A 282,112-nucleotide genomic window follows, 5' to 3' on the forward strand; every position below is an offset into this window, starting at 1 on the left:
CCTCTCACTGCAGGTGCAGCTTCAACGGTGCGAGCTGAGCTGACTTGTGTTTTTGTCCAGCCTCAGAAGTTTAGTCAAGAGAATGTCCCAAAGGACCTGAAGAGATGGAGGCTGTGGATCATGAACTCATAATCTTGGAAGTAGAAACGCAGCTGGGAATTCCAGGGAGACCTACACCTGTGGCTGATCTATAGGGTACTGTGTCATTGGAGTTTTGGGTTCACAGGGACTCTGCAGTGAAGATCAAGGGAAGGATTCGTATGGCTAGGAATAAGAAGGATAAATCAGAACACAACAAGGCAGCAATATTTCATATAAAACTTACCAAAGAAGGGACAACACCATGTGTACTAATGGGCTGAATATCTAAACAACACATATAAGCTTTATTAGTTACCACAAACTTAATGGCTTAAAATAACACACATTTACTAACTCACAGTTTTGGTGAGTCTGGAGTCCAGGCATGACTTAACTGGGTCGTCCACTTAGGGTTTCCCAAAACCACAATTAAGGTGTCCTCTGGTCCGCATTCACATCTGGAGGCTTGACTGGGGAAGAATCTGTTTTCAAGCTTACTTTGATGAGTAACAGAATTCATTTCCTTGTGTTTGTGGAACCAAGGGAAATGGCTTCTTGCTGGGTGTTGGCTGGAGGCTACTTTCAGCTCCTAGAGGCCACCTACAGTTCCTGCCACACGGACTTCCCAACATAGCCACTTCTTTCAGCAAGTCAGAGAGGACGATCTCCAAAGATAGTCTGCTAGCAAGACGGAGACTTGGCAATGTAATGCAGTCACAGGAGTGACGTCCTTCACCTGAGCTATACTTACTGCTTATAAGCACGTCACAGGTCCCATCTGCACTCAAAGGGAGGGGATCCCACAAAGCTGTCAACACCAGGAGGTGCTGGGAATCATGGAGTCACCTTAGAGTCTGTCATACATGGATGTCTTTGTTGCTTCTGAGTTTTTAAATTAAAAATAACCATAAATACAATCCTTAAAACTTTGTGATGTGCAACACTAAATAAGAGGTAAAATCTAACCCCAGAGTACATCTGGTATCAGAGTTTGTGACCTTCACACTTCCTTGGCCGTATTTCAAATGTAGATATACATAACATGTAAATACACACACCATGGGCTAGATCCGGTTCAAATTTTTTTTCTAACATTTCTGAGTAAATCTCTGGAATGAAGAGTAACAGCAAAGGCTGACCAGTGGAGTGTTTTCTAGCTGTGCATAGTGTTTAGGAATATGAGTATTTGACTCTCAGTTTCAGCACAATTAAAGGAGTTTAATTTTACAGTTTATATTAATTACTGTGGCTGTTATTCTGGGGACCAAAAGAGACACTGATTACTCAATAAATGTTTGCTTCTGGAATCATCATCACCAACATAGTTACATGAAATAAAAGTGAGGGTGCTAAGAGAAGGGAGACGAAATCTTTGAGTAAGGTGTGTGTTTCACTGGTACCTTACTGACTACCCTATGGTTTGATCACCAAAACTAAACAAAACTTCACTAATTTCATGGGAGGAAAAATGCATTTGAGTGTTGCCTGAAATTGCATGCATTTGGCTTAGTGCTGATTTGAACATTTTCTGTCATTTGTATTTTTAATTTTTTTCCTTCTATGGTTGTTTGCGCTTCACCAATTTTTTTTTTTTTTTGAGATGTCCATTGATTTGACCTTTCTTTGTCCCATGCACCCAAATATTCTTATCCCCACTCTGGTCATTTATCTCGTCATTTTGTTTTTGGTGTGTCGGCGGAGAGGGGCACGAGTGCGGGAGTGAGAGGGCACACATAGAGTTGCTTTTCATTTCAGTAGTCAATTCCATCGTTCTCCAGAACAGCGAACACCAGGTTTGTTTCCTAACCGTGATCAGTGTTGACTTCGGGAAACCCTTCTTGGCAAACTTTGGTCCGCAGCGCCCGCCAGGTTTGTCCGCAGACCCGCAAGCTGGTGGCCGCGCCGCTTGCTGCGGGGAGGCCGGGGCGGCCCAGGCCCCTGCGCCGCCGCCGCCGCCCCCGCCCTCCCCGCTCTCCCCGCTGCGCCCCGGGGCGCGCGCCCGTGCCCGGCCCCCGCCCGCGCCGCCGCGCGAGCTCGGGAGTGGGCTGCGGTCACGGCGCGTCCCGGCGCGGGGCCGACACCGGCCGGGTGGGCGGCGAGGAGAGCGCGAGCCGGACGCCGGGGGCTTCGGCGCCGGGCAGCCCGACTCAGCGCGCTTGGCTGGGAAACTTCTGTAGGCGCGAGGCCGGTGCTCTGCGCAGGGTCGGGGAACGAAAGGTAAGAAGGGGAGCCCGGGGGCGCCTCGGCTGCCGCCTTCCGGGAGCTGTCCGCACCCTCGCACCTCGCGCGCTTTGGTGCAACTTTGCCAGCGCGACTTTTACCCCGGCCCCGCCCCAGGGTGGGGGCTGCGAGGCCGCCGACCCCACCGTAGCGCCTTTGCTTCGCCGCCCTGTGCTCCGCGCTGCCCGCACCGCCGCTCCGCTCCCGGCCCCACTAGGGCCAATTCGAGCCCCGGGGTCCGGGTGGCGCCGCTCGCAGCTCCGCTGGCTGAGGGTCCGCGGCTGAGGGCTCCGCGCGCACCAGCCCCTGGCAACTCCAGTCGTCTGCTCTAGAGGTGAATCTTTCCCCCAGATCTTCTGTTTGCCCCACTCTTGGCCAGGCACCTTGGAGCCCAAAGAAAGAGGCCGGATTTTCAAGGGATCAAAGCTGGTCCAAGGGGCCCTGACAGTCTTAGGGTTCATGGGGAAGTGCAGCGGTTGGGAGTTCCTTTCCCTGTCTGCTAGGGGTCTGACTAGGGTCAGGGTTTTCACACTGAGTTGGGGACACGCGAAAGCTGTCTCATTAAAGGTCAAGCTGACCTGTTTTACCTACTTGGGGAATCCACCTTGAAAGAAAAAAAAAAGAAGGAAGGAAGGAAGGAAGGAAGGAAGGAAGGAAACAAAACCACTAAATTACCTAATCACCAAGGTCAGTTACAGAGGTATAATACATTGTGAGAGTCTGTATTTTAGGAAAAGATTAAAGGCACAGAATCAAAATACAGTAATAGGGCTATGACCAAAAAAAAAAAAATGTTTTAGCCAGGAGACATTTGTAAAACATGAAAAAGTTCTACATGTGACTAATAAATGGAAAAGCACAATTAGAAGCCCACTTTTGAACATAATTTAACTTGATTTAGTAAACATCTAGAATGGGACAATCTTCCTTCCTGACTTTTTATTCTAACTCTTTTACTTGGGTTTGAATTTGCAAGCTTGGACATAAAAATTGCATTTTATGGCAGCCTTAAAAAATTATTGGTCCCTGTTCATACTAAGGTTTGGTGGTGGCTATTTTCTGTTCTTTTTAATATTAGGGAATATTGCATGGTCATATCCCTCGTGTGACAGGACAGTAACCTGGCATTGTTCTTTGAGGCAAAAGAAAACCAAACAAGAACTACATGAAACAATACAAACAAAAATTAGATCTCCTTCCACATTACAGAATGAAGAGGTCTAGCTGATCTCAGATGATTTTAAGGCTCTTTCCCTTCCCTGAAGACCAGAGAATTTAGGATATAAATACAAACTGAAATGTAGAGTAAAACATTTTCTGTCCTAAAATTTTATACCTATAAACCGGGAGACACTGGAGAGATGAGTTTCTTTCATCTCCATAGTGTCTCAAAATAGCTGAATCATCGTACTTCCTGTGCTTCTAAATGGTGACATTCTTTGCTTATTAAATCAAAACATGTGCTGGAAAACCAAACTCCCAGGCTTCTTAACCACAAGACTGACTAAGCATTGACACATTGGAGCATTCACGTCTGCTTATTTTGAAACAGTCAAGATCAAGAATGGTAATGAAGTATTGGCTGTAGTGTATGAGTGTAAGAACACGTAAGCAACATGGCAGGCAAGAAGTTTCAAAACTGCTTTGGAAAATATCCAAATGATGGATCGATCTGCAAGCCTGCAAACTGCAGTTGAAATTGGTTTTTATAATTATGGTTGTTGGCCACCTGGGATTGGGAACTATAGAGAGTAAGTCAGAATTGACAAGAGCATATTGAATCATTAATTAGATTTTTTTTTTTATTTTTGAGGAAAAGGGAAAATGTTTCTCTCTGTTACCCAAGTAGTTACAGGAAAATGTCTTAAAGTGAAAGTTATAACAAGCATTTTTATTTTTTTAAGATTTTATTTATTTATTGGTTAGAGAGAGAGACAAAGAGCACAAGCAGGGGGAGGGGCAGACAGAGAAGCAGGCTCCCTGTTAAGCAAGGAGCCAGGTGCAGGACTCGATCCCAGGACCTGGGAATCATGACTGGAGCAGAAGGCAGACACTTAATCAGACTGAGCCACCCAGGCATTTTTAAAAATTAAATAAATAACCAAAAGTTGCTGACCTAGAACAATGCTAGATCACCCTCTGACCCAAAGAATACAAGGACTGATTCACACAGACCCAACATGAGATCTTCTCATTTTGTTCTTCTTCACTTGTATTCTTCAACAGAATAATAAACTCTGGTGACTCTTACACACACAATGAAATTGGTTCTAGAAGACAATCAACTGGCTGAGCCTAGACTAGACTCTTCATTGCTCCGAGCCTTACTTTTCACTCCAGACCATGCTGGTAAAACCACTGAGGTTGCGGAGGTGTTGTGACTCCTGAATGGGTCAGTAAATGGTAGACCGGGTGATTGGCACGTTGTAAGGACACAACTAGTTGTAATTTTCCCCGTCTCCCTAAGTAGGTGTTTGTTGATTGACTGAACAAACTATAAGATGAACAGTAGTTACAGTTTTTGCTTTTAAATTCAAAAACTCTGTGTAGCAAAATCTTGATAATAGTTGAATCTGGATAATAGGTATATGGAGATTTATTATCTAGTATTTTATCTATCTTTGTATGTGTTTACTCATAAGAAAAAAAATTTAAGCATGGACCTGGAAAAAACGCATGATACATTTCTAATCTTGCACTGCACTTTAAATTGCAATTTTAAAATTATTCTATATGGGTTGGAAGGATAGACACAATTATATATAAGGAGTGAGTGGGTGGGGAATGGTACTTGAGAACAATCCATGGGGATCTTCAATTTTTGTGGAATTTTTTTTATTATAAAAAAGACTTTTAAAATGACAATGATGTTTGTTATTGCTGGTCATTGGGTTCATGGATTTTAGTACTTTGAAATTTTTGTATTTAAAAAATTTCAAATTAATATAAAATCACCTTATTATTTTATAAAATTGTTATAAAGAATGCAAATAATACAGATATATACAAAGACAAAAGTAAAGTATCCCCCATTCAGAAATCATCATCTTTAACATTAAGTGTAGATGGTTCCATGTCTTTCCTTGCATTTGTACAAATAGAAGGATATAGATCATGTATTAATTAATACATATGTATTAATATGTAACATGCTACTCTGGGGACACAAATAATGTATATAATCTAGGGTTTGTCTAATTGTGTTCAATCTTTGATGGACATTCTAGAAAACTAGCTTGTTTGTATTTTCATTTATGAGACTTTAGACTCTCTCTTAAAATATAGTATTTATTTAAAAATTTAGTATGCAGGGGCGCCTTGGTGGCTCAGTGGGTTAAGCCTCTGCCTTTGGCTTGGGTCATGATCTCAGAGTCCTGGGATCGAGCCCCACATCAGGCTCTCTGCTCAGCAGGGAGCCTGTTTCCCCCCACTCTCTGCCTGCCTCTCTGCCTACTTGTGATCTCTCTCTGTCAAATAAATAAATAAAATCTTTTTTAAAAAATTTAGTATGCAATAACTAACTTTAAATGAGTCTTAAGTAACTTAGGGTAATTTGCATATAAGAGATATTTTTAGTTATTTAAAATAGATCTCATAATTTGAAAGTAAGCTTAAATTGTATCAACATTTGAATTTCACTAAAATGCAAGCTCCAGGAGGGCAGGGATTTATTGAATTATTGCATATTAATTAACAATATTTTCCTGGCCATTCGAAATTTCATGACACAGTCAATTATGTTATACTGTTTGTTTTGAAATGAAGCATCATGTCAATGCAAGGGAAATATTAGGGAACAATTTAAGCATAGCACAGATTTTTTGCTTGCTCATGGATCATTTACTCAACCAGAATATCAGGTGAATACATTAAGCTATAACCAGCTGACTTAAGCCATACAGGAATACACAAGACACAAATACACGTATACCTGAAACATCTGCCAGCTACCTTGGTTCACCACAGGTTATCCTGCAAGAGTGGGTTCTGCTATTCTTTTGCAGTGGCAAACTTTTCTGTATAAAAACACAACCTTCAGCATCCTGAGAATGTCTAAGCATCTTGATTCAACATGTCAAATAGTGCATACGCAAGGAAAGGTTCAATGATGAAAAGAAACGTGAAATAATCAAACATTTCAAAAGAATCAGGAGAATATGTAGATTTCCAGCAGAAGTAAGGGAATGACCTACGTTGCTTATCCACAGGCAGTGCTACCACAGTAAGAGGAAATCTATGGTTAGAATAACTTCCAAGTATTACAAGTCAAGAAAAACAAGACCGAAAGAAATAGAAGAAATGGAAAGATTGTAGAGCATGTGGATTGAGGACCAAACAAGAAACAGTCTCCCACAATCAAAGAGAAAGCTCCTGTCTCGTGCAAACGCTTTGAAAGGAAATCTCCATACCCTGCAGAAGTGCTCCTTTTACCACTAGTGGTGACTGGTTTGGTGGTTTCAAACAACACTGACCCTGATGTGTGGTCCACCTGGTTTATCTGGCCAGAAAAAATGAAAAAGACTCTAACCAGTTAGCTAGATCACATGAGCTTGTTAGGCATGTGAGAAAGAAACACGAGAACCTGAACTACATAAACATAGAAAGGTGAGTTCATTTGCTGCATATAGGTCACTTGGAGGAAAAGGAAGTGAAGGTGTCTACCTTTGATTCATATCAAGAGAAGACCATTTAATGGATCCATGGATCTGGCTTATCTTGCATTTTTCATCATGAATGTCTGGTGAACTTACTGCTTGACATGATAGCAGCTGCTCGAAAGTGAATGGCCTGCTTGTGCCAGGTTTACTGCTGTTTCGTCAGAGTAAGAATTATAGGACACTGATTGGTCCAACATGGGCCCACCGTCCCATTCCTGTGTTGCTCAAAAAGTTATAATTTCTTTTTTTCCTGTCTTTTTTTTTTAAAGATTTAATTTTTTATTTCACAAGCAGGGGGAGAGGCAGAGGAGGAGGGAGAAGCAGGCTCCTGCAGCGCAGGGGAAGCCTGATAGGGGACTCAATCCCAGGACTCTGGAATCATGACCTGAGCTGAAGGCAGTGGCTTAACCCACTGAGCCACCCAGGTGCCCCCAAAAAGTTGTAATTTCTTAAGAAGACATTTAAATTCACTGAATCTAGAACCAAAGGAAGAAAACAAGAATGTTATTGACTTGTTCCAGTAAGTCCAGATATTTAGATTCAAACTATACATGAAACAGTGTGTCATTATTTGCATCTGTCTGGGAGTGATTCTGAGCTCTATCATTTGTGTATCCTTAGGCAACCTCCTTCACTTCCCTGTACCTCAGTTTTCTCATCTGTAAAACAGGGACAATAGAACTATATATTTCAAAAAGTTGTAAGGATTAAGTGACACAATGTTTTAGTATTCTTAGAAACATGCCTGGCACATAGTAAATGCTCAGTAAAAGTCGGATGCTGGTAGTAGCGGTGGTAGTAGCAGTCATAGTAGTAAATGAGGTTCAAGAAGATGGCAATGAGATATTGCATTAATTTCCCATTGCTCAACTCATCTGAACGTGGTGGAGTCCCACAATGAGAGGAGTTACAGAGCTATTTATTTGAGTTTCTGTAGTCTGTCTTTTGAGTGTTAATCTCTAGATGTGTCTGAGACATCAAGTATTTGCCCTATGAATATGGCTCAGTTTTGCAAAGAACTAAGCTGGAAGTCACCCAAGGAAACTTGGTATTCCAGGAATTTTGGAGATTGTATATGAATGACATAATTATTCTGGAAATTGCCCATGTGTCCAAATGCTTGACAGTGTTGGGGCTGTCTGACTCCACTAAGGAGAACCTGTAAGGTATTGCTGGGAACCACTGTGAATTTACATGTAATTCCCAGGGCCGCTCTTGGTGTCTTGTTTTCCAGAGACTATTCTTCAAAAGTATTACTGTTCTTACCTGATTTTCCCGATTCAAAGCTATCAAAGATTGCATGCCTTCTCCGTAGAGAAGATTGCATGTCTTCTTCCAACTCCATCATAAAATGTAGATTATTAGATTAATGAAAGTCTCATGTGTAGTAAGTACTCATAATTGGGTGTGTGTATTAGTTTCCTACTGCTTTATAACACAGTACCACAAATAGTGGCTGAAAACACCACAAATTCATTATTGCATAGTTTTTGTGGGTCAGGCGTCCAGGGACAGCTGAACTGGCACACTGCACTCCTCATTCGGAGTCCAAGGCCCTCCTCCAAGATTTTCAGGTGGTTGGCAGAATTCAGCTCCTTGTTGTTGCAGGACTGACATTCCCGTTATCTTGGTAACTGTTAGTTGGGGACTTCTTTCAGCTCGCAGAGACAGTCCTTGGGTTGTGGCCCCCATAAGCAGTTCACAGCATGGTATTTGCTTTCTTCCAGACCAGTAGGAACATGACTCTCTCATTTTCAATCCCTCTCTAATCCTACAATCTTATATAGATTAATAATCACAGGTGATTATTCCAGCACCATTTGCCATATAATGTGAATCAAGAAAGCCTCTGTCCCATCCCATTCACAGGTCTTCCACACTCAAGGACAGAGGATTATAGCATGTGTAAACCAATGAGACAGGAACCTTGGGGGCCATCTTACAATTTTGCCTACGTGATAAAGTGAGAAATCAGATATAGCAGCAGGTAATCAAATGGACATTAGCAAAGACATGAGAATCAGAGAAGTCTGGTGTGGGCTGTAGGCATGTTCTTTAATTTTCTCGAGTCTCAAGAGAAGCCAAGTTCTCATTGGTATGGAAGGTCAAAGGCATATTCCAGCCCAAAAGCCTACTCGTACATGAAGAAACTCGTACATGAAGAAAATATATTTTCATATATTATATGAAAACAAAGGCTGGTATAGACCCTCTGGAATCCAGAAGACCACAATTCAATCTCCACTACAAAATTTATGAGATTATCTGTCTGGGATTTCCAATGTATTCCATGAGGTATCATCAGAAGATGAAATGAGAAAATGAAACAGTGGGATATAGTTGCTTGGGAAAGTGTAATTCTCCCAAGGCAAAAGGAAAAAGTAGTGACTTCCTTGGTAGGATAAAGAGGCCAAGAGCTATAGTGGGGTTGGCCACCACCTATGTAGGCAGAAACCAGATGGCGACATCTATGCCATGGATAACATCTGATGATTGTAGCGTGTGAATACTGTAGCCAATATCATTTACATTTATATCAATTCTCTGTTCTTAATCTTAGATAATTCTTCCATATTTATACACTTATACATTATACATATGCACTGTTTGCCCAGTGTCATGCCAAGTCTTTTTCATTTCCTTTCTGTGTTACTTGAGAGGCTCTAGACCAGCACTGTCCAAGAGAAATATAATGCAAGTCACATACATAATTTTAAATTTTCTAATAGCGATATTGAAAAATAAGACATGGGCAGAATTAACTTTAATGTTTTATTTAACCCAGTATTTCTAAAACATAATCATTTCAGCCTATAGTCAATATAGAAGTTACAATGACATATTCTTTATCTTTGTGCTAAGTCTTTGAAATCCACATATATAACACATCTCAATTCAGACCAGCCACATATGGCTAATGGCTACCATATTGGACAGCACAACTCTAGAGTTCTAGCTAAGGCCTCGGATCATGGGCATTTAATTTCAACTGTCATTCTCTCTGTGCTCACTTTCTAGCTCATCTTGCCAACCCCAGGCTTTCTTCAGTATTGTCTTGCATAATAGGAACTATTAAAGATCCCTCTGTCCTGCCTCTTACTTTCTGCTGTGAAGTCTGTTGGTAGAGCAAGAATATTAGGTTAATTGAGGATGAACCTGTGTTCCCCTTTCCTCTGATTTCTTCCCAAACTTTGGGATCTCTTAAAATTCCAAAGGGTCTTAAACCCTTTTTTGATCCTCTGTCTCAAGAGGGACACTTCTTCCTCACAGTATAATATATGCTTTCCTTTCTTTCTAGTCCAACATCTAAATCATTGATTCAGGTATTAGATCTCACTGGGGCTTCTTACTTGTTCCAAAATTATTCTGAACACTGCATTTATAGCTGAGCATTGTTATCCTTATCAGTCATTGAACATTTATTGAAGACTCACTCTGTGCTAGACAGAGGGGAATTCCATAAATGTTTCCATACATACACACATAAAATAATTAACCAATAAAGCAGACATATGACCAAATATATATGACCAATGACCTATATATATATAAAATGGTCAGTATAACATAACATATGATGGAAGCCATGTTGACAGATAATAAAGGCCATAAAATTTCAGAGCTAGAAGGTGCAATTCAGGCCACCCTGTTAAGGAAAGGCTGCTGCAAAATATCCACAAGGCTTGAGCCCTCTTGGAATGATGAGTGGCAAGGAAGGAAAATGCTTCCCCACCTGAGCAAAGCACGGGAATGAGAACACACAAGGCAAAAATGTGCCTTTCCAGCTCCTTCAAAATAGGAATTAAAATCAGATCCTTTACTGTACAGGCTGTTCTGGTGTCTCTCAACCTCACCGCCCCCCCAACAGTTCTTAACCCTGGCTGCTCATCAGAAAATGCCAGTGCCTGGGCCCCACCACCATAAGTAATTAAATGAGTGGTCTCTAGAGTGGGGCCCCAATCATTAATGCAGTATTAAGACCCGCAGTCTAAATTCTATTCCTCTATTAGGCTCTATATTTGAACCCATGCTAGGAAAAGTCTTCTATTCCTTACCACACAGAGTCACGTTATTTTAGAGCCAGAAGGGACCTCACATTATTTTGTCCAACACTTCCATTTTACCAGTGAGGAAACAGGTCTAGCAAGATTAAAATCACACAGCTCTTTAGGGGCATGGCTAACACTAGAACCTTGCTTTTAAGTAACAGTGTCAGCTGAACCGAGTAGACACAGAATGGAGCACTAACACCAGCACTACTGGCCCCGGCAGACAGTGAGAATCAAAAGCACAAGAGTAACCAGCACGGAAGGACAGCCCGTGGTCAGCCAGGAAGGAATAAAGCAGAGGTCCGGCAAACAAACAAGGGTAATTCAGAAACCATGCAGGAACAACATAAAATAATGACCCTCAAACTTTAATGTGCATCAGAATCAACTGGGAGCTTATTGGAAGGGCATCTTCTTGGGTCCCTTCCAGGCTCAGTAATTCTAGGGTGGGGCCAGGGAAGGAACAGTCTAACAAGCCACCCGGGTGACACATCAGTGACTTGAGGATACCTGCACTAAACACTAATCTGAGGTAGAAGAGTAATGTTGTCTTCCAGGGACTGGCTTCTTGGCTATTGGAAAATAAAGACTCAAGGGTGGGTTGGTTATGGGGGCACCCCTACCCGCCGCAGGAGGTCAGGACCCGGATAGGGAAGAACAACAGAGATCGCCCCTGCAGGAATGAATATATTTAGAATTTGAAATTTAAAGTTGGGTAGCCACGACAGTAACATTTGTATTTGTGTACTGAATTGTAATCCTCTGGGTGAAAGAAAGCTTTTAAAAACTGAGTTCTCCAAAAGGCTCAGCTCTGTAAAAGGCAAGCCACAAGTACAGCGATGCCATCTCTCTATCATTTTTAAATTTGCCAAGAAGTTTTAATATAGATTTCCTCATCTGAATCTTCGAGCACCCTTTAGAATGGACCGAATAAGTGATACTACCTCTGCTCGACTGATGAATAAACATGCCTGAATTTATCTAAGCAACATGGAGGGAACGAATGTGTACATTCTCTAAACCCGGCTACTGTGGAAGCAGAATAATAAATGTGGTTTAGTCTGTGAGCTTCGGAATCAGGCAGGACTGGGTGGAATGTTAGTCCCCGTATGAGCAAGGGGACCTGAAACAATTTGCTTACCTTCTCTGGGTTTTTATTTTTCTCATCTGTAAGATGGAGATGTAACACCTTCCCCGGGGGGTTGTTGTGAAGGTTAAGTGAGGTAATTTCTAAATACTTCTGGCAAGTAGGTCCTGAGTAAGTATACCTCCTTGAGAATAAGTAGAGAAAACCAGCTTTAAGCAAATGATTATTTTTGCATATGGAGCACATACCAAAGTTAGGATCTATTCCAATTAATGAGTAGAATATTGATGGAATTTTTATCTTCTGGGTTGCCTAGCAACCAAAACTAACCCAATACCACAAGCTACGAGAGAGTTGTTGTTTTTAATCAGATTAAAATTCCACTGCTCTTAAGGAACTCAATTTCTATGAAGACAAAAGGATTCCCCTATGAGTTTGGAGCTGTGCCAGACATTTAAATAAGTAGCGTCCCACCTCTTCAGTGATTTTGTACCAAACTGCCTTGGATGTTGGAATAGTCCCTACTTCTTTTCCCCTGGGTGACAGAAGATTTTAGATCATCCATTAAATCAGAGAGAGAACAGGCATGGAGAAGGCAGCCCGCTTGCACCTGGATACCAGGGTACTCAATCAACGCTCCCTGAGGGCCAGAAATAAAAAAACATTTGTCTTTGCCCCTTAAGAGTTTCAGAAGCTAGGAGAGGAAGTCCGCCAGTGTTGAATAATAATACAGCAAATTATGTCATGAGTGGCTTTCTAGGTCTATCTCCCTGGCCCCGGCGGTGAGCATTATGGATGGAGCGGTACACGTGGATATGGCAGGTCTTAAATATTCGGTGTTAGGATTATTATTTTCCTGGCAAACCAATCTGGACAGAATATCCCACTGTGTCCCAACATGTTCATATCCGATTCCCAGCCTTGAAAGGTGGCCCTGCCTGCTGGTGAGGGCATGGCTTTGAGTGGACTGGGACTCCCACCTCGCGGCTGGGACTTCTGCCTCTCTTACCTCAAGCCCGTTACTTGGCCGATCTTGTGCTCTGCTTTTCTCATTTGCAAGCAGGGCATGATGATTTAGAGTCTGCCTTCCCCACGGCAACGAGTCTAGTGCAGTGAAATAAAAAATGTACAAGTTGTAAATAGATAAACGCAATTTCTGAGCTAGTCTTAATCAGTTGGTCCCAATTCTCCATCATATTTCATGGAGCATGCTTGTACCTGCCTTTAAGGTTCCTCTATAACTTATTCCTCTATAACTCAGGGTCTTACAGTCTAAGGAGTAGAAAGGGGGGAGCTGGGAATTATTGTGCTTATTTGCACTTAATTTTTGTCTCCATCATTTGTCCGCGTGCTAATTTCTCTTGCGGGGAAGGTGGGCTTTGTTGCTGGAGAATCCATTGTGCTACTTTGGCATCTCAACGTTTATTTACCCAAAAACAGGACTTAAGGCCTCCAGGCCTTCTAAGCAGGCAGCTGGCCGATGAATCACGTTCAGTCAGAGTGTGCTGCTGGCACACATCAGAGGAACACTCATGCCCGTCACCTGCCCCTGTCAGTTCTTTCTCTTCTAATAAAATACATCTGTTTTGGTGACTGAATAAAAACACACCAAGTGGAGAAAGGCTGGGTGTGGAGTAATTTAATCAGGGCAAGTCAGCACTCCATGTTGCTGTGTGGAGTGATACAGGAGCAAAGACAGGAAGATGATTTGGTAGTAGCTTCTTGAAACAGAAGCCACTGGAAAGGACCGGAAGCACAGTTCCTCTGATGATCACAATGGGTCACCCTCCTGGAATGCAGGTGGCCCAGTCTGTCCCCCAAGTCCCGATCGTCAGGGGACAAGATTCCCAGAAGCTCCCTTCTGCATTGCCGCAAAGGTTTTACATGGCCCTTCTCTGTTAGTATCATTTTAACATTTTGTTGAGGATTATAAATTTTTAAGGGAAGTTCAAACCGAAGTTCAGAGCTCTGCCAGCAGTGCTTTTTAATATTGGCTTTCGTGGCTGTGTTAGGTATCCTGAGGAACTGATTAATTTAAAATACCCTAGTTTTAAAAGTGAAACAGCAGGGAGACTGACATTTGCAGTCTGGTATTCTGCAGTTCTCACTACTCATTGTATTTTTTAAAAAATTTTCTTTGTTGTGAATATCCAGTAGTGTATAATTTTGTGTTGTGCTTAAAGAGGAGAAAGTAAACGCTTTCAGGGTGCTGGTCTGCCCCGACTCACATCATCTCACAGAGTGATGGGGGAGGCATGAACTAGGGAGCACGGGGGGGGGTTAAAGTACATTTGAAAGTAGCTTTAGTACAAATAGCAATGCAAGTTCTAGGTCTGTGTTATTTACTTTTTCTTTTTTTATTGATTCACCTGGTGATGCTGTTAAAGGCATTACTTGCTGAGAAAAGGATCCGCTATCCAGGATGAAGAGCCAGAACTCCAACGGCGGCTCCTTTACTTCCATTTCTAGTTCTGTTGGTGATTATACTGTCCCTTTTTTACTTCAGCCAAGTCATTTTCACCTCTCCGTGTATATTTTTTTTCCTATGAGACAAGATCTGTGATATTCGATATTTTATTAACAGGTGTTCTGGAAATGATCTATCTCAAAAATAAAAGCACTAAATATAGCACTTAAGCTCAAGGCTTCTGAATGTTGTTATGGTTTAAAAATCCAGTCTACTGAATGCTTCACAGTGAAACTATTTATCGTTAAGAAATCTGGGGGTAAATGATACATATCCTACAGCTCTATCATCCTGGGTGAATCTCTCCTGACTCAGATCACACATTAGCATTTTTACCATATGGCTCAAAGGGTAGAGAATATATGTGCAGAGGAACAAGTCGGTAACATTTTTTGACCATCTGGTAAATAAATGTGTAAGCAGCAGGGATTTTAATATTATTTATTTAGTTATATGGGTGCAGACTTTAACTTGAAATAACCTCTAATACAGTAAGGTAGATCTGAATTTATATGTCTCAAATAATTTTGTTCTAATTCATGAAACAGAATCCTGGTCTACTCTGTGCTCGTAAAATCAGACTCCTCACCTGGATGGAACTAGAGGGTATTATGCTGAGCGAAATAAGTCAATCAGAGAAAGACAATTATATGATCTCTCTGATATGAAGAATTTGAGAGGCAGGGCAGGGGATTGTGGTGGGGGTTAGGGAAGGAATGAAACAAAATGAAACAAGATGGGATCGGGATGGAGATGAACCATAAGAGACTCTTAACCTCAGGAAACAAACCGAGGGTTGCTGGGGGGTGGGGGGTATGGATAGGGTGGTTGGGTTTTGGACATTGGGGAGGGTATGTGCTATGGTGAGTGCTGTGAAATGGGTAAGCCTGATGGTTCACAGACCTGAACCCCTGGGGCAAATAATACATTATATGTTAATTTAAAAAATCGGACTCCTAATTACGTGTTTCTCGTGTTTATTGTTTTAGTAGGGCTCCTTACAGTGCCTCGTTTAAAGTCTTTTTCAAGAGAGGCCCCATGATTGGATCCAGCGTCCAGACTTACAGGCAAAAGTTCTGCTCTATCCTGACCACTGTGTGACCTGAGAGAAATTATTTGGCCTCTCGAAGCCTCGAATTCATCTGTAGTGAATTCCATTGTCAAACAGTTCTCTCTCGGAGGGTGGGCCACGAAAGGCCATGGATCAATGCATCAGAATCACGTGGGGGGGCCTGTGAAGATACTAACCCACAGGCCCTACCCTCAGACAGTCTGACTCTGTATGCCTGCACAGAGCCTATGAATCTGCATTTTTAGTCATTGTCGCAAGAGATTCTGAGGTACACTGAGCTATTATTAGGAAGACCAGTTGATGACAGCACCTAGCTTTCTAGCAAAATATGTAGTTAGCTAGGTCTAACGAATATTAAAATTTTGGGAAATAATTTTTTATTGTTATTAAACATAACCCTAAAACTATACATGTTCTGTCCTAGAAACTTAACAGCCTTTGTGCCCTCTCTGTATTATTCCTTTTAACTAAAGCGAATATATAATTATGTCAAAATAAAATGTTAAAAAATATTCTAACTTCATAGAAAATAGGATATCAACTTGAATAGTAAGGCTAGGGATTCAATTAAATATACCCCTCAATTTTCCTGTCTAATTAGATCCTTCTTTTTTTTTTTTCTTGTCCAGGAAACCATAAAATATCTGTGGACTAGATCTGAATCAGGAGCCCAGATGAACTTAAAGAAGCTAGCCTGGGATTTTTAGTTTTTCAAGATCTAATCACTACAACCCCAGGGTCTAGGCTGTCTCGGGTTTTGTAAGGATGTAGGGAAACTCTGATGATGGAAAAACAAAGGACTTAACTACTTGCTTCAATATCATCTAATGTCAGCTGAAAAGTGAACCAGACAAAAGGACAGCCATGGAGAGAAATTCAAGTCTGTGGACGAACCTGATAGATGAGCACCCAGTCTGCATCACCTGGAAACAGGAGGCCGAAGGAGCCATTTATCATCTTGCCAGTATTTTATTTGTAGTAGGTTTCATGGGCGGCAGTGGATTCTTCGGGCTCCTCTACGTCTTCAGTTTGCTGGGCTTGGGTTTTCTCTGCTCTGCCATCTGGGCTTGGGTCGATGTCTGCGCAGCCGACATATATTCCTGGAATTTCGTCCTGTTCGTCATCTGCTTCATGCAGTTCGTTCACATTGCGTATCAAGTGCGCAGCATAACTTTTTCCCGAGAATTCCAGATGTTGTACAGCTCCCTTTTCCAGCCTCTGGGGACCTCTTTGCCCGTCTTCAGAACAATCGCTCTGAGCTCTGAAGTGGTGACTTTGGAAAAGGAACACTGTTACGCAATGCAGGGGAAAACCTCCATTGATAAACTCTCCCTGCTTGTTTCGGGAAGGTTTGTACTCTTGGCCTTCCTCTATAGTAGTTATTTCTGCTGTACGAGCTACTAGCTGGTGTTTCTTTTTGCTACACTTTTCCATCTTAACATAACACAGTCCTGGGCGGCTTCTTAGCACCGTGAGGCATGAGAAACCCCTTGACACATACGTGAGTCACGGACATAGGCATTTAGAGGACATGCTGCTATTTACTCGAAGCAGGATATAATCTAGAGCCTTAATATTTCTTCTTAGAAATCAAATGTACAAATGGGTTTGTCTGGATATGCTCTTTGTTTCCAAGCTAGTCACTGAGCGTCAAGAACAGGATGGTGCCAGCTTCAATTAATACTCAATGTTGGCATCCAAAGTACTTTAAATAAAAGACTCTGATGGAGCATTCTTTTAAGTAATAGAGAACATTTAAGTTGTATAATGATCAATTTTTTCAGTAAATTCTAGAATTGCCTACTTGCTAGAAGCAGGGGGTGCACCATATATATTTTTTATATTTATATTTGTAGGTATATACATTTTGAAAACACAAGGTTCAGGGGAAGAAACAATAATGTTTAAATGTCTTTAAAAGCTTAAATATTTAGTCAACAGAGGTATCTACAATGATACTCCTTTATATTCTGCAGTGTTTTCCTACTTAATTTAAAATCTGACTGAGAGCATTGAAACTTTGGCTTGAAGTATCTTGAAATTTAATAAATCCACACAAATGGGCACATACCATCCATGTACACCTTGATGCGCTATCTGATGAATTTCACCCAATATTCCAGAACCCCAACTGTGAGGAACATCCGTACATGTTCAGTCTTACAGGAGATTTTGTCACCTACTCTAATGTATGAATTTAATATTTCAGCCTACAAAATTCTAAAAGCCATAAAGGCCATCAGAGATCTGAAATACTGCTCCCTCCCCCTTGCCTTCAGTTATAGGTTTGCTTTCTCCCTCTCTCACAAATGATGTTCTTTGTGTTTGGGTAGGATCAGAGTGACCGTTGATGGCGAATTTCTGCATTACATTTTCCCCTTCCAGTTCCTGGATTCTCCTGAATGGGACTCACTGAGACCCACAGAGGAAGGCATCTTCCAGGTAAGGGATAATTGGACCACAGAGTGAGCACTGCCTCTTCCAAACAGATGTTTGTTTAAAAACAGGCAAACAAATAAAGCAGCCGATGACAGAGCAATGATTTATATTCAACTTCGGAATGTACTTTGCAGCATGCGTTGACTTCCCAGTTCTCTTGCTGATTACCGTGTCTGTGGAGGGCCAGGGACAAGAAAAAGAACGGGTTTTGTATATGGCAGAAAGAGTCCACGAAAGATGCTCTTCAATTTTCCTTTGCTTAGCTGCATATATGGAGATTAAAATACAGTTAATTGAGATTTGACTAAAACACTGCCACTGACACAGTGTAGAGAAACACCAATAATTTAAAAGCCTGCCCTTATTACAAAAATGAGTGATTCTTAAGATTTAAAATGCTAATAGATTTCAGTTGTTTTCTAGCCAAAAAAAAACCTAAACTTTCCTACAATGAATACATGTAACATACGTTTGTGTATGCAACTATAAATTCATATACATATGCAGAATAGGTAAATAAATTCCATTTTGTGCTACAGAAATGATTAGAATTAAATATTTGTCTGCAGTCTTTGGGACTGACTTGGAAATACTTCTCTAACGTTCGCCAACTTCATTATTTTTTAGTATCAAGTAGCTCTCGCTTCAGTAAAAGGCAAAAATACATGCACCCAGATTTTGAAAAGAGGTGAATTGGGAATGGACACAACGTTGTGATTGTTCATGTTATAAATTATGTATGTACCAAGACATTTTGTAGTTTCTCCCCATTTTTACCCCATATTGTGAGTCAGCTTTTTTAACCTAAGAAATCAGCAAGTGAAAGTCATTTAAAATAGGGGCAAAAAAAAAAAAAGGCAGAACGTTAGTTGCTTCCTAATCTTTGTTTTTTATGTGGCCTTACACTTTTTTTTAGGTAACCCTCACAGCAGAAACTGATTGTCGATATGTGTCTTGGAGGAGAAAGAAATTGTATTTGCTCTTCGCTCAGCATCGTTACATCTCCCGCCTGTTTTCAGTTTTAATTGGCAGTGACATTGCAGATAAACTCTATGCCTTGAATGACAGGGTATATACAGGAAAAACATACCACTATGATATTCGGTTACCCAACTTCTATCAAATGTCAAGTCCAAAAATACGCAAATCACCCCTGACAGAACATTTCCGGAATTCCAGACGGGGTTGTGATAAGTGATATCAGAGTCGGAAGTTTTATAATCATAGAAAAGACCCTCTTCATCATTCCCCAAATGAAATACAGAAAATTGCACTCACTATTATTTTTATAAATCAAACTCAGAGGCAAGATGCCACTGCCAGCTGTTTGACTCATCTCAACTTCTGCATTGTGAATAAAGTTTACAAATTTCTCTGTATTTCTTATTGGAATAGATGGGGGGGGATGAATAACTGTGCGCAGTTTCTCCTTTTCTGTGTCAGAACTGGAAGGATGGAATTTTGTGTTCTCAAATATTTCCTCAGATCTATTCAAATCTGATGTCCTGCCCTATTGAGTTGGGCACTGCTTCTCAAGAAGCAGCCAGAAAGTGCTCTCAGCATGAGAGTGGGCTGTGACTGTCCACATCAGTGTTTCCAGAATTGACTTTTGGCCATAACCTCTGACAAAAGCAAGGTGGATTACTGTGGTAGGCAGTGATTATTTATTTTAAATGTGAAGTTGTTTACTATGACTAGAAAGTAGAATAAATGCAAGAGATGATATGCCCATCTTGAAGGCTATTTTATTGCAACAAATACGTTATCAGCTCAATCTTTCAGTAACATTCAAAAAAGAGGCATTTCGTGGAAGACAAAGATGTATATTAATTACGGAGTAAAAAGAATACCCAGGAACAAATAGTAAAAACGTTGCACAGTGTTTCAGTCTCACACAGTTAGCCGAAAGAGCAAGTGTGAATGGTCTGACTGGACAGCAAGGGACCTGTAGTGAAAGCTCTACCCACCACACAAACACGGGAGACCATTCGACATCATAAAGAAGAGCTACCAGACAGATGGGCAATCTGATCCCTATCTTCAGAAAACTGGTTCTCTGGAGATCATGAGCAGGCCACGTTCCTTGGTAGAAAGATAAATCATCAGACATTTAACCAATACGTATTGAGCACCTGCTTTGGCTCCACGTGCTGTCCTGAGCACTAGTGATACCTCAGGTAACAGATCCCATCCCTCAAAGAACTTACATTCCAGGGTGAGAGAGACCAATAATAAAATAAAACAGAAAAACCTAGAGTTAAAAAGAGTGTCACCATGGAGGGAGAGAGATTAATTAGGGACGGTGGGTAGAATGGGGCATTGTCATTTTAATAGGATGGTCAAAGAAGGCCTGAATGAGAAGGTAACTTTTTTTTAAATTTTTTTTATTTTTTATTTTAATAAACATATAATGTATTTTTATCCCCAGGGGTACAGGTCTGTGAATCGTCAGGTTTACACATTTCACAGCACTCATCATAGCACATACCCTCCCCAATGTCCATTTCCCCACCACCCTCTCCCATCCCCCCTCCCCCCAGCAACCCTCATTCTGTTTTTTGAGATTGAGTCTTTTATGATTTGTCTCCCTCCCAATCCCATCTTCTCATTTTTTCTTTTCCTACCTCCCCCCAACCCCCCCCCCCGCCTTGCATCTCCACTTCCTCATATCAAAGAGATCATATGATAGTTGTCTTTCTCCGATTGACTTATTTCGCTAAGCATGATACCCTCTAGTTCCATCCACGTTGTCGCAAATGGCAAGATTTCATGTCTTTTGATGGCTGCATAGTATTCCATTGTGTATATATACCACATCTTCTTTATCCATTCATCTGACGTTTGAATAGAGACCTGAGGGAAGTAAAGGAGCAATCCATGCAGACACCTGGGGAATGGGCAATCTGGGCGAGCAGAGAGAAAGCAAATGGGTAGGCCTTTAGGTCTGAGCAGGACCAGCTAGAAGGCAGCATGGCTACAACAGAATGACAAAGAGAATTTGGGGCAGATTAGGTGGGGCCCAATAACTCACTGTAAGGACTTTGGCTTTTATTCAGAGAGTGACCAGAAGCCACTGGGGAGTTTTAAATAGAAGGTGGTATGATTGACCCTGTTCCATAAATTCAACTATCACATTGGTCAGCCTAGTGAGAACACACTGGGGGGAAGGGGAACAAGAAGAGTGGACTTGGAAGGGGAGATGAGGGTTAAGTGTGAGATGCCTGTTGGGTCGGAGGCTCCGGAATGCAGGAGGAACAACAGAAAGGACCACTGGGCCGCCGTCTTCCAGGCCCCTCCCCCTCCTTAACCTTGACTCTCCCACCAAAAGGATGTATGCCCAGGACACTCTCTGTAAGTAACCCGATACCTATGCAGGAAACAGGAGCATCAGGACTCCCCCATACCCTCTGATCACCAAATACCCTACCTTAAATGGCTGTAAACCTATGCCTTGTCTTAACTCAGATAAAAGACTCCCCCAACCCACTCCCCGCGCGACTTCCCTGACTCCTCTCCGGAGTCGCGGAAGCTCGCCCAAGGGCACCTTTAATAAATTTTTCCTTGTGCCTACCTCGCCTGGTGTCGTGTTTATCTCGCCTGTAAAACCTTACAGTGCCTACTAGACACTGAAGTAGAATAAATAGTTGGATGAGTCTAGAGTTCAAGAGAAAAGTCTGGGCTAGAGATAAAAATTTGAGCGTATGTCACCTACAAATGATATTTTAAAGCCATGAGACTAGATGAGATGGCCAAGGCAGTAAGTGTAGTTTCCGAAGAAAACCTATTGGGAGGACCTTTCCTTGGAGCACTCCATTGTTAAGAGGACAGGGAGATACGGAAGAGTCAACGAAGGACAAGAGAAGGAGCAGCTAGTGAGGTAGGAAGAAAACCAGAAGTGTCAGGTCCTGGAAGTCAAGTGAAGAAAGTGTTCAAGGAGAAGGGAGCGATGAACCTTCTCAAATGGGGCTGACAGGTCAGGTGCTGTAAAGTCTGAGAAGAAACCATGGGGTTGAGCAGCATGGAGGTCCGCAGTGAACTTGACCAGTTTTAGTGCAGTGATTGGGAACAAACACTTGACTAAAGCAGGTTGAGGGGAAAGGAAAGGCAAGAAATTAGAAAAGCAAGTACAAGTAAGCTTTTCGAGGAATGTTGATGTGAAGTTTAATAGAAAGGAACGGTAGCTTGAGCAGGAAGAGTGGGGTCAAGAGAGAAGATGCTTTTCATGGTTGGTTGTAAGATAAGGGCAATAATGGTGTATTTGTATGCTGATGGGAATGATCCAGGAGAGAGGGGTGAATTGCCGGAGGGATGACCTTGAGCAGGTGAGTGATGATGGGATCCAGTGAACTTAAACAGGAACAGGGACAATCAATCATTAGGAAGAAGAGTAGGCAGAAAGTATGGGGGAGGGCGGTTGCTGGCAAATGAGAGATGTACTGGGAGCTTGTGGAAGTTTCCTCATGATTCTCTTTTCTCAGTGACCCAGGAAGCAAAGTCAGCAAGAAGAGTGGGGGAAGAAGTACTGGGGTTATGTAACATACATTATCTTTCTGTACGTTAGCATCTGCTGCAAGTGGGACAGTGTGACAAGGTCTGAATCATTAGTCTGGATGAGCTCCTGAACTCAGCCAGTTCAGCGCGAACTAAAGGAGTAGTTGGAGGGGTTGGCTCCCAGCCCCACACGGTCATCACGGGTAGCTATTACCCAAGCAGACACAATGGCAGCTCTCTGCTGGGTACAACAGAAGGCCTTCAGCTATTAAAGTACAGAGCATCCTAAGGAGAAGCCACACCTTAAGTTAGTACCAGCTAATAATTTCACAGGTGTTCTTGACCGGAGAGCTTTCTAACCAGGAAAATCAACTGAGAACAAACCACAGAGAAATGGGATGTAGACTTTTGGTTCAAGTCATGTTGGCAGAGGGAGCAGAAGAATTTACGCACAAATTTTCCAGAAATTAACCATTTTTAGGATGGCGAAGAAAGAGTACCAACAGAACAGGCTAAAGGGATGTTGAAAGAGGAGGTACAGCGATGAGCCTGACCATCCTCCCACTTGTGCGTAGGGCTGGCAGCAGCCCTCCTCTGTAGAACAGACACACGACTATCCAACACCTTGGTTTGCACCCAGGTGTTCTCACTTCCACAACAATAACAAAGTATCAAATCCCTCTACTAACCTCCATGTACACACACTGTATGTGTGGTTTGAAATGTCTAGCAAACCACAGTTTGCTCTCTCAAAATACTCTGATCACTTGAGACAGAAAGAAAAAAAACACAGAAACCAAAAAAAAAGTACCCCTGAGGCACAATATCACAGTGCCCTTAAAATTTAATTTCTATTAAAAATTGGGCTCATTTTCATCTCAGCCTTATTGTCTTCAGCCCTAAATCCCTTTGACTCCTTTATCCCTGGCTAAAGTGCAGTAAGATGAGGGACTGGTTGTTTCCTTGTGTTAAAACAGCTTTCTGGCTTTGTACACAAGCTCTGTACATGCATAAATAAATGACGCACCTTGTTCAAAAGTATGAAGAATTTTAAACCGGGAAAGTAGAGCACTGAACGGAATGCAGGGCTTTTGTAAGCCTGAGGCCCGTTGCATGCCCACGAAGCTGATCCTGGTCAAGAGTTGTCCTTATGACTTAAAGAACTGGGGTGATTGTAATTTTCTGTCCTAAATTTTGTGGTCGGAAATAACCCTGAGAAGGAGCCTGGGGCCGGGGGGGTGGGAAGGAAGAAGTGGCTTAAAGCGAGCCCATGAACACTCACCCCAGGGCCCGTTTGTTTAACCTTCACTGCAGTTGGATATTTGAAGGCTTCCTGTTCCCCTCAAGAGCTTGTCCTTTGAACTTGACTTCACCTCCACACAAAGCACCAGGAAGATTTGCCCTGGACTCTGCACCTCAAGGAACTCATGGTGCTAAAATTAATCCACCATAAAGAATACCATGATGCTCTCTCAGCACTTGCGGGCTGAGGAATTTTCTCTCCCCTTCAACAAAGGAGCAGAAGGCAATTCAGTTGCTCTCAGCTCATCTGGATAAGCTTTGGATGTCATTTTGTTACACTGCACAGAAGCAGAAGGACAGAATTGATTTGACAGAGCAGTTACTAAGTGAAATCCCCCAACCTAGCTGGCAAGAGCCAAAAGAAAAACATACTAAGCAGACAATACAAATTATAACAGCGATACATTATACACCACGTACTTGAGACTGCTGGTTTGACCAAGGACATAAATACACATGTGTCATTGGATTGCACTGACTGGGTTCCACATCGCTATAGGACACATGGTTATAGAAGAAATTAACCTTCAGAAATGCTGTTCCCAAATTAATATTATTTTTTAGCAAATGATACCCTACTGAAATGTGGGCCATCCGTGGGCCCAATTCCCTTATTTTTCTTCCTTCTACTAAAATTTAATACCTACGTATCAATAAAAAAATGCAAATAAATATTAGTATCAGATAGATTTATAATAAAATACAAGTTCAAGTTGATAGAACTGTGTGTGATTTCAAGTTCAAAAATCCTACAATAATGAAAAGATGTTGCAAGTCTGAAATATTACTTCAGCTCTTAGTCATCTATGAGTGTTTCCATCATTTTAATGCGGGATTGTACATTTGCATGTAACATCAGCATGGTTTCAATTTAATCTGAGGTTTTATTATTATGCTAAATTTGACTAGTTTTAAAGCCTGCTAGCTATTAAAGATTGACAGGGAACTTTTTTTCCCCCCAAAGAACTGATTATTTGTGTCTTGAACTATAATTTTTCCCTTTATTTCAATTCACGCTTTAGTGATCTTAATAAATATAATTTTATTTTATTTATAGGATTCCAAAACTATTTGTTTTTACATACTTTTACAGTAGGATTCTAGCCCCACTTGATATAATGTGAGATGCTTTGCATCATCTAACCTGTGATTATCACTCTTACTAAATATAAAATTATCTCCCAAATTATAGAATCACAAAGCAAAATCTTACATCGATTTAATACTTTATAGTTTACAAAGCATGTCCACATATTATTTCCTTTACTTGTTTCTTGAAAGAATCCCACTTTATGGGTAAAGATTAGAGAGGCTGGATCACAGTAAGTGGTGACACTCAGCTTCAACATGTTCTTCCAAATCAGTGTGCTTGCATTTTGCACGCTACACGGACCATGGTGCTGAGTGACTTGAAGGGAGCTAAGATGCCCCCGATCTGAACCAAAAGAAAAGTCAAAGCCAAAAGGCTAGTTATCCATCTGCTAAATTTGTTGGTGACTGCGCAGGGATCTAAACATGAACCTTTCTTCTTCAGAACCATCAGCAACTCTCTTGAGTTCAAATGAGGCTTATAAGTAAAATGTGCAATTAAATGTAACCTTATTAAAATGGCTATATGAAAGAGCATGGCCCAGCTTCTCTGAAGCAGTTTGTTTGTTTGTTTAATTTGAGAGGGAGAGAGAGAGCATGAGTAGGGGAAGGGCAGAGAAAGAAGCAGGCTCGCGGCTGAGTGGCTGAGCAGAGAGCCCGAGGCGGGGATCAATCCCAGGACTCTGGGATCATGACCTGAGCCAAAGGCAGATGCTTAACTGACTGAGCCACCCAAGCACCCTCTTTGAGGTCGTTTAAATAAATTTTTTAAATCTGGGATTTATCCCCTATAATTTCAGATACTTCCATGTCTTATTTGTGATCTCTCCAGAAATTTTACTGAGAAGCCTTCCTTATCTCAGGCCACCAAGCTTTATGTGCCATCACCCCCCAACTTACAAGTAAATTAATTTAGTGTCCCCTTGTAGTGCTGTTTCTCTCTCTTTTCAAAGATGGAATAAAACTATATGCACGGTGAAACTTTGTAAACAGAAACATCTTCAAATAGTAGCCAGTGAGGTCTCCAAGATACAAAAGATATTTTTCAGTGCAGTATAAGTGGACATTTGTGAAGAACAGGGTATTACTATGGGTAGGAATCGGGTCATCTGAGATCAAAGTTTAGCTAATGTATGAGCATAATATCTATTTTTCTGAGGAAAGGAATTTTTTTTTCAAACTCCCCCACTAGTCTATATCTGTTTGGGAACAGTGCCTGGTACATGGTAGCTGCTTTGTAAATATTTATTGAGTTGAAGGAAAGTAATTGCATCTGTTCTTGAACCCATATCTGAATTTTAACACTGACTCCCCCTCCCAGTTGGACTTTGACTATGCAGTGCCACTGGCAGTTTTCTCATGAAATAAAATTAAAGACCTGTAATAATATTTTTTCTACATATCATTTTTTCTGCATGATACGGAACTACTCTATCTTTAAGTGACTTCAAAGCCACATTCTTCTTGCTGATGTTGAACTGAGTTTCAGCAATATTTGTTCAGAATGCACAGTTATTAGTTTTCAGGTTCCAAGATCATTCTCTGAGTTGAGAATTTGCAAGCTGATTTAGCTTAGAGTCTCTTTGTGTTGGAAACATGTGATGGATTATTGCGTCGCCTGAGAGTAATTCTATTTTAAATGATAAATAATATAACAGTTTTTGTATTTCATGTTTCTCAGAAATGTAGTTTGTAGAGTTTGACCTCCTCTGAGGTCAACTACTTATTAAATTATTTTTGAAAAAAATGAATAAAATGTGCAGGACATATGAAATGGGGAAACACCGGTTTGACGTGTGCAAAACACACCTTTTTAAAACCTGTTAGTGATCTCATCCTGTCTTCATACCCTCTCGCCTGTGATGGCAGGAAATACTTGATCCTGACACTTAAGAACAGTTTCTTCCCCTTTTAAACAATCATTTAAAATAATTCTGTCAGTCTTTCTGCTTCTCTCCTTGCTCTGGGGGCAGGGGCAAGTTTACAAGGCCTCATGGAAGAGGAGAAGAGGTGTTTTGGCCTCTCTCTGTCTTCTGAGTCCTCCCTGGATGGACAGCAATGTTGCTTGGCCCCTTGGTCTCTGGGGTTCTGGGCTGATGGCCCCAAGAGTGTGGCTGTGACACTGAGGTCTCTGCATTCTTCCTCCACTGCACCCTGACCCCAGGCATTTCTCACCATTAGACCACTCCGTGTTTCTAAATGAATGAATGAATGAATGAATATATCTCAGGCTTAGATCCTCATCTCCTCCCCTCCTTCCAAACCTATCTCTTCCAGCTTATTCCTGTTCATCACAAGTCAGCTAGATGGGAGGAGGGAAGAGAGGTAGGTGGGAGGGATGAGGGTGGGCAGGGGAGTGAGGTGTCACTATTATGAAAAGAAGTCACCATAATTCTAATAAAGTGATCTAGAACATCATGTGTCATTTTGTTGTTATTTATTCCTTTTATCAGAAAAATTATGTGATCATATTATAAGTATATTATATTATATTATTATATATATAATATATATATTATATCATATTATAAGTATATTATAAGTAAGCTGGACTAAAGTGAATAATAAAGGCAATAATTCCACCACTGACTTCTGTTAACGTGTCGGTATATATTTCTTCTGTTACTTTTCCCATTCATAATAACTTAAGTTGTAAAACTAATTCAAAAATATTTAGCGTTTCTTCTATTGGAGAATAACAGTACTTGAAACAAATGCACTCGATTATTCCATCCACTAATATTTACTGACTTCCAAATATATGCAAATCACATGCTAAGTACCATGGAGATATGAAAGGTAGACCAAACACACTTCCTACCCCCCAGAAACTAACCACTTAAAAGGAGAAATAGACCTGTACATAAATATGCAAAAGACAGTAAGTGATAAAAGCCATAACAGCGTTAGAGACTAACTGCTCGGGAGAATCCCATTTCTGTAATTTCACTTTGAAACGTGTGGGAATCACACACCAATACATTAACCATTAATAATGTAAGTACCAAATGCCAAGGCATTTTTAATGATTTCATCTTATGATGGTCATTAATAGCAATATTTTTTACTAGATTTTTTTTTTTGCTATGCAACATACATCTTCTAGGTACTGAAGTATTATTTATTCATTAAAACAGTCACCTGAAGTCATCTGCGAGATTTCCCAACTCACTTTGGAATACTTTATTGCTTTTAGATGCCATTTTCTGAGTTTATAATATATTCATTGCACTTCTCTTCAGATAACTTGAAGTATGTAGTTGATGTTACCAAGAAATTCCTAAGTTGTGGCAGGCAGAGAACTGTGTACGAAGAGTTTTGTACAGGGCATGAAAGCCAAATTCGTGTTCTATCCAAACATGTGCTTCCCCAAAGTATTTCTTTTTTTTTTTTTTTTTTAAAGATTTTATTTATTTATTTGATAGAGATTACAAGTGGGCAGAGAGGCAGGCAGAGAGAGAGGAGGAAGCAGGTTCCCCGCCGAGCAGAGAGCCCAATGCGGGGCTCGATCCCAGGACCCTGGGATCATGACCTGAGCCGAAGGCAGAGGCTTAACCCACTGAGCCACCCAGGCGCCCCCCCCCAAAGTATTTCTAATTCTTCCCAGACTTTGGAGACTCAATGACTCTAAAACCCTTACCTTGTCAAAGCACGACCTTGTTCCCCCAGGGAAGTGTGTGGCACTCTTGGTGGTTTTCAAGCCAAATACCATCGTAACCACTTTGTGGTTCTAGATTATACCAAACAGATTTGGTCTTGGGCTAAAAAAATATTTCATCTTGTTTACCATTTTTTAGGCCAGATGACAAAAATGCTGGAAGCAGGCTCATAAATATTTTATTCGGTTTTATATATGCATTAAGCTCAGGAGGTGTCTTATTTTCATGAATTTATTACAATAATTTAAGTAGTAGTAGTAGTAATAATTTGCATTTAAATAATTCTTTTCTCCCGAGAACTCTGAGTGCTTTTGCACATCAATTAATGCCGGATGGCAGTGTCATTATTCCCAGCTTTATTTTATTATTCCATCTTTATAATGTGTTGCTCTGGGTTTTTGTTTCAAGCTGATGTCAATTACTGGGCTGGCTATTATCAGACCTCACATTTACCTCCAAGACCAGCCCTTTTTGAGGATTAATTACACAAGAGGATGACACTGCTCAGTAGAAACTCTATGAAGTTCTGTTTTCACCAGATATAGATTCCAAGTCACCCCACAGCTTCACTGTCCATCAGAATTTTATCTATATCCTAGACGACACGTTACCAAGAATTGCCAGAAGTTATTTTTCTATCATTCACAAATTTTCCTTTATAACCACCAAATGCCTCATATAAAGAAGTTATTGACACACTAAACAAATAAAAAATAGTACCTTTGAAATTGTCTTCCTCGGGGTTGTTGCATTTCTCTTCTCTACAAGTAGAAATAATTAACTGGGGATTCATAGACAGGGTTTGAGGGTCTGTGAATTTCTAGAAAGTCCCAAAGCGGAAAGAACAAAACACAAGAGAGGTCATCGCAGTGGTTGGAGCTAGACTTTGGAACCTGTCTTCTGGGGGTGCCTGCCCGGGCCCTAGCACCCAGTTTTGTTTTGAGGACCCAACTGGGACCCCAGTTTGAGGGGTCTGTGGGAATTGATTGTGAATTCAGAGTTATCTCTCTGATCATCTTTTCCCATTTTTTTAAAAACCGTAATTCTGTCATGCTTAACTCCTTATAATAGCTGCATTCTCTTTGAAACAACTTCCTAAAAGATTAAGAAATCCTATTACACGCTTCATCTAGGGCCTTCATTTGTTGTTGTCAATATTTAAAACACATAATTCACAAATGCAACTCTTCTGCTTTAGAATGAAAGCTACATGAGGAAGAACAGACAGAAGGACTATCAGGCCTCTAGTTTTTGACATAATAGTCACCGTGTGCATGTTTCTGCCAACCCCAGAATGGTAAATTACTGTACCGTAGCTCTGCCAAGTGCCCGGTTTCTAGAATCTATACTACTGCATATTTCATGAGTTTGCTTTTGAAGCCAATATCTCATTTCTGGCTACTCCAGGGAAACCCCAAACCACTGGAAATTTTAGCATGTGCCAAAGTCTTGTAATTTACAAATTTTGTTTGAAACATCAGTCTTGGGTCTGCTAGAGTCCAGCTGTTTACAACAGGCAAATACATAAAAAATAAAACTACCTCTTAGCTATTTCATGTGTTCATAAGATATCTCAACTATTACACCAGACTAGGGAATTTTGATGACTGGAATTCTAATAATTTTTATTCATTCTGTACCATGTGCAGAGCACTGTAAGGGGGATAGAAAAAATGTTCAATTAATGTACCAAAAACTTGATGCCAGACATTTTTTAAAAAACAGGGTCTCTAAAGGTCAAGATAATCCTGTCAAATATGAATTCTTATCCTGATTTTATAGACAAGTGATTGAAGCCCAGAAGAGTTTAATAAATGATTTGAATTCACCTAGCTTTTTAAATACAGAACCATGGTTCAAATCCAGCTGCTAATTCCAATCCCTCCACCCCACTTTTGACTGCCTTCATAATTCATTGTCCTCTTAAAGTTCTGAGTCACTTTTCATTTAGGAGTTTTACCCTTTGGGTAAAAACTCATTTTTATTTTATTTTTTTAAGATTTTATTTATTTGACAGAGAGAGACACAGCAGGAGAGGGAACACAAGTAGGGGGAGTGGGAGAGGGAGAAGCAGGCTTCCAGCTGAGCAGGGAGCCCAATGAGAGGCTCAATTCCAGGACCCTGGGACAAGACCTGAGCTGAAGGCAGAGGCTTAACGGCTGAGCCACCCAGGCACCCCTAAAAACTCATTTTTAAATGAATCAGTGGTAATGCAAAGTTTTTTATGGAGCTTCTCCATGAATTTAGAAATATTTAGATAGACGCTATTTTAATTACTTTTCTAAAGACTGTGGGCTTCATATCCCTTTGCTTTGAGACATTTCTCATTTTTTATTTAGCCAAGATATAAACACCTGTTCAATGTATAACCTGTTTAGTTATTTTAAACAAAATAACCAACTGAGTCAGTTTAAATGTCATTAAAAATTTAGTCATTAAAATGACTAAAATGAAAAAAATTCATAATACCAAATACTAGCAAGAATGTGAAATAACAGGAACTCTCTCTCATTGGTGGTGGGAATGGAAAATGGTACAGCCACTTTGGAAGGCAGTGTGGCAGTTTCTTACCAAGCTAGCATAGTCCTACTACACAATCTAACAATTGCTGTCCATGGTATTTACCGAAATGGGTTGGAAACTTGTCCACTCAAAAACCCACACACCAATGTTTATAGCAGATTTATTCATAATCACCACACACTGGAAGAAACCAAGATGTTCACAAAATGGTGAATGTGTAAACGAACTGTGTATATCCATCCTACAGAATATTATTCAGTGACTTTAAAAATTAGCTATTAAGACTCAAAAAAATGGAGGAAACTTAAATGCATATATCTTAGTGAAAGAAGCGAGTCTGAAAAGTCAATATTCTATATGATGACAACTATATGACATTTTGGAAAAGGCAAAACTATGGAGACAGCAAAAAAAAAAAAATCTGTGATTGCCAGGGATTAGGGAGGGGCGGAAAGAGAAGGATGAATAGATGGCGGACAGGGGATGTTTAGGGCAGTGAAACTCCTTGCTATGATACTATAATGGCGGATACTTGAAGTCACTAAAAGAAAACTCTATTTCCTCTCCTCACAACACTAGACACCAAATGGGGTGGGGGTGGGGCAGTTCCCACCCTAACCAATTCTCCAACTCTCCAGATGCCACATGGGTGTCTTACAACGCAATTCTGACTGAGTTAGTGCACACCCCTCAGGCTGGGTCTCAGTTCCACACGAGTACCTCCTTACTGCAGAGGCCAACGACACGTAGTGGGCCCCCAGGGTCACACTTCTGTCTGACGTGGCTATAAATTGGGGTTTCCTTGACCTTGTCCTCAGGTTTGATAATTTGCTATAACGACTCACGGAACACAGGGAAACACGTCTGCTGGTACGTAAAGGATATAATAAAGGATACAAATGAACAGCCAGATAAGGAAGTACACGGGGTAAGATCCAGAAGGCTCCTAAGTGCAGGAACTTCTGTCCCTGTGGAATTGGGTTGTGTCACCTTCCCAGTAGGTGGATGCGCTCTCCCAAGCTGGATAAAACTCCTTCGTTTAGGGATTTTTGTGATACTTCATCATGTAGGCAGTATCAATGATTCATTCAGTCCCCAGCCCCTCTCCCCTCACCAGTAGATGAAGGGTGCGGCTGGAAGTTCCAAGTTTCCAGTCATGGCTTTGGTCTTTCTGGTGATCAGGCCCCATCCAGAAACTAACCAGGAGCCCGCCCAGAGTCATCTCATTAGAACAAAAAATGTTCTTCTCACCCAGGAAATTCCAAGGGGGTCTAGGAGCTCTGTGTAAGATGCTCCTATCATCCCCATCACTCGGGAAATCACAAAGGCTTCGGAGTGCCATGTCAGGAATTGAAGGTCAAACACTGAATATTAGGAAAAAATGTGCCCCAGCATCCCATCACTCAAGAAGTTATAAAGGTTTTAGAAGCTCTGTGAGCGGAACTAGGAAAAAACACCAAATACATATATTTCTTACTATGTCACAGGTGGATACACAACATTATACGTTTGGCAAAACCCATAGGACTATACAATGCTGAACCCTAATGTAAGTTTTTTCGTAATAATGTATCAACAGTGGTTCTGCATTGTGACAAACGTATCACATTAATGTAAGCTCTTAATAACAGGAGAAACTCTGAGCAAGGGAGAAGGGGGTACATAGAAACTTCCTAGACCATCTGCTCAATCTTGTATAAACCGAAACCTGCTCTAACAAAACAAAGTCTATTAATTTTTAATTTTTTTATTAACTTTTTATTTTTTAAAATCTTAATAGATTTTATTTATTTATTTGAGAGAGAGAGAGAGCATGCACGTGCCAGTGGGGAGAAGAGCAGAAGGTGAGGGAGAAGGAGGGGAAGGAATCTTCAAGCAGACTCCATGCTTAGCGCGGAACCTCACCCGGGGCCGGATCGCACCACCCTGAGATCATGAGCTGAGCCAAAACCAAGTTGGATGCTTAACCAACTGAGCCACCCAGGTGCCCCTTTTATTAATTTTTTTTAAAAAAGGAAAGGTAAAGAAATTTAAAAAGTCAACGATATTGGTTGTCAAACTGGTCAATGAAAAATTTGATGAAACATTTAATGCAAGGAACTTAGGTATACAAAAAATCTAATTAAATCATTGTTTAATAGTCCATGTTTGATCAGAACTGTCTACCTAGAGACCATACCAGAAGAAGCTATGGTCTCCATAAAATAAGAAAGTCTGCACTGATGCCAACCATGGACAGATATGGATATGAAAGATAACACTACATACTTTTAAAAACGGGGACTCCCTGAGGTCTTGTTTTATTTTCCCAAAACTTACTCTATCTGAATTTTGAAATTTCTTTTTATTTTATTTTATTTTATTTATTTATTTGACAGAGAGAGGTCACATGTAGGCAGAGAGGCAGGCAGAGAGAGAGGGGGTGGTAAGCAGGCTCCCCGCTGAGCAGAGAGCCCAACGCGGGACTCGATCCCAGGACCCCGAGATCACGACCCGAGCCGAAGGCAGCAGCCTAACCCACTGAGCCACCCAGGCGTCCCTGAATTTTGAAATTTCATCAAGGCTTTGTCTAGATAACAAAAGCAGTCTAGGATGCCCATAAAGAAATAAAGGTAGATGTAATTATGTCAATTTAAGCTACATTAGCCAGAGTTTTTGCAGAGGAGACAGGCTGGCTTTTATTTTCTCATTTATCCCTTGTATGTATGTTTTTCATTCTACTCTTCTGTGAAAGTTACTTCCTTGCATGATACCAGTTTCCAAATAGTGTTCAGAATCTTTCAGTCTGACCTCTCCCTGTGACAAGCAGGAGGAGACCAGGGAGCAGAGGCCAGTCCCAAAACCAAGTTTTGGGTCCAGAATTCTTATTTTAAATTTTATAGAGCTACTATTATTCATACATCTGTGATAAGAAACTTACATATTAAATTATGTTTTAATCCTTAGATGCAGAATAGTGACGCTTTTAGGTTTAGCTCAGTCTCTTCTTTCTATGAAACACATACTCAGAGAAAACAGACTCTATCAAATGTCAGTTCTCAAGTATTAGGATTTTGAATCCACTACTCTTTTATAAAGATATACAATCTTTATATGATGTATAGGCCTTACAGGCATCTTATTCTGCTAGGTAAGGAATGAGTGTGCCCTATACCAGCCAACTGTAACCGTACCTCTGGAGTCTGGCCTTCCCATCTGCAAAAGCCAGAACCTAGGATATACTATTTTAATAAATATGTTTTTAAATTACTATAAAAGTAACATACAATCATTGTAGAAAGTTTAGCAGAAGGAGAAGCAGGAGGAGGAGTGGAGGAGCTGGAAGAAGGGTAGATAGGGAGAAAGGAAGGGAAGAAAGGGGAAAAAAAGAAAAATCATTTACAACCTCACCACTCTGAGGTAAGGAATGTATGTATGCATTTTAGAGCTTATCATGGATGATTTGTAATATTCCACATACCCCTGTAACTTGCCTTTTTCTACTTAGCATCTCTCCATTGGAAGCAGTGTAGCTAGAAATAGAAAGTAGCAGAAACTTGTACCTAGTGGACAAAGGAGCAAGTTCTGGAACTAGACAGCCTGGCTCACATCATGGATTGGCTCTTTAGCTGGGCGACCTGGAGCACACTCCACCTCTCTGTTTCCTCAGCTTCCCATTTATAAAATGGTGATAATAGTAGTAATTATTTCTTTATAGGGTTCATTGTGATGATTCAATGGCTTAGTGTTTCTAAACCACTTATAACTATAAAAGTATACTCTATTATCAAAGGACAATAGTAAAGAACTAGAAAGTAACTATTTTAGGCTTTACTGGGGCAAATGGTTTCTGTTGGAACTCCTCCATGCTGCCTTTGGAGCACAAAAGCAGCCATAAATGAGTGAGTATAGCTGGGTTCCAATTAAACTCAATGAACAAATGGGGCACCTGGGTGGCTCAGTGGGTTGGGCATCTGCCTTAGGCTCTGGTCCTGACCTTGAGATCCTGGGATCAAGCCCTGCATTGGGCTCCCTGCTCACAGGGGGGTCTTTTTCTCCCTCTGCCCCTGCTTGTCTCTCTCTTAAATAAATAAGATCTTAAAAAATAAATAAATAAACTCAGTGGACATTGAGTTTGAATTTCATATAATACTCACACATCATGACATAGTATTCTTTTGATTTTTTTTTGACCGATAAAAAATGTAAAAGTCATATTAGTTCTTGGGCTATGCAAAAATGGATAGTGGGCTGGACCTTTAGACCAAAGATCACCAGCCTCTGTTCTATATAATTAGTTGACATTATTGTATTTCTAATATTTCTCCAAAAAATTTTTAAGTAGACTCCAATCCCAACATAGATCTCTAACTCTTGATCGCAAGGTCAAGCTGCCCCCTACAGCTTTTTTTTTTTTTTTTTCTGCTTAGAACAAGATTGTTTGAATGTTCTATAACTTACTTAGTCGCCTATGGTTAGAATTTAGGTTATTTCCAGTGTTCTTTATTATAAGCCATTCTCCAATGCATATCCATGTAGAATCTTTGCACACATATATTATTGTATCGACATCTTTAAATGTACTTAGCAGTAGCTACCAAATGGCTGGCAGAGTATCTAGAAAGAAACAGACTCTGAAGAAGTAGCCTTGAAAATTAACCTTGAATAGTTATAACAAATTTCAAACACGTTAGAGAACGAGGCTTATCAGTATAATACATATTCATATGCATAGAACTCACTACGTACAACATCCCATTCTAAGCCTCTTACATATATTAAATCATCTAGTCCTCAAAGCACTCTAATGAGGCACAGGTGCAATCATCATCATCGTCATCACTATCCCCAAGGTACAAAAGAGGAAACAGAAAGCTAAGTAACTTTCCAAGGTCACACAGCTAGCTGGTGCCCGAGGCCGGTTTCAAACCCAGCCTGTCCGGCCTTAGGCCCCACGTTCTTGAACACAGTGTTGTCCTGCCAATTTCTTGGAGAGACTTGCCAAGTGTGCACTTCCGGGTACCCACCTTGTAATGTACCTGTCGTCTTTTTCGTGTTGAGATCATGTTTGGCACGCACCATCAACCTCATACTCTAAGAAGCGGCACCAATTGTATCCCACGATGGGACATTTCGAGTGGAAACGGAATGTCCATCTAACCTTCTTCCTCTTTTGTCCTCCAGCCCTTCCCCCCAGAGCCAACTCTTCATTAATTCGCCCTGCATTTCTTACCCCAAATAGGTGTCCTCTGTGAAAAGTAAAGATTGATTGGAGCACACTTTCATATCTCGGTTTCCAACTTAGGGTCCCAAATCTACCAAATTCACTTGGCAATTTCGGGTGGAGCTTCGCTTAACGTGGAGGCCCCCGAACCGCCACGCAAATGCAAATTTCGGAGAAGTGCCCTCCTTCTTTGAAAACGAACAGGGCTTGGGTCAAAAGTGTGTCCCGCGCGGCCCCGCAGCAGCAGGGCGGGCTTCCTCCGGGCCCTCGCGGGTTCCCGAGGGTGGGGTCCGGCGTCGGTGCGAGCCAGCCGGCCTCCGCGGCAAAGGCTCCGAAGCGGAGCTGCGCGCTCTCCCGGCCCTTCCTGCTGGTGCTGAGGGCGAGCGAGTGTCCCAAAAAGGAGTTGTGCGAGTGGGTCCTTCGACTTTGAGGGGAATGAAATCCTAGTTCTCATTTCTATCCTGCTTTATCTCCCTGCCGGGGTCCTACCTCTGGAGTTAGCCCCATGGAGATGAGCCACCAACGCCGCGGGTCCTAGGATGTTGCCCGCCCCCCACCGATGCCCAAACAAGGACAGAATCGAGAAGTAGAGAGGAAACGGGGAAAGAAAAAAGCGGGTGTTTCAAACTGATCACCGCGGTGCGGACGCGGCGGTCGCGCCGGAGCAGCGGGGCCGGGAGGCGCGCCGAGGCCCGGGGCTCCGCCCGCCGGGGGGCGCCGGGGCGGCGGGCGCCTGCGCGGTGCGGCCCCAGCCCGGGCAGCCACCGCCGCGATGCCTATTTTAGTCAAAGCCGCTGCCGGCGCGGGGACCCGGCACCGGCCGAGGAGGCTCCGGACCCGCGATCCGCTGAGGCTTTCGCCTGGGGCGCCCGTCGAGCCGCCGCGTCGCTGTCCCCGCGCCCTGCCACTGTCGCCCCAAACTTTGGCCAGCGCCTCCCGGGTTCGGTGCCAGGGACAAGCCAGGTAAGGAGCGGGAGGCGTAGCTGCCGGCGGCTCCCCCCGCGCGCCCGGCTGTTTGCAGCCTCGGGCTCCCGGGGCTAAATCGGGAAGCGAAAGTTGGATCGCCGCTCCGCTGGGAGCAACTTTGTCGGCCCCGCGGCGCCTGCGGGTTCTTCGCGCCCGGGCCGCCGGGAGTCCTGTCCTCTCCTCTCTGGCCGAGCCCTCGCCCTCGCGGGGTTCCCTGTCCTTGGAAGCCGCCTTCCTCCCGTGTCTGGGGTCCAAGGCCACAGACCCTCAGGCGTCGGCAGCTGCAGCACCGGTCTGGGAGCGCCAGCGTCCCCGGGCGCTCCAGCCCCACTCGGGGGCCGGTTCCCGCGCTCTGCCTGGGGCAAGCCCTTGGTGGGCTCGGCATCTCCTCGTCTGGCTGGACGCCCAGGGCTCCTGGCCCCTAAACCGCTAAGGCTCCACCTCGCCCGCTGTAGGGCCGCCCGGGGCTCCTGCGGAGGCTGCGCGCAGCGCGGCGCACTGTGTGGCCTGCCCCAGGGCCGGCGCGGGGATTGCCAGGAGCTGCACGGGGCTCCCCGGAGACCCCTCATGGCCCGAGCCTTCCGGTCAAGGGGAACAATAGTAGACACTGATCCTCTTTTAAGGAGCGAGGTGAGCGGGTTCCCTGGGGAGAACGGATGGCTGGGGACCCCGTGAACCTCGCCGCCCGCCCGCGCCCTGGTTTCTGAGGCTTTGGGAAGCGTGTTGTTGGCCAGACACGTCCCAGAAACTGCTTGCTTTGAAACAAGAATAAGTGCGAAAAGACTCTTGGCAACGTCATGCCCTTTGCCATTCCGCGGAGGAGCGAAGCTTTGGGCCGATTTACAGAATGAATCAAGTCTGCCAGCACGACTTTTGCTCATTGCTGCCTTTTCATTTTTGTAGTTTGGTGAAGGGTTAATGTTGGTTTTGTCCTGTAGCTATTTAATTCTTCAGACCCCTATTTGGAAACAAATAGATAAACAGGACTTTATGAGACCAGGTAATTAAAGGAATTAGATTCTGAAGAACTAATAGAACGAAAATTTCTCTTGATTCAATCAAAATTAACCTGAGCGTTAACCAGTTTTTTAGTCTAGCCTTCCTCCTTAGACTCACTGTCTGTGTAAGGATAGTTCAGTGTAAACGGCTTAAATCCATTGAAAGTGATCAAAGGGAGCTGAAACTGTTAAGATCCAGTCAGAATTATTGGCAATAGGTAACTGGCATTTCAAAATTGGCATGGAGATAAATACACATAGATAAATAATAGATATACAAATAAATAATAAATTATATAATAAATGTATTATACAGTGTTAGCTATTCTACAAGGTATAATGCATATAGAAAATAAAATAGGTATGTATTTAAATACTTATACCCTCAATAAGGTGTGGTTCATCAAAATATGTTGTAGGATGATCCCACCTCTTAAAAATTCCTATTGCTATTTCCCTGGTTCTTGTGTCAGTAGGTTGTGGTTTTCCTCTCATTTCTCTTAGAGCAGATGTTGGTACCTTTAGTGCCACTTGAAGAACTTTTAAAAGCCTGATATTGAGCTAGAGTGGATTAGTTGGCAATACAGGTGCCATTGGGTGGAATATATATGAACTTATTATATAAATATGTATTAGAGCCTCAAGCTATTAAAACTTGAAGGGGTTTCAAAGACCATCTAGTCCCACCACCTCTATTCCCAGGAAGAAGCAGACACAAGGAGTGGAAGTCACTTTCCTTGACTTACGTGGCTCCCCCTGGGCTTTTGGTCCAGAAACTGACTTTCTTAGTCCCAGGAATGCTGGGCACTTTCCTGTCTTTACTACTAAGGTTTGGGGAGACTGAAAGTGACTTCTAAAAATGTTTGTCGTGTCTGTGTCCCTTCCGTATGGCTTTCAACTCTAGCATTCTCTGCAGAGTGTAGGCCTTGGGTATACATAGATGGCTATGACATTGCCTGTGCCTCATAGAGAACACAGGATAGTTAGAAAAGCAAATAGGACACATTCTAAAATGCCATAGAAATGTAGTTATTATTAGTTTAGGTAATGCTAATGCATTAGCTGACACTGATACTAGTTTATGAGTGAGAGAGGTCCTTGAATATCATTCTCCCTCCTGCAGAAATTATAGGATTAATTCTCATTTGCTCCTTGAGAGCAAACTTTGTATAAATGGAGTTATTCAAATAAGGATACCTCTCACCCCAATAGGCTTATAGTTTTATTGATTTAAACATTTGGAAAGTAGCTGAATTTATGTAGTTTCTTTCCTTGTTGCGGAAAATCAGTATCTATGTCAACTATTTATCTTATATTTATGAACTATTTCAGAATTATATGAAGAGAGCTTTAATTGCCTTGATCATTTCACTCAGAGTTTGTAATGCATAGATGTTTTTATCATCTTAAGAGATGTAGAATTCTTTTGGATTTGTCTAATAATATCCTTTCAAAATGCCCAATCTGTACCAATTATTCTACCACCTAAAACCTTTACTTTGATATGGTGCGGGGAGGGGGGGATGAATAGAAAAGTAAGGTTAATTGTGTGATCTTATTATGGAAAGACATTATTAGATTAAATTTAAAGATATTTTTCATCCCCGTTTGGAATTCTTTTTCTGAAACAGAATAATTCATATAATCTGAAAACCTACGTGGTTTTTGTCAGGGACCAATTTGTATAATTAATAATAGAAAGAGTTTTTTAAGTACCAGAGATGGAGGACAGGTAATTTAGTTAGGAAATGGTGCCACTTTGTGTTAAGGTTTAGGTAAGCATGTGCAAAATGTGTACTCTTTGAACTGTAGTTGGTACAGATTTTAATATGAAATAGTTGAACATATATTCATTACCTCTCCTACATATAAGTAAACCACAAGTTTATTACTTTGTAATTTGTAACATTGCTACCTAGTGGAGTTTTTATGGGAACGAAAGTATAGATTTAAATTGGACAATGAAAGGAAGAGTTAATTTTGTATCTCCCTGTGTATATATAAATGATTAGTAATGTATTTATTATGTGTATATATGAAAATATAGAATGTATATGTGTGTGATGCAATGATCTAATGACAGCATATAACTAGAGCCTTCTAAATATACTAAGTCTTCAAGTAGTAAACATGAGAAGGTTAATTTTTTTGACATACTTAAATAATCAGTTTTTCCTATTATTTTTTCTGTGTTTGGACTCAATGTCATAGTGGGAATGTGACGGAAGACTTTGTAATTGCTGTGGCTTATGAACATTGGTGGTTGTCTTTTAGACTCATTAATTTCTTATTCCTCTCTCCCCCACCATGTATGTCTATATAGATATATATATATTAGTGAATAGTTGTACACTATGCTAAATATTTTATATATTTTATTTCATTTCATTTCATTAAAAAGTCAAATGAGGTATTACGATCATCATTTAACAGATAAAGTAGGAACACTTAATATGTGACTGGTTGGATTCGAACCTGGGTCTAGTTCCTAAGCACCAGAAAAGTCTATCTACCAACACTTAGTTCACAGGAAACATTTTAATACAATACATATAGGGGTAGAAAGAGACAGCTGCCATTTTTATGATTGTCCTTTTGTGTCTTCGTTTTTACAGGGATTTTCAAGATGAATTATACCGAGTCCAGCCCATTGACAGAATCGACTGCAATAGGTTTTACACCTGAGTTAGAAAGGATCATACCTGTGCCTTCCAATGAGACCACATGCGAAAACTGGAGAGAGATACATCACCTCGTTTTTCATGTAGCAAATATTTTTTTCACAATTGGGTTGGTTATTCCAACCACTCTTCACCTTCATATGATACTCCTTAGGGGAATGTTATCTATAGGTAAGATTCCTAATTGAGACCTTTGTAACTTCTCTGGAACTGGCATCCGATGGGCTTTCTGTTGGGGGCTTCAGGGCATCTCTTGTCAGGTCTGTAGCATACCAAAAATACAGGCCTCTGTCAGCAAATTGGCAGCATGTAAATCAAGTAACTTGTAACATAGGCCTTTACATGCTCTTATTTATTTTAGGTAAGACCGTGTGTGTTTTCTATATTGTTTAGATTTTCTAGATATCACAAAATCCATTTGCATGTCTGAGTGTGTGATCCAAATCCTGGTTCTACCACTTGCTAACTGTGTAACTGGGGCAGATGATTGAAACTTTCTGCTCCTCAGTTTTCCCATGTGTCAAAGGAGCGCAAAAATAATACCACCTCTTAGGGTTGTTGTAAGAATTAAATGAGATTGTGTGTATGTGTGTGTGTGTGTATGCATGCGTGCATGTGTACACACGCATATGTGTGATATTTGACTTCTAATAGCGCCTGGCACATGGTAAGCCCTATCCAGTCTTAACCACTGTTGTTTCGGTAGGTTTCTTATGGCCTATAATGTGACACTGGGAACAAAAGCAATTTCCCAGACACAGTAGTTCAAGGAAAACTTTTTGGAGGGCTCTAGTAATCCTGATGAAGCACGTCAAATTGATTCACATCAAAATGCCAGAACAATTGAATGAATTATTTTAGCCAGTGATTCTTGACAAATTACTCTCTATGTGATTGTTTCTTTGGTGATTTATATATTCAGGTATATTTTTGAGCACCGATAAGTTCTCAGGCAAAGACTGAAGAAGGAAGGGGACCCTGGGTGACTCAGCCTCTTAAGCGTCTGCCTTCAGCTCAGGTCATGATCCCAGGGTCCTGGGATCGAGCCCTGCATTGGGCTCCTTGCTCAGCGGGGAGCCAGATTCTCCCCTGCCTGCCGTTCTCCCTCCTTGTGCTCTCGGCCCCTCCCTCCCGCTGGCTCTCTGTGTCGAATAAATAAATAAAATCTTAAAAATAAAAAAGGACTGAAAAAGGCAGGTTCCATCTTTGAAAAGGATACTTTTCGGGGGGCGGGGGCTGGAGAGAAACAGGTGGGCAGTCACGTGTGAGGTGCTAGATGCTATGTTGTCGGTGTGTACCCAGGGCCAGGGAGAAATGGAGAGGGTGACAGGCCCAGCAGGAAGGTGGAACAAGGTCACGCTGAGGAGATGACACCGGAGCTGGCTTTTGGAAGCTGAACAGGATTTCTCCAAGTGTGAGTGTGTACGGTATCCAGGTAGAAGGCACAGAGGAGAGGGAAACTCAGCATAGTGAGGGAGGATGAGGAGTAGCTCATTATGCCTGGGATACATGAAGAATTACAAGGAATGGTCAAAGTCAAGCCTGGAAGTGAGAGACAGGCTTCCAGTTATGGAATGAATAAGTTATGGGAATAAAAGGCACAGCATAGGGAATATGGTCAGTGATAACTATAATAGCCTTTTGTGGTGGCAGATGGGAGCTGCACTTGTGGTGAGCTTAGCATAATGTAGAGAGAAGTTGAATCCGTGGGTTATACACCTGAAACTAAAGTAACATTATGTTTCAGTTATACTCAACATGAATAAATAAGTAGATAGATAGATGGATAGATAGATAGATAAAATAAGAAAGGGCTGGAAGGGAAGCGAGATGGTAGCTTATGGATTTCTGTGTTACCTCTGAGTAAGGCAGGGATTGCAGCAGGCATTACACAATGTTGAATGAAAAACTAAGCAAAACCAAGCCACACCCTATGAAAAGGCAAAGGCTAATTATACATTTTTTAAAGATTTTATTTATTTGAGAGAGAGAGAGAACACACACGTGCACAGGAGCAGGAGCGGGGGAGGGGCAGTGGTAGAGGGAGAAGCAGACGTCCCGTTGAGCAGAGAGCTCAAGGAGAACCTGATCCCAGGATCCCAAGTTCATGACCTGAGGCGAAGGCAGACACTTAACCGACTGAGCCACCCAGGCTCATTATAAATTTTTAGACACTAATTATAAATTTTAAGACACAGTTTTAGAGGTAGGATGGACCAAGGAGATCATCTAATCTGACAAGAAGAAACCTGGAGAATTTAAATGATTCATCCAAAATTAAGACTGTGAGAATGTGGCCAAACCAGGACTATAATTCAGGTCCTCGTGTTCCCAGTCAGTCAAAGCATTATTTTTCCCTATCCTCTTTAAGTAATAATTTTTTAAATTCCACAAAAGTTGCTATGAAATGTTATTTTTAAAACTTACTAAGTTGTACATTTTGGTCTACTCAGATGCCCCAGATCATTCTGATGAAATAAAAATTGCAAATGGATAAGTTTTTAATGTGGGAGGTTAGCTTTTATGTGCATATATAGTTGATATATTTGTATCATATTGATCATTTTATTATAAATTAAAAAAATATATGGACTCTCCCACCATAAATGGATCAAAAGAAACTGGGACATTTTTCCTAAAGTGAGAGAATTGATAAAAAAAAAAAAAAGGCAAGAAGATTTCCAGAGGTGAATGGAAAATCATCAAATGAAAAATTCAAGTGGGTAGAAAATATTGGTAAAATATGCAGGCTCACCAATGATCATGGAAATGCAAAACAAAATAAAACCTCAGTATCAAATTAAGAGCTTTCAAATTTTATAATATTAAGAACTTGATAGTGGCATTCCCAACTAGTAGGATTACAAATATCTATATACCTTTGGGAAAAAATTCTTCGGTCTCATCAAAAGCTATAAAGTTCATTTCCTTGACTTACTGTCAGGTAATCCACCCTAAAGAAATAGTCAGAAAAACATTAATTCTTAATGTATAAAGGTGTTTTGGTGACGTATCAAAAATTACACACAAAAAATTTCATCTGTTTCCAGTTGGGAAATGGTTAGTTAAATTAGGGTTTAATCAGTTACAGTCATTAAAAACTATGTATATGAAGAGTTTTAACAAAATAGGGAGATTACCACAATAAGTAAAATAAGTAAGAGAGTGGGTTTTAAAATTTTGTATACCGTAGGTTTGCCATCAGGTAAAAATGCATCAAGACTGTAAGGAAGTATTAGGTATCAACAGTAGTAGAATTGTGGTGGTTTTTTCTCCTATAAAAAATATTTTCTACATAAATTTTCTGCAACAAAACATGTTTTTCTTTTGTAGTAATAAGACAAAAAAAACAAAATGGAACTTAATGTAATGCTTGGCTTAGGTGTTTCTTTTTTTTTTTTAAGAGAGCGATAAAGAGAATGCAGATGTGTGTGTATGCACAAGTAGGATGAAGGGCAGAGGGAGAGGGAGAGAGAGAAAGATGGGCTTCCAAGCAAGGCCTGGCCCAGTGTGGAAGGGAGGTGGGAGGAAGTGCAGAGGTGGGAGGTTACAGGGGTGGCTTGATCTCAGGACCATGAGATCATGACCTGAGCCAAAATCATACTTAACTGACTGAGCCACCCAGGTGCCCCTGGCTTAAGTATTTCTAAAATGTGTTTGGTTTTTTTAATATGCTGAAGATATCAAATGTATTAAGCTACATCCTGATGCTATTGCAGACATCTAACACATTGACTTTGTTACTCAACAGGATGTACCCTTTATATTGTCTGGGCCACTCTCTACCGATGTGCCTTGGATATCATGATCTGGAACTCCGTATTCCTGGGTGTCAACATTTTGCATCTGTCATATCTTTTGTACAAGAAAAGACCGGTAATTACTAAAATTAATGTGGAGGAGATTTTAAAGGAAGAGATTTTTAAAGCCAAAAAGCTTTTAAAGTGCTTTGTTCAGACTTGAAAATGAACATTTAACATCTTTAGTCCCCTTAGTATCATTTCTTCGATTGTGTTCGTATATGTCTGAAAGGGAAATATTTGAATCCCATGAACTTTGTTCTACAAATGAGTCTTTTTTAAAGATGCATGTATTTATTTTAGAGAGAGAGAGCAGGCGGGAGGGGCAGAGGGAGAGGGAGAGAGTCTCAGGCAGACTCCGCACTCAGCAGAGGGCCCACACAGGGCTTCATCCCACAACCCCAAGGTCACGACCTAAGCCAAATCCAAGGGTCGGGTACTCAACCAACTCTGCTACCCAGACACCCCTACAAAAGAGTTTTTTAAAACTTTTTACATCATTAAGGCAATTTACTCATGAGAGAACATTTTTTGTCATATAACTCATTATTTCTTTTGTCTATTGATTTTTAAATGTCACTTAGAAATATCTTTGCCCAGCTGTAAAATTAATTACTCATGGGCAACTTCCTTGAATGTACTAATGATTTACAAATAGTTCCTGCTATTTTGTAAATGTAATGACTTTATTTTTTTCATTATATTATGCCCAAAATATTCATTTAAGAAAATCATCCTTTTGGGAGGGTGTTGCCAGAACACTAATATTTAACTTTTTTCTTAACATCTTGTTGTGTTTCCTTGGTCATTCCAAGAACCAAAAGATGTAAATAGGATAAGAAAGCAGTGTGGCTTCTTGAAATCACTCCCTACATTGTTTACTTAATGGTTCAAAGTACACACAATTATTAAGTAAGGTAAAAGATACGGCTCTTGTCCTCATGTTCAGTGCCAGACATGTGCACAGAAAACTATTAGAAAATAAGACATTTCACAGAAAATGATCGCTTGAATGATTTGGATGATACAAGTAGTAGGCATTCTACTAGAGTGTAACCTCAAACATTGCAACCCAGTCCATTTTGCTTACTGTATGAGTTCTCTCTAGGTTACCCTGTGTCATAAACAACTTGAGAATCTCAGTGACAGGTCCTTTCTCTCACCCACCTTATACGTGGACTCTAGCAATTGTGTGTCAGCTGTGATTCTAGGCTGTGTCTTCATTCCAGGGTCTCTGCTGAAGCAGCAGCTTCTGTTGAAACATGTGTTCTCATGGCAGAGAAAAAAGTACAAGAGAACAACAGAGAAAGACCTGGTGTCTCTTAAAACTTCTGCACAGAAGGAACATACATCACTTTTACTCACACTCCATTGGCTAAAGCAAACAAAATGGGCAAGAGTGATAGTGTGGGAATGGGCTGGGGTCAGGGAATGGATAATCCTTTCACCAGGGATGGGAGAAGCAATTACTTGGAAATAACAGTATCCTCTACCACCTTACCGTTGTTTTCCGAATTCCTGTCAGCCATGATTGTCACATAACAAGAGCTCAGAAAAACATTTGATGAATGATAGCTTTCACAAGAAGAATTAAGAAGGCTTCATGAAGGAATTGGGACTTGAGCTAAGACTTGCAGAATGAGCAGATTATGAATTTGAGTCAATAGATTTTTCAGTTCCTATGTTTATTACTAGGCCACATAGGCTAGTGTATATCTCGAAAGTGGACATATTTGTGAATAAACTATTTTAAACCCTCATTACTAGAACTCTGAGGTAAAGGAGGTAGATGATAGTGATAGTGGGGATTATAATTTCTGACTATCAGAACTTGCTGGAGCCCCAAGCTCTGAACATAGGTTTAGAAGTTGCTGATGTGGTGATGGCAGTAGCATCAGGTAAAACACTCACACAGTATCTGTGTTTTTTTTCTTCTCGTATTATAAGCCTACTTTCTTGAAAAATATAAATGCTGGTTCTTTGTTAAAATGAAACACGGCAAGAGCATCGCAAAGGCTGTAGTGACATCTGAGTGGCTATCATTATCTGGATCTATAAACTTTATAGTGTGGCTGTTGTAGATTTCATTGGGACAGATGATCTTTTGAACCCCAAAGTTCATTCACGTGCTCTCCAGTTTTTCCAGACTAATGCTGGGCCCCAGTATGGCGTGTGATCTGGGTCTTATCTAACAGCAGAGGTGATTCAGCCCTTTTGCTTTTCCCTTCCTCCAACAGCCAGACTTAATTCGGTGGGCTCTCATTCTATAGAGTATTTTACTTTAAGAAGAAATTGCTGCACCAAAACCTTTTACTCTCTTTGCTTGGCTTCAGAATAAATAAATCAGAAGCAATGATCGCAGCTGTGGATGTTCGTTTTCCTACCGTGATGCATTAAACAATACTTAAAATAGGCAAAATGCTTAATGCATGCATTTTCATAGATCTTTCCCAAGTTGATCCCTATTTTATGTGTTAATGTTTTGCGATAACATTGAAAAGTTCACAAAATTTCTTTCTGTGAAACAGAATTGTTATAAAGACAAAATGGTTCCGTGTTATTTTAAGGAAATGCTAAGATTGGAAAGGTCTGTGTTGTGGTTAACATTCAGAACCTCCACAGCTACTCTACAGTGCATGGGAAGAGATATGATCAATAGTGCAAATCTTTTCCATATGCCCTTGGAGTTGTTTAACTACAAATGTGCCCTTTGAGCATCTAAGCTTATGCCACTGTTTCCTGTCTGGGTACGAGTCCATTGAGCGAAATGCAGAAGGGCCATGGTGCGTGTTGCAGATCTGTTTCTTCTCAAACCCGTATCGAGATGGCAGAAGCCAATGCTCCGCTGTGGCTGTGTTATGGCAGCATCTGGTCATTGCTGCATTTCAGGTAAAGATTGAGAAGGAGCTCAGTGGCATCTACCGCCGACTGTTTGAACCACTTCGTGTGCCTCCAGATCTGTTCAGAAGATTAACCGGCCAGTTTTGTATGATCCAAACCTTAAAAAAGGGCCAGACGTATGCTGCAGAGGATAAAACCTCAGTTGATGACCGTCTGAGTATCCTTCTGAAGGGGAAGTAAGTGCTCTCTGGAAATTGAAATTCCCAGTTCGCCTGGAATCTTCTCATGTCCCCCCGGGGAGGGAATGACTAGAAGGGAACAATGCAGATCGTCAGGTCACAGAGTTTGTTGGTGGTGAAATCCCATTTTATGACTGCATTGTAGAATAGTACAGAGCAACAGGTTAGAGTTACATAGAATTGACTGCTCAGAATCTTGTGGATGTTAGGATTTCCACCTGTGAACATTTTGAATCTTTATCTACTGGGTTTTTTCCCCCTTTAAGTTAATGAGTCAACATTGAAGTAGGTTTAAGTTAGGCATTAAACTTCCAGAAACTTGTGCTTGTTTCCCAAGTGATTTATTTTTTGAATATCACAAAAATATAACTTCTAGGAATATCACCTTTCTGGGGAAAGAGATAATATATACTGTTTTGGCATAATTATTAATATCAACTCTTTCCTTCTCAAAAGTATCTGATTTTGAGTAATGAATTTATGATTACTCTAGCTATATGGGCAATGACAACCATGGGAAGGCACATGTCTGGTCAGTAGGGGAACCTGTCTTTTTTTTTTTTTTTTTCTTGTTGGTGAAATTTATATTGAAGTAAATATTTATGCTTAGAATTATGTTTGTCCTCTATGGAGTCTTTAAAACTTCAGTACAAAATGTCAACACATAAGATTAAAGACCAGAATGTTATTTGTGAAATATTATGCATTTATTAACATTAATTTCTGTTATCAGAATGAAGGTTTCCTATCGAGGACATTTTCTGCATAACATTTACCCCTGTGCCTTTATAGATTCTCCTGAATTTAGATCAACTCAGATGCACAAAGGTGAAAAATTCCAGGTATGTTTTGTCATGATTTTCAGAAGATTGAAACTAGTTCTTGTCTCATTTGAAATCCAAAGGATACTGATAGAAAAGTGATTTATTGAAGAAAGGGATTACCATATGGTACATATAGCATGACCCCATTTTCATAAAACTTAAAAAAATAGTACTGCTACGTGCATAAAAAGAGGTCTAGGAAGATGTGAACTACTTTGACTGTAGTGTTAACACTGTTATTTCCAGGTTGTGAGTTTGGCTGCTTTTTTATTTTCTTCCTTTTGGTCTATTGGAATTTTTATAATTTTTTTGTAGAAAACATCTAGTGCTTTGATTATGAGAAGAAAGGAAGATGCCAGTTGTGGATATTCAGTTGTTCCTAAAACATGTGATTGGTTACTTTTTTTGGGAAAAAACAGAAGCTGGCTTTGCCCTAGGGATTGTCTTTTATTAATCCTTATGAATTCGCTCTTTTATATTTAATGACTACTTTAAGGATAAAAGATGAAGTTCTTCATGATTAAAAGTCACTCCATTATGTGGCATTTTGATTCTTTCTGTAAGTGTCCAGCCCTCCTATTTTGTCCCCCACTTAACTGATAGGGGAGTAACGAAGAAAATGGGGGAGAGTTCCCTTTGGCTTCCGCCTCCAGGTAAACAGCAACAAGGAAATATCCTGAGAAGATTCCGAGCAGGAGTGTAAATGCGTATAAGTAGGAGACGGAATAGAAGGGATGTTATCACCGCAGGGAGGAAATGTCAGTGTTTCTTGATGACACATCTTATTTCTGAGTCTCACTTTGGGAGGCCACATGGAGATAAAAGGGAAAACCGACAGACAGACATACGGTTGAGTTTAACTGAGTTTATATACAATGGTTGAGGCCCTGCCCCACTCCTATTCCGCATGAGTAATAGGTCTGAATAATTGCACAGCCTGCGAAAGTTACGTGTATTTACTACAAGGTCTCATGTAAGTTCATTGACGGGGCGTAGCACTGTTCCCAAGCTGGCTGAGCTTGAGATACAGAAGTGGAAAGTTCATGCTATATCATGGCTTCTAGAATTTACACTCTCACCTTGTGTTTGAGAGAGTCATCTGTGCACTGAGACCTGTGTTCTTACTGTGTCTTTCATCACCACCGTCTACAAACTAGTACAAGGTCCCTCTTCCTCTCTCCTTTCGCCTGCCCTCCTTACAATTTCTTCTTCCAAAGCCCATGTATCTTTTGCATCCATTTCTCTGTGTAGAATAGCAAGGGACATTACACAATGACTCAGTCTCTGTATAACCCCAAAGAGACTTGAATTTGGAGAGGGGAGTGAAAACGGACCCCCCCTTTTGTTTCTAGAAGCAGTGCTTCCTGAGAGGTCAGGGATATGAACACATGCTATCTTCTCCACCGGACGTCAAATTATAGTTTAATTAAGTTAACAAAAAGGAATTCCTGCCACGAGCTGGTTTCTTCTTGGGGACTAGGGATTGGGATTTGGTAGTTGAGAAATGTTCCTGATAATTGCTGTGGAGATCCCAAAATCGTGACCAAGATCAAGGTACTGTAGCCAGGAAAGGATATTTATTCAGCCTTTCCAACAGCAGCCATCTTTTGTCTGCACAGAGGGTGGTGTGGCATCTTCTGATTGGCCAGTGGATAAACACTGCTTTAGCACCACGGAACCTGTGTCCTGCACAGTTGGAACAGGCTCCCTCCAAGCAAACCCTTGGGAGAGCTTGTGTTTTGATTGTTTTCAAAATGTTCCCATTGGCAGATACTCAGGAGTAAAAATAGCTGTTGCACATCTGGGTAGAAGTATGCAGTGCCTCTTTCTGAAGCAAGCTCCCCAGTGAAACACGGAGCCTGCTCTGACGTCACCACCTGTGCCCGTAGCAGGGGACATTTGACAGTGTCTGTGCCCAGACTCCTCCACCTACATGCTTGTACCTGCTACTTTGCTTTTCTTTAATTCTGAACAATTCAAAGTGTTCTGACAAGGAGCTCCTTCCTTTGAATTTTTATTTCTTTAATTTCCTCTTTGGTAGGGGTGCTAATGAATTAAGGAATAGTGTGGAAATAGAAAAGAAAGGCAAGTGGGCTCAGTGACCGCCTCTCAAGCTTGCACAGCAGATGTTGTCTGGGTACGCGTGTGACCGTTATGAGAGGCGCAGGGACAGAGCTGAGAAACAGATTCGGAGCTAGAACTCACAGGTGCCGTTTTGGTCCTTACCCATCAAAGTTGCTGCTTAGAACTCTTGAGGGAATCTTGGATATCTTTATTACAAAAGGCAGAAGTAGTCTTTTGTGTTTGGTTTCTTCTTCATGCGGCTGTTTTATGTCAAATGAGCTTTGCCCTTTTCACATTTATCTTTTATATTCTGTCTCCCACTGTTGCTCTCCCCTGGTCGGTTGCATGTCCCGTGCTAAGAAGCCTGAAAACCAAAGCTTTATTGGTTTCAAGGGAAGAAGAACATCTTGGAGATCCCAGCCCTCACGAAATCAATGAACACTAAATTTTCACCTGTATTTAAAAGATTTTTACTTATTTATTTGACAGAGAGAGAGATCACAAGTCGGCAGAGAGGCAGGCAGAGAGAGAGAGAGGAAGAGAAGCAGGCTCCCCGCTGAGCAGAGAGCCCAATGCGGGGCTCAATCCCAGGACCCTGAGACCATGACCTGAGCTGAAAGCAGAGGCTTTAACCCACTGAGCCACCCAGGCGCCCAAATTTTCACCTGTATTTAAACTGGACCTTATCTTAGTGTTAAGTAAATCTTTTGGCTAAGCTGTGAAGCACATTGATCTACCAGCTTTGACCCTGCTGTATTCTAGTGCTTAGGAGAACTCTAAGCATTGGTTGAACAGATGAGCCCTAGGACCTTTTCATGTTCCTGATGTGCAAAATGTTATAAAATACATGAAGAAAAATAACAAATTCTCCCCTGAGGACTGTCAAGCAGTCATACTCTTAAACAGCTGCTTCCAATCCTGACACATGTGGCAATTCCCCGAGACACCCTTGTTCCTGTGTAATGTCTTCCCATTCTGTGAGGGTGTAGAATCTAAAGGGAGGGACAGGCCTAATGCCTTGATGTAATCAAGGCAAACCTGACACAAAGACTTCATCCCCTGCTCTCCCTGAAAGAAATCCTTTTGTATCTCCCATTGCCATGCTAGCTTTTATGTCCTCAATAAAATCCTTCCCCAGAACTGAAGCATGGCACTGCTGAGGTACCCTAATGACTTGACGAGCGAATTTATTTTACGGAAGCTTTAAAAATTCTTATATTGCTTTATAGAAATTCCTCATTAAAATATGTTTTACTGGGGCGCCTGGGTGGCTCAGTGGGTTAAGCCTCTGCCTTCGGCTCAGGTCATGGTCCCAGGGTCCTGGGATCGAGCCCCGCATCGGGCTCTCCGCTCAGCGAGGAGCCTGCTTCTCTCTCTCTCTGCCTGCCTTTCTGCCTACTTGTGATCTCTGCCTGTCAAATAAATGAATAAAGTCTTTAAAAAAAAAAAAAATGTTTTACTTGGCTGTTGTGACAGGAAGTCATTAAACACAAATGTCTACTTGGCAGAAATGAAGCATTAGCCATCGTGTAAAATGACCTCTGTCAATATGCTAATAACCACATACTTCCAGTTAAACGCCCCCACTTAGGGACTTGCAAGATACTCACACAAACTGTAGGTATAGCTTATTATTTGAATCCTGTTGCTAAATCTAAATTTAATAATGATTTTCACAGGTTTTAAAGTATTTTTCAACCATCAATAAGATATGTATTTGCTGGGGCGCCTGGGTGGCTCAGTGGGTTAAAGCCTCTGCTTTCGGCTCAGGTCATGATCCCAGGGTCCTGGGATTGAGCCCTGCATCGGCTCTCTGCTCTGCAGGGAGCCTGCTTCCTCCTCTCTCTCTGCCTGCCTCTCTGCCTGCTTGTGATCTTTGTCTGTCGAATAAATAAATAAAATCTTAAAAAAAAAAAAGATATGTATTTGCTAAGCAAACGATAGTATCAGAAGTATCTTTGCCTCTGAGGAAACTCGAGGTTGTTGGAATGGTTGAAAAGAAGTTAAATGCATTATCCGTCACCTAGGTACGATTCCTTTTTCTTCTTCTGGATGACTTCAGCTCCTCTAACTTCTTACCCCATCGCACCTTACTTGTCCACCGATGACCTTTTTGCCAAACGGAGGCACCTCCAACTCCTAACCCTTTCTTCAGTGCTTGGTTACAGGGCTGTGCTGTAGTGAGTCCCAGTGCTCACCTTTCTTGAATTACTCCTGTGGAATATTATTCAGTGGCCTCATGTTTATTTACCCATCTCTTTGTGTTTCTGGGAACTCGTCAGTACTGGCTCGAGCTTATACTTCTTAAGAAAATTTTTTGCAGGGGTGAGGGGGTCAGATGTCTTTATTTACTACCAGCTTCCTCCACTAGAATGTAGGCTTCATGACATTGTGTTCAGCTGTTCTTTGTATGAGGAACTCTTTTATTATTATTATTATTATTCTCTATGGTATTCTTTATTTTTTTATTTATTTTTTAAATTTTTTAATTTTTTAATTTTTAATAAACATATAATGTATTATTAGCCCCAGGGGTACAGGTCTGTGAATCACCAGGTATACACACTTCACAGCACTCACCATAGCACATACCCTCCCCAATGCCCATAACCCCACCACCTCCCCAACTCTGTATGAGGAACTCTTAATGGACTCTGAGCCGACCTGGTGGTCACTTTGTCAGTCAAATTACTTTCAGTGTGATCCCATTGCTGAATATTGGACACAGTGGGTAGGGTTTGGCCTAGTGGGAAAAGATGTCTGGGCGGGAAGTCGGAAGTACTCAACTCCACCACTAGTCAACATGTGTTCCTGAATACGTTTTCTGGTTCTTGTCATTTGGCATCTGAAAAATGAGGAAGACTATTACTTGCCTTATCTGAAAGGCAACTTTGAGGCACTTACTTACAGATGTAAAAAAACCTAAATGTTTTAAAGTGCAATAAATGTATAAACTGAGTGGCAGTATATGTAACTGTCATTCCCTGGAGAGTCTCTACCCTTGCCCTGTTCTATATTTGTCGAAACACTTATTGTGTTTTGACATAACTGTCAATTATGACACCACCGAGGGTGTCCTATTATCAGCTTCCTTCACTAGAGTGTAAGCTTCCCAGGGCAAGGCTCTTGTCTCCTTGCTCACATTGTAATGTCAGTGCCTTTAACGGTGTCTAGCATAAAGTAAGTGCATGATGTGTGTTGAAAGAATGAGTAGAATTTAGTTTTTTATGGAGTCATAGAGCTGATGATGCATTTCTTGAATCCAAATGTGTCTGGTTTTGGAGATTCCTGCCCTTAATATAATAAATAAGTGCAAACTTTTTCCCCCTAGGAATATTGACCCAGTTTTTAAAGTAGCCAAGCCCTGTAATTTGCTAAAGGTCAATTTTCAGCTATTGATATTAGTTGCGAAGCTGGGTTTTCCATTTTCTCTTTTAGTAGACATAAATACCCACTCATCCTCAAAACTATGTTTAATTTTGTGACAAACCAAGGGGAAATGGTGCCTTTGGAAACATATGCTCTGAGGCTCCGATAACGATTTCATGTTAATTAAAAAACCCTTTATGAATTTACCTGGACTGACATTGGGTTTAACTCTGAGGATATAAACACGGATTTTGCCTTCAACAGTATTTGTGTTCATTTGTTACTTCCTTCATATAACAAATGTACACTGAGCACCACTCTGTGTTGGGAGCTGGGCGTCCAGACATGAAGTTGCACAGTCCCTGCCCTCAGAGTGCCCGGTGGAGACAGATGTGTCCCCAGATGAGGGTGGGTTCTGTGATTTCAGTGCCACATGGAGTTCAGCGGAGGAGTACTCCTTGATGACAGGGAACCTGTGTGCAAGGAAGGACTTCCTGACACGGAGCTCTGAGGGCATAACCCCTCACTCTGGAGAAAGGAGTTATTTGAAAAATCTCGAGCTCTGTGCGGTACAATTAGAGGATTTTCCACTTTGCTGTGGAACAGTGTTCAAGGAAAAGATATGGTCTCCTAATCCTGAGCTAACTGGGGGATCTCTGTGTGAGTCCCCAGTATCCTGGGGCTCGCCCTGAAAGGTCACACTCAAGAAATACCTGCGACAGAAGGACCCAGAGGAGGACCCTCACTAGCCATAATCCTCGGTTAACAGCCTGGATTCTAAATCCAGTTCACAGGAGTCCGTTTTCTGCTTCTCTAGGATGTGTTTGCAAGGTTGGCAAGGCAGAAGGTCTTTCATCTGTAACTCGCCTCAGGGATCTTACCTCAGTACTGTTGCCTGAAGTCATATTCTTAAACCTCTGTTGTAATCATCAGGATGTAAGGAAATATTTAACCATAAATTGTATGTCTAACTGGAACATTGGTCTAGTACAGACTATAGCACCAGACCTCACACCAGACCTCACAAAACAGAACAAAAACAAAACTTGGAGAATTTGCTTTTGGTTTGCAGATTTCTTGATTTTAACCTGATTTTAAATATGATTTTATAATAGCTATGGAAGTTTGTGTGTCTAGATCTTGCTTTAACTTAACTAATATGATAAATCATTGCTGTAATAATATCCACTAAATTATTCTACTCTTCCTTTCCCCAAAATTATTATACTCATCACTCATAAACATAGATATACTTTTTTCTTCCTATGTCTGTTTCTCGGACAGGTCACCATCATTGCAGATGATAACTGCAGATTTTTATGCTGGTCAAGAGAAAGATTAACTTACTTTCTGGAATCAGAACCATTTCTATATGAAATATTTAGGTATCTTATAGGAAAAGACATTACAAATAAGCTCTACTCATTGAACGATCCCACCTTAAATGATAAAGTAAGTGGGTTTTTTTTATGAGTGTGTTTATTTTGTTAAACAATGATGTATAGTGAAGTGTACCTCACTCTATGCAATACATATTTTTCTGAATTTTCATTAATTCATCATGTTTTAAGCAAAGCAGGGATGCTTATAATTTAGAGACCCTTTGAGGGAGTCGTTTCTCAAGAGGATGGACATATTTTGTAATTATTATATTTGTCATCACCTGGTGAGGTGTCTCTAAATGTCAGGGACCTCTGTTTGTGGTGATGTGGAGCTGGTCTCTCATGAAGAGTCTTTTAATCAATCTAAGGAAAATGGTATGTGAGTTGGAGGGAGGAATGGGGGGTAGAGGGGGCCAGAAGGGCAGGGTAGCTGGGAGGCTGCTGACTGGTCACGGCAGTGAGCAGGAAGTTGGCATTTTAACACTGGTGTCCTCCAGTTTGGGACATCCTCCTGGTCAAGCCCCTTCCAGAAAGCCCATAAGTGACAAGACAGGGAGGGGAAGGAGCCTGTGGCAGTGCAGTTAGGAATTTCAGAGCTGTAGGCATCTTCTCCAGGTTGCAATGTGATCTTCATTTCCCCATGTCTGCTCAGAAGGAAATTTTAATGATGACAGAAGAGAAATTGCAGAACATGGTTTCTGTGATAAGTACCGTTCTCCTAGAACTGTGCACACGGGTATGCGCTCTCTTTAAGTTCTCTTGCGTAGACCTTTTATCAAATTAAGGTGGTGCTTATTACTTTTAGATTAATAAATAAGCCATTGAGTATATTACATTTTTGTAACATATATGTAGTTACAGCTTATAATAAAAGTTATAGTTAGCATTTATTGGCCACTTACTATGCACCTGGTAGTTCTTTATTTCAAGGAAAAAATAAATACTGTTTACAGGGTATACATGACCTAAGTCCCAGAGATCTCAGAGATCTTAAACTTTTGCTTTGTAGAAGGCCAAAAAGCTGGAACACCAGCTCAGCCTGTGCACGCAGATCTCCATGCTGGAAATGAGGAACAGCATCGCCAGCTCCAGTGACAGCGACGATGGCTTACACCAGTTTCTTCGGGGCACCGCCAGCATGTCCTCTCTCCGTAAGTTATCCCGAACAGAGAATCCTCCAGGATTCCACTGGATGTCATTGGAAATAGACAAATGACAACCGTGATCGGAAAAATAGCTTTGCAAGTAACAGTTGGGTGACCTGAAGGTATCAACAAAAATAATAATTTTTTTTCTTGCTTTTCTTTTTCCATGTTGCACCTCAGCTAAAATCTAACATGAGAGCTCTTATTGCTTAGTCCAAATTTCAGAACTCGGTGGCTATTGTTTTGCCCTGGACTCTCCTTGAATACTGGTTTCCTGGGATAATGTGAGAGAGTCCATAGTGTTTGCTGGATACTCGGGTTTGTTGTCTTCATGATTTTTGTTCAAGTGAAAACCTAGACCCCGCAATGTGTATAAATAAATAAATAAGTAACACAAAATAACCTCTTTTATTGGTGAAGATTTTGTTGGCAAAATCAAACAGATTGATAACACACTGTGGTAGTAAAGCAGCCAGGAAGCAGGAATTCTTGACTGTCACTGTCTGGAGAGGATAGGGGTACAACCTCAATGGAAATAGGGCATGTCTATTAAAATTTAATGTGCACAGGTTTTGACACAAAATTTCACTGCTAGAGTGTTACCCTATGAATATGTTCTATGGCAAATAATACCACATTAAGTGCTATTCATTCCAGCATTTTTCTACAATTGTAAAATTCTGAGGCAAACCAAAATATCCATCAGAAATAAAACTGATAAATAAATTTTTGATAAAAAAGAAAATGATAGGAAACAATGGCTGGGTGTTTTACTGCCGACTGGTTATCTCATGTGAGCCCCAAGAGTTAACAGGGGGTTGGGTGCTGAGATGTTCCTGAAGATGAAGGAAACCCCCAACACCCACCACCCCCATGAGTTACCTCGTTCACACACAGCCACTGAGAGGCAGGTTTTCCAAGATTGGGCTATAGGCTAGATCATTTTAAAACATCTTAAGTAAGGAACATTTTAAGACACAGATGTTGAGGGGCACCTGGGTGGCTCAGTGGGTTAAGCTGCTGCCTTCGGCTCAGGTCACGATCTCAGGGTCCTGGGATCAAGTCCCACATCGGGCTCTCTGCTCAGCAGGGAGCCTGCTTCCCTGTCACTCTCTCTGCCTGTCTCTCTGCCTATTTGTGATCTCTCTCTGTCAAATAAATAAATAAATAAACCTTAAAAAAAAAAAGAATTAAAAAAAAAAAGACACAGATGTTGAAGATTAGTAAGTAATATGAGAGAAACTAAATTATTTTAAGAATTATTCCAAGAATGGAAGTATCAGAAGAACTTTGAACAAATTCATTTGAAAGAGCAAAAAGACGAATTCTTCCATTGTATAAAACAAAAAACTATTAATGTTTCTAATTGTGTGTTAGTCCAAAGTAACTTTTAAGGAAATACAGATACACGTTCAACAATACTAAATGCTTATGTAAATGATCTTGTATCTTTGGATGCTGTAGATAAATTGTATTAAGGGTGTTAAGAATCACATAGTGTAGAGGGGTTGGAATCGGCAAAGCCATGGAATCAGCATAAACTTCCAAAGAAAGTCTAGGCAGAGAAATGTGTTGTGGACCCAAAGGAGATTCACATGATTTCACATTTCACAAATGAGAGATGGGAGATGGTTGTGTCTTCTTCTAACGTAACTTTTGAAAGTACTGACTGAGGCTGACCAAACTCTACAATCTGATAGCATATCAAATGCATTATCAGCTCTGTTGAAACAGTTTGGTGGTTAATAATCATTTTCAAGTGGATACTTGCATGTATCTTAATTGCATGTATAATGATTACTATACCAAGAAAGGTCAGCAGAAAGGGAATTTTTGTTTTCCTTTTTTTTTTTTTAAGATTATTGTTTATTTATTTGACAGAGAGAGAGAGAGATTGCACACAAGCAGGGTAAACAGCAGAGGGAGAGAGAGAAGCAGGCCCTCCGCTCAGCAGGAACCCCAATGCGTGGCTTGATCCCAGAACCCTGGGATCACGGCCCGAGCAGAAGGCTGACACTTAACCAACTGAGCCATCCAGGCGCCCCAAGTTTTTTTTTTTTTTTTTAATTGTATTTTATTGTATAAGCTAAATCTTTTGGGAGTAAAATAACATTTTAGAAAAAAAAGTTTATCTAGAGTATGTTGTTTAAACAGAATAAAAACACATTTTCACGATTCACATTTGTACTGTTTGTGGCACCAGAAACCTATATTACCAGGTGGATTGATCACCCATGTGGTGTTCAAATCTTGCACTAATGATTATTAGTTGTGGAACTAGTACGTGTGGGTTTGAGTGTGGTGTGTGTGAATTACGCGACAAAGCCCTGCTCATCCCTAATTCCCTTGGACTAATTCCTGTTCTGAGTTTCTTGCCTTCACTTCCTGCAGTTTAATGGAAGACATTGGTCCTTGAACACCACACTGACACTAATTATGAATTCTTTCATTCATCCTAGCCTGTGATTCATCAAAAACCAGTTAGTTCTGGTTTCTCTTTCTTAGGTTTTAGCTCAGAACTCCTGAAGTCTGGGTTTCATGTTTGTGTTTTGTTTGCCAGACCCATCAATATGCTATCTACTTTCCCACATTACAGATGACATTTCTTTTTTTTTTTTAAGATTTTATTTATTTATTTGATAGACAGAGATCACAAGTAGGCAGAGAGGCAGGCAGAGAGAGAGGGGGAAGCAGGCTCCCTGCTGAGCAGAGAGCCTGACTCGGGACTCAATCCCAGGACCCTGAGACCGTGACCAGAGCCAAAGGCAGAGGCTTAACCCACTGAGCCACCCAGGCACCCCACAGATGGCAATTCTTATAAAACAGAGAATACAGAACTAATCTCGTATGACTTCAGCTGAAATAACAAAATTTACCATTTTTGGAGCACGTGGGAGGTCTTAGTAAATGTGAGTTTCCTCGAACAAGTGAGCTCCTATTCTGAGATTCTGACGGGCACAGGGGGCAACTACGGCCACTCCTCTCTGCAGCAGAGGCAGCTTCACGAGTGCTAAGAGAGACGGGAACAAACATTTGTGGACAGTGGTAGCTATTGTTTTTCAGGATCTCTGGACATAATCACATGCAGTCTTTCCTCTAACCCCGCACGGAGAGGTATACTGGGTTTTGCTAGATGACACAGCACTAACAGCCTCCCAGATCTCTGGCTGGGAGGAAGGGGCTGCTTTCTGGTGCATGTGCACCCAGGTGCTACTCCAGGCCCGTTGTCCTCCTCAAACTGGGATGCAAAGAGCAGCTGCTGTTTGGATGACTGCCCCCCACGCAGGGGACGTCAGTGACGGCAGAATTACATGATGGCTCTGAAAGCTCCCACTTAGAAGTTGCACATGTGGGGCGCCTGGGTGGCTCAGTCGGTTAAGTGTCTTCCTCGGGCTCAAGTCATGATCTCCAGGTCCTGGGATCAAGCCCCGCATCGGGCTCTCTGCTCAGCGGAGAGTCTGCTTCTCCCTCTCCCTCTGCCCTTTCCCTGCCCCTACACTCGTGCTCTCTCACCCTGTCAAATAAATACATAAATAAAAACTTTTTTAAAAGAAGAAGTAGCACGTGCGATCCTGCAGGGGCTGAGCAGGAAGGCCCCTGTGGCGAGAGGGAAAGCAGGTGTTTTGACAGTAACTTGGATCTAAGTATTACTTCATTTTACACCTGAGGAAATTAGGAATCTGGATGCTTACTCACTTGTTCATTCGCACAGGGAGAGGCTCTGGGATACAGAGTAGGTGTCCTGTCCGATCCATACTGTTGGACCACATTGCCCCTCTGTTTTAAAAGGAAAAGACCAAAACATGTGTGTAACACTTGACTCGTGCTTTATAGTTTACCCGTCACTTCCGCTCCCATTCCTTCATCTACACCTGACGACTCTTCAGCAAGCACAGCCACTATTCGTATATCTACGCCTTTCCTGAAGGGGCCACCTGTCCTCAGTGAGAAGGCTGTGCTTACCCCCAAATCATTTCTTTCTCCTACAACCTGCCTCACTGGAGAAACCTACCACCCTCCCCCAATTCCTCCATTATGACCAAGCAGTGCTGCAGATCGGTTTTCACAGACCCGTTGATTTCCATTTTGTTGAAATTTTTTGCTTTCTTCATTGTATGCGGGGTTCGCCATAGGAACATTTAAATTATCCAGTAATGTACTCCGGTCGTTTATTGTTGGGTTAGCTTTCACTTCCCCTCATATGTCCTTACAGAATTACAAGCAGTGCTGCTCTATAACAATTCTATTTATTTTGTATATTTATTGTATATTGTAATGTTATTTGTATATTTGATCAGCATATACCCATTCCATTTGGTTGAAAGTCTCTGAATCTCTGGGCTTCCCCTCCATATTTCTCTCTCTCTCTCTCTGTGTTTTTGCATTTTTGTTTTGTCTTGTTTTGTCTTGTTTGTCCTATAGAATCTTGATTCTTAAATATAATTGTGAATATGAATCACTTGGAGATTTTATTACAGATTCTGATGCAGAAGACTAGAATAGGGCCTGGCATCCCCCTGTTTAACCAGTACCCCAGGGGTGCTGACGTGGCTGTCCCCTGAACCACTCTCTGAGCAGTGAGGAGTAGGGGTCGCTCCTTATAGTCTGGAATTTTGCTGAATGCAGCCCCATGTTGGTTTCTTGTATTTCCCATTCACTGGTAGGTAGATTTCTGGGCCTGTGTAGGTTCTGGTGAAAGCATGAAAAAAAAATGGGTGCCAATCCCACTTTTTACATTGCGCTCTATTTTTATGTGTATCACATAACCCTAAATCCAGAGCAAGATCTCTACTCTTTGCCACGCAGACTCTGTATTCCACATCAAATTATCATTTAAAGACAAGAAAGTAATGAGATAGTCTGAGAAAAATTGCTTCCTTCCCATTTATTCAGTGGCCCATAATCCACTCAGCTCCCTTTCAGTTTCCCGTGGCTTCATTTACTCATTTCGTGTTTGGGAAGCGTGATGGTGAGGCAGGAGGACCAGAAAGGACGAGCAGGGCAGGGCATGTGGGAAGGAGTGCGTGTCCTCACATGGCTATAAGCTCTCTTCTCTCTGCTCCTGCCCCGAGGGCCTCACCAGGCTGCCTTGCCATTTTCTCCCGCTTATGAGGTTTAGCTCCTACGTGTGATGCAGAAAACACACACACACTCAGATTGATCGGACTTGGCAGGTGCATCACTGACAAGCGGTGCCGGGCACAGATGTCGTCATGGCAACAGGAGACTGTATTCTGTTCCCTTAAAAGTTGTAGAACTTTATTTTGGTTAATTGGGGTTAAATAACCTATTGTGTGGTTTATTCATTTGTTTGCTTTTTAAGTCCTGAGGCATTATAGACAAGGCATTCCGTTGGAACTCGTCTTGGAAAGCTTTTGTTATTTTAAACCATGTATTTTTTTTCAGAAATTAAAATTAAAATGTATGAGTTTTAAAGACACTGTGAAAGGGGCACCTGGGTGGCTCAGCGGGTTAAGCCTCTGCCTTTGGCTCAGGTCATGATCTCAGGGTCCTGGGATTGAGCCCCGCATCGGGCTCTCTGTTCAGCAGGGAGCCTGCTTCCCCCTCTCTCTCTGCCTGCCTCTCTGCCTACTTGTGATCTCTCTCTCTGTCAAATAAATAAATAAAATCTTAAAAAAAAAAAAAAGACATACTGTGAAATACTTAGAGCAAGGTTTTTTACTGAGAAAAAAATCTTTTCAGATGTCTTTTGTTATTATTGTCAAGATGGTGTTCTGGACGCTCTCCTAATTTCAGGTGACCTGGTTGCACAAATATGCCTTAAGTGAGCTTGCCTCTGGTTGGTGGTCTTACCTGCAAAGACGAGCAGCATATCTGACATAGAGAGTTTCTGTCGGCTGTCTTACCCATTTGTTTACCTGGAAGGATACAAAAACCCAATATAGCACTTTCAGTTTCAAGGCTGGTTTCATGAAATAACCTGTTCAACTCGATTTGTATTCCATTTGCCCCCACAGCTGCTATAGACCAATGAACAACAAGCTTGACATGAATCGTGTGGAGACGTAGAGAGGAGATGGGATCAGGCAGCAGAAATACTGAGGGAACAGTTCTCAGGCCTACCCAGATGGCAAGAGAAAAGCTGTGTCCCCACTTTGTACGTTAGTAAGGAGCAGCTTAGGGAGGCTAAGTAACAGATTCAAGGCCCCTGGGCTAGCTCTGAAACAAAGAAGTGTTGAATTTGTTGTAAATTCTTGTTTTGCTTTTTACCCTATGCATATCCGTATCCACTAGGGACTGTACCCTTGTTTAGGGATGTTCAGCCCCTGCCATCTCAGCTGACACACCTTGACCACGTTCAAACATATTCTCATCTCATCGTCAGCCCACCCAGGAAGGTTGATGTGGTGTTTTTCCCTTTTAGGGTTGAGAAGTATGACATTTATGTCCTCGGAGTCCTTGGTCCCCCACTCAGTAGGGACTGTGCTCTTTGTCTCCAGAGACACCAATCCATTCACTGTCCTCTATCCTCACAGTGTTTTCTCTGTAAAATGATAGTACAGGGATTTTTTTCAGATACACATTTTTTTTAAGATTTTATTTATTATTTGAGAGAGAACAAGAGCCCACAAGTCAGGGTAGGGGGACAGAGGGAGAAGCAGACACCCCACTGAGCAGAGAGCCCTATACTGGGCTTGATCCCAGGATCCTGGGATCGTGACTGAGCCGAAGGCAGATGCTTAACTGACTGAGCCATCCAGGCACCCCTCCAGTTACACATTTAAACTTTTAATAACAAATTTAAAAATTAACAAGTTAAGGGGAGCCTAGGTGGCTCAGTCTGTTAAGCAAGTCTGCCTTCGGCTCAGATCATGATCCCAGGGTCCTGGGATCTAGTCCCAAAGCAGGCTTCCTGCGGAGCAGTGAGCCCAATGCAGGGCTTGATCCCAGGACCCTGGGATCATGACTTGAGCCGAAGGCAGAGGCCTTAACCCACTGAGCCACTGGGGCGCCCCTACCCTTTCTTAGTCTTTCCCCTTCTACCTTTACATTGTTGAAGGTCTCTTCCTTAACTTTTAAGCAATCACAATTGATAACAAGTATATTCTGTTATTCCTTTTTTTCCAAAATATTTTTTTGTCATAAAATACTCATAACATCAAATTTACCATCTTAACCATATCTAAGGGTACAATTCAGTGATATTACGTACTCTATTCTCTTTTGCAACAACAATTAAGTCTTCTTGCTTTCTCTATGATTTGCTTTGCAAAGTTTAAGCAAATAAACAATGTTGACATTATTATGCTTTATTCAGAACCAAATAATGGACTGTGACTACAGTCCATTTCTTTCTTTTTGGTTATAACGTCGTGATTCCTATTCTGTTCAAAGGAGGCTATTTCTAGTATCAAGTTCAAATGGATTCTCCTTTCATATAAAACAAAAAATCATGCCACAGTTTACTTCATACTTTTTACTTTTTCTCCCTGGAGGTTTTTTATTGTCTTGCTTTGGATCCATTTTATTCACCATGTCCCTAGTATCTTCTAGCTTCTTATTCGTTCTTTTAACTGAAATCCAATTTGTTTCTTCTTAAAGTCTTTAAGCAGTTTTTCATATTTGAACCGTGCCTTATCATACTGCTTTTTGTCTTTATTGATATTTTAGTTGCCTTTCTTTCTCCTCATCCTTGCATTTTCTTCTATCTGTACTCTCTCAGTACATCAATGCTGTGTCTCCTTTTCTCAGAGAACTTCCTCACAGAACCTTCCATTCTCCTTTCTCATCCTAGACTAGTTGTCTTGAGTCTGTGCACAGCTGCCCCTAGGAACTGCCTTCCCCATCCCCTTGAGTTTATTCACCATCCCCATGATGTTACAGCTTTCTCCTTGTGGGCAGGAAGGGGCTGCAGGACGCCACGGTTCCTCGGCTGTTCACCCCTGTTGCCAGGCAGCTCAATACCCTGACCACCCATGCGAGTAGTTAGCCGCTGATCTGCAAATGACCTGTTGGACTGAGAAAACCTCCTCCTGGGAACCACTAGCTTTCTCCAACCTCTCTATTTCCCATAACTTGTACATTTCTTTGGTGGGGTCCCTCGATGCTGGTGCCTTCGTTTCTCTAAGGGAATTAAGAATAAAAACTATACCTACCCTTCGTCATTATTTTTCAGAAAGTTTCAATCCAAACTTAGTCTCTTCAATTTAAAAAAATCTTATTCTATACATAAACAAGGCAGGAAAAGAGATGATAATCCTCTCTAGCCACGAAGCCATTAAATCCTTCCCTATCCCCATTCATCAAAAATTGTATAATCTAATTAAAATTCTAAACCCTTTGTAAGGTTTTTAATTACTTGCTAAAACATTTGGCCAGATGGTTAAACATAATAAAAATAAGAACACTTTGAAAGGAGTGAGGAAAATGTCATCAAAGTTAATGGAATAAAGGGGGAAAAAATCATATAACATTATATTAGATAGTTGACAAAAGTGTTCCCCCTTTATAAAAATTGAGTATCTTAAGCAGAGAGAAAAGCCACTTGACAAATTTCATATTGTGTTTTTATATTTATTTGGAGATCCAACCTGAGGTTGCCTGTTCATTCTCTGGAACAGGTGTGACCTTCACTCTGGATTTAAGCCCAAAAAATATGTCTGTTTACTTTGACTTGCTAAGAGATGCCGTTGGCCCCTCATGTAATTAGAAGCACACTAAAACAGAAGAAGCTTAATAAGGACAGAATTCTTTTTTTTTTTTTAAGATCTTATTTATTTATTTATTTGACAGAAATCACAAGTAGGCAGAGAGGCAGGCAGAGAGAGAGGAGGAAGCAGGCTCCCCGCTGAGCAGAGAGCCCGATGTGGGGCTCGATCCCAGGACCCTGAGATCACGACCCTAGCCGAAGGCAGAGGCTTTAACCCACTGAGCCACCCAGGCGCCCAAGGACAGAATTCTGTCAAAGGGAATTTCTCTTACCTAATTTCTCACTACTCTGGATACTAGAATTTTGACTGTTAGGTAAGATCTCCCTGTTCTGCATGTATAAAGGCTTCCCGCAGTTCTTTGACTCAGTCCCTGAGGAAGGCCGGAAAGGGTCTGGTGGGGCAGGCTAAGCTTGTCCTCACGGAGGCCCACGGCTTGCTTCCACTGGGCAGGGAACAGCCTGCAGGAGCCACACTGACTCCTCCTCAGTGAGGATCCAGCACAAGCCTCTGAACGGGTCTGCTGAGGAGAGCCTCGACTTCCCAGATCCAAACCCTCCGGTGGGCGTCCACAGTGCTGTCCCCCGCTGTGATCTGACAGGAGTGGAAGGGTCCACTCTTTGGTTCAGGGCTCTTACTGCTAAGCCTCTGTCTTCTACACGTGCTCAAAGCTCGTATTTTTGAGTTTGAGTTTTTCTTTCTTCCCCTCAGGATTGCTGTTCTCTATCTGAGCTGCACACACCAAACGTGGTGTACAGCTCAGAGGAAATTCCACTCCTCTGGCTGTGCCTTCTGGGTGTGCTGGGATCCATGGGAGGGATGTAGAAGTCTTTCTGACAGAAGATTTTTTTTGCCGCTTGGGGTAATATGAAACATCCCCCAGCAACAGTAACTCTTGACATAACTGTTTTAACAATTTCACACCTGATAAATCTGGATTGCGGTTCAGTCTGCGACTATTTGTTTTACATACTTTCATAATAAACTGTGTTAATTGGCACCCAGAGCCAAGTAGAAGATGATTATAGCTAACAGCAAAAAATAATGTTAATTATCTCTTCTTCATTATAATAAATACCGAAGGATATAGTTAACCACTTCTGTTTCCCAACTATAAAAGCGGTTTTACTAGAAGAAAGACAGAAATCAGATTTCTGGAAAATTTATGGATATGGAATTATTGGCCTGCCTAGAATTTGGAATAAATGAAAAGTAAAGCATCCTACAGAGGTCATGTACCTCATAGTAATGACCTTGAGGGACAAAAGTAATTTGAAAAAGCACTTCACTAAAGATAAGCTCAATTTCTTCCTCTCTCCTCTCCTCGTGCTCGTCCATCTAGGTAGGTTTGGCCCCTCCTGGGCAAATTTCTGATGATGCGTGAGTGCATAAAATTAATGAAAAACCAGGCAAACTTGTAGAAAGAATTTATTAATGTTCAACTTGGGACATGTAAGATAGTTTCCTTGAAGCAGAACATTCTTTTTTTATAGATTTTGGGGGTTTTGCTGTTGTTCACGCTCCACATTGGGCTTAGCTATATTAGCGGACCGAGAGCTTACCTCTAGCAGCATTGTGGCGGTGACTGAGTCCTCCCGCCGAACCGGTGGGTCCCGCACGGAGGCTGGAGAGCAGGAGGTGTGGGCGAGCGAGCTCCTGCTCCTCAGAGCCCGACTTCCTCCTGGCCACAGCAGTACCAGATCTGCAGGTAGACCAGGTCACTGTCACCCTTGGCCTTCAGTGGCAGAGGAGGCCCAGGCCAGCTGAGGCTGGGACAAAGCGTGAGCACTCTCTGCGACACTGATTCCTACCGAGGGGTCAGGCGGCCAGCTGGCTCCGGGTATCTTCCCGTGGTTACCGACAGGCCCGGTGCCCGCTGCCCTCCGGCGCATCTGCCGCAGGGAGGAAGGGCCGCAGGGCGCTGCTCTGGGAACTGGGACCAGAGGGGCCTGTGCGCTCTAATCCAGCCCCGGAGCCTGAAATGAGAGTGACTCTAGGATCCTGTGAGAACGTTCGCGGGAGTATGCAGTCTTGCAGGCCCGGCAGGGCCAGCCCTCCATCCTGCCAGAATGTGATCCTGCCGAGGCGGCCCACTTCCTGTGAGGAAGGAGGTTCTAACACCACAGCCACCCCACAAGTCTGTCTTTCACAGGCTCTCCAGGCAGCCTTTGCTTTAGCTTCTGAGTATAAAGTAGAAAAATTGTGTGGATATGTGAGCATGAAGGGCTCTGAAAAGTGCGTCGACTTCCTGAGAAGCAGTAAGATCGAGTCAGAGACTCTGCAAGTCATTTTTATTTCCCTGACATCTAACCCAGCTTCTAGCGCCTTGTCATCACTCAGGGGCACCTTTTTTAATCGGATGAAAACTTCTTGGCAGGTGATGATCCGGCCGAGCCTACTGACGTTTATGTGAGGGGACAGGGCTCTTGCCCGTGCGCGATGTGCTGCTATAAGCTATGCTCTAAGCCCATGCTATAAGCTCTGCTGAGTCGATTATAGGACAGGGATCCCCCAGGGAACATGACACAGAATATAGTGATAACAGTCCCTTCTCATCGCAAGGTTTTACTATATCCTGAGACTTCCTGCACGTGAGAAATACAGGTGGTTCCCCACCCCCATCCGAGACTAAAGGTGACGGCCGTGTGTCTTTGCCTCACGCTCAAGCTCAGCCTTCTGAAGGCCTCATGTGGAGTTTCATGTACTAAGTAATGATCAAGGACGTGGCTATGTGGGGGCGACTTCTGCAGGACAGAAGAAGGTGTGGTTACAGCCCTCAAGGTGCTTGTTTTCCAGTAAGGGACAGAGGCACATTCTTGTCATCACAGTGAACTATAGAATGTAGAAGGGCTGATGGACTCTAGGGAATGGAATCTCCCCTCATAAGGAATTAGGGAAGACTCTAGATGAAGAAGGTGGGGTTTGACCTTGACCATGAGGAATGGATAGGAATTTGATGAATAGGAATGGGAATAGAGAGGGCACTCCAGGTGGGGAGAGAAGCAAGAGAAGAAGGAAAGGATGAGTTGGATTTGGGGAGCAGTGAGGTTTGCCAGAGCTTGGACTGGAATGGGAAGGAGGCCCAACTAGGAGGCCCCTGGGTATCACCCCAGGACTGTGGATGACTCCCACACTAGTGTCTTTTTAATGCTATGTGGTAAGCATCACAGCTCTTCCTTGGCCCTGGCCAGTGTACTGGGGAATGAACAAATTCTTTCATGGAGAAGTTGAAAGTCCTTGCGAGGTTTTCACCAGGTAATTTCCAGTTGTCTTGGGTCCTCTCTTCATTCTGTCTCAGTGGGAAAACGCACCAGTTGGTGACGGAGCTGAGAGGGCAGAAAACATTTTGGCCCCAATGTAGATGACAGCCACAGGGTCCCATAGAATGTCACTCCTGTTGATAGATGGGCTAAAATCCAGAGCATGAGTCCCACTTCCACCGTCAAAATAAACTGGGTATGTTTCTGTTATTTATGTTACACAATCACGTCTGAATCCTCTGCCTTATTGATTTGGTTTAATGCTCTCAGACACACCATCTTGTTTGTTCAGAGAGTTTTTATCAGATTGCAAATACTCAGCCTGAGTTAGTGTATCATGAGGCTCAGTCATAACTGGAGGCTAGACATACGACAGAAGCTGTGGCTACTTTTTTAAGACAAATTTTGCTGCATGTGGGACTGTTTCAACTGAGAAACACAAACCCACATTCAAGTACAAGTCCCGCATGTTTTTGTCTGCCATTCCTACCGGCGATAATGAATTTTAACAAATGTTCTAATTACTTAGGCCATTGCCCCCCAAAGACCGTATCAATAACTCATTTTATTAACTTACAAACTGACAAAATGACTATTGCATCCCAGGCCCTGAGGTAAGAACTGTCAGCCACTTAGTCCTCTGAACAACCATACGAAGTAGATAAGAGCATGATTCCTATTTTACAGATAGGGAAACTGAGGCAGGGGGACGCGAGGTAACTTGCCCAAGCTCACACGGATAGTATTCACTGCCATTTGAGTAGACCCGCAAATTGAAGGTTGTGGCTGGTGGTCATGCTGTCACCTGCGAGAAAAAGGACCAAAAGACTTGCCTGGGTGGTTCCGCCATGCGGTTGTCTGTGACAGAATTGTGTGCCTGGATCATCTTAATAGAGGCTCATCATCTACAGTTAATGTCAGTAGTTGTCTCTCAAGAGACTCAGGATTTTAATGGACCATAAATGCTTGAAAATAAACAGTAACAGAAAATAAAGTTTCCATGTAGGCACAGCCAACACATCCACTATACCAAAGTCCAGGCCAGTCTAATTCCTAACTTTTTTATGTTGGAAGCTGTGGCCGTTGGGAGTGGCATTTTCTACGTGCCCAGCACCCTGCTGAGCCCATGACCCCCTTTTTTTGGTCTTATCCCCCAACAACGGCACTAGACAGGCCTTGGGAATATCTCCCTATAACAGGTATGGAAACCGAGGCCTAGAGAGGATTAGTGACGGAGCGTAGATCACACAGCGAGGAGGCAGCACAGTAGGGTTCTGAACCCGGGAACTGTTTCTTGAGGCTGGGGCCTTGACCATGGTGCATGCTGCACGCCACCTCCCCCCGTGCCCCGCCCGTCCTCCTCGCCCACAGCGTCTGCTGTCAGCTGCCCACACTTGCCAGGGATTAACAGGTGATCTGGATAAAGTTCTTGTAGCAGCTCTGCTTCACGCCTTAGTTGGGTCCCGCTATCCTCCTCTGCTCTATACCAAGTATTTGAAGAGTCAGGTTTCACCATCGTTCTCCCATCATCAATCTTAAGTCCAGCCTGAGGTCAGCACTTGCTGATTGACTGATGGACGGAATACCATTCCGCCCTGTTGGAGGGCAACACGCGCACCACGCGGCTGTGCGCAGGGCAGACGGGGACCCCCGCCCGATGAATCCTGACGCTGAATGTGGGAACTTTGTGGAGGGGGGTTTGTGCTGTTCCGGGAGCTGCTCATCAAGCACCCTGAGAAGTCTGTGCACCCATTTTTAGTAACTCCTTTTACTTTTAAGCCATGTTTTTTTCCTCTCTCAATCATGGTGTCCCTTATGTGGTAGATGCTCAGTAAGCCTCTGACAAATGCATAAACAAAGGAGGGACAGACCGAGTCATTTATAACTTGACTTCTTGGATATAAAAGGCTTTAAGGATGTTCCTGCCCCCTCTGCTACTTGGAATTGCATTTTCTTCACCTGGCTTTTCCTTCCAGTTTGCCTGGACTAGCCCCTGCCCGCCCCACCCCCCTCTCCACCCCCCCTCCCCCTCCCATACCAGTCCCAGCAGTGGCTGGACAGGTGGTGGCAAGAACTACTATTTTAGGTGGTGCCACAGATGGTGTTAGCTTCCGTAGCTTTAGGATGGAACTCTTCTTTAGGGAAATTAGGAGTTAAATTAGCTCTTGAGGAACTCAAGTCACCACATATATTAATGTAGGAACATGCACTCTGAGTCCTAATCACACTTTAGGGCAACGCACCTGAAACTGCAGGTGCACAGGCACTGGAATCCACTCCGTGTTTGTTCTCACGACTAAGAGTCATTTCTTGACTTCGTTGTTTTCTCAAAATGCTGAATTGAAAATACAGCGTTTAGGGGAATTGCATGCTTGGTACTAGCGATCGATTCCCAGAGAGTTTTGCTTTCCGGTTGGGGTTTTTCATTGATACATCATCCCAGCATCGGGGCAGGCTGGACAGTAAGTGGGTTTCCTCTTTGTGTCTCTGACAGATGTGCCGTCCCCACACCAGCGGGGCTCTACCAAGATGAAGCCCATCGAAGAAGGGGTGGAAGATGACGACGAGGTCTTTGAGCCCGTGTCTCCAAACGCGCTGAAAGCCCATCAGTTGCCTTGACCGGAGGGAGAGGTCAAGGGACCTGGATGGAAACTGTCTTGAAGAGATCCTGAAAAATACCAGCCCTTCCTCATGGCTTCTTGATTAGTCTGCTGTAGCACTGACAGTCTGAGGGCAGGAAAGTGAGGAGGGGTCAAAGATGGGAAGGTTATTTGAGCTCTCCTTTTTACTGATCAGCTTTTTAAGCAATTGTTTTACTGAGCCTTCTGACTAAACCTAGTTCTATTTTGAGATATATATTTTCACAGTGTTTTCTAGATATATTATTGTTTTAACTTAGCACTCTGTCAATGCAAATGCCTTTTCACTCTTTTTTTGTTTGGTTGGTTTTTTTTTCTGAGTTGTGGTTCATTTTCCTCACAGTGTTTTTTCTCCACCGTGGCAATGGGGTTGTCCACTTGATAGGTTTAAGAAACAGTGTAAGTTCGAAATTGAGGTTGAGGTGTCATTAAAAGGCAGGGAGTCTCGAGCGTTGTTCAACTGAATTTTTAGCTGGAAGATTGTAAAGAAAGATGTGATTTGGCTGGTGTTTATTTTTTCTCCCAGGCCAGACACATTACCCCACTAGATCACCTTACTTATTTGGGCATTGTGTAGAGAGCAGGATAATGAGCAAAACTCATCAGCCTTGGCTCATGTTACCCTTATAGTATGCTGGGTGCAATCGGGTCTGAAACCAAAGCTGGAAAGAAAACAGAGGGAAGCAGTTCTGAGCTCAGCTTGACCTTCCGCAAAAACCCAGCTCACCTGTGACTTGGAGCTATCTTGTCCCACACACCCTGGTGTGGGGAACACCTTACTTGTGGTAGGGTGTCCAGTGGCTAAGCAAGTGTCATAGAATGAGGTGATTGAAAGAGCATTTTCATTCTGTGGTCTGAAGTTTCCGAGAGTTCCTCCAGAACCATAGATGTTTCCTTAAAATGTGCCAAATAGCCAGTTCTGGGGATGCAAATGTGAACAGAGCTTTGGGGGCAGACCAAAGCCATGTCATGGGCACCCAACCTAGATGTTGCTGTGAGGGCTTTGACTGTAAATCTCGCTTTTCTCCTGGAATCGTGTTCCAGGAAACAGTGATGGGAAGTGGGAAGTTGGCTGAAATGATCGGTCAGACTGGTCAGTGTGACTGAGGCACTCAGCTGGGAGAACCTCTTTGATCGACTACACTATGTCATATGCCATGACGATTTTATTTCATCCACTAGAACCCAGTTGAGTCAGTCCTCTGTTATATTAAATAGCTAAAAAAAAGTTCCCAATGAAATTACTTTTAGGTAAGCTGAGCCCAAAGCAGCCTGTCTTGCCAAGGGGTGATTTCTCTCAGAGAAGGTAGATAAACTACTGGAGGGTCACCTCCCTTTCCTAAATCCATTTTTTTAAGGCTCATTATTTTAGTAATTTCACTGGAGTTAAACTTTCACTCTCAGTCCCTCATTAAGAAAATTTCCACTGACTGGGGATCTAGCTGCTAACATCTCTATCAAATGTTGCCTTATTAACGCCACAGTGGAAAGGCTGATTTCACTTCACCTCAGGACGGTCTCTTTAGTTTCCTAAGTTATCAATGTATTGGGGGGGAATGAAGCACAGGTGAATTTAAGATTGTAGAGATTCATTTGGTTGGAGGTCCCTTGCCGTGCCTGAGACCCCACGTGTGGTAACTGTAACTAATGGCGCTGGTACTGCTTTCCTCTAACTGTCGGGGTAAGGTCATGTGGACCATTTAGTTTCCACATGCATAAGACTAATTTGCAAAATCACTCTATAGAGTAATTAGACATGACACCCTTCCCTGAAGAGAAAGTAATTTTAGATTCTGCTGAGGCCACGTTTGTAATGTTGGGTGGATCCACAGAAGCTTGGGGTTTCTCAACCTGACCCATGTTCAGGTGTGTCCCTTTTGTCGAGCTGAGACCGTGGGAAGGGTCCTCTCTAATGACCAAGCTGCATATGTTGGGAGGCTATTTTCTGCAGCACCAGGAACAAACATTTTTAAAGGCACACTGCTAAAACCAGACGATCGGAATTCATTTACTGTGTTTATTAAACCCCGTGTGTGCGCATGCACGCACATCAGTGCCATTCATAACAGAGATTGTAATCTCGAGCTGAGGAATCTTAAAAGAACCACTTAGCCTGAATGGGAAACACGAAACTATTTTTAAATACACACTTCTGAGGAAGACAATGAGCCTTGGAGAAAAGGAGATGCCAGCCACTGGGTAGCCCTCCCACATAGACTCGATAGCAAAGAAGCAGATAAGAACACAGAAAGAGTTTTAAGTTGTAAGATCTCCTGTGGATGGCTTTGAATTCATTTATACCAGTGAACAAGTGTATCTTTGTGAAAGGTATAAATACATAGACAAAAAAAAAAATGCGTTTGCTGCCAAAGCCACTGATAAAATGCTTCTTGTGTTTTTTGGTGTTCACTTAGCTGTGTGACCAAGGTTCAGAAAATGATCTCCAAAAATTATTCTATATATAACCCCACATCTACTAGGTTTAAATGCAATACCGAGTATGTTGTATGATTCAGGAGTGTAACATTTACACAAGGATGTATGTGTCATTTGTAATATTTTGAAAACCCTCATATTTATATTTATAAGATAATAGCACAGATACTAGATAGAAACCCAATGATGTTTATATATCTTAAATTAGTAATAATGGGTGCTATATGATTATCAGCTACTGCCCGTTGCTTTCTGGGGTCTTTTCCACTGCTCCCCATGGTTCAGTTGCCCTGTCACCATTGGACACCTTTGTGTTTCGCTGCCAATAGTGTGTGCCCGGGAGACACCACCTTCTTCGTATCTGGTTCTCCTTCAATGTGTCTGAAACATTTCTGGTTTTATAACCTGGCACTGCCGATTCCTGGTTCCCGGGTCCTATCCTGGCCCCAAAGGCAGAGTTCCTTGAATGCTGGAAAAAAATCTTTGGGAAAAGTTGATGTAACCTACACATGCTGCCCTGTCCCTGGTGCACCCGGGGAATGACTCCAGCCTTCCAGGAAAATCGTCCTGCCAGTACGTGGATGGCGCCCAGCGAGAGCTGGGGTGTGCGGGGCAGCCCGAGTACTGCCCACCTCCCTGCTTACCCCAGAGACCAGCTCCGAGGGGTCACAGTTCTTTATTTCCTGTATCCATTTCTTTGGACATTTCTAAAGCCTCTTTGCAGAAACCTCAGACCTCGCTATGCCTCCATTTCCCACCCCTTTTTTCCAACCCTGGTTTCCCAACCTCCTTTTCTACTTACTTCCAGCAGCAGCGGTTAGAAATTCCCACCCGTTCGATCTCAGTTCCCGAGGACCTGAAAGAACAGAGTAGTGTGCAGGGAACTCAAGGCTGCAGTGTAATCACGCTTCAGTTTTGCTCCAAGGATGACACATTTCCTCACAGACGGCCTTTCTTTCATCCTCACAGGAGCCCCGGATACCTCGTGTGTAACCATATATTGTGTCATTTCAGAAACCTGCTTTGAAGCACTCTTTATAGGTTAATCTGTTATACTTACAACCTAGTTTTAAAGTACACGAGGATTTTATGAATGCTTTATACAGACACATTTATAGGAAACTCAGTCTTTCTGTTTTTAGGTGCCATCGACATTGATACCATTTACTTCAAAATCAATTGACTTTTTGTCTGAATAGAGCCTTAGAGTTGAAAATATCTCCATATACTGTCATTTGATCAAATAAATTTCTTACTTAGAAAATAGGCATTTGATCAAATAAATTTCTTACTTAGAAAATATGATGTTCATTTCATTCCTCTTACATAGAGCTAGCCGATTTGCTCCGACTCTATGCCAAAAGGTGGGGGTTGGTTCATTTACCCTCGGTTGTGGGAATTGCTCTGGTTTGCCAAGGGGGTGGCCTTGGGTCAGTTCCACACTTAATTTCAAAGCTCTGCCATCTTGGCTGCCTTCGGCTCTGACAAGAGGCAGCAAGACAGTGCTGACTGGATGCAGCAACTGAGAAGCCTTCCCAGTTTCACTGTGGGACCACGTGCTTGCTCCGGACACGTTCCTGGTTCCACCTTACAACTCTGAAAAATGATTTTCTTTCCAGCGATGCTCTTCCTCTACTCCTAGGCCTTGTTCTCATTCCACTTCGGCGCCATTTGCACAGTCCCACCGTTGCCTATACCAGCTTCCTGCGGGCTGCGACAGCCCTGGGTCTTGGATGTCAGATACTACGTTAATATTTCCTTGCTCTTTACCAAGGACAGAGATATCCCCCAATGACTTTGAAGCTCTCCCAGCCTCTCCCTTCATCCCGAGAAAAGCCTCCTCCTTCAGCTTTTAGCCGAGGCTTTCCAGGCTTCTTCCCCCAGCGGCTGGTCACAGCTGCAGGTTCCGCTGTAGGACTGGACGTGGCTGGGCCAGCCCCCAGGGCCCATCCACCCCCCACCCCCAAAGCGAAGCACAGTTGGAGGGGATTTGATGCTTGGACTCCTCACATGACTGGCCCACAGGACAAAACGTGATGTGAACAAAGCTAAAGCTACCTCACACCGGATAAATGGAAGTCCCACAACTATACCACGGCTCTTATAAGAATGGCAGCCAGGGATCCTGGGTGGCTCAGTCAGTTAAGCATCTGCCTTCAGCTCAGGTCATGATCCTCAAGCCCTGGGGTTGAGTCCCATGTGGGGCTTCCCTGCTCAGCGGGGAGCCTGCTTTTCTCTCCCACTCTCCCTCTCTTTGTCTCCCTCAAATAATTAAATAAAATTTATTTTAATTTAATTTAAAAATAAAGGAAGGCTGCCTTGAGGGGAAAATGATTATAGCCACTTACTTCTTGATATCACCAGCAGATGATGAACATTTACCCACAGGCACACCTGTTGGTGGTTATAGACAATTACCCTGTTTTTGCAGAGACTGACGGGTGTGAACACAAGTCCCTTTGAAGGAGCTCAGACAGAGGCTGTAGACAACTCTGCTCATTGAGACACAAGAACCCGATATTCATCTGCTCTGAATTCATTTCTCTTAAAAAGCTGTTATCTTGGGGATCTAGCTAAACTTTTTCAATGTGCTTCTCACTATTTTTGTTATTCTTATCTGATCTCTTTAAATGTCCCTCCTTAAGAGTATGGATATATTTTGCTCATAAGAATAATTATAATATTTTACATTTTTTGGTGCCTGTATTATATACAGAGGCTTTTTTTTTAGAAAGAGAAATACTAGAAACTGATATTGAGAGGTGTCTGGGAGGCTCAGTTGTTAAGCGTCTGCCTTCAGCTCAAGTCATGATCCTAGGGTCCTGGGATCGAGCCCCGCATCAGGCTCCCTGCTGGGGGTGGGGTTGGAGCCTGCTTCTCCCTCTCCCCCTGCTGTTCCCCCACCTTGTGCCTTCTTCTCGCTCACTCTCTCCCTGTCAAATAAATAAATAAAATCCTTTAAAAAAAAATCTTGATATTGACCTTCAAATTCATCTATCCTTTATGTGAAAATGTGGGTTTAGTTACATGTTACATGTCAAACAGATTTCTTATCTCTGTTGTTCACCTCAACCTCCCTTTTAGCTCAAGGCAACTTAAAAGCACTGGCCTGAGTCCTGCCCTTCTCGTTGGACGTGGATTTGAGGTCAGACAGATGCAGTTCTGAACACTGTCTCTGACTATGGGATCTTAGGCAAGGTGTTAAACCTTTTAAAGCTACTGTGTCATCTTGCATCCGTTAGAACTTTTCCCAGCACATAGTTGGTACTCAGTAAATGTTCTCATCCCTTTTCCCTTTTTTTCCTTTGGTTTTCAAGTTCAGTCCTTAAAGCTTCTGGAATCTTGGCAACCACAGTTCTTGTACGGAGCCAGGGCGCCAGTGCCAGCAGGACCCGAGGGACAGGCAGAGCAGGGAACTGTTACCATGACCCCTTCTGCTTATAGCAGAAATGACTGAAGCCCTGAGGAGCCCTGCGCCCCATGTCCTTGGATACATTTGACTGGGGCGGAGAGAAGAGCCCATCCTGACTTCAGCAAGTGGCCCCAGAAAGCTGTAGGCAGGGGAAGAAGGCTGTAGGCACCTCTCTGTGTTGGCCAGTGGGTAGAAAACAATAGCTTTAGGCTAAATAATGCTTTCCATGAGGTTCTTCTCTAAGAATCATTAAGCGTCAGTCAACATTTAACAAATTATTTGAACTAACAACCTTGCTTATCTCTCCATAGTGATGATTGAATTGTGAGCAGGCGGGATGAAGAATATGCACGCAAGACATTATGGCTAAGTTCTGACAATAGGAAGGATGGAGAAAAGTTTATCTTGACCCCACAGAGTGTGGGAGAAGGAAGAGAATTTATTCCTGATGCAGTTTGATTCCTAAAGATAGTTTGATTGTCAGGATATCAGGAAGGTCACATTACCTATTTGGATCTCAGTTTTCTGTGGAAAATGAGGTTACACCAGGAGAGGACTCTTCCGTCTCCGTTGTCCGTAATTCCAAGTGTGTGCCCTTTTTAAAAGCTGACATAGTATCTCCTCGTTTCACGTGCCCATTATCCATTTGAGTCAGGACTTCTTTTTCCTGGTTGAGGATGATTTGGGGGGTTAGGCAAACTCTCAGCAGCTGCCCCACCTCTGGCTGACCTACCTACCAAGGGCAGTCGCATCCTTGCCCTATCCTTCATAAATGGCGTGCTGGTTTGAAGTCATGAGAGCATTATCAATACCTAGGACTGTGTTGGGTCCTTTCATCAGCAAGCACACCATGTTTTCTTTTCTACCATTGAAAGGGGTTCTTGAAATTTCTTATCAAAGCAGACAGCTTGCTGAAAAACGGCTTCTTAACCCTTCTTGAATGGTGATGTCTGAAGTTTTCCTCCAAAGGGGACAGAACTATAGAGCTTCAGAGCAGATTATATAAATTTCAATGAGTTCTCAAACTTGAGCAGGCATCAGAATCACTAGGAGTCTCCTTAAAACCCAGCTTGCTCGGTCCCACCAGCAGTGTATCTAGGGAAGGGTCCAGAAGGTTTCATTCGTAATAGGTTCCCAGATGGTGTTGACCCTGCCATTAACATGACCACATTTTGGGTCCCCTTAAGTAGCCCAGCTCCCTTATTAACAGACAAGGAGACTATGACAGGGAAAATTGAGCCCAAGAAAAACTAAAGTCCAAGTATTCTCATTCACTACCCAATGGCTTTCAGTCAAAAACAACTTTTTTCTTTTGGCTGTAGGCCAATAGTTTTCAAGCTTTAAAAAAAAAAAAAAAATCCCTTAGGGCACCAGTATAAATACTCTAAGAACTGCTAGATCCTGACTCAATGTACCTAGAACAGGGTTCTTCACCTGCTGCACACTGGCTTCAGAAATTCTGATGTCTTTCATCCAGGTGTCAGCCTTCCCAAAAGCTCTGCAGATGATTCCACAGGTGGGAAATGGGAGAAGCCCTGGTCTGGAGGAAGGAAGGCCTGGGCATCACAGGTGATTTGGGTACAGCTGCGGGCTGGTCCAGATTTTGCAGGCAAATGCTTTCCTGGTCTTGCCTCCTGCTCTAGGAACCATAAGGGAGCAGCAGCGGTGCCAATTTGGGGTTTGGAGGCAAACAGTAGAAGTGGGCAGCATTGATGGAGAAGCTCAGACCAAAGAGAATGGAGGCTGTCTGGTGGGGGGGTGATTTTTTTTTTCCTGTGTATGTCAACATTTATTTTTGACATATTTATTCTTTTTTATTGAAATACAATTGACATAGAGCATTATATTTAGTTCCAGGCATACAACATAATGATTCCATATATGTATATATGGCGAAACAATCCCCACAGTTCAGTCTAATAACCAACGGCAACCACAGAGTTAAAAATTTTCTTTCTTGTGATGAGACCATTTAAGATTCACCCTCTTAGCAACTTAGAAATACACAATACGTATCACTAACTATAGTCACCGTGCTGTACATTACAACCCCAGGACTTCTTTATTTTCTACCTGTAGGTTTATACTTTTTTGACTACTGTGGATGTGTGATTTTATTTTATTTTTTTAAAGATTTTATTTATTTATTTGACAGACAGATCACAAGTAGGCAGAGAGGCAGGCAGAGAGAGAGGGGGAAGCAGGCTCCCCCTTGAGCAGAGAGCCGGATGTGGGACTCGATCCCAGGACCCTGAGATCATGACCTGAGCCGAAGGCAGAGGCTTAACCCACTGAGCCACCCTGGTGCCCCTGATGTGTGATTTTAAATCTTTAAACTCCCTCAGTCACCTTCCTCGGCCCCCTGTAGATTCCTTTGGAAAACCAGAGTCAGAAGGTTACTGCCTGCTTCTGGTGCCCAGAATGAGAGAATGCTTTGGCTTTGACTTCTGAGGTGTCTCTTCTAGCACCAAGATTCATTATGTGACCTGAGCAGTCGATGTCTTCTCCCTGAGTCCAATTGTAATTCTTTTGTAATATAGGAATATTAATATCTGCCATCATTACCTTTGAAGAACTTTGTGAGAACTCAACTTAGCGCACTGTGGAAACTAGAAAGCACTATAAAAATGAGACCTATTACTGTATTAACCAGTGACACATACACGGGGGCTTAAGGTAAAAGAAACATCTCTTGACTAAATCATATCCAGAAATTCTCTTGGACCTTGTATCTCATTTGTCCTTGCTTCCAGGTGCATCTATTCAAATCTAAAACCCAGAACACCTGAGTGTACGATCCTGTGAGCATTTTAACAAGATAAGTTTCTTCTCAGATAATGGGGAAACAGATCTTTTTAAAGATGTCTGAGAAGAACAACATCCAAATTTTAAGGAATAAAATCCCAACTAAAAATTCTAGAAGTCTTGTATTTCTTATAGCTTGAGAGGTGGATGAGGAACTTATGGGTTAGTAATGCTGTGTGTATATTTAATGCAGTATGGGTGTTTATAGGTTGGAAGTTTCTTATGACAAGAGGTCCTAGAAATGCTTAGATAAAATACTTTGTCCTATAGGGCACCTGGGTGGCTCAGTCGTTAAGCCTCTCCCTTTGGCTCAAGTCATGATCCCAGAATCCTGGGATTGAGCCCTGCATCAGGCTCCCTGCTCAGCAGGAAGCCTGCTTCTCCCTTTCCCACTCTCCCTGCTTGTGTTCCCTTCTCACTGTTTCTTTCTCTGTCAAATAAATAAATAAATAAAATCTTTAAGAAAATAAAATAATTTAAAAGACTTTCTCCTAGACAAGTTACCTTATCAGTGCCTTTTCAGCGTCATGAACTCTACATTGACAGCCTGTGTCTTCTGCATAAGAACCCATAAATTTATCACTCACAATTACATATTTTTCCTGGGAGGAATTTTCCTAGGCAAATTTATCAATCGTATGAAATATTGAGAAATCCAGTAGTAGCTAGGAGGCAAGGTTAAAACGGTTTCAGAAAGCGAGTGAAGAGTGCCCTCTGGTGGTATTAGGCAGTAACTGACATGCGTCAATGCTTGGTCTTCGATCGTAATTATTAAACTACAGTTCTACAGTTCCTTAAAGTCAGACTTTCATCCTAACCATTAGAAATTTTTACATTTCCAGCGATCCATTATGCAATGCACTACATTAGGACATGCTGTTTATATTATGTCGTGTTACGTTATGTAGGTTATCTTTTACATAGCCCTAGAGAAAACTTTAGTTAGACTGCTCCATTAAGAAATGATATTTAGGGGGGTGCCTGGGTGGCTCAGTGGGTTAGGGCCTCTGCCTCCGACTCGGGTCATGATCCCAGAGTCCTGGGATCGAGCCCCGCATCGGGCTCTCTGCTCAGCGGAGAGCCTGCTTCCCTTCCTCTCTCTGCCTACTTGTTATCTCTGTCAAATAAATAAATAAATAAATAATCTTAAAAAAAAAAAAAAAAAGAAGAAGAAATGATATTTAGGGGCACCTGGGTGGTTCAGTCGTTAAGCGTCTGCTTTCGGCTCACGTCATGATCCCAGGGTCCTCTCAGGCTCTCTGCTCAGCAGGAAGCCTGCTTCTCCCTCTCCCACACCCCTGCTTGTGTTCCTCTCTTGCTGTGTCTCTCTCTGTCAAATAAATAAATAAAATCTTAAAGAAACAAAAAAAGTGTTTTTTTAAAAAAATGATTTCTAATTAAAAAGAAACACTAGAGGTTGTTAATATGACACTTCCAAATGAGATTTCTTAAATAATTAGATCTCGGCCCACAGCTTGTTACTGCTTGTTTTCTTACTTTGTTTTTGGGTGGGGCTGGGGTTTGCATTGGAACATTTAGCTATTGTGATGGGGTTCTAATGGAACATGTTGATTCTTTGGCAGGTTTGGGGACAAACCACCTGGGATAATCTAGTGTGATTCTAGAGGAGCACAGAATATTGGGCCAAATGATAGTCCAGGGTCCCTTCCAACCACTCTGTTCTATGTTAAATTTTCCCTAGCAATCTGATGTATCTCACCAGTTTGTAAATGTTGTACAGTATTTATACACAAAAAGAAAATAATGACCTGGAAATAGAGTGGGCAGTGGCACACCTCCAGGTGGCTTCAACAACAGCTCCTCTCATTTCAGCCCCTCCTTTGTATTTTCCAAATTTTCCACCTTAAGAAAGTTGGTCATGATTAGATTCTATTGTTGTTTTTATTTTTTTATTTTTATTATTTTTTTAAGATTTTATTTATTTATTTGACAGAGAGATCACAAGTAGGCAGAGAGGCAGGCAGAGAGAGAGGGCAGGAAGCAGGCTCCCTGCCGAGCAGAGAGCCCGATGCGGGGCTTGATCCCAGGACCCTGTGATCATGACCTGAGCCGAAGGCAGAGGCTTAACCCGCTGAGCCACCCAGGCACTCCTCTATTGTTGTTTTTGTTTGTTTGTTTGTTTTTAAAGGATTTTATTTATTTGGCAGAGAGAGGTCACAAGTAGGCGGAGAGGCAGGCAGAGAGAGAGGGGGAAGCAGGCTCCCTGCCAAGCAGAGAGCCTGATTCGGGGCTTGATCCCAGGACCCTGAGATCATGACCTGAGCCGAAGGCAGAGGCTTAACCCACTGAGCCACCCAGGTGCCCCTCTATTGTTGTTTTTAAAGGATCGTTTTGGGTGAGTGGCCAAAGCAACTTCAACCCAGGACTAGCTAAACTAATATCTGGACCAGCCAATGAAAATTACTTGTACAGAATTAATTTCACAAAGAAAAAAGGGGAATTTGAAGAGCCAGTGTAGAGATAACTGTAATGGCCTGAGTATGTGACATAATGATCCAAATGAAATAAGTGAGAAAATAGAACTTGAAATATCTGACATGTGAGTAGTGAAGCCACACTTCCAGAAAAAAAACATGGAAAAGCACCAAAGGACCACATATCAATAATACATCTATTTGAACCAATTCGAATGTAAATATGGTTTGATAATCTTAAGTTGGTTTTCCTTGTACTCTGACTTTGCCGTATTGCTGTTACGGTAACACACGAGTCCAGTTTTCTCAACAAAAGAGCAAAACTAACCATGTTATTTGGGATACAAGCAAAACCCCCAAGGTTAGAGTTGGTACTTTAAATAAATTAAAACTGGAGCAGGCAAATAGCTACAGATCCTAAGCAGCTTAGAAATTAAATAACTATGGCACACCTGGGTGGCTCAGTGGGTTAAGCCTCTGCCTTCGGTTCAGGTCATGGTCTCAGGGTCCTGAGATCGAGTCCTGAGTCAGGCTCTCTGCTCAGCAGGGAGCCTGCTTCCCCCCTCTCTCTGCCTGCCTCTCTGTCTACTTGTGATCTGTCTGTCAAATAAATAAAATCTTAAAAAAAAAAAGAAAAATTAAATAATGGAGGTCCTTGTCCTTCAGAAAACAGCTAGCATCTTCAAAACACTGATTAATTTTAGAAACAAAGTGTACAAATGTATCCTAGATGGGAAACTTTTTAAAGTAGAAATTTTGTTTTGTTTTTAGAGATTCTATTTGTTTGAGAGAGAGAGCGCGTGCACATGCACACAAGTGGAGGGGGCGGTGGGCAGAGGGAGAGGCAGAAGCAGACTCCCACTGAAAAGGGAGCCTGACTCAGAGCTCGATCCCAAGCCCCTGAGATCTGACGACCTGAGTCAAAAGGCTGACACTTAACTAAGCCACGCAGGCGACCTGAAATTTTTTTTAAGAAACATGCAGTCTCAGAAGTATTAACCATTTTCCAGATACCTAAAACCACTTCAGAAAGAGTGTGTGTGTGTGCGTGTGTGTGTGCGCGCGCACACGCGTGCTGGGGGGAAGGGGATTATAAAGGGTAACATATGCTGATTTCTAAATTGAGGATGACAGAAATAATTTGAGTAGTGGTAAAAGCTTTTCTCTTACATTTCAGTTGTTTCTAGAAAGTAAAGCAGACAAGAGAACCCCATAGTTTTTTTGAGAGGAAAAAAATCAATTTCATGAAAATAATGAGAAAACCGGAGCAGAATCTATCACAAAATGATAGATTGTAACATAAGCCATTTTTTTTATTTAGTAGCCTACCAAGCAAAAGCTTCATATAAAGGTTCTTACAAAAAGCTTATGTAAGAGGTGAAAATGGGAGTAGGTTGTACAAATGTAGCATTTTGTGTACCCATAAGGAAAGCCTAGGATTCTGGGGCTTTCTATTATTCTGTCATTCTTTATTACAAAAAAGGAAAATAAATATTAATTGTGGAAATATCCTGGATTCCCTCTATTCAGTTGTCAGTCTCCTACCTATCGTTTAAGCACTGTAACTTCATTCTTGCCCCCAGTGTAACTCCCTGGAGAGGACAAATGCAGCAAACCAGGCTTCTTCAAATCAGCACTTGGGTGCGCTGCCATAAAATGCTTGTGTATTTCTAAACATTCTGAATGTTCAGATCACCTGAAGCCACCGCTTCTCAATGATGCTCTAGGGAACTTGTGGCCTCCTCCCCCTTCAAATGGCTACTTCAAGTCCTCCAAAATGTCAATCCCCCAGCACTGGATGATGAGGGAAGCACCGTTCACTCCGTTAGCGTCCAGCCAAAGGCCGGACTAAGGTGAGACCAGAAAGGTGCTCAGGGCAAGGTAACACCCTGAACACGGACACTTCTTTAAATGTTACACCCTAGCCACCTCTGGCCTCCTAGTTGTGGCCCTGATCTCCTCAGCTGCAGTTTTCTGCTGAGTCTTTTCAGTCAGTGACTTGAAAGGAACCTGTATAAAGATTTCAGGGAATACCTTCTCTGCGACCCCTCTTCCCTGGGATTGGTCTCTCAATTTTCTGTTGTTTTGGCAGTCCTGAATTTGTTTCCTCAGCTTTCCCTTTGGGGTTTTATCATTCTGTGGTGTCTCAGGGAACTGGAAAGTGCCCTTAGGGGAAAAGCTGGGGGTAAATGGGTGCTCACCTCCTATTTTTTTTATTAACATATAATGTATTATTTGCCCAGGGGTGCAAGTCTGTGAATCATCAGGCTTACACATTTCACCGCACTCACCATAGCACATACCCTCCCCAATGTCCATCACCCAGCCACCCTATCCCCTACCACCCCCGCCCTCCAGCCACCCTCACCTCAGTTTGTTTCATGAGATTAAGAATCTCTTATGATTTGTCTCCATCCTGATCCCATCTTGTTCCATTTTTTCCCTCCCTAACCCCCACGACCCTCCACCCTGCCTCTCAAATTCCTCATATCAGAGAGATCATGTGATAATTGTCTTTCTCTAATTAACTTATTTTGTTTAGCATAATACCCTCTAGTTCCATCCACATCATTGCAAAAGGCAAGATTTCATTTCTTTTGATGGCTGCATAGTATTCCATTATATATACCACATCTTCTTTATCCATTCATCTGTTGATGGACATCATGCCCTTTCCATAGTTTGGCTATTGTGGACATTGTTGCTATAAACATTCAGGTGCACGTGCCCCTTCGGATCACTACATTTGTATCTTTAGGGTAAACCGTGTAGTGTGATTGCTGGGTCATAGGGTAGCTCTATTTTCAACTTTTTGAGGAAACTCCATACTGTTTTCCAGAGTGGCTGCAACAGCTTGCATTCTTACCAACAGTGTAGGAGGGTTCCCCTTTCTCTGCATCCTTGCCAACATCTGTCATTTCCTGACTTGTTAATTTTAGCCATTCTGACTGGTGTGAGGTGGTATCTCACTATGGTTTTGATTTGTATTTCTCTGATACCAAGTGATATTGAACACTTTTTCACATGTCTTTTGGCCATCTGGATGTCTTCTTTACAGAAATGTCTGCTCATGTCATCTGCCCATTTCTTGATTGGATTACTTGTTCTTTGGGTGTTGAACTTGGTAAGTTCTTTATAGATTTTGGATATTAGCCCTTTATCTGATATGTTATTTGCAAATATCTTCTCCTATTCTGTCAGTTGTGTTTTGGTTTTGTTGACTGTTTCCTTTGCTGCGCAGAAGCTTTTGATCTTGATGAAGTCCCAATAGTTCATTTTTGCCCTTGCTTCCCTTGCCTTTGGCGATGTTTCTAGGAAGAAGTTGCTGTGGCTGAGGTCAAAGAGGTTGCTGCCTCTGTTCTCAAGGATTTTGATGGATTCCTGTCTCACACTGAGGTCTTTCATCCATTTTGAGTCTATGTTTGTGTGTGGTGTAAGGAAATGGTCCAGTTTCATTCTTCTGCATGTGGCTGTCCAATTTTCCCAACATCATTTGTTGAAGAGACTGTCTTTTTTCCATTGGATATTTTTTCCTGCTTAGTCAAAGATTAGTTGACCATAGAGTTGAGGGTCCATTTCTGGGCTCTCTACTCTGTTGCATTGATCTATGTGTCTGTTTTTGTGCCAGTACCATACTATCTTGATGATGACAGCTTTGTAATAGAGCTTGAAGTCTGGAATTGTGATGTTGCCAGCTATGGTTTTCTTTTTCAACATACCTCTGGCTATTTGGGGTCTTTTCTGGTTCCATATAAATTTTAGGATTATTTGTTCCATTTCTTTGAAAAAAGTTGGTGGTATTTTGACAGGGATTGCATTAAATGTGTAGATTGCTCTAGGTAGTTTCACAATATTTGTTCTTCCAATCCATGACCATGGAAGTTTTTCCATTTCTTTGTGTCTTCCTCAATTTCTTTCATGAGTGTTCTATAGTTTTCTGAGTACAGATTCTTTGTCTCTGGTTAGATTTATTCCTAGGTATCTTATGGTTTTAGGTGCAGTTATAAATGGAATCGACTCCTTAATTTCTCTTTCTTCTTGCTGTTGGTGTATAGAAATGTAACTGATTTCTGTGCATTGATTTTGTATCTTGACACTTTCCTGAATCCACGTATGAGTTCTAGCACTTTTAGAGTGGCGTATTTTGAGTTTTCCACATAAAGTATCATATCATCTGCAAAGAGTGAGAGTTTAACTTCTTTGCCAATTTGGATGTCTGTTATTTCTTTTTGTTGTCTAATTATTGAAGCTAGCACTTCTATTACTATGTTGAATAGCAGTGGTGTCCTATGTTTCTTTCTTTTGAATTTGGTAGCCCCTCAAGTGTCTGGCTACATTGGTTGACCTCCAATCCATTCATAAAGTTTTTTCATAATTTATACCACCGAATTCATCTCTTTACTGGTTGACCGAACATGAACTGCTGAGTCTTGACTCCAGTTTTTTGTTTATGCTGTTTCTTCTGTCTCAGAGTCTCTTCCTTCTCCATCCAAACCAAACCCATCCCTCCCCCTCCACCTCAATCTCATTTCTTCAAACCACATATGCAATTATCAAAAACTTGTTTTTGAAGAATTTTTCTTGATAAGACACGTTTAATGATGTTAATGGGAAAGTGTAAAAGTTCCCAATCCTATTCAATAAAACCTAATTTTGTTTTAAATCTATATTAATTTATGGGAAATAAATTAGAAGAGAGTTAAGGAAAAATATTAATGGTTATTTCTAGATAATGGGATTATATATTTTTCAAAATGTTTCTCATATTTGAAATGATGAAATATGTCATTGGTTATTTCCAGGTGATGAGATGATGTACTATCTTTTCTTTCAAGGTTCTTCATATTCTTTATGACAAAATACAATGCTACTTATATAACAAAGATACTCTTTTAAATAATAATTATCAATGAAACATTTATGCACTCACTGTCCCACGAGCATGAGATCTTCACATCCTAAAATCACCTCTGCACAAGATGAAATACTTACCACTACTGAATTGGACATTTAAAAAGGGTTAAGATGGTAAATTATGTTTCTTACCATAATAAAAAAGAAAACGCAGCAGGAGTCATGGTACCACATACACACACACACACACACACACACACTCACACACCCAAAGAAAAAGGAAAAGTGAATCACCCAGGTGTAGAGCAGAAATGAAAATGAGTTTAATTGTCAGACTGGTCAATTTATAGAACAAAACAGTTTTATCAAATTTTTTTTATAGTATGCCAATACTATATACATAGTTTGATAAATCTACATTCACATTTTAGATATTTGGTACTGGTATAATCTGGCTTTGATTGTCCTTTTCGAATACTTTAAAACTACTAGGAAAATATTGTAGGAAAATTCTAAAATGGTTTTTCCAAAAGGGTTGAACATTTTTGTGTTTGGGCCACTTTTCATGACCACATGAAGTATGTGTCTTGACTCCCACACTTGCATACTCCAAGTTAGCTAACCCAGGATGATTCCTGATGAGGACAGGACTCACCTTTCCTCATTAAGATTTAGACTGAATGTATTCACCATCTGTATTGTCGTAAGTTCCACATTTCTAATCACTGATATCTGAAGGTAAATTAAAATTTATGTTCAGATAGGTGTAGATACTGCCTAAATGGCCTTTTATCCATTCTTTTCTTTGAACAATCATACAAATCATGAAAAATCTCAAAAACTCATAATAAATGCCAACGTTATATGTTTTATTTTTTAATCAAGTAATTTTTTAAACCTCAAAATATCCATAATTGACAGAATAAGACATTAGGCATGAAATGAGAATATAAAATCCATGGTCTACAGAAAGGCAAACAGTACTCCAGTCCATCAAGATGACTGTACATGAGTGAAATGCCATTCCGAACATCTACTCCTTTTTTGTCCTTTAAAAACATATAGTTCAAGTGTTTTTTTATTTTCACTTGTAAACAACATGAGCCAAAATGGACAATGAGGTAATCTAATTACTACACAGGATAATTTAAAAACACTAGATAAAACACCATATTAAAGACATATAGAAATCAGTGTTCACTTTGGTCTCTAGTATGGTTAGAGTTGTTAATACCAAAAAGCAACACACACTAATTAAAGCCAGCTTGGTGGTGGGTGCCAGTGGTTGATAGATACTAAGTAATTCAAGAGGTAGTCAACACCATCATTTTCAAGCTGGTAACACTCACAGGGGTTAAGCCACAGATGTATTAAATATTGTAATAGTTTGTCACAGTACAGTACTTTACCATAACTTCGCAGCTTTGTTCCAAATATAAAATTTAAGAACGATTCATAGGTCAACCTCTCACGCTAACTGAACAACTATGACACAGATCACACAACCATCACATCTTAAAGAGGTTGCTGACAGCTATGTAAGACAGAACTTGAGGCTTTTCACGAGTTGTTCTTTTCTAAAACAAATAAATCTCATTAAGACATCTAGAAAATTAAGGTCAGTGCAGCTGCACTTGTACACACTTTCCCAAATTTTATAACCAAAGGGGAAATACACATATATATTTTATGATAAACATTTCTTAGAGAAAACAGATAAATTAATTTAAATTAACTTTAAGACTTAATGAGATTTCCCATGTCCTGTATAATTCATCTTACAGTGAATGTTACAAAGTCTATTAACACTTATGGGCTTCTATTCACAAACTAAATACAACTAGCAGTAACTTGGGGCCACACTGGTGCAAAATAAAACTGGGCCAGAATATCTTAAAATATTGGCATTAAAACATCCCATGTTTATAGATGGATCGATGTTAATAACATGATGTTTCTTGATCTTTTTCCCTACATTGCACGCCAAACTTCCAAGTTATAAGCAGGTAAAAATCTTTTAAAATGTTTTAGTTGTAAAAATACATCCAAAGTCTTCGAGTAAATACTAGAAATGCAAGTATAAAAAGGTTTCTACTATAATCTGCCATGTAGTGATGAATAGCTCCCAGGGCTAAGAGACGGGTAGAGCATCTTTCTTAGGAATTACACTTGTGTTGACATGGGGGTGAAATCAAGGGGCAACTAGTTCACACACCTCCTGCCCAACCCATTAGTAACCCCCGTAAACCGATGCTTCACACAGACCCTTCTCCTCAGTAGCCAGAAATGGCATTGCACGTTTACTCTATGTTCACTCCTTGGCAAGCCAGTGCTAGTTAGTTATGTGCCTAGGGCAATAATGCTGAACTACGCTTGGCCTCAGGGCAGCACAGACACACAAATGGAGATTGGCATCCTTTATACTTTTGCCCAGCATGAATACACTCATACACCAACCTCTTCTCCTGCTACCCCTTCCTGCCCTTCACCTCCGGGCAAAGCAGTAATTTCCAAGATTGCCTCTGTGTTTTGTTTTGCTTAAGTGGAAGGGTGCCCATAAGTCTTTAAATTAAATACCTGATAACTTTAAAGAAATGCTTGGAGACTTTGCTAACTAAATGAGATGCGTCCTCATTCACAAGTGTTTGTTAGAAACATAGAGTTGTGAATTGCTATCTACAATACAGATTAAAAGGTTCTGTACCAGAGGATTATCAGCCCCTGTACGGCTGGAGCAGCACAAAGGTGAGCTATGCATCAACTATGAGGTAGCCTTTTGCTGTAAACAGAATATTTCACCCATGTAAATGGACATGTGCTCACATCAGTGATATTCACACATGCAAGGAGCTTGGGAATTTTGCTTTAGCGTACTTTTCACAGGAAATAAAAGTAGGAAAACGGATATCTGATATTTGGAAACTGTGATCAAACTCAGAGGTAGTTATGACTAACATCAGTACATAATACTTATCAAAGGTCTAAGTTATTTGGTTTGTTTTGAGTAAGCAGGACTGTAGACTATTCTGGAAAGAAACAACAACATTATATGGTATGTTCCCTGAGCAAAGTTCTTTGTCCTGAGTATGTTATGTAATAGTGATAATATTTTTATATAAAAAATAAACCCCAGCTTTTAATCATAAGATAGGTTTGGTATGTGCTCTTAGTTCAGTCTGGTAAGATGCTTAAAATGATTTTAAATTGCACCCATAAGGTCCAGTTATAAAATGCTTTTCTTTTTTTTTTTTAACCAAGATCTTAGCTCTGAACTTTTTTATATGTAAACAGGGAATGTCCAATTCTCAAGTCCGTAACTTCCTATGTCTATAAGGTCAAGGAACTTTGGTTTGAATTTTCAAAGTGACTTATTATGTTTTGCATTTTTACTGTTAAACCTGCTTATTTTGCCTGCTAAAAATTAAGCAATGCCACTTTGATTTGTCTACATAATTTAAATAAGCTTACAATCCTCACATAAGGCAAGGAAGTACTTCTCTATAGCTATTTATCACATTCAATATCGTCAAAGGTAAGCTTTGCTTCACAGCACTTGGATATTCCAGAATACACCGTGGAGAGTCTCACAAACACTGTCCCAGAATTCAAGCTGAGAGGTAAAGGGCTGGAGGCCCAGCCAGAGGCATTTCCTCGGAGGCATTTCCTCCTGATGGGGGCTTGCTCAAACCACAGGAACTGCCTAAGACCCTCAGAGCAGGACAGGTTGGGGAAGGAGCAGAAGCTGCTCGCAGAATGGATCTCATTTGACTCATGCTCTTGTCTTCTTCTGATTATCTGAGCTTACACCAACAGGCTCACACACAATGTTGTCTATTGCCAATGTTAAGCATTATAACTCATCGGTACCTTCTTGGAGATGTTTCAGAAATTTACCCATAACATCTAGAACCAGGAGGACACCAACATTTTTTTTATTTTTTTAAATGACTGAAACCTAAAGGGACCAATATGAAGACTGGTCCCAGGCCAGTTGACTCACATAATTGAGGACCAACCTGAGAAGCGTCTCTATCTCCATTACTGAATGTCCACCCTGAATGCACCGTTTCGGTTACTTCAGCATGAGTAATGAAGGGAACCTCTGTCAAATTCATTTTAATGTATGAAATTCTTGTCGCTTCTGGTGGGAGAGGCCCAGCACCTCGGCCCCAGGCCCATCACTCCAGCTGCCTGCCACCAAATGCTGCACTTTTCAATATCCTTCACAGGGCAAACGTATTGGGCAATTATGAACACCCACTTAAATTTTCATTCTCAACCCCGGTATTTTATTCTCTCACCTGTGCTGTTTTGTTTTAGAAACAAGTCAGATAACTCTCTTGGGGGAGGGGGGTAATAAAAAACAGCCACCAAAAAAAAAAAAAAAAAAATTACACCAATGACTGGAGATTTCCTCCAAAGTCTTCAGTAGTAAACAAGGAGACCCCTGCTCGAAGCGATGGTTTGGACTGACTTCGTCAAGGGAAGCTGCTGTTGCCACAACCCCTTCAAAACTTCACAACACATAAAAGATTATAATGAGCTGGTATCAAAATACCACTGAAACAATCAAGTCACTACATTTCTACATTGCCCTCCCCCTTCATTTTTCTGAATAGGCATCTAACTCACAATCAAAATGCATGAATTAAAAACATGGAAATATCGGCACGGAAATTACACATTCATTGTCTTTTCTGGAGCTCTGTATCCCAGATTCCAAAAAGCTTATGGCAGTCAGAGGCATGTGGAGTTAAGGTACTGCCTTCAAAGGGGGTGGGGGTAGGGAGAAAATACTCTATAGATAACAAGAAAAAGAGGCAATCCCAAACTTGGGAGAACTGATGACGTAAAACCTTTAGTACCATATGATTGGCAGCTCTGAGATCTGAAGTAGCCTTTGGTTCACACAAAAGGTAACAGTCATGTTTTTATTTTAATGTAATATAAAGGGAGTGGTATTTCAAGAAAAAAAAAAAAAAACCTCCAGGGGTTAGCTTTGAAACCATCTAAAATGCTTCCTACGGGTTTTCAGTTCTCGGGGCTGTCCAATTCCGTGAGGGAGGGTGTGTGCTTCTATCTATAGACGCACATACATAAAGACAAATCCGCTTTATATACGGGTCCACACTCCTGTATCGATGCCTCCTACACACACACACACACACACACACTCAGGCTCTCTCCCTCTCACACATGCACATACAGATATACATAGTATTTCATTCTCTGAATAACATAAAACATGACACCCTGCTCAAATGTAATTTGCTTAGAGTGATTTGTCTGTTTAAAAAAATTCACAGTTCCTCACAGTAGTTAAAAATCCCAAGTCAGCTGCTGCTGTGAAATACTGCTCCCCTGTACTTGCATGAGGTAGACTTCCCAACCGGGGAAAGAAAACGATACACTTAGGAAGAAGCGTTATGTCTTTTTCCTTTTTTGAACAGAAGGCCCCTTTTTGCTTGGTTCTTCCGGCGCCGCGGAGGACTTCGCCGAGGAAGCTTCTTGAGAGGACCTGCCTGGCCATTCTGAGATCTCGAACCTCGCCTCCTGAGGAAACGGCGGGGACGTGCAGCCATGCCCTCCCCCCAGCTCTCGAGGAAAAGTCGAAGTGCATGGCTGTGCTTCTGCTTCCTGTCTTCCCTGAGAACTGGCGGGCGGCTGCGCCACAGTCTTGTGTGGGCAGTTTGCCACCATGTGTGCGATGCTCTGACAGTAATGGCACTTCTTTGGCTGAGGAGGTAGACTACATTCCTTAGCATGATGATCAAGGCCACCACAGTTGTAGCATCTGCAACAAGAACAGCGGAAACGTCTCAGCAGCGGGGAGCAAGTGTCATAAAATGTGTTACAAATTTAAAAAAAAAATACAAACTGTCAATGAGATCAGCCTGTTTTAATGTGCCTTCTTAATAAGTATGTAATGCTATTTTTAAAAAAGATTTTATTTACTCATCAGAGAGACAGAGAGAGAGAGAGAGAGAGAGAGACCGCACAAGCAGGGGGAGCAGCAGGCAGAGGGAGAAGCAGGCTTCTCACGGAGCAAGGAGCCCAATGTGGGACCCATTCCAGGACCCTGGGACCATGACCCAAGCTGAAGGCAGACGCTTAACCCACTGAGCCACCCAGGCGTCCCTGAAATGCTATGTGCTTCCAAGACCATCTCACCAAAATGCTCTCACAAAGTTATAAAGCTATTAGTACTAAACGCAACAGTCAATGAAAAACAAGAGGACTAAAACATGAAACACTAGTCACTTCCAGAGAAATGACTTTTTTTAAAGACTTGACAGGTTCCTTTAAGAGAACAGTGTAGTCCACTAGAGGGCAGCCAATGTTCAACAAAAAACCACCAGCTCGCTTTAAAAAGAAGCCCGTTAAAAAAACAAAGCTGTTGTGACACAGAAATACACACTGGGAATGCACTCCGCAATTGAGAAAATTATAGACCAAATTAAATTTCATTTCTTTAACAGTTCTTTGTGTGTTAACTATGTTGACTGTGGAAACCAGATGAACTGGAAGAATTTTATCCTTTGTGCAAATTAAGTAATGAAGGGAAATTTGATATATAAGAAGTCAGATGTCTATGGTGAGTGATATCTGGAAAATTACCAAGTAATTTTAAAGCAATACAGTAAATATTTGAATCAGAGGAAGCTATAAAAGAAATCTTCTAAATTCTGGGAAGAATTTATTTTCTTTTCCCTCTGTAAGAAATTAGTTTTCCTTTCAGGTAACTTCTTTTAAATTGAAATAAATCTAAATCTACCCTTAATTAGTATTTGAATGCAGACTGGGGGCATGGCTTTGTGTGACATGTCCGAAAATCTGACTTTGTTTCTAAAAGCTGAACAAGTAAATTATTTGGGAGATATATTTGCTCAAATTTAGTCAGATTTTCTTTGAAAATTTTACATTCAAAACAAGCGGAGAAAATAATATTGTATACTTACAAAGGTTTTTAATCTACTTGTTGAGTATAGAATGTGCTTGTTTTGTCTCCAAATGAAATTTTTTAAGAGTTTTCTGTTTTAAATTTATTTCCAAATACATTTATGAATCTGTAATTCTTAATACGAAGCACAGACGACAGGTCATAACATTTTTTAAAAAGATAACAAAAAAATGATACCAGTGAGCATCAACTTAAGACTATAATGACAAAAATTAATTATAATTATGTATGTGTGTGTGAGAGAGAGAGAGAGAAAGAGAGAGGGGGGGAGAGAACAGCAAGTTTAACAACTTAAACTACCATATATTTCAAAGACAAATGACTAACTACTAACCAACCCAGCAGTATATGTAGGACAATTAGTATTCTGTTTTCTGGGTCAACGTATGAAGAATATTTTGTTGTTATGTGTTTTGTTTTGTTTTGTTTTGTTTTGTTTTTGTTTTTACCAGGCAGAAACTAGGGTACCTATAGCCTATTTCTTCAGTTACCAATATTACCTTACAAATATTAGAATAATGGATTCACAACACAGGCTTTCATTCTTTGTAATAATTAACAAGTATTTATCCCAGGGAAAAGGAACACATCATATTTTTTTTAAAATTTAAGGGAAGAGCTGAAAATCCACTTTTTCTGATTATTTATTATGCAATTATATACCTTAATATAATAAATTAATAAAACAATATTACAATCCAGATTCAACATTGTTTCAGCCATGTGCTCTAAGAGATAATGCAAAATTAAAGAACAATAAAAATTACCAATAAATGGTTGAAATTCGGGTCCCCCAAATAATACCCTCAAAAATGGCATCTTTGAAAAATATAACCGTATTATTTCTCAATAATGTTTTCCCACACAGTTTTCTTCTACCATGGATTAAGTGAATTCTTAAATTAAATTTGCACATCTACAAAATGTCTCCTTTTGAATTTAATTCACTTCCTTGAGGATAACATCCACTCAAGAGCTCATTGTCGAAGAGGAGAAAATAGGTTAAAGCCTTCAGTAATAGAACAGGCTCTCCTGCGGACACATCAATTTCATCCATCACTGTGGTGTGCGCGCGTTATCCAATGCAGGGATCCGTTCTGCCCACTCAATTTACCAAGGGCCTCATGTCAGGATTCCACTTTTACAAATGGGGCCTTCCATCGTATTCTGTATGTGCATTTACCATTACATTTGGGTTTAAAACATCATTTTAAAGGATACTGTATAATTTTTTGTTTCCTTGCATCTTGATCTACTCCGTTCATTCACTTTCCCAGCTTTTCAGATATGTGCTATCAGGAGGCCAGACTGTCTTCCACACTGAAAAGATTTGCATTCAGTGGATATGTGCTCAGTCTTAAAAGCAGAGGAGTGGTATTTATTCCCCTCTTCTATTTAATCATTCAGCGTCAATCACGCTTACTAAGAGTGCAGATCACACCCCATTATGAAGCCCTGTCCTTCTCCAGGGACTGATACCAAAATGGAAATGTTCAGCTACCTTTCAGCCCACAAATGATACCACACCACACACCCCGTACAAGCTCTACGTGGTACTTGTTTCCTTTGTTCAGTGTCCACACCTCTCCCAATCAGCTGGCTTTTGTTAGTTTGAATGAATCTTAACATCTGATGTGAGCATAAAAATGGCATGTGTGCTCTTGTATAGTTACATGCTTAAGAAATATAAGGACCCAGACTCACAAGCAAAAGACTACACATGAAAAAAACCATAATCATACTTCATTATACATTCCTATACCCAACAATAAAAAGTAAAATCATCCATAGTATTTTATAAAATGATGATGGCACAATGGCACAAAGGATATTTTACCTATTGAACATAAAGTAAAATAAAAATGTTTGGATTAGTCTCAGAACTTTATCAAGTTCTTTGTAAAATTATAAATACTTTAATTCTAACGAGTTAGCACATTCTACAGATATTACTTATTTAAGATGCTTTTGAAGATGGAAAATAACAATAAAAATGGAGCCAATTTTTAAAAAAAATTATCAAAATAAGATGAACATTTTTAAATGAAACAATGCCAATAATAGATATAGTAGGATAGAAGCACCTAAAATAGCAAAATAAATAAAAGCAAATATTTAGGGCTTGATAACTATGTAATTATGTTATGAAATAAGTAATTAGGGGGGGTCTTAACAAACCAAGCCCAAACAATGACATTACTTTATAAGTTAATCAAACATATGCAAAGTTCTGAGGATTCCAAAACAAAAATGAAAATTCTCATCCTGAAATCAGAATTTAGATCTGCTATGACCCTTTGAAAAATTCTCATTTTTGAGATCCTAGCTGCAGAACAACTAAATTACATTTTCAAATGATAATAGTAACAATGATTAGAACTGAGCTCAATTGAAAACCACTAGGTTAGAATATGGATGTTAATTTTTTAAATGATACCTCAATGATTTAGATGAAATAATTAATCAATTGTATGTTCTGCCTGGATCTCAAAAGTGATAATAACTTGGGGAGAGGGATGATACTTCACGGAGAGCCAGCTTTGCCCATCTAAAAGTGTAATGGGAAAAACAGAAGATAGGCACTTCTAAGTATTTGGAAGTGTTAACTTTGTAAGAATTTATATGGAAAATTAAATCTACATTCTGGGGGGCTTGAAGGGGCATTAAGGACAAGGATACAGAGATCTATAAGCTTCTCAAGAACAAACAAATACTGAGACAACAGTGAGTCAAGTAGTATCGAGGAGAGAAAATGGAAAAGAGGACATAAAAATCCATGGAATAGAAAGATGTGAAAAACAATCAATAAAGTTTCCAAGTGGGAGAACAGAAAAGTCACAGATTGGAAAGAATTCCAGAAACCAATCTGGAGATAGAATAACTGACTCTTTGAAGAGATTGTTTATTAATCCTGATACAGTCCAACTAATATCTGGCAATGATACTAATGATATTCAAGACTATAGTTTTTTCATTTTATTTTTAAAGATTTATTTATTTTAGAGAGAGGGTGTGAGAGAGTGCGAGTGGGGAGAGGGACAGAGGAAGGAAGAGAGAATCCTTAAGCAGACTCCCTGATGAATGCAGAGCCCCAAGGGGGCTCGATCTTATGACCCTCAGATCATGACCTGAGCCAAAACCAAGAGTCGGATGCTTAACCGACTTGAGCCACCCAGGCCTTCCAGTATAGTTTTGGATTTTATATGACTGACACTTGTTATCTAATTCAATTGTCTGCCAATCAACCCAACCACCTGGGAGTGTGAGATGCCAGTGTGGGAGTGGGAGGAGGTGGATGGCAGAAATGCCATCAAAGAACCTAAGAGAGCTAAAGAAAAGGAACAGATCCAGAGAAGCTTTTGAAGGAAGCAATCTGCCCACCCCGTACCTCCTGAGGGTCACAGATTCTTCCAGAAGGCCCCATTTTGCTTTAATAGCGTCCATACATTCTAAATTTACACCTGGGTATAGTTTTTTTTTTTTTTTAAGATTTTATTTATTTATTTGACAGAAAGAGATCACAAGTAGGCAGAGGCAGGCAGAGAGAGAGAGAGGAGGAAGCAGGCTCCCCGCTGAGCAGAAAGCCCGATGCTCCCTGTGGAGCAGAGAGCCCGATGTGGGGCTCGATCCCAGGACCCTGGGATCATGACCTGAGCCGAAGGCAGAGGCTTTAACCCACTGAGCCACCCAGGCACCCCTATACCTGGGTATAGTTTATTCACTTCACAGGATCTGTCCCAACATACCAAGAGGAGAGAGAAAACTTGGATGAATCACAGAGTTGGAAAAGCCTTTCAATAACGCACACATTTTCAGATCTCTCTCAAAGCGACCTATTCTTTACATGAATCTGTTCCTTGTATCTCATTCTTCTTATATCGACTCTTAAAGCTGCAAGCCAACTCAGCAATAAAACATTGTAGTAAGATTAATTTTTATATATTTTTCTTAAGTACAGTGGTAAAAACATTGAGTTTTAAAAAATACTGGTTAGTGGTGATTTATGACTTTTAAAAAGTTGGGGCACCTGGAGGGCTTGCTTAGTCATTAAGTGTCTGCCTTTGGCTCTGGTCATGATCCCAGGGTCCTGGGATTGAACCCCGCCAGGGTTCCCTGCTCAGTGGGAAGCCTGCTTCTCCGTCTCTGACTTCCTGTGCTTGTGTTCCCTCTTGTGCTGCGTCTCTCTCTGTCAAATAAATATATAAAATCTTAAAAAAAAAAAAAGTTTATTATGGAACAAATACATATTTAACACCAAAAAAAAGGTATGTGTATCTTTTGAAATACAGAAGCCAGTATCCCCCTAAATTACCTTAACTCATATGAAAAATAAAATGAGTTATAGAGTAGGGCTGAACATATTGTTAGCAGAATTAAAATAATAATAGAAATAATAAGAGGTTTAATTTATTAAAAGCTTACTATGTTCCAGACACTGTACAGAAGGTTTCTAATGTGTTACATAATTTACTCTTCCCCCCAAACCCTATAAAGTAGGTACTATAACATCTCCTTTATGTTGATGAAACAACTAAAACTTGAGTTTACAAAGAAAGAAATTTTAATTGAAAATAATTTCCCTTGCATTTTCTTTAATTTTTTTTTTTTTTTTTTTTTGACAGAGATCACAAGTAGGCAGAGAGGCAAGCAGAGAGAGAGGGAAGCAGCCTTCCTGCTGAGCAGAGAGCCCAATGCGGGATCATGACCTTGAGCCAAAGGCAGAGGCTTTAACCCACTGGCCACCCAGGCACCCCTCCCTTGCATTTTCATTATTTGAAACATTATACCTAACAATAGATGTAAATTTTATTACATGCAAGTCTAAAAAATAGAGTCCTGAATTTAAAGCAGCAACACACACACACACACACACACACACACTCAGATTTGTAATGGATTATTTCCCAAGATTTGGCTCACTGGTGTCACTATGATAGAGGAGATGAGTGTCTCTCACTGAATGATCCCATCTATGCCATGAAGGTTGGGACTAATCTAGTCCAGAGTTTTCAATGCCAATGCCCAGTTTTATTTCTATTCCTCTTGTACCATAGGTGGAAAATTTTTGTCTAAAAATTAGTAAATAATTTTTCCATTTTCCTTAGTCATGTATGTTTAAGTCTGTAAGTCAGAACTGCAGGATGACATGTTATAATCAGAGCTATCAAACTAGCTCAATAAAATGCCAGTCAAAATAAAGAACTCTGACAATTTAGTTAGCTCATGAAGTCATATTATGATGTGAATGATTTATTTAGGCCTTGAAATAAATACTATGATGAGATTCTACTGGTTGGAGTGAATGTAAATTGAGAAGGCATCTTTTAGAGGGCAATTTGACAGTGTATTTAAAAATATTATATGGTACATATATTTTAAAAATAAATTAAAATAAAATAAATATTATATGGTACATATATTTTAAAAATAAAAATATGGTACATACCGTCTCACCCAACAACACCAACTCTAAAAATCTGCCTGTAGAGATACACTACTATATTAGAAATAGTTTTGCCCGTATCAGTAAAAAATAGAAAAATTGAATGATAATAGTAATACTAACAATAATAGTAAATGCTTGTGATCAAAATTGGATGATTTGCTACAGAATCGACGTTCTTCACCACTGAGCTACAAATGTGTGAAAATGGAAAGGAAATGAGAGCCCATGTATATTGAGAAACACTGTAGATAATGAAAGAAATGAAGTAAAAGAACATTTTTTTAAATAAGGTAGATCTGTATATATTCAAATGAAAAGATCTCCAAGATAAATTAAGTAAAAAAGGCAAACCAAAGGATAACACTTATAGTATAATATTACTTATGTTTCAAAAACTGTATATGCTTATAGGTAATTGTACGCATTTTTTCAAATTCATGGAAAAACCACTGGAAGGATAAATGGTAAACTAAAAGGGGTTACACCTGAGGGGAAGAGAGGTATAATATGAAGGAAGACTTTCATGTTTACTCTCTAATTTTTGTAGAGTTTCCTTTTTATTTATTTTTTATTATTTATGTCTTTATTTTTATTTTTAGAGAGAGAAAGGGAGTATGCGTGGTGGTGAGGGACAGAGGGAGAGGGATAAGGAGAATCTTAAATAGGCTCCACGCCCAGTGGGGAGCCTGACACGGGGCTCGATCTCACAACCCTGACATCATGCCCTGTGCTCATATCAAGAATCTGACGCTTAACTGACTGAGTCACCCAGGCGCCCTGAGTTTCTTTTTTAAGTAACAGGTAAGAATTTATATGTTGTTCGTGTAATAAGAAAAAGAGCAATTCTATAGCTCCACCTCCATTTTAAATTCAACCATTATTACTGTTTGTCACTGGACGGTGAACTTGTATACCAGCAGTTCTAGAATCATTTTGGAAGCTTTTAAAAAATACTTATACCGAGATGCTACTCCACACCGATTAAATTAGAATCTCTGAAGATGGAGGCCCACGTCTGAATACTTTTTGAAAGCCTCCCAGGTGGTAGTGAGCAGCTTCTTGAGAACTGTATACAATCCGAGTTAGCACTGTCATCCGTACGAGGAGATCACTCATAATCCCAACCATTAAGGAATGTGGTTCAAAAAAGAATAAATCTCGGGGCACCTGGGTGGCTCAGTGGGTTAAGCCTCTGCCTTCAGCTCAGGTCATGATCTCAGAGTCCTGGGATCGAGCCCCGCTTCAGGCTCTCTGCTCAGCAGGGAGCCTGCTTCCCCCCTTCTCTCTCTGCCTGCCTCTCTGCCTACTTGTGATCTATCAAATAAATAAATAAAATCTTAAAAAAAAAAAAGAATAAATCTCCCCAAACACTGTTTCAACAGATCACTGATGCCTCAGAAAGGAGGAAGGAAGGAAAGGAAGGAAGAAAAAAGTGTGTATGTATTTTATTTCCTTATTGGGAACGAAAAACGATTCCCTAAAATCTCCGGTTGTGGGAGCACAAAAGCCCATCACCTTTTACCATCACTGATCCCTGCTAATTGTGGAAGTAAACCAGTGCCAAGAACTACTGCGTTTAGCTTTAGATGTAGTTTCTCTGCTTCTGAGACCATTATTCAATTCTGAGTTCATCAATCAAGGATGGATTCAGTGTGTAAGAACCCATGTCATCAAATGGGTGATAATTTACAGCTCTTCATCAATTGCTACTTTCTCTTAACTTCACCATCATTACCAATTAACATTTATTGATTTCCCATAATAACTCAAGTCTCCATCTTCTGTTGCTTGCATCTAAAATAATTCTCAAAAGCATATAAATTTAGTATAGATAAGACTCCTGCAAACATTTCTATGACTAAGTTTTGTTGGCTATTACATAAAAATTACTTTCCTTATGAATATAAATATAAAACTAAGATCTTTGCTTTTTATAAAAATCTATTAGACATGGCATTTTAAAAAGCTCAAATATTTAAACTGCATTTCACCTGAAAGAGTGCCATGGATAAAGTAACTACTGCTCACTCTGTCTTCTTTAGAGAAAGGGAAAGTACAGGATAGAGGATTGAGAGAAAACTGGCTTAGTTATTAGACCACCTTAAGGGTAGGTTTTCAATATATTTTTTTAAAAAGCAAAATTTAGTTAGTATAATTGCCATTCAGTTATTTCTGGTGCAAAATTAATGGCAGATGTCTGGATGGCTCTGTATTGTCTAGTTCTAGTCAGAGTAAGGGTCAGTCTGTTGTGGCATAGAACTAACGTGAATTCTAAACTCTAAAACTGCTGGCAGTGGAGGGGCACCTGGCTGGCTCAGTCGGAAGAGCATGCGACTCTTGATCTCGGGGTTGTAGGTTCAAGTCCTAAGTTGTGTGTAGAGATTACTACAAAAAATAATCAAACTTGGGGCGCCTGGGTGGCTTAGTGGGTTAAGCCTCTGCCTTCAGCTCAGGTCATGATCTCAAGGTCTTGGGATCGAGCCCCACATCGGGCTGTCTGCTCAGCCAGGAGCCTGCTTCCCCTCTCTATCTGCCTGCTTGTGACCCCTCTCTCTCTCTCTCTCTCTGTCAAATAAATAAATAAATAATCTTTAAAAAAATTAAGTAAACTTAAAAAAAAATTGTTGGCAGTGGAAATAAACACTCTAGGTCTCCTCCAAACTTTAGTGTTCAGACCATTTAACTAAACTGATCTGGGGTATGCACTGAGTTCAGAGGGTATTTTTTACTTACCAACTATTGTTCTATCCTCTTTCATCATATGGTTCTATGATGGGAAGTCATCTAGATACCTTGTCTATCAGTGAATTCAACTGCTTCTAATACCCATGTAATCATTTTCATAAATTGAGAGGAAAAACAAAAAAAGCACTTAAGAGTATCTACTATGTGCAGGGAGAAAATTATCTGAGAAATAATATTAAAAAGAAAATCCATACTAAAGGATCTAAGTTTCCAGAATGAAAAGGAGATCAATTTCCCAGGGCAACCGATTAATTTAAAAAAAAAAAAAAGTCAACATAAGAAATATTTTATTTATATTTCAGAGCACTAGGGATAAGATTATAAAAATTTTTCAGAAAATTGTATCCACAGTAATGAACATTCGATGATCTTTAGATGTCTTACAGCTAAGACTGGAAACAAGAAGAAAATTTTAAAATGCCCTTAGCATTTTGGAGAAAATCATTTCCAACATAGAAAAAAATATACTATAAGTACAACTTGGCACTAGACAGTAATGGAATGTATATAAATAGTGAGCTGAATGGTAAGACTTATGTATTTACATATTTTATGTTGCTTAATGTCTTCTGACTGCTTTCTGAACCATCTTATGTTTATTAGTTTTGGGACATTCTCTCTGATAAATGCCATGGCCTGTCATCTATATCATAATGCCAGCCAAAAATGCACCAAAGTATCTTGAAAACCAGCTAAAATATAGTAATAGTTCTATTTGCAAACCTTTCATCATCTTATGATAACAAAACGGTAAGATGGAAAATGTGGGGGGCAGGCATGTGATGAACGGCAGGGCCAGGTTTCCAGCAAAGCAGGGATGAAACGCATAGCAGTTTTAAAAGAGAAGAGGACACTGAAGGAGAGAGAAATCACTGAAGAAACAGGGACAAAGGGAGCCTTTCTCATGGAAGGGCACTTCAATCAGGTATAATTATAAGCCAGACATTTTGGTATTTCATTCCACTATGGGTAGAAGTACTTGGTAGATCTTGTGGCAATCCCACAGAACAATAATCATTTGTTCAGAGTCTGCTGCTTTGTACCACAGCTTAAGAAAGAGCATAATAATGAATTCTAGGTCAGAAGCTAAATCTGTATTTCAGATAAAAATGTTACCTCCCTTGTAGGTAACAAACAACATTCCAGCCAGGTAATCGGCTCTGGCTAATGGAAAAGTTGAAAAAACAAGGAGAAAGATGTACTTAAACACAGATAACCCAATGCTTTCCAGTGTCTTGGAAGAAAAACCAGTTTGTTATGAAATTGGACCCAATCTCACAGGCAGTGGACATTCTGCCAGCATGGCTTTTATGATCCAACACAACTGAGGAGGACATCTCTCAGGACATCTCTCTCTGTCTCTCTCTCTCTCTCATACACGTGTACACACACACACATACACATACATAAGCATGTGCCACAAGCTGTCCTACAGTGGTAGTGTGTAACCATCCAAACTGTGGATTTAAATGTATCCTTGTTGGAACCAAGTTCAGTTGATCTACCATATTTGTCACAGTGGCTTTTAGGTAGAGAGTATTTTTAGGTTACTGCTGCTATCAAATATAAAGGAAAGGAAAGACAGTCAATATTTAACTAGAAATGGTTAAAATTGGGTGTCTGCTTAAATGGGAGAATCAGATTATAATATGCAACCTGAAAATGTTGGTTCATTTATCTATTTTAGCAGTCTTGCTGAAAATTTAAAACCCCCAGGGCTGCTTGCATTTCCCTAGACAATTTCACATCACCAGTGACAGAGGGGCGACATTGGCTGTAGGTAAGCCTTGGTACAGGTGGAAGAAATGCAATTCCACTACTGCTTTTGTGTCAACTTTTATACATTTTTTTCCTCTTGGTCATCACATGATTTCTTTCTTTCGCAATGTAAACCAGCCCTATTTTTATGTTATTTTACAAGTCATTCTAAAGTGATAGCTCTCTCTTTAGATATATGTTGAATTTTTTTTAACTATTAAAGCACAAGCATTTTTAAAAGAGTAGTTTCATCATGACTACTTGATGTGTGAAACAATTTGTTATCTAGAGAAATGGATGTAAACGTCAAAACAATATATGAAAGAATTTAAATACATAATAAAAAACACCTTAGATGTATAAACAAAGACTACAGAATAAAATTGACTGGTTCATATCTTATCACACCTTGCTGTTAAAACACAGAAGGAAGAGGAGGCATGAGGAATTTCAAAAGAAATAAAGATGTACAGAGGTCAAGAATCAATTTCGCTGGCATGACTGATGCCTTTACACAGGAGAAGGTTAGATTATAGTTCTAGATTTATGCTGGTTGTTTGCAAGCTGGAGGCAAGAAGAGGGCTAGATTAGAAGATTTTAGCCAAGTGAGCTATTATTTAGCCAAATGGGTTACTGAAAGTATTGAAATTACTATGACTAAGTTACTTTTGGTGCAAGTGTCAATGTTGGTAGTAGTTGAGTTTCTATGAAGATAGAGGGTTTAAATACCTTCCAGCTGTTGTATTACTAAATTAATATTAACACTGAATTTTGCTATGTTACTGAAGTAGTAAGAACTCTGTGTAAACTTTCCATTTTGACAATGTTTATATGGGTAGCATTAAACATATGTATAGAGGGCCTGTTGTTCTAGAGTATGTTGCTTAGTATGATCTACCCAAAATGTATCCTCAGGATGAATCGTGTGTGGGAGGCCAAAGAAGACTGTGCCAAACCATCCCCATTTCTAGGACTATTCTGCTGAACTCACCAATGAGAGGCTTCTAATGATCAGTAAGTTTGGTCTCCTGTTCCAGCATCAGCTAGTGCTGAGGAAAATGATGAACTACAGATAAGAAGTACATGACCTCTGTCCACTCTTCCTCTAGCCCAGTTGGTCTTTCTGTGACTATCTGTTGTATTTTGTCAAGAATCAGCAGTTCTTAAATTGTTCACCATGTAGGTAGGTAGGTGAAAACCAAGTGAAGAAAAACTGCGACTATGTCTAGATAACCTCCCTAAACGGTGATATCAAGTCCTTTCTGTATAAGACTGATCTTGAAAATTAAAACTTAAGGTAAAGTCATGGACGGCATTCTTGGTTTCATGGCTACTTCTATTTTTCCTTCCTTACTGGTTGCAGCTGCCTTCGTGTTATCCAGCTGTTTACATGAATAAAAGCTTGAGGGTTTAGCTGCTAAGGCATCCCTGGCAGATCTTTTCTCTGGTCACGGATCCCTTAAGGAGTCTTGTTTTTTCCCTATTTGAACATTTTAAGGCTGTGACCCTGTGAACACATGGCCACAGTTGTAAAAGAAATGGCTGTCAAGCCAAGGATGGAGGTAAAAACTGAAGGTAGGCATGAGAAGGGCAGACAGGTCCTCCTCAGAGCCAGGATTGTTTACGCATGTCCCAGCACTCGTAAGTGCTAACATTAGGGCTAGATTCTACACATTAACAGATTCGTTTGTGCTAACTCTATAAGCCAAGCCAAGCTCCTGAGTATCCGAGCAAAGGAATTTTCACCTCCTCTGGTCATACTCTGAATTTGGCTGATAGAAGTTTGTGTGAAGAATTTAGTTTATTCCTTTAGTGAAACAAAAGAAACAAAGCCACTGAATGGTTTTTTGATGTTTTTCTAACAAAAAATAATATTGAAAAGTATGGCAGATATAGTGAAAGGCAGTAAATTTGGCTAATACTTAATCTTTTTACTTTAAAAATGTACAGATTTCAGAAAAGTAAAAATTTAAAAATATGGTAGCTGCAAATGGCAAAGTGCTATTTATTTATCACACTGAATGTGAAGTTCTCTTTAGGTGGTTTATTTTTATAACTTAGTTGAATATAACACATGTATGGGGAAAAGCTGTGCTTCAGTGGGAAACTGCATTGTCTAGATCTAGAGCTCACACTTATGGATTAACTGATTCTGATTTAAGAGAGTAATTTTCCAGCTCTTTAAATCACCAATAACTGATAGCAATGCAAAGCTATTCTTGACCATACAGAGGCAAATTCTGTCCTGTCAGGTTCCACTGACTTTTCCCACCCTGAAAGAAGCATGTTTTTCATTCATTGGATATTGATTTCAGTATTCCTGATCTACAAATCTGTCTTTTCTTTGGACTGTCCTTTGAACAGGTTATTCCAGCTGTCTGTTTTCCTCATTTCATTGGATTAAATAAAATCTTTAACATTTGCTCATTTTGTATCTGTATCAGAGTCAAGATGTTACCATTTTTAAAAATTATCCTTTAATTCTCACACAGTAAATATTTAACCATAGGGGCGCCTGGGTGGCTCAGTGGGTTAAAGCCGCTGCCTTCAGCTCGGGTCATGATCCCAGCGTCCTGGAATCGAGCTCCGCATCGGGCTCTCTGCTCAGCGGGGAGCCTGTTTCCTCCCTTCTCTCTCTGCTTACCTCTCTGCCTACTTGTGATCTGTCAAATAATAAAATCTTTAAAAAAAAATATTTAACCATAGAAGCCACTGATTGAGATGCAAAGTTCATTATGACATCATTAGGATCTTGCTCTTTAAGGACGTAGAATCTAGAATAAAGTAAATGCACAACTAACTTTAATCCCCAGGGTTATTGAACCCGTACTAGTTTCTACGTTTATTCCCAGTGATCTTATTTTTTTTTATACCTTGAAATGTTTTGCTCTTTCATAATCCTGGGAATTACTTCCAACTTCACTAAAAAGGAGCTTAAAGTAACACAAAAATTTTAATTTTTCCAAAAAAGACATGTAAATGGCCAACAGATACCTGAAAAGGTGCTCAACATTGCTAATTATCAGGGAAATGCAAATCAAAACCACAATGAGACATCACCTCACTCCTCCTAGAATGGCTGTACCAAAAAGACAAGGGATAGCAAGTATCAGCAAAGATGTGGAAAAAAGGAAATCCTTGTGCACTGCTGGTAGGATTATAAATGGTACAGCCACTGTGCAAAATAGTATGAAGGCTTCTCAAAGAATTAAAAATAGAAATACCATATGATCCAGCAATTCCACTTCTGGGCATACATCCAACTGCAATAAAATCACTATCTCAAAGAGATATCTGCACCCCCATGTTCCCTGAAGCATGATTCACAATAGCCAAGACATAGGAATGACCTAAAAGTCCACTGATGAATGAATGGATAAAGAAAATGTGGTATACATACACATAAGGGAATATTATTCAGCCATAAAAATGGAAATCTTGCCATTTGTGACTACATGGATGGATCTTGAAGGCATTACGCTGAGAAATAAGTCAGATGTAGAAAGACAAATATTGTATCATTTTACATATGTGGAATCTAAAAAAAAAAAGTCAAAGTCACAGAAACAGAGAGTGGAAAAGTGGTGCTGGGCTTAGGGGGAGGAAGAAGTGGGAAGGGGTTGGTAAAAGTATACAAATTTTCATCTGCAAGATGAATAAGGTCTGGGGATCTCAGGTATAAATAACATGGTAACTACAACTGATAACATCATATTATATAACTGACACTTCCTTAGAGAGTAGAACTTAAGTCTTCTGCCAAAAAGAAAAGAAAAGAAGGAAAGATAAATATGTGAGGTGATGAATGTGTTAGTTAACTAGTTAACTAGATAGTGGAATCTTTTCACGTGATATACATATACCATGTTATCACAAGCACACCGTATTTTACAATTTTATCTGTCAATTAGACTGCAATAAAGCTGAGGTGGGAGGAGAAAGAATATTTCCCTTACAGGCCTATATGACACCTTAATAGCTTTTCTCTTACCTCATATTTTATAGAATTTTCCCCTCAGCTTGCCAACTTTTCAACTCACTATGATGGAAAACACTGAAACAAAGGTCAGGAATCTTTGGCCCTTCTTTTTAGTTCTAATACTAACTTTCCATCTCACTTGTAAGATGGTGCTAGGATTTGAATTCTCTCAATTCTCTCCCATGATCTTGGTATCACTGTACCCTTGTAATCAACTCAGACTGGTTTTATAACTTTCTCCAAGAAATATTTGCCAGCCCAGTAGTGGGCAAAGCAATGGGAGGCAGAAGAGACCCAAATTTATCTAGAGTTGCCGTTGGCAAAGTGGATGTTGGGAAAAGACAGGAGGGTCAGGAGGACTTCATTCATTCATAAAAAGCCTTATTGAAATGAGCACTCCAAACTGAGAGGATAGGCAACTGAGACCAGAAGAACTCAGATGATGAGAAAAAGGGAGAGGGGATTTCCAATACCTACACTCAACAGCTCAATTTCTTCTACTTTCATAACATCAATATCAGTAACATTACATGTTCATTTGGAATCAAGATTATCTAAATCATCTCTCAACTGCCTCATGCAATCCTGGAATCCAAAATTGTTGGCACAAAACTTAAATCAGCTTAACTGATTCTGCACTGCCTCCATAATATTCTATTAATTATACAATTAAATAATTTTCTGATAACTGGGAAATAACCATTTTGAACATAAGGTTTTCACTGAAAAAAGTTTTTAATAATGTAATCATCTACAGAAGTGACAAAATAGTGAAATAAATCATCACTATTCCATCATCCTTCAGCTTCCGTATTGCATTGCCCAAACTCAGGAGACAGAATTTTTGTAGTCTTTTTCTTTTTACCCTTTTATTAAACAACATTGAGAATTCAGAATTTTTCATTTCCTCTCCATAATGGCAAAGAGAAGAAAACTGACAGAAGATGTTTTGCAATTGTTAAACAAGTAAGAACACAAATATAAAAAGAATAGACAGCAGTGCTCCAGGCTAACGATGATGGTAAAACTAAGTATAAACTAAACGTCAGATTATGAGTCATTACACAAGATAATATCCTAAATATATTTTCTCTAATTGAAAAATAGATGAGTGGACAATGTGTTTCTATGAACAGTGAAATCTGTTATCCAGTTAGTCATCCTACAGGGAGGACGCTATCATCATGCAGTATTTTTTTGACCAGAAATTTCTGTGAAAAAGACATGTATTCTTTCACCTTTTATCAAGTTTGTACTAAGAAATTTACTTGCTATGGTTCATAAGTCGGCAACTGCTGAAAGCATTATTGAAAGGAGGTAAAGAGCACAGAAATCAAAAGGTTCACTGCATTGATCATTCTAATCAATATTATGAAGATATTTTGCTATTACAGACTGAAGAAACTGACCATCCTATCTTCGACAAAACTATGAGCCATGAAACTTTTCAAAGCACTGAATTTTGTGGATAAAAGTGTAAGAACCAGGGTGCCTGGTGGCTCAGATGGTTGAGTGTCTGCCTTCAGCTCAGGTCATGATCTTGGGGTCCTGGGATCTAGTCCTGCATCAGGTTCCCTGCTCCTTGGGGGACCTGCTTCTCCCTCTACCTCTGCCTCTCTCTGTTTCTCATGAATAAATAAATAAAATCTTTTTTTAAAAAAGTATAAGAACCAGAGGTAATAACAAAGCTGGAATCTCTTAGAAATATATTTAAAATATGGATCAAGATTTGTAAGATGAGTATGTTCCAGGCCATCCATGAGCAATTACTTGCATTTAAAGGATAACGCCTATTTTGGATACATTTATCTTCACACCAGAAATATATGAAATAAAGTTTCTTGGTTACATTTAAATTCTTATTAATTCCCAATATAGCTATTTTTCACATCCCTTTATTTTTTTATCTCTAAATTATTTGTAAAATGACTTTCAAAATGTGTTTTAAAAAGGGTTCCTTGGACTCAAATGGTAAATAGTAATGACTGTTCTTCCTCACATACTGCTGGCTAATAACATACAGAATTTGATAAATGGTATAAAATAAAGTGCTGTACCTTTTCAAGAGAAGACATAATCACAGTCATTGGGAACAGGAATGGTTTTGTAAAGGAGTTGGCCTGGTTACAAGAAGCTAGGTAAAATTTATTAAAAATTATTGAGGTTTGGGGCACCTGGGTGGCTCAGTTGGTTAGTGTCTGACTTTTGATTTCAGCTCAGGTCATGATCTCAGGGTTATGAGTTCAAGTCCTGTGTTGGGCTCTGCACTCAACAGGGAGTCTGTTTAAGATTCTCTCTCTTCTTCTCTCTCTGCTCCTCCCCACCCTGCACTCACTCTTTCTTGGTCTCTCTCAAATAAATAAATAAATGTTTAAAAAAATGAATGAGGTTTATGTAGATGGAAGGAAAATATGCCAGAATATATGGCATGAATACAAAGACAGAAGTGGAAAACTAGAGGATATGTTTAGGAAAGCAAGTTGGGTAGCCTGGAAAATAAAATGGAAACCAAGATTACAGAACAGAATTTTAGATATATTTTATAATTTACTATTTTAAAAACCTTTCACCTTATAGTTTAAAGAACTGAGTTTTGAAGTTGATAGATAACATTGCTCATGACCACAAACCTAGTAATGGAGAGCCCAAGATTTCAGCCTACAACTCCAATGATCCATGAAAATCATTTAATCTCTCTGGGTTTCCTCAGCCGTAAGTAATTTTCATCATCCAGGAATCCTTTTTTAAAAATGATAATAACTCCCACTTACTTCCACTTACTTCTTGTGGTTGCTGCTGGTCTTGAATGAGATAAATATTTTAAGATGCTTTGCAAACTACAGAGTTCTATATAAATAGTAGTTACGATCTCTTTCCCTAATCTTGGATATTATATTCCCAAAACACTTTTACCCTACTTGTAATAAGATAATTAATGGTAGAAGAGCTAAAGTTCTCATGAATTAGTGGAGGCAGGCAGAAGAGCAAAAATAAGTAACAGGAAAAGCTTATTTTTTTGCTTGATATTCTGCATATTTATTTATGCTCTATAATTAATTTGCATTTAACATTCCTTATGTCACTGTGATTTCCTTTACCATCTCCTCCTCTTGTATACTGGTAAATTCACTTACTTTGTTGCAAATGTCACACAGTTAGTGTATATAGGTCACTGTTAAAAATGTTCACTATTTTTCTGGTTTATATTTTGTAGTCCCTAAAAATCAAATCTCAGAATAACTTTGTTTTAATAAACTGTATCAGAAGACTTTGTAGATAAAGAAAATTATAAAGATGTTAATCTGTGTATCATACAGTTTAGGTATGGGGAATTTGCTCATTATTCTTATATTCTATAAACTCTTCTTTCATCTGGCCTTCAGGATACTTTATTGTATTGGATTTTTCCCCACCCTTTTTCCATTATTTTCCTACCTTATGCTTTGTGCCTTTCTGGATTCACCAAGATCTACACTTATGCTTGTCTATCATCTCTCCTTCAAAAAACTGATCCATTTCCCTTAACAAATTACTTTCTTTATGCTGATCACTCACAAATTATTCCCACCTTGATATCTTCCTGTAATCTCCAACTCAACTCATCTCTTTGAGGTCATTTGACCCCTAGTTTCCAGATCTCTTCCAATATTGGGTGATTTTCCTATAAATTCCATCATTCATCAGTATATTCAAACTGTTTATTGTGAAGTTACTTGGTTGACTCAAAGAAAAGAAAAAGATATTAAAATATTCACTGTTGTTTGTCTTTTAAAAGCAAAATGGAAACATAAAGCTTACACTTAGGTCAACTCTCTTAAACCTATGAATAATTTCCTCAACTTCTTGTCCATTTGGGGACAGATCCCCCATCTCCTATCTTTGCACCATGCCAAAGATCAATCGTGCTAACTCATACTTCAGGTACATCTATTAGCCCATTTGGCCCACTCAGTCACCAACCAGTGGTGACTGGTTACCTTGTTTAATGTAAATGAAACAAACAAAAATTTATAAAATCAGCCACCCTGTATTACTTTTTAAAAATAGTGTAACAGAAGAATTAAAACTGTGAAAAGGAAAACTATTATAAGCTGTTGGAACCTGAGGGTGAAAAGAAGAGTATTTAGTACCAAAAGGGCAGGATCATTAAAGTGAGAGAGGTGTTGAGTGGCCAATGTCAAAAAGACCTAAAAGCATGAATTCCTACCTAACATACTTTTTGTTCTGAATATTACAGTCATGGACTCTAGTCAATATTACAGAGTAACAGGGACTCACTGAGCTGTCATGTAACCCTATGGCAGAAGCCACATCTCCGGGGCAAAAACTACCAAAGTCAGGTCAATTTCCCTTTATCTAGTCATCTTTTGACAAGTCCTCTTGACTTTCTGACTAAGTTTGAGTAGTCACTATTTAAGGATTTTTCAAAGAAGTAGTAATGGCAAAAGTTAACTATATGCTGATGTGCATCTCTGGAGATACCAGACAGAAGCTTGAAGTCACAGATTTGGGGGAATATCACAGAAAGGACAGGCAGTCTTAAAGCCATGGGATGAAGGTCAAGCAGCAAAGTGTGAGGAGTGAGAAGAGGACTCCAGACAAAGTTCTCAGACATTCTTCTATTTAATAATGTTCAAGTGTTAAAACCAGTTAGGCATCTAAGAAGGAAAAGTCAGAGAAGTAGTAGGAAGGCAAGAAAAGAGACATTTTCCTAGTTAAAAAAGAAGATGCAGTTTTGGGGCACCTGAGTGGCTCAATTGGTTAAGTGACTGCCTTCGGCTCAGGTCATGATCCTGGAGTCCGGGGATCTAGTCCCAAATCGGGCTCCCTGCTCCCTTCTCCCTCTGACATTCCCCCTTTTGTGCTCTCTCTCTCTTTCTCTCTCATTCTCTCCCTCTCAAATAAATAAATAAAATCTTTAAAAAAAGAAAAAAAAAAAGATGCAGTTTTGTATTGGAGAAAGTGGCTGAAAGTGATAAAAAAAAATGAAGTATTAAAATAGGTTGATGGATTTAGCAAGCCGGAGAGAAAGAAGCCTCAGGTAGAACATACAGTGAATACAAAAGAATTAAGGAACTGTAACTGAACTGCAGTGTCAGTATTAAACTTAACTTCCTCGGGCACCTGGGTGGCTCAGTTGATTGGGCGACTGCCTTTGGCTCAGGTCATGGTCCTGGAGTTCTGGGATGGAGTCCCACTTCAGGCTCCCAGCTCCCTGGGGAGTCTGCTTCTCCCTCTGACCTCCCCTCTTACGCTCTCCCTCACTCTGTCTCTGTCTCAAAATAAATAAATTAAATCTAAAAATAAATAAATAAATAAAATATTAAACTTAACTTCCTCAAAGTCCAACATGCATATCTTAGGAAAAATAGGTCTTCTGAGGGGATTCACTTCCTCAGAAAGTCCTTTCCAAAGCTGTACATTCCATATTCTTTTAAAAATCACCAGAGTCCAATAGAAAAACATTCAAAAGACACAAACAGGAAATTCACAAATATAGAAAGAATAACAACAAATAGTTTTAAGTACACTCACCCAAACAAAAAAATTTTAAAAATCAATGATATAACGAACCATGAGAGACTGGACTCTGAAAAACAATCTGAGGGTTTTGGAGGGGTTGGGGGTAGGAGGTTGGGTGAGCCTGGTGGTGGGTATTATGGAAGGCATGTATTGCATGGAGCACTGGGTGTGGTGCATAAACAATGAATTCTGGAACACTGAAAAGAAATTTTAAAAACTAAAATTTTTTTTAAAAATCAATGATACAAAAAAATGAATGATACACTTTTCAAAGTAGCATATAAAAATATTCTGACCATATCATCAAAAACAACTAAAAATACTAGATAAAATATTTTAAAAACATCTTTTAAAATGCATTAGTGATCAGGCAAGAAAATAAGAAATGCTTAGAAGTAAAAAAATGAAATGAAAGCAGGAAACTAGGGCAGTAAGTGAAGCATTGAAACAGACTCTCACCCTGGAGGCATCACAGAACACTGCCAACCTTAAGCTTTGACCTTGTAAGGGGGGGTCAGAGGGAGCAGAGGGGTCAGGAAACAAAGTCCGGGACCTGCCTGGAAGCTGGGAGTCTTATTGGAGATCCCGTCCCACAGAGCTGGAACCCCCCCTCCCCAAAACTCCACTCACAGTGTAAAGATAAAAGATAAACTTGCCCAGAAGAAGGGGATGGCATGGAAGCTTGTCTACCCAGAACACGACGTTGGGAGGAACGTCAGGGGAGGAAGTTAGTTCTCCCCTGAGAACTGATAACTATAACCCAGACTGTGTATGGTGTTACAGCTCAAGCGGGCATATGGCATACACTGAGAATTCATTATAAAATGGTTCCCGGTTGGTTCAGTGCCTCCAGGCACACGAGGAAGCAAACACAAAAAGTCTCTGGAAAAAATGCACCTTTCAAGCCAGGAGTGAAGAAATTCGTATAGATGAAAGTCCAAGAAATATAACTGGTTAAAAAAAAGTCATAAAAGACAAAAGAAAATAGGGCACCATGAACTACAGACAGTAGAATCAGACCCGAAGACTTTTATTGGGTTGATCAGATTCAAGCTGTAAAATAAGTTAAGTTTTGATATGTTTAAAGTAATGGTTCTTAATATTATCAGGCCAATGTTTACTTTTTTTTTTTTTAAGACTTTATTTATTTATTTGAGAGAGAGAGAGACAGAGAGTAAGAGAGAACACCAGACAGGAGAAGGTCAGAGGGAGCAGACTCCCCATAGAGCTGGAAGCCTGATGCGGGACTCGATCCTGGGACTCCGGGATCATGACCCAAGCTGAAGGCAGTTGCTTAACCAACTGAGCCACTGAGACGCCCTAATATCTACCTTTTATAGTAAGTATTTTTAATGCCCTTATTCCTATCCTGAAAGAAATGTAAAATAATATAATCTATAGACACACATCATGCATGCACATATATAATTCTTATTCCTTAACTATAATATATAGAAGAAAAAAGTAATTTATAGTAAAAGAATACCTACTTAATAAAATATGCAGAAACCAAACTATGTTAGAAGACAGTGTACTTGTCTATGTAAATAAATTTGGATTTAAGAGAAGCCATTCCATATAGGTACAGGAAAATAAAAAAAGAGTCACAGAGAAATACTAGAATAAAAATTAGTGTGAGTACCCCAATATACAATAAGAAAAAGGAAAATGGGCTGCCTGGGTGGCTCAGTTGGTTAACCATCCAACTCTTGATTTCAGCTCAGGTTCTGATTTTAGGGTCCTGAGATCAAGCCCCATGTCAGGATCCATGCTGGGAATGGAGCTTGCTTAAGATTCTCTGTTCTTCTCCCTTTGCCCAGCACCCACCCCCTACCCCCGCCCTTAAAAAAAAGAAAAGAAAAGGAAAGGAAAGTCATCTTAATTAAAGAAGCATAACATTTCAAAATAAATTAAAAAACACTCAACACATAAAAAATGAGAAAAAAAATATTCTTCAAATGAGCTACACCTCACTTATACATGTAGTGCCTAATTAATTCCTCATGCTATAACATGGTAGATGATAATGATGAAGTACAGGAAAGAAATTTCTACCACATGCTGACACATACATGCAGTATCAAGCATATCATAAAGTATCATAAAGACCCTGGAGGCCATATCTTTTAATGGGTGACAAGACTGGAAAACGGCTGGTGGACTGGAAAACAAAATAGAATATAAGATATTCTAAGACAACTGTTTCTGGAAACAGTATCGCAGTAAGGCTGAAAAAACAACTTGCAACCGCAAATAAATAATTTCTACATGTAATTTTTCAATATAGATGTTTCATCTCTGTTATTAAAAAATAGGAATATGTAGACTACGTAGGGATCATACCCTAGAGGAGGGGCTGCACCCTAAACCAAAACACATTTACACTAACCTAGAATAAAAACAAGGCTGGCAGAATAAAAATTTACCAGTAATTCAACTGCCTGCCAGAACAACACTCAAGAAAGAAGATAAAGACCCGGACTCCCTAGAACTTATCAGCCACAACATTCTGCATACAATGAAAAAAATTAGTAACATGTAAAGAAACAGGAAAAACCAACCCACATTCAAGGAAAAAAGTAGTCAATAGGAAAGATAGTTTTTCTTACTGCATATTGGTATACTCCCACTAATTTTTATTCTAGTTTTTCTCTGTAGCTCTTCTTTTTTTATTTTCCTGTACTTGTATGGAATGGCCTCTCTTAAATCCAAATTTATTTACTATAGACAAGTACATTCTCCTCCAGCATGCTTTGGTTTCTGCATATTTTATTAAATAGGTATTCTTTTACTATAAATTACTTACACTCACACGTTATCATAGCTCAAAATGGCTATGATAAGTACATTCAACTCTATGAAGGAGAAGGATATGATAAATGAAAAAGTGGGGAATTTTGGCAGAAAAACTAAAAACTATAAAAAAATAAGCCAACTGGAAATTCTAGAACAGAAAGCCATATCTAAAATGAAAAAGTCACTGATTAGGTAACAGCATCATGGAAACTGAGAAAAAAAGTCTGTAAATTTAAAGACAGATTAAAAAGGAAATAATACAGATGGATTACAGAGGCCATAAGGGACTGAAAAATATGAACAAAGCTTCTCTGACCTGTGGGGGTGATAAGAAATGGTGTATTATAAATGTAATTAGAGTCTCAGAAAGAGAAGAGACCTACCATGGGGTAAAAAAAAAAAAAACACACCATGGAATAGAGAAATTAATGATATTTAATGTCTTCGCAGAAATAACGGAGGCCGGGTGATAAATGAGCACTCGAAACATGTTTGTAGCACATGAAACATCTTTAACCAAGAAGAAAGGAGAAAACGAAGAATAGATGGGGGAAATGAGAAAAACAGAAAACAAATAGCAAACTGGTAGGCGTGTATTTAAATATATCAATAATTAACTACAGGCAGACTCAATTCTCAAATTAAAAAGTAGAGATTGTCAGGTTTGATTTAAAAAAAAAAAAAAAAGGATCTGAGCACCTGGGTGGCTCAGTCAGTTAAGCATCTGCCTTCTGCTCAGGTCATGATCTCAGAGTCAAGGGATCAAGCTCCGAATTGGGCTCTCTGCTCAGCAGGGAGCCTGCATCTCCCTCTGCCTCTCACCCAGCTGATGCTCACTCTCTCCCTTCATGTCTTTTTCTCAAATAAATAAATAAAATCCTTTTAAAAAAGATCTAATTATATCCTGACTATTGGAGACACACTATATACAGAGTCACAGATATGTTGGAATTAAAAGGAAACATAAAGTACTCCATGCACACAATAATCACAAAAATGTTGGTATAGCTATATTAGTACCAGACAAAAGATACTTCAAGATGAGATATATTACAGGAGAAGAAATGGGAAATTTTGTAAACACAAAGTGTCAATCCATCAGGAAGTATAATAATCCCACTGTGAATGCAACTAATCTGTTAGCAACAGAGTTTCAAAACAGGAAGCAAATACTGTCAGAACTCAAAAGAAAAAAAGGGAGGAAAAAAAGGAGAGAAACCCACAATTACAGTTGGATTTTTACGACTCTTTCTCAGTAACTGATAAAACAAGTAGACACACATCAGTAAAAACATAGATAATTTCAGCAACACTATTACTAAGAGACATCATAGAACAATGCACTCAATATAAGCAGAATATACATTGTTTTCAAGTGCACATGGAACATTGGCCAGAACAGAATAATGGCTTAGGGCATAAAAGACGTCTTCGTGAATTTCAAATATTGAAATCCTATGAAATGCATTTTCTGATCACAATACAATTAAATTTAGAAATAAATAAGACATACAGAAAAAGTATTTTAGAAATTACCTAACACATTTTCTTTTTTCTTTTTTTTTTAATTTTATTTATTTGTCAGAGAGAGAGTGGGAGAGAGAGCGAGCGAGCATAGGCAGAGGCAGAGGGAGAAGCAGGCTCCCTGCCAAGCAAGGAGCCCGATGTGGGACTCGATCCCAGGACGCTGGGATCATGACCTGAGCCGAAGGCAGCTGCCTAACCAACTGAGCCACCCAGGCGTCCCACCTAACACATTTTCAAATAGCACAGATCAGAGAAGAAATCACAAGAGTAATGAAAAAAAAAAATATGTTAAAACTCGTGCAATACAGCTAAAACAGTGCCTAGAGGGAAATTCAGGGCTTTAAATGTTTATATTAAAAAAGTTTAAAAAATCAATGGTCTAAGTTTTCACCTTAAGAAGCTGGAAAAGGGCAAAATAAACCCAAAGTAAGTAATATGAATTAAATAATTGAGTGGAAATCAATGAAATAGAAAACAAACAATATTGAAATTTAACAAAGCCAAACATTGGTTTGAAAATTTAAGAAAATTAATGAACGTCTACTAAGACTGATCAAGAAATGAATTATGAATATCAGAAATGAAAGAGAGGGAATATTGCTACATGTCTTACACATATTAAAAGTATATAAAGTAACATTATAAATAATTTTATGCCAAAAACATTCCACAACTTAGATAAAAAGGACTTATTCTTTGAAAAAACACAATATAAGAAAACAAAGAAAATCTAAATTGCTTTCTATGATGGTTACTTTTTTTTTTTTTTAAGATTTTATTTATTTATTTGACAGAGATCACAAGCAGGCAGGAGAGGCAGGCAGAGAGGCAGGCAGAGAGAGAGGAGGAAGCAGGCTCCCTGCCGAGCAGAGAGCTTGACCCTGGGATCATGACCTGAGCCGAAGGCAGAGGCTTTAACCCACTGAGCCACCCAGGCGCCCCTCTATGATGGTTATTAATGTTATGTATCAACTTGGCTATATGGTTATTGGTCAAACAGCAGTGTCCCTGTTTCTGTGGAGGTCATTTTTAGATGTGATTAACATTTAGTTCAAGAGACTTTGAGCAAAGCAGATTACCCTTCCTAATGTGAATGGACCTGATCTAATCAGTTGAAGGCCATAAGGGAGAAAGACTGAGAGGTCCCTGAGGAAAAGGAATCTTCCTGCAGACTGCCTTTGGATTTGAGCTGCAACATCAACTGTTCCCTAGGTCTCCAGCCTGTTAGCCTGCCCTGAAAATTTGAACTTGTCAACTCCACAACAGCATAAACTAATTACATATTACTATATTTATAGCACATATATAGTATATATACTATAACAATACACTATACTGTATATAATATGTATTATATGTAATGAAGTATGCTATAATATATATATATTATACTAGTTTTATTTCCCTGAATATGTCTGTTACACCTTAAATCTATTAAAGAAACAGAATTTATAATAATAAAAAAATCCCTACAAAGAAAGCTTCAAGCCCAGATGGTTTCACTGGGTGAATTCTATCAAACATTTAAAGAAAAAAATTTTAAACAAATAATACAGTCTTACAAAACCTCTTTCAGTATAAAGATAGAAATAGTTAATAAGATCTAAGTAATCCAATACCAAAACCTGACAAATATAAGAAAATAAAACTATGCAACCGTATTCCTCATGAACCCACAAATTAGTAAAATATTAGCAAAAAGAGTCCAGCAATATAAAAAAAATTATGTATTATGAGCAACTGTAGTTTATCCCAGAAATATATATTGGTTGGTATTATCATCTGAAAAGTCAATTAATTAACCATATAAACAAAATAAAGGAGATAAAAACATCTGGTCATTTCAGTACCTCCAGAGAAAAGCATGACAAATGCACATTCATTTATGATTAAAAACTCATAAGAAAACTCCCTTAACCTAACAAAGGACTACCACTATAATTAAGAGTAAAATATTGAATATCTTGCCCTACAGACTGTGAAGGCAAGGATATCCACTCTCACCATTTCTATATAATATGTTACTGACAATATGAGAAAATACCTTCATAACCTTGAATAGGCAAACATTTCTTAGAATACAGCTATCACCAACCATTAAAAATAGGATAAATTAGACGTTACTAAAATTAAAAAGTTTTTGTTCATCAAAAGACTGGTATGAAGAGGAAACAGATAAAACTCAGAGGAAATTTTCTCAGTACATTATCTGTCAATGAAATTGTATCTAGAATAAAGAATTCTCATAATTCAGTAATAAAATGGCTACCTAATTTAAAAAACAAATAAGCAAAAGAAAAATACAAATGGCTTAAAATACATGAAAAGATGCTCATTCACCATTATGGGAATGAAAATTAAACCCAAAAGGTGATACCACTCACTATACAATTGGTAGGAAGCCTAAAACTAAAAACACTGAAAATTTAAATACTGAGGAGGAGATGGAAAAACTTCAACTCATAAACATTGCTGTTGTAGAAAAACTGGTGGTTTCTTATAAAGTTTGGCAAGCTACTCTATAATTCAGCAATTCTACTTTTACGTAATTCTTTAAGAGAAACAAAAATACATGTCTACAGAAAGACTTTTATAAGAATGTTTATGGCCCTTTTATTCATAATAACAACACACTGCTGATGAGCCAAATTCAACAGATAAATAGATATATAAATTGTGGTAAACTCATACTAAAAACTACACTAATTAAAATTAAAATGACCCAATAACATACAAAACAACATTAATCTCATAATCAAATGTTTAGTAAAAGGAACTAGATGTAAAACTGTATACGGCATGATTAATTTCATTTATGTTAAGTTCAGGCAAAAGCAATCTATGGGGACAGAAATCAAAAGTAGTTACATATAGAAAGCATAGTCTGGTTGGAAAGAGGCACGGGATATCTCCTGGAATGATAAAAATATTCTATATCTTGATGATCATATTTGTTATATGGATGTATATTTTTATCCCAATTCACCAAATTATACATTTTAGATGTGCATTTCTTTATATATAAGTTACCTCAAATATTAAAAAATTATGGAAAAATTGTTCATAATATGAAGTATTTTAAAGTAAACCTTATACTCATGTGTATACATGAACTTGATATTTGAATTTAAATCTACTAAAATAAGTCTCAAATCTGCTTTGCAACATATTTACATTTGCCAACGACAAACGCACACTGATATCGAGATCTTTAATTGGCCATTCAAATACTAACAGTGTTTTTTTTTTTTTTTAGGGTTTTATTTATTTATTCGACAGACAGAGATCACAAGCAGGCAGAGAGGCAGGCAGAAAGAGAGGAGGGAGCAGGCTCTCTGCTGAGCAGAGAGCCCAATGTGGGGCTCAATCCCAGGACTCTGGGATCATGACCTGAGCCGAAGGCAGAGGTTTAACCACTGAGCCACCCAGGCACCCCAACAGTGGTATTTTAAACAAAGTATTAAAAAAATCCAAAACAAAGTATAACCTTCCCTCAATTTATAGTATAGTTTTATTTCAATAAAATTTGATATATATATTATAATAGACCACAAAGTATTTGTGCTTAAATGTAAAACAGAATTTAGTTTGAGGTGCTGATATTTCTAAACAGGTTTTTTACTAATATGAGTACGGGCATGAATATTCAAAAGTCAAAATGTAGATAGGACAATGTGTAAGTTTTGGGATACTGTGTCATACACTGCAATTATCTAGCATTCCCACATAACAGTAACTATCCTTTCTTATCACTGATTATCATTTGTAAGGGAAATGACCAAAATCTGCCCCACCCCCAAATTTCCAAACACCTTCTTTGTGATGGTACACTGCTTGTTGAGAATCATTAATTTAAAGAAATTGCAAAGGTTTGAACATATGGTCAGGAGCAAAGGACTCTAAAACACCACCAAGCAGATTTTTAAAAGAAAAAAACAAATAAAATACTTAGAAATAGAAAAAAAAATTAGCAATTGAAACAAAAAACTCAACGAGGAGCACCTAGGTGGCTAAGTCAGTTAACCATCTGCCTATAGCTCAGGTCATGATCTTGGGGTCCTGGGATCGAGCCCTATGTCAGGCTCCATGCTCAGTGGGGGTCTGCTTCTCCTTCTCCTCCTAACCCCTCCCCACTCCCACTTGTGCTCATGTGCTCTCTCTCTCTTCCAAATAAATAAATAAATAAAATCCTTTTAAAATTAAAAAAAAAAAAGAGCTCAATGAATAACTTAAAAAGAGCAGAAATAAGGGCACTTGGGTGGCTCAGTGGGTTAAAGCCTCTGCCTTTGGCTCAGGTCATAATCCCAGGGTCCTGGGATCGAGCCCCACATCGGGCTCTCTGCTCAGCGGGGAGCCTGCTTCCTCCTCTCTCTCTGCCTGCCTCTCTGCCTACTTGTGATCTCTGTCTGTCAAATAAATAAATAAAATCTTTAAAAAATATAAAAAATAAATACACTGGAACTTTAAAAAAAGAGCAGAAACTGCTGAAGAGAACATCAAGAAATGCTTCCAGCAGTATGACCAACTAGGTACCTAAAGAACACCAGGTACCAAAAACACACATTTCCATGTACTGCTGGGCTTGCAGAAAATAATGGAATTAACCCCCTCAAATAAACCCAGAGGTAGAGATAGAGGAAGGAGAGGCAGGGGTACCCTAATGGTGAATGATAATATTAGTACTTCAACAGGTAACTAGACTGAGTCATGGGGCCAGCAGCATCTAGATTCATTTCCACACCAAGGCAGGGATCCTTGAAATTAGTTAAACAAGGCTATCAAAACTCCTATTTCTAGGCAGAAGCAAACACAATTCTTTCAAAAGAAAACTCTTCTCAACTTAGGCCTGCACTATTTCCACAAATTTTAATCAAATATGTATAAGCTCATAATCAAAGATCACGAGACACTAAGAAATAAACTACTATAAGGTGAGGGTCAGCAGAAAAAACAAACTACAGATTTAGACTTCCAAAACAGTTATTGGAATTGTCAAAAGCAAACTATAGAATAGCTAGAGACAAAGAGATGAAGTTTTTAAAGAAATAAAAGATGAAATCACATAAATGAATAACAGCCAACAGGAGACCAGCAAAAATACCCAGGCACATTTGAAAATATGAAATTCAACAGAATATTTGATATTAAAATAATAGTGTTGAGATTTAAAACTCAGTGGAATTACTAAACAGCAATGTAGACATAGCTAAAGGTAGGATTAGTGAACTGGAAAATATATCTAAAGAAATCACATGAAACAGTGTAGACAGATAAGATTTAAAAATGTAAAAAGTTAGGAAATATCAGTAATAAAGTAAGAATGTCTAACATACATCATATGTGTGTGTGTGTGTTAGAGAGAGAGAGGAAGAGAGAGAGAGAGACAGAGAAAGACATTATTTGAAGAGATGATGGCTGAAAATTTTCCAGAAGGGAAAAGATTTGAACATGTATAGAGAGAGGGAGTATTACATATGCCAAGGAGGATAAACAAAAATGAACAAAAAGATCTTACAAGGAGCTAGACAGAAAAGATCACTTGCCAAAGAAAATAGCAATTAAAGTGATGGCAGACAACCTTACCTGCAATAATGGAAACCAAGAATCATAATAATATCTTGAAATACTGAGAGAAAATATCTGTTAACTCAGGAATGCATATCATGTAAAGCTAGATTTTAGGAACAAAAGTAGAATAAAGACTGATTCAGATAAAAACAAAAGAATTTGCCACAAACAGATATTTCTATAGAAATTTTTAAAAGATATATATTGGGAAAAAGGAAAATGATTGAGAAAGAAATTCAGACATGCAAGAATAATGAGTATACAGTTTGGTAAACATGTAGGTAACAATGACTGATACTACTACCAGTACTACTATTACTAATAATTATTTGTAAAGTTAAAAAGCAAAATTGAAGCATAACCTATATGCTTGGAGGAAGAGGTTTCTAGGCCTTTAAATATTCTATGTATTATTGTTTGATGGAAATAAAGTAATATTAAAAATATTTAACAACTATTACACCACGGGTACCAACCAAATGGAACGGTCAGTAAAATAAACAGTATGAGTATACCTGTGTGTAACTGCTTAATACTGGTCTTAGTTAAGCTGTGGACTAACTGAACACTTCATTAATTTATGTAAGCATGGTAGGATTTCAAGGGAACCACAAAAAAATGGGAAATAAATAGACTGTATTACCTTATGACTACTAGGTATTTTTTACTAAAAAAATAGATTATCAAAAAATTGTACATTTTGGCAAATACATATTTATGCAAACACATACACACAGATTTAAGGAAAAAAAAATCCAGAAAACTACATAACTAAAGTTTTCACATTGGTATTCTGATAAGAGTATGGTCCTTTCTTTTTTGGCTTGTGGTATATTTTTAAGTTTAATAATGCTCATGTATTGCTTCTGTAAGAAAAGTTTGTTTAAAAAATAAACAAACTGGGGCGCCTGGGTGGCTCAGTGGGTTAAAGCCTCTGCCTTCGGCTCGGGTCATGATCCCAGGGTCCTGGGATCGAGCCCCACATCGGGCTCTCTGCTTGGCGGGGAGCCTGCTTCCCCCTCTCCCTCTCTGCCTGCCTCTCTGCCTACTTGTGATCTCTGTCTGTCAAATAAATAAATAAATAAATAAATAAATAAATAAATCTTTAAAAAATAAACAAACTGAGGGCCTCCTGGGTGGCTCAGTCAATTGGGCATCCACTCTTGATTTCCATTCTTGTTGTGATCTCAGGGTCCTGGGATGGAGCCGTCCGCAGACTCCCAGCTCGGTGGGAAGTTTGCTTTTCTCCCTCTCCCTCTGCCCCTCCCTTCACTCATGTACATATGCACACACCTGTTCTCTCTCTCAAATAAATAAATCTTTAAAAAAATACACTGAGAAAGAAGCAAGAGGCAAAAGCATATGTTATAGTATGCCATCCTTCATAAGAAAAGAATCTATTTGTTATGAGTTGCATACAATCTAGGGGGTTGGAGAAAGGAATGTGTTTATAGATAGGAATATATGCTAAATAGGAATATATGCTATCTTAAAGATAGTTGGTTAGAGTGAACACATAAAATAGAGCTACTACTTTTAAAAACAAATTTATTTAAATTATACCCAGACTCCCTTCCTACCATCTGTTAGGACAACCAGAGAGTCCTTCTGACCTAGACCCTTAGTCCAGCAGGGTAAGAAAAGACCTCTAAGTGCAAAGTACTAAAATAAAATATTACTTAGAATACTTAAAAAAAAAATTTATGTATTTATTTGACAGAAACACAGTGAGAGAGGGAAGACAAGCAAGTGGAGCAGGAGAGGGAGAAGAAGGCTTCCCACAGAGTAGGGAGCCTGATGTGGGGCTCAATCCCAGGACCCCAGGATCATGACCTGAGCAGAAGGCAGACACTTAACCGACTGAGCCACCCAGGAGCCCTAGAACTACTATTTTTTATTTATTTTTATTATTTTTTAAGATTTTATTTATTTGACAGGCAGAGATCACAAGCAGACAGAGAGGCAGGCAGAAAGAGAGGAGGGAGCAGGCTCTCTGCTAAGCAGAGAGCCCGATGTGGGGCTCGATCCCAGGACTCTGGGATCATGACCCGAGCCGAAGGCAGACGCTTTAACCCACTGAGCCACCCAGGCGCCCCTAGAGCTACTATTTTTTAAATGAAACATTCTGTATATACATATATGACTTGAGAAAATTTAAATATCAACACCAAAAATCTGAAAATGCAGGATCTAGGAAAAAACTATCTAGCCCAGTGACCTATTTTTTTTCTAATTTTTTTTTTAAAGATTTTATTTATTTGACAGAGAGAGAGAGACATAGTGAAAGAGGGAACACAAGCCGCGGGAATGGGAGAAGGAGAAGCAGGCTTCCCACTGAGCAGGGAGCCTGAGGCAGATCTTGATCCCAGAACCCTGGGATCATAAGCTGAGCCGAAGGCAGATGCTTAACTACTGAGCCACCCAGGAGCCCCTAGCCCAGTGACCTTTTAAATGATAATACTTTGTTTTGATTTCAATCTCTCCCCACCCCCAGTTTAACAACAAAAGACTGTGTAGCATGTACAGAAAAATGAATAGTGAAGTCACGTTTCTGGCTAGATAAGGAAGTAGTCATCTAATCTACCTCTTTAACCTATAAGCACCAGAAACACCGCTTTGTTAAAGTCACCATCAAACTCCATCCTGCCAAACCAAACAGCTGCTTCTCATCTGACCTTCTCAGCAGTGTTACCAACACAATCACTGTCTCTGAGACAAGGCGTTTGATGAACCACTCTCCTCATTTTCCTCCCTTCTGCCCACTTTTTTTTTTTTTTTAATGCCCACTCTTTCTTAGCTGTACCTTTTTTTTTTTAAGGATTTTATTTATTTATTTATTTATTTGCTTATTTCAGAAAGAGAGAGAGATAAAGGAGAGCACAAGTGGGGGAGGAATAGAGGAGAGGCAAGCGGACTCCACATTGAGTTTGGAGCCTGACATGCGACTGGATCTCATGACCCCAAGATCACGACCTGAGGCAAAACCAAGAGTTGGATCCTCAATCGACTGAGCCACCAGGTGCCGTTAGCTGTATCTTCTAATCTCAACTAATAAATTTTTGTCCTCAAAGTGCTATCATCCATCCCCATAGCTTTCAATACCGTCAGGACATGGATGGTTCCCAAATTTAGATTTCCAGTCACTACCATTACCTTGAACTTCAGGAAAGAATCACCCGAATATCCATTTGACATCTCTGCTCTAGAGTCAGGTCAAAATTAGTATGTCCAAAACAGTACTCCTGACTCTCCACTCTGCCTGCCTCCATCCTCATCTCAGCAAATTTATACCCTCCTGCACCCAACTGCTTACACCAGAAATTAGGAGTCATCCCAATCCCTCTCTTTCTCTCATGCTTCATACCCAGTGGAACAAAAGTTCTTGTGGGCTCATTCAAATTACCTCCGGAATTGACACCTTCTTTCCAAGTCTACATCCCTGCCAAGTCCCCATCACTTCTCACCTGCCTACATTATTGTAGCAGCCCCCAAACGAGTCTCTCTGCTTCTGTTCCTTCCTCACCAAGGCCTGTTTTCCAAACTTCATAAACAATACGTCCTCCACGGCCCTCCCCAATCCAGCCCCTGCTAATTTCTCAGCGCTCATCTTATACTTCTCCCATCAGTTGCTTCATTCCCTACCAGCTGGCCTGCAGCCCCCCAAACAGGCTGAATTCATTACTGCCTCAGAGTCTTTGCATGGGTCTTGACTTTTGAATAGAAATCACTTTCCCCAGAGCTGTACAAGGCTTGTTCTATCTCTGTACAAGGCTCAGATGTCATCTCCACAAGGCATTTCCAGACCACTTGACCTATATCAGTCCTACTGTTGTCCCCTGGCACCTCACCCTGCTGTATTGTTCCTCACAGCAATTACTACTACCTGACTTTACGTTATGCATTTATTTGTATATCTGTTTGTCTGTCTGCCTCAAACTCTAAAATGTTTGCTCCAGAATGACAAAACCCTTACATATTTCATTTTCTGCTATATGCTCAGTACCCAGGACAAGTTTGACCCACAGTGGATAAGCAACAAAAGTTGGTGGAATTAATGATTTTAGAGGTGACAGAACTGAAGCATAAGGAAAATTAACTGCCCAAGGTCACAGCTACTTTATTCAAGAAACATTTACTGAGGACGCATATACCACACCAGGTGCTTGGACCTAGATATACACACTGATAAGGAAGATCAGATCCTGTCCTCATGGATTTTACATGTCAAAAAAGCTCAGATCACAGGTCTCATGGTCTACTGTTTTTTCTAGTATAAACACTTTTTTGAAACTTTAAAAAAGTCCTTTGGAAGAACTGAACAAAGCTAGACTACAACATTCCTTAGCAACTCAATTATAACCAGGTGTCCCCTGGATGCTTATTAATAACCGCATTTTTTCCTTTTTTTAAAATTGAGGTATAATTCTCATATATCATATTGGCTTCAAGTATACAAAATAATGATTCAATACTTGTATATATTGTGAAACAATCACTAACAATTTTAGTTAACATTCATCACAATATATAGTTACAGAACTTTTCTTGGTGCTGAGAACTTTAAAGCTTTACCCTCTCATAGCAACTTTCCACTACAACTATGTTTGTTTTCTTTTAGATATACTTACTTAGCCTAGGTGTGCCTCATATACCTTTTACAGCATCATTTGTAAGATAGTCTTAAGTATTTTATACCGTGCCTTTAATTTCCTAATAAAACAAAGTACCAAATTCAAAATTTCTCAGATACTTTGGTGATCTAACTTAAACAAGAAACAAATTTTAAGAAAATTAATGAAGCCTATAATTGGGCTGAGTATATAAAATATAAAGTGATTTTAAAATATTTTAAATCATTTAGTACCAATTAAAATTACTAATTGTGAAACATGGCATTTCAGAAAATAGAATGAAAACAGTACATGGGAAAAAGAATATCCAAGCTTCAGATATATATATTTTTAAGTGGTATTAAATAGTACATCATATATTGCTCATTAGGAGAGAGATGTGGTCAAGTTTAGAGTTCTGAGTACTGGCCAGTTTTTGCTCAGCATCCCACCTACTGGACTTTCAAAAGCAGTCTAGCATACACTACAGGACATCAGACACTTCCTTCCTCAGCCAAAATACAAGTAATTTTTTTAGCCTTGTCCAAGTATGTGCAGATATGATAGTTTTTTTCATTTTTAAAGAAAATATAATTTTTAAAAAGTGGATTTTAGGGTTACCCAGAATTTAATTAAACAGGCTCACCTATATAAAATACATGTAAAATGAACAAAGAGTTCCTTCAGATACTCTTATATTTCTTCTTAATATATTTCCTCTTAATCTGTGATGAGATTATTTATCTGCTTTTTCCATTACTACTCTTAACAGTCTATTAGACTATTCAAAATACATACACCTGTAGCATTATTTTTCCCTTCTTTGACAATGCCTTTCTAATACATCATAGATCTAAATTTTGCTAATTACCCTGTTATAAAATATTAAATATCAGAGGTAAATTTTTAAATTATTATGAATAGATACTAAACTGTTAAAATAATTTCCAATGACTATATCAATTCAACTCTTAAGAGTATGGAAAAAAATAGATGAAGCTATATGAAGTAACAGCTTACAGATATGATTAGATTTATGGTTTCATTAAAAAAATTAAAATTTCTATTTATTGAACTGTACTCAGATTTACAAACTACAAAACTGGGATCCCTGTACCCACAGGAATTCCATGAGTAAAATAACTTGGATTCCATCAAAATACCAATGGGATTCTTTTTAAATTCATTCAGAAAAATACATGAGAATTGCTACAAAAATATTTTAGAATGTAATAAATGGAGATTTGCCTTCCAGGTACTAAAAGGTATTACAAATATATAAAAATTAAAACAATTGGTGGAAGAAAAAAACAGGACAAACCATGCAAAATTAAAGAGTCCTGAAGCGAAAGGGGAACCCTCCTACACTGTTGGTGGGAATGTAAGCTGGTGCAACCACTCTGGAAAACAGCATGGAGGTTCCTCAAAAAGTTGAAAATAGAGCTACCCTATGACCCAGCAATTGCACTACTGGGTATTTACCCTAAAGATATGAACGTAGTGATCCGAAGGGGCACGTGCACCTGAATGTTTATAGCAGCAATGTCTACAATAGCCAAACTATGGAAAGAACCTAGATGTCCATCAACAGATGAATGGATAAAGAAGATGTGGTATATATACACAATGGAATACTATGCAGCCAACAAAAGAAATGAAATCTTGCCATTTGCAACGACATGGATGGAACTAGAGGGTATCGTGCTTAGTGAAATAAGTCAATCGGAGAAAGACAACTATCATGTGATCTCCCTGATATGAGGAAGTGGAGATGCAACGTGGGGGGTTAGGGGGGTAGGAGAAGAATAAATGAAACAATATGGGATCAGGAGGAAGACAAACCATAAGTGACTCTTAATCTCACAAAACAAACTGAGGGTTGCTGTGGGGAAGGGGCTCGGGAGAGGGAGGTGGGGTTATGGACATTGGGGAGGGTATGTGCTATGGTGAGTGCTGTGAAGTGTGTAAACCTGGTGATTCACAGACCTGTACCCCTGGGGATAAAAATACATTATATGTTTATAAAATAATAATAATAATAAATTTTAAGAAAAGTAAAATAAAAATAAAATAAAATAAAATAAAGAGTCCTGAAGCATACATACTAGAAGTATTATACAGAAGAAATCATTATATAATAAAAGTGGTTTCACAAATCATGGAAAGAGTCAAACAAGACACAGAGTGTAAGAAAATTCAGAATAAAACTTCATATTACATGAATTTATGAATTAAATTTCAGATGGATTTAAGACTTAAAAGAAATAAACCAGAAAAAATATAGATCAATATTTATAACATTACCAGATGGGTAAGAAACAAAGGCAGAAACAAAACGAAAGAACTCACCAAATGAAAAAGCAGTAACACTGGACATGCCTAAAATTATCACAGATGAGGCAAAATTATTATTTGTGGGTGAACATATTTTATACCTTGGAAGCCACAAATGCATTAAAAATTATTAAAATTAATAGAAGAAGTTAGTAAGGTGGCTAGTTACAAAATCATATAAAATCAATCCTATTTCAAAAAAAAAGATTATAAAAATAGGACAAAAGAAATCCCGTTTTCAATAACACACATGTACACACACATACAAAGATAACATACCTCAAGATAGACTTTACATACGTGTTTAGATGCACACAACTTTTCTTTTATGCTAACAATGTACGGTTTTTGTTTTCTCCATTTAGGTCCTGCATACCTCTTATTAAGTTTTATTCCTAAGTGCTTTCATTTTTTTTGTACCTTTGGTAAATGGAATATATTCTTCAGTGAACAGAGGAAGATACAGAGAGGGTCTTTCCTCAGCCATCATCCCTCCATCCTCCTATCTCCCTTAGCAGAAGAGTCATGCTTTGATAAGTTTGTTTATAGCCAGCTCAGAAGAGCAGAAACTATACCTTCCACAGTTCAGAGATTTGCCTCTGCCCAAGAAACACTAAAAGCCAGGTCTGTATTCTTGTTAAGTGAAGAAAAACCATGACTGGAGAAAAACAACAATAACTCATAGGGACAATGTAACCTAGGGAAGAAAGATACACTTTTAAGAAAATGTGGCTCCCACTGAAATTCTCTGAAGAGAATTTTAATGCAAACCAATTAGATTCGAACAGGAAACAAAAAAGCTCTCTGGAACTAAAAACATGATTTCAAACTTTAAAATTGAATAGGAAAAAAAAAAAACAGGAACAGGAGAGAGTCACACCTGAGAACTCAATATTCTGGAAGTTCAAGAACAATCTTACAACAAAAAGCAAAATACGACATGGGGCAGCTGAGAGAAAAATGAAACAAAGATCAATTTAGAAGCACTAACAGCTGACTAACAGAAGTTCCAGAAGGAGAAAAGGAAAAAAGAAGATAGAGGTAAACAAGTAACAGAAGATAATTTCTCAATTTCTAAGAAACGAATATTTAGTACAGGTGACACTGTTTTTGAAGTAAGATTTTCTCAGTGTAGGAAGTATATATAACACTTTCATTTACATAATGGCACAAATTCCTCATATTGTTGGAAAGCGGAAAGAGTTTTGCATTCTCACTTCTTTGGTGTAGCTCTGTTTTACAAACAAAAGTTAATTTTCCTGATCTCATCGAATATTTCTTTTCCTAACACCCTGATTTGCCCCTTAAAGTCCTCCTTCCCCTACTAGTAACCCTTGTCATTTGGATAGGGCTCACCTCACCCCTCAGCTCAAGGGCTGGGCAAATGACTCAATCTAGCAAATCAGAGTGTTACATTATAGTTCCGATCAATAAAATCAATCATGCACCTTTGTTGGAATTGCTCCTAATTGTATCCCCCTGGGCATCTGGATTGAGCACTCAGATCTAGATGTATATGAAACTATTCTAATTCCTGGAATTATAAATTATGTGAGTCAATACATTTCCTTTTTTTCTCCTTATGCCAGTGGTTCTCAGACTTCAGAGTACAACAAGATCACCTGGTGGGTTTGTTAAAAACAAAATAAGACAGATTGCTGGGATCCATATCCTAGGAGAAGTCTGGATAAGGCCTGAGAATCTGCAATGCTAACAAGATCCCATGTGATGCTGACACTGCTCCAGGGGCCGTGCTTGAGAATAACTGCCTTAAGCCATTATGAGTTGGTTCATATTACTTACACCTGAAAGATTAGGGACCACTATTATCTCCAGTCAGATGAAAAACAATAACCCTTGGAGCAAAATTTAAACTGAAATTTTAAATCATCTAGAAAATAATGAAAATAAGTAGAAATTCATACCAAAACCTGCACGACAATAGTTTTTCTTAAAGGAAAAGGTTTAAAATCCTTATGACTTATAAAAACAAAGACTGAAAATATGCTAAGTATTCAACTTAGGAAAATAGAAAAATATAACCAAATTAACAAAAACAGAGGACTTGATACAGGTAAGATCTGAAAGTTAAAAAAAAATAGAAAACAACAAAAGCAGCAGAAAACATACATAAGATTAAAGCTAATTATTTGAAAAGCCTAATAATCCATGAGAAACCTAAATAGGAAGAAGGAGAGAAAAGAGAAATGTAAATGTTAGAATTGTTAAAGAAATGTAAATGTTAGAGTTGTTAAAGTTCACTTGCATATATGGAAGAAACTAAAAGAATATGAGAATCTTATTGCCAGTTTAGAAACAAGTAATCTAAAGGAAGTAAATGATTTCCCAGCAAAATACGCCAAATACGACCTTACAAGAAGCAGAAAAACCTAATAGATCAGATAAGGCTCTGGAAATATACAAAAGGCAAAGGGCTTAGATGTTCTGTAGCTTAGTTCTATCATCCCCTTTCAAAGCTGTGGGTTCCAAATTATTTTGATGATGCATACTTATTAGTAAAACACTTTTTTAAGATTTCATTTATTCATTTATTTGAGAAAGCAAAAACTAGACAGAGAGAGAGAGCGAGCAAACACCAGTGGGGGGGGCCGGGAGGCAGAGGGAGAGGTAGGCTCCCTGGTGAGCAGAAAGCCCAATGTGGGGCTCGATCCCAGTACCCTGGGATCATGACCAGAGCTGAAAGCAGACGCTTAACCAACTGAGCCACCCAGGCGTCCTTCAGTAAAACATTTTTGAACACCCATCCCAATATATGTTTATTTGTTTGTATTTATAAATTAGATATGCACTAGTATATACTACAAAACAACAAAAAAAGTAAATAAATATAAAAACAGGTTGTGATTTTTTTCACATATAAAGAAATTGAGTGTATTATCTTGGAGTGTAGACTTTCCACTTTGGAGTTCATTATTTTAATTGTTATGCTCATTATATTATTCTACAACAGAGAAAGAGACAGAAAACTACCTAATATATAAAGCTAGAATAACCGTACTAAAAAAACACGATGCAGAAAACACATTAAAAAGTCCAAGTATGTGTATGGCCAATAAAATTATGAAACTAAATACATCAGAGCACATCATGACTAAGAAGGGTTTTGACACCCCCAAACCTCCCCAGCATATGAGAATTGTTCAACTTCATAACATCTACAGATATAACTCATTTGATCAATAAAATAAAGTTGAAAAATATAAATTATGTCAATAGATGCTTAAGACTTTTGATATAGTCCAGCAGCCATCCACAATAACTCTGAGGAAGAAGGAAGCAATTAAACATGATTATTTACTGAAAAGCAATAGCAAACAGATTACATTTGAAATATTAAGCCATTTTCATTAAATTAGAAGACGGGATGCTTGCTGACATCAGCATTATTCAACATAGTTTAGGAAATTCTAGTCCATTCTATAAGAAAAGAAAATGAAATAATAGATATAAGTATTTTAGAAGAGCCAAAGCTATCAATCCTCCATACCCATAACTTTTCTTTATAGTAGCAAGAACTAGTTAAAGCTAAAGGAAAAAAAATTCATTCATAATAGCACCCAAAATTATAAGAATGTGTTAAAAAAAAAAAAAAGGAAGGTATGGAATGCTACTGAAGGACACAAAATAACTTGAAAAAAAATGGTCCAACACAGTAGCTCCTCCTACTCCCTTCCTTGCCTCCCTAGAGTAAGCACTATTGTGAACTAGGGTTTATCATGTTTTTATATTTTTACCACATACAGAAGATCCTTAGTATCATTGGTAGTTTTCAAAAATTAGTAAAGACGAAATAATATTGCATGGATCACTCTGCAGCTTGCTTTATTATTCAACAGTATAGTAGGCTTTTTTAAAAAAAAAGTTATCCAGATTGATAAAGGAATTCAAATTTGTTTGTTTTAACTGTCCTAAGAATATGCTATAATTTAACCATTCTTTTGTTAATAGACACTTAGGTTGTTTCCATTTTTTTGCTATAACAAATGATGTAAGAAAAAAATAAACACTTTTGTAAAATTTTCTTTGTGTACATGTGCCCATGACCCACACTGAGAAAACATTTTGCATTACAGTTTCAGTACTCAAACACACACACATACACACACACACAGCATGACCCCAAAAGTTTATGAAACAATTACTCTTACTACATGAAATGCATTCTGAGGATTTTTATTCTGTTATCTTTCAATAAAAAATAATAATGCTGGTTATAACCCACCAAATTAACATAAAGAACTAGTGGGCCCCAACCCACAGTTTGAAAAATAATGTCCTAGGAAATCCACCTAGAAGTGGAACAAAGGAAACACAAACAATTTTGATTCTACCAGATATTCCCAGTTTGCTCTTTAGAGTACAGTATTGGGGCACCTGGGTAGCTCAGATGGTCGAGCACCTGGCTTGGGCTCAGTTTGTGATGAGGGGGAGTCTGCTGCTTGGTGTAGGAGGAGGTCTGCTTCTCTCTCTCTCTACCACTCTCCCACCCCATGCTCTCTCTCTCTCTCTCAAATGAATAATAAAATCTTAAAATAAATAAAGTATTATATTGAGTCCCGCCAGTATTCTATAACATTCTTCACAATGTTGTCAGACTTTGAAATTTCTGCTTAATTTAATGGGAGCAAAGAGGTATCCCATTTAAATTAGTAATGCTAAGCATCTTTTTGTCCAGTGAATATACTCCTCTTTCATAAATTATTGTATATTGGCTCATTTCCTATTGGGTTTTTACTTCTTTTTTTTTTTTTTTAAAGATTTTATTTATTTATTTGACAGACAGATCACAAGTAGGCAGAGAGGCAGGCAGAGAGAGAAGGGAGGAAGCAGGAAGCAGGCTCCCTGCTGAGCAGAGAGCCCCACGCGGGGCTTGATCCCAGGATGCCGGGATCATGACCTGAGCTGAAGGCAGCGGCTTTAACCCACTGAGCCACCCAGGCGCACCTTTACTTCTTTTTTATTTGTAGTCCTTTATATATTTTGGATATTAAATTCCTTATCAATGACATGCACTGCAAATGTCTTTCCCACTCTATTTTCTAACTTTGTTTATACTGCTGGTACTGGACTGTTGTATGTCAATTTGGCTATGGCTGGTAACTATGTTTCTCAGAATCTCTTTCTCCCTAAGGCACTGGGTTGGAGTTGGCCAAAAGAGAAGTTTGTATAAGACCTGGAAGGCAAAAATGAAGCAGAAGCTTCTTGGAGGGTCACCGTGGTCAGACATCTGCAAACGCAGAGAGGCTGCAGCTACAGAGACAGCCATTTCCATAGATCTTCCCAGAGGCTCCCTTTACAACACCAGATGTGCTTGGCTTTTTAGAATTCCCTACAAGGTCTGGTTCGTCTGTCTACTACAGGGTTTGTGCAAAATGGTTAGTCACTATTTCTCTAATTCACTGACTCCTCCCTTCTCTAGCAACTTCCATATTTGTTTAAGATCTAAATCCCATAGGGGCACCTGGATGGCTCAGTTGGCTGAGCGTCCAGCTGAATGACTGACTCTTGATTTTGGCTCAGGTCATGATCTCAGGGTCCTTAAGATTGAGCCCTGTCCTGGGCTCCATGCTCAGCATAGAGTCCACTTACTTGAGGTTTGCTCTCTCTCTCTCCCTTTGCCCATCCCCCACTCATGCGTGCGCACTCTCTCTCTCTCTCAAATAAAATCTTTAAAAAACAGACTATTAAGATCTAAATCTCCAATTTTCATAATACTTAGAGTTCTATCTTCCTGAATGAAACCTTTGCCAGGTGTAAGTTATACAGTCTGAAGTAGTTAATTTAATCTTACATCTTATGGTTTGTGCTTTCTATATCTGATTTAAAATTATTTTTTGCCCAGACCTAAGAGCATAATGATATTCTCCTATATTTCCTTCTGATAGAGTTGTAAAGTTTTGCTTTATACTTTTAGGTCTTTAAATATGGTATGAGGTAGGGGTCCACTTTCATGCTTTCTCTATAGACAGATATACTCCCAGGACCAGTAATAATATTTTTATTATTTTCCAAGATCTGAAATGCCATCTCTGCCATGTATCAAGATTTCTTTTAAAGATTATTTATTTGAGAGAGAGAAAGAATAAGCAGTGGGAAGAGGTAGAGGCAGAGAGAGAGAGAGAGAGAGAGAAAGAGAAGCAGACTCCCTGCTGAGCAGGAAGCCAGCTGCGGAACTGCCATGTATCAAGATTTATATATATTCTCTTAAGGTCTATTTGTCTTTCACTGGGCCATTGCATCACTTAATTACATATTGTTACCTAGTTGCACAACAAATATTGATATCTGGTAGAACGAGTGCTCACACTTTGGTTCTGGTCTACAAAACTGTGGGGTTATTATTGGTGCTATAAACTTCCAAATCAATTTTAGAATCAAGCTTACTGGAACTCTGAACGGAATTACATTGAATTTGTAGATTAATTTATGGTGAATTACCTTCTTTAAAATACTGAGCCTTGACATTCATTATTTTGTTAAATATACCTTTCTCCATTAATTTGGATCTTTTATATCTCTCAATATGTTTATCATTTTCTTCCACAGTTTTGTTAGATTTATTCCTAGGTACAGTGTATTATGGTTAGTGTTCCAGTTGTAAAATAAACCTTTTTTTGAAATTACAGTGATTTCCTGGAGTATAGAACTGTTTTGACATTGCTGATACTCAATTGTTTCTTTTTCTGATATTCAGTTGTCCTTAGTTCAATTTTCTTGTACTGAACTTATAACTAGCAATGTTGTTATATTACTTTATTTATTCCAACTATTCTGCTAATTTTCCTGTAGATAACCACAGATATAAAATCCCATTGCTATGTATAACAAAGCATTTCATTTCTTTTTTTTCTGATCCTTACATTTTCAATTTTGTTTACTTTTCTTATTGCATCAGTAGTACCTCCAGTTCCAGTATTCTCAATAATAAACCCAAGAAAGGACTCTAAATGGGCTACTAAAACTGAGGGGACTAAAAGCAAATGCTTAAATCAGGGAACATAGTCTTGAGTCAGCCAAGTAGGAAAAAGCAGGAACTGACTTAATAGCAGTTTCATACAATGGTCCTGTTAAAAAACTGCTATCCAGATAAGCTTTTGTTTGTGACGGTGCAGAATGGCTAATGAGGAGGCAGGCTCCGTGTGAAGAGCCCAGGTTCAAATTGAGCTCCTCTAACTATGACCATATCCTGCTTTCCCAATTAATGAGAAGAGTTAAAAAATTCAGTTGTCCTTGTATACGATTTTTGAAAGACAGAGTTTAACAAATAATTATAAAAATCGTAGATAGTATTTTTAGCCTTCATGGAAGGGCTAAGTAAAATTTTTTGCATTTCTAGGGATTCTTAACATTTTCTATAGCCACTAAGAGTCAACACCAACTCCCTCCCAAAAGAAAGGAAAACACCTGGGTTTTTTTCCTTTTTAACTCCTATATTTAAAATAAGCATACAACAGACAAGACTAAACTTAAAAATTTTGGAGGCCAAAATTCTTGAATTCTTGTTTGACTTGAGATTTTCTTTTAAGAAAAGATGATGGCAAGAGCATTTTCCCTTTACAAAACATCTTCTAAATTAAATATTTATTCCCTGCTATATGCAAAGGACTTACACTTTAAAAACTGTCCTTCATTTAAAAAAAAAAAAAACTGTCCTTCATTATTTGAAAATGTATATGTTAAAAACATTACTTTATATAAAAGCTTATTATGAATCTGATTTTACTAAAATAGAAACTGATTTACTAAATTACTACTTTTTACTGGTAAGTGCAAGCAGATTAAAATTTATACATTATAAATTATAATATAAATAAGGTAATCCTATTTATACTAATAAAAGAAAATCTCATTATACTATGAGTACAGTTCAAGTCATAACTCTCAATCTGTTTATTTTAACCAAATTTCAAAAAACTAAAATTTGAGTATAAACTTGAAAGAATCTTTGCATAGGCTCTTCAGATTCATCAGAACAAAATTTGACCTGTACTTCCTTATTAATGGAGAATAAAGAAAGGCTAGCTCAAAGCTGCTAACAACTTTGTAATACCCTGGATTGTTACTTGGGCTTGGGGCTTAGGACTAGTATTTCAGTGGAGGGATTTAGCAGTGCAAAGAATGGAAATTTTTGGTTGATTAGTCTCCATCTTAATCAGTCCTTATTGGGTTCACACAGAAACACAATGGATACCATAGCGGATATAAACTTGATGATTTATGTTTTATAAATTTAAAAGTGATACTCTGAACAATGTCATATGTTCATTAAATATATACATACTTAGTATTAAAGGTTAAATTAATATCCTTTTTTGAAAAGATCTCCAAATTTTGAACTATTAGACAATTCTCATAACGAACCATACTATGAATATTTGATCTCACTTTCACCAGGACCATAGTTTAAAGGAAGAACATCATATAAAGTTACTTGTTAAACCCGCAATTTCTAGGGGCACCTGGGTGGCTCAGACAGTTAAGTGTCTGCCTTCAGCTCAGGTCATGATCCCAGGATCCTAGGATCAAGCCTTGCATGGGGCTCCCTGCTTTGTGGAGAGCCTGCTTGTCCCTCTCCCTCTGCTGTACGCCCTGCTTGTGCTTGCACTTTCTCTCCGTCAAATAAGTAAAATCTTTTTAAATAAATAAATAAACCCACAATTTCTACTTGAAATGTTAGAGTTGCTTCTGGAACATTTTTTTTCTGCATTACTTTACTATTTATTATGCTTAGAATAAAACAGCAATCAGAAAATCAACCTAAAATTGTGATGATTTGCCACTTGGCTTCTGCCCACTCTCATCAGGCATCTGGGGAGACCTATGCAGCGCCAAAGGAAGCTCAGCCCCACACAATGTCTTGTGCAGGGTGATGAGAATGGCACATTGTCTGCCCAGTCTGAACAGAGGTCACAGCAGGGAGAGCATCTGCTAAGATAATGTGAATGAAGGAAACAACTATAATTGCCTCATTAAGAGATCTCTGGCAAAATAATCACAAGAAGAAAGGACTTGGGAAACCACCCTAAAATTAAGTCTACAATAAGGAAAATTTGGGGTAGAATAAAAAATGCTTAAGAATTAAGGAAATGTGGGTATTCCACTGGTTTTACTAATGCCCTTAGTCACTACATAGATGAATGGAAACTTCGATGCAACAGTTCAGTTATTCAACTCCAGCTCTGCCAGTCATTAGTAAGAAGCAGAAGATGCAAATCCACAGCTGTCCAGGATACAAACAAATGTGAAATAAAGGGTAGTGGGGAACTGTTTACAAGGGACGAAAACTAAGTAAGATTTAAAGTTTATATTTTGCGATTATAATAAAATAGAATTAAAGGAACATCTGTAGAGGGAAAAGTAAAAGATAAAAGACCAAAGTCTAAGAAAGACAAAGGAGAAATTGTCTCTAGTTGACCAATTTACATTCTTCTATTTTCTACCACTACCATTTAAAAATACATTTTTCTTAAAAGTCAACAGTATATAATTACAACTAAATCCTGTCACTTTCTAATTATCAGCCAATATAGGTACACATACATTTCATTCAACATTGTTGAATAAAATTATCTCATGGTAAAAGCTAAAGTAAATGTTATTCCAATTTAAATTTAACTTAAACATCCAAACTGGACACCAGACTAAAATGTACTGAAACTGACAAGTTATTTTGCATTTTCTGACATTTTGAGGTTAAGCTTGGTGAGCTTAATTTGTGCTATACAGTTAAAATTTATTATTAAATAGAATCTTCAATTATGGTTACTAAATTTTTCTGATTCCAACAAAAACAGTAAAATTAGCTTGTTACACCCATAAGCCAGGTTTAAAATAAGCAAACTATTTGATGACTTTGATGTTTTGTACCCAAAATGTGCTGGCTAATTTTTCCATTCCATTTACCATTCCAGTCTTTAAACTGCCTTAATCTCCTGCCCTCAGATGTTGACCTTGTAAGAATAGGGGTCATAGGTCAGAATAGACAGACCTCAAAGGATCTGGACTATCAATTCATGCCTGAGAGATTTCTCTTCCACAATAGGAACCTACTAAACAGCAAATTCCTAAATCTAATCACACAAGTATCAGGGTGAAACAGTTATTTATTGGAATTTGTTGATTTACAGTTTTCAAACATCACCAGCACCTAAAGAGCATTTTTCTTTTTCTTTTGGGAGCAGGTTCTGGGATATAATAAACATGAAAATAAAATCACTGAAGAACTTTAAATGTGAAACAGATATCCTTAATAAAATGGCATCATAAACATAGATTTATTATTTTCAGTAATGCTATGTATGTAGATTTCAAAATGAGAAAAACATAGCACTCTAATTCCTAACTATAAAGTACCTGAAAAACTTCAAGTTATACCACAAAGATAATGAGAGAAAAGACATTACATTCTTGAGGTAGGCGGGGGAGGGGGTGGAAGAGGGTTACTTCTAGTTAGTTTTGAGCTCATTTGCTCTAAAGGTAAATTAAGAGCATTAAATAAATATTTTTTCTTTTCAATAAATGAAAATACAGTCTTTCAATGAGAAAAGCCTAAGCAGATTTTTTAAAAAAATTTATGGCTTCCAAAACCTTTTTCTAAATTTAAGGAATCTGAAATTAAAAAAATTATGGCCCTGTAAAAATAACTTTACTATCATATATCTTCACTTTTACTTTTAAACAAAAGGCAAAGTTAGCTCTTGAGAATAAATTAGACATACATATTGAGATTCTGTTTATATTCACCTTGGTCTTTTTGACCATAAATTTCCATTCTAATACTACTTTAATACAGGACTATAAGGGATGTCAAATTCCAAAATCAGTTTTTAAGTCTACATGAAGAACATCTTAAAAATGACAAATTAATCTTTTCAATATGATCAAATGAAAGGAATTTCCTACATTTCAATGTGAAAAGCAGTAATACTAAACAGAACAATTAACCTTCTTTCTAAATGAAATATATTAAAACTTCAACTTGTGAAGAAAAATCAAAAAGCTTAATCATGTGCTATTGCAGTGATGCAAATGAAATACTGCTTGAAATGAAATGAAAGCAGTAAAACATTGTTATTATATTTTGTTATTTTAAAAATCTCAGGTCAACACTGTTGAAAGGAACTGCATTATAATGAACACACTTCTTGGACTGTGTGGTTGGGTCAAAAGACGTGGAAGGTTAAGGAGAACAAAGAAAATAGTCGCTACCCTAGGAAAAATTTAGATTTAAAAAGGGGGCAATAAAAGAAACCATAAACAACAACAAAAAAAAAGAAGCTTATATGTATACACCTAATAACCTAATAGATACATTTACCACGTATATATGCACTTCAAATGTTTTTAAAGCTTATATGCATTTTTATTCCTTAATTATTAATGATTAAAATCATGTAATCCTCATAGAAAGATTTCCAGACCATCTGTTTCAGTCTGTATCATTTTTACTAATATAATATATTTGTTAATATAAAATAAATTTTATTACATGGAACATTTAATTCTATATTATAGTCTGAAATGATTATTCCACATAAATCCTAAAAATCAATAGTGGCAAATAGAATAACCATTTTACTGCCTTTCCCCCCAATTTCATTCTTTAGAAGTTACTTCTTTTACTTCACAGTAAATTGTGGCTTTATAAAAAATAAAAGTTATCAAGTATAGGCCAGATTTTGAGGGGAAAAGTAAAGTTTTAAATTAATAACAACCTTCATTTTATTATAAAGAGACCTTTATAGGAACCATTACAGCTCTACTTTTTTGATAATGTACATTAAAAAAAATGGCAAAAATAAATCTGAAATTATTTCATTTAGAATTTTTCAAAAACATTTTAAATGTGGAGGATTCAAAATAAGATAACCACCCTGCTACTGAGTAACTGGACACCGGTAACTGTGGTAACTAAAGTCGGAAGAATTTTAAGACAGAATGAAAAAAAAAAAAACCCCACTTTCTTTTGTAAAATAGTTTGTGTAAAATTAAGACAGAATCCTTAAAATTACTTTATATTTCTTGACACAAAGACATAAATCTTCACAAAATATTGTTCTATCATATATGTATATATACACATATATATATGATATTTAGAGTCGAACAAACACTTTCTTTTGAGTGATGGAACCAATTTCATATTTGTTAAATATGCTAATTCCATGTAATAAAAATTTTAATAGAGTTTTAATTTTTTAAACTGAAATGACAGAAATTAGATTAAACATATTATTCATGAAAAAAAATGAGCCTGGATCTAAACTTCAATCCCATACAAAAATTAACTCTAAATAGATTGTTATGTAAATGTAAAACACAAAACCATAAAACTACAAGAAGAAAAAATCTCTGTGGGAAAAAATCTGTGTGTCCTGAGGTAAGCAATAATTTCTTAAACATAACATCAAATAAACACGACATAAAATAAGAAATTGATAAATGTCCTTAACAAAATGCAAAACTTTAGCTCTGTGACAGATATTTAAGACAGTGGTAAAAATAAGCCACAAACTCAGAAAAAAAAAACACCTGAGTCATATGTCTGACAAAGGGTTAGTAGCTACAATTTTTATACAACGAGCTCTCAAAATGCAATAATAACAAAAAATCCAGTAAAAACGGGCAAAAGGTATGAACAGACACTTCACCAAAGAAGATATAAGGATGACACAAAACATTTAAAAATGTCAGTATCAGTCGCCATACAGGAAATGAAAATTAAAACCATGATATCACTACACATTTATTAGAATGGTTAAAATTTTTTAAAATTCTGGTAATATCAAATGCTGACAAAGATACAGAGCAGCTGGAACTCATATACTGTTGGTGGGAATTCAAAACAGTACCAACACTCTGAAAAAACAAATTGGCATTTTCTTATAAAGCTAAATACACACCTATGATCAAATAATCCAGCAATCCACTCCTAGATAAATGAAAACTTTGTTCACAGGAAAACCTGTATACAAATGTTTGTAGCAGCTTTGTTCTTAATTGTCAAACTGGAAACAAGCCAAACGTCCTCCCACAGAAGAATGGATCTACAGTGTTATATCCATTCAATGGAATACTACTAAGCAATAAAAAAGCATGAACTATTGATACACTCAACAACTTGGATGAATTTCAAAGTCATTATGCTGACTGAAAAAAGCCAATTTCAAAAGGTTACAAACAAACTTAAGCTCAAATTAGTAGAAGGAAAGAAATAACAAAGACCGGAGTAGAAATAAATGAAATAGAAATGAAAAAGACAACAGAAAGATCAGTGAAACTAAGAGCCAGTTCTTCGAAAAGATAAATAGAAAAGACTGGCATCTGCCTTCAGCTCAGGTCATGATCCCAGGGTCCTGGGATCGAGTACTGCATCAGGTACCTTGATCAGCAGGGAGCCTGCTTCTCTCTCTGCCTGCCGCTCTCCCTGCCTGCCACTCTCCCTGCTTGTGCACTCTCTCTCTGACAATAAATAAATAAAATCTTTTAAAAAATAAAATAAAATAGAAATGCCTTTAGCTACACTTACCAAGAAAAAAGGAGAGAGGATTCAAATAAATGAAATTAGAAATAAAAGAGGAGACATTGTAACTGACGCCACAGAAATACAAAGGCTCAAAACAGACCATGAAGACCATATACCAACAAATTGGACAACCTAGAAGAAATGGATAAATTCCTAAAAACATACAACCTATCAATACTGAATTATGAAGAAAAAAAAATCTGAGTATACCAATTACTACTAAGGAGTAATAAAAAATTTCTTAACAAGGAAAAGTCCAGGACTGTATTGCTTCACCGGTAAACTGTACCAAACATTTAAAGAAGGCTTAATATCAATCCATGTCAAACACTTCATAAATAGAGAAGAGAAGGGAACACTTCCATACTCATTTTTATCAGGCTAGCATTACTCTGATACCAAAACTAGACAAGGATACTGTAAGAAAAGAAAATTACAGATCAGTATCCCTGATGAATAGAAAGTCAAAATCCTCAACAAAATATTAAAAACCTGAATTCAACAATACATTAAAAGGATCATACATCATTATTAAATGGGATTTATTCCAGAATTACAAGGATGATTTAACATCTACAAATTAATAAATGTAATACATCATATTAGCAAAATAGAGAATAAAAGTCATATGGTCATCTCAATAGACACAGAAGAAACACTGGACACAATTCAACATCCATTCATGATAAAGTGGATATAGAGGAATACACCCCAACATAATAAGGGCCATATATGACAAGTCCGCAGCTTAACATTATACAATGGCAAAAAGCTAAAAGTTTTTCTTTCAAGATCTGGAATAAGACAAGGATGCCCACTCTTGCCACTTTTATTCAACATAGTACTAGAAGAGCTCGCCAAAGCAGGTACATAAGAAAAAAAAAGTCTTCCAAACTGGAAAGGAAAATATAACACTGTACACTGTCTCCATTTGCAGATGACATGATATAGAAACCTCAGAAGATCCCACCAAAACACTGTTAGAACTAGTAAACAAATTCAGTTAAGTTGCAGAATACAAAAATAAATATATATAAATCATTTGGTTCCTATACACTAACAATGAACTATCAGAAAGAGAAATTAAGGAAACAGTGTCATATACAATTATATCAAAAAGAATAATATACCTAGGAATAAATTTAACCAAGGAGGTGAAAGATCTACACACTGAAAACTACAAGACATTAGTGAAAAAAAAAATTATGGAAAACACAAATAAATGAAAAGCTATTCTGTGCTCATGGAAGAAATAATATTGTTAAAATGTCCATGTCACCCAAAGTGATCTACAGATTCAATGGAATCCCTATCAAAATTCCAATGGCAGTTTTCACAGAAATAGTATACACACATCTAAAATCTGGAAGGAACCACAAAGTCACTAAATAGTCAAAGAAACCTTGAGAAAGAACAAAGCTGGTGGCATTACATTCTGATTTCAAACTTTTGTGTTTTTATAATTTTTATTTTTTAAAGATTTTATTTGACAGAGAGAGACACAGCAAGAGAGGTAACACAATCAGGGGGAGTGGGAGAGGGAAAAGCAGACTTCTTGCTGGGCAGGGAGCCTGATGCAGGGATCAATCCCAGGACCCTGAGACCATGACCTGAGCCAAAGGCAGACACTTAACGACTGAGCTACCCAGGCACCCCAGATTTCAAAATTTATTATAAAAGAATAGTAACTAAACAGTATAGTACTTACATAAAAAGACTCATAGATCAATGAAACAGAACAGAAAGATCAGAAACAAACCCACACATATATGGCCAATTAATTTATGACATAGGAGCCTAGAATATACAATCGAGAAATAAAGTCTCATCAATAAATGGTGTTGGGAAAACTGGGCAGTCACATGTCAAAAAATAAAACTGGACCACTATCCTACACTGTGCACAAAAGCCAACTCAGAATAGATTCAAGACTTGAACATGAGGGGCGCCTGGGTGGCTCACTGGGTTAAGCCTCTGCCTTCAGCTCAGGTCATGATCTCAGGGTCCAGGGATCGAGCCCCACATCAGGCTCTCTGCTCAGCAGGGAGCCTGCTCCCTGCCCCCCTCTCTGCCTGCCTCTCTGCCTACTTGTGATCTCTCTCTCTCTGTCAAATAAATAAACAAAATATTAAAAAAAAAAAAAAAAAAAAAAGAACGTGAGACCCGAAACCACAAAACTCCTAGAAGAAAACATAAGGTTTAAGCTCTCTGACATCAGCCTTGGCAATGATTTTTTTGGATTTGACAACAAAAGCAAAAATAAACATATCAACTAAATAAAACTAAAAAATTTCTACATAAAAGAAACCATTAACAAAATGAAAAGGCAACATATAGAATGGGAGAAAGTATTTGCAAATTATATATCTGATGAAGGGTTAAGATTCAAAATATGTAAAGAACTAATACAACTCATTAGCAAACACAATCTGATTAAAAGTGGACAGAGGAACTTAACAGGTATTTTTTCAAGGAAAACATACAAATGGCCAACTGGTACATGAAAAGGTGCACAATATCACTAATCATCAGGGAAAGTCAAATCAAAAACACAATAAGACATCATTTCACACCCGGCTATTAACAAAAAGACAAGAAATAACAAATGTTGGCGAGGATGTGGAGAAAAGAGAACCCTTATGCACTGTTAATAGTAGGAAAGAGAGGCTACATGTACAGCAGATTCTTATCACTGCTGCTCGTTATTTTCACTTGTATTACATTGTCCTATTTATCACAGTTTCTTTTGAACAGCTTTCTAAATATTTGGGAAGTGTATATTGCCACCTTCCCCCTCCTGGTTCTCTGCACCCAACTGTCCCACTATTGGTGGGAATATAAATTATTCAGCCAAAATGGAAAATAATATGGAGGTTTTTCAAAAAAATTAAAGATAGAATTGCCATATGATCCAGCAATTTCACTTCTGGGTATGTATTCAAAGGAAATGAAATCATTGTCTCAAAGAGATGCCCGCCCTGCAACATGTCCTCTGCAGCATTATTTACCATAGTTAAGAGACAGAAACAAACTGAGTCCACCAACAAACGAATGAATGATGAAAATGTGAGATACACATACATATACACACATGAGTATTAATCAGTCATTAAAAAAAGAAGGAAATTCTGTTATTTGGGACAACATGCATGGATTTTGAAAACCTTATCCCAGGTGAAAGAAGACAGAGAAAGATAAATACTGTATTACCTTACTTATATTGGAATCTAAAGAAACCAAACTCATAGAAACAGAACAGATCAGTGGTTGCCAGAGGTGGGTGTTGGGGGCTGGGTAAAACAGGTGAAGGTGATCAAAAGGTACAAACCTGCAGTCATAAGACAAGTTCTGAGGTTTAATGTACAGTAATACATGGTGACTAAAGTTAACAATACTGTATAGTATATTTGAAAGTTGTTAATTGTAAATCTTCAAAGTTCTCATCACAAGATAAAAACTGCAACTGTGAAGTGATGGGTGTTAACTAAACTTATTGTGGTAATCATTTCCCAATATATACATATATGAAATCACTATGTTGAACACCTTATTATAGCTAATAAAACTGAGGGGGAAAATGTATAATTACACTTCTATTCTAGTTATGAAAAGACAAAATTATAGTGATATGGGTCAGTGGTAGCCAAGCATTTTAGGTGGAGTAGGAGTAACTACAAAAAACAGAGGGGGGAAAAAGACAGAGGGTCAGGACACTGGGTGGCTCAGTTAAGAGTCTGACTCTTCATCTCAGCTCAACTCTTGATCTCAGGGTTGTGAGGTCAAGCCCTATGCTGAGCTCCACACTAGGTATGGACCCTACTTTTAAAAAAGGGAAATTTGGGGGGTGAGAGAATGTTCTGAATCCAGATTATAATGGTAACTACATGAACACATGTGTGAAAATTCATAGAACTGTGCACCAAAAGAAAAAAGTCAATTTTACTATATCACAATTTAAAAAATAAAATAAAAACAACTCTCTAAGCAAACAAAATACCCAGAAATACATCAATGCTTACTTTTTAAAATAGAAATTAACAGGAATTCTAGCTTTCTAATACTTTAGCAAATCAAAGCAGTTATTTAATATCATTATTTTAAATATTTTACAGGCTATGAGTTTGAAAATATCTAATGTCTACAAGTAAGAAGTATTCAAAAACTGATGAGGACATGTCAAAAGGACACAGAAGGGGGGATGGGATAACTGGGTGATGGGTATTAGGGAGGGCACGTGCTGTGATGAGCACTGGGTGTTATCCACAACTAATGAATCGTTGAACACTACATCAAAAATTAATGATGTACTACTATATGCTAACTGAACATACTAAAAAATTTTTAAAATTTAAAAATAAATAAATAAATGACATAGAAACCAGCTGGAAGGGCCTCTTAGTGACAGAATCTGAAAAAATTGAGCATTAAAGTAAATATTGTAATTTATTGAAAGAAACAAACTCATGATCTGTATTGGAACAATAAATAAGTGAAAAAATGGAAAGTCTGATAAAGACTGGGATATTTACATAACCTCAAAGTATCTCATCACAAATTGCTAATTAATTATGAAAAGAAAATGTAGCGGGAAAAATCAAAATCTTCTGCCATCTGATCGGATACAATGAGAAGAATGCAGCATCACTTCCATGACATTCTTGTCAAAGAGAACAACCTCAATCTGATCATAAGGAACTACTAGACAAACTCGGGCTGTGATCTGGATTCATCCTGGTGTTTTTCCACTTGTCCCTCTAACCCTAATACTGCCTGTAAACTAAAAGTCAGATTGAAAGGATTTTGTTAGGTTCAAGATACACATTTTTGCATACTACTTCCAATTTAAGGAAACATAAGTGTTGGAGAAACAAGTTTAAAGACACTAGCATGAATTCCAATTATGGCACATTCTATAAAACAGTTGGCCTAATCTCTTTAACAAGTTAGTGTCATAGAATTCCTTCCTAAAAAGGATGTGTGTGTGTGTATGTAGGTGTGTGTGCGCACATGTACGCATGTGTGTAGGGAAGGGGTGTTCTAGATTACAAGAGACTTAAGAGAGATAAAACTAGGGGTGGCTGGGGGGCTGAGTTGGTTGAACAATGGACTCTTGGTTTCCGCTCAGGTCATGATTTCAGGGTTGTTGAATCATGCCCCATGTTGGGCTTGGCAGGGAGTCTGCTTGAGATTCTCCCCTCCCACTGCCACTTCCCTCTCTAAAATAAATAAATAAAATCTTTTTTAAAAAAGACATATAACTAACTGAAAGCCATGTTCCTTAACTGCATTCTGATTTGAAAAAAGCAGCCAGAAAAGATAAGTTTTGGACAAATGGGGATTTTTTTAAAAGACTTTATTTATTTGAGAGAGAGAGAGAGATTACAAGTAGGCAGAGAGGCAGGCAGAGAGAGAGGGGGAAGCGGGCTCCCTGCTGACCAGAGAACCCGATGCCCAAATGGGGAATTTTAAAAATGGATCAGGTATTACATGTTACTTTTTTTTAAAAAAAGATTTTATTTATTTGACAGAGAGAGACACAGTGAGAGAGGGAACACAAGCAGGGGGAATGGGAGAGGGAGAAGCAGGCTTACTGCTGGGCAGGGAGCCCAACGTGGGGCTGGATCCCAGGACGCTGGGATTATGACCTGAGCCACAGATATTAGATGCTATTAAGGAAGTACTATTTTGATGGATGATGAGGCATGATATTAGTCTGTTATGCACCTATAATATACTTTAAAACTTTAAAAAAATTCCCAAAATGTTTACAATTACTGCAATATAGATATGGGTATATATGGATGATGACCATACCATATTTTCAACTTTTTTGTATTCTGAAAATTTTCATAATAAAAAGTAAAGGGGAGGGCAACTGGCTGGGTCAGTCAACAAAGTATGTGGCTCTTGATCTCAGGGTTCTGAGTTTGAGCCCCACATTGGGGGTAAAGTTTACATAAAAAAAGAAAAAATTAAATGGGGTGCCTGGTTAGCTTAGTCAGTAGAACATGAGACTCTCAATCTCAGGGTCATGAATTCAAGCCCCACATTGTGCATAGAGCCCACTTAAAATGTTTAAAAACTAAGAAATTACAAAGTAAAATGGAAAGAAATTATAAAGTAAAATAGAAGAAAAAAAACTGTAAGAAAAATTAATCCAAGAGCTGTTCCTTTAAAAAAATAAAAAACTTGGGGCACCTGGGTGGCTCAGTGGGTTAAAGCCTCTGCCTTCGGCTCAGGTCATGATCCCAGGGTCCTGGGATCAAGCCCTGCATCCGGCTCTCTGCTTGGCCAGGAGCCTGCTTCCTTCTCTCTCTGCCTGCCTCTCTGCCTACTTGTGATCCCTATCTGTCAAATGAATAAATAAAATCTTTAAAAAAAATAAAAAAATAAAAAAACTTAAGGGAAAATGTAATAAAAATAGATAATGGGAAGTAACTAGAAAATCTAGACTATTTTAAGATCTTTGAGGATATTTTATATAACTAAGCAAATAAACATGAAAATCTGGATCAAAGCACAATTTTATTCTCTTTATTAAGGCTTTCTCCAGAAGCAGACATAGTTAATAACCATAGAAGAAGGCAAGAAAGTTACAAAAGATCTCTGAAGTCTTTTGAGCATTTAGGGGGCAAATCAGTGCATTGGAGACTGTTTCAAACATCAGTTAACACTGCCACATACTGCTCTCTCATTGTTTCAGTTTCGACGCAGGGGTCTGTGCTTATTTGCTTATTTTATTGCAGCCTGTCTTTGTCACTTTACAAAAAGGGTACAATGCTAATCCTAGTGACAAAAACTATAAACATCTTGAACTACGCAGTTGGAAATCGTAAGATACCAAATTGTGTAAAAGCCTTCATCACAGTAAGACGCACAACAAACAAAAGCAGTTATTCGCCCTCTGGTCACCAGTAACTTCTACCCTCTCGTTCTTTCTAGCAACCCAACTGCAGCAATTCTAGATATGTTGTCAGTGCCTTCGCTTCTCTCCCTCTGTTATTCTCAACTAGGAAAGCCCCAACTCTAATTATATCCATCTTTGTGCCTATTCCACTGCTGTAGCCACAAAGTCACCAGTGGCTGGAGAAAAGAACACAATCATACCAACTGATATTACTTTAAATTCATGTCCACTTATCTTCAGTGGGTTTTTGGTATAGCCTGGAATTCTACCTTTTCTCCATAATGCCTTCACTCTTTTAATTTCTTATTTCAGATTTTTTTAAAAAGTACTTATGTATTTATTGAGGGGGGTAGAGTATGTGTGCACTTGATTTGGGGGAGAGGTGGAGGAAGAGAGTCTTTAAGCAGACTCCCCACTGAGTGTAGAGTCTGACATGGGGCTTGATCTTACAACCCATGAGATCATGACCTGAGCCGAAACCAAGAGTCAGACATTTAACCAACTGAGCCACCCAGGAGACCCCTGATTTCCTATTTCATATGTTCTCTCTTTTTAAGTCTCCAAACCTCCTTTCCTAAGCAAGGAAAACACTCCAGCAATCATCCTCCTCTTTCCTGCATGCTCAGTCTTCCCTTTCCACTGGACACATAAGCAGGTTATACATTCTTTGCCTCAGCTACTGCTTCATTTTTCTGCTCTCATTTAGAGGAAAACAAAAAATTGTCTAACCTTGCTGTCTCCACTTCCTCTCCTTTCCTTCTGTTGAACACAACCCACTTAGACTTCCATTCTCAACAGTCTACTGAATCTGAGCTTGTCAACTTCACCGGTGACTTCCTTGTTGCTAAATGCTCAAGTCTTGGTGGTCATCTTAATCATTTCACCATCAGCACAATTCCAACACTGGAGACCCCTTCCTTCTTGGAATACTTCTTTCCTTGACTTCTCAGACAAAATCCTCTAGATTTTCCTATTTCCCTCCTTCTAACATAATGCCCTTTACTATTCCTCCTACTTTTCCTGATCCCTAAGTGCTGGAGTACCCTTGGGCTGAGTTGTCTTCTCTTTCCCATGTATACTCCCTCTGACGGTGATCTCATTCAATCTTAAGGCTGTAAATATCTTTCTGCTGACTACTGCCAAGTTTTTGTCTATAGCCCTGGAATTCCATACTCATGTATCCATCTGCCATATCTATTTTCCTGTTTGGATGTCTACTATAAATCTCTGGCTTATATATATCTGAGACCATACTTCTCATTTCCTGCTCCTTCCCTAATCTTCCCTCTCTTGGTAAATGATCCCTCCATCCCTCTGGTTGCTCAGGCCAAACAAACCTTGGAGTCATCCTGAAATTCACTTTCTCTCACAGTCCACATCTGATCGAACAGTAAATCCTGTTGTCTCTACCTTCACAATGTCAGGATTTTTGTTCCTCACCTCTACTGCTACCATCCCAACCTGAACCACCATTATCTCTTTTCTGCATTAATGAAACTGCCTCAGAATTGAGTTAAATTATAGGATATCCAGCTGGTGTTATGGAGGACTGCTTAGTGTGGGGGTAAAATCTCCACACATTTGGTGTCAGAAACCAAGTGCTGCGTAAAAGTAAAGGAGATACACAAGAGAAGAACAATAGGGAAGAACAGGGTTTTTCACAGTGGGAAAGAAGAAAACAGAGTTCTTTCCTAAACAGAAAATTTCCAAATCAATCACAGCAAATGAACACCTTGATAGAAACATGAGCAAAAAACAAGAAACATATAATTCATAGAAGAAAAACATGAAAATTGACATAAAATTATATTTAACCTCTAATCAAAGGATGATGCCAAGGAAAAAAATGAGCTGTATCTCTTAACCTATTTGAGAGAAAGAGAGACAGAAAGTGTGTGCACGAGCAGGGGGAAAGGCAAAGGGAAAAGGAAAGAGAGAATCTCCAGCAAAATCCCCACGAGCACACAGCCTAATGAGGGGCTCAATCCCTGACCCTGACCAAAGTCAAGAGTTGGATTGGGCAATCAACTGAGTCACCCAAGTGCCCTGGAAAAGATTTTTTAAATAACATCATACAGGGTCACCTGGCTAGCTCAGCTGGCTCAGCATGTGACTCTTGAACTCAGGGTTCAGAGTTCAAGCCCCATATTGGGCACGGAGACCACTTTAAAAAAAATTCAGGGGAGCCTGGGTGGCTTAGTCAGTTAAGCATTGGTCTTTGGCTCAGGTCATGATCTCAGGGTCCTGGGATTAAGCCCCACAGGCAGGCAGGCCAGGCTCTCTGCTCAGCAGGAAGTCTGCTTCTCCTTCTCCCTCTGTCCCTCTCCAGTGCTCATGATTTTTCTCTCTCAAATAAATAATATCTTAAAAAATAAAATAAATTGAAAAAAACATTCAAAATGTATACTTATGGGGAGCCTGGCTGGCTCAGTTGATAGAGCATGTGACTCTCGATTTTGGGATTCTAAGTTCGAACCCTATATTGAATGCAGAGATTGCTTAAAAAAATAATAAAAATCTTTAAAATAAAATAAAATGACATCATTCAATGAATAGCCTAATTTTTTAAGGGGTTGTATATTGGCCCTAGTCATTTCTGGAGAATAGTTTGGAAATAGATAGAAAAAATTTTTAATGCATTGTTTTTGATCTAGATTTTCAATATTTATTCCAAGGATATAATCAGACAATTTTTCAAAAATGTACATATATGGATTCCACTCTGGTACTACTGATAATGTTAAAACATTCAAAATAGCCTAAATTCAACAAATTACTTTAACCTTGTTTAAATTCTGGTGCATTCAAAAAATAAATTCTGATATATTCACACAGTGGGAATTTATGCAGGTGCTAATGACCACTATGAAATGTTCCTTGATATACTACTGTTAAGTGAAAAAAAAAATGTAAGTTTCAAAAATACTCCGTATATATTATGATTCCCACCTTAGTTAGGATTCCAAGTGATTTTTTTCCTGATTTTTTAATAATTTTTATATTGTTTGAATTTTTTATGCACCAGTTATCTTTTAAAAAATAGACAAAACAATAAAGGCATTTTCATTTTAAAAAAACAGGTGAGGTGTTAATAAGTCCAAGCACTGTCTGTTGAGAACCCTGACTCATCATTTGTGATCTCAGAACAGCATGGTGAAAATAGTGCAGAGTTCAAATTGTAAGATAGGCTATATTCCTTTTTTTTTTTTTTTTAAGATTTTATTTATTTATTTGTAAGAGAGAGAAAGAGAGAGCACAAGCAGGAGGGTAGCAGGCAGAGGGAGAAGCAGGTTCCCCTCCGGGCAGGGAGCCTGGTGAGGGACCAGGACCCTGGGATGATGACCTGAGCAGATGGCAGCCACTTAATCAACTAAGCCACCCAGGCATCCTGATAGCCTAGATTCCTGATAAAGTTTATTCATCTATACAATGGTGGCATTTATTTACTTTAGCTAATATACTTACTATTGGCTAAGTCCAATAACATAATAAAAATGAAAAAATTTTTCAGAATTTTTTTCCAAATACAATAAACTCATAAACTAACAAAGTAAAATGATTACCTATCTCCCTTTGGTTTTCTTTTTTGTAGTGTCTTCCCTTTGGGTCTTCTTTCACTTCCTAAACAGGGGCTCCCACCAGGTCCAGTTACCCGTATTGATTCAAGGCCTTTGGAAGATTTTTTAAATGTGAATTCCACTGGTTCTCCTTCTTTTAGGCTTCTAAATCCTTCCATGAATAATTTGCTCTGTAAAGTATAGGGGAGGGAGAGAGAGAAAGAGAAATCATGATTATTAATACTTTATAAGTTTTCTCTATAATTTAAAAATTAATATAGCAAGATAGTCATTACTACCCATTATAAATCATAAAGTCTCTTTAAGCTCAGTAAAAGTTATACCATTTGGCAATACTTACAAAAATTTTAATGTGCACATTATTTGACCCAGCAATTCCACTCTGAGCACTCTCCTACAGACATACTCACACACAAAAGTTCAAAAACAGAAGAAGAAGACCTACACCAAAATTCACTACAGTACTATCTGTTAAAAAAAAATTACAACTACCCTCATGTCCATCAATGGGAAACCGATTACACAAATTACAGCAGAGCTATATTATGTAGTACTATTAAGCCATTAAAAGAAGATCTATATGTCTTGCCATTTAAGACATGGATGGACCTAGAGGGTGTTATCCTAAGTGAAATGAGTCAAACAGAGAAAGAAAAAACTATATGATTTCAGTTATATGTGGAATCTAAAAAACAAAACAAACAAAACAGAAATAGATCCACAAATACAGAAAACACACTGATGGTTGGGGCAAAATGGATGAAAGGTAGTGGGAGATACACACTTCCAGTTACGGAAAGAATAAATCACATGGTAAAAAGTCATAGGGAATATAGTCAGTAATAGTGTAACAGCACCATATAGTAACAATGGTAGCTACACTTGCGGTGAACACAGCATAATGTATAAACTTGTCCAGTCACCATGCTGTACATCTGAAGCTAATGTAACATTTTGGGTCAACTCTACTTCAATTAAAAAAAAAAAAAACAACGTAATTTTTAAAAACTACACGTATTAATGTGAAAAAATAAACATGTAATATCATTGAGTAAAAATATATAGGGAAGGACAGCATATCTTCCATAATTCCATCTATGCAAGGAAGTTTTTTTTTAAAATATTTTTTATTTATTTGTTTGACAGAGATCACAATTAGGCAGAGAGGCAGGTAGAGTGGGGGGTTGGGGGGGAAGCAGGCTCCCTGTGGAGCAGAGAGCCCGATGTGGGGCTCGATCCCAGAACCCTGGGATCATGACCTGAGCCGAAGACAGAGGCTTTAACCCACTGAGCCACCCAGGCACCCCTGCAAATAAGTTTTTAACAGATAAATGCTTATTTTTATAAAGATAGGGTTTCACACAACAGATAGCAAATCATAAACAGTCATTTTCTTCAGTCTTTTTCTTTGTTTTGTTTTGTTTTTGGAAAATGTGGAAGGTTGTTGGTATACATATTATTATAATTTCAAAGGAAACAGATTTTTTAATTTGAAAGGTGGTTAATTTTTGTGGGGAAAAATGTTCCTGATTGTAAAAGTGTAACCTTGGTTACAAATATTAATTGGCTCTTTTGATCTAACTCTTTTCATCAAAGCCAATGTGTGAATTCAAAATATACTAAAAATAATCAAATCGTTAGTTTTATTCCTTAAGACACCTTTGTGTATTTTATGGGTCTAATTTGGAACATCATGTAGTTTTCAGAGACTTTTATGAATTTGGGGGTAAAAGGAAGCAAAACTAAATATGATGGAGCCCTTAGGTTAAGTCCATTTCTTTAAGTAAATAGCTATGCAGCTTCGAATGAGCCATTCCATCTCTTTTCTGTTTATCCATAAATTTAAGGGATTTGAGTTTCCCCACGTGTGTTCTGTGGCACAATGGTTCTGAGGAAGACTCCATGAAAAAAGGATTTTGTGGTCAAATAAGTTTGTGAAATGGTCTATCTTGCTTCTCCTCAGTTGAGTCACATTAGCATATTAAAGTCTCTGAAATTCTATACCCCTCCCCTCCACCACCTAAATAAAAATCTTGTTTGACTGTGTTTATTTAGCCCAGCAATTTCCTGACCAAACTGATCCCGGAGCCCTTTCTTTATGGCTGTGGTTGACAAGCACACTTAGCAAGATACTGGACCACAAAGTCTTTACTCCTCCCAAGTCCATGACTCTAAAGGCAGTTGAATAACAACATACAACTGAATAATTATATGGAACAAATAAAAACACTTCAAAATTTAAGATTAAAGGAGACTATTCATGGTGAAAGTGATATGACACAGGAAAACAAGGTTTTTAACCAGTCATCTGATGCTCCAAAATCCTTCATGTGGAAGTGTGCAAATTGGCACCACCTTCTTTGCTGTCAGAGGCTATGCAGAAGTCAGGAGGAAAGAATCACAATTGCCTATGTTCTTTAAAATTAAATATATATATATATATATGTATATATATATATAGTTCTTAAAGCTTTATTTAATATTTTCATATCTTATTTTTTCCTCCTAGGCTTTATCCTAATTATAAATAGTCCTTTTGCTTTCATTTCCTTTCTCACTCCCTACTCAAGAAAGTGCAGATTATCAAATCAGATGGAAGTGGAGCATACATGAGTCAATTATAGTAATTAAGAAAATGAAGGGAAAAGTTTTAATTAGAGCTATCATAGGTTCATATGTTTTTTGCTGTAATAAAAATTCTATCACTTATTTTCTCACAGTTCCTAATATATGGGTGTTCCTTATTTTCTATTATTATAATTTTTGATCAGTTTCATTAATAAATTGAATTACTTCTCCAAATTAAAGTTAAAATTCTACCCTTATGGACCATTAAGTTCTGGCTTTTCTTCGTGGTATTCCTAAGAAATATTTTTTTAAAATTCTATCTCATATTACTCCTTCCCCAAATTAGTACACAAGGCAATTCAGATTCATACTAATTGACAAGAATGATTGACAAGGAACTAATAATATACCTAAGAAATTATAATCGCTTTGCAAGAAACAGATAAGGATTCAGAGATTATTGTATCTTTGTTACTATATCAAAATTGCTGCCACAGAGGTGGGAAAGATTTGTTGAAAGATAGGAAATTGTTTCTTCACAAAAAATCAACTTCTCCCCTTGACTCAAAAATTTTTATTAAAGGTGTCTCAATTTTTCCAGTCACACTATTTCCAATCCTTAGTTATACCCAAACCATTCATTGAATCTTGTGAATTCTTACTTCATAATCTGTATCATTGGCCCAAACCATTTTATTGGATTGCCACTGCCCTACTTCAGGCCCTAACTATCTCCTACCCAGATGAGAGTAATGGTTTCTTCATTGGTATTTCAATGTTGAGTCTCCTCTCTACTCCACAGCATCTTCCATATCCACACAGTCTCTCAGAATAAATCTTACCCTACTAGTCTCCTGTCTCAACATTCCACAATAGCTCTCCTAGACTGTAGGTTGAGACAATTCATAATCTTATTTTTAGTATGCCTTCCAATTCTTTTCCCATTACTGTAAATCACAATTTCTCCATTAGTAAAGCTGGCTGACTTGTACTTCCCTGAAAACACTTTATTTTCTTATCTCCGCGCTCCAGCTTATGCTGGTAGAGACGCACGCTCCTCGTCAGAACTGTCTATCAAAATCTTACTCAATATTCCAGACACAGTTCAAATGATCCTTTGTGTAATCATCCTCAACAGCTGCAAGTTGTAAATTCTCTCTTCTTTCATTTAATTGATTCTTCTGTAGAGTATTCACAATATACTGCTGTATATGAAGGTACTTGTGTATGCCTTACTTTTTATTTGTTCTTTTGCCTTTATCTTCTCCTGAAGGCCAGGAATTTTGATATATATCTTAGTATTTCCCAAAGGGCTTATTTAGCAAAATGCCTGCAGATAGATATCATTCAGTATGTACTTAAAAGAACTGTAGACTTAGCAACAGTAAGATCCTTAAGGGTTATTTAATCCAACTCCCACTTGAAAAAAAAAAAAAAAGGTGAGCTGCACTTGAAGAAGTGAAGTGAATTGCTCATGCAAAGTCAAATTTTCCAGCTTCTACTTCTATTACATAAAATAAATTCTCATATTTTTAATGTCAAGGTGACACTGTGTATGGTACATGTGGGATAAAATACTTACATACTTATAGGATTATAATGTTTCATGGTAATAGCATTATTCTCTAACTCCATTCCTTGTTCTTCCTTCTTCTACCCGTATTCTCTAATCATCCTCATTGAGATGCCATACACTCCATCAAATTCTGCCCATGGTGAACAGATTTATGTAGAATTTTCAGAATTTTAGATTTTAAAATACAGATTTATGTTGATTTTTCCTTGACCTACACATAAGACCTTCATAAGGCAAGACTCTGGTGTTTGGGCTTATATGCCAACTGTGCCATTCATTTGGACGAAACAAAAATTTATTCTCTTTAGGAGAGAATCACAGTTATTGAAGGAATAAACGAACAAAGGAAAGAAGGAGCATTTAGAAAAAGTTGCTGACATGAACACTAAGATATTAGGCACTTACAATAAGGATAGGCCAATTTTGAATGTGTTCCTACTAATTCATCTGACACTTTTCATTCATGTTCTTCTTCTTCCAATCAAATAAGGTGACCTTTTCACCCACATCTCTTTATTCCAAATTTTTTTTAAAGGATTTTATTTATTTGACAGACAGAGATCACAAGTAGGCAGAGAGGCAGGCAGAGAGAGAGAGAGAGAGAGAGAGAGAGAGGAGGAAGCAGGCTTCCCACTGAGGAGAGAGACCGATGCGGGGCTCGATCCCAGGACCCTGGGATCATGACCTAAGCCGAAGGCAGAGGCTTTAACCCACTGAGCCACCCAGGCGCCCCTGTTCCAAATTTTTAAATTCACTGTGGCTCAAATTTATTTCAGAACTAGAAAAATACTGGCTTTCAGTTTCCTCGTTATACTCCCTTTCCTCCTCCCAATCATTTTAAAATGACTGGCAAAGAATGGCAGTAATATGGAGACAAACGAGAATGGTCCAAATGCTATACTTTGTCAAGTACCTCTATCCAACCTTCCAGTTAGTAATAGGATCACTTATTGCTCTTGGCACATGCTATTTCTTTCCAACTAGACTGGGAAGGCCCTGAAGTGTTACTACAGTTTTGTGTTTGGTTATCCTTAGAAGAAAGAGTATATTTTCATCTCTAGGAAGTTTAAGCTGACTTCTAATTCAAGATGGTCTCATGTTATTCTTTAAAAGCCACCAAACTGACAGTAAAATAATAAAAAGAAACAGACTCACAAGAAGAGAAATAAGAGAGGAGCCATCAGGGTGTCTGGGTGGCTTAGTTGGTTAAGTGCCTGACTCTTGATTTAGGCTCAGGTCACGAACTCAAGTTGTGAGATCAAGCCCTGTGTCAGGCTCCACACTGACTGTGCAGTCTGCTTAGGATTCTCTCTTTCTCTCTCCCTCTGCTCCCACCTTAAAATTAAAAAAAAAAAAAAAAAAAGCCTCTCCCTCTGCCCCCCTAAATAAGAGGGGTGCCATCAACAGAAAGCTAATGCAAGAAATTTCTGGAAGTTAGAGAGCTGACTCGGGTGCCAGGCTGGCTCAGTCAGAAAAGCATGTGACTCTTGATCTTGGGGATGTGAATCTGAGCCCCACATTGGGTACAGACATTACTTAAGAAAAAGAGAGAGAGAGCTCATTGATTCATTAAATTGAAGGAGCCACACCCTAGAAAAACCAATAAAACAGGCTACAGCAGAAGGAGTAACCAATATTCCTAAGATAACCCAGAGAGACTGTGTGGAGACTCAACATGTACAACGAAGAGCAAGAGTGAGAAGTGGGCTTGAAACCGAGGGGATTAATGGAAGGTTTGTAATGGACTAGATGCTCATTTATCCTCTATCCCTATTCCTACCTCACATGTGCAAACAGCCAAACATTATCCCAAAACAAATATTGTAAGGCTGTTCTCTTAAGACACTGAAAGTAATATCTGGACAACTGGTAAAATAATGGATCCTACACACAAATCCTTATTTATTCTGGCAATTTAGAGTGTGCTAGAGAAGGGCTATCTCCCTACCCACTCAACTGTCAATCATTCCTATCTCTCATTCTTATCCCTCATTCATATATCTGCAGAGCCAACTAAGAATCGCAAAACATGCAGCATAGTAAAAAAGGTCAAGATAAATGAGGAAAGAAAAGAAATTTCATGCACCATCTAATCAGTATCTCCAGAGATATCTGAAACAATATAACATAAAACAAAACAACCACAACCAGAGAATTTAAAAAGCACTCTCATAAAGTCAAAAATGATTGTTTAAATCAAGTGGGTTGGAAGTAAAAGATTAGAAAGTCACTCGGGACATAGAAAAAAGGACCTCCAAATATGAAATATTTGAGAAAATATTTCAGAAGTCAAGAGGACTAATCTAAAAGGTAGAGATAACAAAGAAGATGAAGGGGTGCCTTGGTGGCTCAGTCAGTTAAGCAGTTGCCTTCGGCTCAGGTCACGATCTCAGGGTCCTGGGACAGAACCCAATGGGAACCCACTGGGCTCCCTGCTCAATGGGGAGTCTGCTTCTCCCTCTCCCTCTGCCTGCTGCTCCCCCTGCTTGTGCTCTCTCTCTCCGTGTCAAATAAATAAGTAAAATCTAAAAACAAACAAACAGAAAACAAAGACGATGAAGGAAGAAAAATGAAATATAAGAAAATTGCCCAGAGCTAAGGGAAATGCCAAGGAGAGGCCTATATTGGGTGGAGGCATTACTGCAACTTTTATATAAGATGTACATTTTTTTAGTGCATGGAGAGAGAAATGTTAATGGGGACTGAAGATAATAATCCAAACTGACATAACAGTTTAACCACATGCTTGTGCTGCAGTATCATTAATACATGTCTGTGATAACCAGAAACTTAGTTTAAGGGTATCATTAAGGGTGTGACCAAAAATGAGGCTGAAAAATGCTAGCTAAAGCCAGATAACAGAAAACTTTAATTGCCAGCCCAAGCATTTTATTCTATCTAAAATAAAAATCTACTTGATTTTTCCCCCCTGGCTTTTAGATCGAATGTGTGTTTTAAAAAATTTAACTTCTTTGGCAATACTGTGGATGTGTGGGGGATATGAGCAACCTATGTGGGGATGCCTGTTACAAGGTACTATCATAACCTTACCAAGAGATTCTTACAACTAATCTGAAAGATGAAAGAAGGAACTGATTTCGCAAAAACACTGCAGGAGTCATACTATCATCTCTTCTAAATTACTACTTGCCCCATGTAACAATTCACTGTTAAAATGGATAGTGATGTTGTAACAGTAATACATGTTTACAAGATGGTCCAAGAGATTCACCAAGAAAGGATCATCTAACTCAGTCACCTAGGAGACAACTCTAAAAATCACAATCTGGCTTTTTCCTTTCTTTTTTACTATCATTTCTTGAACACATCAGTATCTTGATAGTTGACTCTCTCTCTAACTATAACAACAACTTTCAATGATTCACTCCATTTTTAAGACAGCATAATGAGAATATAATTAAAAATTAAATTGTAGGGGTGCTTGGGTGGCTCAGTTGGTTAAGTGTCTGACTCTTGGTTTCAGCTCAGGTCATCATCTCAGGGTTGTGGGATCAAGCCCCAAGTCTGGCTCCCACTCAGCAGGGAGACTGCTTGAGGGTATCTCCCTCTCTCTCTCTCTCCTTCTGCCCCTCCCCCCATGCTTACATTCTCTCTCTCTCTAAAATAAAATAAATGAATCTTAAAAAAAATTAAATCGTAGGGGCATCTGGGTGGCTCAGTGGGTTAAGCCACTGCCTACGGCTCAGGTCATGATCTCAGGGTCCTGGGATTGAATCCTGCATCGGGCTCTCTGCTCAGCAGGGAGCCTGCTTCCCTCTCTCTCTCTCTGCCTGCCTCTCTGTCTACTTGTGATCTCTCTCTGTCAAATAAATAAATAAAATCTTTTTAAAAAATTAAATCGTAGAAGAATTCTAGTCCAATAAAGCTGGGTGATAGAGGTATGTTAAAAAAAAAAAAAACCCACAGATTCCTGTATAACAGTTAATAGTAGATTAAAGAGCTGAAAAACTTCATGAAAATTCAAATATATTGTTTCTTTTCAATATTTTTATGAGGCAAAGACTGTTTTTCTCTAATGTAGTAGTGGAAAAATATACCATTAGTGAAGGGGAATTAATAATTACACAATATACAGTTGTAGAGGTATTATACAACATGCATAAGTAATTCTAGGACTTCTAAAGATTATATCTTTTTTTTTAAAGATTTTATTTATTTATTTGACAGACAGAGATCACAAGTAGGCAGAGAGACAGGCAGAGAGAGAGGAAGAAGCAGGCTCCCTGTTGAGCAGAGAGCCCGATGCGGGACTCGATCCCAGGACCCTGGGATCATGACCTGAACTGAAGGCAGAGGCTTTAACCCACTGAGCCACCCAGGTTCCCTAAAGATTATATCTTTTGATCTAAATGCCAAGATACTCCAGGATAATTAAGCTTGCACCCACAAAAACACAACAGAAAGATCACTAGAGTAAGCAGAGATCTAGCCTTGGCTCCATAACGTAAGTGTGGTACAACCATTGACAAATTGCCTACCATTGAGTAAGTCTCCACCTCTTGTTTTTGTAATAAACACAGATCTCTAGCCTTTGTTATAACTCTTCTAGAAAAGAATCTGTGTCTTCACTGTCTTCGCAGACATAAATGGAATATATTTTACCTAATGTTGAACTATCCTTTTATGTATCATTATTATTATTAATTTAGTTCTTACTTAACTCAAATTCCTTAAGAAAACAAAAACTAATGATGTACTGTATGGCAACTAACATAACATAATAAAAAAAAGAAAAAAACTAAAAGAAATACGGTAGCAGTGTCAATTATACTCAAGAAAATTAAAAAAAAAAAAAGAAAGAAAGAAAGAAAGGGACGCCTAGGTGGCTGTCGGTTAAGCCATTGCCTTCAGCTCAGGTCATGACCCCAGGGTCCTCGGATCGAGTCCTGCATCAGGCTCCTTGGATCAAGTCCTGCATCAGGCTCCTTGCTCAGCAGGGAGCCTGCTTCTCTCTCCACCTCCATCTGCCACTCTACCTGCTTGTGTGCTCTCTCTTTCTCTGGCAAATAAATAAATAAAATCTTTAAAAAAAAATAAAAGAAAGAAAGAAAGAAAGATGCATGCTGTACTCTAGAAGTTGAAGTTTACTGACCTTTACCTAAACAGATCAAATCCAGCTGAACTCCAATCAAATCATTAAATTTCACATAAAAAATGGGATTTTTCTACTTTCCTTGAATATGAATGGAAGCCTTTGGAAAGTCCCTCCATTTGGCCTGTCCTTCAAAACTGAGAAGGGCAGCACTAAAACTAGCAACACTACTAGGATGGCATTTAAAAAGACATCATGGAAAGCAAACAGGTTTAAAGCATACACAGTTTAAAGGATTTGAATCCTGGGTTTGAATCCTAATTCTATTACTTACAACCTCAAGCTGCATGACCATACACATATTTAAAAAACAAAAAACAAAAAACAAACTTGTGATCCCGTTTCTTTATCTGTCAACCCATGATAATATCTTCTAGAAATAGAAAATATCTACTACAGTTATGGTTAGATTCCAAATAACTAGTGTAAAATGCCTACAGCAGTACTTAGCATACTGAATAGGACTTCAGTAAATAGTTTCTACTATTTTTGTAAGTATCCAGTCTGCACCTCTAACTGCTGACACAAGTATGGGAGACGCAGAAGAAAACAAACAGGTTCAGGAACCCATTCACAAATAGGCACTGTGCTGAATGCTTTCAGCTGTGGCCCCATTGGGTCCTACTTAATCCTACCCCTGACACCCACTTGGCAAATGTCTGCACGTTACTAAGTTTTGGTTTAAACATCATCTCATCTTCAAACCCTTCATGACATTCTTGAGCAAATACATGCACCGCTATTCTAGTGCTGCAATTATACACGGTATATATCACCATTGTAACACTTAGTATGTGGCATTATTACGTATGTTTTCTTATAAGGCTACAAACTTCCTGAAAGGAAATATTATAGTTTTTCATTTCAATCCTCATGCCTAAAACTAGCCCAGAAACACACAAGGTGCTCAAGATATATTTGAGGCAGGTGAGAAGAATCAGGGTGGTTGGGAGCAAAGGAAAGAGGAAAGGAAGAGAAGAAAGTAACTGTGACCTTCTCTCCCTCAGGTGACAACACTAGAGACCCAAGACCAAATCTGATGAAAGTAAGAGCCAGGACTGAGAGACAGATGTTTACACCAAAAGCCCTTAAAAATAGCATAATGAGGGGCACCTGGGCGGCTCAGTGGGTTAAAGCCTCTGCCTTCGGCTCCAGTCGTGATCCCAGAGTCCTGGGATTGAGCCCTGCATCGGGCGGGCTCTCTGCTCAGCGGGGAGCCTGTTTCCCCCTATCTCACTGCCTGCCTCTGCCTACTTGTGATCTCTTTCTCTGCATCAAATAAATAAATAAAATCTTAAAAAAAAAAAAATAGCATGATGCTTAGTGTAGCATTCTCCAGAATGTCTCATTGTTTCCTCAATACCATAATCACAATATGAAGATTTAGAACATAGAAGTTGTAGGTCTCCTCAATTCATGTTCATCTTTTATTCCTTATTTTAATTCTGCTTAAAATTTTTTCTGTAAAATTTCTTAGCTGATGCATTAAATTGTATGAAATTAATTCTCATTGTAGGACATCTTATTTTACTGCCTCTCTTTGAAAATAAGAGATACTTAATACATGATGGCTACAAAAAAATTTTTTTTAATTCCTATCAAATCTAAACTTCAATGATATTCATGTTTCATGAAATTGAAAGGATTATATACTTCAGTTAGATCTTACTTAAAAAAATACATCTCAACAAATGGTGCTAGATTAACTGACATCTGCATGCAAAAAAAAAAAAAAAAAAAAAAAGATTCCAAACAGTTCTTTCATGAAAATTAACTCAGCATGAATCTTTGAGTTAAATTTAAAACACAAACTATAAAACTCCTAGAAAATACCACCGGAGAAAACCTAATGACCTTGGGTATGGTGATGACCTTTCAGATATAACCGCAGAGGCATGAAACAGAAAAGAAATAACTGATAAGCTAGACTTGATTAAAATTAAAAACGTTGCTCTGCAAAACACGTGTCTGATAAAGAATTGTTGTTCAAAATGCACAAAGAACTCTTAAAGCTCAATAATAAAAAAAGACCAACAAACTAATTTAAAAATGGGCCAGAGACCTAATGTAAACCTCACCAAACAAGATATATGGATGGCAAAGATGCATTAGAAAAGATGTTCAGCATCACGTGGTATCAGGGAAATACAAATTAAAACACCTAGTAGAATGGCCAAAATTTGAAACACTGACAACACCAAATACTGGTGAGATATGGTACAGTTACTGGTAACAGCAGGACCTCTCAATCATTGCTAATGGGAATGCAGAATAGCACACTCACTCTGGAAGACAGTTTTAAATATCTTAACAAAACCAAATATACTCTCACCATGGGATCCAGCAACAGTGTTCTTTCGTATTTACTCAAAGGAGCCGAAAACTTATGTCCACACAACTTATGTCCACATCCACAAAATCTGGATATGGATATTAACAGCAGCTTTATTCATAACTTTATTCATAACTGCCAGAACTCAGAAACAACCAAGATGTACTTCAGTACATGAATATATAAGCTGTGGCATATCCAGACAATGGAATATTATTAATCGCTGAAAAACAAATGAGTTATCAAGCCATGAAAAGATATGGAGGAAACTTAGGTGCATATTACTAAATGAAAGAAGCCAATCTGAAAAGGCTACATATTGTATGATCCCAATTACATGACTTTGTGTAAAAGGTAAAATGGCAACAGTGAAGAAGTTAGTGGTTTCTAGGGATTGTGAAGAGTGGAAGATGAGGAGGCATAAATAGGTAGAGCATGGAGGATTTTTAAGGCAATGAAAATGGTCTGTATGAAACCATAACAATGGATAGATGTTGTTATACATTTGACCAAACCCACAGGCATCAAGAGTGAACCATAATATAAACTAAGGACTTTGGGGTAGTTGTGATGAATCAATGTAGATTCATCAATTATAAAAAATATACCACTGTAGCAGGGGATTTTAAGAATGGGCCCCAACCCACACCACACCCCAAGCTCCAGAGAGTGGAGAGGGTGCTAGAGATTGAGTTTAACTACCAATGCTCAATCTATGTATTGTAGGTCAGTGTAGTAGGTTTTGTAATGAAACCTCCATAAAAACCTAAAAGGTCTGGTTTGGAGAGCTTCCAGGTTGGTGAACCCGTGGAGGTGGTGGGAAAGTCTTGTGTCTAAAGAAGGAGTAGACGCTCTATGCCCTTCCCACATACCTCGCCCTTTGCATCCCTTTCATCTGCTTATTCCTGGGTTATGTCCTTTTATAATAAACCAGTGATTTAGTAAATAAAATGTTTCTCTGTGTTCTATGAGCACCTCTAGCAACTTAATCAAACCCAAGGAGGAGATCACTGGAAACTCTAATCTATAGCCATTAGATCAGAAGCACAGGTGACAAAGTGGACTGGGGACTACTGTCTAAAGTGGGGTTCTGGGAGCAGTCTGGTACCAAGATCCCTTAACCTGTAGGATTTGATAATAACTGCTGGCTGACAGTGTCATAACTGAGCTGAATTGTAGATTGTATAACCCTCAGCTGGTATCAGAGAATTTGCTCGGTGATACGGGAAAAAATTTCACAAATCTGAATTGGAGTCAGTATTTTACAGAGCAACTAGAACTCTCATACATTGCTGGGAGGAATATAAAATGGTAGATCTACTTTGGGATTAAGTTCAACTTCTACAATTTCTTTTTTTTTTTTTTAATTTTATTTATTTATTTGACAGAGAGAGAGAGAGAGAGAGAGGGAACACAAGCAGGGGGAGTAGGAGTGGGAGAAGCAGGCTCCCCGCCGAGCAGGGAGCCCGACGCGGGACTTGATCCCACGACCCTGAGATCATGACCTGAGCCAAAGGCAGACGCTCAACGCCTGAGCCACCCAGGTGCCCCCAACTTCTACAATTTCTAACAGAATTAAATATATACCTGCCTTATAACCCAGTATTTCACACTCTTATTTATTTATCCAAAAGAAATGAAAACACATGTCCACTCAAAGATTTGTAGACAAACATTTATAACAGGTTTATCCATTGTCGTTAAAAACTAAAAACAGGTTAGCCTTCAGTAATAAAACAGATAAATAAATTGTGCTATGCACATACAATAGAATACTACTGAATAAAAAAAGGAAAGAACTACTAGCATACACATCACAATACTTCTCAAAAACTGTAAAGGGTCTTTGACTTTTACCTCAAATGAAAGGTGAAAACTTAGCCTGCTAGAATTTCACAGGTGCTTACAAAGCACAGTACTATGGAGTCAGAGACAAAGGACAGTTTATTATTCAGAGCAATAATAGTAACAAGTAAGCAGCATTTTTGAGCTGGTTCTACAAGTCCTTATTCCCACAGGGTGATAGGAAGAAGGCCAAATGAAACCTACACATGGTGTGTTGCATTACAAGAGAGGAACACTGAGCTTAGGGAAGCTGAATTTTTCATAATGGGCAGTAAGCACGCTTGCCCTTTACTCTGGAAGGAAACACTATCTCTGTGTTCCAAGGTAGTTTGCTGTATAAACATCCCTGAAAAGGTAGCCCAGAACAAAGAAGAGCGGTTGCCTCACTCACAAGTCACGCAGCAATCTGAGAGAGCTAGGGAAAACTGTCTCCCAACAATACTGAGTGAACACAACTTTATACAAAAAAAGACTACAGACTGCGTATTCCATTTGTTTGAATTTCTAGAACACACAAATCTGACCTATGTAGGAAAAACATTTAGAATAATTGTTGCCTGTGGATGGGTGTGGGATGACTGAGGAGGGACATGCAGAATCTTCCTGGAGTGATAATGTTCACTCTGATAGTGGTTCAGGTTACAAAAATATAGACATGTGTCAAAGTTATTGAAAGGTACACTTAAAATTTGTGCATTTCATCATATATCAATTTTACCTCAAAAGATATTGAATTCTAGTTAATGATATGCATGATGAAAGATTTAGGGGAAGTATATTGATGTCTGCAACTTCTTTAGAAATGCATCGAAAAGTTAGGTTAATGGATCCCCAGAGACATAACAGGTGTAGAGTTATGTGACAAAAACAAGTATAGGAAAATGTTAATTATACAATCTAGATGTTGGATGTAATGGTGTTCACTGTTAAAATTCTATCAACTTCTTTGTTTCATATTTTTTATTCAAAAATACGTACAAGTACATCTTTAACAGATACTTTATGGGTGAGAAAAATCTTGGCATACTTGATTTTTTTAAAAAAGTAATAAATTGAAATTGAAGTTTTCATTATTATATTTATAAAGTATCTAGTAAGACCAATGTGTACATGGTACTATATTGGACATTACCAACAAATTTCAGAAAATCAAATATTCTAGTGACTTACAATCTGACATTTTATATTACTTATGTAATTGGAAAAGGAGAGAAGGTGAATGGCAGGATGGTGGGAAATAGATGAATAAGAAGTAAGAAATGAAGATGAATGAGGCTAAGGAAAATGAATAAAATTCTTATAGTCATCTACAGAGAGAATCTGAAGAATTAATGTCAGGATGCACACTCTGGACTGCTGGGCTGATGCCTGAATCAGAAAGGCCGCAGGAAGGTGATTAAGGGAAAAACACGTGGGAACATAGATCATGAAACTAAAGCAACAAATGATACAGAGATCATGCTTTCCTTTTATGCATATTTTCTGAGGAGTTATACTTGATCTTTTCCTCCCAGATAATTTCTACCTTCTGCTTGGGGCTGATTTGGCTTTGAAAACAGTATGATATTCACTCTTTATTACAATGGGGATAAGTATAGGGAAGTTGAATCAATGAGAAATATGCCTACTTTCCCTTTAGAGTTGGCAAAAAATTAGAAACTTCTCAAACTGCACATATAATACTAAAGATTCTGAACTTATCTTTTTGGTTTTATCCAATGGAAAAAAAACAAAAACAAAAAACAGCACATCAGCTATCTACAGCTAATACTACTTGCTCCCCATCTGAAGCCCTATGAAAGACTGATTTTTTTAAACTAAATTTTTTTCTTTTTTTCTAAGTAGGCTCCACACCCAGCATGGAGCTCAATACAAGGCCTGAACTCACAATTCATCTTAAGACAAGACCTGAGCCAAAAAAAAGAGTTGAAAGCTTAACTGACTGAGCCACCCAGGTGCCCCTAAACTAAATTTTTTTACCAATTTAAACAACTCTGGAGTACAGGGAAATGCTTCAGTGATTCTAAAATTTACCTGAATTTTTACTTTTAAGTATATTTTTAAATGCATTAAAATCTGTAACATAAAACAGTCATATTATGCTCTTAATTAAGTCAGTGGAAACCATAATGTTACTTGGCACCACGAGGTTTACAAATATAGTGTGTGTGTGCAGATTTCAGAAGCTTCTACTGGTATCTTTCAGTGAGTGTATTAAAACTCGTGCTTTTGGTGTGCCTGGGTGGCTCAGTGGGTTAAAGCCTCTGCCTTCGGCTCAGGTCATGATCTCAGGGTCCTGGGATAGAGCCCCACATCAGGCCCTCTGCTCAGCAGGGAGCCTACTTCCTCCCTCTCTCTCTGCCTGCCTCTCTGCCTACTTGTGATCTCTCCCTCTGTCAAATAAATAAATAAAATATTAAAAAAAACCCTTGTGCTTTAGATTTATAATACAATAATATAGTTCTGTATTGCTCTTTCATTAAAGCTTTTTTTTAAAAATATTTATTTATTTGACAGACAGAGATCACAAGTAGGCAGAGAGGCAAGTGGAGAGAGGGGAGGAAGCAGGCTCCCTGCTGAGCAGAGAGCCCAATGCGGGGCTCAATCTCAGGACCCTGAGATCATGACCTGAGCTGAAGGCAGAGGCTTAACCCGCTGAGCCACCCAGGCGCACCAAAGCTTTTTTTTTTTTTTAAAGATTTTATTTATTTATTTGACAGAGAGAGATCACAAGTAGGCAGAGCAGCAGGCAGAGATAGAGGGGTAAGCAGGCTCCCCACCGAGCAGAGAGCCCAATATGGGGCTCAGTCCCAATATCCTGAAATCATGACCTGAGCCAAAGGCAGAGGCTTAACCCACTGAGCCACCCAGACACCCCTTCATTAAAGCTTTCAGCTTGTTCATGGTCACTTACAAAAAACAAAAACAAGCGCAGTTACTATGAGGGCACATGTGACATACACAAATTTGGCAAGACCCAGGCACATAATGTAATTGTCAGTTCTTTAATAACAAGTGAATACATAACATGCTTTGTTATAATACTTTGGGAGTTCTTAGCTGAATTATCAGTGTGTGTGTGTGTGTGTGTGTGTGTGTGTGTGTAATGAAAATAACTACCTTTAAAGCTAGAGTTTTCTATTTCTTGACTAAAAGCAGGACATTTAAAAAAAACGTGTTGAGTCATTAAACTCAGAGTAAAACGAGTTCCACTGCAATAACAACAATGAATTCTTTACTTGTTTCTAGTATGTGGACAGTGCCCAAAACATTTGTACACAATCATCATAGAAGAGCAAGCAAATATGACATTGTTTGATGTTATGGTTCTTCTTTTTGAAAATAAAAATATTTCAAACATACATGTATTTCAAATAATAAAATTTAGCAAAGTGTTTATATGATTGCTGACAAAGGACAACATCATTTTCAAATACAAAGAGTGAAAATAAAAATTAAATTTTAGTGTAAACTGAACAGCTTAATGATTTGGAATATAAAATTACATGATTTAAAATTACCTACTAAACTGAATATGAGGGAAAAGAAGTATGGCAAAGGAAAAAGATTCACAATGTGGTTGCATAGTGTTACTAGGCTTACAAAGATAATGTCACCAATAAAATTAAAATAAAGTTTGAACATAAAGCACAAAATAAATGCACCTGAAATTTTAACTGACAAAAATGTACTGACATATTTGAAGTACCTTTTTAGTGACAATATAGAATAACTTATAATTTTTTAAAAACATATTTAAAGGGGTGCCTGGGTGGCTCAGTGGGTTAAAGCCTCTGCCTTCGGCTCAGGTCATGATCCCAGGGTCCTGGGATCGAGCCCCGCATGGGCTCTCTGCTCAGCAGGGAGCCTGCTTCCTTCTCTCTCTCTCTGCCTGCCTCTCTGCCTACTTGTGATATCTGTCAAATAAATAAATAAAATATTAAAAAAATATATTTAAAAATATACATGTTCATTTTCAACCAAGAAATACCATTTAAGATGCCTGAGGTATCTGGTCATTTAAAACCTCCCAAGTAGACATTTATAATTCAAGGATCCAAGTACTTGTTCAATATTGCCAGTGATTCAACATAGAAACAAAAATGTCTTGCAATTCTGTCAAGCTACTGAATCTTTTTTTATTTAAACCAATGTTGAGAAAAACAGCTCCCAACTTTTAGGGAATATTAATGTTTTTATTTTTACTATATTTATTGAACACAGTGATTTTCAACAAGTTGTGCGGGGTGAGTGGTAGTTTTTAAGTCACACAGCCAGAGCGTTGAAGCTGGAAGGGAACTTAGACTTCTTATTCTTGGAAGATACAAATATTACAAAATTCATTTAAATAATAAGAGCATAAAGAAATTATAGAACATGCATAAGTGGAATGTCATTGTGGTAGCCATTACAGATGCTACAAATATTTTGTTTGCCTTCTCCTTCAGGGCAAATGGCAGGCTTGCCTGCACTTCACCACTACATTTTAAGTGAGACATGGCCATGTGACTTGCTTTGGCTAATGAAATAGAGTATAAATCGTGTGGCCACTTTTGTGCAGAAGCTTTTAGAGATAGTACACAATCTGCCATATTCCCCTTTCCTGCCTCAACAATTCTAGAAGTGTGTTTCATGACAGAGATTCCATTTGTCTGAGTCCTGAAATGAGAACCAGGAGCAGTACTTACTGCAGACCACATTGTATATGTAGTTTGAGAGAGATAAAACCCACTGTGTAGGCTTGGCTACTGAAAATTTGAGATTGTTTATTGTCAACCATAACCTATACTGTGGTACAGACAAAGAATCTGGAAGTGAGTTGTGGCCATACCCAAAACTTAAAATATCTGTCATTATCTTACAGGTTGTTAAGTGGAAGGAAAATTATGCTCAATGGCAATCCATGCTAGGTGGTGGCTATGCATCTTAGTAAAACTGTCATATAAGAAAATATCTCAGTCACCCTTAAAACTGGACAGCCAAGAATCACCAGAAACTTCAAATTGAAGAAAAGAGCCAAAACAACCAAACAGAAAAAAGAGCATGGAGGAAATAAGACAATGTAGGGAGAAGAAATCTTAGAAACTGCAATTAACATCTTCAGACAGATATGATTATATTGCATCCATGAAACCGTTCTGGATTCTCCTGAAAACAAGAGAGAACTCTTGAAAATTGATCATATAATTAGGAAAAATTCCATGAAAGTGTTAGAAAATTGACTGCACATTCCAAAAAGAGCACAAAGCAAAAATGGTAACAGGAAGAGTGAAAGGCTTAAAATAAAATACATCATCTACCAGTAGGAGTTAAAGAAAGAATTCAGGAAGGAGAAGGCTTTATTGAGAAGAGTTCTAGGAAGAGAAAGACACAAGGTTTCACATTGAAAAGATCAACTCATTTAAAAAATCAATTTAAAAACTGCACATCACTGTAAAACCTCAGAACAAATAGGGTTCTGTGGGGAAAAGGGGACCTAAAAGCTTCTAAGGAGAATGAAAAAAGGGGGGGGGGCTCTTACGAAAAGGAGTAAGAACCAGGATAGACTCTGACTTCTCAAAGCAACAGTGAACGTTAGAAGATAATAGAAAAATATTTTCAAATCTGATGAAAAAGCATTTGTATATGAATTGTATACCTAGTCAAACAATCAGAGTCTTAAAAACATTACCTCTTTAGCACTCCTTTATTTTAGAGTACCTCAGGAGGTGCTCCAACCAGACAAGGAGAAAATCCGAGAAAGAAGACATGAGATCCAGAAATAGTAAAGAAGCAAAGGAAATTCCCAAGATGAGAGTAAAGGAAAGCATGGGTACAACAACTATCCAGCAGACCTGCAAAGAACAGCAAAGTGTAGACTGGAACAGGAATGTAGTAAGCTCTAGGAGAGATGCAACAAGAGAAAAAAAGGAAAAAAAGAAACTGGCAGGTGACCTGAGAAGTCTGAAGCTACTGAGCAATTTCCAGTTCTGCTGAAATTTTGGAAACATGCTGATGATACACATATAGAAAATTAAGCATAAATAAATAAATGGTAATTATCAACTTTAAAAGCTGCTTTAATCTTTAAGATTTTATTTATTATTTAAGAGAGAACATGTGCATATGCAGGGTGGCAGAGGGCACAGGGACAGGGAGAGGGAAACAGAGAGAATGCCAAGCAGACTCCATGCTGAGCACTGAGCCTGACTTGGAGCTCAATCCCACACCAAGACCATAACACCTGAGCCAAAACCTATAGTCAGATGCCCAACGAAGGGAACTATGGAGGCACCCCTAAAAGCTGTTTTTTAAAAAAGGAAAACAATCACAGTATACTGTGATTTCTCTGTAAACATACATGTAGCTATAATAAAGTACTACATATTAATTCAACCAAAAATTGTTAATTTTTTAAATAATAAGAGAAGAGGTGGTACAAAAGTTGTAAATCTTCATCTTTTTAAAATGTTTTTAATTTAAGTTTTTATTTTAATTCCAGTTAGTTAACATACAGTATTGGTTTCAGGTGTACACTAATTTAACACTTCCATACCTCACCCTTTGCTCATCACAAGCCCACTCCTTAAACCCCACTGCCTATTTAACCTATCTCCCATCCACCTCCCCTCTGTAAATTGTTCTCTATACTTAAGAATCTGTTTCTTAGTTTGCCTATCTTCTCTTTATTGCCTTTGCTTGTTTGCTTTGTTTCTTAATTCTACATATGAGAAAAATCATATGGTATCTTTCTTTGATTTATTTCACTTAGCACTGCATGCTCTAGCTCCATCCATATTATTGTAAATGGCAAGATTTCATTCTTTTTAATGGCTGAGTATATTCCATTGTATATATAAACCACAGGTCCTTTATCCATTCACCAGTTGATGGAGACTTGGGCTGTTTCCATAATTCAGGTATTGTAGATAATGCTGCTATAAATGTCAGGGTGCATGTATCCCTTTGAATTAGTGTTTTTGTATTCTTTAGGTAAATACCTAGTAGTTTATGAAATATGGCAATAAATACCAGAAGACACAGCTAGACTAATTTTACTTTGGCTTCCTGTATAAAAAGTATAGGTGGAGAGAAAAGGGACATTGGTTTGCTTTTCCTTTTTTCCTTCCAAGCCATATAGAACTATTTGATTTTTTTAACTATTTGATTTTTTAACTCTTACTTTTATAAAACTAAACTTAAAAAACAAAATCAGAGAGAGAGATATAACTTCACCATTTCTATTGCCTCTTGATCCATTTATTTCTCAGTCCTTGGTAAAGTGACTTCTACAAACTCTAAAGAAATGCTCTCACTAAGGTCAAACTTTGACTTCTTCGGTGCAGATCCAGAGGACTCTTTAGTCTTACCGTATTTGTCAGCTTTATAGCACCTGACATTAATCACTCTTTCACTGCTCTTGGCATGTGGGACTCTAAGGCCTAACTTTATTTCTTTTTTTTTTTTTTAATTTCATTTATTTATTTGAGAGAGAGAGAGAGAGCATGAGAGGGGAGGGGTCAGAGTGAGTAGCAGACTCCCCCACTGAGCAGGGAGCCCGAGGTGGGACTTGATTCCAGGACTCCAGGATCATGACCTGAGCTGAAGGCAGTTGCTTAACCAACTGAGCCACCCAGATGCCCACCTAATTTTATTTCTTATACCTCTACTCTCTCCCCCTCAGTCACATTTATAAGCTCGTCTTCCTTGACTTTTAAATTATCATTGTTCCATAATGTTCCATTTTTGGCCCTCTCACTATATCTGCTTTCCCTGGGTATTTTCTTTTCTTTTTTTTTTCCTTTTTTAAGATTTTATTTCTGTGAGAGAGAGAGAGAGTACAAGCAGACCCCCCACTGAGCAGGGAGCCCTATGTGGGGCTTGATCCCAGGACCCTGGGATCATGACCTGAACCAAATGGAGATGCTTAACCAACAGAGCCACCCAGGTGTCCCTCCTTGGGGTATTTTCCATATTCCCTTTTCAACTACTACTTATATAACTTCCATTATGGTATTTCTGGCCCATAATGGACTCTAGTCTCATATTATCTAACTGCATATTACATATTTCCATATGACTTTTCCTCATGTCTAAAAGTAAACTAGCCCATATCCTCTACTACTATTGGTAAACACATACAGTGCTTACATGCCAGGAATTATTCTAAGCATTTCACACATATTAACTCACGTATAAATGAAGCTAATGAAATAGGTGAAGGGGATTAAAGGTACCAACTTCCAGTTGTAAAATAAATAAGTCACAGAGATGAAAAGCACAGCATGGGTAAAACAATAATATTGTAACACTGTCGTATGCTGACTGTACTTAATATAGTGAGCACGGAGTAATGTGTAGAATTGTTGAATCACTATGTTGTACACTTGAAATCAAACACGCCTGTCAACCATACCTCAATAGCAAATTTTTTAAATGAAGCTAATAAATGAAATTAAGGCTCAAGAGACTAAGTAACACACCCATGGCCACAAAGCTAGTGAAGGGGAAAGCCAGATTTTTAAACCAGGCAGTTTGGCTTCAAAGGGTAGCCTCCTAAATACACTGCATTACCTCACTAGTCAATTCTTAATGTACTCCTTACCGAGTAAAAAGTCACCAACACCCATTCTGTCACCTGAGACAGAAATCTCCACCTTCCTCAACCCCACACCAACCACCAATTAATACTAATTTTACTTCCTTAATATGTGTAGACTCTGTTCCCCTCCTTCATTTTCCTAATAAAATTCTTCATTACTTCTCACTTAAACTGGGGAGAAAAAAAAAGCTTCCTATGGTCTCTTTGCTTTTAATCCATTCTCTACATTGTTGCTAGAGTGAACATCCTGAAGCAAAGATTTGCTCCTTCTCTCCCCGTGTGTTCACATTACCCTGCTCATCAATACAGGCTTTAAAGTTTTCACTGTGATCCCACAGTGCTCAGCATGAAGTCTGAACTCTGAATCCATTCTTTTTTAGCCTTTGCCTATATTCCCAGGCTTCATTTTACCATACCCTTCTACTACTTCTCTATGTTTTAGCTGTACACCTCACATACCAGGGTCTCTGCGCACACTACTCATCTGCCTTGGAATACACCCTTCCACTATTCTCTTCTCTTCCTTCTCTACCATGGCCAGGTGTCAGTTAAATAACCTTCTTTTCTGTTTTTATAATATGTGGTACACATCTATAACAAACTTTCTCACCCATTACTGTAATAATGTGTCTGTCCCTCTGAGTTGGTTGCAAGCTCTAGAAGATAATGGTAACATATCATTTCATCCATCCAACAGGAAACTGAAGCAGACAGGTTATGTAACTCACTAATGCCAAAGAGCTAGTGATCAGAGGAAATGATACCTAAATTCAGATCTGCATGACTTCAAAGCTAATCAAGGTCTTTATACAGAAGGAATGAACATGACGAAAGCAATATCTTGATAAGCTGCTACAACTTAAGACCAATAGAATCATCATACTTCTTGATATCGGTTTAGTGATTTACATAGCTAAATGCTGTCTTAAAATAATTGTGTAGAAGGACAGCCTTCTCTTAGCAGCATCAACACACCTCTCCTTTCTTTTTGTATTAGCTCTTCCATTCAAAACCATAGGTCAGGAGCACCTGGGTAGCTCAGTCCTTAAGTGGCTGCCTTTTGGCTCAGGTCATGATCCCAGGGTCCTGGGATAGAGCCTGGATAGAGCCCTGGGATAGGGCTCCCTGGTCTGCAGGAAGCCTGCTTCTTCCTCTCCCCCTCCCCCAACTTGTGTTCCCTCTCTTGTTGTGTCTCTCTCTGTCAAATAAATAAATAAAATCTTTTAAAAAACCACTTATAGGTCTTTTATAAAAGTTGTATCAGAAAAAAAAGTAATAGCAATTAACTGTTAAAAGACTTTTTAAAATATTTAAAACTACAATTTAGAGATGAAGAAATTAAGTCTCAAATTAACCTTGGGAAATTAAATGCCCAAAGTCTTAAGGCAGCAAAAGTAAAAATAAACAAATGAGACTATATTAAATTAAAAAGCTTCTGCATAGCAAAACACACACAGGCACAAAACAAAACCAAAAAATCAACAAAATGAAAAGGCAACTTACTGAATGGGAGAAAATATTTGCAAATCATATATCTGATAATGGGCTAATATCCAACATATACAAAGAATTCATACAACTCAGCTGTAAAAAACCAATCCAATTGAAAAATGGACAGAGCGGGTGCTTGGGTGGCTCAGTCTGTTAAGCATCTGCCTTTAATTACTTCTCCAGCTTTTGGCTAAGATCAAGTGAAGCATCTGCCTTTAGATCAGGTCATGATCTCAGGGTCCTGGGATAGAGTCCCATTCCCCCTGCCCCTGCTCTCTCTTGCGCGCGCTCTCTCTCTCTCTCTTAAATAAATAAATAAAATCTTTTTTAAAAAAAGAAAAGAACAATGGACAGAGGATCTGAATAGACATTTTTCCAAGAAGACATACAGATGGCCAACAGATACATAAAAAGATGTTTAATATCACTTATCATCAGGGAAATGCAAATCAATACAACAATGAAATATCACCTCATACCTGTTAGAATGGCTGTATCAAAAAGACAAGAGATAACAAGTGTTGGCGAGAATGTGGAAAAAAGGGAACCCCTGCACATTGTTAGAGGGAATGTAAATAGGTACAACCACTATGAAAAATAGTATGGATGTTCCTCAAAAATTTTTAAATACACCTAACATATGATCCAGAAATTCTACTTCTGGGTATTTATCAGAAAAAAACTAAAACACTAATTCAAAAAGATACATGCACCCTCATGTTTACTGCATCATTATTTATAATAGCAAAGATAAGCAAACAACCTAAGTGCTCACCAACTGAATGTATAAAGAAAATGGGACACATATTATGTGTTTACATATATTATGTGTGCTTGTATGGAATGGAGTATTTTTGAGCCATAAAAAAAGAATAAAATCTTGCCATTTGCAACAACATGGATGGACTCTGAGGGCATTATGCTAAGTAAAATAAGTCAAATAATAAAAGATAAATGTGGTGATTGCACAAGTGGAATCTTAAAAAGCAAACAAACAAAATCCCAAGCTCGCAGATAAGGAGAAGAGACTAGTAGTTGCCAGAGGCAGAGGTGGGGAATGGGTGAGACAAGTGAAGCAGGTCAGAAAGTATTTCCAGGGGCATCTGGGTGGCTGCATCAGTTGGTTAAGTGTTGGACTCTTGGTTTTTGGCTCAACATTGGGATCTCAGAGTTGTGAGACTAATCCCTGCTTCAGGTTCCACACACAGCGGGAATCTGCTTGGGATTCTCTCTCCCTAAAATAAATAAATAAATCTTAAAAGAAAGTATTTCTGATAGTAACTTTCCAGTTATAAAATTTCTGGTCATGACATATATTTCCAGCCACAAAATACTTAAGTCATGGAGGAAAAAATGCCCAAAGTCTTACAACTAGTTAGTGGCAAAGCTGGAACAAGATCACATTTTCTATATTGGAAGTAAGCATTCTTTTTCACTACCTACATAATGGTATTTCCCAGAGACCCAACTTTAAAATATTTTATAGGTTAACACAGTAAATCTCTATGACTGTTTAACTTGAAGGAAGCCTTCCTCACAGTAAAGTTAGCTAACTTGCTAATCTACTGTCATTATAATATACTGTCGAAGTTGTGAGAACAACCTTGGACCAACTTTAAAAAAATATGGTTATTTCTCTTCAGTAAACTTACACTTTAAAAGACATGATTGAGGCAACATTGCTGACCTCCTCAAAAGACATGTATACATACATATCTATATCTCCTCTAAAGGAGTACAGACCAATAGAATTTTATGTAACGGATAGACATGTCCACGGTGGTAGGTAATAAGTAGCCATGTGTATGTAACTAATGAGCACTCAAGATACTGTTAGTGCAACTGAAGACCCAAATATTTTATTTAATTGTTATTAATTTAAATTTTAATTTAAATTTAAAATTTTAAATTTAAATTAAATTATTTAGATAATTTAATTTATTTAATTATTTTAAATAATTAATTTAATTTTATTAAATTAATTTAATTAATAATAAATAATTGATTAATAATTAATTAATTAAATAAATTAATAATTAATTAAATTAATTAATAATTAATTTAATTTATTTAATTATTTAAATAATTTAAATTTGAAATTTAAATTTAAATTTCAAGAGCCATACAAGCTAGTGAATACATCTTGGAAACACAGTGTTAGAGTTACGTCATAAAGATCTGAGAGGTACTTTGCAAAGAAGGTTTGGAAAGATTACATCTCTATACTGTTCAGTCCTATTAATGTAAAATAATTAACACAGAGTAATGACTATGAGATATTACATTATTTTGAAATGTTTTTATAACTCCATGACTACCTCCAATCTTCCTCCAATCTATGTCTCAGAGAGCAGGATATTATATGCTATGGGAGAAAACCTTTATAGCAGGTACAAGGTTGGGCAAAGAATGAACAAACCCTCCTCCTCTAAAAAAAATCAGAGAATCTCTTCAAGTGCCCAGCCTGCTCCAATGATCACAGAAGGGTCATGAAGCCCCAGGGGATCTTTCCAGGCATGAAACAAGTTCCACAGCTCAGCTCTAATTTTTCCACTGGATCAATCACTGGATACATGTAAGGCAAAGTCCAGGTACACCAAATAACAATTTTTATATTACTACAAATTATACAACCAAAGAGAAAAGAACCACATGTAGTTTTAGGCAAGGGCTTCATTAGTTTATGACTACATATGGATTTATGTGTTACATATGGATTTTCTAATGCTTAAATACTTGTCTATACTTGTCTAAAAATTATCTTTCAGCTAGGGATACGGATTTTTCAGCATCAAGAAAAATGTGGAGAAGGGCTCATTTTATTCATTGGGATATCATAATATTTCCCTGATTAGGTCATCACCTTTTAGTAATACTGTTTTAATTTCTATATTTTCATTAGCACACTTCCCTATACTTACTTTCTCCTGTATTCCCCATTCATTTCTTCGGCATCCTTCATTACCCTTGTTAATAATTCTTCCTTTCTCTTACACGACCCTTTTCCCTTATAATCTTTCCAAGCCTCACCAAACCTAAATAGTATTTTATAAATGAACTATCTGTTCGTTTTTTGAAAAAAGCACATTACATAGGGATTATTGGTCTCTAAATGCACTCAGTTGCCTCCTGGCTTTTTCACCTAACTCTGTTAAGGCCCAAAGGGTCACAGATAAGAGAACATGTGGATGGGTCAACACAATCACTTACTACCATAAATAAGTCAGGCATAAATCTTGCTGACAAGTGGGAAGTCTAAACCAGGAAATAATACCAAACAAATGCCATCTTCAAGTATAAAAACACATGACTTGTATATGTTCCAAGGACAAATGATTTCTATGTTGTTCCAGAGGCCCAGCATGTAGACACTGTACATATCTATATGTATGTGGTGCTCAGTTTGCTTAAAAACAAACAGTAACTCAGGGCCAGGGCTATCACAAACAGTTTCTAAAAGGTTGTGTGTTTTTTTCAAGGTGTTTATTTATTTTTCATTTTTTAGAGAAGGAGGGAGAGGTGGTAGGACCAGAGCAAGGAGAAAAGAAAGAATACTAAGCAGGCTCCATGCTCAGTGCACAGCCTGACATAAGACTCGATCTCACAACCCTGAAATCATGACCGAGGCTAATAAATCAACAGTTGACACTTAACCAACTGAGCCACCCAGGTACCCCTAAAATGTTTTAATAAGGATGAGCATCTGATCAACTTAGAAGATCCTCTTGTTTCCTATCTGCATATGGTGGTGGCAATGAGTGAAGTTATAGCAAGTCAATGGCTTCTAACAGGATGAGACAAACAAACAAACAAAAAGCCTGAAAATACAAACAAAATACAAAATAGATACAAACGTCACTATATCTCTATGTTTTCACATCTAGCACTTATAAACTACTTTTGAAATTTATGGGAATTGGTTATATGAGCTGGAGTTTAATAAGATGGAATTCTTTGTAAACAAGAGGTAATATATCAAGGAGATTGAATCAGCAGCATGACTTTGCTCACATTGTATATATTAATAATACCTAACTGGGGTTGTTATAATAATTAGATGAGTTAATACATGTCAACTGCTTAAAACAGTAGCTGGCATGTAGTAAATCTTATACTTAAATCATGCCAATATTAAAAGGGGACTTTGCATGTAAATGTGATAGCATTTAAAAAATATTTATAAGTAATGGCTATTGCTTTTTTTCAATTTCATCATACATAGCATGTGTTCATTTTATAAAATACAGATAAGAAGGGCGCCTGGGTGGCTCAGTGGGTTAAAGTCTCTGCCTTCAGCGCAGGTCATGATCCTAGGGTCCTGGGATCGAGCCCCACATCGGGCTCTCTGCTCAGCAGGGGGCCTGCTTCCTCCTCTCTCTCTGCCTGCCTCTCTGCCTACTTGTGATCTCTGTCTGTCAAATAAATAAATAAAATCTTTAAAAAAAAATACAGATAAGAAAAACAGAGGGTAGACATTGAGCTATGAGCTGTGTAGCGTGTAGGAGTTAGCACCACGGCAGAAGACATCAAAACCAAAATCAAGAACTACTGGGCTGCTCCCTCTGAGAGACACTTCCCCAACCAGAACCAGAACAGGATACATATTAATAATAATAGTTATTATTATTAACAATAATAATTGTTAAAATCTAGGTAATAATAAAGTTCTTCTGGCAGAACTACCTTGACTTCCACCAATATGAGTAGACAATGACTGATAAAGGGGGTGGTGTCACCACATGTGAATGGTACCAGTATGTGTACAAGTCCCTCTGCCCCATAGCCTGGATGTCAACCTAGGATGACCACCAAGCAGAAGGCACATTTTCTGGCAAGACCTGAACCACCTCTCCTCTGCCCTCCATCCTTCTCCCAGTGTTGTAAAGAAGGTACATGGCAATCCCCACCCTGGGATCCTGAATCATGGCTTAACTAATAATAAATACTTCTTGGAAATGTGTTTTAAAAAGAAAACAAAACAGAAGAGAGGGTAAAAATCACCTGAAATTCCATCACATCACTACTGCCATTTTTTAATGATTTTATTACCCTATTTATTAGCCATAAACTTCCATTTTCTCATAGGTATAGATAGATGGAGATACATTTTTTTAAAACATTGAGACCCAGCTATACCCAATGTTTTATACTTTACTACTTCTCATCCAACAAGGTAACTAAATATCTTTCCTTTGCGTTGAACACTTTGAGGCTGTGTTTTTTAGCAGCCAAATGCTGCCCACTCCCACCTTTTCTCCAGGTGTACTCTCATTTTTTGAAACTTCTATATTAAAAAACAGGGACAAAGCTTCTCCAGTTGGGCAGAACGAAGTTGTGCTCAGCCTCCCCATCTCCCAGTGGTCCTCAAAGTACCCCCAAGGAAATCAAAGACACTTCTGAATACAGTTTAACAATATAAGTTAAAAAGCATCATTTTTAAAAACTGGCTACATTACATGGAGGTTTATAATTTAACCAATCATCTAATGATAAACATTTAGTTGTTTCCAATTCTGTTTTTATAAAAAGTGCTATGAAAAAAAATCTTTATGTACACCCACCCTATTCATAAGCTTTTGATGTATACTGCCAAATTATACTGTATAAACTTGGATTAGTATATATCTCTGCCAGAGGTATAGGAGAATATTTCTCTCCAACTTCCACAGCATCAAGTATTATCATTAAAATAATAATAATAATAACTTGTCGAACTCTCATCTGTTAAACGTTGCTTTAAGCTTTTATTTGTTTAGTTTCTGTATTTTTACTTTCATGAATTTCTACGTTCCTGTCCTTTGTCTGTTTTTGACAAAGATGCTTGTTTTTTCTTACTAACTCACAACACTTCGTTATACTGCAAGGACATTAACCCTTTGTCGATGTATTATAAATAGTTTTCTTAATTTGTACTCTGTCTTTCAATTTCCTAACAAGTTTCTCCAAGAGATTGAAATCGGGTTAATGATACAAATAGTTAATATGAAAAAGACCCACACATATTTAATTTATACTTAATATATTCACTTTACTTAAATGTCTGAGATTCTAATCTATAAATGAATTGTACTTTATAAAATTAAAATATATTTGGAATAAAAGATTTCACTTATTATATAAACAGCCATCATTACTTTTATAAGTAATAGGTAATCTATATATAAATTTGACTTTAAGTGTCAACATCAGTGAATGACTAATGATACTGGATTCTAAGAGGAAATGAATGAGCAAGAAAAAATTAATTTTTTATACATGCAGTTGTAACATGACACAGCTGTGACATTTGGAGAGAAAAAGTAGTTATAAAAATGGTGAAGGTCAAAAAGATTTTTAAATCACAAATAATAACTTGATTATTATCTAGACTTTAACAATTATTATGCTAAGAATAAATTTAGATGAAATAAATAATCTAATCCTAAATTATTCGGGTATATGTTCATTGTTAAGTATATTCCCTATTAAAATTTAACATTGAAAAATCTAAATAAAATGATAAAATGTTAATGAATGTTACCCTCTTTTAGCTTCACTTTATGCTTTAAGAATGAAATGTGCTATCAGGATTTCAAGTATATGATGGGTTTGAAGTCCAGTGCAACGAACTTCAATCATTTCTAGGTTTTCCCTTATGGAATTTTACAATATAAAACACTTCCTAAAATTACAGGCCATGAATTAGATAGGTTGATTTTAATATTTTGTTATAGGATTTATATTACATATATCTAAAATTATTTTATATATATGGTTAAAATAAGTTAGGTATAGTATGCCTTTTAACTTTTATAGTGTAAAAAGATTTAAAACAATCTTTCAACAATCAGGCTTCCCCAATAATAGAAACTTTCTCTCCTTAGTTTATTATGGAGTATAAATAAGACTTTTTTCCAAAGGCATCTAAAGAAGACAACCTTATCAAATAAGCACAAGGGAATTAATTACAGATAAAAGGCTAGTGTTCCTTCCAATGAGCACCACCAATACTAATGGGGATGCCAAGCATCTTAAACCTGCAAGTATAGCATTTGCTAATGCTCTCAGACTAATTTTTATAGGATATGAACCCAGCCACATGCAGAGTATAAATTCTGATTTCAGTATGAGTATCCACATCTTACCAATTGCAAATTCTAGCATCATCATTATTTTCTAATATTTTTAACATTTTTCTGTTTTAAGATTTTATTTTTAAGTACTTTCTACACCCAGCATGGGAGCTTGAACTTACAACCCTGAGAACAAGAGGTGTGTGCTCTACTGACTGAGCCAGCCAGGTACCCCTCATTGTTATTTTCTACCATTGTCACCAAATGTCCAATCCTCAACCTAAAAATACTTTATCATTTTAACCATCAGGTATATTTTGCAGCTTTCAGGATATCTTGAAGAAATAGTGTTGGTGGGTGTTACAAACTCTTGTTGATATTTTATTATTATACACCACCCAACTGAGAAACTATGTATATAGATAATGGTTCAACTTTGTCAGTTTCAAGGATTCAAAAATAATTTTTTAATAAAGATTTTATTTATTTATTCATGAGAGACAGAGAGAGAGAGAGGCAGAGGGAGAAGCAGGGTCCCCACTGAGCAGGAAGCCCAATGTGGGATTCGATCCCTCGAACCTGGGATCATGACCTGAGCCAAAGGCAGACGCTTAACCATCTGAACCATCCAGGCACCCAAGGATTCAAATTTTTTTATTCTTCTCTTCCCTTACTCCATCACATCAGTAACAGATGTTTGTTAATTCTTCCTCCCAAATGTCTGTTACATCCTTCATATTACTGCTTTTCCCTTTCTGAGAAAACAGCCTCACCAACAGCTACTACAATGATAGTTATCAAACAAGACAAAAACAGAATAAAGTATATGATGGTATATTAAGCAAGTATTTTTTAAAGTTCAGAACACAAAATAGTAATTGTAAGAATGTAAAAAAGTATATTGACAAATATTTTGAAGGAAAATACTTTTGAGTTATAGACAAGGTAAAATGTTCATTAAAATCATTTTTAGATATTTAATAATTTTAAAAGGAAATAGTACTGTTCACAAACACTAATTTCATCATACCATAATCTGATTCAGAAATCTACTTAAACTATATTCAAAGGTGATCATTTAAAAACCATTCACCTGGGGCACCTGGGTGGTTCAGTCAGTTGGGCATCTGACTTTTTGTTTAGGCTCAGGTCATGATCTCCTGCATCATAGGATCAAGCCCCACGTAAGGCTCCATGCTCAGTAGGAGTCTGCTTGAAGATTCTCTTCCTCTGCCCTCCCCTCCCTCTCTCTCTAAAATAAATAAATCTTAAAAAAATCATTCACCAGTTGGTCACTCTTCTCCTTACCTTTCCATCTTTCCAAAGTTCCCTTAATTATCATCCTTACTATATCCCAACTATAAACTTACTAGAGCATAGAGCACTTCTAACACCACCTAACATTTGTCTCTGCCACCAAGCCTTTGCTGAATTCTCTTATCTCTGTTAGAGACTAAGAAAGACAAAAAGGAGCTCTGGACAGCCAGGAGTTGGCCTGGCACTCTCAGTCAGGTCTTGTGTTGCTGGGAATTAGCTTGGCACTTAGAGCTTTGCCAGGGTGTTGGTAACATTTTATTTGAACATAAACAGTTTCAGAGAACACCCAAAATCAGATGAGAACACCCAAAATCAGATATGGCCACCCTGACTTTATGTGAACAGAGACAAAAACAACACTGTCCAAACCAAAAAATGGTCAAACACTCCCCTTTCATGGCTAATACGTCTGTTTCCTCACCAACTCTAGTTTTAGCACCATGATGTTCTTCCTGCCTTCTAGGTAAGAATTATTAGGATCCCTGGGGCCCTGGGGGTGGGGGGGGCTCAGCTGGTTAAACAGCTGCCTTCGGCTCAGATCTTGATCCGAGAGTCCTGGGATAAAGTCCTGCTTCCGGCTCCCTGCTCAGGGGGAGTCTACTTCTCCCTCTGCTCCTCACCCTGCTCGTGTGCTCTCTCTCGCTCTCTCTCTCTCAAATAAATATATAAAATCTTTAAAAAAATTATTAGGATCCCCAATCACAAAATTACTTCTGCTTTTTGACAGCATCAAACCCCTGCTTTCTTGACCTTTCCCCAAATCACTCAACATGAACCCAAATCCTAGAAGTCCTTTCAATGCCTTCTCACTGAGATGCTTCAAGTTTCCATGTCCCTCAGTGCTACAAGTTAATAAATCCAATTTTTTTTTTTATTCAGGTGAGTTCCTGATGGCATTTTTTTTACATATTTATTATTAACAATACTATTTGCTTTTTAAAAAAAGATTTATTTATTTTTAGAGAGAGCAAGCGAGCATGCAGAAGAGACAGGGACAGGGATTGAAAGTCTTAAGCAAAGTCCATGCTGAGTATGGAGCCTGACGTGGGGCTCAATGTCACCACCCTGAGATCACAACATAAGCCAAAACCAAGAGTCAAATGCTTAGCTAACTGCACCACCCAGGGGCTCCAAATACCATTAGTTTTTACAATGGTTTTCATTTTTATATATTTTAATCTTATCCAAAAAAAAAATCTAAAAAGTCTATTTTTATTTTCTAACATGAAACTGTTTTTAGTTTCAGTATATACTCTTATAGTTCATACCATGTTTCATCCATTTAACTTATATGTTAAGTAATTTTTTCCATCACAAGCACATATACATTTGCTCCTTAATTCCATAAAAAGGTAAGTTCTGGGATGCCTGGGTAGCTCAGTTGGTTAAACGTCTGACTTCAGTTCAGGTCACGATCTCAGGATCCTGGGACTGAGCCCCACAATGGGTTCCATGCTCAGCAGGGAGTCTGCTTCTCTCTCTCTCTCTGTTTGCTCCCGGCCCTTCCCTCTCTCAAATAAATAAAATCCTTTTTTAAAAAAGGTAAGTTCCTTAAGAGTACATTGTGATGCACATTGAATAATATATAAAATTATTGAATCATTTTATTATATAACTGAAACTAATATTATACTGTTAATCATATTTCAATAATAAAAAAATGATAAGCTCCATATGGATCAAAATATTTATATTTTTATAACACTACAAAGAAGGCTGTCATTAATTCCTTTTATTTACTGGAAATTCTGATCCTGGATTCTTTTCTTCAACTCTACATTTCCTTCTTTTAAGATGTTTTCCTACCTTAGTTTCACGACCACCTAAATATGATGACTTCTATCTAAACCTATAACCATAATTGATACCCCTCTTCTAAGACCCACGCGGATATCCAACTGGATGGTCACAGGGCTCTCACGTTCCCCATTTCTAAAACAAAGCTCAGTATCTAGTCCACCAAACTTTGACACTCCATCTCCTTCTCTAACTTCCATCCTTGTGTCTCTCTCAATCACTCAAGCACTCAAGTCAGAAATCAAGTAGTAATTCATATTCTTCCTCTTCTCTCACCTCCCACAACCAACAGTTTGCCAAGTCTTGAATATTTCGGATATATTCCTTAACTTCGCTTATCTTCCAGTTTATATCTAGTGTAACTACCTTAGTTAAGACCCTCACCCCCTCTCCCAAACTGCAGTTCTCTTACCTATCTCAAAATCCATCTTCAACCTAAAATTGCAGCAGAAACCATCTAGAGTAACAATCTGTTCAAATTAATTCCCTGCTTTTAATTTTTAATGACTTAATATCCATTAAAATCCTTCAATGGGGGTCATCTGGGTGGCTCAGTGGGTTAAAGCCTCTGCCTTCGGCTCAGGTCATGATCCCAGGGTCCTGGGATCGAGGCCCGCATCAGGCTCTCTGCTCAGCAGGGAGCCTGCTTCCTCCTCTCTCTCTCTCTCTGCCTGCCTCTGATCTCTGTCAAATAAATAAACAAAGTCTTAAAAAAAAAAAAATCCTTCAATGGTTCCGCAGTATCAATAAGTTAAAGGCCAAACCTACTTCTTCCACCTCCTCAACGGACTCTCTCACACTGTCCCCTCACCCTTCATCCAGATCAGGTGATCTGAAGTGTTCAAAAAAATGCCAGGCACCAGGTATAACGCTCCCTCTGTTGAGAAGCACTTCCTCAAGATGTCCGACAAATACTCTGCTCTTACAAGCTCAGTTTAATATTCACCTCATATATAAAAAACACTTTGACATATCAAGCATATTCTCCTTTCAGAGTCCAATATACAAGTTTCCCTGACAGCATCGAAATCACTACAAAATAGGGGTGGCCAGGGTATCTCAGTCGGTTAAGCTCGGGTCATGATCCCAGGATCCTGGGGTCGAGTCCCGTATTGGGCTCCCTGCTACGTGGAAAGCCTGCTTCTCCCTCCCCTGCTCATGTGCTCCCTTGCTCACTCATTCTCTCTCAAATAAAAAAAATCTTTAAAAAATTAAAAATCAATAAATCACTTTAATATATTTCAGTATTTACAGTTTCTTCTCCTACTCTGAACTGCAAGGTCCTTGAAGACAGAACCGGTGACTTAATATAATCTGTATCCAAAGTAACTAACACTATGCCTGGCACAAAGCAGACCTAAACAAACAAGTTAAGTTACTGATTTGCTAATTCACAGCAAAAGAAAAATTTTATTTTGCCATGAAACCTCATCTAATTAAGGTTAAAGGCAAAGAATATCATCAAGCATTGCTGTACTTTTTAATGACAAAAAAGCTTCTTCATAAAATGCTACAAGAAAGAATAATTTTACAAGAAAGGGTAACTTTACATGATGATCAGCTTATTGCTTTCAGAATTGCTACTTATGCCGATGCTCATAAGAAATAAGATTTATGATCCTACCTATAATCCTATGTTTTAGTTTGTTTAAACAAACTAAACAATGGCTGCTCAATAATAAGTTTTAATAATGCTAATATAAACATGTAAAATCAGGCACTTACAAGTGAAAGAGCATTTTAAAGCTTTAAAAATAAAACAAAGGAAGACAACTTTATAATCTCAGAGTACAAACTGATAAAACCAAAGTAGAAAATAATTGAACATTTCTTAATCAAATTGAAAAAACACATGTTACAACCCAAAAATTCTATTTCTAGGTTATATACTCTGGAAAAATGTTTGCATACATGTACCTGAAATTTTATAAGAGAATGCTCAGTATAGTATTATTCATAATAGCAAAAACATTTAAAAATCAATTGATTAATAACAACAGAATATAGCATATTCATATGATGGCATACCCCATGACAGTAATTATGGATATATGAATATCTATATATGAATATGGACTAACTATACCTATATTCAATAACATAATCTTAAAATATTAAGTACAAAAATCAATTTTGATACAGTAAAAATTATAATAAAGAATGTTTTAATTAATTTCTAATTTACTTTTAATCCATTTAAATGGGGAAACTATAGTGTCACTGCCATATTAGATAAGAATTTCTCTTTAGGGGAACCTGAGTGGCTCAGTTGGTTAAGCATCTGACTTCACCTCCAGTCATGATCCCAGGGTCCTGGGATCGAATCCCAGATTGGGCTCCCTGCTCAGCAGGGAGTCTTCTTCTCCCCCTCCTTCCCACTTATGTTCTATCTCTGTGTTTCTCAAATAAATAAATAAAATATTTTTTAAAAAGAATTTCTTTTTATGTTTTTTAAAGTATACTTACTTACTTATTTTATTTTATTTTATTTTTTTCATTTCCACACCCAAAGCAGGGCTCAAACTCATGATCCTGAGATCAAGAGCTGTATGCTCTTCTGACTGAGCCAGTGAGGCACCCCCAGGTAAAAATTTCTTAAAGCAAAAAATTAAGCTCACAACTACCAAACTGAAATTATTTCCTATAGAATAAGATGAAGAAACAAAGTCAGCACTGTCCAGTAGAACTTTCCATTATGATGGGAATGTTCCATATTTATACTGTAGAAAAAGATAGCTACGAACCACATGTAGCCACTGAGCACTTGGCTACCACAGTAGAGAAACTACATTTTTAATTTTAAGTAATTTAAAGAGCTACATTTTATAAGTGGTTATCATATTGGACAACGTAGCACTAAATATTTCTTTGTAGAAACATAACCTAGGGGCGCCTGGGTGGCTCAGTGGGTTAAAGCCTCTGCCTTCGGCTCAGGTCATGATCCCAGGGTCCTGGGATCGAGCCCCACATCAGGCTCTCTGCTCAGTGGGGAGCCTGCTTCCTCCTCTCTCTGCCTGCCTCTCTGCCTACTTGTGATCTCTGTCTGTCAAATAAATAAATAAAAATCTTTAAAAAAAAAAAAAGAAACATAACCTAGAAGAATAGTTATACAATACATACTCTAAAATATCTAGTTTTAGCACCTAATTAAGTTATTGATTTTCCTTGATAAAAACCTATTACTTTATAAAGTTCTTTTCCTTCCCCATTCTCACCATTTAAAGCAAATTTCAGATGTTTAATATATAGGTGCTTTGGTTATAAAAGACATTTCAAGTACTTACTCTAGGTCTTTTTACATCTAAAATCTCCAATGAAACTATGTAACTACTAAAAAGCACACAATTAAATTTCCATTCAGCCACTAAAAATATAATAGGAAAAGGCTCTGTTCTCATGGGTGAGAACACCAGTTCTAACTTCACTTACTAGTTCTGGCACTTACTAGTTCTAACTTCAGTCAAACTTATTTAACCTTCTGAGCCTCAAGCTTATCATTTTAAATGAAATAATATCTAACTCAGATTAATATAAAGGGTAAGTGAAATAAAATGATAAACTTGCATTATACAATGTCTGACCCCCTGCCCCCACCTGCTTCTCTGCCTACTTGTGATCTCTCTCTGTCAAATAAATAAGTAAAATCTTTTAAAAATAAATAAATGAGTTTTGATCAGTTCTATGTTTTCTTAAGCACAATTATGAAGAGGCTGAACACCTTCCTTTCTTAGCTACTCCCAATATTTAACTCTAGTGATCTATAAAACATTGCTGAGTTCATTTCACTATGTGTTACATGTCTATTATGACTTTTTGACATATACCTATATTTTGACAAAATGTTTTTAAATATGTTAAACTGTTATACGTTATAATGGTGTGAACTATAGCATGAAATATTTTTCTGATGCTCAGGGTACATAATATTATGTTTTTTTCTAAGTTATTCAGAAGAAATCTCTAAGTAAAAAAAATGAAGGAAAGAGGAAAATGTCCTTTTACTCAGAAATGAGAGGAAAAAAACATGGTGTGTTTGTTTTGGAGAAAGCAAAGGCCTTTTATTTAGGAAGAAGGGGAAGCAGTGGCAAAGGTACATCACATTTAGTAAGTATCTAATAAGGGTCAGAAAGAATTTTTATTTACTCTGAGTTCTAAGCTTTTCCCTTAACCTTGGTGAAACTCCCTCTTTGTGAGTAAATGTATTAGTTGGAACAAGGCTCTGTATTTGTACTAGATATATTATTTTTAGGTAATGTTTAGACATCTTTGAACTTTTTTTTTTAAAGATTTTATTTATTTATTTGACAGACAGAGATGACAAGTAGGCAGAGAGAGAGAGAGAGGAGGAAGCAGGCTCCCCGCTGAGCAGGGAGCCCAATGCGGGGCTCGATTCCAGGACCCCGGGATCACGACCTGAGCCTAAGGCAGAGGTTTTAACCCACTGAGCCACCTAGGTGCCCCTGAACTTTTTTTTTTTAAGATTTTATTTATTTATTTGACAGAGGGAGAGGGATCACAAGGAGACAGAGAGGCAGGTAGAGAGAGAAGAGGAAGCAGGCTCCCTGCTGAGCAGAGAGCCAGATGCAGGGCTAGATCCCAGGACCCTGGGATCATGACCTGAGCCGAAGGCAGAGGCTTTAACCCACTAAGCCACCCAGGTGCCCTGAATTTATTTTCTTAACCAACATTTAGGTAGTGTCCAAATAAGTTGTGTCTTTAATTTACTCTACTAATTACTTAGACTTAAGAATTAAATACAATCTTGGGATGCCTGGGTGGCTCAGATGGTTAAGCGTCTGCTTTCAGCTCAGGTCATGATCTCTGCCCTGGGATGGAGCCCGGAGTTGAGCCCTGAGTCGAGTAGGGCTCCCTGGTCAGTGTGGAATCTGCTTCTGCCTACCCTGCTACCCCTCCCCGCTAGCTCGTGCTCTCTCTCTCACTTTCTCTTTCTCTCTTAAGTAAACAAATACAATCTTAAAAAAAAAAAAAAAAAAGAATTAAATACAATCTTGTTTTCACTGTTTTATTATTTTCTAAATGTTATTATCTTTGTTCTGGTAGCTCCATATTAATTCAAGAGATTAAATTCTTATGTGTACCAAAAATTAACTTTTATTCTGAAGGAAATAGTTATTGGATCCAAATATAATTTTTATTTTTATATTTTTTCAGACTTTATTTCCAGATAATAATTTTAAAGTTTTATCACTAAGTTGAAGCTTCCTGAATACCCATCATTATGATTAAATGATATATCTAGTATTTGTGGTGGACAGAATTCTAGGACTCCCAATTATCCTAACCTTTCAAAACTCCTTCCTTCATCAAGAAGACTGGGTATCATTTCTATGATCCTGATCATAGATATAATTAAAGTTACCAACAAGGTGACTTTAAGTTAATCAAAGAGGAGATTACAAAGTATGTTTCTTGAACTCTATGTAATCATACGTTAAAAGAAGAAATTTTTCTCTGGCTGTTGGGAGAAGGGAAAGTCAGAACTTTGAAGAAGGATTTGACCCACCCTTGCTGACCTAAAGACAGATGGGAGGGTCCTCAAGGCAGGAATGTGAGTTTGGCCTCTGGGAGCTGGGAGTGGTACCTGGCCAACATCTGATAAAAACGTGGAAGACCAGTCCTACAGCCACAAGGAATGATTTGTACCAACACCAGGAATGAGTCAGAAAGAGAACTCTGAGTGAGAGATGAGAACACAGCTGGCCAACACCTGGACTTCAGCCTTGGGATATTCTGCACAGAGATCCCATTTACATTGTGTTGGACTCCTGCTCTATAGACCGTGAACTAGTAACTGTGTGTTGTTTTAAGCCACTAAGTTTGTGGTAATAAGAAACTTAATTCAGTATCAAAGTGGGAAGAAGGAAATGACAGGCAAGAGGAGTGTTTTAAAAAATGTATATACATCATAAACTGCAGGGAGTAATGTACAAAGTAGTGCTCAAGACCTACCCAACAGCTGAAAGGTAACAATCCCAGGGTAGTAGAACCTCTTACACAGCATCCGCCTATCGAGGCAGTGTAGAAGATTTAAAAGAAGACCTGCACAAAATTTTAAGTCTTTGAGATCTGTTTTCTAACATTCTTTTTTTTTTTTTTAAGATTTTATTTATTTGGGGGTGCCTGGGTGGGTCAGTCGGTTAAGCATCTGCCTTCAGCTTGGGTCATGGTCCCAGGGTCCTGGGATTGGGCCCCACATCAGACTCCCTGCTCAGCGGAGAGCCTGGTTCTCCCTCTCCCTCTGCCTGCTGCTCTGCCTACTTGTGCTCTCCACCTCTCTGTCAAATGGATAAATAAAATCTTTAAAAAAAGAAAAAAAGATTTTATTTATTTGACAGAGAGAGACACAGTGAGAGACGGAACACAAGCAGGGGAGTGGGAGAGGGAGAAGCAGGCTTCCCACTGAGCAGGAAGCCCGATGCGGGGTTCGATGGGGGGTTTGATCCCAGGAGCCTGGGACAATGACCTGAGCTGAAGGCAATCACTTAACCAACTGAGCCACCCAGGTAGCCCTGTTTCCTAACATTCTTATCTATGAGTGACTCTCCTTACCCCTTCAGATTATAAGGATTCTGAAGACCAACAGTAACCTACCATCTCTACAAAACAGAAAAGTATCTGGGTGATCATTGGTACTCATTCACTAGACTAAATGAAAAATAGCTTCATCTCCTTGTTGCTATACTACTCAGAGGATAATGATGTCTAAATAGCTATGTACGAACTCAACTGATGTTTTAAACCCTGTGTTAAAGAAATGTAAAAAATAAGAACAATGGCTATACTTGTAAGTTGTCTTCCTTAGGGTTTTTCTTTTACTCAGAGATGATATCCCTCTCGTGAAATGACAGTAATTACAAATAAATAAACATCCTTCCATGGCAAAACAGCCACTAGAGGAGTGTGCTGGGGCTGGCTTAGACCCTCTCAAGAGAACGGACTGTTACATCTGTAAGAATCCTATGAGATCGTTGTTAAAAACAGCCATTATTAAAAATTAAATTGTAAAAACATAAAATTATATGAACAAAAGAATAAAAATACTTAAAACTCATTGCTTCCTAGTTATTGTGCTATATTTTACTATTAACTTTACTATTACTTTACATTTACTGAATCTGTACAGAAGAATTACTACATAATGGAGCATCACCGGTGCATTTCTTCCCAACTCCACACAGACATCACACTGATAGCTTGAAACTAATTGGTAAATGCTACAAATCAGGGGTTTTTAAAATTTTGATTGTCTAGACACTGAGGAAAGTCATGGAGAAACTGTTAATAAAGCAAATGAACTGTAACAGTGTATCATGTCTATAGCTATTACACTGTAAATACTATAAAAATAGAGGAATTCTTAGAGTGTTCAAAAACTGTTTTCCAATTCAGCAGTCACTTTTAATAAAGTTCTGATATACATCTTTGTCTGTCATTTAACTTTTGTGTTGTTACTCATTTAACATTCAAGTAAAAATTACCCTTGATCATCAATTGCTATCAGAGGTTAGCTATAGACATAAGAGTTCCAGAAAAAAAAATCAACAAAAGCATTCCGTGAGAAACAAGTGGCTACATAGAATTTATAATAAAGAATACTGTGTATGTATTATTATTATTTGTAAACTGTATTCTCTATCCTTTATGTCAGTAAAATGCATAATATACACAAGAAGATTTTTAGAAAGCCAATTATTAAAAATTTATCAAATCATCCACATTTCTTGAAATGTTTGCTGGTCTATAAATTACCAAAATTACAATCACTGACATAGAAACAGCATTTACATTTTTAAATAATTTTTTTTCCACTTGTAGAACTGTTAGTCCTCAGTAGGAAACACTGTAGGCAGTTGTAAGCAGTGAGACATATTCTAGTTGAGAGCATGGTAGAAGTGGTGATAATCCAGTCACAGTGTAGGTGTGGTCAGAGGATCAGCACTGCCAGTAAACTGTTCATTACTAGACCACAACAAGTATGTAACCTGAGGACAGCATTTGTGCAAAAGTATTCGAGCTGCAACAGATCAGAAATTTTCAAAAATTAAAACAAACAAACAAACAAACTTGGAATCACTGCTCTAGGACACCAACATTTGCCACAAAACTACAAATGAATTGTCCTCTTAACAGGGGTAAGTTACCTTCAAACAAACTGCTGTTACTAAAAAAAAAAAAAAAAAAAAAAAAGCCCTGGACTACAGGCCAGAGGCTATTACCAGAAGCTGTAGTTAAAGGCAACTGTGTATGACTGTGTATCACTTGTTTTTTTCATCTGATTCAGAATCTATCCTGGCCAGATTTCAGCTTCCCTATACCACCACAACCACCATTTATCGATCTTGAGCTATCCTCACTCTCCTTTTAAGTTGCCCAGACCCATGGTTGATGTTTTCTAATACTTACCTGATTTTATCTCATCTGTTAAGCTATCTGTTAAGTTACTTTCATTCAAAGAAACACTATCTGCTCCTGGGTTTTCTGGATGTCTTAAATATTAGTTAGGTCTCTGGTTTTGTAAAATAAAAACATTATCATCACTAAAAATCTTTAGCAGATATTTAAAAGAGCTTTAATTTTTTCTAACTTACTGATAAATTATAACCTGAAGAGTAAAGTGTTAATATTGATTAATGCACAGATTGTTGGCCATGGAACCATGTCCTATGAGACTGATAGCACAGTACTGTATGACAAGGCATTAAGAAATCATGTATTAAATGAAGAAACAGGCTGAATTTGTATAACCAAGAATGTCCCAAACTTACTGAAGATGGACTTTTTTTCTGCTCAAGGAACACTTAATATACCATGAAACAACTTACTCGTAAAATATGCTTTAGAGCATTAGTCATCATTCAATCTTAACCACTGAACCTAAGGCCATTCAAATTAACTCCTTCCTATGATAATCCTGTCTATTACCTAATATCACTAAGTGCAAACACCTTTATGTAATGTCTAAGAGGTATTCCAAATACACTTTGCTCATTTTGTCAATTTTCTCTTCAGATTTTATAATCTACTTTTGAGGCTTTAACTTGGCTGTTCAAACTTGTCCATGACCTAAAGGCACATTCTTTTAATTCTCTTTCTAAATATAACAGTATTTAACATGTTTAAAGAAATATCTTTATTAATAAAGAACAGTATAGTAACACCCCCTGGTTTTTTTGGATTTCATTGTATTAGTTTCTATGTTAGCATGATTTCCTTTTATTGAGTGCTCTGGAATTGCTTGGCCTTGGTTTTTGTAGGGAAGTCAACACAAACTAGGAAAAAAATGCACTCATTTTGCTTTGTAGGCACTGTCTTTTGAATAGGAATCAGCTTTATAAATTAAATTATGCAAGTACCAGAATTAATAAGAATCACTGAGGATATATGAATTATAGGAAAATAGCTCTTCACTCTCCATTACCTCCATGAGGTTACGAAAACCTAAGAATTAAAAAAGTTTGTAATAAAAACATAAAGTGACAGAGAAAAAAGAGCAGATATACGCAGGGCAGCGATGAGCAAATGATTGAAATTTCAAGCTAGTTTTCTTTTGTTAAAAGCAGCTTCTCCAGTAAAGAAAAATTGATTAATCAGAGAAACTGACAAGGATCACAGGAACCTGGTCAATTTCTCTTAACAGCCAGCTCCACTTGTTAAAGACTTTGAAGCAGAAAGACACCGATTGTCAATTTCCTACAGAAGCTCTTTACACCAGGAAGAGAGAGTGGGGGTGGAAGTTGAGAAAGAGGAGAAAAAAAACACACACACACACACAGAGTGATGAGAAGAGCAAAATGAGTGGAAAATTTTAAAATAGTGTTTTAGAAAAATGGGAAATAACAGCACAAAGGAAACAAAAGCTAAGGTGAATTTATAGTGTGGGAGGATATGTCCCGCATCCTTTGTGACACTCTATTTTTGTTAGCTAAAATAAGATGTTTCAGAACCTACTGTGGTGTCCAACCTCATTTCTAATTAGCATTATCTTAAGAATAGGCCAAGCACCCAGGAGCAAAAGAAAACTTACAGCATGAAATATGTAACAGAAAATGATAGCAATAGGCATACCTTTTAATATATGGCAGGAATTCAATTAATACCAGTAGATTAGGGATGGGCAGTACCCCGTGTTTGTGTTGAGAAAATGAGTAGGATGGCCAACAATTTAAAGCATGATATGAAAAGGTTAATTCAGTCTGAGTACTGAGAGGAAACCTAAGTGTATGGAGAACTTACATGGATGACAACTAATGTGGATGACTAGAAAATGAGTCAATCACTCTGGAGAAAGGTATATTTAAAGAGGATATAAAGACTGTTTCCTTTCATATTAAATGAAAATTTTTCCTTTATTTTTATAAATTACACAATCTCCATTGTGTAAGACAGAACCTTAAGTGTATTTGCCACTTAAATTCAGGTCAGCATATGACCCGTACATAAAAAGGAATATATACGTTTGTGCATCTCTGAAACCAATTTAAGAATTTAAAGTTGAGAAGGGCTCCTGGGAACTCCTCGTCATAGAAAATTTTCAAACTCAAAGGACTGCTTCTACCATTTAACACCTGCATCATTTTCTGTGCCCAGAATGCTTTTCCTTTTTGCTATGTGGCCAAACATCTTCCTTTCGAAAGATACAAAAATTCACCAACCCAGAAATGCAAATGACAAGGATATGGTATTTAATATACTTTGGTTAGATATACAGATTCATCTAAACTTGCATAAATCTATAAATTATAGTAACAATTATTTCATGGCATTTTATTAAACTTACAACAACTATGTTACAGAATTTTAAGTAATATATTTTAGAAGTGAAGGTCATCTCTAAATGCAGTTAACAGAACTGAATTCCATTATCAGGAGAAAAAATATTAATTTGCCTATAAAACTGAAAAACTAGCTTAAGATTTCATGATGACCTAATTTTTTAAAATTTTTGTACAAAATAAAGACTTTTTCTATACTTTGCATATGAAAATTAAAACATAGTAATATAATTCTGTTACTGTTTTTCCCAAATGGCAAAATTTCCCAAAGGATTTAAATTTAAAAAATAAATGTCTCACATATTCAGAGGTGTGAAATTATGAGTAGATTAAAGGAAGAAATAATAATTTAAGTTGTTAGACTTAGTTTTATTCCAAAAAATTTATATTTCATCAACAAATATTATTTAGAATCTATCATTCAGATGCATAGTATGTGTTTCCCTATACTTTCTTTTTGCAATTTCCAAATCCCTATTTTTTCCTATTACAATTTAATTTGTTTTAAACTCTTCTTTTTTTTTTAGTTTTAAACTCTTCTAACTTAGGACTGGCAATAACCTGACAAAGGGAATTGAAAATTATTTTCCCTGTTTTTAAAAAAACTTTAAGACAAAGCACATAAAAAAGTAAATGACTCAAAACTAGAATTTAAGTTACAAAGAGAAGAAAAACAGTAAAACAAAATATAGTAAAAGTTAATAAGCAGTAATTTCCTTTGGGTGACAGGAGAGTAAGTGATTTTTATTATGATCTTTGTATTCTTCTTTGTCTAAATTTCTTACACTCAACATGTACTACATCTATAATCGGAACAATACAATACATAACACTCTTAAACTTAAAATGTTAAAATGTTTCATATTTAGCTTTCAGTCCATTATGTTACTTAAATATGAACTTAGTGGTAATTTCTTATCCAAAATGTCCAGGCTTTCTAAAGTCATTTTAGACTATATTTCTGCCTAAAGAAAAGATTATATTCATTATGAAGTGTAATATATTTGGTAAAGCACTCATCAAAGTCATTAAATCAGAGGTTCTTAAATGGTGGCAATTTTGCCCTCCAGGGGACATTTAGCAATGTTGGAGACGTTTCTGGTTGTCACAACTGGGGAAGTGTAATGCTGGCATCTAGTAGGTAGAGGTCAGGGATATTGCTACATACCCTACACAGCACAGGCTAGCCCCTCACGGCAAAAGAGTTACCTGTGCCAAAAGGTCCAACCTGACCCAAAGTGCCAAGGTTGAGAAATTCTGCTGTGGATCATTAACCTATATTTCTCCTTAACATTATTACTATAGGTACCTCACGGTATAATTTTTTGAATGTTCTAGAATTCAAACTTAGAGTTATCTCATTATTATTTTTTTCTGCTTCCCCCCAAATAAAACACCTTTTTTTTTTACTTTGTTCATTATGTTCCAATTTTACTGAAACTGATTTCCAGAGTTCAAATATTATTCTAAGGTTTTCAAAAAATTAAAGATGCTCTATTTTGTAACTTGATATGGTTAGTCAATGTTCCTAGTTTTCACAGTGGAGATAGAAGATAGAGATGGTGGGAGTGAGCGCTGGTGCATGAGGCCAGGTATTTAAAATCACTCATCTTGTTTTGCTCATTGCTGTAGCTCACATATTAGGTGTTCAATAATTTTTGTTGAATAAACTGATGGAGCTAAGTCCTGACTAGACAGACTGCTTACCACTGGATTCCCTCTGAGAAGTGACGTACCTGCAGAAGCTCACCAGTGGAAGACTCTAACATCAAGTCATACCATACGCCAGAGCTTCTTTATCTGATATGCCGAACTTTCAGGCGCATATTCTTCTAGGTATAACACAAGAGCAGCCGAATGAAGGTTCTGCTCTGATGAACACATCAAGTATAGATGACAGGAAGCTGCACGGCATTTTAAGATTATTTTTTAAACTATCGATGGGACACGGGGGATAAGGAAGAGCCATGAGTTAGAAATGACACTAAATTTTCTTTCTTTCTTTCTTTTTTTAAGATTTTATTTATTTGACAGAGAGAGAAAAAGAGCAAGCACACGCAGGAGGAGCAGCAGAGGCAGAGGGAGAAGCAGGCTCACAACCAAGCAGAGAGCCTGACACAGGGCCCGACCCCAGGACCCTGGGATCATGACCTGAGCAGAAGGCAGATGCTTAACCGACTGAGCCACCCAGGTGCACCAACACTAAATTTTCATATCCAAGTAACCCAATTTGGTGGAAAGCCTGAGATGCAAGAGGGTGAGAGCTGTGTCCTCCAAACTGGAATTCAGTACGTATCAAAGGAATCATTTCTGGTGCAAGTTCTACCCAAGGAAATAGAATGAAGGGAGAGAGGAGGTAAGAGTCACAGAAGTAAAAAAACCAGTAATCTTTTAATAGTAAAATGTAAATAACTGTTCCCTCATGACTGAGTAAGCCAATTTAAGTCTTATCCCTGCTACTGGATTTAAAACAGAGAATGCCATGTACTTAGACTGATCAAGCTACCCCTTATCTTAGAAGTGGAGTCGTCTTTCCCAGGGACACAGAAAAATAGGGGTGAACACATGAACCAAAGAACTAGGGTTTTGATCAGAAGGATGGAAGGAAGAAATAGATACTGGGTATGCAAATAACGGCTTCCACAACAAAAATCTTAGATCTTTTTCACACAAGCAGATATTAAGATAGACTAGCCCCATCCTATACTTAAAGGACGGACTTGCATTCATTATGCTCTTTAATTTTGTTATGAACAAAGATGCAGATAACTATATTTTTCTCCATTATGTTTTATAGTGTGTGAGTAGTCTCATTTATCTCCTACATTTGGACCCTGCCATCCCTTTTACCGGATATCCTTTCTGCATTGTATCAACTGTAGCATATCTGCATTTTTTTTAAGTTAAAAAACAAAGAAAGAAAAAAAAGGAAGATAATCAGGATACCCAATACTCCCCTTTCAGGCATGAGGCTAGACACTTAAAATTCATTACCTAAAATCCTCTTAACTCTATAAAATTAGTACTGCTAACTGATTTCTATAGATAGGAAATGTGAGGTAAGGTAATGTAACAAAATTCAAACAGCCAGTAAGTACTGGAGCTGGGATTCAAACCCAGGTCTATCTTACTGCAAGGTTACCACTATTTCCATTTAATATCATCTCATCTCCCTAATGGTATTGCCACTTAAAACGTTTATTGAACATCCATGTCAGTTTTCTCTGGACATAAGAAGAGAATTAGACAGGTAAGTTCTTCCCCTCCAAAAAACTACAGACACTTGACACTTATCAATAAACTACTGTAATAAATATAGCACAAAAGCCAGTATCTTTTCTGCTAAGAGCTGGGGTACGGAAACCCAAAAGCGTTCTGGGCCCACAAGTGCGGAGTTTACCAGACATAACTCAATGTATAATGAACATGTAAGAGTGACATAAAAAGGGAACTGAAAATAAGAACACTAGGTTTTCTAAACAAGGTGAGTTCACATATGCTCTCTTGGTCAATATCAATTTTGTTAGTTCCCTATAAGCCATATCTTTTTTTTTTTAATAAGCTGTATCTTTTTATCCAACGGACAATAAGGAAAAAATGTTCCTAATGCAATGTGATTTCTTCATTATTCAAAAAATGTTTCTGAGCAGGAATTTCATAAAAAGCATGCACTTATGTATTGTAGGGAATACAAAATTTGGTAAAACAATTCCACTTAGAGTTAACAATTTTTTCTTGAGGGAGAGTGAGTGTGTACAAGTGCGGTTGGGGGCAGAGGGAGAGAAAGAATGGGAAACAGGCCTCATGCCCAGTGCAGAGCCCAATGAGGGACTGGATCTCACCACCCTAAGATGACCTGAGCCAAAACCAAGAATCGGATACTTAACCAACTGAGCCACCCAAGTGTCCCAAGTTTACACTTTATTTTTTTTAAGGAATTTATTTATTTATTTGATAGAGATCACAAGTAGGCAGAGAGAGAGAGAGTGGAGGAAGCAGGCTCCCTGCTGAGCAGAGAGTCCAATGCGGGGCTCGATCCCAGGACCCTGGGATCATGACCTGAGCCGAAGGCACAGGCTTTAACCCACTGAGACACCCAGGCACCCCGAGTTTACACTTTAGTAGGAGAAACAAAACAAAATATAACAGAAGACAATCTATGATAAGTGTCCTATTATTTATAAAAAATTCTGGAGTTTATAAGAAGGAACTAAGCAATTCTAGCTAGAATAAGGAAAGGCCTCAGGAGAGAAGAATCCGAATCTGGGGCTGGAATCCAAAAGATGGCAAGGATTTCCCAAAGTGAAAGAATGTAGGAGGAATTTAGGGGAAAGGCACAGTACAGTCTGTGCAAAGGAGCGAAGACAAAGAGGTACATGGTATGTTTACAGTGACAGATTCTAATTGGCAAATTAAACAATTTAAATAAGAAATCAGAAAAGAAAAAGTGGATAGGTAGACTCAATCAGATGATGAAGAGCTTGGATACCTGGCTAAAAAGTCTAAATTGTATTTGGAAAACTAACAGCCAATGAAGCTTTAGGGAGAGTGAGTATTAAAAAAAAAAAAAAATCACAGATAGCTATGTCCATGGTAAGGGCTAATGGTGGCTACACCTGCCTGATCACAAGCTGGCCCAGCCCCGTCTTGAACCTCATCTTCTACTCCCTTTCCTTGCTCCTTCTGTACATCAAATGCCCAGTAGCATAGCTACACATTGCCCTATCCAAGAGGCTCCTTCACCTCTCCACATCTTTGCACATTTATAACATGGAATGCTCTTGGGGCTGGCAAGGTTCTAGGTATTTCCAAGGCCAATCTCAAATGGTCTCTATCTTTGTAAAGCCTTTCCTGCTGCTAAAAGCATGAGCAATTCCTACCTTTATGCTCTTATCTGAGCATTTATCACTCTGTTGGAACTGTTAGTCACACACACACACACACACACACACACACACACACGGCAAGCTACTTAAAGACGGAGACTGGATATTAATGATCTTTATAATGCTATAATGTCCAATAAAGTTTAAAGTTTCATTTTCCCTCCTGCCTGTGTATACCCCCCCATTCCTCTATTACAATATTCTTTTCCTTGTTGTCTACTCGTTCTTCATCCCTCATCATAAATTTACTGATCCAAAGAAGCCTTCCTGACCCAAAGACTAGGTCAGGTTCCTCACAGTTAATAGACTTACAGCACCATGAATCTTTTTTTCATAGCAGTCACAGCAGTTTTTATTTTATTTTCATTTGTGTGATCTGACTGTCTGTCTCCCCTACTGTTCTTTAAGCAACCCCAAATCAGAACCCCTGTCTGCTTTTTTGCTCACAGTTCAATCTCCAGCACTTAGCATAAGATAAGCACATTAATATAAAATGTGAACAGCTAAAAATGTTGCTGGAACCCACAGATTTAAGGGCACAGCTCTGGAATCATTCTGCTGGCTCAACTACATGAAGTTAGGCATTTAGGCATTCTAAGAACATTTCATCATCTATAAAAATAAGACAATAATAGCAATTCTCTTTCAGAGTTGTAAAAATTTAATGGATGTAGAATTCTTACTACAGTAGTTGGCACATGCAAGTTCTCTATAAAAGTTACATGATAACTACTGTTATCATTCTGTGTCATTGTTACTGATGTCATGATTACCAGCATTGCTTCAATACTGATTGGCCATAGCTGAAGGGCTTTCTTATGTCGGCAGAACAGAAGCATTGGTTGAGGGGAGTTACACCAGTGGCTTTGGATGAATGGCACACAGGATCAATTGGTAGCAAACTGAAGTTTATTCCTGCGCATGCAGCAGTGGGAACTCAGTATCAGCAAGTAGCCAAAAAACAAAACAATTTGTTTATCTGGAGGAGGGCTGGACCAGTAGAAAGAAATATATGATTGCATTCTAACTATATCTTAAAAGTTATTCTATCGAAAGACTGCTTACACTTACCATTTTTATATTACTTGAAATATGCTCGCTATTATATTTTGTATTTGCCTTTTAAGTACATAATATTTAAATTTTTCAAAATATCTTTGGTTCATTCCTTAAAATGTAAGTATTATGTAATACTTGCTTTTACATTTATCATTTCCTGTTAAATTTATCATCTGTCAGATATAAATTAAGACTTCTAAAATCCTCGTTAGACTATTGTGAGATTCCATGACCATCCTGCTTAAGTTTTTCAAACCAAGGTCAACAAGTAGAAGAGATTTAAAAAATGCATGTGGGGGCGCCTGGGTGGCTCAGTGGGTTAAAGCCTCTGCCTTTGGCTCAGGTCATGATCCCAGGGTCCTGGGATCGAGCCCCGCATCGGGCTCCCTGCTTAGCAGGGAGCCTGCTTCCTCCTCTCTCTCTCTCTCTGCCTGCTTCTCTGCCTAATTGTGATCCCTGTCTGTCAAATAAATGAATAAAATCTTAAAAAAATAAATAAATAAAATAAAAAATAAAAATAAAAATAAAAAATGCATGTGGAGCTAAGTAAGGGATTGCCCTTTAAGATGAGGAAATGCTAGCAGAAATATCTCCAGTACAATGGAAGAAATTTGGACTCTTCAGCAATCTTACACTACAGTTTATAGTGTTTACCCCACTGTATCTGCAGTTTTTACTCATCTTGGGAAGGGGGGAAGGGGGAAGAGATTTTGTGAACAATCTCTCTAAGGAAGCAAATAATTACAATTCTAGATCTATCAATAACAACTTATTTTCACTGTTGGCCTATTTTATAATTCAATTTGTGGATTCAAAAGTTCTCCTCTACACAAAAATATGTTACACACAAAAATATTATTTTTAAGGGTGCCTCGGTGGCTCAGTCAGTTAAGCATCTGATACAGAGTAAAATAGTTCATACATACTTTCTTTAGAAATTTAGGTAAATGCTACAAATATCAGTTAAGTGTTTAGAAATGTTAAAACTACCTAACTATCCACTGTTTTTGTTTATAACTCATCCTCCTCCTCCATGTTAGGAAAATCACTGGCAGCAGCCATTAGATAAGGTACAAAAGATTTAACCGAAGCTAAGTAAAGAGAGGAAAAGTGATGAAGGACTAGGCTTGACTTTGCTAATGCCTAAAGGGACAATAGTAATACCTAGTGTACCAAAAACGAATTTTAAATTAACTTAGAATAAATTTGAAAAACTCCCATATCTATTATTAACATTTTCTCAACCATACTCTTCTCTAAAGGATGATACTTCTGCTAAAGACAGACACTTTGTGCTGAGTGATTGCTTTTTCCTGGTATCTCTAGAGTGAGGGCCTCAGGCTTCCTTCCGAAGGGGCAAGAGGAGGGGGAGGGGAAACAGGGTGGAAGGAGACTAACTGGAGTCCACTTAGGGCCTTCATAATTCCTAGTGGCAGATCAAATGATAATGTTAGGACAGGGAATACTTTGGGAATATCATAGTGCTTTAATAATCTGAGTAATTTCTTTCTCCAATTTACAGCTAAGGATTTTTTAAATGTAAGCTAAAGTAATTAACTCTATTGTCTTAAAATCTTACTCTGAAAACATTTTTTTTTAGTTTTTCATATAATGTTCAATGATTCACTAGTTGGATATAATACCCAGTGCTCATCATATCACGTGCCCTCCTTAATGCCCATTACCCAGTCACTCTATCCCCCCCACCTACCTCCCTTTCCACAACCCTCAGTTTGTGAAAACATTTTCCAATATTTTATGAGAATTTTCAAAAATCATTCAGATTTTGTTAATCTGAGTAACAGAATGTATGTCAAACATTGAATCTCATAGGAAATTCTAGACTATCTTTACCAATACTAATGGTTTAATAGTGACCAGATATTTTTTACAAGTAATGGCAGAAAGGATGGAAAAGTGGTCAACACCTAACAAAGCAAGTCCCCAAACATTATCTCTTAACATTTTTAAAAATCAGAATGTCTTTACAAAAATAAACATGAAAACCCTAAGATAAAGAATATGTACTGAAACAAATGTCCACGTTTCTTGGCCTGTCATTCATTTCAACTACTTAAACAATTATTTCCCATTTATTATGAAGTTCATTTTAGGAGAAAGAAAATCTAGAAATTAAATCATTCATGAACTGGATAGACAGAATAACACACCATGAAAACAAGTAGCAATATCCCAAATGATATTACTTCCACAAATGAGCCTTATACTTTTGAACAAACATGAAGTCACTTAGAGCCATCCAAATTCATTATAAAAATAATTTTCTCTGTGCAAGTTTAAAAAAATTTTGCAGAAAAAAACAGAGTCATAAAAGGAAATCACTCAACCTTTCAACTTCATACATTAAAATTTGTTTGAGGCAGGAGAAAAAAAGCATAGTACACATACCAAAAAAATCCCATTTTTTAAAAGTAGGCTTTTGTTTGTTAATATTTTTATTTTAAACCTACAGTGACACTAAGATACTAGATTATTCCAACAATAAATATCAATACTAGATTTAAATACTTAATAATAGCCTTGATGTTCTATGAATAACTTGCTACCTAAATGTATATGAAGTAAGACCACAGAATTGAAAGATTTGGTATCCTAAGCCTTTCCCCAAAGCAAAATTTTAGTGATAATTTAAACCTTAAATAAAATGTCAATAAATATTTATATTAATTAATTAATTAAACAGAAACTGAAATATTCTGTTGTAAAACACATGTAAAATAAATCACTTGCTATAAATTTTAATGTCAATAATGCATGGACCAGCACATTAATTACAGACTTCATACCAGATCCTAGTTATTGAGAATCTGATATATCTACTTTTATTAATAGAAACTTGGGAAACTTTTCTATATATCAACAAATTTTTCATATTGTGAAATCTAATTAATCAAGTTATCCAAGACTGATAACAAACTCATAGGATTAAATATCATTGCTTTTTAAGATCTGCAAGACTATAAAAATAAAATAACGTGGGGCGCCTGGGTGGCTCAGTGGGCTAAAGCCTCTGCCTTCGGCTCGGGTCATGATCCCAGGGTCCTGGGATCGAGCCCCACATCGGGCTCTCTGCTGCATAGCAGGGATCCTGCTTCCTCCTCTCTCTCTGCCTGCCTCTCTGCCTACTTGTGATCTCTGTCTGTCAAATAAATAAATAAAATCTTTAAAAAAAAAAAATAAATAAAAAAAAATAAAATAACGCTTTTCTATAGAAAAACAGTCTGGAACATTTTATTGAAATATAAGATTTTACGGGACGCCTGGGTGGCTCAGTTGGTTAAGCAGCTGCCTTCGGCTCAGGTCATGATCCTAGCGTCCTGGGATCGAGTCCCACATAGGGCTCCTTGCTCCGCGGGGAGCCTGCTTCTCCCTCTGCCTCTGCCTACCACTCTGCCTGTGCTCGCTCGCTCGCTCTCTAACAAATAAATAAATTAAAAAAAAATTAAAAAAAAATTTAGAAATATAAGATTTTAAATAAAAATGCATCCTAGATTTGAAAATAGTATTGTTCTCAGAAGTCTTTTAAAAGTATTTATGTGCTTGGAAATATCATGTGCCAAAGGACACTATATCTTAGAATCTTTGAAAAGATACTCTTTTAAGACTACCATTATTTCAAATATTTTACTTATTATTTAGTGAGAACTATATGGTTTACTAAAATAGAATTTAAATACTTGAAAAGATAGCTTAAGAGCAAGTTCAAATAACCTTAAAGATTAAATATTTAATGATTCATAGTAAATCATAATGACTCAATCACCAAATTAGAACGAAATATCAACATTTTTTTCAAATTATCTAACTTCATAATAAAATATTTGTCCACTGATATTAATAGCCTAAGAGCTGCATAGCATTTTTTCCCAAATAGCTACCTATAATGCTTATTATTACTGAAAGTTTAGACCAAAGAGGAACAAGAGAAAATGTAACCAGTTAATGTCTTCTTATATTTACAGGCAATCCTGTAGAACATTTCTTTCTTTTTTCCTACCAGCAGTTTTTCCTTGCTAAATCATCCCAACCACCATTCCTACTTCCTTTACACTGTTGAGTTCTGAGAAATAAGCCACAATTCAGAAACCCCAAATGATGCTAAAAGAAAAATAAGTATACCAAAAGCAGATAAAAAGAGTAGTATTATTTTAAAAATCTATTTAGTGATCTTTTTTGGCTTCCTCTAAAAAAACAACAGCATGTATGTAAACTGAGGTATAGTTGTTTGAAAACAAATATTTTAATGCATAAAACACATGAATTCAATAAAATATTTCCATGAATATTTCATACATGCATAAAACTTTGATATCTTATTCATTTTGAGATTCACTTCCATCCTATCTGTAGCTAACCAAAAGGGAAGTCACATGACTTACACAATGAAAGAGAAAGAACAGTTTTCTTTCCTTTCCTTTCTACAGGAAGAAACAAAAGCTCAGTATTAGCTATCCAAGGCTAATGGGTGGGGCCTGCAAGCCAAAAAGCTGTAATGGATTGAGGTTAATCTTAATGGGGGCCCACTCGAACCTTCTGAAAGCATCAAAAATGTGAAAACGGCAACCAAAGCTTACAGAAAATAAGAAGCATTTAATCTAAGTTAGTTTTCACATCTAGAAAGTTCTATAGGGACCTAATTCAGTTTATAAACAATGTTGCTGCTTTTGTTGGGATAAAATCACCTAACTGTGATTCCCTATACAGATACACACACACCATCCCCCACCAGCACACAGATACTTCACAAGCTTCTTGAATAAATAGGAGTATCCAATGTCCAGGGTGATGGGTGGTCCTGAGGTCCTGAACCAGAGCTGTATACTTTTAAGGGATGCTGAGATAAGAACAAAGTGTTTTGTGTTTGTTTAAACCTGGCTCTATATTTAAAGTCTTCACACCATTATTGATACAGTTCATAAACTTGTACTCTAATTGATTCAAGCAAATTTTAACTGTCAGCATAAATACTGGAAATTAAACATATCAAAACAAAATAAATACTTTGGGATTTATTCTAGATCTGATTGAAATTAACTAATTCAATTTACTTAAAAGTAATCACTACATTTCAAAGCTGTAAATTCTCAACCCAAGATAGAATATCGTTATCATCACACTTTCACTACCAAGAGTTCTTTTATAATATCTTATGAAATAACATGTATTTAAATAAAATTATATACACCGAGTAAGTTGAAATGCAATGAAAAACTTCTAAATTAGTGAAATTAACCCATGCTGAGTCACAATCAAGCATCAACTGTTATGCCCATTTTTATACACCAGGCTTTATTATGAGTCTAATAGAAAGAGATTTTTTACAGAGCAGAAAGGCAGGATTTACAAGTGGCCCAAGGAAAAGATAAGCAATGAATAGTTCTGACCCCAGCTTCTCTGGCTTGATCAAGTGGGTCTGCAACCTGAGCCAAAGGGCGCAAATTCCTCACCATTCAAAATTCTTCAATGGCATGGGGGAGGAAACAGTGAAAGGGGCAAACGTGCAAATCCAACTGTCCTTAGATTTAGTATTCAACTAAAAATTTTAATTAGAGAGTTAAGTAAATGAGCTCAATACTGTGTGATTAAACTTGGGATTCATAGATTAACCACTCCTAAAAAAGGGAAGCTTTAGTTACTTATTAAAAATGGAAAAAAAATTATTCATTTATCTTCTTAAATGTGTGACTTAAACAGAATTGTGTTAGGTATGTGTCTCTGACATAATTTAATCTATTTAAGGAAGTTGTTGATAGTGGAATTAGTCTCCAAGTACCAGTGTTTCCATATCATAAGCAAAATGATATATTATTAAAGTCATACTTCGGTAAAACAGTTGAAAGAATTCATTTCAAGCTCCACAATATATCAAAGATCCATGAAGTTTTTAAAGCAATAGGTAGAACCTGTGTTGTCAGACTTCTGTTACAAACTGAACTAAGTATAAAGAATTCCCCTGAATGAAGAAAATGTTAAGATAAAAGAATTTAGGCATTATAGTATCTGGGAACATTCTAGCTACAATCAGTAATGGTCTAGGCAACTGCTTACAAAGCCTAAGGAAATAAATGGTCATGAAGAAATCATGGCCAGAGTAAAGTTAATTTGAATTTTACATAGAGTCTTTAGATAATACAGCGCAATAAAACTGAACAAAAATCTTGAAGTTTTGAGCAAACTGAGAAGATTTTGAAATAAATGCCAACTTTAAGACTAACAAAGTAATAAATTAAAGTGGGTTTTGATTTTAAAAAGTAGACTGTTATAACAAAATGTTAAAGCAGTTAGTAAAAGTTAAGTGTGTTATTAATAGCACAGTAAAATGATTCTAAACATTGGTAAAGAAAGTTTCTACATAAGAAATCTGAAAACTATGTATTTTAAGGCTGATAAGAAATCACTGTATTTAGCTCAAAATTTGAAAGCTAACATTTATTATTTTATCATAGTTGCCCCCAATTTAAATGGGAAGAAGCTGGATAACTAGGTTTCATTAAAAAGTAAATGGTTATGGGAAAAATGATCCACTGCTTTTATACCTTGTATGAAAAGAATGAGAATTGGAAAAATCTTATTTAAAAGTTTGCTAGAAAGAAGGAAATAATATGTAGCAAACTGGAGAGCAGAACTCTTTATCACCCAACATGGTTTACAGCTACTATGTGATCAATAAAAAAATACTTGAATAAATATTGAACCAGAAATTTTTCTAGGGTAACCATTTTCTTACAAGTTAGTACTTTTACACAGTAAACCATCTTATCAATTAACACCTCTAAGACTGTTTACTCAGTTGAGATAGAAATTCATTAAATTTCTAACAAGAAATATGAGTATCAGCAAGCCTAATTATGCCCTTTAAGTAGGCAATGAGTTTACATTACATTGCATGAAAAAGTACCATAAGGATAAATGAAATTAACACAGAAGATCAGTGAAATGCATACTAATTAATCTCACTTTCACAAACATAGAAACTACTAGTGAAGAAGCAAGCAGAAATAACTCTGAGAGAAACAAAAAAAAACATCCAAATCAAGTGTGGACTGTATTTGATAAAGGATACTGAATTGTAGTTTATGTCTAAGGTGACAAAGTTAAAAAGGGCCAGGTCAGTTAACCAGTTACTATGACATATCAGTAATCATATAGAACAACTAAACTTCTTGTCTTCAAGGATGAATGACTATAAATAGACACAAGGGAACTTTTGGGGGAGATGAAATGTTCCATATCATGACTGTGGTGGTGGTTACATAATTTGTCAAAACTCATCTAACTGAAACTTTAAGTTGGTGAATTTCATTCTATATAAATTATATCTTAATAAGCAGAGAATGCCAAAAATAAATGACATGAGCTTACTATCTTTTAAAAATTTTAACAGTTTACATGATGAGAGTATTAATAAAAATATAGTGCTCAAAATAGAAATTAAAACTAAAACCCAGTATTCTTATATTCTTAAATTATTTTCATGTATACTACCACAATGAGCCCTTTCCCTAACTCTGAAAAATGGGGAGGAAAGATATTAGTGAACACATTTCACCTATAGGAACACTGAAGCTCGAAGGAAGTGACTAGCCAAAACTAAGAAAACCACCAAGCAGCAGAGCCAAATCCAAACTTCCATTTCTGATCCTTTATCCCTTAGTCTACCACACCACCACTTCTTAGTAATATTAACTATGTACAACAAACATCACCGAGTGCTTACTATCTCCCAGGCTCAGTGCTAAATGCTTTACATGTGTAATAACATTTAATCCTCATAATAACCCTATACAAAAGTGGCTACTGTTTTGTCCCCTCCCTTTATGGGACCCTAGACACTGACAAGATAACTCACTTCCCCTACAAACAATGAACTGGGATTTGAATACTGATCCATTTGACCAGAAGCTATACCACTATATAGTACCTCACAAAGATTAAATACTTAATTATACAGCAAAAGGTATTAAATTGTCACAGCAGGTCTATTTAAAATAATACTTTTTCTTTAGCTTATACTTAAGAATATACAAACTGGATATGTACAACTGAATAGTCACATAAAATCTCATGATAAAACAAACTATTAAAACAACCTGTATAACTAATTCATTTCTAAGTCTCAATTTATATCCTGTATTTCAAACAATATTAAACAATATGACATAAAATTATAATAAAATGCTTTGTAGCTCACTGTAATAGAAATTAAGCTGTTAACACTATACAACACATTTTCCCCAATTTTAAAGAGACCACATTAAAGAAGATACCAATTTAATTTTCTACTATGAATATATGCCACTGAAAATAACTTATCTGTGATTTTACTGTGCTAGGTTATATTTTAGTTTATTTATTAAACACACACTTGCTATACAATTTTTATAACAACCTCAAAAGTTAGGTATTTATTACTCCAATTTGCTGCAGGTTATAAAAAGATAAGACAAGACTAAATCTATCAAATATCTATAAATCTTAGGTTAGACAGCATTTCCAAATTGTCAAATATTTAGACACTGGGGGGCTCTGTAATTTTCAGATAATTTTCCAATTTGTTGCTAGATGGAAAATAAGACAATCCTGATATATCAAAATGCAATATAACAAATACTTTTGTTACTCATTCAATAGAAGTACTCATTAAAAGATAAGTTCTAAATGTACCCCAGTGAGCTACAATATATTCTTGAATATGTTACTGTTAACTTTTCAGTATTAGAAACTGTTATAATCAAATTATTTTAGAGAAGAATATAAACCATTTAAGTTTCTTATGGACTGTATATGTTATAATGTCATAACCTACAGTAACTGTATATTGAACAAGCTGAATTTCTTGTTACTTAAAATTCAGTGAGAAATATCTCAAGATGTAATTATAGAATTGATAATTTAAAAACTATTTCACATGTAGTTCCAAATCAATACAAGAGAATATCATATTTAAAGTAATATATTTCCAGCTTAATTAATCAGAAATAACCTCACTTTATTTGTTTAGGTTATACTTGGATTAGAAATAAAAACACAGCACACCATATTTTTAACTAGTAACTTTTAGGTTAATCACAATACCAAAAGAACTACTCAGTTAAGATATATAAAACTATCTGTAATTTCTGAACAGAAAGAATTCTGGCAAGTTTAAATAATAAGGCTTTCTTGCTGCCCCAAAGCAACAAAATTTACAATGATCTCACTTTTTATCCACCATGTTGAATGTAGGCAACAAAATAAGTTTTTAACTTCCTATTAAACCCAAGAACTCTAAGATTCTGTTAAAGGTAGGTTAAAGTTGTTATACTAAATACTTGTAAGTGGTTTCTCACTTATTTGTTTAAAAAACAATTCTTTGATTTATTGCCTTCATTTTTTGTGAATAGTCTTAAAAAAAAGAAAAATAAAAAAAGAGGAAAATATTTAAAACATACAATAATCTTTATTCATTTTTTATTGAAGTATAGTTAATATGCATCAATAGTCTTTAACATGAGGAAGACTATTTTAAACATGTGGCCAATTCACACTTCATGTTTAAATTGAATTAGGATAAAAATATCTTTTAGAAGTAAACAAAAACAAAACAAAAAAAGGGTCTTGAAAATGGACCAGCATTTGAAAATCAGAAGGAAATTATCTAATATCTTTTAAGACAATAAAAGTCATAAAATTTTGATTTAAATGTCTTTACACGTAATTTTATGGTTAAATAGCTTTAAAGCATTTCATTTGGGATTCTTCCAAATTGGTCAACTCAGCAAATCATCTTGAAAATCTGGTAGTTTTAGGAACCATTTTCAAAATAGTAAAATGTATAACTCACTAACAAATGAGCTATAACTGTTAAATGGTATTTTTATAATTGCTAAGATTTTGCTTTATCTAAATAGTTTTTGACACTGACATTTTCAACAGCCCCAAGAATAATAATAACCACAATTATTTTCCATGTGAAAAATGTTTTCATGCTAAACTATGATAAAAATAAAGATGGCTAATAAATTGGTGATGAAATATTATGAAAAAAATCATTAAACAAGAACATTCTGGTGTAAATTTGTTTTCATAAATTGCATAATTAATAACCACTGAGACATGAACTCTCTGCTACATCAACTGAACTCTGTATAATAAAATTTTCATATATTTAAAACTATTCATCATATATTTAAAACTATTCATCTCCAAAAGTTTTCATATCCTATACTGTTAAACAAAAATGCTTTAAATTTATCTCAGTTATACTAATTATTCTTATTTCTTCGATTTCCATTGCTTTGAGATATTTTCTGAGCAAAGTAATAAAAGGAACATAAAAAATATCAAATTGTTGTAACATGGACATTTGAGTTTTTCATTAGGATCAAAGTATAAGTCAGAAATAAAGAGTATAAGAAGAAAACATCAATACATGGAAGGTAAATTAAGAATTCAAAACCAAATTATTAACAAATATTTAAGCCTAATCAAGTAATGGTAGCTAAATTATAGACATTTTGAAATTACACTTTTCTCTCTGGAAAAAAAAAATTCTTACATAAACAGTGAAATAAATGAAATACATTTATGTTAAGAATTCTTTATACCACACTGATGGCAAAGAATTACAGATATATAACTGAAAAAGCAAAGAAAATATTATTATGCAAATGAGCTGAAGAGAGGAAAATAAAGAGAATGGATTCTGCACCCCACCCCCAACAAAATAAATTTACTTTTTCTTATTAGGTAAGAAAATGACTTTGGAAATAAATACCAAAATTTATGTAAAGAAAAACTTACATGATAATGAACATCAATAAGTAGTTATTAGGGAACACTGCCCTTCTCCAAAAAGATCTAACTTTACCACGTGAACTAAACTATCATTAAATATTTAAGTTCTGTCAAAGTTTATAATATTTCAAAAGGTTGTAAGTGACCTCTCCAGGTAATTTAAACATGTTATCCCACAATCTAATTGTGGATGCAATTTTTTTGAACTTATCAGTAATGATAAACTAAAAGAAATATTAATTATTAGCACTTACAAAATAATTGTACTCTCACTAATGAAATCACCTTAGTAGCAACCTAGACTTACAAATCTGTATTAACCATGTATGTATATTCTTAATTCAATTAAGAGACAAATCTCCGTGCTTTGCACTGGACTCTCAAATAAGAAATTCCTACAAACGTATCTTATTTACAAACTAAATCATCATCAAGATTTTCCAATTTTAATTACTAAATATCTTAAGGAACAACTCAAAACAATAAGCTGTAACAAAATTCAAAAACATAGTATCTTATATTCTTTTAAGTTTTTAAAAGTATTATTAAATGCTATCAAGTTTCCGTATTAACGTGTGTCAAAATACACATATTCATTACCAGCCCATAATCATATGATCATTTAAATCACAAGTTAATATTAGGAGACTGTCATTTTTAAACTACCAATGGTCACATAACATTCTCAAATAGCAGAATCTCAGTGCATTTATCAAAAAGTCTAAAGATTTTTCAAGTACAGCACCTAAGTCATGTTTATTTTTGAGATGTTGGTGACACCACAGAGACTAGAAGAAAATGTGATGGTATTCTTGCCAACAAATTTTAAGTAGAATTATGTTAACTATGAATGTACAGCTCTATTTTAAAACTACACATTCATGTATTCTCATTTCATAGCAACTAAATTGTTCTTAATGTGCAATTCTTTGCAGTAGAGATTTTTTTTGTTATTCCTGTTTATTTTTATGTATTTTATTTATTTATTATTGAAGTATATATAGCCAATAATTTTTAAAGAAAAAAAGTTCCTGGGAGCCATGGCATGAACTTTTAAATATTATGTCAAACTAAATCATTTTTTTATTTCCCCAAATATATACTATTAAAAATGTTTCGTAATACTTAAAAAATGCCTAGTGACATATGTATGTCTAAAGACTAAAAAAAAAAAAACACACAAAACTATTCCATGTACTTAAAATAATGAGTAGATATCGGTCCAGTTGAACATTTAAAATTCCTAATTATCAACAATGCTTATTCTTCCATAACAAAATAGTATATAGACATAATGGGGGGAAATCTAATTTTAATTACACATTAAACATAGTATGTGTTCAAAAATTCTCATACAGTAAAAATGGCAGTAAAATAGTAATTTAAAAAGTATTTTAAAAACTTTTGTTAAATGGTCCTGAGCTGCAACCTGATTGTGTAAGTGATGCTGACATCATGCCTGCAGACATCATTTATAAACATCTAATTATTGCAATTGCTTGGCTAAAATCTGTAGGATTCCTGCCTTGTTCAAAACAATTATTCATATGATTTATATGCAATTTATGTGAGTCCCAATGTAAGAGAAACTCCTCTACCAAGGCATCTAAGTCAATAAGAAAAAAAAAAAGCAACTGAAATAATTTTCCCCTAGGAAAAAAGTGAGATATGCTTCAAAAAACGAATACTGTGGCCATCAAAAAAACTCCCTGAAAAATCATTTTCTAATTTTAATTTAAAGAGTATCACTGCTCTGGTTTTTTACATCACAAAAATTCTAATACTTAAGTTTTATCGACTTTTTTACATACTTCTTCCTAAAAATGTAAGAATACAAATATATACATTTTATGAGAATTTTTCTCATACACCATTTTAATACTGTTTTATTAGTAAATATGTGATTTGTAACATAAGATTAAAGCAAGTTTAATATTAATAACCAACATCTGTACTCTAGAAACTCTTCACTATCTGTAAATAAAACTTTTCTAGCAACATAGTATTTCATAATTCAGTGGATACACTTGAGTTTAGCAACATATAACCATTAAACAGCTTAAATTTGGATTAATTGTGGTTCTAAACATTAATACTGGTTAATGAAATGTCTAATATTTGAATGTATTAAAAGGTAAACACAGGAAACCAAATTATAACAAGGTGTGATCAAAGAAGAAAAGGGCTATTCTTTTTCATTCATCTATAAAACAAATTTATGAGATCGTAAAGAACAATTTAACAACCTCAAGAAGGTTCAAAGTGGGGAAAGCCAGAGCCTGAGAGAAAATGGATTTGTCAATGATTTCAGTCATTCAGTATAGGTAGGGAAAAAAAAGCAGAAAATGTAGGTTCATTTTGCAATATAAAGTAGGGGGCATAAAATCCAGTAGCCTGTCTATGGACTTCTATTTATGTATTTAAACCTTGTTTCAATTCACAGATTATGCTGATCCTTCCACATGTAAACAGCCAATATTGATGGCAAGGCCCTTAGGAAAGGAAAACACACACCACACAGCAAGGTCAGGAAGCTACCAACCACCACAGGACAACAGATCAAAACAGAATGGTTTCATATGTTTCTATTGTTTATATACTTAATTTGAAGATGATATTCCTTGGGGAGTATAGGAGGTTGTAAATATTATCAGGAACATGCAACACAGTATCAAATAAAATATATACATTTCATGCAAATATACTAAGTATTTCCTGCATGTATCTGCCAGTCAACCTACAGTATTGAGAGCACTTCATTCAATTTCTTAAACTTAATGTCAAGCCAATATAAACCTCTTTGGTCTTAAATCCCTTTACTCCTTAGAATTCCTTACAGAGAATTACCTTCTTTCAATGAAATAATCAAGCTCACAAATTGTAATTTTTTTCTTTTTACTAGATTAAACAGTAGAGGAGTGAAAATGGAAGAGGTATTAATTCACTTGTTTCCAGGTTAAAATTTTGAAAATGATAAGCAATGACATTCTGTTTGGTATTTAAGCATCTTACAAAATTACAACACGATATAAGCAATGGTGGAAATTTATTCAAAGTAGCAGAGGAGAACATTTTAAACATACAAACTAGAGCCACAGCTGGCCACATGTTTTTTTGAGTTCAGTTTCTTAAAGAGACAGTATCCTTGAACCTATGCCCTAAAAGGGAGCACATTTCCAAAATGCCTGATTACCAAACATCTTCTCTTGGCATTTCTTCAAACCCACAGTAGGCCAACAGTGTTCTATTTTATTTTACTATAAAATCAAATTATTTTTATTTGACTCTACAAATGACTCTCCGGGAAGCAGAAACAAATAAATAGGGGAAGCTACAGCGACTAAAGATACCAAAAGTAAGGATACCCAGAGATTTCCTATAATAGCAATTTTTTTAAACTTAAAATGATCACTGTCTCTTCATTCATTTCCCTACTCATTCACTCTGCCCAGGCGACAGAGTATATTGTAACCGGTAACACCGGAAGCCACACTACAGCAGTTTCGCTGTCGAATGAAGAGGGGATCTTGCTAATAAAGTCAACCAGCACCATAGCAATGAAATTTCAAAGACTTCGTTTTCTGATTAGGATAAGATACACAGTAAGGGGTCCGTACACATACCCTAAAAACCGGATTAACTCAGGATGGTAAGGAAGATTTTCTTTTTTAGTGTATGTCCATTGACAAACCTACTGACCAACTTCGGCACATGGAAAAAGAGAGAAAGCGGGGGGGGGGGGGGGGTAGTGTAAAGAAGTTTGGCTTACTTGGTGTACAAACACATCGACTGGAATTTCCAAGGGGCTTCCCTCTCGGTTTATCATGGAGATGAATCCAAATCCCATTCGCACATTGAACCACTTACAGTGGCCAGTTCCGTGCAGAACCTGGGATTCTTCCTCTGCCTGCTCCGGCAGCTTCCCGGGCTCTTCTCCACCACCTTTGCTTGCCCCGCCTGAGTAGAACAGGACAAAAAGAGTCAGTTAGTCTGGATTCCCAAACTGTTCACTGAAAGAGAAAGGGGAAAAAAAACAAAAAAAACAAAAAAACCCAAACAACTGATTGGGGCGTGGGGGGAAGAAATTGAAACTCAAAAAAATGGTTGATTCTTTTTTTCTACAGAAAATATTTAAAAGGAAAGGGTTAAAAGGGGGAAGCGGGGGAGGCGGCAGCCACACTGTTCTATCGATCACATCAACTTCCACTTTTCTGTACATACGTGTACTTTTTCATTTAACTCCATTTTCCAGCCACATATTACAGTACAGCATGCGATATTTTACTTGCATATTGCTGACTTAACACTGATCCCATTTACAAAGAGAATATTTCAGCGAAACTATTCTCTCCTGAGGGCACGAGGAGGAACGAGAAATCCTGAAGATGGTTAGAACTAGTTAGTGCACATGCGGCAGCAGCGAATCCAGGGTTATTTGCACTGTGCATTCCCCTCCCCCCCAATAACTTTCAATTAAAGTTGGGGTGGAATGGGGGAGGGGGCAGGTGTATAAAAGTTTTCTTGGGCTCACTAACTGAAACTGCGCTTAATCACACTCAAACAATTCAAACAATAGCCCACTGAAAGCTTTTCAAGTTGTGAATCAGTGTGGGCGGTACAAAACATTTTTGGAGATCTATAACAATAGGTTGCAGAAAGCCCCATTGCGCGATGGGGAGCGGGGGTAATGCCCAGTATTGGGGTAAAAGGGGAAGGGGGGGACAAGCAAAGAAGGGTGGGAAAGGGGGAGGGTGGAGAGAAAGGAAGAGAGAAAATCACAGTAAAACAATAGAAAAGAAAATTAACCTTCGGCCATGTTGCCCCACGGGCCCTCAGCTCCAAACTCGTGAGATGAAAAGTTTCCCTTTGGAACGGAGTGATCTTCTGCATCAATCTAACATCTTGATTTTGTGCGATCACAAATTTAGCTCGCATGGTCTAATGTGCTTTCCCTCTTTTGATTTTTTTCTCTTCTCTCTCCAGTTTCTGGCCCCCTGAGCCACGTGACTTTGTCAATTACATGCTTTCTTGCTACTAATTTCACCTCGGATCCTTAAGGGGCTGGCAAGAGGAAGAGATAACCAATCGCCATTTCATCTATGCTGACATCAAAATAATTTATGAATGAACATGAAAAACTCAAACATGTTATCTTAAAGAGAATTTGAGACGCTTCTTTACGATAAATCAGAATGCTGATTTCGTGCTTTTACTTAAACACAATGGAGGGTCCCTATGAATCGTCGATTTAGAAAAACGGCAGTCATATATGTGCACACGCGTGCCTTACACACAAGCCTGTCTAAATAATCTCATTTAGGGGGGAAAAGCCATTTAAATAAAGCAACCGATGTTACGCTTTTTTCCCCCCTAAGAAGTCAGCTGCTCCATAGTAGTAAACCTGCCCGGAGTGCAAATTCCATATTTAATTCAATTCTTAGAGGAAAATATGTAATTTACAAACGATCTAATTAAACCTAATTACATCTCCACGAAACTTTGGATAATAGTAACATACACACACAATAAGACGAAAGCGTACAATTACCTGATCGTGCCCAGAAATTTTTTTCAAATTTAAAATAAGACCCTACCGGAAAAATCGCTAGCACCTTCACGTACTCAAATTATGTTTAGGTTTATCATTTCTGAACATTTTGAAGGGGGAATTGTACTTCACAGGTTTCTCCGCCATCTCTTTCCGGGGGAGGAGATGTGATTAATGACTTCCTAAATAACAGACCAGTTTTCCAGCCTAACATAGAGTGAACCTCAATCAGCAGCGATTGTTCCCCAAGAGCAAGACGACGTAGGGCAGGGAGGGGGAGGGGAGCGCCAGGCAGGGGAGGTGAAGAGGAGCCGCCAGCACAGGCGGCTGCAGAGCCAGAGAATGAGGTGGGGGAGGAAAAAAAAAAAAAAGCGGTGGCAGGCGGGGGGAGGGGAAAGGAAAGAGGACAAGTGGGAGAAAAAAGGTAAATTCATATCACATTGATTGGACCCTGACATTTAAAAAGTCCACTACCAATGGACAGATGAGTCAAATAAACGAAAATGTAATAACGGATTAGGCTCCCACTGTCCCTTCTCTGGCCTGGCCCCAGTTTCAAAATGCTTATCCTTTACCTTTCAAATTGATTCAAAGGATCGTTGATTACTAGATGCTGACTCCAATATTACCGCCCTCATCGAATACAGTAAATACTATGGATCAACTAGAAATGCTTTACTTCCTTTAAAATATAAAATACAACCCGTTTTTGAAACCTTAAAACGCCCCACCACTCTTTCCCCTACCATACCCCCCATTTTCTTAAACAAGCAGTTTACGGAGAAACTGTACAGATACCACTTCCCTTGGGCAAAGCTACTGAGTTGACCCTCCCCCACCTTACCCGCAATCCCCCTCCCGGCTCTTCAAACATGACTACACTCCTAACTCCAGCCACTGTTTCTCACAAACTAAAATGTGGGGATTCTGAATCTAAAAGCATTTGAAAACCCACAGAATGCACCTATTTACACCTCGTCCCCATATTAAATAACTAAATATAAATTCATACTAATTGGTTTAGAACTGAAATAAATGGGTGTACGTAAATACGGTTTTTTCAGCCTTTTTTGGTAAAAGGCTTCAATCAAGACTGATCAATTTGGAAAGATTTTTCATGCTTATTTCTTTTGTTGCTTCCCAGAAAAGGAGGTAAAGCTTTCTCATTTTATTTACTTTGGGGAGAATAACCATGTTCTAGCTGGTAGGGAGGGAAGCAAAAATGTAAAAATCCAAATGATTTTGCAAGAGTAACAAAAGTGCTCAAAAAATTTATTTGCTAACAAAACATTTTTAGGCATTAATTACGCTGACCTATAATGAAGTAACTTTAACGATGGCATTTCAGGTTAAACATTTTACATAAGACTGAAATACAAAAAACTAATTTAAAATAAGTTATTTGTTTTTTATATCTTAAATGAGAGAATTACTTTTAAAAATCAACATCTGATAAAAAAATTAACATCTGAAAAAATCAACATCTGGTAACAAAGAAAGACAATCTGAAAAAGTATTCATGGAAATTAAGGGTAAGTGCCATTATTAATTAAAGTAATTATCATAAAATTCATAGACCAGTATAGTCTAGTGTTGTCACCAACACACATTTATGGTAAACAATATTTTATCTGTAAGTTTATTTTTAATTAGAAGATAGTTTAATCATCATAAAAATCAGAAACAATATATAGGTGGATTCTGAAACCCTTGCTAATTGTTAAATTTGATGAGATTCAAATCTATCAATCTATATATAAAAACTGTGAAATACCATAACTGAACCACATTGAATGGTATGGTTATGAGAATCAGAGCCTCGCCTGATTGGAGGCCTCCAGTATTAGTGGAATTAAGGTAGGGTTCACTGGACTGGTCACTGGTGTCAGAGGTTATCGACTCATTCATTTCCTGAGAGGGACATCAGCCTTTCAAGTTGTGTAGAAGGCTTTTTCCAACTGGGAACTCTGAGAAATCCTCTAACATTCATTCACAAAGAATTTAAGCCAAATACGTGTACATACCTGGGGGGGTGGGGAGGAAAGACAGAGGGAGAGAAGAGGAGAGAAAGAGTAAAAGAGGAGGAGGGGAGCAAATTGGGAAGGGAGTGAAGGAAGGAGACACAGTGAGACAGAAAATATCACTATTTCAGGGATATGGCATTGTCATTTGAATAGATTCATCTTTTCTGCCTAAGATCCTTTTATAAAACTGACCATAATCTCTTTAAGCTCTAAGAGTGCTTCTTTCACAGAAAATAGTCCTATGAGTCTCTTAGAATGCTTTCCAATTTGTCACCTTCCTGAAGTCTTCTGGTTTTAATTTTTTTCTCATTTCCTACTTGTTTTTAGTGCCAGAAAGACCTGGGTTTGACTCAAAACGCATGTTTCGTGAAAGCCAAATCTTTTAGTAGCTTGATTTATCATCGTTCTTTCAAAATGTTTCAAAAATGAGTTCAAGTAGTTACAAAGAATCATCAACACACTGGGGAGAAAAATTAAGGAATTAACCTATCATATGCCTGTTCGTCATCACAATCTAAGATCTCTTCTTCATTTAAAAAAATGAGGTACATATTTTATTGGCTGTTTTCTTTCTTTCTTTTTTTCCCCCCCAAAACTCCAAGAGTACAATGCAAGGCGCCTAAAGAGGTGCCAGAGCCACCAAAGTTGCTGTCAACTATAAGCAATGAGTGACTTCTATTCCAGCAGAAACAATGCTTCGGTTCTTCTTAAAACTAGGAGGAGGGGCCGTGGCACTGCGGCGAGCGACTCCACCAGCGCTCTCCTCCCGGTAAATAAGGACGGGGTCTGCAGCCCCAGCGCTGCCTTCGCAGCCGCGAATCTTCCCGCGCAGCTTGCGCCCCAGGGTCGCCAAGACCCCCAGGCCAGCGGATCCGCCCTTCCCCTCCACCTCCCGCCCCAGCAACTTCCTGTCCCCTTTCTCTCCCCAGTCACCTTTCCCTTTATTCATCACATCCCCACCTCCTCTCCAGAAGTCAAACCCTTCCAAAGAGGCTGGTGATTTCTCACTAATAAGGGCTTTTAAATTTGTCATTTTGTCCCCAAGAACACTAAACAAAAGAAACCCTAGCCTTCACTATTATGAAGGCAACACTTGGCACAATCTTCTTTTACTGCATTTCCAGATGTATGGCACTTATAATTTGGTCCCTTTATCTGTGAGATGTCAGACTCTCTGCTATCTAAGAGAAGTGAAGTCAAAGGGGAGCGCAATCAGAACCCGAGATTGACCACCCCCCCCCACACACACACACACTCCCCCATCAAGTCAAACCTAAAATGGAGCTGTCTTCAGACAGAACTCTGGCGCCGTCCTTTCGGGAAGCCGGGAAATGTGGCAATGCGCCTTTGGAGACCAGGAAAAGACTTACACAGGGAAGGGGGTGGAGGGGCAGCTAGGGACCATTTTAGGGAACCAGCGCTGGAGCCCGGAGTGAGGTTTCCCGCCCAAAAGCTGCGCACCCACACGTCGGGCAAACTGTTCCCGATCCCTCCCACTCACTGCGTATCAGTAAACTACTCGCAAATTACTTTTCTTGAAATTGTTACAATACGGAGTCAAATGAAAGAGTACTTGCCTGGGTGCACTGGTCTTACAGTAGAGGCACTTCAGAATTGGGGGAGGGGGGTAATTTTGTTTTTGTTTCCAAAAAGCAAAATTCCGTTCTCATTTAATTTCCTTATCTGGAAGCAAGATGCTCTGGCTTAAATACAATTGTTCCAATTTGAGGATTTTTTGATAATTTTTAGACAGCTGTAAAAATCTCTTAAATTTTTTCCTTAAATATCTTTACACATTCCGCAGGTATAATTAAATTACAGAAAAACAGGAATCGATTAGCATAAAGCTGAAGTTTTCCAGATAAATTGCCTTCAAATTTCAAAAGCAAATAACTTTCTTTCCTTTTTGATCAGTTATCTTTCAGCAAAATATTTAAAGCAACACAATTAATTCAGAAAAGGAGTATTATTTTAAGACCACCATTTTGTAGAAACTTTGCTTTTAAAAAAACTGGACTAGAAAAAAATCCTATTCTATTAACATACTTCTCCCCCAATGAAAAGGAGAAATATAAATTTTGTTATTATTCCTCCCAAATATTTTCTGAATTGTGCTTAAAACTTCCTTAAATGATTTTAATTGGAACAGAAATAGGTTTGAAAGATCATTTGGTGATAAGCATTACATTACTTTGCCCAAAATAGCACAAAAAGAAGCTTCATGTTTTATTTGAAAAAATGAGTTATATTTTTCACCTACAATACTTGAACATGTGTTTTTCATAATTTAAGAATTTTTTGCAGTGAATATTTTCAGTTTGTAGAAATTACACTAAATAATGTAAACATACAAGTCTTTCCCTGTAATGAATGAAAATTTATTCTTTAAAACTTAATCTCATCAAAAGAAATAATAAGCTGAAATAAGAGTATAGACTGCTTCCAAGTTATTTCTTTAATATCTTCACTTTGGGTTTATTTGCAGGAAGGACACAGGTAGATGGAAAATGGAAAGGAAAGAAGAGAGCAGGAGTAAAAGATTAGGCAAGTGAGAAGAAATCTTCAGGCTTTGAAGATGTCTACATGAGAAGCAAATCTGAGGAGAAAAAATATCTAACTATATACTGAAGACCAGGGTTGCCTGGCTTGCTCAGTTTGGTAGAGCATGGGACTCTTGATCTTGGGGTGGTGAGTTCAAGCCCTATGTTGGGTGTAGAGATTACTTAAACTAAATAAAACTCGAGAAGGGAAGGAAGGAAGGAAGGTAGGTGGCAGGAAGGAAGGGAGGAAGAAAGAAAGAGGGAAAGGGAAAAGAAAAGGAAACTGGAGGTCAGAGTTCTGGTCCCATTTAATGACCTTATGACCATAGGCTAATCATTGACCTTCTCTGGGTCTCAGTTTCCTCATCAGCAATGTGAGGAGACTGAACCAGTCAATCTTCAAGTCTTTCAGCTTAAACATAATCTCTGGAAATAAACTTTCTTTTGGTCAAAGTGGAGCCTCTCCCTGGCCAACACTTTTTTAGTCACAAGGAAACACAGACATGAAACTTTATTGCAGTCACTTAACACGTTGGTGTTAACATTATTTCCCAACAGAAAAGAAAAAGGTCTCTGAACTGCCTCCAATTCGCCACCAGAGGAAAAAATATAACCAGTAGTAAGGAGCAACTCGTTGGTAAATGAAAATATTGTAGCAACTTTTCAGAATCTTCTCTTTCATGATACTCATTAAGAGCATCATCTCCATGTCAAAGGATTCACTCTAGGGAAAAGTAAAGTGTTTGTCAAATAGCACAGCCTATCAGTGGCTTCCTCATTAAAAATTTGATCTCCACTACTTCCTCTTGTTACATGCAATCTTATATTTAATAAATTTAATAATAGAATAACAGCTTTTTATTTGTACTTACTAATGCTCATAAACTCTGTCATATTACAGCTCTTAAGTATATTTTCAAAATAGTATTTATCAAAAGAAGACCCAAGACACTAAATTCAGCACAGCAGAAACCAAAATACTACATTATTATCAAATAGAATTATTACTGAAAAGTAAGTTTTCAGTTAATTTCAGTAATAAAAGGTTTACTTATTGGGGTGTCTGGGTGGCTCAGTGGGTTAAGCCTCTGCCCTCGGCTCAGGTCATGATCTCAGGGTCCTGGAATAGAGCCGGCATTGGGGCTCTCTGCTGAGCTCTCTGTCCCCCTCCCCCCCTGCCCCCCCCACCCGAACCGCCTGCTGCTCTGCCTACTTGTGATCTCTCTCTCTGTGTCAAATAAATAAATTTTTTAAAAATCTTTAAAAAAAAGGTTTACATATCAAAAGTCTAGGTTTTATAGTACACCTAAATAAATAAAAGGATATGTATTTTTTAAAGTCTAGGTTTAAATTGTTAAGAAGAGTTCATATGATTTATTTTTACAGTACAATGAGGAACAAACTTCATACATGTTCTTGAAAAGCGAAATAAATGGAGCTTCCAGATTAAGAAAATTTCCTGAATCCCTGAAAAATGTTTAATATATTGTGCTGTTTATGTTATGGTAAATTATCTGGAAACAGCACCAAGTGTTACCTTTAATTTAATTCAAACAGGTATCTCTAAGTTCCTATTTTGTTATGGGAGTTACAAAAATGATCAAGCCACAAATCTCCATAAGCATTTAAATATCTGTTACCTATCTTGCATGAATAACAGAAAAGGAAATCACAAAATCCAATTCTGCTAAAATAAGAAGGAAAAGGAGTTAATTAGAATATTTCTTCCACACAATTCTGGTGGGAGTATGAGTTTTTTATAGATGAAATCATCTGGAGTACAGTAGGATATGGTACCCTTCTTGCCAAAGTGGAGTCAAGTTTTCTTATATGCCCCCAGTAACCTTTTTATAACCTTAGTCAAGTTAAATATTTAATTGGAAAAAAAGTAAAGACTAACCTGGGGCTGATGAAACCTGGTTGAATGACCTCATCATCTTCTGAAGAACCTAAAATCAGAGAGCTCAAGTCAGTACTACATTAATTGCCTACATAATTGCCTCTTCTTCAGTTTAATGGCTTATTAGAAAGCAATAAAATGCTTAGGTGTTTGACTCTGTGAAGTGACCTGTAAACTTTTTTTTTTTTAACAATTTAAGACTCACCCAGCAAAATCACATAACCAATTGGCATAAACTTGCCTTTCATTCCTATTAAAGGACATTGGTTTAAAAAACATCTTAAACAAAACCATTAAGATTACTCTTAATTGTTCATGACCCAATTTCATGAAGAATAGCTTTAAATTTTTTCAGTTTTATACTGTAATTAAAAAATCCTATTTTTTAAGCCACTATTAAAAATCAACCTAACTTAACATTTTATTGATGGACTTATTTGACTCTTCAGATATTTTAGAAGATAAATCATGAGAATATAATTGTGGTACTATACCATTCATATTGGGTCCATTACATTTACATACTATGTGAAAAAATTGCTTTAATAGTAGTATGCTTAATCACTAAGTATATTTAATTAAAAGTATCTAAGATATATGAACCTACAATTTAAAAAGAAAAAAAGTTTTATTTCAAAAATATGAGTAAGTACTAATGTTTTTAATACATCCACTGGCAGATCTCATGACACAATAAAACTTGAAATAAAGAGGTTACCTGGTAATGAAGTATAGCGATTGGAAGAGAAACTGCTGACCACTGAATTATCATTTTTTTCCTGGGTTTAGAGTTATGGAGGTTTGGAAAACAGATTGGTTTGAACATGCAGCCACTCACCTGCTACCACCCAGGGTTGTCTTTCTTCCCTTAACCAACCTTTATACACTACATCTACCATATCAAATCACAGAAAATAAACCATTATGTGTAAATTCTTTAAGTTGCAATCTAATTTTCTTCTGAAAACGAAATGAAGGCTTTTCCAAGTGCAGAGTTCTACTGAATGTTGACCCAAGATTCTTCTTACAAAGGATGACCATTCCACTGAGTAAGATTTGGAAAGAATAGAGGAAGAATGTGAACAAAAGGCACGTGAACCTCTGTATATTAAATCCTTCAGTTATCCTGTGTTTACAACCAAAAGACAGAAGACAATGACAGACCCTAAAGTTAACAAAATTCATTATTAAAACTTATTGAAATAGTTTCCCCTTGTATTGAACCTATATTGTTTTGTTTTGTACCTCTAAGTGGGAGTGTACTTAAATATTGTACATAAATTTCAGCAAAACCCTAGCTCATGTTTTCCTATTCTAAAAACCCACAGCCTATGCTTGATCTTCTCTATGTGCTTATAGTTACAGAAAAGTTCAAACCAACATATTCAAAAGACGTGTAAAAATCAATAGGGATTTGTCTAAATTTTTTTCAAATAATTCATTTAATTATAAATGTCAGATTTAATAAAGTGAAAATCAAATGGTGTAAGAAAGTTAGCTAAATGCTACTATAAGTTGGAATGATGAAGATGTTCAGATTTTTCCCTATCTAAACTTGACATATGGGTTTTTTTTGGTTTTGGGTTTTTTTTTTTTTACAGTTTTAATATTATCATCCGTTTCAAAGAAAAAGTAAGATGGAATTATTTTGACATTAATATACTTTATTGAGGTTAGATAATGGTTTAAAACTTTTCAAAAACAAGGGTAGGTAAAAAAAAAAAAAGAATTAAATTTAAAGATGGATATTAAAATCTGTCCATCCAGTGTTTACTGAACAACTATTTCAGGAATGAGACAAATGTTAAATGTTCCTATCTTTACTATGGGTGACTATTTTTTGACATGAGTAATAAAGAATAAAAAATAAGCCTTTAAATGCATGAAAATTCCAAAAACAGCTTTTTGTAATTTCATACATGGGTATTTTCATTTAATAATAGAGTTTTTGGTAAATTTTAGAAAACAAAAATCTAATTGAAACTGTGATATCCTAAAATACCCTTCTCTGCTCCTTCACTAGAATAATCTCTTAATCATTTAAATCTCCACTTAGATGTCTTTTTCTTATTGTTCCATACTGAGTACAATGCCTCTCCCATATAAAACTGTCCTGTAATTGGTTGTAATAGCCCATGAAAATGTTCCCTGTCCCAACTTGACGCTATGCTCTGCGGTGGTGAAGGGCGGAGGGGACTGTGTATATTTAGCTCATCATTGTAATCCCAGCATTCTTTAGTGTTCAATACATATTTTTTAATGAACCAATGACTTAATGAATTTCTGAACCCCAGCAGACTATTTCTAGGATGGCTTTTATGAATTAAATGGACTTGTATACAAAATTTTCTTAAAACCATCTTTTCATAAAAGAGAATGTGATAGGCAATTAATCACTTGACAATTGCTAATGTGAAATATACACATATGAAGTGATTTCAATAATTTTACTTTATATATACATATACTATTATAAAATTGCTTAACTTATAATCACTATTTACTACATCCTTAGATTTCACATTTCCTCCTATTAAAATATGTAACAACATTCTTCTCAAGTACTTTACATATTGTTATTAATCCACTATTGTAACTATTCAATGTAAAAGAAAACTATTCTTTACTATACGCTCTAACTTATTTTAAAATTGCCAAGCTCTTAAGCCCAAAGAACTGAGTAGTAATAAATAAAAAATGCTACTACATATTACTCAGAACTTTATTTCAATTCAATTTACATCATGTTAGTTTTTACTTCTTAAAAGAAGTTACTTTAAGTTGCCAAAAAACAATTTAGCAATAAAAAATATTCACTATAATAAAAGGAAAACTATTTCATTACTTACTCTTATCACTATAATTTCTCTACATTTAAAAAGATATCTAAAATAACAAATTTTATTTCTTACTATCCGTATTTTCCAAAATAATGTAAATGCAAAGTACTTTATAGTTTACTAAATAAAATATTCACTTTATGGCTTATAACAAATATTAGCCTATTTACAATATATCTCAACTATCAATGAACTAAATAAATTCTTTGGAAAGCAAAATAGGCAGCAATGTGACTCTTCCTTCTTAGAATATTTGGGAAGAAAGCTTTTAAAAAATGACTATTTAAGATCATATAGCAAACATTCTACATAAACACCACAGTAAAGCCTAAAGCATCCTTTTATATTTATTGCAACTTAAATATAACATATACACATTTGAAATAAAATATTAGGTATAGAAGTTCAATATTAAAGTCAATGTGTGTGCCTTATGAAAATGTTTTCTTATTTTGTTCTCTAAAGGAATGGTAATATGTATTAAAACCCTTCACTGTAATTATTTTTTGCAAATTGAGTCAATAGATAAATTCAAATGCTGCCTAAGTAAAATCAGGATAAATCATTTTGTAATTTCACTGAATATCCTACTGTAATTTTAGATAAAACTGAAAATGCTGTATTCTCACCTACACACAGACACAGAAAAATCAAAGAAAATTACCTACTTCAAACTAAGGTAAAACAAATATTTCTAGGTGACTTTACACAGTTGAAAAACCATTGTTATTGGAATGTTAACACAGGAAAATTCACATTTCTTAAAATACTTAGAGCATTATCTTGAAGAATGAATTTTTATTACTTTAAGAAAACATTTTAAAATTGCATTTTTATACTTATGAAGTAAATTATAATACATTACTTTTTACTATTTATAATACATTATGTAAACACTTAACCTTAGAGTCTAATATCTATAATACAACTGAAATAGAGATGAATTTAACTTTCTCAACCATTTAATAAACTGCAGTTTTATTGGTTTCACATAAAATATGAGAAGCTCTAGCAACCTCTTCAAATACTATAGTAAAAAAATTTTATTCTAGAAAATTAAAAATTTCAATAAATAATAACTTAATTCAACTGGCAAACTGTCAAGACTGTTTAAAGGCACTATGTTAAACGTTAATGGGTAAACAATTCTTTAACTTGAATGTGAATGTTGTAGCACAATTAAGGCACAGCAGCCGGTTTTGCTAATGAAAACTGTATTTTTCACCATAAGAAAGAATAATTTTATATAATAAAGCTCATAGTTGAGTCACTCTCGGAGTTACACTGAGTAAAATAGAAACAATAGTGGTTTTAGATTAAAGAATCAAAATAATGGCAAAATTCCTGTCTTAATGAAGCTAATCACATATACTTTGAAGGCCCACCATAACTGTAAGATGAAAACTTTAGAGTAGCTTCTTGATATGGTAAACAAAAATGACTCTAAATAAACCTAAACACTTCTAGCTAATTACAGTATTAACAAAACAATTTTATTTGATAATACATTTTAAGTTTTAATATACAATATTAATGGTTAAAAATTTATATCACAAGAGATTAATGACTAAATGAGAACTTTCAGTGCATTTGAAATACTTTCAATAAACATTTAACAAAGATCAAGAAACATTTTAGAGGCTGCTCACCCTTACCTCACTTCCAGTGATCTAATGGTGTAATAAATGTAATACTAAATAAAAATAATAGGATTTTAAATAGCAGAGAAGATTATATACTAAGAGAATAATGCAAAAAGATAAAGCAATTTAGAGATTTTTTCAAAAAATTTAGAACTACAGAAAAAGTAAAATCTCTTTTTAGTCTGTACAGCATAGAATATTTTAGCTGAAATATTTTTGAAGAATCTGAAAAAAATGTTACATAAAAGAATTGTTTGGAAAATATAAAAGTAGCATTTTGGTTCTTGAATTCCCAAATAATAAACAGTGATTTGAAATATGTAACAAATTTAAAACATGTTTTTCCACCATTAGAACTGGTCATTCAACACTAAGTCCTTTTTTCTATATAATTAAGCTTTTGTTCAGCCATGAAAAAACTAGAAACTGATTGCTTGAAAATGAGCTGCATGCCCTTTGTCCTGGTTTGTCACCTTTGACCCTTAATTTGATGATCCTGCATATCAACCCATTCTATTTTTAAGAAAATAATGTCAAAGTTCTGTGCCTAAAATAGTACTTTTTACAAAAATATTAAATGTATCACAACATTCCTTTTCAGGTAATTTCTACAATGGTTTCACACTAGTGTTCATTTCACAGAATATAGAACTCAGTAATATTGTAAGCAATAACAGCCTGGTGTTTATCCTGCTTCAGACAATAGAAAATTTCCTCAAAGTGCTAAATCAAGATCATTATAATTTCAAAATTTATATTTTTCTCTTTCTTTAGAAATTGCTTATATTATTGTTTCTAAGTAGAATTTAGTTGAGTGATTTCTAACTTTATTAATTTCAATAATCACAAGTTGTCCTGTTGATTTTGATAGTGCCAGAATATAAACCAGAATAAAAACACAAATATCAAGTTCTTACTCAAACTTACAGTGGTATCAACTAAAAGTGTAGTTTTTGAGAACTCATTCGTTGCTTAAATTGGTTTTAAAAACCTTGTCTTCATCTAAGTAACAGCTTTCAAAGAGAGGAAAAAACTCTAGCATTGATCCCATTGATTTTACTGACATTATTCAAAATCAATTTTATACAATAAATTAATATACTTAAGAAATAAAACTTGTCTATCACAATTTCTCATTCATTTCAATACAGCTGGGTAAAAAGAATACATAAAAATATGTATGAAATGTAATGTATATATTTCCTACAGTGATGATGTAATTGAACCTCTATACAATTTCTGTGTACAGTTTTCAGTCAGATTTAGCAGTGACCAATATGGCTGTCTTGGTTCAGCACTATGGTCAGCGACTTTATAGAGTCATTGTGTCAGAGAACTACAACACAGTATACTTGCACACAGTGGGCAAACCAATGAGAGTCTATATTTCATATATTCCTATATATGTTCACATGAATCAATCTTAGTTTTTTAATGTAAGGAATTTTCATTGTTCTGAGTGGCAAGCTGGAAAATCTTTTTTTCTTGTAGCTCATCAAAAACAGTACTTATTTAAAAAGATAATATAGTTCCTTTAAAAGGCAAGAAAATTAGGTACAGGTTCTAAGTATTTAAACATTAAAACTGGACATTTGTAGATTTACAGAACTTTAAAAGGAATTAAGATTCTACTAAAAATTATCAAATAAGAAAACTCTTTAGCTGACAAAAATTTGTAATGGCCCTTTCATAATCAATTACTTCTAAATTGTTTCATCTATGAATCTCCACTTTCTTTCTTTAAAATCAGCTCAGCTATGGATTAAGATAAATGTTTACAGGTCATTTTCTGACTGGAGCCTTCTAATATTGTCCCCAAAACTGGTATTTATGAATAGCACTTTAATTATTTTAAAGAGACATCAGTCCTAAACCCGAGGACTGTTTTGCATGTATGTTTTATTTAAAAACTTAGTTTTCCTTTATTCATAGTTTGTAAATTATAATAGCAAGGTGTTACAAATACCAAAAAAAGTTATACATGATCAGATAGCAAACAGTATCAAACTATCAGATAGGTAAGATCTGCTTAATCTTTTTCTTCAGAGTAAATAGGATTAAAAAAACTTTAAACCACTTTATTTACAAAAATCCTGGTGTTTTTTGGAATTTACATGTGCAACACACTTTAAATCATTCTGAAGACTGACTTTGACCACTACCATATTAACACTCAATTTGCTTCACTTACAAAGTCTAGTGTATTTCCCCCTTAACACAGATTTTTAAATTTAAATCCTGATTAATTTCACAACAAATTTTTCATTGTTTCTGAAAGAAGTTTGGCATAGACAGATAATAAGATACTGCAACTGGACAAGGATTAATGAGAACTGATCCTCAAATCATTTGGTTCCAGATCTGTTGGCAGAGAAGCACCTATAAATGGTTCTCATAACCAATATGCATTACAAATTGATCCAGACACTTAAATTCTTAACATTTTATTATCAAGCAATGATTAGTTGATCCTATTTGCAAAACAGAAAAGTCAAATAAAGCATTTTACTCATTTGTAGTATCTTTCCCTCCCTACCGAGTACTAGAAAGAGGCCTGTATGAGTTTAATTCCTGAATTTGTTTAGTAAATTTAGGCATGCTGTATTGTCCTATTTCATATATTCAGAGATGAATAATTTGGGAAGAAAGAATTCTCCCCCAAATGGACACGTGTCTAATTATTAATCTCAGTGGAATACTGATTATTACACGTTCTGTTGTTAACTTACAGTATAACTCCTCTCACATATGTGCATATCCATAGCAGAAAAAAATGGCATAGATTTCGTCATAAATTTGTATTTTGAAAATCACATAAATTGGCATAAATTTCCAAGAATGTAATTTTAAATTTTAAAGTTCCCCTGAAATCTTTTATAAAGTTAAATTGTGATGTTTCATAACTTATTGTTGGACTTTAAATTTTGCTATACCAACAAATGCGTTTCAGAAAGCATTTTTACATGATCACCTAGCTAACTATGATAATCATCTGGACAAAAAAGGAAATATGAGGATTTTTTTGATCAGAGTAAAAATCACAAAAATCCACCGATATTGTAAAATGTTTTAAATTCATTCTAACATTAGTTGCCATGTATAATTTTAATTTCCACAATATTTGCGACTAAGAAATAAAAACCATAAAACAATAGTATAATTTATTCTTCCCTTGCATTAACAATTGTAGATTAAAAAATCTTCACTGGAGAATTTAGTTCTATGAACGGTAATCATACCTGGTAACCTTAAAAACGTATGGGATGAAAACAAATCCACAGAAAGAACAGAAAGGAACTCAAAGAAATACAGGAACCTAAGATTTCAGTCTGTGTTACATGAAACAATTCAAAATGGCGGACTATTACTTACATTTAAGAAATTTCCGCAATGAGGACAATAAATACATACTGTAAGATGTTACTCGAAAACACTCAATATTTACCAACGTGCAATTAAAAAAAAAAAGTTTTGCAGTACAAATCCTCGTAATGCACCCGCTTCCGATGTTCCAGTCAGTAGTCAGTTAATGCTCCTGCGAAAGCATCGGGGTTTTTTTTTTCCTTTTCAAAAGCAACCTAAATCCAAGTGGGTTTTTCTCCGTTTTCCTCAAATCCTTAGTTTTAATTCATTAATTTATACCACCACTACCGAAGCAAAAAGGATCCCCGACGCCTGCCTGTTACAAAGCAGCACCGCTGGCGAAGTGCGCGAAGGGCAGGTGCGGACGCCCTCTGCTGGTGCGGCCCCGCGTGTCCGAGGCGCCAGTACCGGCCGCGGGAACCGGCCGCCGGGACCCCAGCCGGCGCCGCACCATTGCGACCCGAGTCGCCCGCGCCCCCTCCCTGCCCGGCCCTCCCGCTCCCAGCCGGCTCCGACCGGCGGGCGGCGACCGCGGCGAAGAGACTGGGCGGCCGCGCTGGCGACGCAGCGCCGGCACCGAGCGCCGACCCAGCGGCACAGAGCGGGGAGAGAAAGGTGTGAACCCGGAAGTACATCGACTGCCCGCATCTCTGGTAACACGGGGGCAATAAATCAGGGCCGGAGAAGGAAGGACGCGGCTCCGGTTCCCGCACGACAACTTGCTGCGAGACCTGTCACTTCCCCACCTTGCCCTGTCCTTTCCCCTCCCTGGCGCTCGCGCCTCCTCCTTTCTTCCTGCTCCCCGGCACCGAGCTCCCCTCGACGTTGCTCACGTGCCAGACCCGGGGCCGCGAGCGGCGTCCGCACCCGCGCGCACACCCGGCCCCACTCGCACTCGCCTGGCTGCGGGGCGCGCTGCTTACCTCCGGGGCCTCATGGTCGTGTCGCTAGCCCGGGTGTGAGCGGGAGAGAGGGTGTGAGTACGTGTGTGGCGTTCAGTCCGGGGGGACGGGGCGGAGGAAGGGGCCTGGAGTCTGTCACTTCCTGAGGGAGCGCGGCGGCCGGAGACCCGGGATGCGCGCGGCGGGGCCGGGAGGGTCAGCACATTGTGAGCGGGAGGGGAGACGCGGTGCGGAGGGGCCGGGGAGCGAGGGCGGTTCGCGGCTGCCGGGCGCGGAATCTGCTGTCGCCGCCGCTCCGCCGCCGCAGCCCGGCGGGTGGCTGGGCGCGGGGAGGAGGGGGCCGGGCCGGGGGGCGGAGGGGGGCCGCGGGCGCGGCGGCGGCGGCGGCGGCAGGCTGCTCGACTCGAGCCTGCGTCAGGCGGCGGCACGCGCACACCTGCCCGCCGCCGCTCCCGGCCGCGTCATTGGCTGCCCGCGCCGAGCGCGCGAGATTGAACTTTCCATTCATTCTCGGGCTGGGTTGGCGTGCTCGGCTGTGGCAGAGCTTTCCCCGCCGGCTCCGGGGGAGGTGCGCCGCCTCCTGCTGTTGGAAGGGCGCGTCCCCGCGCGGGGTGTGGACGCGCCGGGTCGTCGCCGCCGGCTGCTCCAGTGAAGGCTTCGAGTGTCCGGGCCTGTCACTCTGATCCCACAGCGCGCTGCGCCTGATCGTGGAAGAACCTTAGCCGGAGGTCCCTGGAGTGCGCCTGGAGGGAGGCGGGAGCGAAACTGTAAGAAGGTATCAAATCGCATCCTCAGCCCCGGTCGTCTTCAGCTTAACTAACGCTCTGGAGGTACCACGCAATAGTGAACGGCCAACTGTGCACTTCCAAGTAATAATGGTACGTATCTCAGAATCCACTGAGTGTCAGAAGCTTGGGGAACCTACTATCAGCCGTGTTCCACATTGCACTTCAGTTAACAGGAATTACTCAGCCTCAAATTGAATACAAACATTAATTATCTCACAAAGTACCAAAAGATCTGTGGCCCGAAATACTGTTACGTGCATACCTAACTGTGGTATTTTGGTATATTTTCCCAAATATCATTGCCTTCTCTCCTATTGTTTTCTATTTCATGACCTCGCAGTTCTTTCTCATCAAAGTTTCTCTTTATACTCTCAGAACAAATAGTCCTGGTGAACCACTGTCTGACAGTGGTTGTGATCTGTGATGTGTGATCTGGACTGATCCAATACAGACTACAGACAGTCCCTGACTTACATGACTTAACCATTTTTCGACTTAAAGATGGTGCGAAAGCAATAGGCATTCAGTAGAAACCGTTCTTTGAAATTCTGAGTTTTGATCTTTTCCATGGCTAGGGTTATGTTGCAGATTCTCTCTCCTGATGGTGGGCAACAGCACCAATTTGCAGCCCACCCCACTTGCCAACTCCCTGTCAACCAAGTGATCTCAGCCAGATTCACTTATAACCATTCTGTAACTGTACAGCCGCTGCGTTTTTCACTTTGAGTACTTCACTTTTTCACTTTCAATTTGAATAAAGTACGTGAGATATTCAACACTTTATTATAAAATAGGCTTTGCGTTATGTAATTTTGCCCACCTGTAGGCTAATGTAAGTATTCTGAGCACGCTTAAGGTAGCCTGGGCTAAGCAATGACTCTTGTAGGTTAGGTGTATTAACTGCATTTTCAAATTATATTTTCAACTTGGAATTGTTTATCAGGTCATAATCCCATTGTAAGTACAGAAAGATCTGTATTCGGTGGAACTGGTTAAAGGAGTTAAACATTTCTGCAAACTAAAAGCCAGATTTTTTTTTAAAAAATAAGCATATATGGTATAAGAACAAATTAAAAGTGAAAAACTTTTAACATGACTAATAAAGGCCAGTTAGCTGATCACCTATGACTAAAAAGCAAATCTCCAAAGCATTACTATGTGATGATGACCACATCCTCCCTTCCAGTCTGAGTTGGGATGAGGAAACCAGTTCATCTCTCAGGGATAACCAGAGTCTAGGAAAAATGTTTCTGACCTGGGGATGAAATAAGTGCAGACAAACTGATCAGAAGTGAAAGTCCATTGTGACCTCCTGAAGAATTTTCTGGACTGGCTACTTTTGGCAAATTCCCTGGATAGCTGCCTGACTTTCTATTGAGCCTGTGTAGAATGTGCCTGGCTTTAAAGATGCTTTTTCATTGGCAAGTACATAAAGTATTTCTTATATTACTCACTGACTAGTGCAGAGTAGTACAGAGGATTTTCTTAGATGCAATTGTTAGTTATAACCATTGTATCAGTGAATTGCATTTGTTATAATGCTATATACTTTACACTATGATTCCAAATATAATTCAGTGGAAAAGGATGCAGACATTGATCACTAGAAATGAAAAACAATAATTAATTATATATTGCCATCTGAAATATATACTTTGACTTAAAAGCATTATAGTAATTTTTTATTTATGAGTAGGGCTTACAAATGATGCACTTACAGAGTGGGCTTTATTTTCTTTTAATAAATATGTTTTTTAGGTTCCTTATTAGACTTTGGGTATATTTATGTAATACCTACGTCAAGTCCTGAGAAGAATTGCAACAGAATATAAAAATTAAAACATAATCTAGAGAGTCAGTATTCCAGACAAATCAAGAGATAATTTTCCTTTTTTATTTCAAATTAATTACTGCCATGGCATCATGCTGCTGTCACAGAAATGAAAAATAGGACATTATAATATTTAATGTATAATTTCATATCGGGTGCCAGGAAGGGGAGATACACTAAGCACTAGCTGAAGAATATCTTAGTGTGATTAGGAGTGGATGAAAAGCTACAAGAGAAAGTTAAAGGCAAGTGAATTTATTATTTGTATATGGCTGTTGGCAATTTCTCTCAAAAAACATTTTTTTTAAAGATTTTATTTATTTTCTCAGAGAGAAAGAGAGCACAGCAGGGGGAGCAGCAGGGAGAGGGAGAAGAAGGCTCTCTGTGGAGCAAGGAGCCCAGTGCAGGACTCCATCCCAGTACCTCGGTACCGTGACCTGAGCCGAAGGCAGACACTTAATTGACTGAGCATTTAGGTGCCCCTAAAAATGTATTTTGCTAACTGGGGCCATGGTGATACTTTACTCTTACAGTTATGTCTGATATTTACTGTCTGAGAGAACAGGCTCTATCTTACTATTCTTAGTATTTCCAGTGTCTGCAACATTGCCTGGCACATGGTGGGTATGAAAGAAATATTGTTTCTTATTTTTATTTTTTTATCGAAGTATAATTAATATACAGCATTGTATTAGTTTCAGGGAAAAATGTGTTTTTTAAAGTACTTATTTCCAAAGATTTTATTTATTTTTTTTTTAAGATTTCATTTATTTATTTGACAGAGAGGGACACAGTGAGGGAGGGAACACAAGCAGGGGGAGTGGGAGAGGGAGAAGCAGGCTTCCTACCAAGCAGGGAGCCCGATGTGGGGCTCGATCCCAGGACCCCGGGATCATGACCTGAGCCAAAGGCAGATGCTTAACGACTGAGCCACCCAGGTGCCCCTAAAGATTTTATTTTTAAGTAATCTCTGTACCCAATGTGGGGCTCAAACTCACAACCCTGAGATCAAGAGTCATATGCTCTAGTGACTGAATTGGCCAAGGTCCCCAGAAAAATACTGTTTTTTAATTGGTGCATAAGAATGGTTCTTGATTACATTATCAAGCAAATAATTAACAAGATATTTAGAAAATACAAATGCAGTTGCAGTGTCTTATGTCTCATCCCTCCCCTCCTACCTGGCGGGCTCAGTTGGTGGAGCATGCAACCATTATTCTCCAGGTTGTGGGTTCGAGCCCCACATTGGGTGAGGAGATTGCTTAAAAATAAAGTCTTAAAAAAATAAATGACTGGAATATATGAAAGTAAATCCTAAATACCATGTCCTTTTGCTTATGAATTATAAGTATTGAGCATTATAATACTGAAAATGAGGTATTTTGCATATTTACTCACCTGTTCTAAAACAATATTTATTTTTTTTAATTTTTTTTTAAATTTATTTATTTGTTAGAGAGAGAGAGAGAGAGAGCGAGCACAGGCAGACAGAGTGGTAGGCAGAGGCAGAGGGAGAAGCAGGCTCCCTGCCGAGCAAGGAGCCCGATGTGGGACTCGATCCCAGGACGCTGGGATCATGACCTGAGCTGAAGGCAGCCGCTTAACCAACTGAGCCACCCAGGTGTCCCAACAATATTTATTTTTTAAGATTTTTATTTATTTATTTGAGAGAGAGAGAACTAGTTGGGAGAGAGGCAGAGGGTGAGGGAGAAGCAGGCTCCCCGCTGAGCAGGGAGCCCAATGTGGAGCTCAGTCCAGGACCCTGGGATCATGACTTGAGCCAACGGCAGACACTTAACCAACCCCTCAATTATTTAAATAGAGTTTTAAGAATAGGAAAGAATACTATTGTTTTGTTTGCTAGAGCCCATCCTAATGACCTCATCTTAACTTGATCATCTGTGAAGACTTTTTCCAAGAAAGGTCACATTTGCAGGTATTAGAAGTTAAGACTGCAACATCTTTTGGAGGGGGAGCAATTAAAACCCCTAAGGTATCATTATTAGAAGTAGATGATTTTGCTTCTTCACTGAAAAATGAGTATCTTAAAAAAAAAAAAAATGAGTATCTTTCTGGGCGCCTGAGTGGCTCAGTTGGCTGAGTGTCTGACTCTTGGTTTTAGCTTCGGTGGTGATCTCAGGTCATACGATCAAGTCTCATGTCAAACTCCATGCTCAGCATGGAGTCTGTTCAAGGTTCTCTCTCCCTCTCTGTCCCTCCCTCTGCTCACTAGTGTGCTCTTTCTCTCTAAATAAAGAAATAAATAAAATCTTTAAAGAAAATTTAGAAATGAATATCTTTCTGCAGAGAACTGATTAGATACACATCAGTTGTTTAAAAAATAGGTATAAACCCTTTTGGGTTTTATCTTTTTTTTTTAAAGATTTTATTTATTTATTTGACAGAGAGATCACAAGTAGGCAGAGAGGCAGGCAGAGAGAGAGGGGGAAGCAGGCTCCCTGCTGACCAGAGAGCCCGATGTGGGGCTCGATCCCAGGACCCTGAGATCATGACCCGAGCTGAAGGCAGAGGCTTAACCCACTGAGCCACCCAGGCGCACCAGTTTATCTTTTTTTTTGTATTCTCTACACACAACATGGGGCTTAACTCACAACCCTGAGATCAAGAGTTGCATGCTCTTTCAACTGAATCAACCAGTTGCCCCTCACATCCGTTTCTCCCCTGCCATTGTAATAGAAAAAGAAATAACTCCAGGCATAAATGTTTGTTTTAGGATTCTGTATACTTTTCATGAATATAATTTATCTTGTTTTCAAAATTAAAAGTTTATAAAGGAAGCACTATCACCCAAATTATAAGTTATCTAATGGACTCTCCCTCACATATAGAAAAGAAAAATGAAAACTGGGCAGAAAGTTTTGCTTTCCTAAAATTATGACAAATTTGTGCTTGCCTATCAAACAGTCAAAAATCCTGAGGTTTGACACTCTTTTGGCAAGGCTGTGGATAAACCACTACTCTCACACACTGCTGTGGGAGTGTAAAAGGGGCACAACATTTAGAGAGGTGAAATGAAATGAAAACAGAAAAATTACAGACTAATAGGAGCTTTATCCCTATTCCCTTATTTCTGGAAAGCTAAAATCCAAGACTTAATGATGGTACATCAGTAGTGTCATTTTCATATATTACAACATAATTTAATTTAACCCCATGAGGAGGTGTTTTTCTTGCTTTTATACTTCGGGTAAGTACCCAATAAATAGCTGTAGAATAGATTGAATAAACAGATTGAATAAATAACTTGCACTGCTTTCATCCAATTCTCCCAAGCCTTGAGGCAGAGAAGGATTTATTAGTGCTAGCCACAAGAGAGTTAGAAATCTAGGGTCTTGGAATATTTAAAATGGCAACTGCATTTTTACTTCATGTGGTAAAACATAAAAATTTGTAAAGGTTTGGTTAATTAAAAATTGGTCTTGGAACAGACGTTGAATTAAACAAAAACCTTTAGAGGAATTAAGAGATCTCAGAACAAAGATCAAATTAAAGATGGCATATTTGGGGGACGCCTGGGTGGCTCAGTGGGTTGAAGCCTCTGCCTTCGGCTCAGGTCATGATCTCAGAGTCCTGGGATCGAGCCCCGCATCGGGCTCTCTGCTCTGGCGGGGAGCCTGCTTCCCCCTTTCTCTCTCTGCCTGCCTCTCTGCCTACTTGTGATCTCTCTCTCTCTGTCAAATAAATAAATAAAATGTTAAAAAAAAAAAGATGGCATATTTGGAATATATCTGAATATGTAAAAGCAAAAAGAGAAATACAAAACAGTGACCTAAGTAAAATTTAGTTCACTTCAATTCCAGGGGCTGGATCCTTGGCTCAGTAGAGTAAGTGTGAGAGAACCATTTACCTCTGACAACTGCCTTCAATTTGCACTCTGTCCCAGTGAGAATCACCTACCCAACCCAAAGATACATGAGAAATAATAAGTGTTTGAAGTTTTAAGCTGCTACATTTCGGTGTGGTTTGTTACACAGCAATATTGGTAAGAAATTCTGATCCTTAGGTCCTTTTCCAGCTTCAGTCATATGATGTCTCCAGGTCATGGGAACCTACTCATCTGCAACTTTTGGAGAAATGCGTCAGATCATTTTTGCATGGCCTCTTTCTTACCCTTCCGTTTTCATCCAGACCCACCTGCTCTTTGATGAGAACTGACCTGGTAAGTAAACTCTTTGTGCACATGTAATCATAGACTAGTATTTTTTTTATGTGGTTTCTCACACATTTTTTCCTATCATTGCTTTCTAACCAGGACTTGGGGAAGAATTACCAAGGTAGGCGAATTTGTTCTGAGTCACTTGGAAGAGTAGGAAGTGGTATTTGGGGAGAAGAGATGGAGAACACTTTGCTAACCTTCAGATCATGCCCATCTTTTTTTTTTTTTTTAAGATTTTATTTATTCGACAGATAGAGATCACAAGTAGGCAGAGAAGCAGGCAGAGAGAGGAGGAAGCAGGCTCCCTGCCGAGCAGAGAGCCCGATGTGGGGCTCAATCCCAGAACCCTGGGATCATGACCTAAGCCGAAGGCAGAGGCTTTAACCCGCTGAGCCACCCAGGCGCCTCATGCCCATCTTTTTTATCCAAAATTATTACTGACTCGGGGCACCTGGGTGGCTCCTGTGGTTAAGGCATCTGCCTTCAGCTCAGGTCATGATCCTGGGATCCTGGGATTGAGTTCTGCATCGTGCTTCTCCCTCTCCTCCCCCCTCATGCTCTCTCTCACTATCTCTTTCTCTCTCTCAAATAAATAAACAAAATTTTTAAAAATAAATAAATAAATAAATTATTACTGACTTACTGGCCATTGAACAAAAAGGTTAAAGAATGACATACAAATAATGATAAATTCAGGAACTTCCATATTTTTTTATTTTTCCCTTCAGTAGTGTTACTCAGAACTTTATATATAAATTATAAGAGGTACTGAGGCAATATGGTTCAAGGTTCTGTTGTATGATCATTGTTTAATCTAGAAAAGGAGTTCCTGGAATCATCTGCTTTTATTTTCGTCAGAAGCACAACCTACAAGGCAATACATTTAAAATAATTTTTGTAATGCTTAAAAAAAAAAAAACTGGGACACCTGGGTGGCTCAGTTGGTTAAGCAGCTGCCTTCGGCTCAGGTCATGATCCCAGCATCCTGGGATCGAGTCCCACATTGGGCTCCTTGCTTGGCAGGGAGCCTGCTTCTCCCTCTGCCTCTGCCTGTGCTCGCCCTCTCTCTCTCTGACAAATAAATAAATAAAATCTTTAAAAAAAAAAAAAAAAAACTAGAGACCCCTTTTCCCCCATCGGGGTTGTAGGTGGTGGTAGGTATGAAGATGTCTCTGCTAATTTTTAGAGTCCATTTTCAAGTTTTAAATACGAGATTTGTCCCCCAAAAATACTCACAAAGAGTTTAAGGATTGTCCATAAAAATAGATTTATTGAGAAAAGAAAAACACTGGATTTTTTTCATTGCAACATATTTTGAAATGTCAAGGAAAAATATGGAGGAAGCCTCAAAATTTTGCAGATTCATATACATCTTTTGTTACTTAACTTTAACATAAATTATACTAAGTGCTTGATTTTAAAAACTTTTTTTAAAATTTAATTTAATTTTTTCTTTTCAGTGTTTCAAAATTCATTGTTTATGCACCACACCCAGTGCTCCATGCAATATGTGCCCTCCTTAATACCTATCACCAGGCTCACCCAATCCCCCACCCTTTTCCCCTCCAAAACCCTCAGTTTGTTTCACAGAGTCCACAGTCTCTCATGGTGTGTCTCCCCTTCTGATTTCCCCAAACTCATTTTCCTCTCCATCTCCCAAAAGCATCCCACTCTTGATTTCAGTTCCAGTCACAATCTTGGGGTCATGAGATTGAGCCCCACAGCAGGTTCCACACTGAGCATGGAGCCTGCTTGGGAGTCTCTCTCTCCCTCACCTCCTGCCATTACCTCCCCCTTCACACTCCTGTCTCTCTCTCTCTGTCTAAAATAATAAAATAAAATAAAATAAAATAACAAAGAAATATCACTATAGAGTTGGGTCACCTGGCTGGCTTCGTTGGTAGAGCATGCAACTCTCGATCTCAGAGTCATGAGTTTAAGTCCCATGTTGGGGATAGAGTTGATGGTAAGGAATTCCCAACCAGTGATCTGCCTGGAGTCACTTCTTCCATTAGTCCTACCTTAATAACTAAAATTGCTGTGCTTTTAGCCTTAAAGATCAATCATGGAAAGATAGTGTTAAAGTACAAGTGGTATTTGGTATTTAAAGATAGTGACGAACAAGTTAGCTCAAATTATGGGACAGAATTAAAAAATTATAACAGCCATCTTGATTTCATGTATTAGAACATAGTATAATGGATGTTAAACTGGAGTAGATGGTAGACCAGTCTTAAACAGTCAGTAAAGCTATTCAGAAATAAACCTAACAGAACACCAGAATACATTTATTGTGATGTGGTTGAGTAGAGAGAAATTATATTGTAATTCAACACTTGTCCTTTTTGTATATTGGGAAGAATTTCTAAAATAAGAAGGGATTGGGGTGCCTGGGTGGCTCAGTGGGTTGAGCCTCTGCCTTCGGCTGGGGTCATGATCTCAGGGTCCTGGAATCGAGTCCTGCATTGGGCTCTCTGCTTGGCGGGGAGCCTGCTTCCCCTCTCTTTCTCTCTCTGCTTGCCTCTCTGCCTGCTTGTGATCTCTCTCTGTCAAATAAATAAATAAAATCTGTAAAAAAATAAAAATTAAGAAAAAATAAAATAAGAAGGGATTTGGGTTGAAGAATTAACATGTGTTGAGTCCTTACTAAATGCCAGACTCTAAGTATTTATATCTCATATCTCATTTATATCTCATAAAAAAGCCTATAAATGATAAAAAAGCATATAAATGATTATGCTCATAATCATTTTCATTTCCAGAAGACGATTCTTTTTTTTTTTTTTTTAAGATTTTATTTATTTATTTATTTGGAGAAAGAGAATGGAGAGAGCAAGCGAGCCAGGGGAGGAGCAGAGGGAAAGGAACAATCAGACTCCACACTGAGTGTGGAGCCCGACACAGGGCTGAATCATGTGACCCAGAGATCATGGCCTTAACTGAAATCAAGAGCTAAAAACTTAACTGACTGAGCCACCCAAGTGCCTCTTCAGAGGAGGAATCTAAGGCTATTTATTTACTTCATGTTTCTCAAAGCGTGTTCTACCAATCACTCACATCAAAATCTCCGGAAGAGCTTAATAGAAATTTAAATTCCTGGGGCACCTAGGTGGCTCAGTGGGTTAAGCCTCTGTCTTCGGCTCAGGTCATGATCTCAGGGTCCTGGGATCAAGCCCCACATCGGGCTCTCTGCTCAGCGGGGAGCCTGCTTCCCTCTTTCTGTCTGCCTGCCTCTCTGCCTGCTTGGGATAGCTCTCTGTCAAATAAATAAATAAAATCTTAAAAAAAAAAAAAGAAAGAAATTTAAATTCCTGGACCTTAATTCAAATTTCCTTGAATCATGATTTCTGGGACACTTTCAAAAGAACCAATGAACTAAATGATACCAATTTGAAAAATACATTAAAGTTTTCTCTTTTGGCAAGTGGGTGTTAAAGTCATTGGTTAACCTATCTCTGTTCATGATAAAGTTGTTTAGTGACCAGTATCTGTATCTATAATTACATTTCTGTGCAATCAATGGTCAATTACTAATTTTTTCTCTGCACATAAAGGCAGCATTATAAAGAGAAAAGAGGTCAACATTCTGAACTTTAGTCTACTGAGTCTCCTTCAATTGGCTATAAGGAATAGCACTGAAAGCAATTGTTAGTGTCTTTCTTATCACTTTTAGTTGTTTTAAAAGTATATATTCCTTTGTTTTTATTTTGCTTTTCTTATTTCAGTCTCTCTTTTCTACTTTTTTTAATAAAGTTATTTTATTTTGTTTACTTTTTATTTTTTTATTTTAGAATTCTTTTTTTTAGTTTTGGGGTTTTTTTTTTAGTTTTAGTTTAGTTTTAATTCCAGTTACTTTATCTTTTCTACTTTCTTACTGGGCACTAATTTTTCTTCTCCCCTCGCTATGCCTTGGGTTTGTCACCAGTTTCAGTTAACTTGGTAAGGCATTAAATTATACTCCATTTTCCTTTTCCCAGTCTGAACCAGTTATGATATATACAGAGAGGCGAGACAGATGGAGATTAAAACAAAAAAGCTAGATTGAAAACTAGGGCTTAGATCAGCAACCAGTCAGCCCTCCTAATACTTCTCACCAAGTCTAGACCCTGAAATGACCTGCTGACTTAGAATCACTACAAATATCAAGCCCAGGGATCAGTAACAGAGACATGTAGTAGCCTTCAGCCATGTTTCTAGAAGATTGTTTAAAGTTAAGTATTGGTATTAGTGCATTTATATTGGACATATTTAGAATACATATGAACATAAATAAAGACAACTTTTTCTACAAAATGGGGACCTAAGTAAAATTTAGTCAGCTTCAGTTCCGGAGGCTGGATGCTTGGCCTGGTGGAATAAATGTGAGAGAAGCATGTACGTCTGATTACTGCCTTTAGCCTATGCCCTCTCTCCCAATGAAAATGTACAGAAATAAGAGGGTGCCTGGGTGGCTCAGGTGGTTAAGCCTCTGCCTTTGGCTCAGGTCATGATCCCAGGGCTCTGGGATCAAGCCCAGCATGGAGCATCTGCTCAGCAGGCAGTCTGCTTTTCTCTCTCCCTCTGCCCCTACCCCTAGCTCATGCTCTCTCGCTCTCTCTTACTCTGCTCCCTCTCTCTCTCTCAAATAAATAAATGAAATCTTTAAAAAGAAAAAATATATACAGAAATAAAATGATGTCATATAGATTTCCTACCAGGTTCACCTTGCTTGAAAATTCACCTTGCTTGAAGAGATTCAAAAATCATATAGAATCATGATTAATTAAGTGAATAAATTATGCTACATCTTCCATTGAGAATTAATATATGTTTCAAGAAGTCACACAGTGACAGTTAGAAATTCATATGCCCGGGCTCCAGTGCCAATCCTCTGTGACTCTGAATGGGGTTTTGAGAAGTAAAGAGCCAGGGATATCTCTACTGCCTCCTGATATATTTGGTGATATCATAACAAAGCAAGTATGGGAGTTCCCACCAAATTAGAAGGCTGTTGTGGCAGGCGTTTTGTAGCCATGTGGCAGAGTTCTGGTTGGAAAAATGTGACAGAGTCTGTGGCAAAGGTGATGTGAGTGGTAGCAATAGAAGCCATGACAAGGGGGGGGCGCCTGGGTGGCTCAGTGGGTTAAAGCCTCTGCCTTTGGCTCAGGTCGTGATCCCAGGGTCCTGGGATCGAGCCCCACATTGGGCTCTCTGCTCAGCGGGGAGCCTGCTTCCTTCTCTCTCTGCCTGCCTCTCTGCCTACTTGTGATCTCTGTCTCTGTCAAAATAAATAAAATCTTTAAAAAAAAAAAAAAAAGAAGAAGCCATTACAAGGGGTCAGTCACTTTCAGATAAAGCCTCCCAAAATGGTAACAGAGATGAAGACTGTCCTGACTTCACAAAATTTATAATTTAGTAAATAAAGGATATGGGAACAACTTAATTCAATGATAAAGAAGAGTGACAATAGCTAACATGTATCAAGTGCTTACTATATTCAAGGCACTGTTGACCACCACAGTTGATCTTCCCACAGAATCGTAAAATAGTACTCATATAATTCTCCATTTATAAATGGGTAAACTGAGACTTGGTGGGGGGACTGTTAAATAATTTACTCATGGACACACCGAAAGTAGGTCCTTAAGCTAGGATTTAAACTCAGGAAAAATAATATGCGAAGTAATATGAACACAAAACTCAAGTTAATCAGATGGAAAGAGTGGCTTAACTGGGGCGATGCTTCGGTGTGGTTGCTGTCGGCTCCCTTTTCTCAACAGACCATTACATTGCCTGGAATACTGTAAGCACTTGTTGAAATTTATTTTTTAATAACCGTATGAAGTTGTTGTGAATTTGGGGAGAAAGACGTGGCAGGAGCCACATTCCGTGATTTGTCAGTTGAGTCTGTGTTTTCCTCTGTTATTCTCCCAGTCTAAAGAGAACCAGGAAGGAGTGGGTTTAGCGGGCAAGCTTCAGAACGGAATGAAGCCAAATCTGACAAGTGAGAGAAGTGCCAAGAATTCAGGTCTCGGAGATTATGGTGGATTCAGGGATAGATAGCTAGGGCAATTAGAATATGCAAGCAATTAGCCAGAGCTAATTAGTTAACAACAGACTTCCCCTAAGCTCTGAAAACCTAGTTACAGAGCATTTGAAACAGCTAAAGTAAGGCTTTAGATGTCAAAACGGTTCCCAAAGTAGAACACACAAATTGAATCAGCAGGCGTAACTGTGAGCAGTTTCAAAATACCGTTAAGTAGAAGATTTATATTTTTCTGGGGTGACTGGGGGGCTCAGTTGGTTAAGGGTCTGCCTTCAGCTCAGGTTGTGATCCCAGGGTCCTGGGATAGAGCACCACACTGGGCTTCCTGCTCAGTGGGGAGCCTGCTTCTCCTTCTGCTGCTCCCCCTGCTTGTGCTCTCTCCCTCTCTCTCTCTCTTAAGTAAATTAATTAAAAATCTTAGGGAAAAAAGATAATTTATATTTTTCTTAAGGATAGCAAAGAAAACCACAGATTAAGGAGTCGTTGAGAAAAGTTAAGATTTACTCTGAAAGGGATAGGACTTGTACAAAAAAAAAAGTTTCTTTTATACAGCTTTTTGTATATTTTTTCACTTTGTATAATGAGTAGCTAACTAATTTATAATACCTCAATAAAAGTTTATATATTTAGATATAAGCATTTACTTTTCAAATTTATAGAGCTAATTTCTCAAGTTCAAAGGATTGTCATAGATTCTAGCTAGGAGACTGTGCTTCTGAGTCCTGATGGGGCAGCCCAATGCTATCTCATCAGGAATGATTAGAAATATGTTAGATGGGAGATGGAAGGATTCAGAAAGTGACATTAGTTGTTAAGCTACCCAATGTGAACCTTGAAGCAGGTTACAAAATTTCCTTTTTGCTTAGAGTCCCAGGAGCCCTTGGAGGAAGCTTTGGGACTGATAGCTACGTCCCTGTGATAATGAAATTAGGACAAAGAGGGGAGATGAAATCCACCCAGCTGGACAGGATTGGGGTTTAATACATCAGGATGGGAATCAATTCACTGCATAGCAGAAGAGGTTCTTTTTGATCATCAGGGAAAGGGTATTCTTTTCATGAAGTCTATTTTTTTTCTGTTATTCAGATTTGGTGAATTCTATTTATCTGTTCTCAAGTTCACTGATTCTGTCCTGTCATCTGCATTGTACAATTGAGCCCATCTAATGATTTGTTGGTGTTGGTTATTATATTTCTTTCAGCTTTCTATTTTCCACTTTTTTTTAAAGATTTTATTTATTTATTTGACAGACAGAGATCACAAGTAGGCAGAGAGGCAGGCAGAGAGAGAGGAAGGGAAGCAGGCTCCCCGCTGAGCAGAGAGCCCGATGCGGGGCTCGATCCCAGGACCCTGAGATCATGACCTGAGCTGAAGGCAGAGGCTTTAACCCACTGAGCCACCCAGGCGCCCCTATTTTCCATTTTTTTTAACATCTGTTTCTTTACTGTGATTGTCTACATTTTCCTTTGTTTCAAGAGAATTCACATTTGCTTGTCGAAGCATTTTTATGATGTCTGTTCTGTAATCCATGTCAGATAATTCTGATTCATGTCGGTGTTGGTATCATTTCATTGTCTTTTCTCATTCAAGTTATGATTTTCCTGGCTCTAGGTATGACAGGTGATTTTCTATTATATACTAGACACTTGGGTGATTCTGGGTCTTATATACATCTTCTATTTTAGCAGGCAGTCACTCTGTTTAGGTTTACCCTGCAGATCATATTCTACTTATAGACTGTGGTTCCAATGACAATTTAATTTTTGGAGACTTTGCTGTGTTATTTTGGTCTGCTTTCTTCCCCTGGTACCACCAGGGTTCTGACTGATCTCTGCTGATGCCATCTATGGGGATAAAAGGCACTTCCCCAGCCAAGCCACCTGCGCCTCTAGGTGGGAAAAGGAATTCTTCAGCTCACAGGGATGAAGAGTAGTTCCCCAGAGCCACCTGTTGTCAGAGGAACTTCTACTCTGTCCCCCTGGTCAGTGCCACTGGCCTGCCTGGTGTTATTTGCAGGACTCCTATTTGATCCGGGGGATGAATGAGTCTACCTGGTCCATCTCCCGCCATTAGGTTAGGGTTCAGGAGACATGGAGTCTGGGTTGCTTTCTGTTTCTGGGTGAGGAGGATAATTAAGATACCTGATCGCTGTGGTGTTCCTCTAGTCTTTGGTCCCTAGCCAGTCTGCCTTTCCCTTTTCACCTTTCAAAGGTCTCCTATGATTGCCTCTTTCATTGTTTCCAGGGTTTATAGTTGTACTTGGCAGGAACAAGAAGAGAAGTCTATGCTGTCTTGTCTGAAAAAGCCCACAAGAGAGGATATGTTTAAAGTCAATGTTGTCATTTATGTACTCTCTAGCCAGTCCTTGAAGGACTTAGACCATTCACTGAACAAATATGATTGAGCACTTACTATGTGCCAGGGGGTATCCTAGAAATATGGATAGTTTGGTACCTGCCCTCATGGAGGGAGCATTTCAGTACAATGAAGAATCATTTCATAGTAAGAGTTATATTTGGAGACCAAAAGAGTATCATAAAAAAAACAATAACACTTTATCATCTCTCTGTCTTCCACTGTGGGGTCAGTACAAAAAAGACCAGTAGAATATTGTGGCTGGAGATGCAAAGACATGTGCTGACATCAGGATGATAGTGAAAACAGTAGTCCAGAAAGCACTGCCAAGGAACAGAATCCTGCAGTGTTTACAAAAGAAGAGCATGAGCCACATGGGCTAGTCAAAAGAATGGACTTGACCTGGTCCTGTTAGTGGGTAGAAGCTCTAGCAAATTCTCATTGCCTCCTAGAACCACGTTGAGCAGAGATGTAGGGGATGGTCTGACAATCCCAAGGGTTGTTTGGATGATAATAAGGCACACAAACATGAGACAGCTGAGGCTATGTTTCACACAACTAATAAGCAGGTTTGGGACTATAAAATGTTATCTATATTGATTTATAAAACACTCTTTTTATCTAGCCACCCATTTCACTGTAGTGATGCTCATCTTCTAAATAATAAGAAAATAGTCTGTAGAAAAAGTGGATAAAATTATGATTAAAGAAGTAGCAGTAAAGAAATTTTTTCCAAACGAAGATAAATACATTAGAACAAGTACATGGGCTGAGGAAGGGCACTAATTTTATTTTTTATTTTATTTATTTATTTGACAGAGAGAGCAAATGAGCAAGTTGACCCATTCCATATTTAAATTTCCAGGGTACCAAATTTTATTTGCTGCAAAATTGAAGCTGGCTAATTTTTAAAAACTTTTATCTTTTTTTTTAAAAGATCTTATTTATTTATATGTCAGAGAGAGAGCACAAGCAGAGGGAGTGGCAGGCAGAGGGAGAGGGTGAAGCAGACTCCCCGCCAAGCAGGGAGCCCAATGCAGGACTCAATCCCAGGACCCGGGATCATGACTTGAGCTGAAGGCAGATGCTTAACCGGCTGAGCCACCCAGGTATCCCTAAAATCTTAACCTTAAAATTTAATCTTAAAATTATGGAAATGAAACAAGTTTATTGAAAACAACTTAGAACATGATAGGGTCCATAATGTAACAAGTAGAATTCTCAGAGTTGAGAGTTTTCCCATGGCATCAACAAAGCATTTCCCTGCTTGAGGTCATACAATGTTATCAGAGGTAAGTTAGGGTAATAGGGTACCTACCGTTTTGAAGATGCAAGATTGAAAGCGTGGGAGGCTGTAAGAAAGGCAAAAATCAAGTCTCCTAGAGCCAATTCTCCATTGCAGAGGGTAAATTGTAATACATCTGTGGCCACTAACATTTAAAAGTTTGTCTAATCTAGCTCCTTAATCAGGATGAGGGGGCTCTGAAAGGTAAGAGGGGATTCTATATTGGAAACTAAATTTGCAGCAGATGAATATCCAGTTGGATGGAGAAAAGGACAAGTTGACCTGTAAAAGAAAGGAAAGAAAGAAATGGAAGGAAGGGAAGAAAAGAAAGGAAAGAAAGAAAGAGAATTAACAAACATGAGGTGTCACATTAACCTGATTTTTTACCAAATTCTGTAACACGCCTTTAAATTACAGAATAAACCAACATCTGTGGATATCCCATTGAATAAGAAAGATAAAGTATTTTTCATAATTTAGCATCAGTGTACAATGGTTGAACTGTTAACATAAAGCCCTAATACTGTGGGCTACCTATAGCCACTGGTTTTTATACTCATCCCTTGCCCTCTTAGGCCTTGGGAACTAATTATAAAATAATGACATCAAAAAGAAACTTCCACATTGTGTCTAAGGTAAGGATTCAAAGGGTCTCCAAATGAATAAGAAAGGTATTAAGATCATTCTATCACACTATTTTTGACAGGTAATAAACACTCACATGGGACCTGTACAAAAATGCGGGAACAGAAACAGAATGAAGTAGAAGATATGTATTACAGATGAAGAGCACACTTCAGAAGAACAAAATTTTACATAATTGCCTTGATTCCCAAAGAGATTAAAGAAATTATGAGCTCGGCAAAGTAAGAAAAGACCATGTAAGATAACCCTATCTCTGACCCATCATATAATCTTGACTGGAACAAATAAATAAAATCACTTGTGTGTATTTTTTTTTAATGTAAGCTCTATACCCAACACAGGGCCTCAACTCATGATCTCAAGACTTGGTCACACACTCGACAGACTGACCCAGCCAGGCACCTCAATAAACAAAAGTACTTTGAGACTTCTCCGTCATAAGGCACCATGAATAGAAATGCTAATTCTGTAATGGGATTTTAGTTTGTTGGTTTTTTTTTTTAATTTTTAAGTAAGAATAAAAACAATTTTCACTTCCTTAAAACTAAGTGCAAATGGGGGACACCTGGGTGGCTCAGTTGGTTAAGCGGCTGCCTTCGGCTCAGGTCATGATCCCAGCGTCCTGGGATCGAGTCCCACATCGGGCTCCTTGCTCCGCAGGGAGCCTGCTTCTCCCTCTGCCACTCTGTCTGCCTGTGCTCGCTCTCTCTCTCTCTGACAAATGAATAAATAAAAAATCTTAAAAAAAAAAAAAAACTAAGTGCAGATGGTACAAGAAACAAGGGCTATTTTATTAGTCTTCTGTATTACAGAATTTCAATATGGAAGAACTCTCTGAGGCTACCTATGAAAGTATCTAATGGCCTAACAGATTCTATTGTTTCCTTTCAGACTGTGATCAAAATGATGCCAGTCAGCTGAGCCAAGTGTGTACATTCCTCACTCAACCCCAGACAGCTTAATAATGGTTCATTAAGCAGCTAATTAGACTTGCATTACTCTCAGCCGTAGGCTCACAGACCCCACCCTGTGGACACACCTTTGCCATACTCCTTGCTCTTTTTTTTTTTCCCCAAGACTATTAATTTATTTGACAGAGAGAAAGAGAGTGAGCACAAGCAGGTGGAGTGGCCGGCAAGGGAGAGGGAGAAATTGGATCCCAGCTGAGCTGAAGGCAGACGCTTAACCGACTGAGCCACCCAGGTGTCCCACCATACTCTTTGATCGTGATACATCTTACTTTGTTCGCTATTTAGAAACGACCAAAGAGACACTTTTTTTTTTGTTCTAGGAAAAAACCAAAACGAACAAAGAAAGGTTTGTAATTTAAAGAGCCTGTCAGTGCACCGATTGTGATTTGTTAAATATGCTTCAAAAGCAAAGGATATTTAGTGATCACATGGCTTATATTTAAAAGGAGAAACTGGGGTGTCTGGCTGGCTCAGTGGGAGGAACATGAGACTTGATCTTGGAGTCTTGAGTTTGAGCCCCATGTCAGGTGTAGAGATTACTTAAATAAAACTTGGAAAATAAAAAAAAAAGAAACGGAAGAAAGTTGATGGTTGACAAGAAGCAACATAGGAAGTCCCCATGCAGGACCACAACTAGTATGGTTTTGTGAAGAAGAACTTCTTATTGTCCTGATTTAAAGAAAATCCCAGATACATAGATTCAAAATCCACTTTTTCAGTTTTTGAGATGATAGGGTGTTGCCTGTGGGGACTCCTTGCTAGGAGAACCCTGTCTTGAGCTGTTTCGGCAAGGTACCAATTGGTGAACCTCCCTCCAGGGTTTGCAAAATGGTTACTTAAAATGAGATTTTTATTCTTGTTAGAATTGTCTCCATAGGGTTTATTATTTCCTACACAGATTATTTTCCCTATTTCAAGCAAACATTGCAAATGTTTTCCAAGTGTCTTTTATCATAAATCATAATCTTTTTTTTTTTTTTTTTTTTTTTTTTTTTTTTTAAATATACCAGATGATAATAAATGTTTTATTAACAAAAAAAATAGCAGGGGAAAGGAATAGAGGTTGCTGGGAAAATGAATTTATAATTTCTCTTCTCCTGCTGGGTTTAGGCTTTCTTTGTTGTTCTCTCTCCAGCTCCTTTAGGTGTAGGGTTAGGTTGTGTATTTGAGACCTTTCTTGTTTCTTGAGAAAGGCTTGCACTGCTATATATTTTCCTCTCAGGACTGCCTTTGTTGTGTCCCACAGATTTTGAACTGTTGTGTTTTCATTATCATTTGTTTCCATGAATTTTTTCAATTCTTCTTTAATTTCCTGGTTGACCCATTCATTTTTTAGAAGGATGCTGTTTAGTCTCCATGTATTTGCGTTCTTTCCAAATTTCCTCTTGTGATTGAGTTCGAGCTTCAGAGCATTGTGGTCTGAAAATATGCAGGGAATGATCTCGATCTTTTGGTACCGATTGAGACCTGATTTATGACCCAGGATGTGGTCTATTCTGGAGAATGTTCCATGTGCACTAGAGAAGAATGTATATTCTGTTGCTTTGGGATGGAATGTTCTGAATATATCTGTGATGTCCATCTGGTCCAGTGTGTCATTTAAGGCCTTTATTTCCTTGTTGATCTTTTGCTTAGATGATCTGTCCATTTCAGTGAGGGGAGTACATAAATCATAATCTTGAAAACAAATTCAACCGACGGTAGAGACATTGGCAGGGTTATAATTCTTAAGTGCTGACATCTAGTGGTGGTTGCTCTTCCTCGATAAAGTACTTTCGAGGTAATCTCTTCTGTGGGTTTTGTCATCAGTGTTTAAAAAAGTAATTACTTTAAAACGTAAGTCATTTGATTTCTCCTTGTAAAACTCTCCTTAAGATACTTTGGTTAAGAAAAATAATTCTCAAACCTTCAAATTAAACAATTTTCAAATATTTTCCCCCTGCAAGTATGGCATTCACAAGCGCTTTCCCCCAAAGTCTGCTATATGCAATCAGGAGGGTCTGCTGTATGCAATCAGGAGGGTCCTGGAAGAAACATGGGAAGTCCTAGAGTACAGGTAAGGAGTTTCCTAAACCTCTTGAAAAGTGGTTTTAAGTTTTTCTTCAGTGTCTGCTTATGAATGCAGATAGCATCAGGGATGGTCATAATACTTAATTGGGATTTTGAGGAAGCTTCGATCTATTTTGGTGATCACAAGGAACACTGAGAATGAAAACATATACTTATTAGTTGTGTGCTATTCCCAGATTAGCCCTAGGGATGCAAAATGAACTTTTCTGGACACTAACAATGAGAAATTTTAAGATAAGGAAAACAAATGTTTCCATGAGATCACTGCCATTTAGTATGATAGGTAGAATTTTTGACTATGATAGGTTGAAAAGCAGAAAGGAAGAAATTATTGAAGAGGGGGAGAAAAAACTTCATATAAGAGTAATTTCCAGGGGCGCCTGGGAGGCTCAGTCGGTTAAGCAGCTGCCTTCCACTCAGGTCATGATCTCAGGGTCCTGGGATCGAGCTCAGTGGGGAATCTCCTTGTCTCCTTCTTCTGCTCGTGCTCTCTGGCTCTTTCTCAAATAACTAGCTAAACTCTTTAAAGAAAAAGAAAAGAATGATCTCTAAAACAGCTTTGGACACTGAATTAACCAGGTGGCGAAAAAGAGGCTTCTACATAGCCATTTATTCATTAGCCACTCATCGAGTATTTATTGAGCACTCTCCATATGCTTAGGTACAGCATGTGCAAAGGCTTGAGAGAGAAATGCTGCTTTAGAGTATGTTATTGCTGAAGCAGAAGATAGAAGAAATTATGGGAGAAGTAGGAAATGACAATGTGTAATGGGAAAGACAAATCTGAGTTCCAATCTCATATCCACTACACATAGTATGTAAAGTTAAGCGAGTAACATAAGCTCAAAAAATACCACTTCTCCCATCCATACAATGCAAAACAAAAACAAAAACTTCCACGGTTTATTGAGAAAGTTAAATGAGCTAATAGGTGTGAAACTTCCTGACATGAAATAATAAATTTTAGTTATTTTGCCCATCAGGTTTTGCTGCATAATAAACAACCACAAAACATCCTCATGGCCTACAACAATTAACATTTATTTTCAGGCTCACTGGTCGATGGTAAATAGTGATGTTGGGTTGGCTGGGGTGTTCTGCTTCACATTGAGGGTCCAGCCCACATACTCATTTTGGGTTTAGGATACAGGGACAGAGGCTATCAGGTATGTTCCTCTAATAGTGATGGAAGACGTGCATGCCTTTGTTCATGTCACATTCCTAACATCCCAATGGCCAAAGCAATCACAATGTCAAATCGAAGGTCAAAGACTGAAAAAGCACAAAATGCCTCCATGAAGCCATGACATGGGTATGAAGTATATACTACCAAGGGGAACAAAATTTGGGAGTGATGTATTTTGTTAGTTGTCTGTTTGTTTGCAAAGGCTGTACATATCCTAAGGAGCTTGGAGTTCATCCCGCGGGTAATGTGAAACACCTGACCAAGGCTGTGATTTCTTTTTTTTTTAGAAGGCTCATTCTGTTGATGCCATGGAGGGTAGAATTGAAGAGGAACAAGATGAAAAGCAGAAATACCAGTTACAGTAAGTTCTTAGTCTAGTGATGACAAAGACCTGGGCTAGAAACATGCTTTGGGCTACAGAGAGGCAGGAAACTATTGAATGAAGAGAGTAGTATAGTTCATTGAATCCTGAGTCTAAATCCTGAAGAATTTATTAGTTTTATCTTATTTGCTTTTTTTTTTAAGGTTTATTTATTTAACAGACAGAGATGACAAGTAGGCAGAGAGGCAGGCAGAGAGAGAGGAAGCAGGCTCCCTGCTGAGCAGAGAGCCCTATACGGTGCTTAATCCCAGGACCCTGAGATCATGACCTGAGCCGAAGGCAGAGGCTTTAACCCACTGAGCCACCCAGGCGCCCCTTATTTGCTTTGTTTTTAAAAATCACTGAATAACTCTGACTAGAGTTGTCTTCTTAAGGCCATGGAATTTAGACTTGATAAACTAGAAATAATCTTATATTATAAAATAATGTCTTTGCCAACTGATGCAGAAAGTGAAGGTCAGGCAGAGGTGTGCTAGCCTATACCGGCTTGTGAGAGCCAGTTAAAATCTCAGGAATTTTGTAGCCATGTAACCTACACAGCCATTATTAAATACTAAATTGTATGAACTTATACTGAAATAAATTATACTAATAATGAAGGTAATCACTTTTGCTTCCAGCCAAGATGAAGTAATAGGAAATAGATTTACTTGTCCACCTGGAAAAAAAAATATGTGAAACAATTTTCTAGCCACTGGACATCAAGTAACAAAAGACAGTGATCTCTAAGAGATGAGAAACAGTTGCTCCCAGCTCACCTCCTTGAGAAAGGTTCCAGGCCAGGAGCAAAGGGGAAAAATGTGGGCAGAGCCCAAGACTCTCTAAGCTGAGGAGACAGAGCTGAGAGTCCCGAAAGACCAATGCAGCTAAAGTTCTCAGGACAGAGTACCAGAAAGGAGAGAGCTGCAGAGAGAAAACATCTCAGAGCTCTGTAGGGTATTTGTTTTTTTGTTTGTTTTTTTTTTTTTTCTCTGTAGGGTGTTCTACAGAGTACTATCAACACATGCAGTAAGGAAATCTCTTGAGGCCTGCCAAATATCTATCTGAAAGAAATAGAGGAAATAGTATTCTGGGCTCACAGATAATCTGAAATAGTGTCCATTCCCACAAGCTGGAAAAATTCATAATTTGGGTACAATACTCAGAGGGGTCTTGCCTCAGGAGTGGGGAATAATTAATTCTAGACTAAATGCCGCTGTGGCCCCACCCTAAGAAATCTGAAAATTGAGACCCCGAAGATAACAAACTGTTTTCAAGTAAAAACTACTTATCAGAAATAGCTCAAAAAAATTACAGAGGAGTATAAAAATATGCTGCACTCAACAAAGTAAAATTTACAGCATCCAATCTAAGATTACCAGGAATGCAAAGCAGGAAAGAAGGAGCCATTAAAAGAGAAATCAATCCATTAAAACCTACTCAGAACAGATACAAAGGTTACAATTAAGGAGTATTTATTTTAACTATATTATTTACTTATTTTTAGCTATATTGTTTAAACTATATTCCATGTATTCAACATATAAGGAGAAACTTGGGAGATATAAAAGAACACCCATGCACAATTTCTAGGGATGAGAACTACAATGTCAGAGAGTAAAAAACACTCTAGATTGTATTAACAGCTGATTAGACATGACAGAACACTGGCAAACTTCATTCAACACGTAGCAATAGAAACTCTATCACGAAACCCAAAGAGTAAAAAGAATTTCTTTCTTTTTCTTTGCAATAAAATATTTCTTTTATTCATGTTAGAGAAAGGGGCTTACAACAAGGAACTAAAATAACCTGTATGATAATTAACCTTAGGTAATCTTTTATTTCAAATTCAGTATTTCTTGTTTTGGTTTCTTAGCATCCAGAAGAGCATAATGGCCTCACATATTAAAGCCATGATTGGACCGATTTAACTTGGTTTAACTGTTTCCCCCCTCCAAGTTTTTATTTACATTTCAGTTAACATACAGTGTAAATTTAGTTCCTGGTGTACAATATAGTGACTCAACACTTCTACACATCACCTGCTGTTCATCACAGGTGCTCTCCTTAATCCCTATCCCCTATTTAACCCTTCTGCACACCCACTTCTCCTCTGGTAACCCATCAATCTGTTCTCTGTCGTTAAAAGTCTGTTTCTTGGTTTGCCTCTCTTTTTTCCCCTCCTGTTCATCTGTTTCATTTCTTAAATTTGACTTTGGAGTGAAATCATATGGTATTTTCTTTCTCTGACTTATTTCACTTAGCATAATACTCTCTAGCTCCATCCACATTGTTGCAAAAGGCAAGATTTTGTTCATTTTTATGGCTGAGTAATATTAATTTTGTGGAATGTTTCCTTCACTGTGCAGATTTTTTTTTTTTTTGAATGAAAAGAGCATCACTGAACTTTGGGATAGAAACAACCCAAACACCCATCAACAGATGGGTGGAGGGGTGCCTGGGTGCCTGAGTCGATTAAGTGTCTGCCTTCAGCTCAGGTCCTGAGATCGAGTCCTACATCAGGCTCCTAGCTCAGCGGGGAGTCTGCATCTCCCTTTCCCTACTGCTTATATTCCCTCTCTCTCAAATAAATAAATAAAATCTAAAAAAAAAATTGATGTGTGGATCAACAAATTGTGGTATATTCATACAATGGAATACTGCTCAGCAATAAAAAGGAATAAACTATTGACATATACAACATGGATATATCTCCAAATATTAGGCCATAAAGGAAGCAAGATAACAAAAGGTACATAGTTATGATTCTACTTATATAAAGTTCTATAAAATCCAAATTAATCTGTAGTTGACAGAAAGCAGGTAGTGGTTGCCTGGGGGATAGAGGACAAGAGGAATAGGAAAGGGATGATTACAAAAGGACACAAAGAAACTTGGAGATGATAGATATGTTTTCCATCTTGATTTTTTGATGGTCTCATGGATGCATACATATGTTGAAAATTATCAGAGTGTACATTTTATTTTTTTAAGAGTTTTTTTTTTAAGTAATCTCCACAGGGCTTGAACTTATACCCCCAAGATCTAGAGTCACATGCTACACTGAATGTGCCAGCCAGGCACCCACCCCCACAGTGCACACTTTAAATATGTACTGTTATTTTTTTTTAAGATTTTATTTATTTATTTATTTATTTGAGAGCGAGAGCATGAGCCGATAGAGAGGCAGAGGGACAAGCAGACTCCACGCTGAGTGTGGAGCCTGACACAGTACTCAACACAGGGCTCGATCCCAGGACGCTAAGGTCATGACCTGAGCCAAAGTTAGACACGTAACTGATTGAGCCACCTAGGCGCCCCTAAATATGTACTGTTTATTCTATGTTAGTTATACCTCAATGGAAAAAACAAACTGAATACCACGGGAAGAATATTTGAGATCTGGGTTTTACCAGAATATCCATATAAGCTAATTCCTCAGTCTTCACCAGCCTGTGGGTACAAATGGACTTAAATAAGTGATCGATCAAATTTCACAATTCAAATTTCACATTCCTGCCCCCACCTTCCCCCACCCCCGCTATCACAGGGCTTCCAGCCTCTCTCGAACTTCCCAGGGCATGCCTCGCATCAGCTTGGGAAGCCCTCTTATATGCTCTGGAACTCTGGTCACCTGGTTAATGTGCTGCCTAAGAAAGGAAGCCCCCAGAAGTGATACCTTCCTTTGTTGCCCACACCCAATATAATACTGGATCTGTTTAAAGTGCCATCTTTCTTTGTTTTCAGAGCTGCCAAATATGATGCCAGGTCATGCTGTACTGTGAGAAAACATGGAGAATGCCCCCTTCCTTGTTTATATCCAGCTGTGTTCCCTTGGCATCTAGAGTGCCATATAAAGTATTCCTTGGAATTCTTTTTGTAACTTCTCTTTCTGGAGGGTTCCACTAGGAATTAATGGAGCTGAGCTAGAAGACAAGTATCCAAGGCATAACGTACCATTGGGGTGTGACTTGGATGACTGGAGGTGGGGTGGTGCAGAGCAGGGTGGGTTGTGCAGGTGTAGGAAATGACAGGGGAGAAAAGAAAAAAAGCAAGTTAAAAATCAGGTCAAGGAACACCTGCGTGGCTCAGTCAGTTAAGCATCTGCCCTCGGCTCAGGTCGTGATCCCAAGGTCCTGGGATCAAGTCCCAAGTCGGGCTCCCTGCTCAATGAGGAGCCTGCTTCTCCCTCTGCGTGCTCTGCCTGCCACTTCCCCTTCTTGTGCTCTCCTTCTCTCTCTCTCTTTCTGATAAATGAATAAAATCTTAAAAAAAAATTTCAGGTCCAGACATGTCTAAATTTTTTTTTTCTTAAGGGTTTAAGTTTATTTATTTAAGTAATCCCTACACTCGATGCGGGGCTCGAGTTCACGACCCCAAGATCAAGAGCTGCATGCTTTTCCAACTGAGCCAGCCAGGTGCCCCTACATGCTGGTTCTGACTCATTAAGTGCCTACTTCGTGCAGTCATGTGAGTAACCTTCAGTTATTCCTACAGTGGTAAAAACTGGTCTTATTTAAACTGTCTAATCTAATTCTCATTACAAAGATGAGATATCAAGGCAGCCTATACAGAGATGGTCTTTGGTTGCCTAAGAAAATTAAAACAAGTGTTGACCCATATTGCCCAATAGCTTAACTTTCTTTTTTTTTTTTTTTTTTAATATGGTCACTGATCTTTCTCATTCTATTACTGAATCTGGTATTTTTATTTTTGTGAAGATTGAGAAGGGTGCATTTGAAAGGCAAGGAGTAGTGCAAAATAAAGAACGATGTCGTTTTCCTTCTTTAAGATAACTTTACCATTAACTGAGGCATAGATGCTAGCATGTGAAATCAATTTTATAAAGAGAAAAATGAGGCACTGCGAGGTTAAACGTCTTATTTCACAAAGCTCCCCTTTTTAAAAAGTTTTTTTTTAATTTATTCGTCAGACAGAGAGCACACAAAGAGGGGGAGCCACAGGCGGAGGGAGAAGCAGGCCCCCCGCTGAGCAAGGAGCCAACACAGGAGGCTCGATCCCAGGACCCCAGGATCATAGCTGAGGAAGGCAAACTCTCCACTGACTGAGCCACCCAGGTGTCCCTTCACAAAGACCCTAGAGGCAGAAATGAACTAAGGTCTGTGTCTGTTAATTCCTAGGTCAGCAAATCCTCTGTGTTTGCTGCCTGTCACCTTATATTATCTACTAAAATCATAAAGTCCTACCTGCTGATAATGTTATGGAGGACCATCTTAATGCTACATTTTGATACTTGTTCATGACTGCACCCCATGTAGTTGAAGGTTTTCATGTGCAGAGCATTTCTACAATGGGCATTAAGGAAATCATGAAAGCCTTACAGAATGAGGGGGGGGGGTGCCTGGATGGCTCAGTCATGAAGCATCTGCCTTTAGCTCAGGTCATGATCCAAGAGTCCTTGGATTGAGCCCCCCTCATCGGGCTCCCGCCTCGGTGAGAAGCATGTTTCTCCCTCTCCCACTCCCCCAACTTGTGTTCCCTCTCTTGCTGTCTTTTTCTCTTTCAAATAAATAAATAAAATCTTTTTTTTAAAAAAAAAAAGCCTTACAGAATGGGAGGATCTTTTGCCAAATTATAAGCCTCTAGGAACGCAGTTTTGTTAGTGTGTTTTTATATCTCTTATAATTCTTCAGAACGGGATTATATTTACATCTCTTAAGATTCTTGAAGAAGACTCGCAAATATATGAAAATTAAAAACTCCAAGTGTTTAAAACCACCCTTTAAGTTCCCAAACTGCAGAAGCAATTGGATGATTTAGTTCAGGCAGGGGGTTTGTAGGGCTTGGTTCTAATATTAGACAAATCAGTTCACTCATCTCTAGCTGACCTATTTGCTCATCCATCCAAGTCATTACCCTAATCTCTCTATAGCTTCCATGTTCTGTAAGGTAATTAGCACATGAGAGTCATTTGTAGCAGGCAGTGTCACCTCCTTGACAATTTCTTTTAATTTTACTTTTTTTTTTCACATGGACTTGAACTCACAACCCAGAGATCAGACCTCAGCTGAGATCAAGAGTTGGATGCTTAACTGACTGAGCCACCCAGGCGCCCCTCCTTGGCAGTAAATTTAATCTAAATACATACATGTATGAAAAACTTCCTCTTACAAGAGGAGCAGCTGATCAGTTAATGGAAATGGGTGTGATGTACCTTGGCCATGGCTGTCAAGCAAGTGTAGAGCCCTCATCACTCTAGATATAAGTACTGCTCTGTAAAATGAAAATGACACTGGAGGGGCGCCAGGGTGGCTCAGTCAGTTAAGCATCTGCCTTCGGCTCTGGTCATGATCTCAGTGTCCTGGGATGGAGTCCTGCGTGGGGCTCCCTGCTCAATGCGGAGCCTGTTTCTCCATCTCCCTCCGCCCCCGACCCCCACTCCCACACCCCCGCTCAAACTTGCTTGCTCACTTTCTTTCTTGGGCACTCTCTCTCTCTCAAATAAATAAAATCTTTAAAAAAATAAAATGACACTGGAGACCTCTTTGCTATATGAGGGTGTATATCCTGTACCTTATGGGCACAGGAGGCAATTATTTATTTTTTTTTAAGATTTTATTTATTTATTTGACAGAGATCACAAGTAGGGAGAGAGGCAGACAGAGAGAGAGGAGGAAGCAGGCTCCCGCTGAGCAGAAAGCCCGATGTGGGGCTCGATCCCAGGACCCTGAGACCATGACCTGAGCCAAAGGCAGAGGCTTTAACCCACTGAGCCACCCAGGCGCCCCGGGAGGCAATTATTGACAAAACTAGTTAACTAGATGGCTGAGCAAGGACCACTCCTACTCACTCAATTGTACTTTATTGGTTCCCTTACATACCTTTTGCAGTTATGAAAGCTGTGTTCTGCAAAAGTAGGACCTGTGAATTAGATAAAATATATAAATGTGTTTTATACATATGTATTTATTACATATGCGTATTTTATAAATTCATTATTACATAATGAATTACATATGTTACATGTGTTACATATTACATATGTAATACATACACACGTTACATATTACATATGTAAACATGCAATACATTTTCTCTATTTCCTAAATATATACACACACATCACATACAGATATTTTCTACATAGTATGGAAAGAAAGTTTTCTTTCAAATTGTTGCTTAGGGGCACCTGGGTGGCTCAGTTGGTAAAACGTCTGGCTTCGGCTCATGTCCTGATCTCAGGGTCCTGGGATTGAGTTCCACATCAAGCTCTCTGCTGAGCAGGGGAGTGTGCTTCTCCTTCTCCCACTGTCCCTCACCCCCGTTCGTTCTCTCTCTCTCTCAAATAAAAAAATAAAATCTATAAAAACAAAACAAAGACAAATTGTTGCTTAAATAGCTGATATGAGGAAGAAAATCGCTGATATGAGGTAGTGAATATTCCACCTGAGTTTGTCAGAATGTTTCCTAGTTTACTCCTATGAACATCGTTGCTTATGTGGAATGGACAAACCATATCCTTTTCCAAGGGTCAGATTAGTTTTAGTTGTTCAAACCAAAACATAGATGGCATTCCTTTGAAAAAAAAAATCACTTTTTTTCTTTTCTTCTTAGAAAGTTATTTATGTTTCTCTGGTTCCATTGATGTACCTTCATCCTACTCCCTTCTTTAGGTCTGGTAACTCTAATCTGCTCACCTTTTTCCTTGCAGAAGATGGTAAACTAGATCTTATGGGTCAAATCTAGTTTGAAGTCTGTTTAAACTAAGAATGTTTATATATATAAATAAATTTTTTTTTTAATTTGACAGAGAGAGAGAGAGCACAAGCGGGAGAGTGGTAGGCCAAGGGACAGGGAGAAGCAGGCCCTCTGCAGAACAAGGAGCACAATGCAGGACTTGATTTTAGGACCTTGGGATCATGACCTGAGCCAAAGGCAGATGCTTAACCAACTAAACCATACAGGCGCCTTGTTTTTTATATTTTTTTAATTGTTAAGAAAGTTTATTTTTTAATTTTTATTTATTTTTTTTAAGATTTTATTTATTTATTTGACAGAGAAAGACACAATGAGAGAGAGAACACAAGCAGGGAGAGTGGGAGATGGAGAAGTAGGCTTTCTGCCAAGTAGGGAGCCCGATATGGGGCTCGATCCCAGGACTCTGAGACCATGTCTTGAGCTGATGGCAGATACTTGACAACTGAGCCACCCAGGTGCCCCTATTAAGAAAGTTTAAAAAAGAAAAGAGGTTATGTGATCAAGAAGAATATGTGGCCCACAAAGGCCTAGAAATATTTACTATGTGGCCCTTTACAGAAAAAGTTTGCTGACCCCTATTCTAGAAGTTCACTCAAAGCCCCTAATCATAGTATCCACAGAAGAAAAATCATATGGTCCAAGTGTGGCCCTTGATCTTCCTAGATATTAGGCAAGACCTGAATGTGCTTTAAGCAGAAATGTAGGTTTTTGTATATTTCTGAACAAAGAATAAGTCTCTTATCTAGGAAGTTATTCCATAACCAACAAAGCGTAAATTTGGAAAAAGTACATATGGAGCATTGAAGAAGTTTGAGAGCATCCACATTGTCACATCATATCAAATCTATTGCAAAGGCTGGTGAAGAGACTTATCTTAGTGCCAGGTGGCATTTGCACCCATGATAATGATGTGAGTGATGCAGCAAAATCAAGTAGGTATGTGGTCTTCCACTACTTCTGCTTGTGTATTTGCCATTCTCGAACTTCTCTACAATTTCTTCCCACTGAGCAGCATTGTCAGTCTCTGAGAAAGGGATCTCTGATGTTAAGATCTTACCCACTGTATTCTTGGATTGTTTTGTCTAATGGATCTGTCCTTTGCTTAGTATATATATATTTTTAAAGATTTTATTTATTTATTTGACAGAGAGAGGTCACAAGTAGGCAGAGAGGCAGGCAGAGAGAGAGAAGGGGAAGCAAGCTCCCTGCCAAGCAGAGAGCCCGACGCGGGCCTCGATCCCAGGACTCTGAGATCATGACCTGAGCCGAAAGCAGAGGCTTAACCCACTGAGCCACCAAGGCACTCTACTTAGTATATTTAAAAAGAAGAGTGTAAGGAGTCTCTTATTCTTAAGTAAGTGGCGCTTTTCTTCTTAAGAAAACTTTATATACTGTACTTAGTTGTCTATTTTTCTCAGTTGTGTTGGCACCCCTTTATCTGTTTTGGATAAAATCAAAACAAAATTTCTCAATTTTCACACACATGTACACATACACACAAACACACATGTGGTTTTCTTCCTAAAGGAGGTCCATATAAAGTCATTGTTTGTCTAGAGAAATTGAAAAAAAAAAGTGTTAAAATGAAACACCTAATACAAGGGTAGTGATAATCATGTCAGTACTCCTCAGTTTCCCCTTCCGCAATGACCTCATTCTTCTTTCATTCTGTTTTCTTTATCTTCTCTGAGTTAGTGCTAAAGAATTGACAGTGAACTAAGGTACTGTTTCCAGATGTCAAGATCTTGAGGCTGCAGAAGATCTTGAGACTCCAGAAGACCTAGGCCACAAGTATAATCAGTAGCATCTGTTCAATCTTGTTTATACCTCTGACCAGTGAAAATCTGTTAGCTCTTATCTGTCCACACCAAGATTACTGCCTAAAACCATTGTCTCACTATTGGTGTGTATTGAATGCTTGTGGATTTGAATTCATTTGAATTGAATTGAATTCAGATCCAAAGGCAAGGACACCTCACTCTTGTATAGACCTTATTGCCTGTTTCTATACTTGAAAGTGCTATTTCTAGTCCTCATCTTTGAATGCTTTCCCTTTTCCATGGTATTTGGCCTTAGCTTATACTCTGGTCCTTCTTTTTTACCTCAATTTTGACTTTTTATTTCCCTGAGTGTGATTCCTGCATTTCTGTCTTCGGACTTTAAGGCCTTTACCATGCTTCTGCCTGGGCTCTGTTGAAGCTAGACTGGCTTCTGCATTTGGTCTCTGAACCTTGTCTATGCCTTAGCTCTCTAGCCACTCCCAATACACAGTAACAGATGCCTTTCTGGAGGATCAAACTACCACAGGAATGATAAGGGAGGTGAGAACACCACTGTCCGTGGTTCTGAATCACCATTGTACTGAAACACCATGTGATTACATTCCATTCAACTTGCTGTCCTGCCTGATGCATGGTCTAGATCTCTGAGTTCTACTCTGCCTTGCATTGGAAAAGAACACTATTTTAACTTGCAAAGCACTCCAGGAGGATGCTATGTGGAGTCACTGAAATAGTGAACTGGGCTTGCATCTGCCACCTGGCTTGTTTTCATTTAACCAAAAGATGCTTAAAACCAAAGATCATGAAAGAAAATGTTAAGTGTGGAAAAACTTTTAGGTCATTTCCTGAAATTATTTTAGTTTCTGATGCCCTCTATTTTACTCAACTCTTTGTCTGTCAGTGCATTCTGATAGCTTTAAATACACAATTATCATTGTAGTTCTTTGCACAGGATTTTTATATTTTTGAATTGTCACAGGGACAGAGAAAATCTTAGGGGATTTAGGTTTTAAATAAGTTTGCCCCAGTTACTTGTGGAACTCTGATAAATAATCATGTTATTAATGGAAGATGATTCTAAAGATTAATTAAAGTCGTAGAGAATGGTGAATGGACCAGAATCCAGGTATTTATGAAATCTCTTCTTCATCTTTAGATAAAGATGATTACAAAGAAAAAGAAGTTATATGAGTGGAGAAAGCAAAGTTTTCACTTAAGAAAACCTGTTTGGCCATAAATTAATAATCATTGAAACTGGATTATAGATACTTGGGGGTTTCTTATATATATGCTATCTAGTTTTGTTTTTGGGAAACTCCATAATAAAAAGTTTTTAGGACACGTGGGTGGCTCAGTCCGTTAAGTGACTGCCTTCAGCTCAGGTCATGATCCCAGGGTCCTGGGATCAAGTCCTAAGTTGGGCTCCCTGCTCAGCAGGGAGTCTGCTTCTCCCTCTACCCCTCCCTACTTCTTGTGATCTCTCTCTCTTTCTGTCTCTCTCAAATAAATAAATAATTTTAAAAGTTTTTAAAATTGTTTTAAACAATTAGAAACAAAAGACTTATGAATAAAATTATACTGTATCTGTATAATAAAATACTAGAAACATTAAATTACTTCTAGACTGTGTTATGTAAACATGCTCATAATGTAATTGTATCATAATATCAGAGCTATTAAGGGCATAGGAAATTTTATCTTGCCTGAGTCAAATTCTGCTCTACCAAGTCACAAGATTTTTGTTGTTGTTATTTTAACTGGAAAAATTAATAATACAACTTGGGATATTTTTGGCAAAACTTAAAAAAATATAGTGACATATAAAGTGTAAATTGCTGAATGTGACCTTAATTTTTTTCTCTCAATATGATGTCTCTGCTCAAAGGTGATGCCATTATCAGGTTTATGGGTATTATCCTTGTGACTTTTAAAAAAATGAATTAATATGGATGTATTAAAGTATGAATATGTAATTATATTATGTACATATATGTTATGTTATACAATGTTTTTCTGCCAATTGTTTTTTTTTAAGATTTTTATTTATTTATGGGCACCTGGGTGGCTCAGTGGGTTAGGCCTCTGCCTTTGGCTCGGGTCGTGATCTCGGGGTCCTGGGATCGAGTCCCGAATCGGGCTCTCTGCTCAGCAGGGAGCCTGTTCCTCCCCTCTCTCTCTGCCTGCCTCTCTGCCTACTTGTGATCTCTCTCTGTCAGATAAATAAATAAAATCTTTTTTAAAAAATTAAAAAAAAAGATTTTTATTTATTTATTTGACAGAGATCACAAGTAGGCAGAGAGGCAGGCAGAGAGAAAGAGAGAGAGAGAGGGAAGCAGGTTCCCTGCTGAGCAGAGAGCCCCATGCAGGGCTCGATCCCAGGACCCTGGGATCATGACCTGAGCCAAAGGCTGAGGCTTTAACCCACTGAGCCACCCAGGCACCCTGCCAATTGTTTTTTTTTTTTTTTTAAGATTTTATTTATTTGACAGAGGGAGAGAGATCACAAGTAGGCAGAGAGGCAGGTAGAGAAGGGGGGGGAAGCAGGCTCCCTGCTGAGCAGAGAGCCTGATGCGGGGCTCGATCCCAGGACCCTGAGATCATGACCTGAGCTAAAGGCAGAGGCTTAACCCACTGAGCCACCCAGGTGCCCCCTGCCAATTGATTTTTAAAGTTAACTGTATTTGAGACCTAGTAATAGTCATTAAATAGGTATTTACTTCTCTATTTAAAATTTCTGTTGCATCTGTTAAATAACAAAATTCAGTCAAGTAAATTTGAAGATCTAATTTGCTTTATTAAATGAATTTATGAATCAGGCAACACCCCATCTAGGAAGTAGAGAGGTGCTACAAGGAGTTGTACAAAATGGAAGGTTTTTATAGAAGGAGAATAGAGGCAAGAAAGTTATTAGCAAAAGAAAAGCATTGTCCCAGGTTAGGCCACTCTTAGGGGGGAAAGCAAAGTGTCTAATTGTCTTATACAGATTACGTCATCTTTTTCTGGGAAGTTATGAGGACCCAGGTAGCAGATTCATGGATGCAAGTTGAAAAATTCCAGATTGGCCAGTTGAGAGTACATTTCTGGAGGAAGTTGAAATTGCAATTAGATTATATATTAAGCACTTGTTTGGGAACTTTGTCTAAGTGACACTATATTGAGCCTGTGTTTTGGGGGGGGTTTTCTGTTTGTTTAAACACATTTTAGGACTATATCTGGTGTCCCATTCTAATGAGAAGCTTCTGAGTCTTCCTGGTATAGAGAACAAAGGATAAAATGCCAAAGATAAAAGAAAATATTTACAGCCTATTATTACTGCAGTCCATCTAGATATGATAATCTGTTAACCTGAGGTTATAAAACCCCTGAGACACTAGCAATTTGGAAATACTTCTTTAATTTTCCAGGAGCTATGGTACTGAAGTATAATTAGATTTCTAGTCATGGTGGATTCTGCTCTGATCCTATCATTATAGCCTCACACACAAAATCTAACAACTTTACTCTGGGTCATCTATATGCTCATGGCTGCCTGTCAGTTGCTTTCTGTTACTTTTATTTTATTTATTTAATTTATTTATATACTTGTTTATTTATCTATTAAGGTAATCTCTACACCCAATGTGGGGCTCACATTCAGAACCCCAAGATCAAGAGCTGCATGCTCCACCAACTGAGCTGGCCAGGCACCACTCTGTTACTTTTACTGAACAACTACTACAATTACAGCATCTAAGCACTGGAGAGAATCAATTATCTGATTTGCTTAATAAGAGTGATGGAACAAAGCCACACTAATTTACTGACATGTCGATACCTTCAAACTTTACCTGCTTTCTTAAAACCCAGATTTTTTTCTTTGCATCAGCTTTTTTCCCCTTTATTGAGATGTAATTGACACATAACATTGTGTAAGTTTATGGGTGTTGATTTGAGGTATTTCTAAATTACAAAATGATTACCACCATAGTATTAGCAGGACAGCAAGGGGGAGACTGCCACAAGGCAGTAGGTAGGGGTTGTTTTTAAGCGGGAAGGTAAGGTGGTAGGTATGGAGATGAGTGGAATTTTCCCTTATTTGGAAACTGCCTGGTTTCCATTGGTTAGTTAGGATCTATGGATATTTTGAGGTGGGCTGCCTGATGGGCCCGGCTGTATTCAGCCAGGGGGCCCACTGTTGGCTTTTTCTACTTTCCATTCTCAAGCTTGTTGCCTAAAAGAGGCATCTACACCCAAATTGGTAACCATCACGCTAGTCTCTGTTTCTCCGAATTTGTCTTTTTTAGATTACACTTAAGTGTTATACAGTACTTGCCTTTTTTGAAAACCCAGATTTTTGCCTTAACATAAGTACCATCATTTCAAACATTTCTAAGGCACGTCAGCTGACTATGTTATAAGATAATGACTTTTAAGTACTTTATGTTGGAAAGAATTTCTATGTATACAAAATTAATACAATTTAGGTAACTTTTCCTGAGATGCTATATAGCTCTTTTTCATAAGAGTTGCTTCAGGGGGCGGGGGGCGGGTGTGTGGGTGGCTCAGTGGGTTAAAGCCTCTGCCTTTGGCTCAGGTCATGATCCCAGAGTCCTGGGATCGAGCCCCACATCGGGCTCTCTGCTCAGTGGGGATCCTGCTTCCCTTTGTCTCTCTCTGCCTGCCTCTCTGCCTACTTGTGATCTCTGTCAAATAAATAAATAAAATCTTAAAAAAAAAAAAGGCAATATACCTTTTAGAAGAGAAGTTGTAGTAGAGTAGAATGAGTAATGTGTTAAGAATTCTATTTTGGGGAAGGGTTGCCTGGCTGTCTCAGTCTGAAAAGCAGTTGACTCTTGTTCTTGGAGTCATGTGTTCCAGCCCCAAGGTGGGCATAGAGATTACTAAAAAAAAATAATAATAATAAACTTAAAAAAACAGAATTGGGGTGTCTGGGTGGCTCAGTTGTTTAAGCATCTGACTACTGATTTCCACTCAGGTCATTATCTCAGGGTTGTGAGAAAAAGCTCCATACTGGGTATGGAGCCTGCTTAAGATTCTCTCTCTCCCTCCCCCACTGCTTCCCCTACTGCCCCCCACGACTCTCTAAAAACAACAGCAGTAACAAAGAATTCTATTTGGGGCCATCTGGTTGGCACAGTTGGTAGAACATGAGACTCTTGATCTCAGGGTCATGAGTTCAAGGCTCATGTTGGGGTTAGAGATTATTTTTAAAAAATCTGTTTTTAGTTTTGCTGTAACTAGCTGTTATAGCTTTGGACAACTCATCTAACCCACTTAGATCTCAGTTTCATCTGTCCAATGGAAATTCTTTTCTACTTCCAGTGATAATTTTTATTCCATCACCAAATATTTATTGAATATTTAAGACAGTGAGGATAGAGAGAGAGCAAGAATTTACCTCAAAGAAATCATTAGTAAGGGAGACAGTCAGTAAAGTAACCTAACACATAGTGATTAAGCTGATATATGTGTATAGAATAAGCTATGTGATCAGAGACGGTGGGCCCCTAACTCATCTAGGGGAGGCATGAGCTGAGTCTTGAAGAAAAATAGTCCTTAAGCAAGTAAATGAGATTGGAAGGGCATTCCAGGGCGAAACAATAGTATATGCATAGATGTGATGTATGAGAACAAGTATTTTGTCATGACTGAAGTGAAGGATTCATATAGCAGAATGTTGAAAGAAGATGAAGCTGAAGATGGAGCCTCAAAAGGGCCTTGTGTGCCATCCCAGTAGTCTGAGCTTTATTCTGAATGTGATGAAGGCCACTTGACAGACTTTAACTAGGGGACTGATATGATTGAATATTAGAAAGACATTTGTGAAATAACAACATGAAAGACTTAACTGGAGTAAAGGCCTGGCTCAGGGTGACCAAGTAGGACACTATAGCAAGTGTCCAAGGAGGATATTGCAGAGGAAATGATGAACGTTCAATTGTGGCCATGGTAATGGGGAAAGAGGGAAAAGGCAGATAAAAGAAATGCTTGGTGGGGGGCAGGGAGATGGTGAAGATGGTCAAAAAGTACAAACTTCCCATTACAGGAAAAAAAACTGCAAGGTTATAATGTATAGCAGGGTGACTATAGTAAACAATACTGTGTTATATAGTTTAAAGTTGCTAAGATAGTAGATCTTTAAATGTTCTCATCAAAAGAAAAACATTGTAACTATGTAAGATGATGGTTGTTAACTAAACCTATTTGAGTAATCGTTTTGCAATATACATGTGTATCATATCATTATGTTGTACACTTTGTACTAGTGCATGCAATACGTGTTTTTTTTTTTTTTTTTTTTTTTTTTAATAAACCTGGAGGGAAAGAAGAAAGGCTTAAGGGGCAGGTGTCAGGGAGATGCAGTGAGACCTACTGGGTATAGAGGTGAACAACTCAAAGATGCTGCCATGATTTCTGGCTTATCCGTTTGGATGGATATAGATAAAGACTGAGATAAGGAACACAGCTAAATAGCCAAATAGTGGACATTTCTTGTGTTTGTGGCTTCCCAGCGTCAGAACTCCCTTCTTTGCGGGGGGCAATTCCCCATAATAAAGCCTTAGCTATAGTCAGAGCTCACTTTCCAACATAGAAGCAAAAATGACACACTCTCCTAGCCTTCTTTGCAGCTTGGGCAGAACCACATGTCCTAGGCTCACCCAATGAGATGCTCTAGCCCCAGAGTTTAAACTGGAAACCTCTGATATTAAGGATTGATTCTCTAATCCTTTCTTATGGGAGTAGTGGCCGTAGCCAAAAATTCTGCTGTGGCAGCCAGTATTTGCTCGCAACTGCTAACAGCTGAGAGTAGCTGTGTGGCTGTGGTACCTGGCATTCATCAGCAGTCATGTCAGACTTGTTCTGTGGAATGATCCTGGTTGTAACTCTGGTTGCTGTTCACACCTCCTTGCCTGGTTTTCAAGCCTGGCTGTATACCTCCTAATGACTCTTCAGCATAAATCAGTGAGAGTAAGATTCTCAGGCTTGCAATTGAGGTCTTTCCTGGATACTAACAAATTTGGAGGTAAGATGGTGGGGGGGGGGCAGAGAATATATTTTTAGGTTTCTGCACAGCCAAGGCTTGCTGAACAAATGTTACTGAAACATGGTTCCAGCGAGCACTGAAAGGTAACTTACGACTAATTAGATAATGAGAGACTTCCAGAGAGATTTGCCTCACAGAGGCATGTTTTTATAGTTGTGTGTTTGTGGGGGTGTGAAAGCCAGAACCAGAGAGGCATCGCTGGGTTGTAAAGCTGAGGACAATGATCTTATCTTTCTCCTGAGAGATTATTTATAAGAGAATCCAGGGTCATCTCCATCCCATCTCCAAGGACACTTCGGATAGGAAAGGAGACAGCTGCCTCTCTCTTTTATATAAATGTCCAGATTCTTTGTGTGTGGGGGGATTACTCTGCTATAATATAAGCCCCATATTTGTAGAGCCATATCTGGCTTTTGTTGTATCATTCCAGGGGAAAGAATTGGGACATGGAACACCATAGAGGGTTATTTACTTTTAAGTGAGTAATAACAATCTGTGTCTATTCCAGGAACCTAGTGTATGTGCTTTCAGGATAATATTAGTAAACACACAGAGAGAGGAAGAAATAGTCAATATGTTCACGTATCTTGGGCACATCAATGAACTGAAGTAGCAGTTTTCAGGAGATCATTGAGGAAGGACAGGGAAGTATGAATTTAAAGTGGTGGCAACAGATAAGAAATTGGATCAAATTTGCATTAAGAAAAAAGTTGTGCTGATCAAGAACAGATGATTGGGGAAAAATAGGAGCAAAAGACTAAGGGCTCAACATCTAGAGAATGGTACAGCATCAGGGTGAGGGTCTAATCCATTAACGAGGAAATTAGAATAGGAGTGCTTTTCCCCTTGAAACTCATTCTTGCTAACAACTATTGTGCTCCTACACTTGCCAAGTATTTTTTTTTTTTACACTTGCCAAGTATTATACTAGGTTCTGAGGCTATAGCAAAGAACAAAAATAAACAAAGCTCCTGCCCTCAAGGAGTATACATTCCAATGGGGGAGGGAGGTAAATAAACAACTATATGTGTCAGGTGGAGATAAATGTACTGAGAAAAAATGAAACGGGATAAAGGATCTAGAAAATGGTAGGAGGGATTGCATGGGTATTGTTAAAAGATAAAGTGAAGTGTGTTACAATTTTAAGCTTTATTTGAGCAACAATCTATTCAAATTGGGCAGCATCCAACTGGAGGTGACTAGTAGTGCTCCACTAACAGGAATTAGGGGCAAGACTTTTATAGAGAAGACATAGAAGCAAAGCAAGGAAATTTGATTGGCTATAGCTTAAATGGTTACCGTATTTGGGACAGCCTAGTTGGCTGTTGATGATTGGTTGTCCTTAAATTTTGATTTCTTAAGGTTAAGTTTCGATTTTTTAACCTTGAGACATTTACAGTCTTAGTATCTGGTTTTCTTCCATAGGCTGCTAAGGCATAAGAACCACCTCAGTCTAATGGCCTTCTTGTTTAATTAATTTAACACTTAATTTTATATAAGATGGTAGTCCTAGAAACAGAAAGTAGAAGAGTGTTGCCAGGGGCCAGAGATAGGGGGATGGGGAATTACTGTTTAATGGTTACTGAGTTTCAGTTTTGTAAGATGAAAAATGTTCTGGAAATGGATGGTGGTGATGGTTGCACAACAAGGTGGATATACTTAATTCCACTGAACCATTCACTTAAATATGGTTAGGGTGGTAAATTTCGTTACATAAATGTTACCATAATCGTTAAAAATTACCTTTACATATCTACAGGATTAATTCCAAGTTGAATTGCTAGGTCAAAGACATGTGCATTTAAATTTGGCTAGCTATTACCACACCATCCTTTAAATGACTTATATGAACACTGTCTTCAGCAATATATAGGACAGATGTTCTAGTTCTCATTAAACCCATTCCAGTCAGGTTTCACACTAGTCACTCCAGGGAAACTACACTTACCGAGAACACAAACAACTTCTTTGCTGCCTCATTCAATGGTCAATTTTTAGACTTTTTTCGCTCTTAGGTTCACTTGAAATACTTTCTTCATTTTGACTTCTGGGCTACCAACTCTCACTGCTGCTTCTTAGACTGCTTTGTTAGATCTATCTATACCTTCCTATCTGTACATGTTGCGTAGTTAATTACCTTTAATTTCTCTATCTACAGTCATTTCCTTTAGGGTCTCATTCAGTTCTGTGGTTTTGATACTACAATGCTGATGAGATAGGTAATATAAATATGGTAAAAAATGGAATGTATCTAGTATTGACCTCTTTCCTCAATGTCAGACTCATTTTCTTTTCTTTTCTTTTTTTCTTTTCTTCTCTTTTTTTTTTTTTTTTTTTTTTGAGAGAGAGAGAGATCACAAGTAGGCAGAGAGGCAGGCAGAGAGAGAGGGGGAAGCAGGCTCTCTGCTCTCTGCGGGGCTTGATCCCAGGACCCTGAGATTATGACCTGAGCCGAAGGCAGAGGCTTTAACCCACTGAGCCACCCAGATGCCCCATGTCAGACTCATCTATTTAGACTTCTACTTGACATTTCCTCTTAGATGTCTAATAACCATCTCAAACATAAAGGACTCTTGATTCTTCTCCACCCCAACTAGCTCCTCCTCTAGTGACCTCCATGCCAATAAATAGCAACTTCAGTCACCCAGTAACTTGAGCCAAAGTCCTTGGACTCAAATCTTAGACTCTTGACTTCTCTCTTTGTCTTAAACCTCTCATCCTATGCACAGCAAAATCTCAAAAAACATATATCTCACCACTTTCACCAAAATATTCTTGGTTCAAGCCACCACTGTTCCTCTGCTGAGTTGTTACAACAGTCTCCTAACTGACCTCCTAGCCTGTGGTCTTGTATTCTTACACTTTGCTCTCTACTCAGTAGCTAGGCAAATATTTTAAAAATATACATGAGATTATATCACTTCATTTTTTCAAACCATTTGGTTCATCAGACTATGTCTACCTACCCCAATACCTCTTTGACCTTATTTCCTGCACTTTCTCCTAAACTCACTATATTCTAGTTAAACTGGACTTTGTGCTATTCCTCAAACATCCTAAGCTCTTTTCCACTTAATAACTTTTTTACTTGTTCCTTCTGCCTTTTTCCCCCAGCACTTTTATAGAGCAAATATCATACTATTTATTTTTATTTTCATATTTTAAGTTTCTTCTACTATAGTACTATAGTATAAACCCACAAGGATAGGACTATTATCTGTCTTGTTTATTGCTATATCCCCACTACCTTGAGCAGCACCTGAAATGGAACTGATACACAATAAAAATGTGTTCAGTGAATTAAAATGTGCATATCTTAATCTGTTTTCTGCCATCTATCTAACTTCTCTCTATATCCACCACCAGTTCTCACTTGGTTTTTTTTTTTTATAGATTAGGACAACACTTATATTTATCATGATCTCTTTTAGTGTGAAACACAAGGCTCTGTACGCTGTTCATCTGTTGAACACATGATAAAATAGGGATTTGGAGAAATAAGGAGGTATCAAAAGGATGAAAGGCTATATCTTTTAGCCTTACAGTCTGATGATATCTTCCAAAAATGTTTGAAGTTATAATCAACCCAATTATAAAAAGCTATTCAGAATAGACTAGCTACTATACTAGCTATAGTATTATAGTATATAATAGCTATAGTATTATATAGTATAGTAGCTATTTTATTTTATTTTTTAAATTTATTTATTTCACAGACAGAGGTCACAAGTAGGCAGAGAGGCATGCAGAGAGAGAGGAGGGAGCAGGCTCCCTGCTGAGCAGAGAGCCTGATGTGGGGCTTGATCCCAGGACCCTAAGATCATGACCTGAGCTGAAGGCAGAGGCCTTTACCCACTGAGCCACCCAGGCGCCCCATATAGTAGCTATTTTAATAGCTATAACGGAATAGTGCGTGCCTAGTGGCACTTATCTGAGTATCACTGTAAGTAGTACATGGCCATGTAGGTCCCTCAATGAGAATCAGACCTAGGTCCACCTTCAATGCTCTTGGGAACAACTCCTTCCCAAAATGAGGGAGTTGGGGCCATGTAATCCTCTAACAGGAAGCTCTTCCAAGTATCACTGCGTCTGACCATAGGAATACAGATGATCTCCCCCTCCCCCCCCAGTATTTCTGAGGCACCTCGTCTAGATTGCCCACTTCCCCCTTTACCTGCCTTCTGCCCCCATCCTAACAAACCTTTCTCTGTAATGACCCAGGAAGTATAACTGGATCTATTGTATTGAAATTCTGAAAGAATAAAGATTCTTCATAGATTTTTTAGGAAGATGAAAAAAAAAATCACCCCTCTCCAGCTGATATAGTGATCAGCTAAGAAAGTACCATTAAGCATCAAAGATTTGCTACGTTCTATTTCTACAGGTATCCACATTTTAGGCAATTATGAAGAAAAGGTAGATCCAATTATCTTCATTGTTTTTCTGCCAGGATTTCCATATGAAGCCATGCCCTGCCTTTGTGAATGCTATAGGCATACTAATTTATAGATGTAATTTGAAGAACCAGTGCCCAAAATGTTGAAATGTAGGGGTGAAGGAGTGCCTGGATGGCTCAGTCGTTAAGCGTCTACCGTCAGCTTAGATTATGATCCCAGGGTCCTGGGATTGAGCCCTGTATCAGGCTCCCTGCTTGGCGGGGAGCCTGCTTCTCATGCTCCCACTCCCCCTGCTTGTGTTCCCTCTCTTGCTGTCTCTCTCTCTCTGTCAAATAAATAAAAACCTTAAAAAAAGAAGAAGAAGAAATGTAGGGGTTAAACTGTAACTATGAGATTAGGTAGGAAGCAGGTTGGGGCACAGAAGTCAGTGGTTAATTAGGTAGAGCTGAGGTTAGATAAGGACTTTGGAGCTGTGAAATGTGTCCAGGTAAAATAAAGCTATAAACTCAAGTTTGTTCTTCCCTTAATAACATGAAATCTACCACCTCCAAGGCTCAGAGTGGAAAGGCAGATCGAGTATTCTTGACTCTGTCCCAAATGGCCAGTTGGGTCAAGAGAATGATGAGAGGGCACAGTCTTCCGCAGTGGCTATTGTGAAGAAGAGATCTGTTAGATCAGTTTAGTGTATCTGTTTTCCTAAAGGCAACAAGTGCTAAGATACTAAATGAATCGCGAATTCCTGGGGGCATGGTAATGCCAAAAATGAAGAAGCATTCAGGAGATAAATGCAAGGCTAGAAGTACAAACAAAAAAAAGCAAAACATGTACAGAACATTTTGGAGAATAGATGTCAAGGATGTGACAAAAAATGTTCCTAGACACTGACTTTTAGAGTTGAATAAATAAGTCCACATCCTCTGTATTGGCCAAATTATCTTGCATCTCTCTGCTCCTATTTTGGGGGGAACTATCTCTTCCATGCACATGGTTCCTAAGAGAGCAGCCTATTAAAATAGCTTGACCCTGCACTCTGGTCTGAGAATGGGCCATCAAGGAAAGCTTTAAGATGTGAAACTATGTTTCCTACTATGAAATACAGAATGAAGTGAGTGAAATAAGACAGATACTGTAATTACTCCCATCTTACAAATCATGAAAACGAAGTCTTCCAGGGGTTAGAGAGGCTTTCCCAAGACACACAGTTAGTAGGGATTGACCCATGAATTCTTATCCCAGCTTGTTTCCCCTCTAGGACAAATCCTGGCTGCAGTAAGTGCTCAATAAATGCAGACAATTACTAAAAGAAGACTGAAAAGGTGGTTTGAAAATAGATTGTGTCAGGTTTGCATAGCGTGCTTAGGAGTTTAGACTTTAAATTATGGAGAATGGGGAAAACTGCATAGATTGTGAGGTGGAAAGTGAAATGTTTCAAGTTGTGCTCTAGAAAGATAAACCTGACAGAGACCAGAGAGAGTTCCAATGGTGCTTCCTCCCTCGGGCGTCCGTAAGCCATCCTATTGTATTAATAAATTCCTTATTTAACATAAGCTGGCTAAAGTCATATTTCTGTCACTTGCAATTGAACAAGTCCTGATTAAGAAATCTCAGGTTGCAGATGAAGAAACTTGAACCCGGACAGTTTGAAGGAATCACCACATTCTCGTGTCCGTGTCAGCACTAGAATGCCCACATCTCCAACCCCAGTCCTAACCACTCTACTCTGGCAAATTAGACCATTTACTTTTTCATGCCATGATGTGGCTTGAGAAAAAGGGGAACAAATCCAATTCTTATTCATGGTGATTTAAGGTGGTTTTATGTAAATTAAACACAACTGACATGTGGATGTGGAAAACCAGTACTCAGATGACAGATGCACTTATTAAATATTTTTTTAGAGCATCCTGTACTCAGACTCAGCCTTGAGAAGGCTCTTCAGAGTCTGCAATCTAATGATTTAGAGCTAGAGATACAGCATGTGCACATGAATAGTAAGAAACATGGTAACATGTGTTTGTCAGTAAGTCCACTGCACCAAGTGGAGGGGAGCCAGAACTAAACATACCTAATACTAACTTAGAATGCCGGAGACCTAGCTTTATGAGAAATGAATGACTGGAATTTAAAATAATTGTCATCTTTCGTGAAGATCGGTTTTAAAGTTTTTAACAACTTTTTTTAAAAAAAGATTTTATTTTTAAGTAATCTCTACACCCAATGTGGGGCTTAAATTTACAACCTGGAGATCAAGAGTTGCACACATTACCGTCTGAGCCCGCCAGGTGCCCTAGTTTTAGCTTTTGAACGAGACTTGCTCCCTCAGAAAGACACTCCTGATTACCACTCACTTTGGAGTCATCTTTAACTCTTCCCCATCTAGTCTGCTGCCCCTCTACATTCTAGATTCTGCCTCCCGTCAATCCCCTGAATCCACATCCATCTTTTTTCCTTACCTAATACAGTGTTTTATTTCCACTCACCTGTGTAATTAGGGCCTGTTAGCTCAGTCACTTGTTGCCACTCTCTTCAAATACCATCTAATTACATTGCTCCTCACTTGCAGAACTGGCCTGAAGCTCGTACACACAGCATCAAGGCTAACTAAACTCTGACTAACACAGGTTAGCCTTCATTCTCCAACTGCCCCTAAGCTTCGGCTAAATCAGCTATTAATGCTTAACAATTATCAGCTGTTATTATTTGTTAATCAGATTGTCCTGCTTGTTTTTATTCCCCATGTGTTAATGTGACCTCCTTTGGGGCATGAAAATTTCCTTGATTCCATTCCCTCCCTGCTATGAAGTGATCATTCCCTCCTCACTTCTCCAGGGTTTTGGGCACAACTTGAAGGACTCTCCACGGTTTGCCATGTATTAACAATGTATTTGTACATGTCAGAACTTTGTCGAAGTTGAACTCCTTGCATAAAATAAAAAAGGTTTATTCTTTATTCCATGTCCACCTTCATCTTGCATATAAATTTTTGTTTGCATCAAATTTGGGACTAGTTGCTGATGATGACACGAACTCACCAACATCTTTTATCTAACCCAAACTGGATGTTTAAAA

The 282,112-nt window shown here is 38.2% G+C and overlaps 3 protein-coding genes across 4 annotated transcripts; 2 read left to right on the forward strand and 1 right to left on the reverse strand.

Moving 5' to 3' along the window:
* Positions 1-2,098: 2,098 nt before the first annotated feature.
* POPDC3 (popeye domain cAMP effector 3) lies at positions 2,099-19,805 on the forward strand. Its single transcript, XM_080806399.1, has 4 exons — positions 2,099-2,298; positions 16,264-16,983; positions 17,968-18,076; positions 18,990-19,805. The coding sequence occupies exons 2-4, from the start codon at positions 16,499-16,501 to the stop codon at positions 19,269-19,271; spliced, it is 876 nt and encodes a 291-aa protein (XP_080662525.1). The 5' UTR covers positions 2,099-2,298; positions 16,264-16,498; the 3' UTR covers positions 19,272-19,805.
* A 17,301-nt stretch (positions 19,806-37,106) lies between these two features.
* On the forward strand, positions 37,107-74,949 carry POPDC1 (popeye domain cAMP effector 1). 2 transcript variants are annotated; one of them, XM_080805237.1, is made up of 8 exons: positions 37,107-37,303; positions 40,920-41,156; positions 44,737-44,861; positions 47,675-47,862; positions 48,599-48,707; positions 55,407-55,574; positions 56,514-56,655; positions 71,073-74,949. In XM_080805237.1, the coding sequence occupies exons 2-8, from the start codon at positions 40,931-40,933 to the stop codon at positions 71,195-71,197; spliced, it is 1,083 nt and encodes a 360-aa protein (XP_080661363.1). In that variant the 5' UTR covers positions 37,107-37,303; positions 40,920-40,930; the 3' UTR covers positions 71,198-74,949. The 2 variants fall into 2 exon arrangements, with proteins under 2 accessions (XP_080661363.1, XP_080661362.1); XM_080805236.1 differs by lacking the exon at positions 37,107-37,303 and adding an exon at positions 38,214-38,306.
* Positions 74,950-92,583: 17,634 nt separating this feature from the next.
* On the reverse strand, positions 92,584-227,693 carry LIN28B (lin-28 homolog B; the record flags this gene model as incomplete). The annotated part of the gene is made up of 4 exons (XM_080805238.1): positions 92,584-92,953; positions 154,423-154,607; positions 219,414-219,601; positions 227,657-227,693. 4 exons carry the CDS (start codon positions 227,691-227,693, stop codon positions 92,584-92,586), a joined length of 780 nt encoding a protein of 259 aa, XP_080661364.1.
* Positions 227,694-282,112: the final 54,419 nt, after the last annotated feature.

This window comes from Martes martes (assembly GCF_963455335.1).
Source record: "Martes martes genome assembly, chromosome: 6".
Lineage (NCBI taxonomy): Eukaryota > Metazoa > Chordata > Mammalia > Carnivora > Mustelidae > Martes > Martes martes.

Excerpts from the sequence above, each read along its gene's own strand:
- POPDC3 (XM_080806399.1), top strand. The coding sequence starts at position 16,499 with ATGGAGAGAAATTCAAGTCTGTGGACGAACCTGATAGATGAGCACCCA. Across the intron at positions 16,984-17,967 it reads TCCCTGCTTGTTTCGGGAAG|GATCAGAGTGACCGTTGATG; the intron begins GTTTGTACTCTT and ends GTGTTTGGGTAG. Across the intron at positions 18,077-18,989 it reads CAGAGGAAGGCATCTTCCAG|GTAACCCTCACAGCAGAAAC; the intron begins GTAAGGGATAAT and ends ACTTTTTTTTAG.
- POPDC1 (XM_080805236.1), top strand. The coding sequence starts at position 38,225 with ATGTTGGTTTTGTCCTGTAGCTATTTAATTCTTCAGACCCCTATTTGG. Across the intron at positions 48,708-55,406 it reads ACAAAGGTGAAAAATTCCAG|GTCACCATCATTGCAGATGA; the intron begins GTATGTTTTGTC and ends TTTCTCGGACAG. Across the intron at positions 55,575-56,513 it reads ATCCCACCTTAAATGATAAA|AAGGCCAAAAAGCTGGAACA; the intron begins GTAAGTGGGTTT and ends TTTGCTTTGTAG.